The sequence below is a fragment of the Erithacus rubecula genome (assembly GCF_903797595.1).
Source record: "Erithacus rubecula genome assembly, contig: SUPER_Z_unloc_6, whole genome shotgun sequence".
NCBI lineage: Eukaryota > Metazoa > Chordata > Aves > Passeriformes > Muscicapidae > Erithacus > Erithacus rubecula.
This window is the reverse complement of record NW_027635650.1, coordinates 650,268-903,039: the sequence shown is the minus strand read 5'-3', so window position 1 is coordinate 903,039 and position 252,772 is coordinate 650,268. Positions and strand designations below refer to the sequence as shown.

Below are 252,772 nucleotides of genomic sequence, written 5' to 3'. Positions count from 1 at the left end.
CCGGATACTGCCGGTGCTGCCGAGCATCTCTGAGGAGACGCTGCGGGAGCTCGACCTGTTAAGTCTGGAAAAGAGAAGACTGAGAGGAGACCTCATTAATGCATATAAATATACCAAAAGCTGGTGCCAAGCCCAAGGTGCCAGAGTCTTTTCGGCGAGGCCCAGCGACAGGACAGGGAACAGTGGCCATAAACTAAATCAGAAGTTCCACCGAGAAGTTCCTGTCGACGTGACACAGCATTTCTTTACACAGGTAGAGCACTGAAACAGGCTACGCAGGAGGGTCATGGAGTCTCCTTGTCCCTAGGCATTCTAAACCATTCTAAACCATTCCAAATCTGCACCTGTTACTGGTTCACCTGTTCCAGGTGACCCTGCTTTAGCAGGGGTGTTAAACGGGATGATCTCCAGAGCTGTCTTCCAACAGTAACTGCTCTGTGATTCTGAGATGTAGTACAAGGGGGGGTTTACGCAGGGCTGCATGGCCTTTGTTATTTTCTTTATTGCTCTTGAGTCCGAAGACTTTCTTGGCGATGCTGAATGCTGCAGCACGGGACTGCTATTTCCAGCATAGTTGTGCACCTGTGAGCTGCTGGAGGTGCTGAACTCTGTAGTCAGAGCAGCTGCACCAGGGACTGGGGCAATTCCAGCAGTCATACTGCCATCTGTGGAGCCCAAGTAGTGCTAAAGCAACCTGGTGGCTACCAGCCTTGGCTACGTTTTAGTTAGTGCCCAGTTAATGAAAGAGTTAGTTGCTCATTACTAATCCTCTGAGCCAGCTATTCTTGCCTTTATTTTATCACAGTGTTTATGACAACTCCTATTACTGTGATGTGGCTCCATTTTTAAGGAGGTTCATATGCAGAAACCTCCCAACATTTCTTGCTCTCTTTTACAGTTCAGCTTTTTTGATCTGGAGACAGAAATATCAATTTATCTTTTTTTTTTCCTTATTGTGTAATAGGCAAACATGCATTGCATTAACTGTTTTAAATTTAACTCCATTAATCTGGGCTATGCTGTGGGAGGATAAAACTACTTGACTGGCTGTGCCTGCGTACTGAGCTTGCCAGAATAAGCACAGCCTTACATAAGAGACTATGTTTACCTGTGCAAGAGAAAGTATACTTTTTTCAGGTGTCTTGACCAGTAACACAAGCTGAACATTGCACTGTATGCATGTTCTCTAATAGCTTTTTTCCTCCACAGCTCTCTGTTATCAATATAGGTAAAGGAGTGTTCATACATTCTGCTAAGAGCTCAGCTGAGGTTTTGAAAAGTGTTGTCGTCACCACAACAACTATAGAAAGAACTGGGTTTCAATTAAGCTCTAGCTGTATGTGAGAAGTTAGGATATAGCAATTTAAAGACAACTTACTGTCAGAAAAGACGAGATCTCACCTGGTAACGAATTAACCACATTAAAAGTACAATTTAAAACTAAAAGTGGAAAGCTACTAATAACTGGTAAGAACAGGTGAAGTATCAGTCCATTCTTGTGCGAACACTGCGTGTGTGGTCTGTTAGTTCCTGGTTAATGTTACTTTCCACATAAATAAATCATGGGGCCAGAAACATGCCTTTTTACTGGCTTCAGTGATTTTTTGTTATAACTTCCTTAAAAAATAACTTTTCAAGTAAAATAAATTACCTTGATTTTCAAATTCCCCTATTGTGTTTGCAAATCATTTGTAACTGAAAGTGGCAGGTTTTTTCTATTTTTTTCTACATTTAGAGTCTAATGATCACATTTATATTGATTTAAGATTGCCTCAATGAGCTTTATAGACATTTTTTGCCATTATTTGAATTGCCATGCTAAACATTGGCACAGTCACAAGTCTAGTTTAGTAAGAGAATTCAGAGCTGATATGTATGAATTGGTGGAATATAGCTCATATAACCCTTACCTGGTTGGCTTGCATCTCTTTTTGAAGGCAAAAACAGCCTATGCAAAAGAATATCATGTCTTAAAATATGATAGTACAGGGAAAGGAGGAAGACTGAGGATCTGTATCTCCAGTAATCATGAATCATGATGGTCAGGGGTGAAGGCATCTGCTTGAAGTACAAAAGGAAACAATAAATCTTTCTATATCTGTATCTCTGCATATTTCACAGAATCAGCTCTGGTGGAAAAGACCTTTGAGATCATTGAGTCCAACCTCTGACCTAACATGGCTCTGCCAACTAAAGCATGGCACTGAGTGCCAAGGACAGTGACTCCACAAGCTCCCTAGCCAGTCCCTTCCAATGCTCAGCCATTCTTTCTGTGAAGAACTTGTTCCTAATGTCCAGCCTAAATCTCCTCTGGCATAGCTGAAGGGAGGCACTCATTGTGTTGCTGAACATCCCCAGTCCCTCATGACTTGTGCCCCAGACTTTGTTTCCCTTCTAAAGATTATATATATTTAAAAAAAAAAAAACTAACATATACATACATATATGTATACACACATATGTATATACATACACACATATATATATATACATTTATGTATGTATATATAGGTATGAGTAATACAGGCTCAGAGTTGTTTGAGGTTTTTTTAAAGCTCTAAGTCCTCTCACTTTTGGGGCTAGCTTTGCTTCAAAAATAATCTCTCTGTTCTGGTGTTTTAAAAGTCATATCTCTAAGGAATATTAAACAAACAGGTTTCTTTTAAAAACAAAATCTGTTGCAGGTAATATTAGCAAAAAATCAGTACCATAAAGCTCCTTTATACCAATATAGCATTAAGAAGCAGGCATTCTTTATTACTGCACTGGATGCACACGGGATATCTCTACCAGTTGAGCTGAGTATAGAAAAGCTCTTGCTTCTATACTGAACTTTGCATAATATTAATTGCTATTCCTAGAATAAACATACATGTGATAATTACATCCCTGAAATGATTATTAGTAAATGTTCCCTCCCCTTTGCACAAGTGTTCTTATGTCCCAGGGCTTCCTCTGGTGGTCGTAAACCCCAAAGTTATAGCTGACTGCTGGATAAACTGGTGTTATTTCCCAACATGGAAGTAACTTCATTATTTTGCACCTCTTCTGGGTTAGCTTTTAACATGATCCTACAGAATAGGCATTGTGTGGTTCCATTGGCTACTGGTTTGGCAGCATAAGTATTGCATTTTCCCACCAGCTGAGCAAATAATTATTCATCTGATAACAGTATGTACATGGAATTTCACATGCTGAGCAGAATATATATTGAAATAAAATTGTTGTTTTTAACCGCAAATATGTTAGAGAAATCTTGACTAAAAGCATAGAGAGGGAAGAAGGTAATTTGCATTTACATTTTTGTCTGCTTTGGTAATGTTTTATATTGACATTTTTTATTAATAGTTTTGAGAATAAAGTTGGATTTTTTCACAAGTATCTAAAAATATACTTTTAGTTGTCCAATTGGATACACACTATGCATGGGCTTTTTGCTCTGACTATAATTTATTGTTTTATTAATGGAACTCAATTGGCCATTGACATATGGTTTCATAATTCTTCTATGAATATTTCACTTTTATAAAGATAAGGAAAAAATCAAGCAAAATTACAAGTTGATTAGAGAGCTACATATTTCATGATTTTCAGAAAAATAAGCCTTCATTCTGAGAGTTTCTGAGTTTTCATCAGTATAAACCTTTTTTGGACATTAAAACTGCTGAGTGCAAGTTAAAGGTATACTATTATTAGAAGCATATAATGGAGTTTCTTTTTCCACCTGCTAGAACACTAGGGTTCTTTACATCTCTCAACCCTTTTTGCTGCAAAAGTGTTGCATTCTTTTAACTTAAGCAAGGGTAGCCTAGAGCACATTCCCAAGTCTTAGTGGATGCAGTGAAGGGGAGGTTGTTTGGGGGCTTGGGAACCAAGTACATCAAGCGCTTGAATGAGGGAAAAGAATTTGGTCAGGGAGCAACAGAACAGAAATTGCAGTCAGAGAGCCCCCTTGGGGATCAAAAACATGAGTGTTTTTGTTAGCCATGAGTAAAAGCCAAAAAGGGTAAAATCCGAGGAACAGAATCTAACCACAGAAGTGAGCTAAAGAGTGATGTTTCATGACTGAAAGGGGCTAGATCTAAAGGTAATGTTTGTTGTTTCCAAGAAAAAGTATTTGATGCTCCAAGAATACATATAGACACAAATAATAAATGTAAATGGATCTATGGATACTGGCACTGAAATTAGTCCCTTAGAAACTCCAGGGCCCCAGCACTGGCCCCATGGTACAAAAATGGAGGCTAGGGTAGGAGGTGGTTCCTGAGCTCAGCCAAAGCAGATCCAGGAGCAGCTGGAAAGCTCACAGTCTTTCTTGCTACTACAGCCATGACTGCCTGGAAGCAAAACTGCCTTGGCCAGATAGGTGAGCAAAATTGTAAAGATGTTTTGGTCATCACTTATCAAAGCTTAGAGTGTGGAGGGAATAAGTGCTTCAGAAAGATATCTGTCTTAGAAATCAGGCTCAGCCCTGCCTTGAAGCTGAGTGCCCGGCAGTGTCTGAAGTCCATGTTAACACACTGACGACAAGATAACTCGTGATTGAAAATAGTCCAAGATAACTCACAGGGTTTCCTACTCATGTCTCAAGGGCTGGAATACAGCACACACCATTAGCTTCGTCAGAGGCATCCCTAAGGAATACCTCCTTCCTACAAAGATATGAGTTGTATTTGAATCTTTCCCAACCACTACAGAATTTTCAAGCATCCAGGAATCAGTCTGCGCTCCTTTATGGAGTGCTGGGATCTGCTTTCTGATACCTGTGAGTATTTGGATGCAGTTTCCCACAATATGAGTGGAGGTACAGACTGAAGGTGGACAGAACAGTTATATGCAAGTAGCCAGAAGGCACTGAGACTTTTGTTGTAGCCATATACTTGGTTCTCATCACAAAGAGTCACAGATTCATAGCACTGTTTGAAAGGGACATCTTGACTTGTTCAATTTCTGCCTGGGTGCTACTGAAAGAACTGGAGGACAGAGTAACCTAAAGACAAAAATACACAGCTAAAATTGTCAAGAGGAAAACTTGTCTGGCATTTTAAGAATACTATTTTTTAAAGCTATTTTAAAAGCTATTCCTGAAGTGGTTTAGAAACAGGTTTTTTTAAATAGTTCACACTATTTCAATCAGATATGAATGATTCCAGAGTTGCTCATTTAGCTGAGCAACTACATTGTTTAGCAGCAATTATGTTATTGCTGCTCCTCCATCTTACTACAATGCTTTCTGATATCTCAGTTCTTTTATTTTGTGAAACTAATCTCAATAATAGAGGTCAAAGGGACATGATAAGAACCACTGTGCAAATATATTTCACAACCACATCGAGCAAGTTGTCCCAACTCTTTTTTAGAAACATATCTTATTGATCACATCCAATACAGGTATAAAGCTGTACTTGCATTTCTTTCAAGGAGTTGCAAATAACAGGCCCCTGTACCTGAGAAGCTCTGCTGTTCCAAACTGTGTTGTGTGTTTATAGCATATAGCAACCTGCTATTTGGAACAGAGAAATTGGTTTTTTCCATAACAAAATGACAAAATGTTATATATTATTTTGCTCAGGAATTGCAATAGCAGAGCCATTTTCACAGCTGTGTGCTGAACTGGGCTGATAGATCACAACTTCAGTAGCTACTCCTGCATGTCTGGGAGGTTCACAGGGTGTGGTGAGCTGAGACTAGCTGAAACAGTGGGGTCTCTCATGCAGTTTGCAATTGGTGCCTCAGATGTTCCTCACCCAGCTCGCAGGGATCATCTATTCTGACCTATGCCCATTTTCCACAGCAGCTACCGGCTCTGGCTTTGCACAGGGACATGCATCCAGGTGGAAACAATCAGGTTGACCTGAGATGTCTGGTCTCCAAGCTTCCTGTGTTGTCACTCATTTGTATTTCTGCTGTGGTTATTTAATGACTACAGTGAAGCAGCTTTTAAGTGGCTCAGAAGACTAATACACATTGAGTCTACTCAGGCACAGTTTGAAACCTGAGTTTTCAGTTTCTCTCTAGTTAACCGATATAAATGATGCAATCTGAGTTTCTTTTTCTAAAAACATTCAGTATTTTCCATAGCATTTTCCTGTTCTTTCCAAAGAAAAGATCATCCTTAGTTTTGTTGTTACATTGTCCTTTACACGAGTAATTCCTTAAAAATGTGAGGAAAACTGCTGAGGAAAATGATCAAGTTTCAGATACTATTTAAGCCCTTTATAAAAGCACTACAGTTTAATGTTCTTCTAAATTTCTTTGCAAAGGAATATTCTTATAATCAGGTGCACAACAGGTGGGAGAGGAGGCTGAACTTCCATTTTTTACAATGGAGTCAGCTCTGAAAAATGAACTCCATTTCTCAAATAGTGAATTAAAAAATTCTATGTACATTTTCTGTTGTTATCAATACTAAGTTGTTAGGTATTGTGTGAACTGATTTCATGCTGGGGACTTCTAGGCAGTAAAAGAGATGGAGGTTACTAGATCTCTCAGCATCATGGTCTTCTCACATAGTGACTTCTGTTTTACTTAGGAGTTCTCTTCAGTTTGGTTTTCATGTTTACTCAGAGAGTGACTGTTATATAAAGATGTACAGGTAGGAATTAATGTCACCTGGTATGGATAAATGTTGGAATGCTCTCCAAAAGGATGCCCCTGAAATGGAATATTGACTCACCTACTTCTGGATTAAACTGGTCTTAGCAACCACAAGTGTCTATAGCCAGCTCTGCTTACATTTGTAAGAACAGAGTCTTGCCAGGAACAGAAGTACAAGCAGCTGGTTGTTGTTGTTGTGTTAAGGTTAATGATATCAATCTAGACATTGAGGATGAAACAGTGGGAACAACTGCAGGATGCATCAAAATTTCACCTTATTCAGGAGTGTAATCTGTTTCAGATACTGACAAAAGTGCACAAACTAATGATTGAGTAATTTGCCCCAATTTCACTTAAGTTTGAGACCTCAGCCTAGAGTGCAAAAGTGAAAGCCACAGAGTTTTTGATCTGTTGGTCTTCCTTGTGTGCAACCCTTCCACTTGTCTGTGCCAAAAATCCCTGTGGTACAAAAAAAACTGCTCTTGGATCAGTCTTAACTTGAATGCATTTGGAAGTGTCATTTCTGAAATCACTGGTACTGTGTCTGGCAGGCACAACTGCTGTGCCCTTTTGCCTAAGGACAAAAAGTTCAGTCCTTTGCTAGTGAGTCATAGCTGGGTGGAACATACAACTGTGTATTACATAGCTGTAATACAGGGGATGGGCTAATTCTGCATGCTCGTCATCATGAGCCATTGTTGCATTGCATCATGTATTCCAAACCCATGGTGTCAGTGTAAGTGTGACAGTTGATTTTGATAAGTAGGAAACAAGTCTACAAATTACCGCATCCTCCAAGGACTCCAAGGGACTATTACAAGATTATATATTTTTATCAATTTCTTAGTGTTTTGTTCTGTTTTTTATTACAGCTAAAGGTTCTTTTCGGGCATATAATTGTTGTAATTTTGCATGTGGAAAGGCTATATTCTGTTTCTGTGTATCACAACCATAAGGTCCTGGGCACTTTTGAAAAGCAGTAGGCATTTTGTATTCAGCTGACTTCATCACAGTTGAATCAGAAACATTTTATGCATCTCCTCCTAGTAACCTTTCTTTTGCCCTTTCCTTCTTTTTCCCTCTCAAGCAAATAGAAATACTACTCAGGTAGCAAATGTTTTGTGTGTGTGACAGAGTACAAACATTAGATATGGTTTAATGGGCAGTGTTTCACTGCAGTCTAAAGCCATTTCCTTGCTTGCGTGTATGTTTGTGTGCTCAATATGGCCTTACTTTGCTTTTAATTGTTCTGTTTCTCAATGCCATGAGAGAGCAGGCAGCTCACCTAAGAGGCTTGTATCACATGAACAGGTGTGGCTTTGAAAGAAACTCCAGATTATTTCCAGCAGGAACTTATTTACCACTGAGTCTTTTCACAGTTACCTACTTGTGAGAATGGGGCTAATAAACAAACTCTCATTTGGCAATACAGCCATGCTTGGCATGAAGTAATCAGCCTTTCCAAAGGCTAAAAGAAAAGCTCCTTTGGCTGATTCAGACATTTATGCAGCACATTACTCTTTGGTTAGAGGGCTGTGTGGCTAAAGAAATTGGGATGCATTGACCACAATGCTTCTCTCCATCCCTAGGGAATAAGGAGCAGGTGTTAGACCTTCCATGAGGTGCAGGCATATCACACAGGGTCCCAACCTCTTTGGGAATCTTTAGAGAAACTTAAGGAAGTGAGAGCACAGGCCAATGGAGTCCTACAGTCAGAGTTTGGCACAGTGGTACAAATCTACGTGTAGGTAGTTAAAGGTTGTAGCTGTGTTACCATTAAGGCTCTAGCAAAAGTATTCCCAAATATTCTTTTGTACCTTTGCCTGCACGTATTCTACCTGGTATGGAGAGAATTAAATATCAAGGAAATGTGAAAAACATGTGACAGACAATGCCAATTAGTTAAGGAATGTTAAATTATGATTGTGAATAAGCATTTTTCTTATTCTGGGAAATGCAAAATAAATCACTTTGCTATTTGTAAATATCCACTTATTTAAAGGAAGATATCAGCACTTTGGTTAAGCGGTGGATAGGATGGTAATACATGTTCATACGTGCTATTATACATTAAATATGTAGTCCATTACAAAGTATTGCTAAAGGAAAAGAATAAGCAAGTGTCAGCAACTGTCATAATTGGTGTCCCAAAGCTGACTCCATACTGATGCAATGTATTGACAGTTCCCACAATCACAGAATGTGTCATGTTGGAAGGATGGGTCATTTGTTCCAGGCTCCCTGCTCAAGCAGGGTCATATGAAGCACATGGCATAGGATTATGTCCAGATGGTTCTTGAATATGCCCAGTGGGAGAAACTCGACAATCTCTCTGGGCAATGTGTTGCAAGGCATGGTCACCCACTCTGTGTAAAGAAGCCTTTCTTCATATTCCTCATTTATTCCCACTGCCCCTTGTCCTATTGTTTGGCACCACATTCCTCATTTATTCCCACTGCCCCTTGTCCTATTGTTTGGCACCACCGAGAAGGACCTGGATCCAGCTTCTTGACACCCTCCCTTCAAATATTTGATGAGGTTCCCTTTCAATCATCTCTTCTTGAGGCTGAACACACCCAGCTCCCTCAGCCTTTCCCCATAAGAAAGATGCTCCACTCCCTTAATCCTCTTTGTTGCCCTCCACTGGACCTGCTCCAGAGCTCCATGTCTCTCTTGCACTGAGGAGCCCAGAACAGGACACAGCATTCCAGGTGATGCCTCACCAGGGCTGAGCAGAGGGGCAGGATCCCTTCCTTGACCTGCTGGCACTGCTCTTCCTAAGGTACTCCAGGATGCTTTTTTTCTTTTCCTAATATTTAGCCCTGATTGGAGTGGAACTATATTCACCTATACTAGCCTAAAACCTGTCCTAATGTTAAAAAGACCCACTTCCAGATATTAAAGTAAGTCCATGCTGCACATCCAAGAAATTACTGAAATTTTCATTATTTATCCTAGAAATGTTCTGAAGTTTTAAATAAACCTCAATGCACCTCCTTTTGCAAAAAACTGAAACAGAACAAAACCATTTTTTGCTCTCCTGAATCACACCATATCGGAAATATATGGTGTTTCACATGTGATTGTGCCAAATTAATTTATATTTATATTTTTCTACTTTTCCTATACTTATTAAATTGAATTTTTGATAACAGATTACATCCTTTGATACAGTGAACATTCTTATATATAGTGTTTTTAGTTTTTACCCACATTTCTGAGGGCTAAGAAAATCATTTCCTATGCTACAATTTCCAAATAATGCAATTTAAAAATACTTACTATGACAACATCGTATCTACTTACATGCAAAATCTTCTACATTTTTGCAATAATGTCATTTCACTTCTACTCTAAATATGTCGCGTATTCTGAGGTTCTACAAAGAGACCAGGCTGTTCCTTGAGCTGCTTCTTGTCAGACTTTAGCCATGATACTACAAAGGCAATTAACAAAAATGAGGCTATAAATAATTTAAGGTTACAGCTAAAATGTTTTAATACTGTGGACTACAGAGTTAATTTCATGTGCAGAAATCCAACTCATAGTCCTTGTAGAGGAATGTAACAAACATAAAATACTAGACAATAAAGCACATATTTAACCACAGTAGCTGAATCAATTGTGCTGTGATGATTTTGGCAAATTACAATGCAAGTAGTTGCCACATACCCAGAAATACAAATGATTGAAAAATTACAAAATTATTTTTCTATTTAAGGTACTAAGCCACTTTATAAGATTCCACTAAATTAGGGCTTAATTTTAAATCAAGCTCTCCTTAAGAAAGTAATCTCTGTGTCCCTTTTCATTTGGCACATTATTGAGTTCTTTTGTTTGTTACCAACTCAAAAGTAAAAGCAGTTTCAGAATATGCATTTGTAGAACAGTGAAATGATCCTCAGCAACTTTACAGAGCTTTGTAAACAGCAAAAAATGGCATCAGGACATGGGGAATATTAAATATTTGTTACAATAGTTCTTAAACTGCTTTCTGATTGTGAACATTACTGAAGTGTTTTGCGAAATGTTTTCATTGAAAGACAATCACTTTTTTATACTTTCTAAGACAGTAACAATAGAGTGGCTCCTATCTGCCTATCACTAACATGAAGAATAATTTTACTCTAATATATTGTTTCTTTGTTTAGAATCAAAATACTAGAATTATTTTCTGACAGTCATATCTCAAACATTTTCTCCCTTTAGTCCCAAAGCTTGCTTCACTTCTCTTATTTTTCTAATCTACCCATTTCTTTCTCAATGGGCATCTGTTTTAACAGTCAGTTTTCCCAGGAATGTAAAGTATCAGACCTGCCTATTGTACGGACATTCAGGGACAGCTTGTATCCTCTTTGGAACCACAAAGGAAACAGTATGTTAAAAACCCTTTCCACCCAAGAACTGGGCTCATATTCCATGGCAAAGGGCTCCGGAAGAACACCTCCAAAGAAGGGAGATAATATGAGAGGTAACATTGATATGGCAAATGCCACACATATTTTGTGGTGCCATATATAGATTACTGTCTATGGACTCAACTTTTGCTTTCAATATACTTAATATATGGATGTTCCCAAGCAAAATAAATGCTCCCTGAACACTTTCCTCATTTTTGTGTGCTATGCACGTCTAATTGAATCTCTGAATCTGTAATTCTCTTTTTTATGAACCTCATCCTTTCATATGTGGGTGTAGGAGGAGAGTGCCTATCTGCCTTCAAAGGGTTTTTCTTCACCCTACACCCTGGCTGTAGTGCCCCACATCTGTAGTGGACACTCTACTCTGAATTTGCCCCTCTTTCTCTTCCTGCAGATCACTCCCATTATACAGCTAAAGGAAATCTATCCTGAGAAATGGGCTGACATGAGCTTGAAGTAAGAGGGAAGGTGCTTACTTTAAAATGTGAGACTGAGTACTACAAAGTCTGTAAGAGACTTGGCATAATTTGTTTGCTGTTTGATGTAAATGCCTGAAACAGTGATATAGGAATGTGGAGCCAGGTGTTCAAAGAGCTGTCTTGGTCTTCAGAGGTTGGAGAACCTCAAGACCTACCTTTTCTTAGTGATCCTGCTGTCTGAGCACTTCCCTTGTTCCAATGCTCACTTTTAGAACCTTACAGACTCTTGTCCTCTCACCTCACTATAGCTTGATGGTAAGATTTTCAGAAGTCCAGTTGCTCTGTGCTGTCTATGTGTTCAATAGTCAGGAGCCTACACTGCCTAAACTTGTTTTATGGGTAATTTTTTATTTCTGTCCTACTTCATCTATCTTACTTCCTATTTGTGTTTCCTTTACAGGCCCTTGACCTCTAAAGACAGCTAATTAAGGCACTTCAGCCTTAGTGATACAAATGGCAGTAAAATTAAGTGCATGATAAGTCATGCTTAAAATACAGGTTTGAGATTGTCTACCATAGCTGTAGGCCAGGCAAAAAGAAGATCATGGTAGCCGTAAACTCTCCAGGTACTTAGTCCTGGAGGACTAGCTGAAGTCCAGAAAGCCTTCTGGCATGTTTCTACATGCTACAGGTCTGCCTAGACCCTTCTCAGCACATGTAGTTTGTTCCACCTTCTTCATCCTCCCAGCCGTAATCTCCTGCAAGGCAGGGTTTCTAAGGAGGTCTGTGGCTCCAAGATTTGTCTTCTGAAGTGCCTGCATGGAAAAAATTATCTCCTGGATAGATACAGCAGTTTTCCTTTCATTATCACTTTTCCTTTAAATCTGCTGTGACAGATTTCAAAAAAGAAAAGATCTCACATATCTGAGAAGAGGGACCCCACAACAAAAGAGAGGATGCAATTATATTGGTGGGAAAGCAAAACAAAAAGCTGAGGTTATTATTAAAAAACATCCAAACAAACAATTTTTTTTTTTTTTTAAGTTCAGCCTGGGTCAGCAACAGAAAAAGGGGACCAAGTCAGAGATGTGCAGGCCTTCATAAACCTTGACAATCATCAGAATATGTTCTAAAAGTGTAGCACATAGAAATAGGTAGTGAGAGTGTTTGGAAACATGCCTATGTCCTGTGTGGTTTTGTGGCATGCTGTCAAGCCCTTGTGTCTAGCTTGCAACAAGCACCGTTTGTGCAGCTTACTGAAGAGAGACACCTGACCATGTTTTTCGAGTCGGATTTTTAACTGAAATGAATCAGTGGCCAGCTGGCACTGCAATGTGCTGGAATGTTTGATCAACAGAATAATGTATTTCTGCTGATACGTAATGAAGAGCAACACTAAAAGTCATTACAAGCCAAGAATTTTACTGAGAGTATCTGCAGCAACACTTGTGTGTCTCTAATGGCTGTGATTACAATGCACACAGTGTTGACCATGCCACCAGCAATACACGGGGCAGAAAATAAACCTCTTCTTCATTTCCCAAGATTCAACATGTTTTTCTAACTTTTTCTTCCAACTTATGTCCACTTTTATGACTTTTTAGTTTTTTTATTCTGTATTTTTAGGTATATGAGATCTAGAAAAACCTTCTTTTTGCACAACAGACAGGACTAAAATGCTGTACTTATTTGCAGCAAGTTCATAGAGGAGTAGGGGTTTTGTTTCTATTCATGTTGCCAGGGCAGTGGTTTTCCATCACCAAGATCTCACTTGCTGTCACCACACAGAAGCTTTTCCCCGTTACAAGTAATAACCATGAGCCTTAGAATTATGTGGTGTCTGTGTTTTTAGAGTCATACCTCTAAAGATTTTAGAAACTTATCAAATTTTTGCCCCATCTCACTCTTCCACTGTGTGCTAAGCCCCTCCTAGCAGATGGTCAGTGATATTCGAGTGCTAACTGTCCATTGCCTCCCTGTTCTATATAAACAGCAGATTTCTGACAAAACTGCTTAAAATAAGACTATTGCATTTATGCAAATTATTTTGAAATCTTAAAAGCTATTTTGGATCACTCTCAGATCACATGAATTGAAACAGCAGGAAATCTGGTAGTGTTTAAACAAAACCTGACCACATTGATCTGAAGACCATGGATTTTGATTCCAATCTGATTAAATTCCCTGGATCTGAAACAGGGGAAAGGAAGCTAAGAAAATGCTATTTATAAGCAGTTTAAATCAGTGCTTGTCAAAAGGTAAATGGTATCTGTTTGCTGAGGGACATGAGCAAAACTTTGACACAAGATGCTATGACTAAGATTTGAATTTCTCTCAGTTATTTTACATTTATTTTGCTTTATTTGGTTTTGATTGTAGGCAGAGGCCCAGCATTTGTAGAACTCCTTAGTTTGACAGGCATTTTAGAAAATAAAAACCTTTCTGTATGGATGCAAAAAGCAGTCCTAACTTGAGAATAATGTTCATACCAAGAGTCAAGGATTTTCAGGGCCGTATTATTTACACAGCAGTACAGGTGGCAGAGAATTTTCCTGTAAGAAGGCAGTGCATTCTAACCTCTTTAATTTTGGGCAGTGCCTTCTGCTACTTTACTGTCTCCACGGCATTTTGAGGAACCCAAGTGCCAATAGGGTCTTTTTATCCAGTTGACGTTGTATAAGAGTGCATGAACATGCAGAGACTTGCTTCACTAATTGCACAGGTGAAGCAACCATGTCCTATTTCCTGTTACCAAGTGTATTGCTATCTATAGAGCTCAGCAGTTTATAAATATTGCTACGTCTTCTTATCAGAACTACATCAGCCACAGTATTTCATAACTGTTCCATATGAAAATGTTCAAAGGTACCAGGGTGTGTTTAAGAAGGCCTGGGAAGATACTGCCCGAGCCCATATTAAGCAACAGCAAACAAAGGAATAGCATTCTCTTCCTTCAGCTGTACATCAACCCTGCTCTTGTGTGCATTTTCCATATGATGAGAGATGATCCTGAAGACCCATGAGCAGGTATTGCTGCAGTACTGGCCTGCACTGCAAATCCTGCCAGAAGTGTCTCAGAATTGTTTCCATGCGCCGGCCTCTTCTGTTCTGAAGTGACTGGTCAGGAAACAGTAAAAAGAACACGTGGATTTTACCTGTGATGTTTTCATCCTTCTGCTCTTCTTTTTCTAAATGTGAACATTAACTGTTCCCTTTTTCATCCCTTTTCAGCCTGAAAGCTATTTAGGAACAAAAGTTTACTCTCACAACTGTTCAGGGAGACAGGTAAATACAGTTATCACATTTTGCTGAAAGTATAATTGAAATGCAAAGTTCAGTGGACTTCCTAAGGTGATACAATTAAGGTTTTATTTTTGTTTACAGGTTTTTTAACAATTCAAAGAAAGGAATCTCAAAAGCATTTATCTACTTCACCCAGGTGTAAATGAGATTCATTGAGTCCAGACTAAATTACTTTTCTTGATGTCAGCCAGGGAGATCAGCAGTTGGTTAAATTTCCCTTAACATTCCAGCTATCTCCCTCCAGAACCAGCACCATCATCCTTCTCTGTCACAGCTGCACTCAACAGCAGCATTCTGCACAAGCTTTATTGTAAATCACTTTGAAAGCAAGTTTGTAGTGTATGTGCAAAGTCTTCCATCAGTAATCATTAATGCAATATAAACCTGTCTTCTATGATTCCTTTTGCCCTGGTGATGGACTTCTAAAGCTACCTGGCACTGAGCAGCAGGAGTACTTGCACAGTGATTCAGCTTGGAGTTGAAGACAGTAATTTCACAATTCTCACAGATGTTTTACTCCCTTCTTAACAATACGACCCAGCCACCCATCATAGGAATAAATCCCCAAATCCCTGACCTTCTGCATTCCTATTTTTATCTTCCCATCTTATCAGCAATAGAGTAGAGTAGAACTGCAATGTCTTGCCTTAGTTTCATGGCAAAACAGTATGCCAAGCCATCATCAAAAACACCAGAATGCAAAAGTCATCATTCCATGTGCTAGCAAAAGTATCAAACTGCATATGCCAAATATATTCCTTTCTGAAGTTCACTGAAGTGCTGCTTTAAAAGAGACAGTGGATGGAATATTTTTTGATCTTGTCAAAGTTGAGAACTTCCATGAAGACAAAAATCAAATAATTCCCCAGAACTTAGCAACAAGTTTCTGCTCAAAAATCATCACAATTGTATTCAAAAATTAGCATGGTCTCCTTTAATCCTGTAGAATTAATGCAGGAATGTTACAAACAAATTCAGCATCCAGAACAGTGATTTCAAATTTTCATATCATAATTAATGATTCATAAATTCTAGGTTTCAACTGTATATTGTACAAATTAACAAATAAACTGTACAAATCTAATAAGTTGCTTTTGAGAAAATGTAAATTTCCGTTTTTTTAGTTTAATAGAAGGATTCAGGCCATGGCTCTTTTCTTTCACTTACATATGCATTTCTGTTAAGAAAGTACAATTAAAGTTACATTTGTCCTTGTTTATTGACAAGTTACAATATATTGGTTTTGGTACTTCAGAGGTAACATTCCCTTATTAGGTAAAAATTTTAGTAGGATTGAATGCCTTGCCAGCAAACAGAGCCTCAGGAAGCTTTGCCCCAGCCTTCATTTCTACTGGGCAAAATATACTCCTAGTGTGGCAATAAAGGAGCAGAAGTTAGTATGATGCACATAGGTGGCATCCCTGGCACTGAAGAGCCCAAGAAATACACTATATTATTGGAAGGGAAAGATTGGAGTGTGGCCAGGTCCAGTTTCTTCATATTCTGGCCAAAGTAAGGAAGCATTGCAGTTTCTTACTTTCACATGTGGTTTGTGTGTTGCTTGCAATTTATTCAGTCAAGTAAATTTTACCCTTAATATGGCAGTTTCAATAATGACTGGAGCTATTAAAAGTGTGCTGTGTACTTTCACCTGAATTTTGCTCTTTATGGACTGATGGAACCAATATGCTAAAAATATATAACTTGTTTCTTGAGGTATACAGATTTATTTTTAAGATACTACAGTTTCTTTCATCCTGTCTCCCACTAAAGATCCCTTTGTTCTGTCTCATCTAGGCCACATGAACAGCTTGCAGCCACTCTTTAAAACTGGCTTTGCTGAACTTACTGAATCTTTCCTTTTTCAATTACTAGCAGCAAAGTTTGAGTTTCCCATGGAAACAATAGGGTAAATAATGCAAAACTTATTGAAGAACCACCTGAGCCCAAGCTGTAGGTGGAGCTTTGCATTCCTGATGTTTCTTCAAGTGACCGTGTAAAGTGTTACAGAACAAGTAAATGAAAACAGACTGACTTTGGGGATAAGAATTATAAACAGGCCTACACATTTTTGTCTAGTGTCATGGAACCACTCAAGGAGAGTAGTTATAATGTGAGGTTTATTTGCAATTATCCTGTGTGTCATAGAATCAGAATAACTTGGATTGGAAGGGGCCCTAAAGTTCCTGTGACTCCATGCAATTCTAATAACAAGCATATTTTCATAATTTCCATAGCAACATCCTTTATGGATGGAGCTATTCAGCTCATTCATTATTGCAGTTGATTTTACACAAAAAGCTGCTTTTGAAAGTAACATTTAAGAAAAAATAGCCCATATTTCTCTGCTTGTCATGTGATAAATACTATTGTGACCTCCTCCTCCCAGCCATTACATTATTCTGTCAGAACATGAAAAAAAAAAAAAAAAGCAATTATGCTTTTCCCATGTAAATAATCTTAGTAATGGTATCTTCGTTTTTGGCTGCTACAAGGACTTATGCCACCTCTAAGTCCTAAGCTCACTGCCAGGTCTATGTCCCTGATTAAATTTAAGCTTTGGATCCTTCAATTCTTGCCACTTTCCTGAATAAATTTATGTCTTCCTGTTCTGCGCCAGCACTGGCTCACAGTTAAAGGGAGGCATTGGCTCAATGCTCTTGTCATTGTGAGTTCACAGATGCTGGGTTTCCACTCCACCTAACACACAAGCACACCTGGGACACAATGCCTCTGGCAGAGAGTACCTAAGGAATGCAGCTGCAGGATTGGAGTGTCTTTGTCACCCAAGGCTTACATCAGGTTTATGCCATGGACTGCTGCAGGGTTTGAGGGTCTTCACTGCCACAGTGGCATCAGCTGGCCATGCAGTGCATGGTGTCCTTAATCTTTACCCCAAGCTCTACAGTATTCACTTTTATCTACAGATCAACCAGGATAAGAATGGTTGCCATCATTCATAGCTGAAACTGAAAATATTTTTTCAAATGGTTAAAATTTTGATAATCATATGACTTGAGATTTATAAACTACTATTTAAAAAGGGAGGATTCCACAGTTCTTTATGAAGTACAGACATAAACACCTTTAAAATCTCAGCTGCTGGCACACAGGTGTCACTTTTCTTAGTTACTATTTACATTGTGAGTACTGTGTAGAAACTCCAGGCATGGATATGGATGACACAGTGATTGATGTCACACTGACAAAGAATGAAAAGGTAGCCATTGCTTTAAAAATCTGTAAATATTTATTATTCCATACAATACACAGGAATAAGTACCAAAGATAATAAACCCAACTTGGGATGCAGCTCCTTGCTGTCTGGACAGCTGGGCACTGGCAGTGTCAGATGTGTGTATCTGCTGCTGGGGCACCCAAAAATGTGCTCACCTCACATTTTTCTCTGTGTGGGCCCCACTGCAAAAGCAGGTATAAACATCTGTGCAGGCAACAAACTGGGGATGTAAATATTAAAGAAAGCAGATCTGAGATAAAAATATTTAATTTTCATTAAGTTCTTCTCTTTCCCAAGAAATATCCATCTTCACAGAAGCCTCTAAAGAATTCACTGTGTTAATCTATCCTGCCACTGTCCTAAAACCAGACTCCAGCAGCTGCAGACCAGAGGCGAGGTTGCTAGCTCATGGAACTCCAGTGGCTGTTCTGAAGGCAGATATGTTCTCTCAAAATGCCTTGTGTTTATGCCAGAGCACGTATGTGTCCTTTAAATGAACAACTTTTTGCATTGGTTTTTCCCCACAGCTAGTGGTGACTAAGGCCCTGCTGATCTCAGAGTTGATAGCAGACAGAGCAGGTAGATATTCTCCCTTCTCTGTGACATTCAAAATAGTAAGTACTTATGGAAAAGATCTGCAAACAGATTTTTTTTTCAAAAAACACATTCCAAAACAGGTTCCTACCTTGGATCTAAAGAGGTGTTGAAACCAACCTATTCTGTCAATATGAGGTGAAATCTTTATTAGAGCCAGGAGCCAGCTGAGAACTACAGTCTCTGTGGAGTACAACATTATTTCCAAAGCAAGGGATTAAATAAAATGGATAAAAGAGAAAGAGCTGATCTAAACTCTTTTTAATTTGAGTCTTTCTTACTGATTGTTTACTTTTTAGTCACCTTCACCAGCAAATAAACTCACTTCCGACTGAAGCAAAAGCTTAGATTATGCTGTAACCACCAGACCATGACTGCAAGGCAAATATCACCCATTAGAAGAGTCAGAGAAGGGGTTGCTAATACTTATTATCTTACAGTAGTGCTTTAGCTCCCCAGAAATTCTGTTTTGTGTGGTACTGTATGCACTTATTGAGGGACAATCCCATCTCCAAAGAGCTAAACACTTAGCTGTAGGAGACAATATTAAAAAATAAGAATAACTATGTTTTAAACATACGGATTTATAGATAATAAACTTAAAGTCTAAACTAGAACTTAAAGAATTCATGTTACCTATATATGAAGAAGGCACAAGCTAAACACCTAAGTGAGCCCATAGTTTTCTTCTGTAGTAAATGGAGAGAGGGCTATATCTGCAGAAGAGCATACGACTCAAATACATGTGAATAATCCCCTTTTTCAGGAATAATTTGCATAATTAGTTTTAATTAGGCATTACTGTAACAATAGCTGATTGAGATTAATCATTCTGTTTGACTTACCCTAGGACAGACCAGAAATTAATACTGGAGTATGACCTAGAGTCATCTGTCTTCTTGGATATCCTGGTTTTAACTTAATGTGCTGTTTTACTTCCCTTCTGATCCAGCAGAAAGTTCAAGTAGTTGATGTAACCTAGGAAGTAAATGGGAATTAACACAAAATGTTATTATTCTTGGGTCATTTCTATTTGTATCTGCTCTAGTTTAAGGTCTTTCTTTTCACAATAATACAACAATAATATTTCTGGAAAAATTCTATGGTCTTTCATTTTAATCTGAAGCACAGCAAGTTTATTAAAGCTCTATTTGCTATGAAATATAGCTTTAACATATATTGCTATTCAAGTAGGAGACCAAAGCTACACGTAAAAACAGGGTACAGCCTTTTTCAATTAGACATCAAGAGAAATTATCTTTTCTCTCTAGTGTTTTAATCACTATGTGCTTACAAAAATGCTCTATTATTTTTTGTGTGATCCTCCCATGTCCTCTGAGAGTAAGAGATCATCTGCAGTTGTTGGACACCAGGCAGGTCAGCACTGGGCTGGCATTTGGTTTAGGAGATAGCCAGCACTGTGTAATTCCCTTTCCATTCTGAGGAATGCAAATGTTTGGGTGCCAGGGGCTTGGGGACTGACATTCCTGCCATCCATGGTAACCTCTGGTAATGAACTGAAAACTCAAACAGAAAAGAAAAAGGCTTTTTGTTTACTCTCACAGGTGCTCTGACCCTGCATTACACAAAGATCGATAGTGAGGTGGTCCTACTGTGCTGACTGGTCCTCATATCATTTAGCTGTGGTCAACAGCAGCTCATCAAAAATTTGGGGTTTCTTGGAGCGGTAAACAGAGTAGTCCTCACATGGGACAAACTGGTTCAGATTGGTTTCTGGTTCAGATTGACATTTTACACATAAAAACTCTTAAAGCTGTTGGTCACAAATGTTCAAGTATCAATTCATCACTGGCTTTGCAAAAAAAGAGGTGTTAATGAAAACTACATTATACTGGTGTCTGCAAGAAGCGCTGAATCGTTTTCTAATACTGTGGATGCGTGTGTACTGGACAGAAGCCTGTAATTCTGCAGACACCAATACATAAAGCATCTCTGATTCTCACAGCAGACTGCCCAACTTGCTCAAGTTCCATGGATGATGACAGAGTTTCCTATGATATTTCTCATGTCAAGACGTGTTGCTATATATGCTTCATGGAGAGAAACTGTAGAGTAGTTGCATGGACAGTGACAACATTTCAAACTATTTTGTTACACAACTTCCCCACAGGAAAGAATATGAGAGAGATGGAGGAATTGTTTGCACCTGGTGAGTTAATACAATGATCATTTTGCAAAATCCTTAGCCTATGGAACCATACAATTAAAACTACAATAAACATTAACTAAGGAAAGAAATAAGAAACCACTTCATTGATCTAAGGATTTATGAGTTAATGAACTAGGCCAGTTATGCCAACTTTTCTTCTTATTTAGGATGTAGTCCAAAGTTCATGAGGAGGTCAAGTATAACTTCAGGATCACTAGACACCAGAGACCACTGGATGGTCAGCTGGGATGAGAGAATGCACGTGCCAATGGGAGGAAATATATGCTAATTGCATATATTATATATAACCACGGAAGTGGTTATCATGTATGTATATTTCTTATGACAAATCTATCTGTAGTATCTAAAATACAGTATATACACAGGAACATTTTCTGTACTCAAGATGCATGGTATTTCAGAGGAAATATCCCCTCATGTGTCTGGTGCCAAATAAAGAATGCCTATTTCTTAATGCTGCATTGGTGTTAATTTTTATTGTACTGATTTTTGGTGAAAGAGAAATGCCAACATGCTGCTCCACTGAAGCAGCTTTTTGCGCAGTGCAAAATTAGAAAAGGGTACCTTAACTAGAAAGAAATATTTTTAGCTGGGTGCCTCAGCAGAGGAGTCATTCACTATGCTGTTCTATATATCCTGGACAGATTCTCTGAGAATAGTCAACTGTGTCATCTTCATCTGTGGTCTTTCATACCTGGGAAACAGTGTGCTGTGATGAATCTTGCAGTACTATTCTGCAGGTAATAAAGAACATCTATGATCTTAGGCTGAGGAACTGTGACAACAAGCCTCAGTTTTTTTCTTCTTCTATGAATTACTACCCAGTTATTTTCTTCTTAGGTGTATGAAGGTTTTATGTCTTAAGTGCTTGGGCACTTTACAAAGACCATTCTTTGCAAATACCTTCATTGCTTTTTTTTTTACTTAAGTAAATATTTTTATTACAATGAATATTCCAAATTTACAATCACCTATTTACTTTTTTGGAGATTTTCCATCTTATAAAAGGCCTAAGAAATGCTGCAACTTTCTGCAGTTTGCTGTGATGTGCTGTGCACACCTGTGGAGGATCTATCATCTCTCTGTGCCTCACCTTCTGCACTTACAACACTCCCATAATTATGGCTTAAAGAGAGAATACATACAGCTTATTCAAATCTTTGCCCTGTTGTTCCTTTGGGTGTTGCTAATTTCTGACTAACCTTTCCTGAATAAAACTGTTTCCAAAAGGAGCTCTCCAGATACACATCTATGTTGGCAAATTAACCAGATATAAACCATCAGCAGAAGCCACACAACAGAGTCTGGATAAAAAAATAGTAAAAAAGGCTCAGTTTGACAAATAATAGTAATAACTGACATATCAATAGTCTGGACATTTCAAGTTCCTCACTTGTCTTCGGAATTACGTTGAATGAAACCAAACAGTTTGAGAAGATCTATCTGTTTTTAGATCTCAGCTAACTTTATGATTAGGGGAGCTGTGCTGCTACAAAAATCACAAATGTGTGTATAGATGAGCCATCACAAAACTCAGAATGCAGAAAACCTATAACTGGGACAATTTCCAAGCTGCAATTTTCCCAAATACACCACACTGCAAATTATCTATCTTTTGGGCTTTAAAGATGAAGGCATGTGGTTAAATATATCTATATATATTGCCCCATTTTACCATTGAAGTCATGAGTCACAACACTAAAATGATGGTTTGGTTTAAAAATGACGAAGTCTGCATTTTTGGTGTAGTAAAACAACTGTGTATCTAGCTGCATTCAGAGATTTCATCTCCTTAAACTGAAGTTTTGACCATATATCAATGTAGCTTCTCTTTGTTTTGTAATAGATTAGTGGAAAATATCTCACAAAAAAGCACCATGTTAAGAGGAAGAATGCAGAGAAGCAGTGCAAAATGTGGGAAGAAATCACATACTAAGAGGAAGACTATTGCATAAAAGTGTTGCACAATGGGGAAGAAATCAACTCACTCCAGTCATTGATGATTATTATTCTTTGCAATGTGTTTGCTACACCAAATGTGCCTAACGATCTTCTAGTTAGGATACAGTTTTATCCTCTGTATCATTTGCATGAAAATACTACAAGCCATTTGCGCCAGAAAGTACTTTTGCTGATGAAATCTGAATGTACAGGCTTCAGTTTAAAGAAGGCCTTTAGTGCAAAGTCCTGCAGCCAACAGTGAAACTGCCATTATGCTCAGAGCTACTTATATATTTTAATGAAGACAATGCTTTTCTTGTTCTTTCCTTTTCCATCAAAAAAAAAAAAAAATAGTCAATTTGAGTAAAAGACAAGTGTACAAAACTGCCTTATTCCCATTATTGTACTTATTTACGACACATCATTTCTATCACTGTGTGCAAAATAAAGGACCAAAGGATTTCAGCTAAGATATGCAGCAAAGATTGACAGGCAAATCTTGGTAGCCTTAAAGCAGGATTTCCTAAAATATCTCAGTAGAAGAAATAACTATCTTACAATGAAATCAGGGAAGGTTTGATAATCGTGCATGGGAGTACGTTTGCATCTTATTATTATGCAAATGCATTTAGAAATCCAAACTGCACATAAGCTTAGCTGCTTCTTGTTCTTCTATGAAATGTTAGTTGGTACAGTGTTAATTTAAAATTTACAGGCAATTACAAAACTGAGATACAAAGTAACAGAAAGCCTCTTTGAGTTGTAAGAGCAAATCCAGAGCTTGAAAGAGCAGAAATTTTCTTCTCTAAGGTTCTATAAATTGTACAGTCTGAGTGGAAGGAATTGTGCCTTCTGTTTCTCACATGGGATGGAGGGAAGGGCATCAACAAAGAAACAGTGGTAGCACGGTATTTGAGATTAACCATCTGTTAACAAGAACAACAACCAAAAAAAAAGCCATTTCATTCTGTGCATCTCTGTTAAGTGTTGGTGCCATTTGATACTAGCTGGGAATTCTCTTCAGCATGCTCTTTTAAGTGAAGAGTTAGCTCATTGAGTTAGCCTGTGCTTGGAACAATGACATGTGAATCTGAAGTATCATCTAGCCCATGATAAGTAGTCTTATACTCAGTGCAATCTAGATTCTGAAGTGGTGAGGCAAAGCTGGTTCAAGGGGGGTCAACAAGGTGAAGCACCCTTGGGTCACAGCCTCATGAGTGCTGCAGCTGGGGCACAGTGGATGGAAAGTTGCCTGTCAGGAAAGGACCTGGCTGTGCTGGTCAACTAAGCATGAGCCACATCTGCTTGAATTTGTTCAGTTATATATATATACCCTGGGAATATTAACACTACCTAACTGTGAGGATTTGTGAATGTAATATTGTTAATTTTCTAAAAACCTGGGGAGTAAAAATGTTACAAAAACAGAAAATAAATAAATGTAATTAGTGGGGCATGGTGCTTTCAAACCATCTTGTTGAGAAGGCTAAAGTGGAACATGTATGAGTTTGAGGGAAGGCATTAATGGGGCTTTGACTCTCAGTTTGTTTTAACCTAGTTGGTTTGTGCCTTCAGAGTGCAGCATTTGGAAAAATAAATAAAATGGATGTCTAATGGGTTGTAGTATCAGCAAAAGTGATGCCTATATTGAGAGCAATGGAGCCCATCTGAGCATGTCCCTAGAGCATTTTACAGCCAACTATCTATCTATCCCAAAAATGCTCTTCTTTCAGTAAGACATTATTTTTTTCAGTGTTAATACAGCACTCCATTCAGAATTTTAAAGATTATTGAAGAACATAAGTTCAGGGGGAAAAAAATTCATTTCATGCTAGTTTAAATGATATGCCATTATCCTTCACTATGTGCTTATATTTAGGATCTAATTTCTAGCATAACCTTTCAGGTGCTCTTTAATGCAAAGCATAGGAAAAAATATATGATTGCAATTGATTTAGGCTAAGAGAGAAACTTCCATGCTGGCTGAAATTATTTGACATCCACTCAGGCAATCTATACCTGCTGTCATAGAGAACAATGACACACTACCTGAAAACACAAGAATACAAAAGAAAAAAAAATCAAATAGGGAAATCACAGATAGGAACTTACCATTTTTTCTCCATTCATCTATGGTGAAAGGTCTTTATGGATGTATTATTGCCTTCCTGATTTACCTGGTAGTTGCATCTATGTGTTAGAGATTGAAACTTTCATGATTTGAGGACAATTATTTTTAAAAAATAAAGTTGTTTGTCTGCTAGAGATCAAATACAAACTATGGACATTATTGATGTTGGGGCAGCTTTTAATATGCAATTGCAAAGTTGCTCTCTCTCTGTAAGCCACCTTACCACTCATGTATGGTCTTCAGTTCAGGTCAGAAATCAGGTCACAGAATAATTCAAATGTGAAAACACTCTTTGTATTTGTAAGCCTGTACTCTGGCTTTTGGTTCAACCCTTTCTCAAAACACAAGAAACTAGAGTAAGTTACTTGGGATCTTACTGAGTTTCCTAAAATGAAGAACCGAACGGCCTGTCCCAGTGATGCTTTTACTTCAGTGAAGTTTGCCTGAGCAGCTCTTGCCTCCATACTTTTCCTGGCCTGCTGCTTGTCACTTTCGGGCCCTCCCACATTCCTACTCATTGTCATGCAGCTGTCTGGGGGCTTAAGAAACCATTTTTTCCCCTGAGACCCAGATAATTCCAGAAGCAAATCTATTCTCCCTGTGTTTACACCTCATCCCATCATTGTAGTGTCTGAATACCATATGATTTGACAAGACTTACATATGTTCCATCATGTCAGAATTAAGAGATGGAACTCACCAGCCATTATATCTATCATAAGGAAATCAAATATGGGGGCAGGGGATAATTCCCAATTAATGGATAGTCACGCAAGATAGTCCATGAGGCACAAATACAATGCAAACAATAAATACAAACAAAAATAACACCACCTCTTACTCATTTTTCCCACAAGAAAAGAGGAAGTGGGTTCAAGTGGTTACCATGTCTGCTTAAAAAAAGCAGCTCTCAGAGTTAACATAGAGTAAACATGAACTATAATTTTAGCTACTGCTGAAGACAGTAAATTATGAAGCTGCCCTACTTCTCTCTACACTATTCTGTGCTTACTGCTCCTCTTTCAGCATTATTGATGCTTGTTTGATCAGAGTTAAACTGACATAAAACCAGTCCTAACAAATAAGTGACTGGCTTTATCTTTGTTTGGCTTCTTAAACTGACTCATCTCACTACTTCACTCCCGCAGTATTTTCCAGTTTTTGTGCACTTTTTACCCCTCCAAACATAACAGTAGAACCCTATCTCAGATATCAGAAACCATCAGCATTAGTCAGAATGTGTGTGAATCAGGAGCATTGGTTTAATTTGTTTGAGTTTGCTAGTATTTGATTGGAGGGTAATAACTTTAAGGGCAGCTATATGATACTGAGGAAGTGTTTGTTTAATGACTTGGCACAGAGCTTCTGAGGACAGACAGGACAGAAACTGAATTCCTGTAAGTTCAGAGAAACATCCTCAGCAATTTCTGCATCAAGTCTGTACCTCCTGCTTGAACATTTTTGCACTGCTTTTCAACAAACCTCCAATACTGGAGATGAAGAACCTCTGAACAAGTGTGATTTTCAGTTATTAACTGCTTTATTGTTAAAAAGTCATGCCTTTCTCCAAGCCTGAATTGAACTAGTTTTGACTTCCAGCTAGCGGTTCTTCTTGAACTGTCGGTCCCTTGACACTATTCTGTACAACTATGGAAACAGCATAAGAAAAAGCACTTTTATAAACTGTTATCAGTCTTAAATATTGCTGAGAAGATGTACATCCCTATAAATATTCATAATGTCTTATTCACCTCTTCCTAAAGTCTCTAGAGAGAGCTGCCATGGAAGACACCTTAGCTGTACCCACAAAATTTGTTGCTTTGCAAAGTTCATGCAGTCACGCCCCCTCAAAACCTAGACTTATTTTTTTCTGGAAACAACACACTAGCTTCATATCTATAATGCAGGGGTGGGAGGAAGGCTGTGGGATGGGGTTTGGCCCTTATCTGAAGTGCTAGACAACGGCCACAGCTAGATAAAGAACATCAGGTGGTTGTGACCACAGGGTAGGAGTGATACCAAGATGCCTGTGCCTGGATGCTCAAATGATCCATCACCCTCATCAGCAGATTTATAATCTGGGATGTTTTTTCTAAGGTTTGACTGGAATGACCAGCTGGTTTTATACATTTTTTTTACAGATGGAAGGTAATATTCTGTTGGATCATATGTCATCAAAGCAATTTACTTACAAGGTCAGGGTGGCTTCACTGCATGTTGAGAACACAGGAAAAATGGAGTCCGTGTTTGCACTGGCACCCATGTAAGCCACCCTGATTGTGGTAAAGGCTACTTCATTACAATCTCATGTACTGTGAAGGCAAAAGGGCATACTTATGGATGCCTCTGAGCCTATGAGAGGAACTTTTATCTCATAGCATTAAACTTCCAGGCACAAAGCCTACCTTTCCAGAATTGCAGAAGGCATTTGTGGCTTCAATGAGAGAGCCCCACATGAAAACCAGAAAGAAATCCTGTCAAGTACATTTGTTATAGGTTTAGGTGTCACCAAAACTTCACTAATTATTTTTCCGTTAGTGTAAGATATATTAAGCAGACACTGACTTGGCTCAGTGGGACCATACTATCCCAAAACCTCAGGACCCTCATACATAGGACAAGACTATACAGGACAGCATCATTACCCTTTACCAGCTCTGAAGCTGCATAGTGTATGTGCTGCAACTCTTTGCAAATGTATGTTAACTAATATAATATCTAATAAAATTTAATTAAATATAATCATAAAGGAATAATAAATGTCCCCAAAATCTCCTAGGAAAAAAATCCTGGAATACCTTTCCTGTCTTTCATGTTAGATATGAACTAGTGTTGAAGTAACCTTTGCCATCTTTAAATAAATCTGTGTGCTACTAGGCTTAGTAAGTTTCTAAGATATTCCCACAATTTAGTCACATGAAAAAAACAGCTGCCTCACACAGATGCATGCACGTGTGTTCTCACAGCCAGCCATGCTGAGCCTCCTTTTGTGTTTTGATCACTGGAAGCAACAGCTGGGATGACAATCCTTGCAAGTATTAAGACAGTGAGCAAATTTCATGCTCTGAATTTTCCAATCCATTAACCTCCAGCTGTCTGGGCTCAGTGGGACATTTCGCTAACCAAAAACCTTATCACACTCACCAATGGAAAAAGCCTTACTAATAGCTGACCAGCAGCATTGTCCCTAAAGAGGTCTGAGGCTGTAAAATGATATGCTGTCACAAGACAAATGCCCTGCACAGACTTAGCAGAGAAACTGAGTCCTCCCTCTTCTCTTCCAACTTTGCACTTTTACAACAGGGAAGGAAATTATTCAGTGAAGAAGGGGCTAAGCCCAAATCCAGTTACCTGTTTCCCACGGTGACTTCTGCAATCCTTCATCTTTATAGGTACTCTTTATAGTCCTTTAGAGAATAGGGACTGGGTAAGCACTCTACAATCTGCTCTACAGGCTTTGTATAAATGTACAGTCCATGACAAAAATTTACTGACTACTTCAGGCATGCTAGCAGCACACACGGACTGCACAACTGTGAAACACACCGTGCCAACACTCTGTGAACTGCTCTTTGGTCTGGTCTTATACATTGTACTGGAAAGTCTTGCTGTCAACATGCAGCAAACCCTCTGTGAGTAGAAGTCAAATAATGACATTTCTGCATGAAAGAGACCTGGCACAAAGTAAGTTTTATCATACTGCTACATTCAAAAGCTGTTCAACTGAGGATTATTAGATGCTACAGGTTTAATTCCACTACAGTGTCAGAAAAAGCCCTTGCAGCCTAGAGTCCCTTATACTGATTCCTGTGATATACTCTGCAGAATTCTGATTTTGTGGACATTTCTTTTTGTTAACAGGTGTTTCAAACATGTATCACAGGTGTTTTAATATCATAGATGGAGATTTCATAGATGGGGATTTCAGATTTACTGATCACTCTGTTTCATCTGACATATTTTCTCAAATTTTCTTCTTTTCCTGATTTTGACAATGTCTTCACAAAATCAAAACATCTTGTTGCTGGGTACATTTCCAAGATTAGCCAGTCCTAACTCCTGAGCAGTTTCCTGTTGAACTGCCCATGGGTTGCAACACCATTCAGAATGAATTTGTGAGACACAACGCGCATCTACAAAAAGTGTTCTATTGATATCAATGAGCTTAATATATGCAAACTAGTCAGCAAAATGCCTATTACCTTTCACTAATAATCATTCCTCCCATTTCCATTTTTTTGTTATCTTTTTGATCATATGGAACCTAAACTGCAGTCCCTTTGGGATGGATTCTTTCATTTATCTGTTCACTTAAGTGACAATAAAAGAATTATGCAGAACTAGTCACAAAATCAGAGGTGGAGCTTCTTATCACCAAGTTTCACATAGCTAAATGCTGAGCAGGAGGGAGTGGATTTTGGCAGACCAAGGCAAAAAACAAATGGGCTTATCTTTGTCCTGCATTGTGATAAATCTTTCAGCCAAAGTGTCATCTTTCAGTAAAAAAGTGTCAATCTTTCAGTAAAAGTGTCATCTCAAGACCCAGAACCTCAGGATGTGAAAACTAAGTGAAATGTGAGTGTAGAATATGAATCACTGGGAGCTGAGTCACCAACACAAAGAGTTTTGTAATATTAAAAATGTTTTTCTCTTCCAAAAAGATCCTACTGAGTAAATACTTCAGTATATAATAGTGACCCTGACTAAATCGAAACCTAATTTGCTTATAAGACCAAAGCTCCCTCACTCAGTGCAGCATAATAGTGCCCTGGTTTATGTTCATATCTTCCAAATACCTGAACAAGTATCAGTCACAGAAAGGATGCTCATCTTAGAAAAAAAAAAAAAACAACAAGGAAATTGCTTTACCAATGTAAGAACGCATAAAGCACAAGGACAGATGACATGAAGATAAGGGAATAGAGTAGCTGACTTATTTTTAAGGGTGAAATTTATCTTTGCTTTCTTATATTTTAGTGTCTCCAACATCAATTGCAGGCATGGACATAGCTACCCTCAGAAAATGACCTTCAAAACTGAATAGAGTCTTTCCTGGTGTAATTTTTTTTCCCAGCAGAAACAAAGACTGTGCTCCTCCTGTGTTCCTGTGTAATCTGTGAGCTATGAATTGCATCTTTGCCTATGGATGCCTGCCAACAGAAATTATAAATGGGATTACTCTGCTGCTCAATCTTGCTCTTGTAGCTTTTAGTAAAGTGTTGAAGGTCCCAAAATACATTTTACATAGGGTGTAAACAATCCACCCCCCAAAAAAGCCATAAGGAATCTTTTGGCTCACTCCACTACATGCCGTCTTACAGGGCAGCTTTAAGAATAATCAAGAAGTCAAGAAGTTTTCCTTCAAGTAAAAGTCAGATAAGTGATTATTATAGTGCAAATGAAGTTCAAATGAAAAACAAACAAACTAAAATCAACAACAACAAAAAAACCAAACAAAGCTGTTTGAAATGTGGTTTGCCCATTAATTTCAGTTCATGGCACATACTAACAAGGAAATTTCCTTGGCTGAGTCTAGTGTTAATGAACAATCAAGGCATGCATCTTAACTTTTAGAGCTGAGAGTCTCATTCCTGAAAAGAACACCATCGTTTCAGAATACTACAATACAAAACAGGACACGGGCATGGGATGCAGCTTATTAAACATGCATGAAGTTTTTATATTTTTTCTGTCATTTGAAGTACCAAAGACCTATCTTTTTTTATGTACTTCATGTTAGATAAACTCATAAGGACAATAAACACACCAGAAATGTTTCTATATGTTCTTTTACCTTGCTTCCCTCTGTTTAATTTGTGAAAATACAAATTAAGCACTGTTAAGTTTGCATCTCTGTACAGAAATTTTAGTTATACTTCTGCTTTTCAAGAGTTCTCTCTCTGCTCTTGCTCTTTTCACACTGCTCAAGTAGAGAGAGCTGGCTGAACTGAAACTTCAGCTGGACTTCCTCTTAGGCCACACAACACACATTATGAAAACCTTCCCTAATTTTCCAGTGTCATGCAAAAGCTATAACCAATGACATGTTAGTTACATGGAAATTCTGACAGTCTTGAAACTTCTGACAGTGAGTGAGGCACCAAAAGCATGACATGACATATCAACATTGCAAAAGACAATATATCAGAGTCTTGTAACTATGTTCCTGTCCTCCCTGCAGTACTGACAGAATGTGCAATTAGGCTCTGGAAGTGTGACATCATCTGTGTTATGCAAAACACTTCTTACATGACTGTATTCTTACACCTGTACCATTACTAATCATGCACTGCAAGAAACTTTCTCATTCAAATAACTTACTAATTTTAGAATTTAACATTGTTGTGTGGCATTGCAAGGAAACTACACATAATGAATGAAATGGATGGACATCAGGAAGTGGATGTCAGTATGGGATAATTTGACATACTGTGAGGGTCCAAGCCTTGGGGCTTTTCTGATCCCAAGTTTAAGGAAAAGATGTTTGATTTTTAAGTGCCTTCCTTTATGAATTTGGATGTTTAGACCTTCCTGAGCAAAAAAAAATGCACAATAGTATGAGTTACAACAGACCAAGGCCCAGGACAGGAGTTAGGACTATTAGCAGGAATTAGAGATAAAGCCTACTAACTAAAGTTGCTCTCTTCTGCTGACTTTATATCAACACAAAAATTACCCTACTACTCAAATAACAGGTGTCTCCAGGTGAGTAGAAGAAAAGGAATTAGATACTGCTACTGACACAGAACTGAAGGAGGTTAAATAAGAGGATACATGAAGGCACTTAAAAAATATGTGTCCAAATGCATCTCGGACTGAGAGCACTCCCAGTTCAAAAGCTCAGATGACATTCATAGCAGTGGTTGAATACTCTTGTGAAGCAGAAGCAAATGCTGCTTGTCACTGTAAGCAGAGTCCAGTGGTTTTAGGGACACATGACAAACTCTCAGACAGGTATTGCTACATGTGAACTTTTTGCTACTGCTACAGCTTCCAAAGCTGTGTTTCTTCCACCTTTTCCCTAAGAACAGAGTAATTATGGCCTATTGGGACAGTTTATGCACATAAGCTGCTCCAACTACATTGATAATCCAAAGAATTTGCACCAACTACATTTTCCTCTTTTCCATGACTCTAGCTGTTAACATTAAATGTAATGGTTCAGCAGGAAACCAGACAACACCACTTTAATTAATTTCAGTGGTTTAAAAAATCTGACCGTAGGTACTGCAGCCAAGATAAGAAGGCACTCCAGTACAGAACATTAATTACCCTTGGAAGGTCTCACTACACCAAATCATTTGCTCAAATACACTCACAAGCTGAAACCTGACTTCAAAACATTTTGCAATAATTATGACACTTTGATCCATGATCCTGAAAGTATTTAATGTTGTCATACATTACTCAAAGTCAGGCTTGGATAAGAATAAGAACTGGCATCAGAAGTGAGAAGACGGCACTTAACAGATAAAGTAAAATACACTGCATGCTCTTAGTTTTATCTCTGTTTCTTGGGTAACTAACATCCTCAAAATTGCCAGTCCCCAGAGTATATCAGACACTATGTGTTGATAAAAGCTTGTGGCTACCATCAGTAACATACATTTTAGAAGAACTGGACCTTTTCTTTAAAATAATCTGTTCCTACTACTACCTGGAGAATCTATTTTCTCTGTGATAATTTCTTCCTTTTTGTTATAAATGGATATTGGATATGTTTGATTTGTCCAATTAATTGAAACAACAAGGTTAAATTTAGCAGCAATTTATTAATAACAGCAATTGTATATAAATGAATACAATCAAAATATATTAGGTAATAGATTTAAATAAATACAAAATTTAGCAGTGAATAATTTAGTCTAATTGAGGCTTGGTTCAAATAAAGCATAAGCAAAACTGACCAGGGGATACACTGACTGGGGGTACACGTAGGGCCATTCCTCTCACACCATACCAAATCAGTCAAGCTAAAGATCTTACTTCTATGCTGTTTACTAATATATATTAATACAGAAGCTCCTAGAAAACTCCTCCTCATTTCTACTTCCTAAAATCTACGTCACTCTCTTGTGTTGCACATGCTTTACCAGTGGTCGGTGTCTCTCCTTTCAGGAGTCTTATTTCCATGAAGGCTCTGGGTCTTCCTCAGTGTTCGCTGTTTGACCTTGCAGGCAGTGCAGGCTCAATAAGCTTAAAGTTATACGAATAAATATATGTTCCCACAACAGGCCTCATTCCAGTGTCTAGTGACTGGAATGGTCCCAATTGGCCCAATTCAAGGTCGGAAGTTTTATTTCTAGATGCTGTTCTTAGACCTATACCCTTACTATCCTCACTTCCACCAAACATCTGGATGATTCCATCTGTTTTGTTTAACCTTTTTTGCTTTGTAACAATTAAGTACAATTTTTCTATTGATTATAAAGCAACAATTTTGTTAATATAGTTACAATTTAATTAGCATGAGTCACATATATAACACTTTTTCCACTCAAAAAGAAAAACAACTAACCCAAAACCAAAAACAAATAAACACCGAAAACAAAAACAAAAACCCCTTGTAATTAAATTTTACACATCATCATAAAGAGAATGCACTGGTACTTACAAATGCATACTAAATACAGTTTGGAAAATATTTTACTCAACAATGCTTACAAGTCAGCAATACAACACTTCAGTAAACAGTGGACAACAGTTTTTCAGCAGTTAATCTTTTATGGAAGTTTAATGCCGGTTCAAAACAAGCCTCCCTCTATGGTCCATCAGGTGTGGAAGATGAAATCAAACAGATGATAAAAGTATGGAGAAACCAAGTAAAAATGCCCAGTGACTCACTGATGTTTTGAAATGTTAAATGTAGCTTCCTACAATAAACCCCTTTACATCCAGCCTAGTTCCATGTCTCCAACAACAACTACCAAAATTCATTGCTTCTGCTGAGGGAGTAAATAGATAATAGCTGTTGGTGTGGCAACACCTAATGAATGGCAAAAGCTGAAGGGGAAAGAAGTAAGTCTGTCATTATTGGTCCATGTAGGCTTTCTGACCATAATGCTGCCTTTCACCACCACAAGCTGTTTGAGGGATAGTTAAAAAATTGCAGCAGGAATAGTATCAGCATAGTCCTAAGGCAGACATCTTGATATCTCCTAAACTCAAATAAATTCTGACCTTAACCATTATGTCAAAGATTCTGTCTAGTTAGAAAAAGTGAGCTCTCCTTGGAGCTACCACTGCTGCTGCAAAAATACTTAATTTCAGAGCTGTAGTCATTCTAGATCTTAAAAAACATATATTTTAGAGCCTATCAGAGGCCCTTCCCTACATCAGACATCACAATTCCCCTACGTGTGGGCCAAATACGTTTCAGTGTGTTATGTATTATGTCACAGCCTTGCAAAAAACCTGCATTTGTTTTGGATTATAATGCCCAAGAAGCTGTCAACATCTTAATATTCTGGAAGAGTTCATTGAAGAGTTAAGCTTATAAAAAAAGAATTCAAAACCAGCTGTTAGTCCTCATGAGATCATGTCAGTCCATGCTCACTGTCCACTGTAGTACAGACTGGGACACGTACCTTATATACAAAGAATCTTTCATTGCAGATTCTCACTTCTTTAGACTCTCCAGCTAGAGTATACATTCAAGGCCCTCCATTCTAACAATCACAGGAGGCCATTGATTCCTTTGTCAGAGGGAAAGACCAATTTAATTTTGTTCTTTTATTCTCATTATTGTCTGAAGTGCTTGAAAGAGCAGGCCATCCTTCCAGAAGCAGAGATGGAATTAGTAAATGCTCAGACTTGTTCCCCTGCTCTCCCATTTGTAAGTCCCATTTGTAAGCACAATAGAAACTCCTGAGATGGTATCTAAATTACATTCTTGTCATTAATCTGGGACATTCAAGAGCTGTTCAATTGAGGATTATCAGCTGGCTGTCAGAGCTGGCAGATACTATTACTTGTCAAACTTAGCATGCAGAATGTCAACAACTTGTCTTCATTTCAGCTCAGACCAGAAGTTGTTGAGTCTGGCTGTGATAAGAAAGTATCCAGAGGAATTGTCAAAAATCTCCAAAATCCCCATTTATCCAGGAAAACTGCTCCATCATAGTTACAATAGCCAAAAGTTCAGACAGTTTCTAGGTACACCTGTGCTTCTTTTCACTCTAACACCAGAAATACCTTCCTGTAATTCCTGCATGAAATAAATTGTTCTTTTCTCTATGATTCAGTTCTTATCAATGCCATTCAAACAATTGTCAACAAGCTACAAAAATGTATTCTCCCTGTTCAGAAGACTTAGAAAAACTCATGGGGTACAACACTTCCTAACACTGTCAGTATCTCTTTGTTTCTGTTACAGTTACACATTCTGATTAATGTAGTTTGCCAGGTATAACTGAAGTGCTCTTATAAAAAATTGCTGAACCTTAGCCTACGTCAAGACATTTGGAGACACAAATCATAGTACTTTTTATTTACTGCTGTTATTCTTAATTTTATGTGCAAAACTGCTCAGTATAAAAGATTTCATTGCGAAATCCACACAAAAGCCTCACAAGTAAAAAAGCATGCCCCTCAAGCTAACAGGTTTTTACTAAATTTTTACATTAGAATGCAACACTTGATAAGCCAAGCCTCACAGATTTGCTTTAGCATTCTATTGGCTACTCAGTCTATAAACACATCACAAATTATTTCACTTAACAAATTACTATAAAATTTATAATTTCAACTGTATTATTCAAAATTTGTTAATCTGCCAAACATTAAAAAAACCCAGCCACATCAGCAATAACTACTGTTACCAGTGCTGAAGCGTTTACCTTCTCCATGCCCAAATAACAAGACACTTTGATCAAGATGACAGCCCAACATGTTACAACAGTTTTGTTCAGTCGCAGGTCTATCCTGGAGAGAAATATTCAAGCTATTTACAAGTACTTTCTGAAGTCAAGAGCATAAAAAACTGCAGCTAATCAGAACCCCATGTCAGTACTATGAATAGAATGACTATTGTCTTTTTCATGAAAAAAATCATTAATACCTAAATGTTCACAGTTCTGGATACATAGAAGAAAAACAAATGTAAAAATAGAATGAGCTGACAGAAAACAACAAACACTACAAATACTTAGCAAGCACAGAAAATATGCATGAAACAGTGTCTGACAGGCTTAGTTGGTGCAATAACCACACAGAGACTTGGAAAACTGTCTGCAATAAAGAGGACACAGATTGTACTACCACCCAATAACACATGCATATTTTGTGCTCATCTTTGTTCCTTCTGCAGTTTTCTGTTTGGTTTCCTCTACCTATACCAATAGTTTCAGACAATTCCTGTTGGATTTGGTATCACTAAGGACATTGCCTGAGTTTGGACCTCTGTATTTCACAGCACTGTAATCTTACTATAATTCACAAATGTAAAAACCTCAAAATACAGTCCCTGCTTTCCTCCTGTTGCCCTGGCTGTATGCTGTAGTGAGGCCTTCCTAGAATACACAGTAGTGGGGAAGTCCTTTCTCCTTCCAACCATTCACCTTTTCTCTACTAGCAGCTTGGGTGAAAGACAAGCTGTTTTTTGGAAGGTGTGGATGTCCAATCCCCAGAAATGTTAAAGGCCAGGCTGGATAGGGCTTTGAGCAACCTAGTGGAAGACAAATATGCCTATGGCAGGGGAGTTGGACTAGAGGACCTTTAAAAGTCTCTTCCAACCCAAACTATTCTGTGACACTATAGTGCAGGTATCACAAAGTCCTGCAACATGAATCCTCCACCCACATATCACAGTGGAGCAAGCTACTATTGACCTTGTAGAGTAAATGTTAAACATGTAGGGTTTCTCAGCAACAATCCAGATGAAGTAAAGGTTTGTGTTATTAAGCATTGATTGCAGGTAGTCTACTGATCAGGACTGAGAGCTGCCACATTTAATGGAGGACAGCATTTCAGATTTGTGTCTCTATGGGAGGTGTTGCCCTTAAGCACTATATATTTCCATTAGGTGGTATATATTTTGCCATAATGTGGCAAAAGTTGCAGAAGCTGCTTTGAAGAGAGCATACACAGCAATGGCAGCATCACAACAGCAATCCAACACAGTAGGAAGACACGGATGTTGAGCTCTTTTTAATGGCAGATGCTCACTGCAGAGTGGTGTTTCTAGGCTAGAAATGCAACTCCCAAAATTGCTGGGAGTAATCCCTCCAACTTGGCACTTTGCATATATCTGAATTCAGAAACAGGCTTGGTGGCTAAGGGGAAGACTAATACACCTCCTCAGCCTGAGCAATGAAATACACAGCACTCCTCCAGGTACTGAGATACAGAGCACATACACAGACTGTGCAGGGAGCCTGCCACTAAACCTCCTTGAATTAAACAATGTATTTGCCTCTCTGGTGATTAAAAACACACCTTACACTGAAAGGTCCACAATTTTATAGGCTTCCTACCTGTGCAGAACAGAAAGGACTTGCTATTGCTGCTCAGATTTAGACTCAAGTCAACATAACTAACTGTCCCAGGAATTTTTTGATTCATCAAATAGTGCTGTAGTTACCTTAAGATAGAAAAGTGACTTCATTGAGAAACACTGAAACAAATATAGCTATATTGCCTTGTACTTTTCAGTGAAACAATGCTCTAATGCAAAGTCTCAGCCAAAACCAGATATTCTTTGAGGCAGTGCTTCATGCTTTCACCACATTTCTACAGCTAGCATACCTGTGGTAAAGTATTATACTACACTATCCCACCACAGGATGTCTTAGACCAACTTATAAAATGAATAATAACAAAGCTCTAATCTTAGAGGTATCACATAATAAAAACATCTCGCTCATGTTGTTTAAGTTTTTATGTGTCTCCAGGGAGGTCTATAGCTAGCACATCTTCATAAGGTGAGTTTTAAATCGGTTTCCTCCATCAGACAAATGGCCCAGGACTAGAACCACCTTTTAGTGTCATTCACTCTGATATCTACTCTAGTTAGTATAAGATAAGGTTTGCAAATGTGTTTCAAAAAGCATTCTTAATATTACAACAATTTTACTCATTTACTTGAACTTCTTTCAGGGCTTAGTGAGATATATTACCTGATATTTCCTCTTCAACAAATAGGATTTCCAAAAATAATTGACAAATCTTTAGTGTTATATGCCACATACCATACATAAATGTTTTTCTAGGAATATGGCATGATAATTTGCAGTATTTAGAAACTGTTAAACAAAAATAAGTTCACAACATTTCTATATCAGCATAATCATTTAGCTGTCATATACTTTTTCTTTTCTCTCAAAAGCAAGCAAATAAAACAGCAAAGAAAATACATAAAAATTCCATGAAAGCATTGTACTTGTATTTCAGGAACTATCACTAGCACTAATTTCCCTTATGAGATTTTACCCTTATCACAGACTTTGGGCTAATTCAGAAACCCCTTGAAAGGGGATACTTGGAGATCTGAAACTCTTCTCTTTTGGTTTCTGTGGGATTTTTCTGCCTACTCTTTGCTCTTTCAAGAGAAAACTCTTCACCTAGATGTGTGACAATGACAGCCTCTAATGAAGCTCAATTATGTCCACAGTAGCTTTTCACAAAACCTCTTCCACAACCACTGCTGGATTTGCTATATGTGGATGTGCACTTTTCTACAAATGATAAATGAAATCAGCCACGTTTCTTCATTTTTTATGTACTCTAGCTAGAAATTAGCTATGTGCTGTGTTTTATCAAGTTTTTTTTACCATTTCTAGACTTACCAATTATATTTCCCATTTACTTTCTTTTCTGAAATGAAAGTCAGTATAAGGTTTTATTGCTTTTATAATTATGCTAATTCACAGGTTAAAAAAAAAAATTCATTTGTTCTTTGCTTTCAGTTGAAGCGCCATTAGCATTACTTACTGGCAAATGTTTACTCAGATGCTCTGAGACGGTTTCCAGCTAACTGAAGAGGAATTACAGCCTTTGACAGCAGGTGCAGCTCTTGCCTGGTCTTGGAAGCTTCCATTTCTCATCCAGCTGAGTCTCCATGCCTTGCTTTGGTGGTAGGACACACACTGTCTCTCAGACACGCATGGTGTCCTTGAGCCTGTCCCTCAAGAATAGAGCTCAGCAAGCTTGTGTCTGCGGTAGGAGCTTCTCCTAGGGAAAAGGACCCCAGCCAGAGGTGGAGTCAGGCAGGTAGAGGAGGGGCTGTGGATGGATTGCTCACACAAGGTCAGGAGGAGGTGGTCTCTCCAGTGCTTCACCTCCTTGAGAGCATCCCTGTATCCATACAGGCTGACACATGTGAAGCACATCTCCAGGCTGCAGCAGGCTTTTGGGCAGGGCTGTTCCATATCCAGGCTCATGTAGCACAGCTGAGGGCCAGGTGAGCCCCATCACCTGTTGAGTGGAGCATCACAGGTGAACCAGGGGGAGGAAAAGGAGTCATGTCTGTTTTAAATTGCACCAGAGTAACAGGGCAGATAGGAGAAATGCTACTGTTCAGAGATGTGTACAGGCTTCTGCTGCTGTGGGAGTTCTGATGCTGGAGCAGAACAAAGATCTTTTGGGGGATAGGCAAGTCCAGACAGTGGAGCTGGAGTGGACACAGGCAAAGGCAGTTTCTGGAGCTTCTCCAGCAGTGATACTAGGAGGACCTGTATCTTCTCATGCACACCCACAGGTAGCATGCTTTGGCCTGTGTTCCCTTCCTCTGTAAGGTTCTCATGTACACTTCTGTTTATTTTCCCTGGGGTGGGAGTGCTTCTCCAGTCTATCCTTCGGGAAGGTAGATACAGAGCCACAACACAGTGTTGTCCTGATGGGGCAAAGAACAGCCCCACAGGTATGCCAGGGTCCAACTCTCACCAGCACTGTGTCATAGAGAAGGAAGAGAGGCCACTTCCAGAACATCCCTGGAGTGCTGGGTATGGCAATGAAAGTAATACTTTTCCCTGCTATAACCTCTTGGATAGGAGCCAGATGAAAATGGTGGAGGGCTCTGACAGGCAGCTGTGGAGGGAGAAGGAGCAGCTTGACAGCTTAGCTCCTGTTGCAGAGCCAACACAGATGCATCCCACATCCCAGGAGCAGGATGCCTTGCTGTTTAAAGGTACATTTCATCAAAGTGGGATTCATTCCTATGGTAGCTACAGGTATTAGCTCTGAGACATTAAGCAAGCACAATCATAGTGTAGACTCAGCTCTGTCAATGAGTTCATTGGAAAAGGTCAGTCCAGCTGAGGCTGGCAAAGCCGTCTCCCCTTGACAAGTGTCTTGGGAATGAGCAGAGGGTGATGATCACAAACACGTGCAGTTTTCCATGCATGTGGTTTGGCTAAAGATGGGGTTATCCCACCATCTTGCTATTGCCTATTCCAAGAGCAGAGGGACATGGAGGAGGAATGGAGCTGATTCCAGAAGCTGATTGCAAAACTGATGATGAGCAAGCAGACACAGTAGCTGCTGTAGTAAGTGACCCCATGCTCTCCTGTGTGGGTATGTGGCATGTGTCTCACCCACTGGAGGTCCCTGGCCTGGAGCTTGTGAATGGCATCTGTCACTCTTCTGTGTCCAAACCCAGAGGCACTGAAGGGCAATAGTGAAGCAAGTCAAAGTAGAATCAGAGCAGCACTCAATGGAGGAGCAACAACCATTTGCGACATGGCAGCTTTCCATGAAAGTGAGAAGAGCTGGAGAGGGCAAAGGGGAGGTGGGGCAGACATGTTTTTCCTATGTGCTGCGAGTCTGAGCAGTGGTGGGTAGTGCAGGAAAGAGCTGAGTGTTGGGCTGCAGTCTCCTTCATCTGCCTCCTTCATCCCATCGCTTTGTGCGTGGAATTGCAATCCAACAGATCATCTGGCACACAAATGACAGACAAAGACTGCTGTGTACGTGCATATGTGTGCTGCTTCTCAAGCACACAGCTCTCCACATGGGGTGCCAATCAGGCACCACAGGCTGGAACCAGCCTCTTGATGTTGCATGGGGTTTAGTGACAATAATGGGTTAAAAATGAAAAAGTCTACAGCAGAGGGGATTTAGGGCATCATCTCTGCTTCCCTTGCAATGCTCTCCAGAGTGGTTTGCTGGAAGAGGTCGATGGTGCAGAAGCGAGGGAAGATGGTGGCCACACGGGCTGAACTTCACACCCAAGAGTGGCTACTGAAGGAGTGGCTGTGGCATGACATGGAACAATCTCAGCAGATGAGCTCCAACACGATGAGACTCCACTGCAGCAGGGCCCTTTTCTATGGCCTCCAGCGCAACCTGACAGGCTCAGGGATAGATTCCTGCACACGGGAGACTTTCAGCAGTTCCTTTAGGTATTTTAAGACAGAAGCACCACTTGAGACAGTAAGAACCAGGCTATTCCAGGCACAGCATCCATCAACCTGTCTTAAATGTCACCTGTCTCTCTCCTGTGCCTGTGAAGAGTTTGGGCAGCAGAGCAAGCAAAGAGGTTCTGTTGTAACTCTAGTGAGGGAAGTCACCAAAGTGTGCTAAACAAAACCCTCCTCCCACCCCGGTGCCTTGGAAATGTGTCATGAGTCAGGTCTCCTCCTGTCTGGGATTGCCCAGAGAGGATATGTGGCAGAGATATTGCAGCAGAACTGCCTTTTTAAGAGCTACCAGGGTGGAAAATAGTCATCCAGTCTGAGTTTTTCCACTGCTGACAAACTGTCATTCCTTGAGCTCATTTTAGGGTGTGCAACATCGCGAGGAGTTCTGTCCTTTCTGTGAAGGAGTCTGTGTGTGTCTGTTCAATTGTAGCTCTGCTAGCCCTGGCCACCCATCCAAAGATGGCTGTATGAGGGCACTGCTCAAGTACCTGGTGGCATTGCTCTGCTCCAAACTGATCCACATGAGAAGTTCTGGAGGAGCAAATCTCCTTCATGACTTGGGAAGACATAAGAGAAACAGTCTCCAGGACAGGGCAGGTAATGCATTGGTTTTCCTCTTGCCCATCCTAGGAGCAGGCAGAGTTGAAGTTGTGGGACTGTGAGCTGAGAGCCAAGGAGGAGTAGCTGGATGAGTCCTGGCATTAGCTGATGCAGTAGAAAGGAGGTGAACAAGGCAAGGCATCCAGCAGTGGGGGGAGAATATTCAGAGCATGACTGAGGCCAGCAGAGCATCTGCTCTGCAATTCAAACCTGTACAAAGGCCATGAGCATAGCTGGGGCTTCACACCCTTCCTGGAGTCATGAATACTAATCCTGACCCTGAAGGGAAACAAGGGGATGAACCACAGGGCAGCAAATATCCCTGTCTCCTGCCTCACCAGCCACCTCCTTGCAGTGGTTATCCAAGGAAGGGGAGCAAGCACTGCAGGAAGCATGCAGCATGGAGTCTGAACACCAGGAAGGCTGCAGGCTATGCAGTGGCACTGTAGCAGCTGAGGCAGAAAAAGGTAAATACCCTCTCACTTTTCCTCTTCAGCCTGGGGCCTCTGTACCAGGGGCTTTAACTTTTACCATCAGCTTCTCTTTCTCCTGGAGATGGAGTAGGATTGTCTAAGCATGGGTAAAATATGCATTTCTCTATATTGCAACTGGAGAGGATCACTTCTGAAGTATTTTAATTAGAAGTTAGTGGGTTTTGTACTGTACCTACTTGGCCTAACAATTTGTCTCCTAATTCTTAAAGAACAGAAATAGAAATATATTTTATAAATATATAAATACCATGAAAATTACCATTTATTGATATTTGCATTTTTCATAGGAATAACTGTTTATGAAAACTGACAATATGCCTGTGACTGAGTTAAACCCATCCTCAGAGTTAAAAAAAAATAAAATTAAAAACCCAATTACTTCATAGTAGTAAAGAAAGCATCTGTCATATGCTTTCTATTTAACTCTTTCACTCATTCCTGGAACCACAGTAAAAGTGTAAAGTTTGTTTTCCACAGAGAAACCAGCTCTCATTTGGAACTCAACTTGCAGTGAGTTCTTGGAGGAAAACTCCATTTTTCCAGACTCCCCAAACTGTTGCAGCAGCTGTCTACATGCACCTGCTGCAGCATTGCCAAGGGTTTTTGTACTTCTGGTGTGTTCTCTGTGGGTATCCACATCTAATGTAAAGGAGGAGAAGTCATGGACAATGAAATGGCTTTGTCGTGCCAACAAGAGTAAGGTGTCATTTTAGATTTCAGCAAGCAAACAGAACTATTACGGGGTAGGATGTGTGTAGGATCGGATGGTGTGAGGTAGAGGAGGAGAGATGGGATGCTCACAAAACTACTCCTGGAATTTTTGTCATTCCAGGGATTAGTCAGAGTCTGTGCACTGCAGAAATCTGACAATAAACTGCCTTCTGAGAAACACCACGATTTGTTTAACAGGCAGCAGCTTGAGGGTAACGAGAGCAATTTAGGCAGCCATTGAAAGCAGTAAATTTTAAAGAAAAATAAATAATAAAAAAGGCCCTTTCTCCCCCACCAAGCTGACTGCTTCTTGCAGTCACTGACACTTCACAGGTTTTCCGAACATAGAAGAATGAGTATTTCTGGGTATTAAGTTGTGGCCTCATTCTATTTCTCCTCTCCAGATAACTGGCAGCAGATCAGCCGTTTCAGATACTATCCCTTTAAAAACTAATCCGGTCCCGTCCTTATAACTTCTTCTCGCATGCAAGCTGCTACAGGGCGAACAGAAGAAGTTACTTAAATGCCTTTACTTATGCATTTATTGCTTTAAAAATATTTTCAGCTTTGAAAGTCATGTAGGCCTTCCTATGCGTTAACTGCCGAGGATTGCCTTTGTCCAGGGAGCGATGACAGACACTCCGCTTCTGAGGGAAGGGCGGGCGGTGGGAGCAACGACAGCCAGTCAGAGGGATTAGCTCAGCGAAACAGCCAATCAGAAGTGAACTCTCTGGGAGATAGCTAATCAGAGGTGAACGCTCTGGGAGACAGCCAATCAGAAAGGCGAGTTCGCCGCCTCGAGTGGACGGGGCGAAGGCGCCGCGGGCTGGGGGAAGGGCGGTCGTGGCGCCATGAGGGGCTGAGGTGGGTGTCAGTGGTTGGTTTGTGTTCCTGGCACTGTAGATTTAAAAACATGTAATGCTGGCGGAAGTACCTAATCCTCCATATTTCGTTTACTGAAAGTCGTGTTCTCTTTAGTCATTGGAGAATGAAACAGGGTCATATCCTGTTACAGTCTCGTCGTTTTTCTTTGAAAAACTCTGAAGACTTCCTTGTAGCCTCACAGACTAGTATTTCTAGGTCCCACCTTTTCAGTTTTGAATTGGAAAGTTGGAACGTGCCCGGATGCAATGGTTTTGTTGTTTATTGATTGACACACCCTCAAGTAACTAGTGGTAGCTGGAGTGACTATGAGCACTTCACTACTTGTAGGTGTATTAATTCAAATACTATCACTTGGAGGAGTACTTGCAATTCTATAGCTAATACTTTAATTAACGCATGGTTATATTGCTGTAGAGAAGTTTTAGTCAGTGGTACACATCAATTCTGCTAAGGTGCAGTTCTGTCTGCTGCCCTCTGGCACTTAAGGTGCAGACCCATTCCTCCTTACAAACCCATCCCTGCTTTCTCCACTCTCCCACACTAAATCTGTTGGATGTAGATCTGGTGGAGGACCCAGCAGGCTGTCCAAAGGGATTTCCCTAGCATCTTGTGATTTTGGTCCACTGTTTCAGACTATCGACACTCATTCCGTCAGAAGGTTCCCCTCTACTTTGTTCTCTACATGATTTTGTAAACCTTATTCCCTGTTTTGTTTCTTTGTCTGAACCTAACCTTTTACCTCACCTGGACTTCTTTTCTCTGTGCAGACTCCTTTCAAGTTACGCAACTACCCAGTTACTTTTTCCTCCACTAGTTCCAATTCTATTACATCCATACCTGAAACTGGTATTTCCAGATTTGTTAGGTAGGCAGTTTTAGCCTCGTATCAAGATATTTAACTGGTACATATGTGAAGATTGCCTTCTGTCACAGGTTTCCTTTATGGCCCTACAATTAATTTTAATTGAAATTCAAATACATCATACACTTTTTGATAGAATTATCTTACTTTTATCTTTGACCTGTTTTTAGTTAAGAAAAGTACTGTCTTACCTTGTGCAGATCCCAGCTACAATAATTATATCCTGTTTAGCATCCATACCATGTCTCTGGCCTTTGCCTCTCTCCTAGTTCCCCTCAGAAGCATCAGCTAACTTAGAGACCTGCTGTTCCATCAGGGTCTTGTGCTATCCTATACAATATCTCCTTTTCTCTTGTGAATTTGAAAGTGGGGGGAAAGTCCCCTCAAAAATACATGAGGCAGTGAAAAGTTAATAGTCTAGTTAATAGTTAAATTAGTGCCTTTAAAAACTAATTTATAATCCATAAAAAATCGTTGAATTGGTTAATTTAAGAGTTATTGCCTAAGAGAGGTAATTTTTATTGCTGATATTCACTTAATGGTTCTGAAGGTTTTCTGAGAAATGAACACCAAGACGCATAGCTAAAAAAAAAAAAAAAATTAAGAAAGCCCAGTTCTTTCAGATAAAAATCAAATATTCGTGGTCTGTAGTCGATGTGTTACATCCTTCCAGAGGAAGAATACTGGATGCTTTGTGTAGCCTTCTGCTACAGCAAATTCAGTCAATGGTGCTAGAAATTACAAAGCTATTCATGCTGAACCTGATATTCAGCCTTCTCTTTCAATATTTTGAGGTGATAAAAGAGTTTTAAACTGATCCGTATGCCCTGTGTCTTCCAGACAATTGAAATGTTGAAAATGTCACAAAACAAGATATTTACAGCATTGAAGTATCACTCAACAGACTATTTATACGAGGTATGGTTTTGTTGTTTCTCTTAATAGTCTGAACAAAATCTAGCAATTACTAGCAAAAATAGTGAGTACGCATTTAAAAAGAGAACAAGAACTGGATTCTTTAGAATTTTTTTTCGTAGTGAGGTGATTACAGGTTTTTTTTATTAAAAAAAATAAGTACAATTTTGCACAGACTGAAAAGCATCAGTTATTTTTAGTGTCTGTTACATTGCTTATCATGCGCATACAAGTTTCCTGCTTTGAGCTTTCTTTGAAGAATACCCTGCGCCTTTTAATGCATTAATTTCAGGACAACGAATCCAACTTTGTAGCTACTTTGGCATGTATTAGAGTAGGGATACACAATGCTGAATTCCTTAATGTTGTAGAGAAGTTTTTGCAGTGTCTTAGATGAAATTCATAGAAATGAGATTTTATTTTTTTCTGCACCAACAACAAATAATTTGGCTTTACAGATTTTGATCATGCAAGATCTAGAAGCCTTGTGAAGTCTTGTTTTTGTTCCTGTCTCTCTCTCTGATGTTTCCTACTTCTTATCCTTGAAGCACCTTGTCATAATTGGGTTTTTTCTTACTTAAATTTTTCAAAGAAAAGCCACAGACCAGTAGACTTCTTTTGTAGAAAAGTAGAGTCATTCTTTGCCAGAAGGGGGCATTTGTAGTGTGTAACCAGAATAGTGTAGCAAGACATGATGCCTTCGGGAGTTCAGGGAGAGTGCAAGGACTAGCAGAAGTGCTCCTAGCTCATGACTGGAGAATTGCAGCCTGGGAAGTGGTCCAGCAATAGTACGTGCAGTTTAACTCCAATCTGTGTTATGAAACATTGCCCACATCCCTTTCCTTAGAGTACAGCAGCTGTTCCATGTAGTGCTGATGTATGTACCTAGTGTTTTCTTGTAGCAACCAGAACTTCTTCTGTTGTAATTCCAACAGTGTGCAGTCTGTCATGCAGTGTTTGGGTGGAAATCTTCTCAATGTAGTTCCATTCAGCTTGATCACCAGTTGTTTCCATATTATCCACAAATGAAAAAGAGGTGTGTTAACAAAACATGTTGTGGGCTATACACAAAAGAGAAGAAATGTGTGGCTTTTCTTGCATGAGTTTTGAGGAGGATGGTGCTGACATCAGGACAATTGAAAACCTTCAGAAGAGAAATGCTGAGCGACCTGCTGAATGGCTGCTCTGGAACAGTGTAAATATTGCTCTGTAGTGCTTCCAGAAGGGGTTAATGGATGTGGTCACACAGATCTAACTGTGCAAGGGAGATGCTGTGCTCAAATTGCAACTTTTGATTCCACTCTTGGTCTAGTTGCTACCCTCTAGACAAAGTTATGTTGATTTTTTATGTCTGAAGTGCACTTGACTAAAGCTTCCAGCTTTTAGAACATGCTGGAATTCGATGGCCTTATATCAAACTGCTTCCTGCACATACCTGACTCAACTAGGTGCAGAATCCTGCTCCTAATTTACTTGTTATGCATTTATATCAATTCCAGATATAGTTTTTACACCTTCCCTTAATAACCATCTTTGAAGAAAGGAGCCTTTTCAGTCATGCTAGATGCAAGAGGATGCATACTTCATGCTGCTAAGCGTCATGTGATTGCAAAGTCATCATGGTAGTGCAAGGTTTTCTAGTATTATAAACTGACAATGCATGCAAACTGAATGGAACTGGGAAAATGTGCATAGTATCTTTCAATTAGAATAGAAATGTGCAGAGACATTTATATTTTCTTGATGAGCGGGGGTAAACATGCACTGATTGAATGCTGCAGCCATTAATAATGGCCTTGAGAAACACTCTTATATGCTTGAGAATGGCAAGAAAGGTTTTGTCTTATCAGACTTTATAAAGTGAACTAATTCAGCTTAAACTTCACACTTAGAACTATTTAATTTGAAGTATTTTGTGAAATGCACAATTGTCCTCTAAGGATATTACCTATGATGACAGCTCTAGGTTGTATTTCTTCCACTTCACAAATATTATTGACAGAATACAATTTTAGCTGCTAAGCTAAAGTTAGCCTCAGTAAAGCTGCATAGTAACGTTTCAAATTTCTTTCTGATCTCTGTTTAATTATTTAATGTACTTACTTGTTCAGTGGGTTCTACTTCTTCAGTAGCAATAGTATTCTTCTTTAAACTGAGAGTCCTTTGACAACTTTTATGTGTCTATTCTGACAGCTTATTTTGATGAAGACAAGGGTTATCCTTAGCATTTTCTCTTCCTGTTATCTCTATTAGGAAATTCACTAGCTTCCTTTTGTTTTATGATAAATGCAGCTGCTTCAGCAGTAACTTTAATACAGATTACCTAAAGTGATACATGGTCAGTAACTTGTAAAAGACATAGGTCCAGCTGCCTGTAGTTGTCTGATTTTGTCTTCTTTATTCAGAATTTGTGAAAGAGATCACTGAGGAAACACCATGTCTTAGCAAGAGGGACTGCATTGGATCCGATCTCTTTATTCACAAGAGTCTTTTAATGAAAAGATGCTACAATGGCAGAAGTTTTTGCTTTTTAAATTAAGATTAAGTAGTATTTACAGGATTGTAACTATCCCACAAAGGATTCAACTGAAATAGAAAAGAAATATTTATATTGATGAAGTGACAGTGTTTGTTTTCATTGCTTCCTATGTGTTTGTTTGTTTCTTTGGGGTTTTTTCTCTCTCTCTCTTTTCCCTGTCTGCTAAATTTCCTATTTTCTTAGGCAGGAAGGTTTGAAAAGTACACCAATAGCATGGCTATTCTGGTAGCAGTGCAAGTCAGTGAAATATTTCAAATATTTCTAGTTGGTCACCTGAGATGTCTAAGAGTCAAGCTATATTTGGCTTGACAGCATATGTTGGAATGAGTGGGAATTCTGGGACCTGAAGCAATGTTGCTGAAGTGAGGCAGTGGTTTTACAACTGCAGAAAAGTTTCTGGTCCCATTATTTCTGATCTTTGGCATGACTATATGTAGTTCACTTTTCCAATATACCTTTTACTCCACAGACTTTTAAAGGACAACTTCTTTCTTCTTCTTTCTATAAACTTGTTGAACACAAATGTGTCAGTACAATTTTTCTTTGCTTCCCGAACTCACTAATTATTCTGTGGTTCTGTACTCTTTCTACAATACTGGGCATGGGCTTCTGTGACAAAAGAACTGCAAGACAGTTTATTGAACTTGGTATTCAATGAAAAGTTACTAAACTTGCCACACAGACTATTTAATTTCAGAATTCAATTGATTACTACCTCTGGTTTTAGTGAAAATGGAAGGCTTTAAAAGGACGTTCATTAGATCGTAAGGGCACATGAAAGACAAGAGGCCTTAGAATATTAAAAGCACTGAAACAGCAGTAGAAGGAGGATACTAAATTGTTTCTGGTAGGCTTATCCATGTGTCTGTTCAGGAGACCATTCCAAGTGTTAGATAAACACTTGTAATTGCGCATTCAAAGCTTGGTTGAAGTATAGCTAAGTGTACATGCAATTCTTCATGCTTGAAGATGCAGATTAAAAGTTAAATAGCAAGTTAGATGAATGTTAGTATCTTAGTTTGGACTGTGTTAACATTAGAAAAATAAGGTTTAATTCTAAAATATTGTGTTCTAGTAGAAAACCCTTGAAAGCAGTGGGAATGTTTGAAGAGGCAGTGCATAGAAATAATGGAACTGTCTCTCTCATGATTTTATCACATGCCTTTTTTTTATTCAGAGCATGGCAAGGCAGAAGTTTTCCATCTGGAAATTATCACTTTGCTTTCCTCCCTGTTTACATCAAGATGAAAAGTATCATCTCAATGGACTCTTTGCTGATGATAAGTATAAGAAGCCATGGACTAGAAGTATGTTATATAATCCTAAAGTTTAGTTTAGATTTACTATAGATTAAAGGAAAATCTTGTATTTATCCATAATGTGATTAATATGGTAAAAAAAAAATATTTCCAGGCATAGCACTATGACAGTTCTTATTGCACTTGAAGGTAGAACATCTTCATTGCCCAAATTGAAACAAATGGATAATGGATATTTATTTGAGTGGCACCATAAATGAGATGATATTTGATCAGTTTTTGGAGGTCTCTGGACAGATTTCTTTCCGGAGAAGTGTTTATGGAAGAAGAGCAATGATCAGAGATAACTTAACACCAAATCTGATTAGTTGTGAGAGGTTTGGAAGATGATGCTGAGGTTATGAGATAACAGGGAAAATGAAGTTTCCAAATGACAAAGGCAAATATATGTATGAAAGTGTTTGCGTCTTTCTTGTCCTTTTATATTACCTTTTGGTAATAGAAAATGAAAGGTTGTTTCTTCTATATGTCATGTGTAGAGTCTGATTAACCTCTGCATTAATTTAATCAATATATAAAAATTCATTTTAGTATTTTCTGTATGACTTTTTTTTCCTCTCCTTTTTGTCTTAGTTGGTTCAACCCAGAACATGATTGCTATTTCAGTATTGGATCAATGGAAGAAAAGTTTACCTGTGGAGGATTTCCTGGAAAAGTCAGTAACTTTAAGTTAGAAACATTTATGATTTCTTTGATATCATCCAGGTACTTTGTGAATTACAATGTAATGTTGAAAACAGAATATGAAGATGTTTCCTGACAGCAGCATGTGGGCTGGAGCTGTGCAGTCTATCAGATACTTAGTGATGTTTTTTTCACTGAAAGTAATATTGTGTTTTTATGGAGCTCACTGGTTCTTTATATAATTTTTAATGGTCGTGTAATCTTTTTATGACATTGGAGAAAGTCTCTGAAAACTGCATGAACATGAAAATAAGCTTTTCCCCCCTTCCTTTCTAAGACAATTATCTCATGTAACTGTAAAAGCAGAGCTATATGACTGGAATATATTTTTCCATACTTAGAATAGCCTGCATTAAAATATCCGCCATTTTCCAGAGAAGCCTTACTAGGGCTTTGACTTTGGAAGAGGTGGCCTGTATAGTCTCAAAATAAGCTACTCAGTTAGGTTTGTTTTATCTCTTAACACTGTAGTGAAACCCAGTGATTTCAATGAAGTTGTAACTTAGGCAGTGTTTTAAGGTTCATGGATTTTCAAAGGCTTATGCCATGTAAAACTTTGGATATTAGTTATTATCAGTACCACGTGGTTGTTACTTGTGAACTATACTTCTTGTAGCTTCAAGATTGACTTCTGAACTATAATCAAAATGTTGTAAAATAGTTGATTTTTAAAAGATATGTAGCAGAGATTCCCTTCTATTGATGTTTACACGTGAACTCCTGTACTGAACTTCAGAGGTGCATTTGTACACTGATTGCTTTTATAAGAATTATCTTTAGATGACTAGCAAATAGCAAGATGGTATAATGCTAAGTAATATTAAAAATATGAATAAATCAATAGGATGCAAAATTGAGAAATAAGTTGGCTGAAATGAGAATATTAAGTACAATGACTGTAGATGAGCTGATTTGGGTGCTTCAGAAATGTTAACACTCATCAGAGTTACTATGTTGTTGCAGTCAGTTCATATGGGTAGCACAGCATTAGCACATATTTTAATCAACAATTATAACTGTTTTGTCCAGATACATGCTTAGCTTGGGAAAATGATGGCTTTGTTTTTTCCCTTTCTGTAGTCAAATGATTTTCCTCCTTACATGGGAGACAGTAGGGAGATTTTCTTAATAAATAATAGTAGTACTGAGGTTAGTATGAATAGTTATAGGAAATTGAATGGAAAAGGAAAGTGAAATTGAAATTGTTTCTTCATTTACACTGTCTTTTTCCTGTTGCTGTTATTTGTAATTTCTTCATGATTTTTGAAACAGAAGTGTACTTTTTAGCCAGCAGCAAATTTTTGTCACAAGCATTATGCCATCAATAGGTTTGATGTTTTTTTTCTTTTTATTCAATTTGATATTGAGTGAAACTTAAAGGGCTCTTTCTTGGGGAAGAATTTAATTGTAGTTTGACCATGACTCCAGTGAATAGAGAGAACTCTAATTTCCAGTCTTCTTTGGTGAATACAGTGATTGTCAGTCATTAGAGCACCTAAGTGCTGTTGATTCACCGAGGAGTCAGGGAAGTTACAACATTGATTTTGCCATAGCTTAAGTATCAGATATTTTTTTCTGTTTTTCAGGAAACCTATTTCCTCTGTACAGTTTCATACTAGTAATAATTTATTAGAAGTTGTTCCAAGTTCAAATCCTTACTCTCAGACTGACACAGAAGAACCATTTTTACTTATGAAGAATGATTTTAAGGAAGACTGCGCCCAAGACAAATATCTGAAGATTTACTATGCCACTGAATTTAAGGAACCGGGGCAAGGTAAAATGTTCATTGTTTTCTGAATTTTGGTAGAGTAATCTTGTTAACTTCCATAATTTTTTTGTGCATGTTCCAGAGACATCAATGAAATCATTTGGGTGATCAAAAACTTAGTAGTTGCATGAGGTACAGCTGTTAAAGACAGATTTATTCCCTGGAGAAGCAGGGACTGTGTTAATAGTTCAAGAGAGATGCAGGCCAAAAGAAGTTTAAGATAGATTTATTTTTTTTTAATGGAGATCTGTTTGAGTTAGCATCAGAAAACAGTTTGGTGGGAACATAATCAATATCCATCATTTCCAGGCACTGTGAGAGAACAGAGAATTATTACAGATAGGTAGTCACCCAAGGAGTGCAAGAGGAACGTGGGAATAAAGAGAACTTCCATATTGGTTAAAAATAAGAAAGAACAACAAAAAACTCCCTTTGCTCTTCTATATATAGTATATATGTAAAATGTGTGTGTAGATACGTATCTATTTTATATTGCAAATATAACGGAATGTGTCAAATGTGGTTACTGCATCACTTCTGTCTCAGGAGAGCAGTAGTTTAAATTCAAAAGAAATAGAGTAATTTGATGGCTTGGGTTAGAAAGGACCTTCTATGGGAGTCCAGCTCCCTTTCAGTCAGCTCTGGTTGGTCAGATCCTCATCCAATCTCACGGTGAACGCCTCAGCTTGGAGATGGGGCATCAACCTCCTCACTTGTTGTAAGAAACTGCTTCCTTATATCTAATTTAAATTGTCTGTCTTTAAGTTTAAAACCTAAGACCTAAAAGGGGTCTATCCCCACCTTTCTCATAGGCCTCTTTTAAGTACTGAGAAGCCACAATAAGGTTTTCATGAAGCCATCTCTTCTTCAAGCTGAACAATTCTCTCAAGCCTTTTCTCACAGGAAGGGTGTTCATTTCCTCTGTTTTGTGATCTCTCCACTGGACCTACTCCAAGAAGTCCATGTCTTTTTTATACTGAGGACCCCAGAGCTGAATGCAGGGTTCCGGGTGGCGTCTCACCAGATCAGAGCAGAGGAGCAGAATTCCCTCCCTCCCCTGCTGCCCACGCTGCTTTGGATGCAGCCCAGGACACGTTTGGTTTTCTGGGCTGAGAGCACTCACAGCTGGGTCATGTCCAGCCTTTCATCCACCAGCACCCCCCAGTCCTGCTAAGAGAGATGCTCTTGATTTGTTCATTCCCCAGCCTGTGTTGTTACAGTAATTTCATCTTTCTTGAAACCACAGTAATTTGCAACCTGTTTTTGTAATTTCTTTTTTCTTCAAAGTTAGGGAGTCTGCATTTAGATTTAGACATATATGGAGAAAGTGGTTCATTTCTACATTTGAAATGGTACTGAGCTAAGTTTCTTGGCCAGAACCCACCTCAGAAGTTCTTTTATCATACTTCGAAGTGCAAACAAGGAAGCAAAAAGAAAATACATTTTAACAGGTATTATATAAGACAAAAGAAGAAGTTAAAGAAAACTAGAAGTTTTCATGTGAACTACAGAAGTCTAGACTTCTTTGTACTTTAAATTTTTTAGGACTTTTTAAGTAAAAAGCAGTTATTGTTTTGCTGACTTTTAGTACACCAACAGTTGCTGAACAATTCTCTTTATTATGATAATTCTTAGTATTTTTATCTTGTTTTATAATGTGCTTTTTCTTCTATTTTGTCAGATTTATGTTTGGAAGAGGAGTTTGCTTTTATTGATAATCTTGAAAATTTTCGTAAAAGACTGCCAACTTTATCTACACTTCTGAGCAGACTACAGTATTTTTTAGTGAAAGATCCCCTTTTAGATTCTGAAGGACAGATTTTAACAGCAGAGAATATTTTCAGGTACCTACAAATTGCTGTATAATATTAAAATAGTCTGTGCCATTAATATTTTAACATTTGTTGTATTTTACCTTTGTAACTACTTTATATTTGCAACAGGTAAAGATTTCAGCTTTTCATCTTTGGGAAAAATGAGGAGGGTGAAATTTATATGCACTAAAAAAGACTGGATTAATTGTATGTCATTTTTACATATAGGTGTGTAATGCAATCTATAGGTGCGAAATGCAATCAGGATGTTAGTTTTGGAATACTGAAAAAATGTACATCTTTAAAGCACCTTCTCCTCCCTCAAACTGGCTGATTTTCTATCTTGAAAGTATCACTAAATTTAGTAGGGCTAGGATTTTACACATGCTTCCATGTTTTCTCACCTCTCAGATGTTATGCCAGTAAATGCATGCTCTTACCCTGTTGAATTGTGTTTCTTCAAGTTTAAATATTAATTATTCTTATGGTTTTGCTCAGTTTTGTATTGCTAGATTGATGGAATTTAATTGAATTATATATGTGTCATGACTTTGAACAAACCAGTACATTTAAACAGCTATGTTGTATCAAAAATGGGTCTAGTATTTTGTTAATGTACTTATTGTGTACATACAAGCTTTAAGTTTGGCTAAATCTTGTGCTGATTTACTTCATGTCTGGACTACTTGTATTGCTTCCTTTTCACTTAGAAGAGTTGCATCACTGACAAGCAAGGTAAAGCAGATTTTAAGTGAACCAACTGCACCCATACTAGAGCAAGGTGAAATGGGGTTGTTTGCCTGTTTTTTCAAACATGACCCCCAGTCTCACAGTGACTCTTGCATGTAACACTGCCTAAATACTATAAATACTCAGTGAAGATATCAAGTGATCCAAATTCTATAATGACTTTCAGTAATGGGAGAAAAAAATGCTCGAGTGAAGCTTTACAGAAATAGCTCTGACCTGATCTAGCAAAACCGTGGGCTGTCCAAGGTGGGAGTCCAGATCTCATAGTGCAGCACACAGGGAGATGCATTTAGAGAAAGGGACTCAATTAGGCAGACTTCAGTTAAAATTCATGAGCATCCCAAGGCTGGACATGGAACAGTTTGTACTTTGCGGTCTAAAATATTCCTCCAGAAAAAAGTGGTGTCAGGGACTGATGAGCAAAGTTACTCCTCTGAAAAGATTTAGTGCCTGTAATTGGTACAAAGCACAAGTCTGATGAAGCATTTACATAGACAAATCTTCATCCCTGTGCTGCTTATGTCCTTGCTTTATAATGAAAGTAGTAGCTTCATTCCAGAGTTTTACTTCTGAGAGTTTTTAAGTTTTTCAGCTAAACCAGGAATATACTTTTCGTTTTCACTTTAACTAGAAATAAGCACACTCTGCCTTCTTTCATGCTGAATCTTTTCTGAAAATAGGAATGAAATATGGCAAAAGAGAAACAAGGCAAATATATTACAGAGATTTTCTGTCTAGTGAAAAAATTTGATGTTGGAAGAAACTATATCTACAGCTTTTGCAGAAGGCACTTTTGCATGAGGGGATTTACATGCTGGAAGGTTGAAGAATTATAACATGAAGGTTTTTTTCTGTGACTCTTTAAGTCAGGTTCCAATATTAAGAGGTTCTACTCTGCATATAATGTATTACTACTTGAATTTTTTTTTGGTAATTACGCAGATCAGTACAGCATCACTTGGAATTGCCTTCTTAGAAAAGGCATGGATTTAGAAAAGCTTTTGCCCTGTATATGGCAAAAGGCTGTCAAAACTGTTGCTAAGAGTTTCAGCCTTAGACATTAAGTCATAGAAAGAAGTCACTTACTTTCTTTTATTATCTTTTAAAGAGAATGTTTGACTTTCCAAAATGGAATGAAGATGGAAGAGAGTCAAAATAAATTACAGGGAATTAAGGAGAATTTCTGTACTGTATCTATAAAAGATGAAGAGGTATCATCCTGTTGTTTCATACTGTATATTATACAAGTAGTTATTCTACGTTATGTGTGGTTTTATTCACCTGCAAGTTATCTTACTGAGTTCTTTTCATATTTGCCAAATATTTTGAATTTTTATGTTTCCAATATTAGAATGTATTTGTATTATTTGTGGGGTGGATGCTATTTTTAGGAATCTCCAGTCTGACCAGCTGTTTCTCCTGGTACCTGATGTGTTTGCATTTTTGTAGATACTTGTTACACTAGGAATAAAAATTAATCAGAACAGGAAGCCATGTTACTAGCATGGGAAAGGGAAAGCTACAAACGTGTTCTGGGATTTGGGGGACCAGCTTGGCTTTTTTATAAAGAAGTCAAATCTACTTTTTCCTCCATTTTTCAAAATTTTGAAAAACAAACTTTCAGTAAAATAAATTAGGATTGTACTTGGTTGGGAATTGTAAGTTAAGACACACTGTACATTCCACTGACTCAGTCGGAAGTTGTGTAACACTGTATTTTACCCTGTATTGAGCAAAGCTTTGTGTGTGCAGTGTTAATGTCAAGTGATTTCTTTCCTAAGAGCTCCTATGTTGGTTTAGAATTAAGTTATTTCAAGATTTTGAAGAAGCTTTGAATGTACAGTAATGTTAAAATAAATTTACTAACCATTCTGTTGTGATAAATATTGTTTCAGTACTTCCTGTTGCCTGTTGAGTTAGAATTTAGCAAGCCCAACAATGGCAGATCTGATTGTGTTAAGATTCCGTCATGCTTACAACTAAAGGAGGTATTAAATTTAACTCCAGTCACTATAGATGATGAAGACCTTTGCAAACAGGTGATCAGAGAAGGTGAGGGTTGGTTTTAAGTGCTTGACCTGATTTTCCTTTCATTTGAACACATTTAACACAATGAAGCTCTTCTATATTAAGTTCACTTAAAAATTCACAGATTATCAGATGAGAATTTCAGTGGATGAACTAGGAACTATGTTACACCCAAATTTCTGGTATTAGAAATATCTTCTTAAGGAGTAGTAAACTACTTACCACTTAATTTAGTCGAGGATTGTGTTGTAATCTTGAACACAAATGTAATATAAACTGTGGTTTGTGATATATAATCAACATAGCTATAGTCATTTGCTCTTGTGTTCTGTGACATGTTTTTAAGTTTACTTTCAGATTAAATCCCTAAGAGGATTATATGCAGAACAATTATACTATAAAAAAATGCTTTTGTTGCATTGTAATTGCGAATACAAAAGCACATTTCTGAATGAAAAATGGTTAAATATTTCAATGGATAATAGGTTTACTCTTAATGACAGTAACAGTTTCTTTAAAGGAATTTTAGAAAAATTGCTAAATGCTTTTAGGCTTCTGATAAATACAACTTCAATGACAGTTATTGGTTAATAGATTCATTTGTATGACAGTATTTTGTTTAGTTAAAAGAGAAAGGCATTGCCTGAGGGTTAGTTTTTTTGGGGGGGGTTTTAAGTCAAAATAAATAATTTTCTACTTTTTTGGTGGACAGGAAACAGCCCAAATAAGGGAAACTTAATGCTTCTGAACATGGAGGATGTGTGCTGAATTCTCTGTCTGATAGGGCAGTTTGAAGTAATCCAGTCTCTTACTGAAGATAGAAACAAAACTTTTAAGAGTGGATATTTGACTACAACAGTTTTGTGTGCATTCCCCTGATATATTTAGTATGTCCCATGTTTCAAGCTGAGATTGCAGACATTTGAGGATTCTGTACATAAATCTGAACCTATTGGAGGTCTTTTTGTTCTGTTTTAGTCCTTTTTTAGTAGCAAAATAATCTACATACACATACTCCTAGCTAACTATATTTAGGCTACTTAATTGCTCTGAGAATCATTGTAGTCATAAGAGCTTGGAATAGTTCAGATACTGACTGTAGTATCGTGGGGGGGCATTTTTTGTCACTTAAGAGACAAGACTGAGCACTGAGCTCTAATCAGCTAAAGCATCTGGAGTTACTAAGCATGACTAATTTTTCATAGCAATGTATCATGCATGGAGGTTCAATAAAAAGACTGAAAGCTCTGACAGGAAAAATTAATCAATGGTTAATTTATGCCACCTTTTTAACATCTGTTTTCAGATCTCAAAGCAGAAATTACATACAAAATAGAAATTTCCAAATACTGTGCCATTCCACAAGATGTTTGCTCCAGTATTAGCACAAGTATGTTGGAATTCTGTAAGTCAGGTAGGAAGATTTTAAATCAAGGGGTAATATTTGAAATAAATTCTTCAAGTAGTTTTTCAAATATTCTGTTTGTGGGAAAACATGTACCACATAGGTAAGATTCACTATTACTTTGTACTCGTACCATAAGGAGGTAGAAGTGCCATACTCCTTTCTAGAGCATTATAATCTAAACACAAGCAACTTTACAATTCGTTCATGTTGCTTTTGGCTGTAAGTGATGTCTATAACTTTTGCATTTTATTAGATTTTTAGGTCTTCTTTAATCTAGCAAGTCATCTACCAAGAGAGGGCAGATGAAAGTTAAGACAGATTGATTAAAATTGTGGAGTCAAAGAGCACGGTTTAACATTTGTTAAAGTCTGATATAAATACTTTCAAAAGAGGGTGGTGAAAAATGATTAATGTAGAAGTGCTGTGTTTGTAAGTTCTGGAGATTTGAAGTTCCTGTGCAGATACTCTATTTTGAAAATGGTTCATTAATTACGTGTGATTGAGAAATTAGGCCAGAGCTGTTTTCTACAGAAATAAAATATTGAGTATCTGCTAATGTGCATTGAATCCTTGCTTCTTCTTCACCGGGATCAGCAATGCTCTGTGTGTCCATCTTTAATAGCTTGAAAACCCAAGTCATGGTGTTTATACCACGGACCAATGCTGAGCAGCTTTGCTGTCTCACTGCTCAACCTAGTCATCCAACCTTTGTTAGAGTTTCTTCTGGTTCTGGATGTAGCCTTTCAAGATAATGTACAGTCTTTGTGAGCCCTGGTATATTCACAGCTAAATTCTGTGAATTAAATTCTGTGCAAATTCTGTGGCAGAAAAATGGCTGTGCTGGTGACATTTTTCACCTTTAATTTAATGCAGGAGGGCCTGGACAAAGTGTAACATTGAAGTGATCTGAGTAGTGTGTAAATACATGATTATGCACTTACATCACATCCTAATGTATATACTATCTATGAAAAATCTATGCATTGTTACATTGGACAGTAGCAGTCTTATCCGTCAGTGCTTGTTCATTTGATGTTTTCCATCTAGAAGTTACTAAAATACTCGAGATATGTTGAGTTTTCTCCAGACCAAGACCCTTCTTATTGTCTTAGTTTCAACAAGTTTGAAGTGAACTGATAACTATCACTTGCATGCTAATAGTACTAATAGTATCATGCTTCAGGTACTATATTGTAGTGTAATTTTGGTTGGAACAATCACATAGTTTCAAAGTGTCTGATATAAAAGCTCAGTGGGAACACACTAAATTCCATCCAGATAAAGTTAAACTTATTTTACAGAGATTATTGTCTATCAAGGTAAACTGTAATCTGTGTTTAGTCAGCTCTATGACTGCTCTTCTAAAGCTTACAGGCAGGAAGGACTTAAATGCAGTAGATCCAACTCTTCCCCTCTATATAATAATAATAATAAATTGACTGTGATGTCTAGGATATTGTCCATTCTTCTACAGTAGATGAGCAGTCAAGCCATCTTGAATTGTCTTTCAGTGAAAGTGGGTATGTTGATCTTTATTACCCATTGCTCTCTTAGCTCTGCTGTTGAATCAGGTAGAATTATATTGCTGGGGCACAATCAGCTTCCATCTCTCTCTTTCTTTTTTTGCTTTGTTTTATTTTCCAGGATAGATTCACATCTGTAGGATAGAGACCTCCGAATGTGTGCAGGCACTGCAAGAATACTGTTTGATAGCTGAAGTTTCTGTATTGGGTGTCAGGTTTCAGCTGAGATACCTGATGACCTTCTCCTTCTAATTAATTTTGCTCTTTGTGAGTTACCAGAAGTGAAATATGTTTGCTTGAATTCAGAGAAGAAGCAGTGATAAGGCTAAGCAGTCTTTGAGTTTGTTTAAAAAAGGCATTAAGAGACAAGATAGTTCTGTGAGTCAGCAATGTTCTGAGAAGGGGAACGTTACTCTGAGTGTAGGCAGAGTTTAACTAATGTAGTTGATAAAAAAAATTCCAGTCTCAAAGGCAGAAATAACTAGACAAGAACAAATATTCATAATATTGCTCAAAGAGAAGGTAAAGTTCTTTCTAGATATGGTAAGTATTTTTGCTGTCCTAAGATCAGCTTTTGCCCTGTTCAAAGTAAAGTCCTAAAATTGCTGTTCCTCACAAAAATTGGTTTGCGAGCTGAAGTTCACAGCGTAAGTTCATTGAACCTTTTTTGTTGTAAGTAAGTGGGAAAGAAGTTATACTGACTGAAGTATGTTGCCTTCTTTTGTACCCACTATTATTTCTTACCTTTTTTTCACTGCTTTTCTAATATGGTTGTGTCCTCTGGCTATCAGTGTTCCTTATCCTTCCTGCCTAACAATCGCCTTGTTGGTCCTTCAAGGAGAAGCTGTGAGCAGCTGGCAGGTGATTTGTAGCCTGCTTTGTGCCAGTTGGCCAGGCAATGTGGGTATGGTGATGGCATCTGCTTACTGCCTGATGGAATGAATAGGGAATTCATTATAAATGTTTTTCCTTGTGGAGTCACTGACTTATTCATGATTTTTCTGCCTTAGTTTTCACAGAACATTGAACAATGTGTTTTTTGTGATTTCTGCTTTCTGGTTAATGGAATGCCAGAGAGATTGATACCAGGGTAATCATATGAACTACCAAAATCAATGAAGTCACAAATTTGTAATGAGACTTCAATAAAACCCAATAATCATTAATATGTCCATATTTAATGTGGTTGGGAGGGGAAAAAAAGAGAATGTTTAAAATGACTTGTAGAGGACTTTTAATGTGCCAGGTTTGTTTGTATACTGCTTTTAAAAAACAAACCTGCTGTTATAATTAATTTCAGTGATCATCCCTTGAAATTTCAATGAGTACTAATTCTGCTTGAAGGAGTAATTTTTTCATTAAAATCCTGTTTTTGAAGTTCCTGAGGGTGTTCTTACAGCCATCACAGTATTGCCTTTAGTCTCTCTCCCATTTAATTAATTTCATTTATGGAGGATTATCTAAGAAGGCCAACAGGCATGAATATCAAAATCTCAACCGTGATACCTGATGACTTAATTATAAAAATAATCTTATATATGAAGCCTATGTACCCATAACTACATCAAGGGAATGTGATCTACGATTGTTTCCCCAAACTGTCAGCAATTAGCTGTGAAGTATTTGGGGTACATAGTTTTTGAATTGTCCTATGAAAACAATTTCTGTTTTAATACAGAACTTCACTAGTATAAGATTCATAAGCATGTGTATTTCATTCTCAAGTAGCTTTGTGATTTTGATTTTTATTTTTGTTTTGGCTGGGGCTTTATGCAATTTCCAGCTGAATATATTCCATATTTGAAAGATGAAATGGAAGTGCCTTTAACTCCTCCATGCAGACAAGAAAGGTCATGGGTTAATTTTCTGTGCAGAGGACTTCAAGAAGAACCTATTTCTCTCTCTGGTAAAAGGTAATGAAACCTTGGAAGTGACAAATTCCATCATAAATCCTCAAAATTATTGAAAAAACAACTTCAGTGTATTTATGAATTGGTACATACATTCTTTGAGCTGCATATATTGTGTTTTGTGTGCAAGAGTGGCGGAATGTGTAGTCCATATGTGTGGTTTTCTAGAGGAGCCTGGAAAAGGGAAGGAAGTTGCTTCCCTAGACCTCTTTCTCTGGGAGGATGTAATAGCCTGAAAATCCAGTCTTCTTTTTGCAGTAGACAACAATAAAAATTTAAAGTATTTAGCAAGTATGTGTATGGGCACATCCATGTATTTATACCTGTGGCAAGCACATATGCTGCACAAGGGTCATGTGCAAAATGAAGAGATACAGTAAGAGAGTATTGTCTATTTTGGAGGTATCCTCCAATAACAGATTTCAGGCCTTTTCTTGCCAATTTAGGATTAGGATTGCTCCATCTTTTCATTCTCATCTTTTTTGAGACTAGAATTTCTTGCCTTACTGTCTTTCTAACGTGTGCGGGAAGAATTTCAATATTCCTTTGGGGCAGGAGCCATGGTCTAGACAGAATTCTCATTCAATGCTGCTTTACTTCAAGACTCAGCCTTAATGGCTCCTCCTCTCATTCTTTCCTATTGTCCTCTGTACTGATAGGAAAAGAAATTTAATGACCGAGTGAATGGATGAATGAAGTGAAGATTTAAATACAAAGTATATCTTTAAAAGATTGTTTTATAGAAATCAAAATTCAACAGATAATTCTGCTAAACTTCATACCAGCAAATTTTTTTATGTTCTTCATAGTATTTTAATTGCAGAGCCTTCTAGGGAATTCTTAGAATCTTTGGTATGGCAATCAGAGAAGTATCGGGATAATATGAGCTCTCTTTTGCTTGTCGGTAAGGATTTCTAATTGATGATCAATTTCTAACTGATGTTTACAAGTTCCATGTACATGGAGAAATAAAGCATAAAAGACAATGTTATATTACAGAGCGCTTATTTTGAGTCATTGAAGTTTATCCAATTACTGTAACCCTGTGAAGTTTGGATAATGTGATTATTTTAGTACATATGAAAAGTTGCAGTATGGCAACATATAAGTTCATATGCCATGTATCCTTTTATGGAGGTAATTTGAATTAAGTAAGAGTTTTACTTTTTTTATGACTGTGTTCACTTTTATTATATACAATAACTAATAGCTGAAATCTGGTAATCTGTTGAACTCTTTCCTGTATTTGATTTTCTGTTAAATAATGTTTCAAAATACATAGCAATCAATACAATAGTGCCTCAATGGAAAATAATATTGTAACTTCACAAGAGTAGCAGAGAAGCAAAATAAATAAAACCAAAATAAGCTGCAGGCTATTCATGAAAGAATATGTGTTCCCACTATTCTTTCATTTCACTTTGTCTTCCTTTTACAAGTCTCAGGATTAAGTTATGTATATTGACTTGTTTTGTTGCCCAATTCATTTGTACATTGATTTATAGTTGAAAATAATGTATTAAATGCTCATTACTATTTCAGTTAATTGTTTTCAGGTAAGGATTATGATAAGGCTTTGTAACCATGACAACAACCCAGATGATTAACAACATAATTTGTGACTTTGTAATGCAGCTATCAGGTCTGAAAAAAAATTGACCCCCCCACCACTCATACTCACAGAGCTCGGAAAAACACACTTGCTCTGATAATTTTGACTGTGTTGCTGTTAAATCTATTGATGGACACAGAGTTACAAATGGGAGTATGAATGATAGATATATGTAATATATATATACTTAGGAGCTTTCATTTCCAAAAGGACATTCTGTTTTCATCTTTCTGGGTTACTGATATTATATGTTAATTTTTGGTTCTTTTGTAGAGCATCCAGCTGTTAGCCTCGCGCATCAGCATCGTTCACTGACAGAACTGCAGAAAGAGCTGCCAGTTGAGGTCGAAGCACCAATCCTTGGCTCACTAGAGGAGGTCTGGTGGCTTCATAGGGGTTTAAATCCAGCAGCTCTAGAAATTTTGGAACAATTTAATATGGATGGAAGTGATCCAAACAGTCTGCTTCCTACAGAAGTAGAAACATTCACACAATTTACATCATATCAAATAGAAAGTAAGTATCTTTTTTTTAAAAGTGATAAAAAGTAAAGCTAGGTACTTTAACAGAGAATCACCCAGGAAATTACCTATCTCCAAGAATAAGGGAAATTTTTTATATCGTATTCTTAAGAAAAATAATTTTACATTGAAATGAAGGAGGGACACTACTGTAGTTGAGGTGTACTTTCACTAACTGAGAACAATTTGTAGGAACGAAAGTGCTGAACTACACAAACTCATCTTTTTTATTACTGAGCAGATGAAGAATAGCCTTCACCAGTAATTTTTAAATAAAATAGTTTCATACAGAAGAATTTCTTAAGAAATGGTAGTTTTGCTTTGGAATATTTTAATACAGCAGGTATTCACATAGTCCTACCTGCACAAGGTCAGTAGGGGGAGTATGTTACAGTGAAAATTCCTTATTTTGTGATGCTGTAGAGGGGTTTTTTATGCAGAATATTAAAATTTGAGCAACTCATCACTTCAGAATTTCTCATGGACATTTTTGCATACTTATAATCAAAATTCAACACAAAATACGAAAAGTTACTCAGATTTTGTTGTATAAATAGGGCCAGACTGCAAGGCACCAGTTGTGGTTGTAGAACTCCCCAGATTGACAATAACATGATATATTGTGAAGCACATAAACACTACTCATGCCAGAACATTCCCAATTAACTGCTTTTTACATTTCTTTAATTTCTTAGCTGCTGTGTTTCAGATGGATGTGCTGCCATAGTGCAAAAAGCCTGTAATTCAAGTGAAGCGTATCTTCAGAGGGAACTGTTTGAATTCTTAATTTTTCCCTCTAAAAAACAAAAAAGTCAGTTTTCTTCCTAATGAAATGTGTTGCATCCTACTTCATAGAAATCTAACAGCAATAAATCCTATGTAGATGGTGAAAACTTCAAGCAATAGAATGGCCTTTTGTGTCTTAATATTGTACATTTTTACTTAGGACTAGTCAGTGCAAGTTTTCTGAGAAGGGATCCTTAGTGATCTGAGAAGGCAGAAAGAGGTTTTTAAAAATGCCTTCTCTACAAACCATCCAAAGTCCTTAACTTGGAGAGGAGAGAGAAAAGACAAAAATGTATGTCACAGCAAAGAAATTGAATTGTGTTTTTTCAGGATGGCTTGAAGAGAAGAATTCTGTGACAAACCAACAGCTGCTTTCTGCTGAAAGACATCAGTCAGAAAAAGTAGTTAATCCTAACCTGTCACTGCAGATTCAAAGGCAGTACTTTGACATGAGTGCTGCGTCATCTGCCAAAATTCACAGTACAAATACATCTGTGGAAGAGCCTACTGGAGGAAGCACAAGAAAGATTAAGACAGAAGAGGCAATTCATTTCTTAAACCAAGAAAAGGAAACCCCCAAACTATCTGTATCAGACAGCTGTAAAGGTGTGTCATTTAAGCTAGACAACTCATCCTGTAGTGGAAAGCCTGCATCACTTGCTTCTAAGTGGGCCAACGATGATTCTGACCTCAACAACTTTATTATGATGAGATCTAGACATACCAGAGTCACCCAAAGAGAGGAAAAATGTTATGTCGATAGACCTGAGAAAGGTATGGAAACCAGTTTATTCTGCCATTTTTCCAGATTTAATTCTTCTCTATTTCACCAGTTGTAGTACATGCTGGTTTGTCCTACTCAATGATTTGAAATAAATTGGCAGCATTTTTATGATCTTAAATGTGGCTGAATTTTTAGCTGAGTGTTTTATCTTTTGTTGTTTTCCTTGAGATATATTAGAGGATTTTGGTTGGTTGGTTTATTGGGGGCGGGGGCGGTGTGCTTTTTTTTTTGGGACAGAATTTTTTGTGGGGGAGTATGAAGTGGTATTTCATAGAATAAGTATTTGAGTTTATTCCTATTCTGGCGAAGTAATTCTAAATGATACTTACTTCAGGAGATCTCTTCCATCCATATGTTCTGAATTGGATCCCCTGGCCACTTTGGAGAAGTAGTAATCCTTAAATTCATTGTTTTTATCAAATAGTAAATCAGTGCTCTCACTTAGCTCTCATTGTACTCTCGCTGTACTTGCTCTCACTGTAGCTTAGAAAATGAGCAGGAGTTGTTCATTTGAGCCAGTTACCTTGATGCAAACCCCATCAAACCATCAAATCACAAAAAATACAGCATTAGGGAAACATGCAGTTGTTAGGGAAAATGGAAAATTGTTGGTAGGCTTGTTCTTGTTGATGGCAGTACTTGTGAAAGAGCATCAGGCTATATGTTCAACACAGAAGATTTCCAAAATAGCAAAGAGGAAAAAAAAAGTAAATAATTTTCTTTTTTTTTTTTCTTTTTTTTTTCTTTTTTTTTTGATAAGTATATGTGACATAAAATAGCAAGTGACAGTGGCATACCTGCAAATTCACTTTTCAGGATAGAATTATATGAGGAAAAAAATTGAAAAATTTTTTGGAGTTGTATAGCAGAATTTTGACAGTAACTTCTATCTGTGTTTTAGTTAAAAAAAAAAACAAACCAACTTGTTGCATAAAAGCCTCAGTAATAATTCATTTAGAGTTGGGGTATTTCTTTAATTGTGAGCTTATGTAATCTTGTGGAAGTAATAATTTCTCGGTAAAATTCATGCGTTTCTGACACCGTCGGAGGTGTATACAATTTTTCATGGCGTCAGAAAACAATAATCCGAATTTTAGGAGACCGAGGTACCTGAAGTTTTTTGCTGCCATCTAGTGAACCCTGGCCAGAACTGCATGGCCTTGCACAAGGAGTCCGAATGTATTGAAAGACAAGCTGTCGCATTCACGAATAGGGTTGGGAAGGGTTAAGAAGATTCTATGAAGATTAGGATCTGTGTACCCCAGTGTTGCAGATCAGTTACACGTGATATATAGAGAACCCATTAAAATACGGGGATCTGTGATAAACTGCATCAATGTAGAAATGATGCAAATCACTACATCCTTTCTCAATGAAGAAAAGTTTTTATCAAGGGTCATTCTAACTCTATCTGAAAATGAGAAAGGCTAGCAGTGCTTGTAGGCCTCTGCATTGTTTGATTTATTTTTTTAAAGATATCATATGTAACGTTTAGAAAATATACAAAAGAGAAGTAGTAGAAACAATTCAGTGATCCAATTTTGAACCCCAGATATCTTTTCAAAATAAGTGAAGTTATCTAAGTTAAGTTTAATAAAAATTCAGTTTTTCTTTTCCTTCTGTCTCTATATTGTTACTTTGTTTTCTGAGGAAAGTGGCATTCTTAAGTAGAAAAATCAATAATATTTAGAAGAATATTTTTATTAATTAAGAAAACCTCTCACAGAAAAATGGTCAGAAATAAATATATAAAAGAAACTCTGTGGCCAGAAGTTGCAGCTCATGCATCATTAGGTATCAGGAAGAAGGGAATGCCACTTAGAAATATTAACAACTAGAAGATAGGAGAAAAACGATTTTCAATATGCAATTTTTTTTTTCCCTATTTGTAACTTCTGTGTTCTTTCTTCATGGCTAACCTTTTCTACTTACACTTACTGATGTATTTTTTATAGTTTGAGCTCCTCATGGTCAGCACCAGCTTTTCTATTGTGTATGTTTTTTCTCCATATAAAGGCATATTAAGTTTCCTATGGATCTGTATTATAGAGCAATAGAACCAGCTCCTTAATTTTCCCAGCTCTGTATTTCTGCCCTTTGGAAGAGCAATCTGGTGGTGCCTGACTTCCTGGGCTGTGTAGGCAGGCAGGGCCTAATCTGTTTTTGTGTCTTGTGGATTTTTGTACTGTGTAAGTATAATATGAAAACAATAAAGAATTAATTATGAGAAAATGTATGTGTCACAGAAGCAACTTAATTTGAAAGTATTTTTGCACATAGAATTATTTATATAACAGTTTTCTTATTGAGCTGCTTTTGTGATATTTATAGCTAAATATTCACTTGTTGTTTCATTATTTAGTGGTACAGCATGAAGAACAGCTTACGCATTTTCACAAAGAGGATGATTCTTTTTGTGAGACTGTAATAACAGAGAAAAAAACCCAAGAGAATAAAGACATTATCACTGTCAATATTCAACCATCAGGTATACACTGGTTTTGGAACTGCTTTACCTTTTCCCAGCTAACAAGTGACAGGACCAGAGGAAAAGGCATCAAGCTGCACCAGATGAGGTTTAGATTGGATATTAGGAAAAACTTTGTCATTGGAGGAGTAGTCAGGCATTGGTCAGCAGTGGCTTCCCAAGGTAGTGGTGGACTTACCATCCCTGGAAGTGTTAAAAAATCTGACCATTTGGTAGCTGGGGACATGGTTTAGTGGTGAACATGTTGGTACTGGGTTAACAATTGAACTCAATGATCTTAGTTATTGAATTATTCTATATCGTTTTGCAACACAATTTTATACTAAATGGTATTGCTCAGACAAACAGAAATTATTAGACTTAGTCTCTTTGTTGCTGAAAGTATTGCAAGTAGAGGGATCTTTATTTTGGCACAGAGGTGAGAACAGGCTATGGAGCTTCATCTTAAGACTAGAGCCAACTGCATGCAAGGTAAAAAGAGTAACTCAGACTTTGAGTTCAAAATTAGCAGGCATGGACTCTCTCGATGCCAGTCCTTCCATTTATTATTCTGCACATTTTTGTCTGAGTAAATGAGAAATGGATGGAAGAAATCAGTAGTCATTTTGGTAGAAAAGGTCTTTAACACAGTAGAAATCAACTGTGGATTTAGCTCATACATGACTGGGCCTTACCCCTTGAACTCAGCCTGTTGTATGAGGCATTGTATCAAAGAACATAACTGACAACACTTTCCTCATGCAGTAGAAATGTTAGAGGAGAACCTAGAACATATTTATCCAAGCTATTATACAGCCTGAAATTAAAAATACCCAGCCCTAGGAAGTCATAGGCGCAGCACAGATTAGTTTGGTTTTCTGTGGAAGTGCATTCATTCCAGCTGTGTTCTTAATAGGATTTTCTGTCACAGAACCCATGAAAGAGTGGAGCAGTCTTTTTGTCTGTTCTCACCTGAGATGGGAATCATATCTTTAAGCTTATTTTTTATATTTTTTTTCCCTAAAACATTTTGGAGCAAAATTCCTTTAATGCAACTTAGGAGAAAAACTAAAGCATTTCTGCAGTCAAAAAAAAAAATTAGCATTTTGAAAATTACTATGATGTAGAAGCAGGCTGCTGTAGATCAGTTGAATAGTAGAACAATCAATGTGAGTCACAGGAGTAGAAATACTAACTTCTTCTCAGGGGATTTGATCATATTATGAAATGCATGGAACAGTGTGGTTACCTGCTGTGAGGATCAGGTGATTGCTATCCTTCAGGAGGCTCTGTGGCAAGTAACTTTTTCCCAGTAATGTTGTAGCTTTCTTGAACAAGATAAAGTTGTTTTGCTAGGTCTTTTGAATATTTGTGTCCAGTAGTGCTATGTGAAACCAAACTTCATTATTATGTTTTGTTCATTGTCTTATCCAGAAAGCCAGTGCCAGGCATACTGCCTCTTGGAAGAAGTAGCCATTCCTGTACTAAAAGATTTGATACATCTGGGTGTACTTGCTTCTGTTACTTGGAGCTTTGACAGTATTAAATTTGATCACACAAGATTTTTTTTAAAACAGCAAGAGAAAGTGGTATGTGATAATTTTAAACAAGGTAAGTCTTTTAAAAAACTTATTTTCTTCTTTGAAACTAATACTGATTTAATTGGTGACACAAAATTCAAACTGTTTTATTAACTAATGCTAAATCTTTTAACAGTTTATTTTATAGAGTTACAACAGGTGATTTCCTCTTTTATTTTGAAAATGTCTCCTCATTGTTCAACATTACATTGATTTAACCTCAATATTGCAATACAAAATTATTTTAATTGGATTTAAATTTAAAAGATTTTATGTATGCTTCAGAAATGTTTCTATAGCAAACAATGTTTAATATTTTTTCATGCTGGATTGAAAGGAGTTTGCATGGTTTTGTTGATTCTTTTCTTTCACTAGCTGTATTTTATCATACCTGCGTGATGCCAAATACTGTGTCCATATTAGAAATGAGGACGAAAAAATACATAATAATTTGGTTTCTTTCTGACTTCATTTTTCTCCTGTGTGGTATATGAAAGCCCTATAAAACCAGAAAAATTTCAAGAAAAGTCATCGAAGTTAGTGACCCCTTACAAAGACTTTTTGAGTGTAGAGAGAGTCAGGAAAACTTCATAACAAAATAGAGGCTGGTTTGAGGAACATTTAGAAAGTTACTTTGTATTTTGTATTATTCTTTGTGTTGTACAGCCCATAGTTACTTGCAGGGGTAACCTAGTAGGCTGTCTGCTACCTGCCAAGTTTCTATATTATGTCACAAATTATGCTATAAACTCTTGCTATCTCATTCTTTAACTTCATTACTTTCTGTGCCAATTGTAGTTTTTCTCAAAGAAAACACTAGTGACCATGAGACCACAAATGAGAGAGAAGGCAAACAAAAAACTGTAGTTGACCTTGCAGAATGAAAGCCTGTGATCTATAGAATTACCACATTAAAATTGTCAGCAGCGGCGTTCTCTTAAAGTGAAGGAGGTTACAAAAAAGCAAGCACCATCTTCACAAACATAAGGGACAAACATGATATCTATATCTATATCAGTGAATCACAGAAGGGAAAACTTCAGTGAGAAAAGTATACAGGGAATCACTACTGCTTCTCTGAAGCTAGGAAAAAAATATATGAGTCTGCATTTCAATTAAAGATTGATTTGAGGAAACTTACATCTTCTGAGATGCAGTTAACAAGCTATAGAAATTGCATTTCTCCCCAGCTAAAGCAACAGAAGGAAGTAAAAACTTTCTTGCTAGAAGTTCCACGGAAACAAGACAGAAAATATCCAGTTCATTCTTAATGAATATTTCTCTGTCTCTATTGGAGATACAAAAATCTCCCAGGCAACATACTTCTTTTATTCCCTTCCTGGTTTTAAATAGTTTTACAATATCTAATCTTATTCCACTTTACTTCAGAGTATTCTGATGTATTTGCTCCTTAATCCCTGAGTGAACACAGCAAACAATCACTTACTGTGATGGTAGAGATCTGCTAGAGGATTACTGTTCCTATGCTGGTCTTTTGTGCATCAAATATTGCCAAGTGCTCCAGTCTTTCATCCTATAATGATTTCTTACTGTTACTTTGTTTCTGAATTACCTATATCCCTCACTGAGTTTTTATGGTGATTGATGTAAAGAGCTGGATATGGTCCTTTATTAACAGAGCTGAACATTAACTTTCTATCTTTTGGTGGTGAATAGTTGCAAGATCTTTGTCTTTCATGCTGTTCCAGCTAAATCCTTCTGTATTCTGTGTCCTTAAGTTGGTTTTTCCTTCCCAAGTCCCTTGCTTGCTGTTTTGAATTACAGTTATTTTAATCCCATTACATGGAACTAGCTACTGTTTTCCTCCTAGAATGCACCTTCAGCTGTAGTAATTTATTCTTTAATATCTTCCTCAGCCTTTTTTAGCATCCTAAAGTATGTCTTTAATTATTAAATACACTTATTCTCTAGTTGAGTTTTCAAAAATTTCTGGTTTGTGATAATTACCTGTGTGCAATTCCCAAAAATGCCTCCTGTCTTCAGACTAGAAATTCCTTCCTGTTAAATCAAGTCCTATAATATATGTTCAAAATGGATACACAGTACAGAATAGAAAGTCCATAGATTTGTTTAGTGTATGTGGGGGCTAAGAAGAAGCAAATGTCATTCAAATTTACCTTCTTGAAGGTAAAGATTCTCATAATGAGATGTTAATTAGGTGCAGAAAATTGCCACACTAAAATCAGTAAGCAATGTGATTTTAATGATGTGCCCAGGGGACCTGTTACTTCCTTCTCCAGCAAGCACCATCTATCTGTACAAACCTTTAAAAAACAATGGCTTTTATGCCACTTGCTCTGGGTCAGATGACCTGAGAAATGTTATGCTATATCATAAACTATTTGGCCAGACCACCAGATCACAAGGTTAACCTTTGAAGGTTATCATGTTTAAGTGTGTTTAATGAAAAAAGGATCTTTTAGACTGACTACATATATATATACACACACACACATATATGCATGCATTTATATAAATATATATATGCACACACATATATATGTAATGTGAGTTGTGAAGTTTTATGTAGACCACACCTCTGTCTTCTATTTGCAAAGGTAAAATAGATGAGAAGGAGATCATGCTGTTCAGACACGCTGCTCTGGTACACCTGCTGGTGACAGTTCGAGATCTGCTACTAACGTGTGGCTTGGATACAGCTCTAGGTTTGTTTACAGTACTGAATAATGATACCCAGAAACTCAAAGCTTTGTGTTGTTCTGTAGACCATCCCTCATATTTGTAGCTGTGACTCTTTGCCATCAGGGTATATGCTTAATTCATGACTAATAAACTACTGTTTGTGTTAGATCATGGATTTGTTAAGAACTTCCACATATATTATATGTCTTAGTCAAATTTGGAATGTGACAATTTGTTAACCCAGTTTAATGCCTGAAATGGTAATGCTGAACCTGTCAAGTTGTTGTGCATTTTGAATTTCCAGATACCTATATCAGAATAGATCTACAAGAAGTTGAAGTCAGTGTTTATGAATGCCTTAGGGAAGTCAGACTCCCTCTGTCTTTATAGGAGATAAAGTTGCTTCAGAGCATCTACCTTCAGTCTGAACTATTCCTTAATGGATGGTGTTTCCTTAAAATTGATGTAAAATGTAAGACAACTGCCATAAACTGAACTGTAGGGAATTTTTTTTTTGTATTTCCTTAAATACTTTTAACAATAAAAGAGTAGGAAGAAGAATGCAGAATGAATACATAAGTAGAATCCTAAGTAGGATTCTTTTTATCATTACTATAAAAAATGAAGAAGGATGGGAAGAAGAAAAATGAGCAGTTCTTCCTCCTCTCTTTATTATAGCAGAAGCACTCACACTCCTAGATGATATTTCAGAATTACAAAAGCACCTGTGTTTCCAAACCTCAGCAGCAACTCACACAGGAAACTGTGCAAGTAAAAAGGATCTGAAAAAAAATTTAGAAAATTGAGTGAGATACTGAGTAGGCCTTGTAGTCTGCACGGTTGTGTTGTTGTGCTGTGTGATTCATCCTGCAGTTATACTGGATGTATTTTTTCTTTATGCATTTTCAAATAACCCCAGCTTTGTTCACCATTTATACATAGAAGGCATCATTCAGAGTTCAAGAATAGTTGTGATAATATGGCGAGTGGTAAACACACAAGACAAGCTTTAGACAACGGTGATAGTTGTTACTTTTGTGTAAACAATACAGATTAGTTAAATATGACTGTTGCTGCTAGTATCTGCAGCTTTAGGATTCCATTTATATGATTCTATGTGGAGATTTGTAGCAGATATTGCATAAAGTACAGCAGTTTTGTAAATACCATTTTTGTGCCCAATTAGTGGTCACATACTCTTTCCATATTGGAGAGCCATTAAAATTTCATCTGTTTTTGTGCAAGATACCTTCATGTAGATTTTAAATTGATATGCAGATTGAACACAATGCTTGACAATTACCTTTTGTCACTTCATTTACTTTTTTGTTGTTTTATTAACAGGTTATTTGTCCAAGGCAAAGGATATCTATAAAAACATTTTAGAATCCTGTTTGAACAATATCTGGAGGCAGTTGAAGATTGTACAGTACAGCAGCCAGAAAAAGCATGAAACACATCCCAAAATAACAGCACTTCAGTGTGAAATGTTAAATTGGATGAAAAGTTATGGAGAGAAACACAACATTAAGGTTAACAAACAATGTAAACAATTCATCTTAAAAAACAAATTTTTTCCAAATTACATGAATAATTGCAAAGCTATGTTTTAATAAGAGTTTGTTTATGAAAAAAAGTTTAATATCTGCCTCATGGCATCTATTAAATAAGGCTAATGTAAATTCTAAGAACTCTGTCACAGCAGTACATGGTTTTGTTTGATCAAATCTTCCCTAGTTGCATGCGTGAAAAAAACATGCAGAAGAGTTTTAGCATTACCAGGGATTTATCTTGCTGCAGGTGGTTTTGTTTTCCCAGTAAATATATTGTAGCACATCAATTACTGAAAATTGTAACACAAACTTTTATTTGAAAGCCTCACTCATCTGACACAGGGACAATCACAGAGCAAATCGTGACTGTGTACCTATATGGAATAACTTGGAGCACACATATGCCAAGGATCATGTGGATGGTATTATCCACAGATAACCTCTGCTGTAGCCAGTGTATCTGGCCAACTGCCTGGTATTTGATTGATATAAGAAGCAAATATATGTGAGTGATAGCTTTGGCATGGAAGAGAGAGTTTTGGAGGAAGTTCACATTATCCAAAGATTCTCTTTTCTGGATGTGTGAATATTTTGGGTGATACAACACAATGCAAATGACCACTTTCCTTTGCAGAATATTTATTATTTCTTTACAGAATACTGATCACATTAGGAAACAGAATGAAATGCATAGTGTTTAAAGTGTTCCAACTGTTTGGAATAGAATTTATGATCCTAAACACAGCCAAAAAAAGATCTTTAAGGTTATTTTAGCTTCTTTCCATTCTTCAGTTCCTATGGATTTAATGTTCTTGTATTTAAGAGTTGCACTGGAAGCTCTGAATATATTTGGTTAAATTCTGCTGAGAATAACAATATAAGAACTTAATATACACCCTTTTAGAATTTAACATTAAAATGAAGCAACAAAATTAAAATAGCACTGATTATCTTGTTGTCTGTCACAGACACACTAAGATGATTTTGCATTCTTTTTGTCTTTTTAAAAGCAACACGCTTTGTGATACTAGGATTATGTTGTAATAGGAGGCATATGAGAACTTGATGTCATATTGATGTCAGCTCGGTAATAATTTCTGAACTCTGCTAGCTGTAATTTCAAAAAAATTTAGCTATAGCTAAAAATTTTTAGTTTTGACTTGCTTGCTTGACTTAGTCATGCAGAGATATGCATGCAATATAATGCTATATCTGATTTTATTCACAATTACTTATTGTTTATTGTTTTCTGACCTTCAGAGACAGGTTTTACTGAGTCAGACTTGGTAGAAGTATTCCAGTTTAATGAAAAGTACAAGTTCAATAAACTGTTTACTGTTCTATCATATCATATCAATATCAGTTAACATGATGTGAAATATGATAGTCTCATAATCTTTTTATTGGTCGTTATTGATGCAGAATTGTAATGGAACATTTCATCTGTAAGGAAGAAGTTACCGCTAATTTAGAAAAAAAAAATTTGCTCTTTGTTTCCTTATCTTTTGTCCTCATGATTAGATAGATAGCAAATAACTAAAAATTTGATCTAGCTCACGTGAACGTGTAATAAGTCTGCTGCTGAACTGTGTGTGGAAAAGCAGGCCTACATTTTTAAATCCATTGTCCAAAACTGTTTATAAAGATGCCAGTGGATTTTTGAGTGCTCTTCTGTGCACCTACTTAAGGAAATAGAAATCTGCCTTATGATTGTCTATCTGACCAAAAGTTTATTTCTGACAAGATTTAATAGGCTTTTAATATTTATACATACAAATATCTTATGTCTGTAGGTCTTAAGAATCAGACAATGCTACATGACTTCTTAAAAATCTTGTCTTCTGTACACCATAAGAAGAGTCTATACAATGGCATAAAAGTTCAGAAAGTATCCTGTCAGAAAATATGGTGTATGTGTATAGGTCCATATTCTTCTTCATTTATTTGGTGTAGCGTGTGCTTAGTTTGTATCAGTTTAAATGATAGACATGGTAAATGTCTTCGCTGGTGGGGATTCTTGTTAATACTGTGTCTGTTCGGTAGATTCTAATCCTTTTCAACATTTTTGTCTTAAGCAATATTTAAAAAGTCTCAGATCTCTGGCAGAAACACTTTTGTGGCTTCATCTACAGATCAGAAAATCTTTCTAAATAGTTCAGCATTACATCCAGTACCTCCCTCTGATACAGAAGTACTTTGCAGGCTGAATTCTAGATATCTTCAGCTTCCGTTTTGTCTCCATAAGGATAATGTTTCTAATGTGACAAATCTGTCTAGTCTACTACACTATTACAACAGTAATAATGTGGTACAATCTCTTTAGATAGCATTATTTTTGCGTAAAGGAGCAGACAGTTCTAAGCAAGTTAAAAGCCAAGCAAGCAAGGCAGAAGCCTGGCATGCCTGAGCAGGGATTTTCTAGAATCTAGGTGGAAATGGAGTGTATATGGACTTTGAAAGTCACTTGTGAACAGTGACATGAAGGGTCTTTAGAGAGGCTGTTCACTCCTGTAGTGAGAAAATTTATGTGGCCAAAGCTCAATTGAAGTTCAAGCTGGCCAATACTGTGGAGGATGACAAAAAAGGCCTTTTAAAGTAAGTCAAGAGCAGTATAGGAATCAGAGACAACATTGATCTGCTGCTCAACAGGGTTAGTCACCTCACAAATAGGCAGACAAAGCAGAGACAGACATCCAGTGCCTTCTTTTGCCTCTGTCTTCAATCCCTGGAGCCCAGTGTTAGATGACTGTGACTCTAGGATAATGTTAAACTCCCAGCCAATTCTGAACTTGTTTGGGACTTGCTGCTCCATCTGGATGTGCAAAGACATGTGAAGCCCGGTGCAGTTCATCCCAGGATACCGAAGGAGCTCAAAAATGTCATTGTGAGAACTCTTTCCATTATTTTTCAATGGTCTTGAGAGTCTGGAGAGATCCAAGCTGATTGGAAGATGTTAAATGTTTCTGTTTTCAAGGGAGGAAAGCCTCTGGTATTTGCACACTTGTCTATCCTACTTCAGTGCCTGTTAAAATTATAGAAAAGTTTATACTGGGAGTTACTGAAAAGTGCTTGAGAGACAATGCAGTCATTGGCCATGACACAGGTTCACAAGAGAAAAGTTCTACTTAACCAGCTTAATTTCCTTCTATTTCCCACTTATGACAAAATGACCCATCTAGTTGTCCAAGGGAAGCCAGTGAGTGGATTTTTTAATTTTATCAAAGCTCTTAATACTGTCTCTCACAGAGGGATGAACTATCCTATATGAGCTGCTCATCACAGAGCAAGACAAGTTGAGAACAGTGGGTTCGGTAATCAGCTGATTGTTGAATGGAGCTCAAAGAATTAGAGTGAATGGAATTACATCAGACTGGTGGCCAGTGACCAGTGGTGTTCCCCAGAGCTCAGTTTTAGGGACAGTCCTCTTAAATGTTTTTATAAGTTGTCTGGACACAGGAATCAAAAATACATTAGGTGATTTTACTGATGATACTAGGAGAAGCAGTGGTCTCTCCTGAGGGTAGAAAGACCTTACAAATTAGAGAGCTGAGCACTCACCAACTTTTTGAAATATACTGAGACCAAATTCTCCATCTGGGATGGGGACATCATGGTTATACATACAAATTGGGAAAGAAGAGACTGGACCCCTGTGGAAAGAGACTAGAAGTTTGGGTCATTGGCAAGTTGAGTTAGCAGTGCCCTTGCAGCCAGCAGAGCCAAGAGTGTCCTGGGAAGCATCAGGCACAACATCACAGCCGGGCAAGGGAGCGGTTTGTCCTGCTCTGCTCTGAGCTGGGGCAGCCTCACCTCCAGTGCTGGGGGCAGCTCTGGGTGACACAATATAAGGAGGATGTCAAACTTGGCTGTTTTGTCCAGAGGATGAGGGACCAAGATAGTAGAAGGCCTCAAGGGTAAGAGGAGGGGCAGCTGAGGTCACTTTTGTTGTTCCTTGTGGGTAAGGCTGAGGGATGACCCAATCACAGCCTACACCTTCCTCAAGCCAAAGAGCAGAGGGGAAGATGCAGATCTCCTCTCTTTGATGACTAGTAATAGGATACAAGCAACTGGAATGAATCGGTGTCAGAGGAAGTTCAGGGCATATTAGGCAAAAAATTCTTCACTTAGAGGGTGGTCTTCCCTGGAACAGACTCCTGCATAAGTGATTAAAGCTCCAAGCCTGTCCAAATTCAAGAAGTTCTTGGACATAGTCATATGGTTTAGTTTTTGGTAGTCCTGTGAGAAGCAAGGAGTTGGACTCTATCCATATGGGTCCCATCCAACTTGAGATATTCTATGACTGTCATCATGGAAAACTCCAAAGTTTCTGGTTTGGCCATCTATTTATTCAGTCTTGCGTTTTCTATGCAGAGAAGAAAGAAAGATGTATGTGGGCTGAAAGAAAAAGTTTTAACATTACTAGAGTTTCTTTTACTTGTCTTCATACAGATACTGATCATTACAAGGATGGACTCTGAAAGAGAAAAAGCTGCCTTCATTCACTCAGTGTCTAGGATAGAAGGTATATAATTATTTTATGTGTATTTTTGAAGTAAAAAGTGGCTGTTATTCTGTAGATTGCTACATTCCTATTTGAATGCTTTGTGCAGGTGCTTCTCCCTTCTTATCAGGAGCATTTCTAGATACTTTTCTCGCTTTTTAATATTTCATAACTCTTCCATCAGCCTTTTCATCTTTTAATTTTATTTTCTCCCGTTTTAGAGTTCTGGTTTAATGTTTTCTTTTGCAAGAAATCTGTTGAATCAAAGATTTTTTTAACAGAACATGAAGGAGGCTGTGGACAGCCCATTGCCTAATTATATTGGTGTCTGTTATCTTGATCTGATTGTCTTATTATTTTTAGCTGATCATTGGTCACAAGCTTTCTTCCTTGCAGGCGTATTCAGAGCAGTTAGGTTTTGAAAGTCTTGACTAAACTCCCCAGCATAAAGCCTTGAATGAATAGTCAGGTACAGATCATATTTTCCTTTAGCTCTGTGTTGCTGATCTTGTTTGCTAATTTGTTAAATATGTCAGCATAAGATGTATCAATCTGTAAAACTCAAGGCAAAAATATACTATGTCCAATATCCCACTTCTAACTGATACAAACAGCACTTTCATCACTTTGACATTTTACCTGTGAGTAATTTCACAAGTACAAGTTTGTTCAACACTGCAAATTCAGCTGGTAAAATAAACATGTTTCAGGAAAATTATAATTTGAGCCTATAGTTATGTTTAGAACAAGTCACTGATTTGTTTTATGTTTTTTAAATCCATTTTCATAAATCCTACTTGCTTGAACCTTATCACATGTCATATATTGTACTGTTCTTTTGCCTTTAAAAATAAAGCTAGATTTCCTGTGCTCTTAAAAGCGGTAACCTTGTCTTTTAGAATGTTTTGAAAAGGAGGAGGCATGTTCACAGTGCTTTTACTAATAATAATATTTAATGAAATGAATTTTATTTGTTTTAAGATCTCAAGACTTGGACGCAAACACAGGTCAATCTAATTACACTTTTGAAAAGAGGCACTTGTTTAGTATCAATATTCCTTCTTAGATATGTCTTCCAGTTAAAATTTTAAATGTGTAAAACTTAAAGAAATTTAACTTTTGAAGGGGCAAATGTGCTCCCTTTTCTATTACCCTTTAATTTTTCATTTTAAGGTAAAAGTGTTGTGAATTTGTGAGACATTAAACTTATTTATATTACTTTTTCCTTGGGCTCTGAGAAGGAAGTTTCTAAATCATACATCCAACAGTATAATACAAACAGAAATTGTATAGAATTTCAGCCAGACAGAATATGTAATACTTAAAATTTTAATAACCTGTGTTGTTCCACATTTGCTACTTACTGTTATGCATTGATTCATAATCATGGAGGCTCATTTATTTAATCAACTGTTTAATTTTTTTAAGCAGGTTTGAAAGCTGTGGATTTGAATTCTGAGAAAAAAGGAAGCCCTTTAAATTGTAAAGAGATCATAAGCAAGTAAGTTTAATTTGTGATTCTTGAGAACAAATTCTTTCATCAGGACTAAGACTTAAGATCAATGAAGCTTTAACTTGTTTCTGTGGGGCTTTCCAGTCTGGAGTAAAGTTTTCTGATATGAACTTACAGCTTCATTTTTAGAGTTGAGAATTTTGTCCACTCTAGAAAAATGTTTAGTAAGGCTTAGAGGAACTTTAGGGCACAAACAATTGCACATTCTTTATGTTGTTTTCTCTGTTTAGAAAAACGTTTTTAGAGAAATATGTAGAAAAATATGATTTTTGCATGCTTTAGAAAATGGTGGGAAAAGAGCATAGGAGAAGAAATTACAAATTATGACATTTCTGGAAAATATGATATTTCAGGTAGATAATTGTATGAGGAAGAGTACAGGTTTTGATTTTTATATTAATTTTTGAAGGAGTTGGAACTTTAGTCAGCAAAGATAAATACATTTTTGTAAACAGACTTTAAGCAGTTAGAATTTGTCAAAGTAAAACAGATATTATTTTGTTCTGAGAGTAATTCTACCTGCACTTACTTTTTTTTTTTTTTTTTTTTTTTAAGTCTTAATAAATATTCCTGCATTGTTGTACACAATCAGCAAATTGGAGCTGACTTCCCTTGGACACACTTCTCATTAGTAGTGGAATATGATTATTCTGAAAATTCTGGCTGGAAAAATCTGTGCAAAAATCTGAATGTTACTTACATGACTTTTAAAACCAACCTCCCTGAAACAATGCAAATGGGTAAGTGCTCTCCAGAATTGTGATAAACAGTTAGACTGACATGAAAAGAAAATATTTCCGGTTCCATAAAATCTACATTCATATGCCTGTGGAAGAGAAATGAGTAATATATTATGAGGGCTAAAGCTCAACAAACAGAGCTGGGTTATCTATGCAGAAAGAAGGTGTTTTTATTTGAGTGTAAGCTTTGTTTTGACCAGGATGTAGTAGTACATCTGGGTTTATGAAAGTCTTGTGCCAAGTTCATAAGTTGTTTACAGCTTCTGCAAGCTGTATCCACCCTTCCTCATCCTAAGGGAATGTTTTAGATCTAAAAAAATCAGAATTAAAGCATCATTTCAAAGGAATTCATAAGAGTTTCATTTTGGGGAAAAAGGTATTATTGGATTTTAATAAAAGCTGCATTTTGAATATCCATTTGATGATTCCTAGTTTTTTTGCTTATTAAGCTGTTATCTTACATGTACAAAATATTTCAGGGAATCATGGTGGTTCCTTTCTTCTGGAAGTACAGATTCCTTATGTATTTCTGGCAACTGAAGGTCTTCTTAATATACCAGATGTTCTTCAGCTTTTTGAATCCAAGTGAGTGAAAATAACCTATTTAATCATGTGGACTATCTATTTTCAGATTCTCAGGACATGTATGTTGTTCTACTCTACCATTTATTAGCCATCTGCATGGCTGTGAGGTACATTTCTGCAATTACACTGTTAGTGTCTTAAGAGACAAGAATATTTTTTTTTCTGTTGAAGTTGATAAATTAGTACTAAAGATTCATGAACATGCCAACCACAATGAAAGTGGCCAATTTTTTTAATTGTAGCTGGTATCTTTTAGTCAGAACAATTTTTAATTGTCTACTTTTCTTGAAAATTGTAATGTTAACAGATTTTTCTTTTCTTTAGTGCTTTTTGATCCTTGGACAACTTTGTATTTAATTCTTCATAAAAATATCTTTGAGATTTTTTAGTTGTTTTTTTATCTACTGAAGCTATGCTAAATACTTAAACTGGACAATAGTAAAACATTTTATTTTCTGATGCATCACAGTGTTTAGGAAAGACTAAGTTTAAAACAAAGGCTAATTTATTCATTAAATTCAGCTCCACTATTCACTTAATTTTTGATACTATATAACCTGTATGAAAACTGCTAGGGCTGTAAATCATTGTGCTTCTTTATTATTACTTTGACGTAGTTTTTTTGAATTTTGCTTTCACAGTAATAAATACTTGGCAAAGCAGCCTTTTATATCATGAGGGGAAAGTAAAAAAAAAAAAAGGAAGAAACAAAAAAATAGGGACCAGAGCAGCAATATCTCTCAGTGACAGAAATACAGACACCATGTTGCAGGACAGACATGCCAGTTTTAATCCTGGCTATATCCTTGATCCTCCAGCTGTGGAGCCATTTTTGGTCTGTGTCTAATTACAGTTCAGTAGGGGAAAAAATAGATGTCTTTGACTTTTAAAATTTGAACATATAATCTGACATGCTTTTAAACTCTGACTTGTTCGAGTCCTTTGTTAAGCCTGGGCATAAGCCAAATAGCTGGGGACAATGTTTTGTTGCTTTTTCACTAGCTCCTTTTAGCACTGATGAAGGAGTTAAATAGGTGAGCAAAGAGCTATACAATTTCAGAAAAGGTAAGAGTTTACTTGCAAAAAAAATGTTTGAATACACTCTCTATACAAGTTTCTAGAGTACAGTGCTAGCAGATTCAGGTTTAGGTCTCTTGTGTTCCCAGGTAAAACACAAGCCTGTGCTGCTAGCAGTTCTGATCACTCGAAAATTTTAGGATCATATCAATGGCAGTCAGGGAGTTTACTTTTCCCTGTGCTGCATGATCATGAAAGGTGAAAAAGAAATGCAATATGTTTAGTCAGAAAAGTTTCTAAGTATCTATCTTAGTTTCTATATTACCTCTTTTTTTTTTTTTTTTTTTTTTTTTTTTTTTTTTTTTTTTTTTTGTAAACTCAAGGTCTGGTTGCCAAGATCCTACTTAATGCAGTTAGCAATATAATTTAATTTCACCAAATCACTGCTACATTGATATGTATTGTTCAAGTGTGTCTTAAAGTGAACTGAGCATTTGAGAAAGATCAAGACTGTTTTAAGTCAAAAAACTTTATTAAGGGATGTATGTTATCAATTTCCTTTAAGAATATAGTATTATTTTACGTCTGAATTTTAATGAAATAATTTTACTTCTTCAGGTACAGCATTGCCTTTGTTGAAAGAAGCAGTAGTTACTCCTTAAGGCTTTTTGGAAGTACAGATCGATATGTTGTGTTGACAATAGATGAATGTACTGCTATCTTTTTGCAGGTATAAAATGAAATGACTATGTCCAAGTTCTGTTATGTGTCTGGTCACTTCTGAGCCACATCTTCACACTTCTGACATACCTTTTCTTCCCCATAATCATATTTAATTCATTCATTGTTTTACATCACAAATCATTTACCCTACAATTCTGTCTGTGCCAGTTTGACTGCTTTAAAATTTTCTTAGTCTCTTAGCTGAAATAACATTTGACCTGTGATTTGATTATATGGAATGTAGTTAAAGGATGAATACTTGAAAATAGGGTTTTATATAGAAATGCTGTAACAACCAATTAAATGTATTTGTGGCTCTGTTCTCTTACCACTGTGCATATTAATTCCTCCAATTTCAAATGGTTGTCTGAATTAGTCTATAGAAGAATTTGTCCTGCTTTTAATAAAAAATAATAGTTTAAGCAGTAGCTTTACTACTTAAATTCTGGTATACAGCAAGACAGATTACAGGCAGAGGAACTGCTTCTGAAAGATAGATATATAATAAAATAATCAGTTAATATTAGGAGTACAACATAGACATTCCTACAAGCTACTGCAATTAGTGGTTTGTACTTTATATAGTTAGTGTAGGTATGGTATGATTTGTATAGGCCAAGTAAGTACTTCAGAAGTTTATAGCAATATTTTGCATTAATAAAGTTCATGAAAAATTTTTAGGACAGTGTAAAAAGATAGTGACAGTGTTTCTTTTTAGGGGAAGGAAGAAGAGGCATAAAGCTGTGAATCAGCCTTTTGAAGTTCAGAGAAAATAAAGAGTTGGGAATACAAGCTACTTCCCCCAAGTCCCATATGTGCCCTTAATCTTACATTATTTAGCTGTATTTATGTTTGATCTAGTTTCTGCATATTATATTGATACTCATTATAAGCTTGGGACAGTCATAGTAATGTATTTATTTAGTTTCTACTCTTTATTAAAATTCCATTGTAGAGTATGGAAGAACTAAATTGTGAGGACTCCTGTGACACTGTAATATCGAGACTGATGGCATTATCACTCCAATATGTGTGCTGTTGGATTATTTTCTATTCCAGAGAAAGACTGAGTTTAGAGTAAGTTATTAAATTATTTTTGTTATCCTGGTATTTTTTATCACTAAAGAAAGTGCTTATTAAAACAAGTTGATACTTGTTTATCTTTGAACTTCTCTGTAGGAATACATTTCTCTAAGAACAATACAAATATTGTAAGCTCATATTTCTAGTGTGCTTTGAGTTTTTCAATAAGTTACAGTGTTGTCATGCTCCTACTGAAAAACTCTGTGAAATTGTAGCCAAAATATTAGAAAAGTTGTTTTTTTTATTTGTGAGGCTATTTTTAGTTGTACATAAATGATAAAGAAATGGTTATTATAAAATGACAGTGAAGGCAATACTAACATGTATTTCGAATCAACAGCTCTGGAAATTTCACAACTCTAAGGATATGAAATAACGGAACTATTCTTATATTTGTTTGAAGTAAAATAACTCCTAGAAATGCATGGTTATGAATTACTGTGTAAATACCACTGTATATAATTTGCAACAGGGTAACATTCTTCAAGTGTTGTTCCAATGCATCAGCAGTTCTCCTTTTGCTATGGAAGCACACCTATTGTTGACATAGTGCATAAACATTACTTTATTACCTCTTTTGATTTTTTTTTTCCAAAAGAGAGTGCTAATTTCCTCTCTGTTTTTTTTTCTCCAGTGTCTCCAGTGACTGACCTTTTTCCACACCTTTTGCTTCGGACCAGACTTGCTTTTCTGTAAACTGACTGCTTTCTTTCCTTAACAGTTCATCCTCCAGTAGCCTGTCCTTTAATGTATTCTAGTTCTCTTCCCACAGATATTAATGCTCAAACTGTACCAGCATTCTGAATTCCAGGAAATGAAACAGATATTTATTAAGAGATGTAACAAATTGTTTGAGATTATTACATGTGCATATTAAATAGTAATGATTCAGTGAAACTGTTTTACAGGTACAGTCTTAAGGGAAATACTCTGCTTAACCTTGTCTTAATTTATGCCACTCTAATTGAACTTACACAGAAGTCAGAAGACTTTGAAGTGAAGGTAATTTTTTTTCTGTATTAATCTTTATGATAGGATATTTCTAAAAAGCTCAAGTATGCCTTCTACATCAAAAATATAAAATAGCTTAAAATTACTGAAATAAGAGAGGATCTTAATTCAGTGCTGCTAGTCAGTGAAAAGACTGGCTTGACTGCAATACAAGCTGAATCAGATTCAAATAGTAGTTGAAATCTTTATGACTAAGAGTCAAGATGAGATTAAATTATTAGAATATACATTAATCTTGCTTATGTCTTAATTTGAAGTTTAAGATCAATAGTACGTAGCTGATGTGGCAGAAGAAAAAAAGAAATAATTTGCTGTCAGCTAGTTTTCTTTTTTTAATGTAACAAGATAAATTACCTTCTTCCTTTAAAAATCAGGAAATCTAGAATCTAGAAAATCTGTTTTAGTATCTATAATAATTAGCATTTAAAAATGGGGCAGAAGTTTAATTCAACTTACCAAATTGTTGGTAATTTACATTTTTGAATGGAGTGATATCGTTTCAGGCACTTCTTTTCACTTACTTGCTGCCAGTGTTGAGTGCAGATCTTTATGAAACTCATTATTATCTGCATATTAAAATTTGTATAAAATTTACCTGATCAAATGAAAGTTACGAGGACAAAGAGAAGACTAAGCTTTTTTAATTTCATGTACTCAGCAGTGTAATTTGTTTAGAAATTATAGCTTCAAAGTTTTCCATATCTTCTTAAATTATAATGGGCATTTCACAATTACCTGTTTTATTAAGAACTCATGTTATACACAGAAACTTAATCACATATAAAAGACCTATAGGATAAATGAATTAATTTCACCTACATAGGATTTGCTTAAATAAGAAGTGCAATGTGCAGACAGGCTAGTGGTCAAAGGTTGGAGGTTTTCTGTATTATAAACGTGGGTTAGGTTTAATTATTCAGCAGTTATTCAGTTATTTAGTTTATTTGTTCAGGGTGATCTTTAGTTTTCACCTCAACTTCTGTAGCAAATTGAGACACTCCTTAGAGTAAGTTTTAACCAAGAATATTATATATCACTTTTAGGTAGTTCTTACTCCAGGGATTGAAGAGACAGCACTGATAATTCGTCAGATTGCTGACAACATTTTGATAGCATCTAATATCAGTCCTGATGAGTGGCTGGACAAATCCTGGCTTTCTGTCTTGCCATCTGAGGTTTGGTTCTCTTCCCATGAAATTACAGTTTTCTTCCAGTTTCTAAAATTCTTAAAGTTTTAGGCTTTTTTCTTGTATTTCTCTTAAAATATATTATTAAAATAAGCATTATTATGTATATGTATATATATATGCAGATATATGTGCAAACATATTTCTAGTATGTATGCACAGATATATATGTATAATATATATCTTTTTTTTTTCTATTATTCTTTTCAGCAGCTTTTAGAGGCAACTTGGACTTTACCTGTGCTTTCACAACGTGTAGGGAAGTTTATCCACTACATCTACCTGCCAGTTTGTTCAATTCTACAGTTCTAGGCTCTAGGTTTAAAAAATTACCAAATCATGAAAGATAAACATACACAAATTCAGCAGTGTTGATCCATTGCTGAAGTCAATGGCACTGCTTGCCAACTTGCTTTAGAAAGAGATGGTAAAAACTTTTTTAACTCATGTGGTTATTTGTTTAATTCATTCCAGTAAATACTGGAACTGACCCATAAATCACCATCAAATATATTATATCCTTTAACTTGTATAGTAAGGTAAATGTAAACTTGTATTGTAATAAAAGGTATGGATTTGTTTATTTTATGTGACAGGTTTGGGCTCTTGTAAAGCTGAGATTGTTTTTGGCTTTTGAGAATTCAGAAGCAGTATAAAGCAGGTATTGGCCTGGCCTTTCACAAAGGGCATATTGGATTATAGGTTTTCCAATTTAGAGGTTAAGGATACTGGTAAAAAATGGCAATAGGTCAGAGTTTTATGAAAGTCAGGAACAGGAAGCTGACACTGATAACAAGCTACTCTCAACTTGCTGCCCTGTTTGTGACATTAATCCTTCCCTTGGCAACTCCTGCTTTTATCACTTGTTTCATTGCCTTTAACAAGTACAGCTTTTGTAAAACAGAACCAGTTTTGTCAGTTGATATTGATCTAGATAATACACTTTAAAATGGAGAAATAATAGTAAATCTGGTCAGGCATTTTAAAATCAAGTTATTCACTGCTTTTAACCTTTAGAAAATAAACATCTTTAGACTTGATTTCTGTCAAATGATTGTACAGAACTTACTCTTTTTCAGAAATGATACTATATTGCATCTGTATTTAAAAAAGTTTTTTGTTGGACTATAAAGTGCACTGTTTGAAATCTTTCTGATATATTCTATAACTTATTCAGTAAGAGATTTTGTAGTAACAAAGTAAAAAAAAAAGGATAAAAGTTTGTCAAATCTCAATCTAACAAAATAATTTCCATTTCCAGACAGAGAAATGCCTGCTTACTTTTCCATGTGTCAATCCTTTGGTTGCTCAGTTTATGTTAAAGAAGGGATCTTCACTGAACAAGTTATTTCTTGCAAGCTTTGATCAACTTCAGGAACTTTTGCCAGAGGTTCCAAAAAAAGTGTTAAAGGTTGGCCCAAATTACTTTATGTATTAGATAATTTTTTTGCTCTGTTTTAATATGTGGTTGTTCCGCTGTGGTTTTTTTTTTTTTTTTTTAATTTCATGCTACATGTGCATTTGCTGGTGTAATTTAATAACTAATTACAGGTTTTAGCATATCATTCATACCCAACATGTTGGGTCTACTGATTTTCAGCAGATTTTATTGTCACCATTTTGTTTGTGGGAAGATACTGAGAGCATTCCTTACCTGGAAAAATACTCAACTTCCTCCTCAAGCTTCACAATATTGAGTATTGTATCAGTGTGCAAGCTTTTGTGTATTTCTAATGTAAAATGTGTTTTCCAATCAAGTATTTCCAGGACTTCCTTCCCTCCTTCCTTCCTGCTGGCCTGCCTGCCTCCCTCCCTTTCGTTAGTAAACCCACCACTTACCATTCATAGTACTAAGTGTTTGACAGAGCCCTAGAGATGAAGAATTATGTGTTCCTACTGTTCCAGTTGGGTCAAGTCAGGGAAAATTATAGACTGAATATAGTCATCCAATTCAATAAAAAATACACATTTTTTATGATTCAAGAAAATGGTTGAGGATACCATTCATTTAAGGTGAAGCATTCTGTAAAAGTGAAGGAGCAAGTGAACAGGTATTTGGGCACTGAGTGTGAAATTGTGCAAACTGTTGCTTTAACTGTATGTGTGTAAAGCCATCTTTATTGACAGAAGAAGCTCAGGTAAATTCCTCTATGATGCCATGATAGGTGCTAATCCATTACAGACACTGCATCCTACATCTTGAAGTAATGAAAGAAAACAAACTGCATTAAGATATTGCTCTTCCTATGTTTCAAGACAGAGACTATTACTTAATCTGTTTATAGATTTAAGACAGATGGTTCCATGTGTACTGTATATGTCTCTCCTCCTTTTTTAAGTCTTTTTTTTTTGTTCCAGTAAACAAAAATTTATACATCTTAGAATCTTAGCAACTGATTTAACTTTTTGTAGTTGGCAGTATAGACACGTACCATAAACTTTCCTGACAAATACCTTCTTTATTGATTCAGCATTTCAGTGATGTGGTATCTTCATACAACCTAAATACTGCTGCTCCTCTAGAAAAAACAGTGAAAGGTGCATCACACCCAGAAAACCAGAATAACTTCAACACATTGCATTTTGATGATAAACAAAATTTTCAGATTTTAGAGCTGCTTGATAAGGCACAAACCAGCACAGGTAATACTTTGAATTAATAGGAAAATGTGTCTCCTTTGAAATCAAGTGAAAAATCTGAATGTATTGCAATCTTTATCTTCTAATCATGGTAAAGTCACTTATTCTGATGAGACAGACTGCAATCACAATGCTCAATGACATTTTGGTTTTCTGTAAAATGTAAAAAATAAGCTCACCTTTCATTCTCCAAACAAAATGGTTCAAATTTTTCTCTGCCAGGAAAATGTCTTAGGAATTCCGAAGCCCTGATTCCTCCACTGAATCGCTATAAGGGTTTTGTTAAGTCTGATCTTCCAAGTTGTATGCAAAAGAAAGCATGCTCATCGGATGTAGTTACAAGGAAGAAGCCAGAATTCTTTGCTGTATCAAAGGACTCTGAAGATTTTTCTCATCTAGAAGTTAAAAATTCTCTCCCTATTCAAAGACAGCCTTTTAGGATGCTTGATAGCTCTGATCACACTTCCAAAGACTATGAAAAAGAGGATTTCTTTTCAACTTTGAGTGACTCTGCACCTCAGGAGAGCTCTAAAAGCTTTCTAGAAGAATTGAGAGACACAACATTTAAAAGCCCAGAAATTCAGAATCACCAGCCCCTGTGGAATGATTCTTCATCCCCAGGCCCATGTAATGCATTTGCTCATGATGGTTTTCTCTCTGATTTCTTTAATGATACGGATGAGCTTCAAAATCTGAATTCTAACCAAATAGGTGGAGCATCTAAAGGAAAGAGAAAACAAAGGCATCCATTTTTATGGACAAAAGAAAAAATCAAAACAGGTAAGTCCAAAGTAAGCAGATTTTGCTGAAATTCTTTTTGTTACTCAGCTGCAAAGTTCTATAAGTCTTTATTTTATCTTTTATTTCAATAGTTGTTAAATCAAATTCAGCCCAACAATTGCATGCTCCTTTAGCTAAAACTTTCATGCATATGTATTTCTTCTGTGATAAAAGGTTCCTTACAGTTTTTGTTTTGAGCCCCAAGATGTCTTGGGGTATTTAAAAAAAAAGCCAAACCAAATGAATTAGTATTGTGTTAATGCCATTATTTTTCCCTGGTAAGTACTGAAAATCAGTTCTTCAATACTGTAAGATTAAGCTTCTTTTCTCTTTAATAGTGCCTAAAACATAGATAATGAACATGCCAGAATTAATTTAAAAGTTACTAAATTTGGGGAAGATTGTTTTATAAACACACATTTGGACAAGGGTGAAAAAAAGACTGTCTTCTCTATAGGAAAAAAAGGAGATTCAGTAAATCCTAAGAGTGAAATTCAGATTCTACTTATAGCTGTATTTTTATTTTGGCACTAACGGAGTAAGAACAACACTGAAAATTTTCAAAGTTTGTTCCATATAATTCCTTATTCTTGGAGTAGTTTTTTAGCTAGTATCTCCAGGGGTAAACTCTCCACTTGAAATCTTTGCGAAGTTTATATTTTCAAAAAGATGATATGATGTGTACTTCAGAATTTTGTTTACCCTGAAAGTGTGAATAGTCCTTATGCAAAATATTATGCTTCTCTTTTTTTGTAGTTTTCTTATCCCTGGTTTATACCATCAAATAGGTTTGAAACCTTTTTTAATAAGCCATAATATGACAATATGTATCCATGGAGTCTTGCAACTAGGAAAGTCCCTGTCAGGCTATATATTGCTATATATCATTTATTGTAGTATTTTTAAAAATTCTTCTGTTTCCCTGTAGGTGAGATGAGACTTTTTTTTTAAATGCAACTTTAAATCTGTTTTTAAAAGTGCCTAATACATAGTACAGATGACTTAATTTATGATTTGTCTGTTGCTGGCTGTCATTAAATCTCTTGGTGGTACAAGATCAGCACAGCATTAAAATGCTTTCACTATCAGATCATACTCATTCATGAAAGCCTAAGTAACTAATTTAAATCACTCTTTCATTGACTGCTTAGTGTAATTATGGAGGTAAAGAGAGAAAAAGTTGATTAGGTATGGTTAATTTCTTTTAATTTTCAGCCTATGTAAATGTAAATGTTCATACAGAAACTGAACAGACATTTTGCTTCTTTGGAATTAAAATTGAAACCTGCAGTATTACTGACTAGGTAACAAATGTTCCAGTAATCTGTAGCTGGCAGTGATAGTATAAAATTCTGTATATGGTGTATTTCAGTAGAGATCATGGCAGATTCTCCTGGTACCACATTTTACAGTATTCAGAAAACACTGTTATCTCCAATTGATAAACTTTCTGTATTACTCTTGCCCAATAGGACAAAAGTATATTTGAATGTGAATCAAATCAAAACAAGGAAAAGTGATTTTTGGTTTAGATTTTGGAAGAACAGACTTATTCTACTTTATGATACACTTACCAGGGGAAAACCAAGTATACTAAATAGTTTTGCATGCTAATACAACCCTGCCCCAAAAAAATTTAAAAACCAAACTAACACACAAAAAAACCCCAACCAGCCAACCTAACTTCACCTTAACGCAGTAAAAGCCTCTGAGAGCAAAAATTTAAGAAATATGTAGAGAGTCAATTTAAAAAGACACACTGGGAACAAATCCCAAGGATTTCTTCAGGTGTTGGCTCAAGGTCTCATTAAATCACGGATAATTCATGACATCATGCCAAGCCGGTATTTCCACTGGAACAGATCAGATCCTTAGATCAGTTTTAGCATTTTCTGACAATACTTTTTATAAAGACTAAATATAATTTCCTCATAGTAACTTTTTTTTGAATAAGCAACTTCTCAAATATGTTATTGTAAAAGCACTTGAATCTTAGGGATGTAAGTAGCTTTTTAAAACAACTTAGAAACATGACTATGTCCCGTTATAAAGAACTGAATTTCAACAATTATAGAATAGTTCTAAGTGTAGTATTAATGAAGTAGAAATAAACATTAAATATTTTCTGAAGTATTGCAATTAAGTTGATTTATTTATTTTTGTATAAGGTCCCATATACTTATTACAGGACAATAAGCATAAAACAGGTCAGTAGCAGTAAGAAGCAGCAAATATTAATCTGTACACATTTTATTTTATGACAGTTGATACTTTTCTTACCAGTTAAAGCCAAAATCTGTCACTGCTTCTGAGAAACACACACAGTTTGTCTTAAGTCTGCATACATGTTGTATTTGGTATCACAGTTTTTCTTTTTCCCACTTATTTTTTCAGATTCAGGATTTCCAGAAGTACAGAAGTTCAAAAAAAGGAGATTGACATATGAAAGAGTCCCTGGAAGAAGAGATGGACAAACACGTCTTAAATTCTTTTGAACAGAATGGGGTTTTGTGTATTACATACTTTTTTTGGTTTTCATTCTTGAACCCTTTAAAGGGAAATAAATAAATTATTGTTGTTAGTTTTTAGAAGTAAATAAGGATTTGGAAATTCTTCCTAGCTCAGGATTCCTTTGTGTGTGTTTAAAAAGTTGATAAACAAACTAGTTTCTTGAAGCTGGATAATTACTGCTTCTCTGTTGTCGTGGGTGATATAGAGGTACTTTATCACTCTTTATATAAAAGAATATATATTAATGTAAAGAAACAGATGTCGAGGCTCACTCTGAGTTTTCAGGACACCTGTTTTTGCTCCCTGAGCCTGCTGCTTTTCAAATGTAAATATGGGCTAGATCTGCCAGAATCTCAAAGTATTAGAGATTTCTTGCAGTTAGAGCTGTGACTTTTTGTAGCTGTCCCCTGGGCTTCGTTCTACTTCTCTTCTTCACAGCTCCTTCAGGAACAATGTGATAAGTTCCTGAGTTCCTTTTAATCATAATCAGTCTAGGAAAAAGCTCTTTGTTTCATGAATAACGTGTGAAGACTGCATTGAAATTTAGCATTCTCATCGATTTTATTCAGGGAACTAAGTGGTAAGCCTCATTCTGCATAACCTGCTGGAGGCTGTTTGTTGGCATCCACATTTCTCAGCCTTCTGCAGTGTATTGGCAGATATTACAGGTTACAACTAGAAGAGGTAAAAGATTCAATTAAAAAAAAAAATCTATCTCAGTCATAATATAAAGAACAGGATAGAAAAGTACCCAAACCCTCACTTTCCATCAAAAGATTTGGCAAAAAAACTGGAAATATGTGTGAGAGCAATGGCAGACAGTAACTCCGTTCTGCTCCAGGAATGCATCAACGGTTTGCATAGGCATGCCAGCCAGCTCCAGAATGTCTCTCTGTTCAGTGGCCTTCAGCTGTGATGATTCAGGTTTTAAACTCACTAATCTTTTTATGTTTGATGCAGTAACAGAAAGGTGGGGTGAAGCAGGGAAGTAGTAATTAAAAGCCACCAAGTTTAAGGTTTATGCTTCCACTTAAATACTTATTTGACATTAAACCTTCATTAAACACATATTTGCTATTTGAGTAAATGAAACCAGCACCTAGGGAAGAAAGATTTGGCCTCTCAGAAAAAACAAACTGTTGGTTTTTGCCTGAATTCTTAAAAGCTATGACAGCACTGACTGTAATTTTAGTTCACAGTAATATCCCTGAAATATTTGTACACTGACTGTTTGCAAGATTTGAGAAAATGTCTTTCACAAGTGGTAACATAAGAAGATTTCTAGTAAAATTGCGAACAAGTCACTCTTTCCTAGAATAAGAGAAAGACTGAAATATAAGTTGCAATTTTCTTACTACCCATGGCCCATTTTTATGGTCACCTGGACCTAACCATTCTACTTCTTTTGCATCTTGGGTTACATTGTTCAGAACTACCTCCCAAATTTCCAGAACCAGGAATCTGCTTTTTTTAAAGTACAGCTCTACAAAGTCTCAGTCACAGATGACCACAGTCTGAGAAAATTACAGCTGCCAGTGCCAAGCTATGTATTTATGTTCTCTTCAACAGGCAAAGGCTGACACCAGAATTTCCACATGAACAGTTGTGAAAATGTATAGGTAATGTGTAGATAACTTTGAAAACAAAGGCATATTGTTGACATTAAATAAATAAATCCAAATGCTGTCTATGCTAAGTTTGTGCTAGGTAGAAAAAATGTCAGTGTACAGTAAAATTACTGGTAATATGGTGGAAAATAAGGGAAAAGGCTTGCAATAACGAAATGTTTGTTACTGTATTTGTTGATGACAAATCTCAATCTCACAGATACAGAAACACTGACAATTTTTTAAAACATTACATTCTTCCCCTTCTTTTGTCTGTTTAATACTACTGCTGAACTACAGTCATGCTCATCCCCACTCCCCCCTCCCCCCACCCTACCAAATTACCTATTACTATAAATTAGGAAGCAACTAATTCTTAGACAAAAAGGCAAAGTACAAAATCTAATCTCCAGTGTTACATCAGCAAGTAGGGATACTCCATTCCTGGAACCAGTTTATAAACATTTTAGTGACCAGGCAGGAGGCAGTTAGAGAAGAGCCTTGCTAATCAGCTGGGAGAGATGACAGTGAGAAAAGGGGGCTTGTGGCTCATGTGAGGCACTGAGCATATAAATGTGTGCACTTAATCTTCTTTACTGTGGCTATCCTGTATGCCCTGCTGCTATCAGATAGCATTGAAGGCTTCTGTCCTTTGACAGCCTTTTTGGATGGTTTTTGATAAGGGAAGCTGAAATGCTGCCCATAGCTGTCCACCTCACTGTACATCATACATTGAAGCAGAAGTGGCAAAATGTGATGCTTGTTCTGACACTCAGTTTGTCTCACAGAACATGCCCTGGGAGGGCAGAGGTAGCATTGCTGTCACTCCTCCCTTCTTCTACCCTCAGATACACATTGCCCTGTGACCAAAGGGGTGCAGCAACCACACTCTTCTGAAGAGGCTGGAATCCATGCCTGAGGAATAAACACCATCCTCAGAGGGATATTGGAGAGTTCCCAATCCATCTCACAACTGCTGCACAGATCCTTCTAGTCCTTGCTGGTACAAGACACTGATGCAACCAGGTCCTGCAGTATGCTCACAGTGCTACTCCAGCTGTGTTGACCTGGTGCTCCAGCTGCAAGAGAGCAGATAGAGTTGGGCAGGGCAGCCAAGAGACAGCAGTGGTTGACTGGCTGTCTAGCAGTGGTGGCTCTCTGCTGCCCACTGTGGTTTGGCCACTCCTGATGCCAACTCAGCAGCCACTTCAAAACCCAAGCTCCAGCTGACACTGCTGAGCCTGAAAGTGTATGCAACAGGGAGAGAAACAGCTGTGGGGATGAGGAGAGGTTGTATTGCAAGAGGTACAAGAAATATGAAGGGCATCCCTGTGAGGAAGTAGGTAGCAGCCATATGCTGTCTGTCCAAAGGCCTTTGATGTATACACTCATCAGTATGTTTGACATTTTGGCCTCTGTACAAGAGTAGGTTGGTTTTCTCTAAATTTCCATACCCGTGCCCAGTACTAACAGATAAACTGCCATACTTCAATAGCCTACAGTGAAAGGAAGTCAGAGTGAAGAGAAGCTCGGAACGAAGGATGTTCTCTCTGTTCTTCTTCTATTCTTTCTTCTTTCTTCTCTTCTATTTAAAGGTGCAATACATACTGACAGTATCACAGTTCTCATGTTGGTGTCTTCTGCAGGACAGCAGCATGAAAATATTTGACAAAGACTGAACTGCCTGGAAGACATTGTTGCCCTATTTCAGTTAACATTCATGAACATTAAGTACTCAAACAGCAGAACGCTTCCTTACAGATTCAAAATGTGTAAAGTGAGCCTTGTAACATTGTTAATATTTACCACTATGGTCAATGGATATAAATAGGATTTTTCTACTAATAAGATACAGTTTCTAAAAATCTAACACCAACCTTCTCTTCTGTCCCCCAGCAAAAGAGCTTCCCAAAGCAAAGAGCTTGAGTCCTTCCCTCCCACAGCAAAATTCAAATATCCTCTTCCTGACAGTAGCTGCAATTTTGTTACAATTACACAATGAGTTCAAAGCCAAGAGGGATAGGAATTTTATTTCCAAACTTCAAAGAGATTAATACAAACAATAGAAAGTAGACAAAATTAAAAAGCTATTAAAAAAAAGTTGTTCTTGTAAAAGTGCTCTATCAAAAAATTGAAGACAAATGACCAAACACATTTTAGTAAATTCCGTGTATTGCAAACTGTGGCAACAACGCATGCAATTATCTTTGGGTGTTCACAGATTCTTAGTGTCTGTGTGGTAACATTTTAAATATGTGAAGAAAGTTTCACCACAGCAGTACTGTTACAAATACAAAGCAGAAGGCATTTACTGACTAGAAGTGTTGCAAAAAACATGCTTTGGGAATCAAGCCTCTGCTACATATTGTGTTCAGCAGTTACTAAAATGTGTCATTTATGCACTGAGATGCCCTTGAAAAAAAATTAACGTTGGTTCCAGGTCTTGCTAATGGAATCAAATTGTCATCTAACAACATTACTTCAGCACTAGCAGCATCTAGCTTTATACTTTAATTATTCATTTTTGGGTTGCTTAATTTTGGAAAAAAATCCCCGTGAATAGTTTTTGCTATTATTCTGGTGTTACGGTTTATCAAGATATGGTTAAAAATTCACAAGTTTTTCATTTCTAAAATGTAAACTTCTCAAGTAATATTTGTATAGTTAGCATAGTGTAGTAAAAAAGGTGATGATTATGAAAAGAGTAAGAGTTACATTAAAAAAACTTCAAGAACATTAAGAAAATATAGTGGAATAGGGATTCACAACAGCACACAGATATCTAGGATGCTGTATTAGCCACATAAAAGACAGAGACTTTTCTTGTGAAGGAAAGGCAGTTGTTATTCATGTCATGCTTGAAGGCAATTCTCCAATGACCTTCCCTAAAAGAAGAAAAAAAAAATACTTATTAAATGCCGTCTTCTTAAGCTGATAGATGTAATTACTCTTACAAATTATAACAGAAAAGTGCAACTCCTTTGCACTGAGAAAAACCTAACAATGACTTTTCTTTGCTGGAAGTTGGTATCCTCACAGTATCATTAAATTTTTAACTGGCTTTTTTGCTTTGCTCTGAATTTCTTATGATCCTAAAGTAACACAAGAATAATAAACTAAATATTTGATCTATCAGGAAAAAAAATTACAACCTGGGCTGAGCTATGCATTTTTTAAAGTATTCTGAATTAATCATCAAGTTCTTCTGAGAAAATACTTTGTAATATATATATAATATATCTGTATGATGTGATCACCTCAGAATGTATAGACACACACACATACACACACAGAGACCTCAAAAAAACCCAGAAAGTAGAAAGGCTGCTTAAACAACAGAAGAATATATGCAATGGCCCTTAAAAATTGTATCTTATTTGCATGAAGAATTACAGGTAGCACCCAAGTTAAGAAAATCTGCCTTTGCTTCACCATCTTCAGAATTTTCCAGGAAAGCGTCTCATGCTCAGCTGTTACCTCTCTCTAGGTTCAATCCTGTTTTGTTAAACCTATGTAGCAACAATTGAAGTCATGTTATTAATGAGGCAAAAGCTGAAGTGCAAGCTCAGGAGCAGTTGGCAGGAGCAAGGGAAAGATTTTACAAATACTTTGGGTTCAAACTTAGATTCTGCCCTTAGAGAAAACATTCATTTTTTCTTTAATAGCACTCTCATCAAAAGAACAGACTTCAGTGTTTCTTCCTCTCTCTGTAGATTTTTCAGCTCTTTAGCAGGAGCTATTTTAATTTTTTCTTGTAAGGAGGAGTAACTCCTCTGGAATATCCTTCTTACACATTCCTGTGTCAAGCAAAAGAAGTCGGTTTTCCAAGTTATGGTGTGGTTCTGCCCAAGAGTACTATCATGTATGGCCTTTTTTTCTCCTATTGCAATCACTGATAGCCCTTGTGCAAATGGGAGAGGCCAGACTGGGAATCGTGGAACTGGACTCCAAAGATTTGCAAATGTTGGTCAGCCACCCACCCACCTACTCTGCAGGTGTTACAGGGGTATAGGCAAGGCAGAGCACTAAGGCAGAGTTCAGGGAGTAGCTCATCTTTTAGATCTGTGCTGAAAAAGGTTACAAAGGATGTGATTACAGTTTGCCTCAGCTCCTCTCTGCTTCCACTGTTTTTGGTGCTGTACCAGCAGTAAGAACTGGAAGAGCCTAAGGACAGACACAGCAAAATGATCTGCAATATGACATTAAAAGCCTAAATGTATTCTAATGTGATTCTTTCTTAAGCTGTGGGCTAGTCATTAGAATATTAAAAATTGCCACAGTTTTGTCTTACTTCTCCAAGCTGGGTGTGTGACTGTCTAGTGTTGGCTATGTCAAACACAGCTGTGTGTCTTAGACAATTTTAATTAGTTTGGATGCTGCTAATTACCTTAATGCTGCACAAACACAAAGACACAACTATCCCAACAAAAAACAACTCATGCAGAAAACACCTCTACAAAGAGGTGTAGAAAAGAGACATGTGTCAACTGCTACACCTAAAAAACCCAGAAAACCATTTACAGAGCTAGCAGAGAAACGATGAACACTCAAGCAAGAACTCAACACCTAAACAATTATCACTGTGTGTTTTTGTTCCTCCAAGGGCTTGAGTTTCAAATTAGAGTGGTTGTCATGGCATCTCTGACTTTATTACCTGATTTCAGAGCAGAGCACAGGATCGGGGTTCTCGGAAGGGATTGCTCCCTGCAGGAACCCCAACAAGCAAGGCATCTTTGCAGGCATTTTGCATACAGTACTGCTGGAGTTCTGCAGCTGCCTGAGAGACCTGAAAAGGAAAAAAAAAAAAAATTCCAGAGAGGAAACTAATTCATTCACAAGCATCTATTAAGCATTTCCTCTTCAAATGCTATTATCAAAGGGAGCTGGAGTGCAGCCAAATCACCTCTTAGATTCTATTCTAGAACACCAAGTAAACCAGCACAGAAGCACAATTTACAAAGCTCTGATGAAGCACACGTGAAATACTATGCTAGTGATATGCCAGAAGAGTGTTGAGGACTGAGGTGCTAGTGTGGTGCAATTTCTTCTCATTAAAATGCTAAGACCCATGACCATTTTGCAATCTACTGTGGTGTTTGGAAGTTTATAATTGAACACGTATATCCTCTAATAATTTATTAAAAGGATTTTCATTCCAAACTTTTAAACAACACAGAGTGTAACAAGGAGTTAAAGCAAAAAGATGAGGATGAAAAGCTTTTGAAGTCCAAATTGCCATCTTTGAGCAGTGAAGTGAGAACTTCAAATCCACACTCTGGCCCCCTAAAAGAAGAGCCCAGAGATGCAGAATAAGCCCAGGATCCCAAAGGCAAAAAGCCTTCAGCACTGAACTCCCCTGCTCTCCTTGTGGATGGCAAGTAAGTTGTGCCTACATTTTTAAAGAAAAATGTAGAGGAATTTCCAGTTTCCCAGACATGCGTTAGGAACAGCTGCAGGAAACTGTCAAAACCCATGCTGTCTGATACATATTTTATAAAAGGAAATACTAAATATATTGATGGAACTACAAGTTCACCTCTGACCTCAACTCAGCATTTGTTGTAGGATTCTTGAAATACTGACTTCTCTTCTCACACAGCTCTGTGGTGTTGCCAAAGCAATAACCACGATGACCACCCACACTTCCTAGCCTCCTGTATAAAGGAACCACCCCAAACACCCAGTGGAATTTTGTTTCTGGGCTATCCAATCTAACAGCATCTGGATACACATGGGAAATCTGGCCTAGCACATGCTTTCGTTTGCTATTTTGCTGCTCTTCTGCTCACTGTCTTCCAACTCTTCTCCAGGTAACTCATCCCAGTAACTGCCTGAATTTACCCAGTGACTGTTGGCACTTCAGGGACCTGTTATGAGCAGCTTTTTTCCCTCAGCCTCCCAGGTTCTCTTGAGCAGAGTACAGGGAGAAGCATCTGCAGCAAGGATTCCTGCTAAGTCAGCAGGCTTTGTCATGCTGTCCTTTCCTGAGGAGAAGCCCTTTCTGGAGGCAATAGAGTCTCCTGCCTTGCCCAGTTCCTCAGATCCCCTGCAGCATGAGCACCTGCTCCTGGTGGTGCCTGTGCACCACGTGGCTATCAGGCAGAGATGCCACTAGCCAACACTGGTCAGGCCAAGGCCATGTGGGGCTTTCTCCTTTTGAGAGTTAGCAGTGCCCACAGCACTTCCTTGTACTTTGTCGCCAAACCCTCCAACACATACTGAACTATGTATATCCTGGTACATCCCCAAAAATTACAAACCAGAATTGGCTACTCTTAGTCCTAGCTATGCCACGTAACACTCTTCTTTTCTCCTGTTCACACAGAAAGTTTCTGCAGTATTTCACCACATGATAAACATACTCACTTCAGCAACCTCCTGCATGCAAGATGTGTATGGGCACTTCTTTCCTACTCAGTTTCCTCTTTCTGAAAATATTGTTCCTGTCTGCTTCTTTAGCCAGCAGGGTAAACAAAATCACCATTGAAACTTGGCAGTATAGAATGGACTTTTAAAAATCCTTTCATAACCAGCTTCCGTCTGGAAATGCATTGTCTATTCAAGGTAGCTGAAACAATGTTTTCTCCCATTTCAGTGTCTGCTAAAACAGAACCAAGTGGTTCTTCATCAGTTGCATATATTTAATGTTATTTTTATACTCTATATGTAGAAACCCAGATGACACAATTTATACACACAATTAATGACACACTTTTAATCGTGTGTCATTTCAAAGCCATGAACAGGCTCCTAGAACAGCAGACCTGGAAAGAGACTGCTTGTGAACAGGGATACGAGAAACATGAGTCTGAGGTCCATTAGGGACAAGCCTCCTGGATTACGAAAGAAACCTGAAAAAAAAACCCCATGTAGCATTGAGAAGTCCAGCTCCAGAATATGTTTCTGCCACAAAGTAACACCTCTGAACTACAAACTATGTATTTTGAAGCCACTCCCCACCCACAAAAAAATAGTGAGGAGGAGAGTATTTTGAGTTTACGACTCAAAATGAGCAGGATCAGAGATCCAGGCACCAACAGTAACTGGTTCGGGGTTTGACAACTCTTCTTGCCTCAAGAGCCTACGTTTTTACTCTGAAACATGCTGTTTTTCGCATACTCCCACACCTTATTCCGGGGATAAACACAGTCACTTTTAGTGAAACAAGCATCTGCTGATTCTGTTTTGCTAATAAAATGTAGTAACATGAACAAATTGATTAGGATTATACCCAAAAGCCAGGGTGATTTCACCTTGCAACGAACCCTCCAAATTTTCACCAGCTCAGGATAGCAGTAGTGGGAACAAGTATTTTGAATTATTTTAGAATCAATTAGCTAAGTTCCTGCAGCTAAATGTGTTGGCACTGTCGTCAGACTGAGGAAGCTGGCCAGAGAAAAATGGCGAATGCAAGGAGAGAGACGAGGAAAGTGCAGGATATGAATTAATTTCACCTCCATCCCTTCACAGACTATTCTGGATTTTGTGCGTGGTGATGAACCCCCCCCCTCCCCCCCCCCACACCTGCCGGAGATGAGAGCGGTCTCGGTCAGGTCACCAAACCTGAGGAGCTGGCAGACGACAGAACTGCCTCATCGCGCTGCCTTTGTCTGGAAATGTGCAAGCAGCAGAAGATTCATGCATGCGTAGCAAATCGTCTGCCGTCCCCAAGCGCGCCAGCGGGTACCACCCCGCACCGCCTCCCCCCGCAGATCCTGCCAGCGCTCCCAAGAGGGGGGCGTCGGACTGGCTCCGCTGCGAGGAACTACTCCCGATTATCCGCTTGCTGGAGCGGAACTAACGAGGAGCTGCTGTATAATTTATCACGGCTCCTTCCCCCAGCGGACGGCACTCCCTCCCATCGCGCCCGTGCGGCCGGGGCTCGAAGCCCGCCGGGCACACGCTCCCTCGTCCCCTTCCTTCCCAGGGCGGAGGGAAAGGCAGGAGCGGCTCCTCTCTCCCGCGGCACCCTGCACCTCCCCCGGTCCGGGGGTCCCGCACCCCGCTCCCCTGCTCACCTTGATCCTCTCCACGGCCGCCTCCAGCTTCAGCTGCTCCACCAGCCGCTGCATGGTGCTCAGGCTGCCGCCCGACGACATAGCGAAGCGGCGGGGAGGACGGAGGGGATGGAGTGGACAGGCAGCTCGGTACCGGCGGGCTAGGCTAGGCTGGGCTGGGCTGGGCTGGGCTGGGCTGGGCTGGGTTTTCTCCGCCCTGGGGAGGGCCGGAGCCGGGGCCGCTCCGCCCCAGCCCCCCGGCACCGCCCCGGCTCTCGCCGGACCCGCCGCCTGCAGCGCCTTGCAGCGGCTCCGCCGGCCGGAAACCTGCTGGTCACAGCGCGGCCTGGAAAAATAACGGGGGAAAAAGGAAGCGAAAAATTTAATGGGAAAGGGGTGGGTGGGGGGAAGAGGGGGAAATGGGGGGGAAAAAAGGAAAGAAGAAAAAAATAGAAAAAGAAAAGACGAAAAAGCGGAGAACTGGAGAGAAAAAGGTAAAAGAGGGGGAAAGGGAGAAAGGAAGTCGGGGAAAAAAGGGGGAGAAGAAGAGGGGAAAGGGAATTCACAGAGTCACAGAATAGTTTAGATCGTAAAGGACTTAAAATACGGCCTAGTTCTAGCCCTACCGCTATGGGCAAGGATGCCACCAATACATCAGGTTGCTCAGAGCCCTGTCTAACTTGGTCTTGAACACTGACAAAGATGGAGTTCTAAACATGTCTTCTGCCCACAGGCAGCTGTTAGGTTCCAGCTGGCAACTGCTGTCAGTGTTGGTGCATCTCCTCTCTCCCCACCCAGCGCTGTTCACCAGCATTTCAGGAGAGACCATAAATAAGTTCCCTCTTTTTGGCAGGGATTTGCCAGGTGTAAGTTTGCTGACTTGTTTAAAAGTTGTTGGGATGAAGCTTATATCCTAAAATGGTTGGTCAGAACATAAGACTGAATAACCAGGAGTTCGCTCCCAGCCAGAATGGGTTTGTGGAAGGCAGGTCCTGCCTGACCAACCAAATGCCTTTCTATAGCAAGGTGACACAACTAGAGAACGACAGAAGGCTGTGGATATTGTCTACCCAGACTTCAGCAAATTCTTTGACATCATCTCCCGCAGCATTCTCCTGGAGAAAATGCCAGCTCATGGTGTTTAGGAGTGAACTCTGCTGGGTAAGGAACTGACTGGATGGCTGGGGCCAAAAAATTGTGGTGAATGAAGTTGAATTCAGCTGGTGGTGTTCGCCAGGAGTCAGTATTTGGGCCAGACCTGTTTAATGTCTTCATCAACTACTGGGATGAGAGGATAAAGTCCACAATCAGCAAGTTCACAGATGACACCAAGTTGAATGTGAGTTGATTTGCAGGGCAGGAAGGCTCTGCAGAGGGATCAGGACAGCCAGGATCAATGCACTGAAGCCAACTGTGTGAGGTTCCACATGACCAAGTGCTGAGTGCTGCCTTTGGGACACAACACCCCAGACAGTGCTATAGGCTAGAACACAGTGGCTGGAAAGCTGCTTGGCAGAAAAGGACCTGGGGGTGTTGGTCAACAACATCTGAACATGGCCCAGCATGAGCCCTGGTAGCCAAGAAGGGCAATGGCATCCTGATCTATATTGGTAATAGTGTGGCAGCAGGACTAGGAAAGTGATTGTCCCTCTGTATCTGTCAATGGTGAGGCCTCACCACATGTCATGTGCCCAGTTCTGGGCCCCTCACTACAAGGAAACTACACTACAAGAAAATTGGGGTGCTGGTATTGCCAGATTTTTGGAACTCAGACATTTTAAGAACACAGACAAACATTTAAGTTTAGAAAGGAGATATTGCTTATTATACAGAAGGTACAAGGTGGAAGTTTTCCTACAAATCAAGCACACCAAGGAGTGAAAACCGAGAGAATTTATACTCAAAACTTTACATAAACACACCTATCTAGTACCTAGTTACCACTGCCTCATGCATAATCATTTAGTTTGTGCAGCCTTATTACAGGTCACTGTGCCTGCATGGGCCTCTTTGGGGGACTCCAGTGGTCACTCTTGGTCATTTGGGGAGGTGTTCCCAACAGAGGCTTGAGCAAAGTTAGGTCCAACAGAAAAATGGTTTTAATGGTCTTTTCCAACTTTAATGATTCTATTATTCTGTAGGGACAACCAGGCATACTCAGACCCTCAGCACGGTCATGAAAAAGATACACTGAATCTTCTCCAAGATCCTAATACCTCACAACCCTTCTCCCCATAATGATCTCACCACTACCCAGTACCAACAATAATTGCTCATGTAGACATTTCTCTCTCAAGTAAATTCAACCTACACTGACTATACTAGACTTACTATTGTAACTCTCAGCAGTCTCTGAAAATTTATGCCCAGAAGACAGACATAATGTAGAACTACCATGATAGTCTAGAAATGTCTAGTAGTCCCTGATAATGAGATGTCACTGCAATGCTGACAGCTTTCTAAAGACACTTGAGTTTTTTCTATCCTTTGTCACAGGAATGTGACTGCAATGTTTCTGCCCAGCAAACTTTTGCTGCGTTCTATGAACTTATGTCTGCATCTGATTATTTTCAAAGGGGTAGCTTGTACAGAGAAGAGAAAACTCCAAAATGAGCCAAAATAGCTCATTTCCAACAGGTTGTATATGTTTGACTTCTACATCCACTTGGTATCAAACCAGAAGGGTTACGGAGATAGAACACCATTACCACTGAAAGATACAGCTCTGTCCTCTGCCAGGACTGCACCTCCATTGCATTGATTTTCACTGTACTATCAGGTCATGAAATTAGTCTTGATTATAAGGAAGGTAGACAACAAGGGAAAACATAAACGTGTTCCAGTTTCATATTTGCATAACCCAAATATTTGTCTTGGAAAAGGACAGAGCAAAAGGAGGCAGAAGGACAAGAGCAGTTGAGCTATTAGCCTGTGAAATGCATACACAGGTTTAGATCCACTGTATTCGTGCTTACCTTCATTCACTGTTTCTACCACTTATTCTTCACTCTTCCACCCTTGCAGGAGACTGACTGTTATTTTGGGGGATGAAGCAGCAACACACCAAAGCTGTGATCTCTCACTTCATAAGCACCTTTGCAGTGTTCCTAAGATTACTTCAGGAAAGCAAGCACAGCTTTTTCTGTACACCTTCTTTAACAATTTTTAGATTTTAATTGATAATTAGATTCAAAATTAATTAAGTTCATTGCTGCTTTATATCCAACAGAGATGAAGGAACAATCTATCAGATCCTCTTCAATTTTACTACTGTGTACAGAGAGCATAATATTTCTATCATGCTCTTCTGGTTTCAGCTGGAATATAGTTAATTTCTTCTCAGTAGCTGCTACTGTGTTGTGCCTTGGATGGGAAGGGTGTAGATAACATACTGATGTTTTGGTAAGTCTTGTTTATCTGAAGTCTAGGCCTTTTTGTTCTCTCATTTTCTCATGCTTTCCCAAACTTGGAGGGAGCATAGGAGAGACAGGTGACTGCAATTGATCAAAGGGGTATTCCATATCACAGAATGTCGTGCCCAGTACCTAAACTGGGGAAGCCACAAATCTGTATTTGAAAAGGGGAGTCTGGCATCAGTCAGAGTTACATGAGCAATTGTACTATGCATCACTTGCTTTTTTTTCCTTTTTGTTATCGTTACATTTTTTTACTTTCTTTTCAATTATCAAATTGTTTTTTTCTCAACCTATACATTTTAATTCAATTCTCCTTCTCACTACTCCAAACTGTCCAGCTTTCAGGCAAATATCTGGATAATGCTCTCAGTTATTTACCTAACCTTAAAGAAGACTTGAACCATTTGCAACAACATGCTGGCTCCTAGTAAAAAGACCAGTTGGGTTTCAAATGTCGTCAAAGATCTTAAAAATTCTTGACTACCGTAATCAGCCTGGAGGGCAAGGAAGGATAAAAGGAGAAGGAGAAAAAAAAAAGGATGTGTCACCCCCATAGGTTGTTTCTCTGAGGAGAAAAATACAAAGATTATTAATCATTCACAGTAAAGAACTCCCAAAGTACCAAGGTGCCTGCAATGCTGAATACATACACGGGATTAGCACCATGCCCACCAACACTGTCCATCATAGTCCCATCTGTTGGAGGTTGAGTGTTTTTCTATTACAGTGTCAATTTTTCCCATTATCATACCAATGGAGCTGGCTGGGTTACACCCAGGATCTCTGATGACTCCAGACAAAAGGGGTTGGTGGCAGCAGCTCCCAAACGGGCCTCTCGGGCTTCCAGAGGGGACTTGTGTTTCCAGCGAACTTGGAGCAGGACGCCCCATCTGCAGCCCCACGCAGTGGAACACAGGAGAGCCAGACCCTCTGTGATCACCTGCCCTGCATCTGCCCCGTTCCAGCCTCCTGCCTCTGTGGACACAGCTGATCACCCGGACACACACGGTGAGCGAGGAGCCGCCGCTCCAGCCCTTTCCCACCCAAGATCGGCGTGGCTGCTGCCTCCCCCCTCCCGCCTGTGCTCCCGTCTGCCCTTGGCAGCTCCGGGCTGGGACTAAGCACAGAAATAGCATGCTTGCATCTAAAGGGACTGACACCGAGTTATCTATTCTGTTCTGTTAGCAATTTTAACAACTGCTGTTGTTTCTGCTTGTACAGTTAGATATATTAGTAAAAGAGCTGTTATTCCCACCCCCTTATCTCTGCCTCAGAGTCCTTGATTCAAACAATTATAATACTTGGGGAGAGTGGAATTGAAGTCTCTATTTCAAAGGGAAATTTCTGCCCTTACTGGCAGACACCTGTCCTTTCAAACCAGGACAGATTTTGGTGATCCAGACGTGGGACAGAGGGCACTGAGTTGAGAGTTAATACAGGAATAACAGCTCTCTTAAGTGGCAACATGTTGTCTGGTTCAATCTGGTTTGGGCTCCATGTGGTCACAGATATCTCATTCCCATTTGCAAGCCCTTATTTGAATATGGGCCCCCTCACCAAAGTTACTGTAGCTATTATCTGATTCATTTGGTGGATTGATTATATCAGGAATTCATGGGTTTTTAATTTTTTCTGGGAAGTGGTTGCATGGATCTGGAGCTATCGTACTCTAACTGCGTGTTTCTGGGGTTATTTCAGTAATGGTACTTACTGTGAGGTAACGAGTGCAAGGGAAATTTTCTCCCAACCCATCACCCAGTTTTTTGAGGCTACCCCACCGGTTCTCAAGGATTTCAGATCTGCTTTAATTGCTAGTGCTATTATACAGTGTCTGGCATTGCTGATAGGCCTGTTCTACTTAGCATTCAGAAACAAGTGAATATTGGTTCGGACAACAACTCTGATACCTACCCCAAGAAATAGAGATGCTGCCCCAGAACGTGCCTCTGCCCCACGGACTAGGCATGTTGCCCCAGAGCCTAACCCTGCCCCACAGCCCACCGCAGAAATGAGCCACAAAGAGTGGGTAGGGGCTCTAGTGAAGGATATAGGCCAAAGGTTAAAGGAGCATAGCCAGATTTTTAAGAAACACAGCCAGATGATGAAGGAGCACTTTTCTCCAACTGGTGAGAAACCCTCTCCCTGCCCTTAAGAGGGAGAGTCAGATGGTGCTGCAGTGGAACCCATAGATGTTGCATCTGTCCAGGTTCTAGCTGGATCACAGAAGCAGCCACAGCCAGCAGCAGTTGCTCCTGTGGAAACTAGAAAATCTAAGATTAAAATGAGGCACCTAGATAATGGGGATCAGCAAGGAGGGTCCTCACAACCAGCGAGGGAGCCAGAGGTTGAGATTGTCACCAAGTCCCTCTCATACGATAGTCTCCGTAATTGCACGGCGGGGCCGTGAGCCCTTTACAACTTGGTTACTCTGGGTCTGGGACCTTACAGGAACAGGTGTACAATTGGATAGAACTGAGGCCAGGAATTTGGGATCCTTGGCCCAGGATTCAGGTGTGGACCAGATATTCGTAAGGGAGCAAGGCCTCCTTTCCCTCTGGGACCGGCTTTTAATGAGTGTGAGAGAGAAGTTTGTACACAGAGAGAGAATGCAGGAGCACCACCGTAGAATGCGCTGGAAGACCCTTGAGGAAGGGATCCAGCAGCTGAGAGAAACAGCAGTATTAGAGGTACTCTTTGGGAGGGATGGACTGCATGAAAATGACCCTGAGAAGGTCAAGTGCACAGGGCAGATGCTGTGGAATTTGGCAGCCTTGGGGCCATCTCAACATACCACCTACATAGAAATGATTAATGCTGATAACCACCCAGAGACAGTGTGTTCTGTTGCCAACAAACTCAGAAATTTCGAGAGCATGATGAATGGCCCAATGCAGGCCAATGTCTCTGCCGTGGCCAGGGACCTCCAATAGGTCCAAGATAGGATGAGGTATATGAGGGAGGAGAGGAGGGAGGAGATGAGGGAGATGAGGAAGATCAGCGTAGCACCAGTACGAGTCGCAGACCCCCAAATCAGAGCTTCATGCCCCCCAGCTAGGGAGAGAGGGTACACCTCACAAGCTGACCTGTGGTTCTTCCTGCAAGACCATGGGGAAGACATGGGAAAATGGGATGGGAAACCCACTTCTGTCCTGGCAGCATGGGTGTGTCAGCTCAGGGAGGGAAATGTTAACCGAGGGAACCGCACTAAAATGAAGGTAGCCTCAACCTCCCACAAGCAAGGTGCAGGGTATTACAGCAAAGAGGATGATCTGTCAGATCCCCTGGAAGGAACCTCCACTATCTATGCCCAGGAAAGAAATAATAACCAGGGCTAGAGGAGCCCTGCCTCTAGCCAGGGAGAGGCATGGGATGACAGGCTCTATTGGATAGTGTGGATGCAATGGCCTGGCACATCAAAGCCACAGAAACATAAAGTGCTAGTTGATACTGGTTCACAATGCATCCTCATACCATCGGAACATGTGGGGAAGGTACCTGTTTCCATTGTTGAGGTGATGGGGGGATCACAGGAATTCACTTTGCTGGAAGCTGAGATTAGCCTGACAGGGAAGGGGTGGCAGAAACATCCAATTGTAACTGGCCCAGGGGCACCGCGCATTCTAGGCATAGACTTCCTCAGGAACGGCTACTACAAAGATCCAAACGGGTTCAGGTGGGCTTTTGGAATAGCTGCTGTAGCGACAGAGAGCATTAAGCAGTTGAACACCTTGCCTGGACTGTCAGAAAACCCCTCTGCAGTAGGACTCCTGAAAGTGACAGAGCAACAGGTGCCAATTGCCACCATGACAGTACACCACCAGCAGTACCAGATAAATCGAGATGCTGTGATCCCCATCCACAAGATGACCGGTGAGCTGGAGAGCCAAGGGGTGGTCAGCAAGAGCCACTCACTCTTCAACAGTCCTATTTGACCTGTGCAGAAATCTGATGGAGAATGGAGACTGACTGTGGACTATCGGGCATTGAATGAAATGACTCCACCGCTGAGTGCTGCCATGCCAGACATGCTGGAGCTCCAGTATGAGCTGGAGTCCAAGGCAGCAAGGTGGTATGCCACCACTGACATTGCAAATGCATTCTTCTCCATTCCTTTGGCAGCAGAGTGCAGGCCTCAGTTTGATTTCACCTGGAGGGGCGTGCAGTACACCTGGAACCGACTGCCCCAGGGGTGGAAACACAGCCCCACCATCTGCCACAGACTGATCCAGGCTGCACTGGAGAAGGGTGAGGCTCCAGAACATTTGCAGTACATTGATGATATCATTATGTGGGGGAATACAGCAGTGGAGGTGTTTGAGAAAAGAGAGATCATCCAGATTTTGCTGGGAGCCGGTTTTGCCATTGAAAACAGCAAAGTCAAAGGACCCGCCCGAGAGATCCAGTTCCTGGGAGTGAAGTGGCAGGATGGATGGTGCCAGGTCCCCACTGAGGTCATCAATAAGATCACTGCAATATCTCCACCAACAAGCAAGAAGGAAACACAAGCTTTCCTAGGTGCTATAGGTTTTTGGAGAATGCATATCCCTGAGTACAGACAGATTGTGAGCCCTCTCTACCTGGTCACTTGCAAGAAGAGCGATTTCCACTGGGGCCCCGAATAACAGCAAGCCTTTGCCCAGATCAAACAGGAGATCGCTCTTGTGGTGGCCCTTGGCCCAGTCAGGACAGGACCAGAGGTAAAGAATGTGCTCTACTCTGAAGCTGGGAACCATGGTCTGTCCTGGAGCCTTTGGCAGAAGGTGCCTGGCGAGACCCGAGGCCGACCCCTGGGATTCTGGAGCAGAAGTTCAAAAGGGTCTGAAGCCAATTGCACTTCCACAGAGAAGGAAATCTTGGCTGCCTATGAAGGAGTTCAATCTGCCTCAGAGGTGATTGGCACAGAAGCACAGCTTCTCCTGGCACCCTGACTGCCAGTGCTGGGGTGGATGTTCAAAGGAAAGGTTCCCTCTACTCACCACGCCACCGACGCCACATGGAGCAAGTGGATTGCCCTCATCACGCAGCGCGCCCATATTGGCAACCCGAATCGCCCTGGGATTTTGGAGATAATTACAAACTGGCCAGAAGGTGAAGATTTTGGTCTCGCTTATGAAGAGGAGTAGAAGCAAGTGACCTGGGCTGAAGAAGCTCCACCGTACAACCAGCTGCCAGAAGATGAAGCACACTACGCCCTTTTCACCGACGGTTCCTGCCGCATTGTGGGGATGAACCGGAAGTGGAAAGCTGCCGTATGGAGCCCCACATGACAGGTTGCACAAGCTACCGAAGTAGAAGGTGGATCGAGTCAACTTGCTGAACTCAAAGCTGTTCAGCTGGCCTTGGACATTGCTGAGAGAGAGAAATGGCCAAAGCTCTACCTTTACACAGATTTGTGGATGGTAGCCAATGCTCTGTGGGGTTGGCTGGAAAGGTGGAAAAATGCTGGCTGGCAACGTAGAGGAAATCTAATCTGGGCTGCTGATGAGTGGAAAGACATTGCCACTTGGGTAGAGAAGCTACCCGTGAAAGTCCGTCATGTGGACGCCCATGTTCCCAAGAGTCGGGCTAATGAAGAACACAGGCACAACGAGCAGGTAGATCAGGCTGCACAGATAGAGGTCTCAAAGATAGACTTAGATTGGGAACACAAGGGAGAAGTGTTCCTGGCTCGATGGGTCCACGATGCCTCAGGCCATCAGGGCAGAGACGCCACCGATAAGTGGGCACGAGACCAAGGGGTGGATCTAACCATGGACAGCATCTCTCAGGTTATTCATGACTGTAACACGTGCGCTGCCATCAAACAGGCCAAGCGGGTGAAGCCCCTCTGGTATGGGGGGCCATGGTCCAAATATAAGTATGGAGAGGCCTGGCAGATTGACTATATCACACTGCCTCAGACCCGCCAAGGCAAGCGCTACGTGCTGACCATGGTGGAAGCCACCACTGGATGGTTGGAGACCTACGCTGTGCCCCACGCCACTGCTCGGAACACCATCCTGGGCCTGGAAAAGCAAGTCCTCTGGAGGCATGGCACCCCTGAGAGAATTGAGTCAGACAACAGGACTCATTTTAAAAATAGCCTTATAAACACCTGGGCTAAAGAACATGGCGTCGAGTGGGTGTACCATATTCCCTACCATGCACCAGCAGCTGGGAAAGTTGAACGGTGCAATGGTCTGCTTAAAACCACCTTAAAGGCACTTGGTGGGGGAAATTTCAAGAACTGGGAGATCAATCTACCCAAAGCCACATGGTTAGTGAATACCTGAGATTCCACTAACCAAGCAGGCCCTGCCCAGTCAGAGCCCTTGGGAACACCAGATGGAGATAAGATTCCAGTGGTACACCTGAGAGGCATGTGAGGGAAAACTGTCTGGGTGAACTCTGCCTCCAGCAAAGACAATCCTGTTTGTGGGGTGGTTTTCGCTCAAGGACCAGGTTGCACTTGGTGGGTGATGCAAAAGGATGGAGAGACCCAATGCATACCCCAAGGGGACCTTGTTCTAGGGTGAACTATCTATGATACTGTGCCTGTAACTACATGTATGTATATAATTTAAAGGTTTTAATACGATGTAGCATGTTGGCTACATGGAAAAAATGTGGGGTGGATAATGTTGGGGGTTGAGTGTTTTTCTATTACAGTGTCAATTTAAAGAATTTTTCCCATTGTCATGCCAATGGAGCTGGCTGGGTTACACCCAGGATCTCTGATGACAAAAGGGGTTGGTGGCAGCAGCTCCCAAACGGGCCTCTCGGGCTTCCAGAGGCGACTCGTGTTTCCAGCGAGCTTGGAGCAGGACGCCCCGTCTGCAGCCCCACGCAATGGAACACAGGAGAGCCAGACCCTCTGTGATCACCTGCCCTGCATCTGCCCCGTTCCAGCCTCCTGCCTCTGTGGACACAGCTGATCACCAGGACACAAATGGTGAGTGAGGAGCCGCCCCCTCCAGCCCGTTCCCACCTGAGACTGGCGTGGCTGCTGCCGTCCCCCTCCCACCTGTGCTCCCGTCTGCCCTCGGCAGCTCCGGGCTGGGACTAAGCACCAAGACAGCGTGCTTGCATCTAAAGGGACTGGCACCGAGTTATCTATTCTGTTCTGTTAGCAATTTTAACAACTGCTGTTGTTTCTGCTTGTACAGTTAGATATATTAGTAAAAGAGCTGTTATTCCCACCCCCTTATCTCTGCCTCAGAGTCCTTGATTCAAACAATTATAATACTTGGGGAGAGTGGAATTGAAGTCTCTATTTCAAAGGGAAATTTCTGCCCTTACTGGCAGACACCTGTCCTTTCAAACCAGGACACCATCCTACAAAATGCACCACAGAAATAAAGCACAGCAAGTAAAGTATCACTGGTACAATATTGACAAAATGTGACAAATATGAGAGCAAATAAATCCACATTGTTACCAGCAATTGTTAAACTACTACAATGAATGACTATAACTATTTTCTTTAAACACGTTTTGCTCAGACCTGTCCTTATATCAACCTTTTGGGTCCATGCTCAGGTGCCAAAAGGACTGTTGTGGTTTTAGGCTATGGAATTTGGTGCGGGGCTCTTTCCTGCTCTGAGTTGTTAGGTTCCTACTTGTTGGGCAATCTTCTAAATAATCAAAGCAGCTAATAGTTAAAAAGGTTATTTATTACAAAGCATATCAGTCTCAACAGGCAATAGCAAAAGGCAATAGCAAAAGCAATGGCAAAAGCAGCAGCAATAAGCAAATGGCTAGAAGCAAGTGGCTAAAAGCCACAATGGCTAAAAGCAACAACTCTCTGAATACATACGGTTATATAGGATTTCTCCAACAAGCTAAGATGCAAGCTCAGACCACCATTCTTGAACCTATTAGAATTCTAGTTTCTTAGTCCACATATAGGTTACACATATGACACTACACATACACTCTATCATGTTCTTTCTAAGAAATATAAGCAATATTCTTGCTGTAACTCTATTATGTCTAAGTCCTGTCTACAGCTGTGGACTTGGAGCCTCTACTGATAATATCAGTATTTTTGCAAGCTTCACTAGAACACTGTCTGCTACCATCGTATCTGAGGCCTTTTACTCACTAAAAACATCAGAATTCACTTTAAGACTTATTCAATCCCTGCACTCTGATTTCTATCTGAAGAATTCAGAGAGACCTCTGACTCACTGACTCCAACATTAGGCCAAATGGAAATTAAACACAATGCAACCACTTGCTCAATTCCACCCTCTTTTCTCCACTTTCAACCCAGTGCAATGCAGAGAACATTAACTAAAATTCATATGTTGAGATAAGAACAGTTTAATAATTGAAAATAAAGTGAAATACAATAAAAATGGGAAATAATAATGATAATTAAAATAAAACAAACAGGTGATCTATAGTACAATTATTCACCACCTGCTGACTGATGCCAGATTCCTCCTTCCAGTACCCAGAGTGGTTGCTCTTCCAGATAACTTTCACTTTATATACAAGGCATGATGTTCTCTTGAATGGAATATCCCTTTGCCCAGTTCAGGTCACTTGTCCCAGCTATGCTCCTTCCCAGTTTGGTTTTTTTTGTGTATCTTCTCACTGGCAGAGCATGAGACAAGAAGGGAAAAAAGTCCTTGATTTTGGATAAGCACAATTTAGCAAGAACCAAAACATCAGTGTGTTATCAACACCATTTTCATTCTAAATCCAAAACATAGCACTGTAACAGTTACTGAGAAGAAATTAACTCTGCCCTAGCTGTTGCCAGAACAGCTGAATAGTTAGGAGTGCCAGGGTGTGTGGGATTTTATGAGGAAGTACATAGGGCAGTGGACACCTTCAAGATGTTTGCACCTTACCCCTGAGCAAGGGGTAAGAAGACTAGTTAACTATTTTTTTAAAGTGTGTTGTCACCCTGGAAGCCCAGAGCGGACTCGAATCACTGCAACATATTGTGGCCTGGCCCAGGCTTATTGAGCCATGGTCAACACTGCTCACTAGTCTCAGGGGGGAAGGAAGACCTCTGAATCTGATAATGAGATGAAAACAAGCCATGCAGCTGCTCCAGCCACTGTGAAACACTGCAGCTGCTCCAACCCCAGTGACAGGAACTGACACTGAATCCACTGAAACAGAATCCATAGGTGCCAATGTCAGTTAGCCCTGGACAGAAGCAAAAGAAACATACATTGAAGCCACCCTTTAAAAACCCTTTAGCAAAAGCAGTCAAGGAGAACAGGAAGAATGAAGAGGACAGAGGACAAAGAAGCAGCAGCATAACAAGGGTGAATTACAGAGACATCATCAAGGCCATCACAGGAACTGAAAGAGAAGACAGAAGAGACAACCACAACTTGATCCTTTCCCTGAGTGAGCTGCAGGAGATACAAGAAGATTTCAGTCATTGTCCAGGTGACTGTATAATCACCTGGCTGCTCTGGTGCTGGGATAAGAGAGCACTGTGGCATGAGGAGAGTAAAGAAGGCAGGGAGCAGGGATCACTTGCTGAGAAACCAGCATTGACTAAGCAATGGGAAAAAAGACACAAGTCCTTTGTCTGTAGAGGTGACTTGTATCAAGTGTGAGGGCAAGGCATCCCTATAAAGAAGATATTCCATGTAACTTAAGCAAATGAGTTGCAATAGAGAAGGCTATTAAATAGCTGAGGGAATTAGCCATATGAGAAATGACCTGGACAATGTGCAGCTCCACCCAGGTCCAGATGATGTCTTATGTCATTGATTCATGGTGGAAATTTGTACAGAGTGCACCAACAGGCATGCCAAGCCCTTGTCAACCATAGTTTGGAAAGATGGTGCTCAACCCACAGTGGGTGGTTTTCCACACCCAGGAATACAAAGACAGTGTTCCTTCCCCCACCACTGAAGCTGTGGAAAAGCTGTCAAATAAACTGGTAGATAAACTAAGGGGCTTCGAGGTAAACTCAGGGTTTTCAGCATTTCAGAGGGAATATGTCCTACACCTCTCCTGTAGGAGTCCCTATTTTTACAATTACAGCAGATGTGCTCTTGCTTGAGAAAGGATATAGAAGGTACTCACCACAGGGTACCTTATGGTTTTACCAGCAGGACCACTGAGAGGATATGAGAGAATGGGATGAACAATCCACCTTGATCCTGGATGCACAGGTGCAGGAAGTGCAGGGGAAAACAACCACAGTGCAATTTTTTCCAAGGGAGGTTGCTGGTTCAGTCTCCAGCAGACAGTTTTCCAGGCAGAATGGAAGGTCTTGGCATACCACTGACCCTAAAGAGAAGTTCTAGCCCATTTCTACAAGATGTTACTGGGGAACCTTGAGATCAGTATGAGAGGAGCCCTGCCTCTAGCCAGGTGGACTGTGTGGATTCAATGGCCTGGCACATCAGCCCCACAGGATTATAAGGCTTTGGTAGACACTGGTGCACGGTGTACCCTAATGCCATCAAGCTATATAGGGACAGAATCCATTTGTAGTTCTGGAGTGACGGCACAGTCCAAACAGCTAACTCTGTTGGAGGCTAAGATTAGTCCAACTGGGAATTAGAGGCAAAAGCATCCTAGTGCCTGGATCAGAGGTTCCATACATCCTTGGCATAGACTGTGCCAGGAGATGATATTTCAGAGATCCAAGAGGGTATTGGTGGGCTTTTGGTATAACTTCCCTGGAGACAAAGGAAATTAAACAGTGACCTTGCCTGGTCTCTCAGAGGACTCTTCTGCTGTGGGGCTGCTGAAGGCTGAAGAGCAGCAGGTGCCAGTCACTGCCACCATGGTGCATGGGAGGTGATAAAGCTCCAACCAAGACTCTAACTCTGCCCATAGAGGGGTTTGCTGACTGGAAAGGGGTGATCAGCAGGACCTGCTTAACCCTTAACAGACCCCTATGGCAAGTGGGAAAGTCTCATGGAGATGGAGATGAAGAGTAGATTGTCATGTCCTGAATGAATTCCACCTCTGAGCACTGCCACACCCGTCGCTCTGGAGCATCAACATAAACACAAGTCAAAGGCAGCGAAGTGGTGCATCCACTGACGTTGCTGATGGGTTTTTCTCAGTCCCTCTGGGAAACTTTGTTTTCACTTGGAGGGATGTCCAGTAGAGCTGGAACCAGCTGTAATGGCATAGAAAAGCAGCCCCACTATCTGCCACAGAGTGATTCAGCTGCACTGGAGCAGGGTGAAGCTCCAGAACACCTGGGATATATTGATGATATCTTTCTTTGGGGAAAGAAATACTGCAAGAGAAGTTTTTGAGAAAAGAAAGGAAATAACCTGAATGCTTCTAAACTTCATTTTTTTCTATCAAACAGGGTAAGGTAAAGGGACCTGCATAGGACATGCAAATTTTAGGAATAAAACAGCAAGATGGACATCAACAGATCCCAATGGACATTAGTAATAAGATGACAGTGATGTGCCCACCTGCTAACTAGAAATAAACACCAGCTTTTTTAGGTGATGTGGGATTTTGGAGAACGAACATTTTAGATTAGTCTGATTGTAAGCTCCCTCTAGCAAGTGACACAGAAGAAGAATGATTTTGAATGGGACCCTTAGCAGCAACAAGTCTTTGAATAAAACAAACACGAGATAGCTCATGGTGTATTGCTTGGGCCAGTCTGAATAGGGAAAGACTTAAAAAATGTGCCTCATACTGCAGCTGAAGAGAATGGTTCTTCATGGAGCCTCTGACAGAAAGCATCAGGTGAGGCTAGAGGTTGATTCCGAGGTTTTTTTAATTGGGCATACAGAGGAGCTGAGACCTATTGTACTCCAAATAAAAAGGAGATGCAAGGCACCTTATGGTGCCCAAGCCATTTTGGAGGTGATTGGTACTGAAGCACAGCTCCTCCTGGTACGTTGGTTGTCCATGATGGGCTGGATGTTCAAAGGGATGATCTCTATACATCATGCAACAGTGCTACATGGAGTAAGTGAGCTGCACTGGATGCACAACAAGCTTGGATAGGAAACCTCATAATGCAGGAATCTTAGGGATGATCATAGACTGACCAGAAGGCAAAGATTTTGAAATGTCACCAGGAGAGGTAATATGTGCTCGAGAGGCCCTACAATGTAATAAATTACCAGAAAGGAAGGAGCAATATGCCTTTTTTATTTGGGCCCTTGCTGTCTTGTGGGAAAGCACCAGAGATGGAAAGCAACTTGAGTCCACCACAACAAGTCACAGAAACTGCTGAAGGAGAACGTGAATTGAGTCAGTTTGCAGAGTTGAAAGCCATCCAGTTGGCCTTAGACATTGCTGAATGAGAGAAATGGCCAATGCCTTTTACTAATTCACAGCTGGTGGCGAACACACTGTGGGGGTGGTTGCAGAAATGGAAGGAGAACAATCGGCAGTGTAGGGATAAACCCACCTAGGCTGCTGCCTTGTGGCAAGATATTGCTGCCTGGATGGAGAGCCTGGTTGTGAAGATATGTCATGTACCCATGTGTTGGGCCACTGAGGAACATTGGAACATTGGTGGATCAGGCTTCCAGGGCTCAGGAGCTTCTGGTGGACCTGGACTGGCAACTCAAGGGTAAATTAATTCTAGCTTGGTGGGCCCATGACACCTTGGATGCCAAGGAGGAGGTGAAACATAGAGATGAGCTTGGGATTGAGAGGTGGACTTAACTAAGAACACTGTGTCTCAGGTTATCCACAAATATGAAACATGAGCCGCCATAAAGCAGGCCAAGAGGGCAAAGCCTCTTTGGCATGACGGATGGTGGCTGAAATATAAATATAGGGAAGGCTTGGCAGATTGATCGTATCACATCTCCCCAATTTGATATCACATATCAAATCTGTCATGGCAAGTGCCATGTCTTACAGTGGTTGGAAGAGCTGTTGCACAGCTGGGTTGCAACACCACTGCCTGGAACACCATACTGGGCCTGGAAAAGCGAGTCCCATGGCAAGTCCTGTGGCACCCCAGAAAGATCTGAATCAGACAGTGGAACTCCCTTCCTAAACATCCTCATAGCCATTTGGGCCAAAGAATCAGGCACTGAGTGGGTGCATCATTCCCTGCAACGCACCAGCCTCTGGAAAGAATTAATTACAATGGATTGTTAAAGACTACACCGAGACCGATGGGTTGTGGGACATTAGAATATTGGGATACATATTTAGCAAAGTCACCTGGTTAGACACCAGAGGATCTGCCAACCAGGCTGACTCTGCCCAAAGTTTTTATATAGGGTAGAATGGGATACATTTCCTGTAGTGCATACTAAAAACATGCTGGGGAAAAGAGGCTGGGCTATGCCTGCCCCAGGCAAAGCCAAACACATCTGTGGGAATGCTCTTGCTCAAGGACCCAAGTGCACTTGATGGGTCATGCTGGAGGATGGAGAAGTCCTGTGTGTGTCTCAAGGCAATTTGATTTTAGGTGAAAATAGCCAATGAATTAACATGTATGATGTTTGTCACTATGCAACACCCTATTACCACTTCTATAGATAGAAGTGGCAATAATAGCTGTGTGTGTATCACCTCACAGCACTGATCTGAACCACAACTGTTCTCGGGACCTGAGCCTGACTTCCCTCTGATCATTGCATTCATGAAGAATGAACTTTAATAAAATCAAACAAGTGTAGCAGTACTGGGATCAGAACCAGTCAAATGTACAGCATACAACAATCCAATACCTTGTACCATCTTTTCTGCTTGAAAGATTCTTAACAAGGATGAAGGCCAAGGTAATGGACTAATGGACTAAATGAATTCAACAAACTTTTTTTTTATTGTGTGTGTATTCTATGAACACTTAATGGAATGTTCCATTGACTAAGAGAATGATGTGTGTCTATCTATCAAAACAGATAAACAGGGAAGGTGATGGTATATTGGGGAGTGTGCAACTTGGCATGACACAGATGGTATGCAATAAGTGGTGGGTATTGTCCTGGTTACAGTTAGGGTCATTTCTTCTCAGTAGCTGTTACAGCAGCTGTGTTTTGGATTCAGAATGAGAATGGTGTTGATAACACACTGATGTTTTGGTTTTTGCTAAATTGTGCTTATCCAAAGTCAAGGATACTTCTTCCCCTCCTTGTCTCATACTCTGAGGATACATAAAAAAACCCAAACTGGGAAGGAGCATAGCTGGGACAAGTGGTTGAACTTTGGCTGAACTGGTCAAAGGGATACTCCACACCAGAGAACATCATGCCTGGTATATAAACTGGGAGGTAACCCAGAAGGATCTGGGTACAGGAAGGGGAGTCTGGCATCAGTCAGTGGCTGGTGAGCAATTGCATCATACATTACTTGTTTGTTTTTTCTTATTATTTCCCATTATCATATTTTACTTTATTTTCAATTATTAAACTGTTCTTATCTCAACATAGAACTTAAACTGTCATCCCCATTTTACCAGGGTGGGAGGAAAAGAGAGAAGAGTTTAACAAGCAGCTAGAAGGTGTTTCATGTCCAGCTGAGCATAAAACTACAACATGTGTTTTCGAATATGTTATTTTAAACAGAAAACTGAAACATATAAAAAATGTGCAAAAGGTCAGGAGGAGCAAGTTCAAAACCACTCCCAGAATCAACCTCCACAGAAGGCAACTAACAAGGCACTGTTTTCAGCAGTTTTCTTCCAAGGAACTCACTTTTACAGGTGTGATGATAGGAGAAAGACTATGCTTCCATCTTTTCTCCTCCAGTAAAATTACTGAAGAGGAATAAGGTAGCAGAATCCCTGTTACAGCAAATCACAGAAACTCTCTGACCTGGGATGTTACAGAGCAAACCACAGACTGCTGTTACGCATTATTTATTCTAAGTCCTCAGAGGTCTGATCAGAAAAGATAAATGTAATGAATAGTTAAGATTTAAAATTTAAGACTAATTAAGTCTGCATATATAAACTTTTATTTACATAAGGCATCAAAGTTGCCCTTTTTAACAAAAGGGTCATTTCTCCTTTAACCAATGCTTTGGTGAAAGAAATCTCACTTTTGATAGACTAATATTCACTGGTATACTTTTTCTGAACAAGCAGGTATAATCTAATGTACAAGATGAAAAACCACAAAATATCCAGGCATACCGTTTCATGAATTATTCCGTAAAACAAAGAATTAAGGCTTGTTTGCATCACAATGATGATCAATCATGCATCATTTATTCCCACAAAGAATAAAATCAGTTTCCAAGTGAAGCAGGAATAGCAGTAGTCTTGTATAATCCCCATATTGTTTACATGAAAAAAAATCCTATTTGGCATCTTAGATTGAAAAGTAGGGGGAAAGAGAAGAAAACAGAAAATGGTTCTTGCTTCAGAATCTTTTATAAGCATTTTCAGTTTCCATTTTTAGGAACCCTTCAGTTTAAAGAAGAAAACTGGGACTTGCCAAGGTTTGAACTAAAAACATTCTCAGAAAGCCCGGAGTTATGGTTTCACTGATGATGAATATGAAGTATCTAGCAAAAAATATATTGTCTGGAATAATGAATTCCACACTGATATCCCCAAATAAATGGCATATATACATTAGGCTGAGCCTGTTTAATAGGTCAGATTTATAAAAATGGTAAACCTGTATTATGCTTCGGCCTGATGTAATAGTTCCTGAGTTTTAGATCACTGCTAAGTCACAGCAGACAAAACTCTGAATGATGTAATGAAAAGTTTTGCAAAACACTTTCAGCAACAGCACACATTTTGTTCTGCAACTTTCAATCATCAATAAAGGTCAGTCTTCCAGGTCCTTCGTTTTTCATCCACCGCCGGTATCTCTTCCATCTGGGATCCATGGCCATCTTCTTCTTTAACTCCTCCTCTTGTTCTCGTTTATACACCTGGTAAAACAGACAGAAGTTTTTAATAAGAATGAAGAAACAGCTTATCTGAGCCTCAAGTGAGGTGTAAGTGTTCATACTTCAATCATTTGCCAGCTTATTGCTCTTAGAGAAGACTGGATTGCAGTGCAGAAGCAGACCCACCAACAGAAAGCGTCACAGCACTTCAGCCCAAGACTCTACTGCTGCCCGAGATACTTTGTACTTTTGCTGACAGCAGAACTACCTTTCTGTAAGCTCCAAAACATTTTTTTTGCTAGAGAAGTAGATGCTTAATAAATTTAACAAAAGACAATGCATACGATGCAACGGCTAATGTTTGAAAAAGTTAGCCTTGTGCGTTCCTTTCAGCGCACATACTGTTCAATGCAGCTGCTCAGCTCCTCCCTTTAGCTGCTTACCCTTTTCAAAGTCATCAGCTAATGGAAACTACTATGGAATTTTTGCTCCTAAGTCAGAATCTCAACAAAGTTGATAGTATCACAAATATCTCTGCATCCAGTATTTACAGTACTAAAAGATAAGTAATTCTATTCTGGCAAGAAATGGTGTCACTGCAATGGAATCTACATTCATCACCAAAGTCAATTATCTTTATAAAAAGAAGGTCAAAAAAAATCACAACATCATCTGCATTTTTATTCTGGAAGGCAGTTTATGTAGATGCAGTCAGCATAAATCTCTATACCATCAATGATTTTATCATCTCAGTGTCTTAGTCTGACTCAAATGCCAATTAAGAGTTCTGCTATGCATGAATGAGATTTTAAAAATATTGTATTATAGGTGGCTACAACAATACACAAACTCAATGCTCAGTGATCATAAAGGTTTTAAGAACCATTAAGAAACAGTAAAAATATTGTGGAGCTCTGTGATGCACCTGTGTATTGAATTCCTGTTTTTCCCATCCTAAAACAACACTGGAAAACTGAACAATATATAGATAGACACCTCCAGTGCTGAAGGAACAGACAAGCTTTTGGGGAGAAACACTACAGCATTATTTTCCAAACTAGAAATATATGACTGCATTTCAAGTAAGGATTTAGCAGTGACACACAAAAGCACAGCTAGCACAAGAACAGAATAAAGCATGACTATTCTCCATTTTCAGTAATACTGGAATGAGCAGGAGTCCAGTTGGCTTCAAGAAAATCCTTTTCTACCACCTTCTACAAGTATTGATGAACTCATGACCAGATGACAAAGCAGACACTGAAAATGTTAATGCATTGAAGTGACTAGATAAAAACTCATAAAAGCTATTACTAAAAAACACCATTTACTTTTCAGAAAGTCACAAAGCTGCAAAACATGTTGGATAAATATTACTATTCAGGTGCAGCTGTCACATAATCTGACAGGGAAAATGAACTCCTGGCCACTATACGAAACAAGTGTGAGCTAAAAAGTCTCCACTTGTGCAAATACAGCTCTTTCACATTTAGGGACCAAAACATCCGTTAAAAACTGCATGGGTGAAAAACCAGGGCATTTTTTTATCTACTAGAGGATACCCATCCAGTCTTTTTCCACATTAATAGCTGCTTTAACTAGCAGCATTACTCAGTCTTTGGACCTCCAGATTATTTTCTAGTAAGCCCATCCTAACTGAACATGTACACATACCTGACAGTTAATCCTTTCCTTACATTAACACCTATTTTTCTATTTTCCTCTTCAAGTTTGTAAAGCAATCCACCCATCTGCTTTTGCAGAAACATTCTCTTTTATCATATCTCTTTTGCCCAGCATATGTAGAACAGCAGCACCACCTCCTTTTCCCCTTAAGCAGGCTAAATTCACATTCTCATGTTTTTCTTTAGAAACCTCACATTCAAATGACCCACGTGGAACACCAGAAGGGCTTTGTCAACCTGCCATGCCCCAGCACCCCAAATAATTATGGACTGCAATTCCATGCTGTGGCTAATGTTCTTTCTCTGCTCTCACTGAATTCTTAAAAATTATATAGTGACAGTATAGTATTGACTATTGATTTATAGACTATCCATGGCAAGAGCAAAAGTTGTACCCGATGGTGGTTTTTATGCAATCCTACTTGAATAGGTATACAACACTGCAAGAACAGTCCATTACTCACCACAGACCAAAGAACTATCAAAGGTCAGTTGGGAAAACCAAAACAAAACGATAACAAACAATCAAAAGCCCCTAAACCAGGAATTAACAGCTTAGAAGACTGGTGGAATGGGAGTTTCAGACAATCTGGGAATTCCTATTACAAATTATTACTGTTTGGAGAGCAGAAAATAGTCTTCAACTACTATTGCTCTGGGAGTGCTGGATAACTAACATTAGTTTTTTCACTAGGACGAAGAGAAGAGAAGAGAAGAGGAGAAGAGAAGAGAAGAGAAGAGAAGAGAAGAGAAGAGAAGAGAAGAGAAGAGAAGAGAAGAGAAGAGAAGAGAAGAGAAGAGAAGAGAAGAGAAGAGAAGAGAAGAGAAGAGAAGAGAAGAGAAGAGATAGAAGAGAAGAGAAGAGAAGAGAAGAGAAGAGAAGAGAAGAGAAGAGAAGAGAAGAGAAGAGAAGAGAAGAGAAGAGGAGAGAAGAGAATTTTCTGTTTCCCTGAAGCTGTTGGATAGACCTTAAAGACTACTCATCAAAAAAAAAAGTAAAGTGTATGTAAAAGTAGCTGGAACCAGTGGGTGAACAAATTAAAAGGAATACAGTGGTGGTTATGGCATGCAACAAGAAGCTATAGCACAGGCCTGAAGAAGTTGTTCAAGGAAAGGTCACCAGTAATATTGAAGCACTCAGTCAATACAACCACCATAGACTCCTAGAGACAACCCTCTAGAACCATAAGAGGAAGAGCAGGCCAGCAGGAGTTGGATGCATGCAAATTAGCTCTAGGAAAAGTGATATTTATGTATTTGCTAGAAAGTATATTTAAGGAATATGATCATGATAGAATAAATATCCCACCATAAAGTTCACAACACATATTTGATTAGAGGATATATGCTTCAGGTGTGTCCAGTGCTGTAATAAAGAATGCCTGTTTTCTAATTCTTCAAATTGTGATATAAAGTTTACTTCCTGGCTGATTTCAGTACACTACCCACCTCATAGTTTTCTCGTATCCACAGTTGCCGTTCAAGAAACGTCTCTTTTTGATGATCTTCCAGGCTGTCAAACTGAGACTGAGACATTTTCATGTACCTTCTTATGATATACAACTTCTCTTCCACACCATACTCTTGCCCTTTAATAGTGAAACAATAAATCCACCAACAGTACCAAACTATGTATTTGCACCAGTAAAAAGGAGCAAGAAGGATCTGAAATAGAAGGATATCATATATTTTGGGCTTCTGATAACCACCCTTTATGTCTATTTTATTTTTAATAATGTCTTTGATAATTTCTTCCTCCTCTTCACGAATTTCTTCTTTAGACCGCCTGTTCTTGCCTTTTTCTTTAGTCTTGTTGAGTAAACCTTGTTGCCTGGCAATCTCAGTAGCTTGTATACGGTATTTTGGCACAGATGCTAAGTAGTTGATAGCTTCATTGTAACTACTCCACCAGCTGAAGAACTGTAATTTAAGAACAGTAAAAGTAAAACCCATGTTTTAATACAGACACATTCCTATTTGGGGGTTTGCCAGGATAAGAAAACAGTAATGCCATCACACACTTTTAAACACAGTTGTATTATAGAAAGGGCAAAAAGTAAAGCTAACTACTTCTGTGGTATCACAGAAGCTGTGATCATCCCTCCAGACTCAGTGAAGCACCTGGAAAACAGACATATAGAAGTGTTATCTCACAGCAATTTATGATGACAAGGAAGGCCAAGCAGACATTGCTCTGAAAAGTTTTGCTCCTGAGTAGATGGCAATCTCCTGCAACTTAACACCAGGCTGTGTCAGCCATTCTCAGAAGCCCCACTTCTTATATTTATAAATATAGGAGCTAGCATACAAACATTTAAGTATAAAATTATTACCCTTTAAAAATAGTTCACTGAGCATAAACTAAATACGTGACAATCTCAATAGTCAGGCAGTGTCCACTTTACAAGACTCAACATACCTCTCTGGTCTCCAGCTGCACTCTGGGTTTCAAGGGAGTGAAGGGAAAAAAATCCCAAACAACAAACCAGAAATGTACTGCCTGGGTGAACACAGAATCATTGAACACCCTGAACTGCAAGAGACCCACAAGGATCACCAGTCCAACTCCTAGCCATGTACAGCACAACCCTGAAAATGTTTCCTTCTGAAGACAGAAGCAGCACAAGGACTAGCTGAGAGGTGATGCTGTTCTCATCTAGTGTCCTGTAAATGACCTGAGATGAAGCATGGAAAATATGGAAGAAACTAGACAGGCATAAGAGAGAAAAAGTTAGCAACTCGCTTTGATTCTTGGGACATCCAAGCATGTCTCAGTGACACAACTTTTTAAAGAATCTTACACCATTTACCAAGACAAAGCTCAGACATAAAACCACTACACAACCTTAGCAAAGGCCAAGAAGCAGAAACAACAGAAAGCAAGATGGGCAAATCAGTTTACACAGTTGCTTACACTGAATTTAGAACCATTGGCAGTTGGACTCCAGGTCTTATTACATAAGAAATAAGGTGTGAAATGAAACTTTGCAATTGGAACTAAACCTGAAGAGAAATTAAGTATTTGGCTTTTCGAATTCTGATCAACATATTTTTTATTCTAACTTCCAATATCCCAGTAAACATTGAGCTACCTGCACCACAGCATAAGCTATATCTTCATCTCTTAAACTTCTTGGGTATTTTTAACAATGTTTTGAAGCAGTGATTTAAAAGATCCTAGAGACAAGTTATGCATTTTTGTCCTCTTGTCAGCAACAGCACAAGCTTTTTCATCTAAAACACAGGGGGTTTTCTGGGCCTTGAAGCTACCAACTTTAGAGTAAACTCTGCTGAACTGAATTTCCTTCTCTCCTGACTAAATCAGTGTGGTGTTTAAAATACACTGCAATGCAATATTCACACATCAGTAAATATTCAGTCCTACCATCTGAAATAAGTCTTGAATTCAGTTTGCTACTAGTCTGTATTTTAAAAAAATTTACTTACGCATCTTGACAAACTGACACGTTATTTGGGGCACTAGTCATGCCTGAGCTACTCTGAGCATGCCAGGAAGAACCAAATAAATTCTTCAGAAAAGATGTACCCTGTCTCAACAAAATTAGAAGAAACTAATCTCTACTTTTGTTCAAGGTACGAAGAGCAGACAAAAATCTGCTAAGTACCTCCTGACTTCAGGATTTTTATGGACACCACACAGAACTGGACCACAACATACAAGAACAGTGCTCCTGAAGCTTTATATTAAATGGCACATTATGAGAGTGGCCATTACTTCCCTTCTTGTTCAGAAACTCACAGAGCAGTACAATGTAAACGTGAAATTTTACCTGAAACACAGAGATGGCACACACCATAACTAGGATCACTATTGTGACATCTACTTTAGGTGCCAGTCTCCTGCTGTAGTAGTGGTAATAATGCCTGTAATACTCTTCAGGATGATCCAGCATGTAGTCATAATCTTTACGTGTTTCTTCATCCTGCAGGATGAGATGAAATACTCATTCAGGTTTAAATTCCTGCTTTCACTCACTCTATTATACCTCTGTTTTACATCTTATTAAGGACCATGCTTTTGTAAAACCGCTGACAGCCCAAGTGAGTATGAAACATAGAGGAAATTTGTCCTCACTTATTTGTCCATGCACATATGACATGTTTAGTCTTAAAATGAATAAGGAGGCACTATGTAAAGGCATTTAAAACTAGAAAACAGACAAGCAACTAAAATCCAGAGAGAAAGTGTTTAACTTCAGAATGGGAAGCCCAGATGGACTGGAGTTAATAAGTACTGCTAAGGAAAAGATTTTCAGATGAAGAACCTATTAGAAGATTGTTTTACAAAACTTAAAGGAATTAATTTACAGGGCTACAGAATCTGTCCAATGGAAAGCCAATTCAAAACCTCATTGTTCTCATGTTCTCTGAGTTTTTCATCATTTTCCTCCATATAATTGTGAGGTGAGAAATTTAATTTTGCCAGGCTCAACTGCATTCCTTTCAAACTCCAACCACCCTTCCCCAGAAAAAAAAAAGTAAAAAAAAAAAAGTTCCCTTTTCTAATCCCCTGTAACCTTAAAACACTTACAGGTCTCCTTCTTCCATTCCTGGGTTCCATCTTTGCCAAGTCACACATGCTTTTCCCTGAGAAGCCTTCCCTTACAGATCCCATATGCTACTCGAGTCACTGCTACTTTTAAAGGTATACATCTCCAAGATAAAGCCCAGTCGGTTCGTTATAAATAAATAAATAAAACAAATTATTTTTAAAATAACGCACTCTCGACACGGGAGGATTTTCAAGAGCACTCCATCCTCCTTTCCGCACTCTCGGGCAGGCTACGGAAGGAGGATTTTTCGGAGTGTTTCTCCTGCCCTCGCTGACTGCTTACCGGAGCGGCTCCGGCCGCGGCGGCGGTCCCGCTCTCTCACCTTGAGGGTCTCGTAGGCGGCGGCGATGAGCAGGAACTTCTCGTGCGCCGCCTGCGCCCCGCTCTCCTCGCCGCCCGCGGGCTCCCCGCGGTAGCGGTCGGGGTGGTACTGCCGGGCCAGCTGCCGGTAGGCGCGGGCGATCTCCGCCTTGCTGGCCTGCCGGCTGACGCCCAGCACCTCGTAGCAGACTCGGCGGCCGCAGTAGAGGCGGTCGGTGAGGCCCCGCGCCGGCCGCGGCAGCAGCGCCGCGCACAGGCACAGGCACAGCGCCCACCGCCCTCCCGGGCACCGCGCCGCCGCCGCCATTTCCCCCGCCGCCGCCGGGGCCGGGCCGCGCTCGCACCGTGCGCGCGGGCGGCGGGGCCGGCGCGGGAGGGCGGGGGCGCGACAGGGGGCGGGTCGCGACAGAGCCCGCGCGCGGGCGGCGGGGCAGGGACGGAGCGCGGCCTGCTCGGCGCGCCCGGCACCGGCGGCCCTTTGTCCCCGGCTCCCCGCAGGCTGCTGCCGCCCCGTTCTGCCAGCCGCCGTGTGCCCTTGCACCCGCGCCAGCGGAATCCTGGGATGCATTCGGAAGAGCGGTGCCGGCAGGTCGATGAGGTGATCCTGGCCCTGCACTCTGCTCTAGTGAGGCCTATGTGAGCTGCCGTGTTCAACTCTGAGCTCCGCAGCTCGAGAAAAACACGGAGGTACTGAAAGGGATCCAGAGGAGGCCACAAAGGTGATTTGGGGCCTGGAGCATCTCTCTCATGAGGAGAGACTGCAGGAACTGAGCTCAGTCTGCAGAAGAGACCACTGAGAGGGGATCTCATTAATGCATAAGTGTCTCAAACGTGGCCACCAAGAGGGTGGTGCAGGACTTTTCAGTGGTGCCCAGCGACAGGATGAGGAGCAAAGGCCATAAACACAAGAAGTTTCATCTCAACATGAGGAAGAACTTCTTAACACTGAGAGTGGCAGAGACTGGAACAGGCTGCTCAGGGAAGTCAGGCTGTTTTCAAAACCTGTCTGGATGCGTTTCTGTATCACCTGCTTTAGGTGACCCTGCTGGCAGGATGGTTGGAGCAGATGATTTTTAGAGGTCCCTTCCAACCTCAATGATTCTGTGATTCTTCCAGGGAAGAAACCTTTGAAATTCTTCCTGAGCCTGTACCTGGTTTAGGCTTGCTTCTGATAGAGCTCAAGAGTCTGACTGAAGCGCGGAAAATAAACTTCACAACCTGTAAAGTTGTGGAGTAGGTACGTATTTTATTCAGCGCTGGACGCAGGGGGAGAGCATCCTCCCAAATCCTGCGTACCGTACATGCTTCTAACCTTCTATTTATCTAGGAAGTCCATGCATATTCTAAATCGCCTATACATATTGATTATCTGCCCCGCCTGTTTCCCGCTTCATATGGAGATTAGTTGCATATTCATTGCGGCTGCGTAGTTAATTGACTCGGTGGTCTTCAAATGAGTCTGTGGGCGGAAAATGATGAAGTAACAGTCTTCCTCACTAGTTGAACTTTTCACCTTGTCTTTCCACGCATGCGCTTTTAGCCTCTTGGTCGTGATATTTTGCAGACTTTGCACTTTTACAAAGAGGGGCCCCTTTCCTTATACATCAGGGGTCTTCTTATCGTGCATTCCTTTTCCTTATAAGCACACAGTAACTGATACCTATACATCAGGGGTCTCTTGTTGTACATTCTTTTCCTTATAAGCACACAGTAACTGAAAACATATGTTCTACTCCTCATTCTATTTAACCCTTAAATCCCCTGTTTCATGACCACCTGCCATGTGGAATCCAATGCAATTTAACTGGCAGTCTCCCACACCTGAGAGATTCAATAGCTCCTGAATGTAATCCTGTACAATGTCCTCTAGGGTGACCCTACTTGAGCAGGGAAATTGGACCTGATATCCTTCCAGCCTGACCCATTCTGTGATTCTGAGTTATTCTTTATGCACAGCTCCCTGAAATGGTGGCTTTGACAGCAAGTCTGCCACCTGTGATGTTCTGTACCCAAAGACTTCTCCTGGAAAGGACGATTGCGTCTCTGCTCTGGTGTAACTACCAGGAACATCACCTCAGTGTTTGACCTTTCCTAGAAAAGGAGAGATGGGTTTGATGCTGTAAATATTCAGCACAAAAATGCTCAGCTCATCAGAGAACATGTTCTGTAATTAAAGCTAGAAATCAGTGTACCTCCCATGTGGCTGGTCACCTCTGCCTGTCTCTTTTCTGCATTAATAAATGCTTATAATTTCCATCAGTTGTGAATTGGTCCCAAATCTGCTTCCTAAATAAAAAAAAAAAGGCTACCTCCTTCCATCTGATTAGAGCCCTGCCTCTCAGCATTGGAGGCTGGGAGTCAACTCCTCAGACTTTGATCTTAAAAAATTGTGGTGGGTTGAGCTGGACTGGGTGACTGGTGTCCACCAAGCTGTTCTATCACTTCCTCTTCTCAGCTGGATGGGAGAGAGAATAAGATGGAAAATTACTTGATTGATCAGGCAAAAGTAGAAATTTATGCACACACAAGCAAAGAGGAAGAAAATTTTATTCTTTACTTTCCATCTGCTAAGCCATATCTGGCCATTTCCTGGGGAGAGGGACTTCAGGATGCATAGAAGTTGCTCTGAAATGCAAACACTGTAAAAAATGAATGCCCCCTGTTCCTCCTTCCCTCAGCTTTTGTGTCTGAGCTGAGATCATATGCCATGGAATACTGCTTTGGCAAGTTTGGCTCAGCAGGCCAGGATGCTGCCCACCCCCAGCCCCTTGGTGGAGGGAGGAATATTGGAGAGACAGTGCTGGTGCTGTGCCAGTGCTGCTCAGCAGCAGCTGAAACACTGGTGTGTTATCAGCACCTTTCCAACTACCTGAGCAAAGTGCAGCAGCACTTACGGGAAAACGAGCTCCTGCTCAGCCTACATTGCACAAATATAGCAAAAATGGTGCACAGAAGCTTTTGTCACCTTTTTTTCCGTGACTCGAGAAACAAGCTAATCCTCTTGACAGCTGTCACTTGAGCTCACATCTGCTTTGGGACGGTTCCTGTAGCTCTCGGGAGATGTGCCGGCTGTCCCCGCGCCACCTGCAGGAAGCAGTAAGGGAGCTGGGGACCGGGCGCCACGCTGTCTGCTTCCAGAGGCGCCCCAGCGACGTGTCTGCGGGAGCACCTTGACAAGATGCTCCTTACAGAGATCACGTATGGCATCGCAGAGTCTGGGAAAAAGACGCAGTGTGGTGGTCCCTCTGAGCAGGCGAGAACGGCAGGCGAGGAGGTCTATGGAGCACTTTTACGCCCTTTGGGAAATGGTTTTGGAGCGGACGCTCGGCAGCGCCGGCGATGGGGGGCGTGGCCGCGCCTGGCTGTGGGCGGGACTCTCTGCCCTCCCACTGCTAGCGCACCCAGGGCCGCGCGGGGGCGCCCCACACCGTTCCCGTCCCGTCCCGTCCCGTCCCTGCGCCGCCTTGCCGATCGCGGAGCCGGCGCGGCCGCCATGGAGGTCAGCGCGGACTCCGGTCAGTGCTGCCCCCGCAAACCTCCTCCTCGGGACCCGCCGGGCGGGGCGGCGGCGGCGGCGGCGGCGGGGCTGGGCCGGGCCGGGCCGGGCCGGGCCGTGAATGCGACGGGGGCGGGCGGCGGGGACGGCGGCTCTCTCTAAATATAAACCGGCTGTGATAGAAGAGCGGGCGCTGCCGCTGTCGAGGGGGTCCGCAGGGAGCAGGAGGAGGAGAAGGAGGGGGTGGAAGAGGTGGAGAGGGAGGTGGAGAGAGGCGGCCGCCGGCCCGGTGCCGGTGCCGGAGAGGGGTGGGAGGCGCGGAGCGTCTCTCGCCGCCTCCCTTCCCTCCCCAGCCGGCAACATGGCCGCGGCCGCTCAGGACGAGCTCAGTAAGTGCTCGCGGCGGAGGGACTCGCAGCGGGGGCTGGCGGGCAGGCGAGTGGGCGGGCGGCCCGGGGTTTCCCCGCAGAGGGTCTTCTCTGCGGTGGGGGCCCGGCCCCCGGCCCGGCCGGGAGGTGACGGCAGCAGGGCAGGACCGGCCCTGGGAAGCCATCTCGGGAAGCGGAAAGCGGGAGCAGCGGCGCCTCCCGCATCCCTGGTCCCGCCGCGGACTCGACGGCTGCGTGACCTTGCGGGGCGGCGGCGGCAGCTCCTGGCCTGGACGGAGCCTGGGGTCGCCGAGATTCCCGGCGCAGGCAGAGCGGCCACCGCCTACCGCTCCTGAACGGGCACGGGCGGCAGCGCCTCTGCTCGTCGGTGCTGTCGCCCAGCGTTGTGCCAGTGCCGTGTTCGAGCCGCAGCAGCGGTGTGCCACAAGGCGGGCTGGCACGTCCAGGGACGGGTTCCCGCAGCCCCTGAGGTGCCGTGCCGGCCGGTGGGTACGGGAGCGCAGCGCGGCCGCCCCTGCGGCGCTCGGCAGATGACCGGAGGTGCCGCTGCCGCCGAGCATTCAAGACGGCGGAGCTCGGCCCTGCCTTCTTGTCACCTCCAAAACCTTTCTCAGAGGCTCTGGGAAAGCATGCGATTAGCTGCTCTTTGGAGAAGATTATGGAACTTTAAAGAAAGCGGTTTTTCTTCCCATGCTTTTCGTGGCCTGCCGTAAAGCTGGTTCTTATCTGGGAAGAGTTAATAACAAAATAGCATATGACTCAACCAAATGAGAGGGCCTTTGGTTGCCCTGAAATAGTACTTGGCTGTCGTCAGAGACGAAGGGCGGAAGAAATGCTTTGAGCATATTTGAGCACTATTGGCTTTCAGTTACTAAAGAATTTCTGTGCTATGCTGTTTCTTAGGTTGTTTTAATTGTGAGCTTCTGCATAGACAGCATCCTAATTCTGCTTTGTTAGATGTTACTGAAACTAGGCTGAATGATATGAAAATGGTGGGGATGTCACTTATGTAGCCAAGGTCCCCTGGTGGAGTAGAGAAGAATCTTGATCCTGTACTCTTCCTAGAATTGGAGGACCCAAATGCCAAGCTATTTTTTCCATTGGCAGCTGGGATAAGTGATATAGGGACAGTGAAAGCTCTCACTGCTGCTATCATGCAAGAGATTCTGTTAGTTTTACAATGCTAATGTGACTCCACTTGGTGAAACCAGTCAATGTGAGACCTCTTCCTTGTAACTCCTTGGCTTTTCTCTGTGTGTAGTCTAGCTTTCAAAGCTCCAAATCTGCTTTTGCAAAAAATTAGTCCTCAGCCATGTGCCTGTTGCTACACAGCCCTTTCTCTTAAGCTGGGTCGAAAAGACAAATGTCCCTGGACTGAGATTCACATTAATAAATACATTATGCCATTCATGTGTTTGACCGCTACATCCTTTAAAAATGAGGTAGTTTTATTGCTTTGCTTAGAAATCCTTTTTTTTCTGTGAGTGGGGAGAGGAATGTCTCTTTGGATTTTTTTTTTGTTTAGTATGGTTTTCTTTTGTGGTACCTCCCTGTCACTGAATAGAAAGTAATGTAATCTTAAATAATAAAAAAAAAAAAATAAAGCTAATGGAAAAAAGAGTAACTTCATGTAGAGAAGGAGAGAAACTAAGCCTCCATATGGGCTTGCTGTCTTTTGATACATTCAGATAGTTTAATTTCAGCATATTTGGAAAGAATTTTTTTTAATAGGATGATGACTAGTCCTGAAATAACGAGAATAATTACTATTAGTTTTAGGTTGAAAAATCAGGTTTCCTTGCTTTATATTCACATGGCTGTAGGAAGCTTTCATCTATAGCCCCAGTCAAACACGGAAATTCTGTGTAAATGCTATGTAAGGGATGCCTCTCATTTTAGAGGACAGATTGTTTGAAGGCAGCATAAGATATGGCAATTTGGAAATTAATTCAAAATCAGTAAGTTGACCCTACAGCCATAAGAGTTCAAATGCAAGAGACACAAGTCATTTAAATGGAGAACCTGTGCCTGGCATATTGCAAATTATTTAGGTTCTGGTGTACTATTCAAGCTTTTATGTAAGCTTTTCTATAAAATGAAATAATAGGATGGAAAAAACCCCATAATATATCCCCCCTCCAATAAGCCTTCCTAGCCTTTTTCAGTGAAATCTTGTGAAACAACCTGCTAACTGGCCTGTTTGTACAAGTGCTCCCTAAAGTGTTTTGGTCGTAGGCACATAGTGGGTTACTGGTGGAGACAGGAATAGCACCAGCAAATCCTGGCTCACTGTTTGCTGCTATAATCATACTAGATATATTTTCTCCCAGAGTCTAATAGCATTTGGACAAGAATTTGACTCCTATTTTAGTAGTTGCACAGCAGATGAGAAATTAATTGTTTCTTCTGCATGTGAAACAATGCAGAAGTAGTTGCTTAGTTCTAGAGAGACAGAAGGTTGTATTAGAGCTTTTGCTTTAATAGGAACCTGCCCCTAAAACTACCTCTGCCATGTAGGAGGTGAAGTTGAAATGGTTTTGTGCCCAGGACTCTTTATTTGGCCCTTTGGAGAAAATGTGGGGGAATGCTTGTGCATGTAGTGGTTCTGCAGAGTTTAGGTAGAGGAGAGTTTCAAGGGTTTTTGTCTGATCTACTGAAACTGTTATAAATTATTTATTTAGCAGTTTCACCAATCTGTCTAACTGATAGTTCTCAGGAAAGTAAAGATGAATTCTGACTTCATGCAGAGGTCTCCTCTGTTCTGCAGAGGACTCAGACACTCTTTTTAATTCCTCAGATATTTTGTGGTTAACAATCAAACTATGAAGTACAGCTAGTTTGACATGTGCTAGCCCCAGCAGTTTCTTGTGTCAGTTTTCATAAAAGCAAGGGTGTGTGTTTTACTCGATACTCTGCTACACAAATGTGCATTGCTGAGGGGTCTATGTGGAATAACTGGTGTGCTGTACGTAATATCTATAAATACCAGAGGGAGCTGATTTGAAATGGAACTGTGCTTGACTGAACTGAGAGATTTCTGTGATAAAAATGCAGATAAACAGTGGCATAGCTGTGTCAGTAAAGTCAGGCTTGTTTTTTTTTTTTTTTTTTTTTTTTTTAATTTTTAAATTTTATTTTATAATTAAAATAGGGAGGGTAAACTCTTTGAATTCTTGACTGTATTGAGGTAGCTATTTCACCGTTTGTCCGTATTTTTATACTTTTTGTGTCTTTCTCTCAGTTCTCTTTGACAGGCTCTCTGTCAGTATTTACCAAATGAGAGGAAAGGGCATGTTTTTTTCTGTGAGCAGGCTGTGGGGTTTTACTGTTACCTTGGGTGACCAAAAGGTCAGTTCTGAGGTAGCAAAATTACTCTGACCTTTTTATGGGATGTATTGCAGGATTTGGTAATTAGTGTGTCATTGTCAATGTAGCTTTTTTGTAGAATTTGTATCCTTTATCTGTGTTGTGAAAGTGATTCCTTTCTTTTCTCAAAAGGTTGTTAAGTGCTGAAACCTGTATTCCTCCTTGTAGTCTTAAATTGAGGATGGAAAGAACCAGAAGTGAAACGCATTTTCTCACAGATAGGTAGCAGCATTGCCATGGTAACTTGGGAATTGCAGATTTCAAATACACCATGCCAGTTTACACAAATTGGACACTGGTGTTGGAAATACGGATACAAAGATGCATCTTGGTTTTCTGCCTCTTTGTTTCTTTTACATACAATGAAAGGAAATGTTTTCTTTGTATGCAATGCTTTTTGTTTGGTTCTCCATATTTATCTCTGTCTTCTTGCAAACACCTTTTTTTCCTCAAGAAAGTGCCACAAAATTGGCATTTTAAATGGAAGTACCACACAGCAGCATAAAAAGAAGTGATTGTGACAAAATACATGAATAACTGTTTCAAATTCTGCACGGACTTAGTTGTACATTTTTTAAAAGTAGAACTACTTACTGATTCTTTTAACTCATTGAACTTATTCTTTGTTGTGTTGTGGTTTTTAATCCATAGTAAAGTACTAACTGTCATAGCCATGGCACACATATGATATTTCTAAAATTGGTTTCTGGTTGCCAAGCCTTTTTCAAACAGTTTTTGTCCTTTCCACCCCACTCCCACCCTCCTTGCTATGTGGTAAAGCAAGTTAGACATTTTTCTTTATTTATTTCTACTATCAGATAAGTTCCTAAAATTGCAATTGTGCAGTTTTTTTGGTTTGCAATAGGAGCTGTAAAATCAGATGGGAAGATTTTAGCTTTGTACTTAAAATCTTGGGAAATGCACAACGTATGGAATTGAGACCAGTTGCGAGCTAACTGTCCTGTTTGTTATTTGGTGCATAGTGGTCTGACTGTTGGCTGAGGCTGAGTGGAGGCTGTGAAGAGACATGAAGGAGGGAAAGACACTTTCCTCATGCCAGCCAGGAGGTCTGCAGCATACATAAAGACAGGACACAGCATCTGAAGACCCAGATACTTCATCTACAGTTACTTTTCTGGACTATTATGTGTCATGCTTTAAATCTCCAGTGTTTACGCTTTCCTGTAATGAATGCTGTCAGCTTGAGAAATGGTCTTAATTGTTAGTAGAACAAAAACCGTGGAGGAAATATTTGGTGTAGAATACTTGGGAGGTTATATGGCTCTTTGTTTTCCTGTCCCACTGCTATGGATACAGATTGCCTCAGAAGCAAGGGAGAGTGCTCTGACAAACTCCTGACTGGTTTCTTAACTACATCCAGGTGACCAGTATCCTTAAATTTGTTGAAGAGTCTTGTAATGATTATGATTAAGGGCAGAATATCTGATGACTTGAAGTGTTAGGGTTTAAATGGCTTTGCAGCAGAGGCATGAGAAAAATAATAAACTTGTCTCACAGGCAGTGTAAAGAAGGGGGTAGCTTTTTGTCCTGCTGATCTCTGTTATTATTGTTGTTGGTATTATTTCCACCATTATGGTTGCTGCTTGAAAGAAGAGAATAATGGAGGAAGCTGGAAATGGGGCAGATGATTGCAATTCAGTGCATTGCTATATTTCCTGAGTACACATGCAAAGTGGTTTCTCCACCTTTCAGAACTTGAGTGTAGTCCAGTGACTAGCAACAAATGGCTTTGGAACTTCAGTTGTGTTTCCTTACCTTGTTTTTGATATGTTGCTATGTGAAAGAACATGTTGAGAAAGTTCCTCAGTTGACTTGCTTGAGGATGATGGATCTGCAGTGTTCTCCTGGCATTCTAGGTCCAAGGGGAAGTATTTGATAGTTTTTCTTAATTGTTTGAGTAATTTCAGATGCTTGATGTGACTTCAGTAGCCCCTTATTGCCTTTGGGGTTGTGAGACACCAAGGAGATCCTTGAATGGGGTCTCATTGGGATGGGAGGAGTGGAGGAAGTATGACACAAAAAGGAAAGTGAAAAGAAATCAAATGTCATGATTTTTTTTTAAATTGAAACATGATATAAGTGTTGTAAAGCCATTGACTAGCTGACAACCTGAATGTGAAATCTGAAACGAGATTGACTCTTACCTTCAGTTTACACTATAGATGCTGCAGAGTTTTGGCTTGTAATTTCCTTGATAGTAAAATTTCATCATTCTCTGTCTGTTCAGCTGCCTGTCATATTCGCTCAGCAGAAAATGAAATCTTGGAAGGGATATGTTGTTTAATGTGCATCTGGCAGAGGAGGAATGGTGATATGAATGCAGGGATAGCACAGGTTTTAAAAATAGAACAGTGAAGGTTTCTGAAGCTAAATCATCATAAGTTTGCTAGCTAGAACTGTATTCGCGTTTTAACATCCCTTTTGTTCGCCTTGGTTCTAACCATATCCATATTCGCCTCAGTCATTATTGCTGCTCTGTACCAGGGCTTTTTTTCTTTTTTTTCCCCACACTGTAGTCCTTTACAGTCAACTTGGTGCTCCTTCTCTGCACTCCTAGGTCTCCCTCTAGTCTCAGCTTACAGTAGGTCACTGTACTTTAGTCTTCAGAGAAATTATTTCCTCCTTGTAGGATGTCTTAAGACATTTAGCCCTTCAAAAGTATTGCATCTCCTTGCTACCTGTGGGTCTGGGCTTCATTACTGCAGGATGAAAAACAGAAACTTCTGGTCCTGTGCACAAGGACTGTTCTCTGTCCAGGTGTTGGAATGCTGATGTTGCAGGGAGGCTGTGTTTTGCTTCTGGTGTAGCTGTTGGGGCAGCTGCATGCTGCCACTTAAAATGAGGACTTTTAACCTTGTTTTTATGAAAACAAACAGTCCTTATCCTTTGTGCATCAGCTATTGACAGAAGATTTTGGTGTCATCTGTTTTTGTGAAATGATTTATTGTTTGTTCCTTTCTGGGTTTGAGGTGTAGAGCAGCTGGCCAGAGGAAGATGAATTAAAACACACCAGCCACTTTGTAGAGTGGTAATAGGATCACAACAACCTGTCCTACATTTCACACTTGTGCTCTTATTCTTATTGATGATAGTGCTGTCTTTTTGAAAACAGATCAGCTACTTATAACAAACAAGTAACTGATTCAGGCAACATTTGTTCAGATTTTCTGGGAGACTCAAGTGCCTCAGTGCACAGATGCTGGACACGTCAGCCTGTGTCAAGATACCATATGAATAGTCCGGTAACCCTAACCTGTGAGTATCAAGTTTATCCTGGAGCAGTTGTCTCAAGCTTCAAAAAATGTGATTTTTCACTGTAGCTTGTTTCTTGTGCATTCAGGTGTGTGGACTGTACATGCAAAGGCAGCATTAATTGCTTTTGTCTTTGCTAGGAGAGGTCTCCATGTACTTGTGAAGGCTAGTACTGGACCTAAGGCTGGTTTCTACCATCAATAGTTTTCTCAGTGTTAAAAATCTGTGCTGAGTATTGTTGATATATAAGTACTCTAATGACTGCAGCATTTCTTGTAAGTCCATTAGAGGATGTTCAGAAAAAGTTTTCTTGCTACAGGAATTTTAAGTTTCAACCAGTTTCTATTTTTTTTTCTTTAATTAATTGCAGATCAGCTGGAGCGCGTATTCTTGCGTCTTGGCCATGCAGAAACAGATGAGCAGTTGCAGAACATTATTTCCAAATTCCTACCGCCTGTTCTGCTCAAGCTGTCCAGCACACAGGAAGGTGTTCGCAAAAAGGTAAGAGTTCAATTTACTGTAAAGATGTGCTGTTCTGATCAGGGAGAAGGAAATGTCCATGTGTATCATGACTTGCTATGCTTGGATTTCTCTGTTGAGAAAATTACTCTTTGAGGAGAAATTATTACTGTAATAGAGAGTTGGATTGTTACACCTCTTAGAGCTTAAACAAAACAGTCAGTCAGTGCCTGTGTCAGCATGGGCTTTGCAGATGTGTGGAGCTGTATTTGTTTCCATTTGAGGCCAGCTGGCTCTGAGTTAGCCTGGGACTGAGGCTTGCTGCCATAGAGACAGTTGTCTTGTCTTCCAGGGCTGTTGTGCTTCCACCTGACTTAGGGCACATATGAAGCAAGCTTGCTTCTGTGCACAAATGCCATGAAGCCATACTCATTGATGTCATTCACTTGGCTGATAACTGGAATAAGAGCAAGAACCAAGTAATTTTGAAGGTGTCTGTGATACCTGAAAAAATTCATTTCCCTGACACAGAAGGCAGCTTTTGTTCAGGTACCTTAATATATACCTGAATGACCAAAATTGTTTGGTTTTTGCCTGTAACCAGACATAAGCAAGGACCAAGCAGTCTTAGAGGTGGAATTTAATATGTAACTGGGGAATTCAGTTTCCTGCATCAGATTTTAGGTCTGGTAGTAGGAATGGACTGGAACATTTTGGAGCAGAGTGCAGATGAAGTGTTGGGGGTTACTGGTGGAAAAGAAGCTTTTCATGAGTCTCTCTGTCCTGTAGAAATAGGGAAATGGTAATTCAATGCAGTGTCATTGCATTTACAAGTAGATTTCAGAACTGGCAAGTAACTGTAGCATAGATTTTTCTCAAAGTTTTGCACAAAACATGGCCCTGAGAGTGATTACATGAAAGTAGATCTATGGATGTCACGCCATTGCACTGTGCTGAAGGACAGATAGCTCAGATGCATTGTTCTTCTGAATACGTGATAACCATGTGTGCTTGAGGCTGTGAAGAAAGGCATTTAACCAGCTGATGAAATTTCTTAGGGTATTTTTGTATGATTTTTTTTTTCTCTAAGGTGGAATGTGTTGTCAGTTATTTTGGAGTATTGGAAGATTCAGGAAAGGGGGAGGACTAGTCTTTTGAAAATTAAGTTTTAAGAGACCTCTTGAAATCACACAACCTACTTAAGGTGTATTGTAGTAGTAGTTAATAGTTTTTGTGTTAGAGTGAATAATGAAATAAAATGCATTTCTTCTTCCTTTTAGATGTTTAAACTATTGATTTTCATTCACACCAGATAATAATAGAATAGCAATTGTAAAACTTCTGTGTACTTCTTGATATTTATCAAATTCATTGCAGCCATGTAGATTACCCTGAATTCTGCCCTTGCTATCTCAGTGAAGGGCATTTGACTTTTTCCACATTTTGTTTTCATGTTAAATTTGCAATGTAGCAAGGAGGCTCTGTATGGGTGGAATTTTTTCCATTTGACACTTTTTACATAGCAAAATAAATTATCAGTGAGATAGAGGTGAGGGGAAGGCCAGTATTTCATTCTAATTGATATCAGTGAATATTTACTATGTAGTGTATAATCTGGAAGTAAATTTCTTCCATGTGCACATTCCCCCTTTACATTGCTTGCATTGAAACTCAGTTTGTCAATCTTCTTGCTCTTATATGTTGTTTAATGTAGTGGGAAAACATGCCAAGAATTCTGCTATGAATTGCCTTTTCAAATACCTAGCTTTCCATTGCTAATTTTACCTGTTGGATAACTAGGCAAAATTAGCAATGTCTGGTGCTTATAGTTCAACAGCAGCTTAAATTGTGTTCAGCAGTGTAAGCAAAAGGAAAGCATGTATTTTTTGACATGCGCTCTCAGGTGATTGGAAAGCTGATCTATAAAGCTAATAAATGAAATAGAATGGAAAGAGAATGGCAAACTCTCTATTAACCCAGTGACTCCTATTACCAGTGGCAAAACTGACGCCTCATATCATGTCTCTCTCCCATGGGGATTGTTGTAGTTAAAAACCCATAAACCCACCACCAACAGCAATAAAAATGTGTGCCAATAGAGTTAACCATGATTTAAAAACTTACATAATTTTAATTGAATTGGCAGCGTGGCTTTTGATCATAGAGATATGAGAAATAAGAACATTTGTGTGTTGTGAGTATACTAACTGTAGAGCATTATAGTTGTTCAATGACTTCTTTCACCCAAGTTTAGAGGCATGGTTTAGTTCACAAGTGCACCAGAAGGGATGAAAGTATTCCAATCTTACTTTGATTACCCAGACTGACTTTGTCCTCAAGCTTGTACTGCTGGACTAAAAAGGGGAAATTAAATTCTGTTTTCCTTCCTGTTGCCTTAATGTATTCCTTTGTTGATTTTATTGCAGCCCTTAATTTTATGGCTATTAGGTCACTACTGCAATGAATAATTTGAACTCATTGCCCTCATACATTTTCAGATCTAGGAGGTAGTCTAACTGCAGGGATAAGCTTGTAATGCCTATACCTTCTTAATCCATTTAGGCTGAGGAAATAATCCCTTTTTAGACCATGGTTGGACAAATGAGTTAAAATTTTACTCTAGAATGTCTTCTACAAAATCAGTTATCCTAGTGGTGTCACACAATTAACTAATCGAGGGTAAATTCACTCTACCTCTTCAAATAAGCTCCATTAAGTGATTTTGCACTGGCAGCATTTGTGCTATACTGGATACCATTGTCACTTTAAATGTATCCCATGTGAGGCCAGAAAAAAACAAAAGAAGTCAAAAGTTACAGATGTTTTCTTGAATCAGGTCTGAAGAGTCCTACTGATGAGATTCTTAGCTCTTATTTGACATTGATGATTAGAGAAACAGGACAAGCTAAACCCTCAACATAATGCCAAGTCCAGCCACATCTTTTTTTACCAGCCACCACTGGTAATTTGAATATGTTTCTTGAGTTACATTTTAGTATCTCTCACCATTTCTCAGAGAGATCTGTGCAGACAGGTTTTTTGCTCTCTAAAATATTATGAATTTGTAAGGGTTGCAATAAATTTGCAGCAGCAAAACTATGGACTATCGGGCATTGAATGAAGTGACTCCACTGCTGAGCGCTGCCGTGCCAGACATGCTGGAACTCCAGTATGAGCTGGAGTCAAAGGCAGCAAGGTGGTGGCACCATTGACATTGCAAATGCATTCTTCTCCATTCCTTTGGCAGCAGAGTGCAGGCCTCAGTTTGCTTTTACCTGGAGGGGTGTGCAGTACACCTGGAACTGACTGCCCCAGGGGTGGAAACACAGCCCCACCATCTGCCACGGACTGATCCAGCTGCACTGGAGAAGGGTGAGGCTCCAGAACATTTGCAGTACATTGATGACATCACTATGTGGGGGAACACAGCAATGGAGGTATTTGAGAAAGGAGAGAAGATCATCCAGATTTTGCTGGGAGCCGGTTTTGCCATTAAAAAGAGCAAAGTGAAAGGATCTGCCTGAGAGATCCAGTTCCTGGGAGTGAAGTGGCAGGATGGATGGTGCCAGGTCCCCACTGAGGTCATCAATAAGATCACTGCAATGTCTCCACCAACAAGCAAGAAGGAAACACAAGCTTTCCTAGGTGCCATAGACTTTTGGAGAATGCATAGCCCCGAATACAGTCAGATTGTGAGCCCTCTCTACCTGGTCACTTGTAAGAAGAGTGATTTCCACTGGGGCCCCGAACAACAGCAAGCCTTTGCCCAGATCAAACAGGAGATCGCTCTTGTGGTGGCCCTTGGCCCAGTCAGGACAGGACCAGAGGTACAGAATGTGCTCTACTCTGCAGCTGGGAACCATGGTCTGTCCTGGAGCCTTTGGCAGAAGGTGCCTGGCGAGACCCGAGGCCGACCCCTGGGATTCTGGAGCAGAAGTTCCAAAGGGTCTGAAGCCAATTACACTCCCACAGAGAAGGAAATCCTGGCTGCCTATGAAGGAGTTCAATCTGCCTCAGAGGTGATTGGCACAGAAGCACAGCTTCTCCTGGCACCCTGACTGCCAGTGCTGGGGTGGATGTTCAAAGGAAAGGTTCCCTCTACTCACCGACGCCACCGACGCCACATGGAGCAAGTGGATTGCCCTCATCACGCAGCGTGCCCATATTGGCAACCCGAATCGCCCTGGGATTTTGGAGATAATTACAAACTGGCTAGAAGGTGAAGTTTTGGTCTCAAAGAAGTTTGGTCCAACAAAGAGGAACAAGTGACCCAGGCCAAAGAAGCCCCATCATACAAATTTGGTAGCTATCAGTGTTAATTAGTTTGTTAGTTTATCTCTGGTTTTGATCACCAAAGATGGTGTCTAAGAGGCTGCTCTTAGACATGTGTACGTCTGAGAGCATACATCTCATGTACGCCGCTCAGCATACATATGGTTCTGCAGTTTCCATTATGGGCTTAAGTGACAGCAATTTAGCTGCTTTTTCAGCATGCTGTGATCAAGGCAATGATCCCTTGAAAACACAGGATGCCCTGGTTGCTTTTGCTTGAATCACTTGAAGTCAAGATGAATCTAGGACTGACTCTGAGTGGTTTTGCTGGAACTGAAGTGATTTCATGTAACATCACTTCCATTTTTTTGTGCCACCTTTTTTGAGAATCTGATAAAGTTTGCAAGCAAGATGCATTAGCGTGATTTCTCAGAATGGATAATTGTTCCAGAGTAGAAACTGTAGTTTCTCAATTTCTTTCATTCAGTCGTGATACCTCCTTCAGAAGATTTAAAAATGGCACTTTGACGATGCTAAGAAACTACCTAATGAGATTGTAGAATCATGGCATAATTCAGCTTGGTGGGGACCTTAGGAGGTCCCCAGACCAATCTCCTATATAAAACAGCTCATTACAAGTTCAGTTCAGGATGAAGGTGGAGGTTTAATTGAGATGAGTCTTGGAAAACTTCTGAGAATAAAGACTGTACAAACCCTCTGGGCACCATCTTCATTGATTGATGGTCTTTATTGTGCACCTCTTTTATTTCAGCACAGTCTAGCCCCAGTTTTGTTTGCTGTCTGTCAGAGCCTGGGATCATTCCCCTTGAGCTACCGCTTGTGTCTGTTGGCATTGCTGCTGGCACTCTGCCTGCCAGTCACAGCACTCCTGTTGGCTTCTCCTCTTGCTTGAAGGATTTCAGTTCTGCTATGTTCCACTCCAAACAGTTTTCATACACTTATTTGGTAACTTTATTATGAATGGTGTGTTGGGTTGCAATACAGGATGTGGCCAGAAATATGTATTCTATCACTGTCTGTTGAAGCCAGGTGGGGCAGTGATTCCTTTTCTCTGTTAATGGGCCATCTTTAAGACTAGGTGGGGCAATCATCTTTCTTTTCCACAACCCATCCTCCCTCCAGGAGGATATCATATGCTGCTGGCCCATTGAGTCCAACTATATGACTGATAAAATTACATCATCCCACTGGGAGATGTTCCAGCCAGGGAGAAGAGCCAAGCCTTTTCTACCTAAATAAAACCTGAGATTTTGGACAACAAGATACCTTCTTTCCACTGGATTCCAGAGGAAAAGCTGGACCTTGCCACATCACCCCTGGACCTTCAGAGGAAAACTGCACCCTTCTACAGGAGCACTGCTCCAGCTGAACACACCTGCCACTGCAGGAGGACTGCAGCCACCATTGAATGGGACTGCTACCAACACCCTGACTGACAGTGCCAGGTTGTATTCTGACTCTGTCAGTGTTTTGGGATTGTTCTTTGTAATACTGTACTTTTAATATTCTAGTAAAGAACTGTTATTCCTAATTCCCATATCTTTGCCCTTAATTTCAAAATTATAATAATTTGGAGGGAGGGGGTTCACATTCTCCATTTCAAAGAGAAGCTTCTGCTTTTATTGACAGACACCTGTCCTTCAAACCAGGACAAATGGGGATATATATTTCTTTTTCGTCTGTTTTGTGAATTGGAGTTATTCTTCACATTTCTAAGCCAGCGCCAGTTTTGACAGATAGTAACCAAATTGTGGAGATGACTTGTCATCTTCAGGAATCCTTTCTTTCCTATCTTTCTGTTGATGGATGTTATTGATTGTGGCATGGTTTGGGACTTCGGTGTTTGTCTTAACAGTGATGTGGTTTCAAGATAATACTATAAATGGCTGCTGTCTTCTTACAGATTAAATAATCAGATCAGGCCTGATTTGCCTATATTGAGCTGGCCTAATGGACTGAACTTGGTGATTGGATCCCGAAGTAGCAACATTAATGGTGGTTGTTTCAAGTTTTTTTGGTTTTTTTCCTTCTTGTTAGGTCATGGAGTTGCTGGTTCATCTGAATAAGCGCATCAAGAGCCGACCAAAAATTCAGCTTCCAGTAGAGACATTGCTAGTTCAATATCAAGATCCTTCTGCAGTGTCATTTGTCACTGTAAGTGTCTGTTTTCTAAGAGGGGTTGCTGCTCTACTTTAGCAAGCAGAATATTCTTTAAACCTCCTCTATTTAGCTCGGTTGGTTTTCTTACAAGTGTGTAATTGTTATGAGGTTGATGTTTTAATAGCTTTTTTTATACTCAAATTTATAGTCTTGTGTGGGTGAAACTTAGTTTCATAAAGCATATTGCTGTTCAAATTACGTACAGTTACTTGTGATATTTCATGATTGCATGAATTGTGATTGCTTGTATTTTAAAGGGTCTGTTAATTGGTAGAAGCTTCATTTTGCAGGCAGCTACCAATCCTTATCCTGAAGGATCAGAATTTTGCTTAAAACACTTTTATCTCTTGAGGACCTGTATTTTTATGTGGTTTTAGGGTCAGGACCTTAGCTGAACAAGATCAAGAAAATGTTAGATGGTGAAACTTTCATAGATTATTTTGTTTAATCTAATTGAAGAGTGAAAATAATTTTTAAATGTTTTCTTGAAACTATGAAACATTTCTTGAAACTATTTCAGTCTTGATACTCTGTTGCAAATCATCATGGAGAAACAAACATGATTAAACCGTAGGGAAACTTTTTACTTTTTGTTTTACTGTTCAGTCCTGTATTCAGTGTGTGTAGCATAAATTATAACATCTTAGAAATGTATGGAGAAATATTTAGACTTTAAACAGCACTGTTATACATAAAAGTAATCTTAGGTTGTCTTAAAAAAGTGGCATTATCTGGAATTCTTTTATCTGTAAGTTTTTTAGAAGTGACCAAGACTTCTGGAGTGCCTATGTTTTGTAGAGCAAAATGAACCATCTCTGTTTAAAGACATACTTGACAAACTCTGCATTTGGACTTGTCCAGAACATCTTTTCATTAATGTATCTCAGCAATGCATGTTGCTTTTCATCACAAGGCCTCATAGATTTTTAACTCAAGTGTCATCTACAAAGTAGTGTAGTGCACTACAGCACTCCTCTTTGCCACTTCTTTCAGCCAGGTCATGCAACATATCTCTTACCTCTGCAGTTCTTGGCTGCATTTAGATGAGCAGCATAACAGTTAGATTGTCCTGTATTCAGTATTGGTATTGGTCTGCTATGCTGTCATGTCACTGGACTCTTAACTGAGTTTGCAGCTTTGAAATAAGGTGATTTAGAAGCGTTTTCAAGAGAGATTTTGTCTATGCTACAGACTTCGTATTTATTCAATATTGTTTTCTATTTTATTTCAGAAATAGGTAAGAGAGAACATTACATTTGTCTTCTTTTAAGCTGTTCCTTAGTTGCAATTGTTTTTGGTGAAATTGGCAGTGAAAAAAACAAACCAGAGAGAGTTTTGGGGTTTTTTTCCACCTTTTTAAGCAGAGGCCCAGCAAGACCTGCTCTGAGTAGTCCTTGCTGAGTCTCCACTTCAATGTTTGTCAGTCTGGTAAGACTTAGACTTAAGAAATTGGTCTTACAAAACATGTTGTTTCCAATACCCAATTATGTAACAGAACATACAAGAAGAGGTTAAGCAACACATAGTTCTTTTCCATTGCTGCAATACTGTGTGCTTTTTCTACCCCTTTAGAATTTTACCATAATTTATGTTAAGATGGGATACCCCCGTCTGCCTGTGGAAAAACAATGTGAATTGGCTCCAACCCTCCTCACTGCAATGGAAGGGAAACCTCAACCGCAACAAGACAGGTATAGCTACTTACTTTTGCAGCAAATTTTGTTGGTGGTGTTTTAGTAAAATAATTTGTATCAGTTTGTAAAAGATTTCTTTTCCTTAGTGTTGTCTTCATTACCTAGGATGTTCTTGGCATGTACAATTTGGATCAGTGATTCAGTCATTTGGGTGGTACAAAAAATTATAGCCTAATGCTGTAATAATATACAGAATCTGCAGCAGCAATCTCCCTGTATGATAAGAGGTCTGTGTTATGATGGAAGTGAAATGCCTGTCCATATCCCCCGTGCATCTTCATAGAGTTCTGGTTTCCAGCTTAAGGCCAGACCGTCAGTAAATACCCTCTGCCCAGCTACAAGAGCAGTGCTAGATGTCTCAGAGTGCCACTCTAAATTGAGAAATAGTGTTTCAAGTTACTAGGAATTTTATCTAAGCTGTAATATGTGAAAAAAGGACTATTGGGAACTGCTGTATACTAAGAATCTCTAGAAAACTGTGACTAATGGACCTGGTTCCTACCTACTCTGAGATGAGTTTCCACTGTGCTGGCATTGGAAAATGTCATTAAAATCGTGTGTTTGTTTATTCTACATATTATGATGGTGTAAAAATATTTTTAAAACTACATTACTTAAGAGTCTTGCAGTAAAATCTTGCTTCCATTGATAAGTGTGAAAATACCTTGGAGCATGGTTTTTCTCTGTTGGAAAGGCAAGTACATGAGTGAAGACAGTGAAGATTTGATGAAGTTTTGCACTGGTATACAACCAGTGTATTTGCCAGTGTTTCTTAAGGATGAGACAGACCTTGACAGTATTTTGCAGCATAATTATGAAACTGTCAGATATCTGGACAAAGACAGTGACTTTATCTCTCCAAATGTCTGCATGCATGCAGTCATATGTGTTTCATGTTAAGGACAAATCCTAATTTATCTTTCCATTTTTAAGTATATCAGGTGACAAATAGAGGCCACTGGATTTTGAATGTGTTTTTACTTTTGTCAAGATTTTCTTTTTTTGCTCTTAAGAACCAAGTTTGTTGTAAAAGGTTTCCTCTTGTATGTTTTAAAAAAACTGGTGTGTGTTTTTTTTAAATGGTTGCAGTAAATGTAATTGTTTTTCAGCCTAATGCATCTTCTAATACCAACCCTTTTTCACATGAAATACCCTGCTGAACCACTGAGAGCAGCAGCTTCTCCATTTAATCTTGCTGAAAAACCAAAGACTGTACAGCTGCTTTTGGACTTTATGTTGGATGTTCTTCTTATGCCTTATGGGTGAGTCGATACCAGTATTCTCTAACATTGGTATGTGAAACAGTATAAGCTACCCCCTTGAAAACTCTTTTAAAGTACACTATTACTTACTGGCTTGAATGACACCAAGGGAAAGATACAAAAGAAGTTGATAATTTTAAGAACTGGATCATCATCTTCCTTATTTTACAAAACTTATTTTTTCAACTTAATTAGGTGTTACACAATTCTCTCCTTTCCTCTTTTGAGATCAAAGTGAAACTGTGAGACATGTGAGCTGTCTGTTAAATAGCAAACCCTTTCAAATAGAAGCCTGACAAAAATGTCTGCTCATCTTTCTGCAGTTGAGTTTCAAGGCTTATTCCTCTGAGGTCATAAGCAAGAATAATCTCTAAAAACTTGTGCTTTCCAGAGTTGAACCTTTGAACAAGATTTGTCTTTTATCTCTCTTCTGATGAAAAATGTTCAAACTGCAGTGGTGTTGTCTTAGTGTGAACGCTGTTTTTAAAAGCAAGAATGTACAGACCAACTTGAGTTTACTGATCACTGCTTGTTAGGAACCTTCTAGTGTGTAAAATCAGTACTTCCTCAAAATATTTTTTCCACTGACTGTTTTTTTTTTTGTTTTTGTTTTTTTTTGGTTTTTTTTGTTTTTTTTGTTGTTTTGTTGTTGTTTTTTTAATGTCTTTGTATTGCTAGGGGAAGTTTTGCTTTGAAAGAAAACAGAAATAATTTTGATGGCAGACCAAATTTCTATTTTTTCTGGAAATAAGTCTCATAGGATTGGTGCCGGTATAATTTTTTTTTTTTTTGAGCTCATAACTCTTGCTTCCCTGAATGGATGAACCTAAAGGAATGCAGTTAAAATAATGAGCACATGGTTTTTCTACATGTAGATTTGTTGGAGGCCATGCTCCCCACTTAGGGGACCACTTCCCTTTTGTTTGAATGTACAGAATCCTGCAGCTTATAGTTTCAAATACCTGTCCTTCTGTTCATGATTCACACTCTTCAGTTGGTCCAGGCTGATTGCTCTTTGCTTCATCCATGGCCGTAGCTTCAACAGAGGAAGTCCTTGAGCTTTCCATTGAGACTTCATTCCCTTCCATGCTTTAATATTCGGGCCAAGCATGAGTTGTTAAATCACAGAATCATTTTGTTTGGAAGAGACCTGAGAAAACATTCACACTGAGAGTCTCAAACTGAGGGACAATGAAAGTAGGAGGTGAAGGTTTTAATTTTCGTTCCAGAATGTGTAGAGAGTGTTTGGAGCTAGCTTGTGGCTCTGGATGTCTCTTAAAAGTCTTGCTCCCTGTGGTGAGTCTGCTTACAGTGGTTTATAGCTAATTTATGCTTGTTAGAACTTTGTCATTGCCCAGTTATGAATTAGTCTTACCAGTATGCTGCAGTAAAGCAACCATAAAGCTTAACTATAGGGTTTAAAGCTCATAATGAAGTATTTAAAGTTTTAACTAATGAGACTTGGAATGAGTCCTTATTGTTGAGATTTGTTTAATTTTTTTTGTTGTCTGTGTGCTGAATGCAAAATGGGAGACTGGCTGGGGCAAAATAATTGTTGTTGGTCTTTGTACTGCAATTTTGAGGCCATTTAGCAAGCTTCTAAGGGTACATGTAGAGGTGAGGTAGCTTTTATGAAAGCATGGAAGTGAGCACAGGGCAGCTAGACTAGCTGGTCTTGCAAAAGAGCAGTCTCTGCAAACTTACTTTTATTTTTGCTTTCCTTCCCTGCCTGGTACTAAAACTGCAATTTTCCAACTGCCATTTCTCATTTATTTAATTATTTATATTAGGATTTGTTTCCTTCCACTTATGTTGCATATGCTTCATTGTTTCTCTTGTTAAGTTTATGTTTTTTATAGAAATCATACAAATGTTATTGGAGCTTTTAGCATTGGAGTTTCTTGAATGTAGCACTGCATGAGTATTTACTTCTAATACAAAAGAGATAATTTTTTCTTATCTATAGACTAAGAACTCTTTCTCAAAATGCCAGTGGACCCTTCCCTTTTCCAACTGAAGTTTGTTTCCATTTACAATGGCATTGTTATGACTCTTGCAGAGTATGTTGGGATAATTGGTAGCAGAGCTTCAAATTCTGTCTTATGTTAGAGCCATGGGATTAATTAAAGAAAAATAACCAAGGTAGAGAAGTTATGTGTCTTCCTCAATTTCAGAATCTAATTCAGCTGGTGTTGTGGGTTGAAAAGGCTCTAATAAGTCTTTCCCTGCCTGCTTAGGTTTGTATTGAATGAATCTCAAAGTCGACAAAATGTGCCCTCGGCCCAGGGGTCTTCATCAAGTACTGTGGGAGGTCCTGGAATGCCTCAACCACCTCCAGGGATGAGCTTTTATGCAGCCAAGAGGGTAATTGGAGATAGTCCATGGACACCAGAGCTGCTGGAACAGGTATTTAGGGGCTGGTCCTTGTGGAACTGTGGATGGTAGTGGTGATGGTTGTGGACAGAGGAATGGAAAGCTGGAGGGAAAATATGTAACTAATTCTGGCCAGGTCTTTAGTTGCCCTGAGGGAATTTATTGAGGGATTTTGCATGATGTTTTAAGGAATTTTGCAGTGGTGGGGTGGGGAGGAAGGTGATTTGGAAGCAGCCATGTCTGCAACCTAGTCTTGTGTTTTACTCCCAAGGGTTGCAACAGTGTCTTCTGTTTCTGAAGCATCCTTTTATAGCAGTGGTGTTGCAGAATGTCCCATAATGGTAATGCTGGTACTTTGCTGCAGATGACTTTAGCCACCAGAGACGGAGAGCATGTGAACTTCTCAGTAAGCCATGATTCCAGGCAGCTGAGCTCCTACACTTTCTGTAACATCTACTTTCTTGTCAATAAAAGTCTTTCTACTTTTTTCAACAGTGTAAGCTGGGGATAGTGAAGTTCATTGAAGCTGAGCAAGTGCCCGAACTTGAGGCTGTTATACACCTGGTTGTAGCCTCTAGTGATACAAGACACAGTGTTGCCACTGCAGCAGACCTTGAACTAAAAAGCAAGCAAAGGTAAGATCTGGATGGTTGCAAAAGATGGTGTTAGTATTCCTGCAACAGCTGGCTGCAATGAATGTAGTGCTCCAAGAGAGGTTGTGCTCGAGGGAAGAGGGTTGAAGTTCCCTGTGTATCTGAAGCTGCCATGTATTCCCACTGGGCTTGGAATAGTGTGGTTTGCAGTCTTGCAGCTGAAAATGTCACTTAGCTCCAGAGACAGCAGTTTTAGCAGTGTGGATTTGATCAGTTTTTGGTATTGCTTTTGAACAATTTTTACCAAATCGTAAAGAATAATGGTGGTTTCCACATTGCCTTCTGTGGATTATTAATTGTGAATAAGGCTTTATTAAATGATTCCCAGAAAAGTATACTTTCATTTAATTTATAAGGAGAGTAAAGAGACTAATTGTGAAATGGACCATAGTGTAGAAAGCACACACTGCTGTCATTATCGAAACTTTTGCTCACCTGCAGCTCACTCTTCATCATCTAAAGACAATGCTTCTGTCTTTAACTCATCAAGAGGCCACAGTAATGGCGGTTGTTACTGTTTGCTGAGACATTGACAGTGGGAGTTTTGCTAGCTGATGTAAGAGGTTGGAGCAAGACAAGCCATCTTTGAAATGTGTAGGTGGCTTCTGGAGGACTGTTTAACATGCTGTCAAATTTGTAATGTGAAACCTTCTGCAACTGAGCTACCTTCTGTTCATGTACCTCAGTCATGACAGGGGAGATGATTCTATTAAATGATGGAGCCTGAAGCCGGGCTCTCCTTTGCTGTTTGTCACATCTTTCCTTTTGAGGTGGTGTCCTTTGCTAGGAGAGAAAAATAACTGTGTGGACGATATGTAATGCTGAATGTCTTTTATGGGAAATATATGCTAGTTCACAAATTACCATTTGATATTCAATTGATAAATTAATATGGTCTGTATGTCTTTTCAGTGGGAGAGAAGAGAGCATGTAGGTTTCTAATAAATTACTTGATAGCACATTATGAGAAATCATTAAAGTGTAATTAGTTCACATTCTTTATGGTTATATATGATGTGGATGTGGGACAAGTGGTTGAAAGTCAAACTGAGGAGTCCTGTGTAAATTTTGGGAATATTATGAATATGATGCAAAATACTGTATTTTAAGAAGTAGTCAAAGGTCAGTGTCATAACGTGCTGGTGTTCAATGTGTTTTTTTTCCTTCAGTTTAATTGACTGGAACAATCCTGCTATCATCAACAAAATGTATAAAGTGTATCTTGGGGATATACCGCTGAAAACCAAGGAGGTAACATTTGCCTTTAGAATTGTCTATCTTCTTGGTTGCTGAAGAAGTAATTATTTTATTTTCAAAAAATACACATGTGTTTCTTAAATCTATCACTTCCTTTGATATCTGCTTTCATGGAATATTTATGCTATTTGAATATTTTTTTTCTCTGTGCCAGTATGTTCTGATTTGCAGAAAGTAATTTACTGGTGTCCAAAAATGTACTGTTTAATTTCTGTTTCTGACAGGGATCTGTTCTGAAACCAGAAATGAAACGAGAGTCAGTCAGCACCCGTGTTAAATTAAAGATTGTTCCTCATCTTCTACGATCCCGGCAAGCTGCAGAAACCTTCCCAGCTAACATTCAGGTGATGTTTATTTTCCAAAGCTATGCTTGTCTTCCAAAGCTACACTTCCTAAACAGTTTGATGATACAGTTCCTCCAGTTCTTAGAGGTAGGAAGCATTGTTACTGATGACAGTGTTCAAAGAAGAAGGCAAATTGAAATCTTTGAAAGTTACGGCAGACACTCTCTAATCTCCTCCTTCCTTTTGGTCAGGTGGTATATGATGGACTCTTCGGTGCAAATACAAATGCAAAACTGAGAAGTCTGTCTTTGCAGTTTGTGCATCATATTTGTATCATGTAAGTAGTTCAGAGAGCTCAATGCTCTCAATAGTTTTTTAACTATTTGCCTGAAAGCCACTCTGTTTAATAAAGATTAAATTGAACTAATGAGTTTTAAAACTCAGGGAAAGTATGATTTTGTTTTTTACTTAATCCCTAAAGCTCAGTGTGTCTGTGCTTACACACAATTAAGTTGTAATTTTTCATCTTAACGGTCAAGAAAAGTGATACTAGAGAAGATCCTTCTCAGGGATCCAGAAGATAATATTTTTTTGATTTCTCTAATTGCAGTTGTCCAGAGAGTAAAATAAAGCCCTTAGGTCCAATGCTTTTAAATGGACTTACAAAGCTGATCAATGAATACAAAGAGGTAAGATGAAAAATTCTTTACTATAGTTCTTCCTGTGAATGAAAGCAAAGTATAAATAAATTTATGATCGAAACTGGTGCATCTTTTTATTTTGTGTTTACTGGTAAGAATTGTTTTTGAAGATAAGAAAGTATTTTAAAATGGAAAAGAGGAAAACTCTTCTATTTATTTAACACCTATAGATATATGCTTGGACACCAATTGCAACATCTCAGGAAACAATAGTGCTAGTAATATAAAGAGAGAAGTCAAAGTAGTGTCTAGCTACTCTTATGTTGGAGTACACAAGGACCTCAACTCTGGATTGTTTATCCCATAGTATTAAGCATCTGTATAGGCCTGCTTGTTATACATTCCATCCTACCTATCCAGGTATGGTATTACTATGGGACGGGTGTCACCAAAGAGAATTGCAAATGCCAGTCTGGCCTAACGAGGTGTTTCCAGTGCCATTTCAGAATCAAAATCCCATAATATTCCTATGTGTACCTTAGAAAGGGCAGATGTTGCAGATCACCTCTTCTGCAGCTTTGAACTTTTTGCTGCTTCATTTGAACTTTGAATGTGACCTTCTGACCTGAGTTGGCACTTGAATGCATGGCACACCCTGCCCTTGGGAAGGGAATGAAAAAGGATGAAGTAAGCCCCTTTTATAAATGTGCTGTATTGGTCATCCACAGGATGCATTGCACACACAGTTTCCTTTGGTTACAGGTGCTGTTCAGAACTAGTGGAAGATGTCTGCCCCCTGCTACTGTTTCTATACACTCACTGAATCTCTTTATTTGTTTCTTTTGAACTAAAATGTGGGTAGCTGAGACCAGAAGAGAGATTTACATCTTGCCACAATTTGCAATTTCTCTGTTTCTTAGACAAAAGTATGCTCCCTCTATTTCTATATAATGTTTTTATTCTTTGCTAGAAATATTTTATATTTTAGAATTCTTTTTCCATTAAAGTCTGCTTGAACAATTTGAAGACAGGATTTAAAGTAAATGTTTATTTATAAAATATATACTTGTATGTATTTTCAGTTTTGCTAAATTCTGTTTATTGTTTTGTTATTCAAGGATTCAAAACTGCTCTCAATGGCATATTCAGCGGTTGGAAAGCTCTCTAGGTAACTTAAGCATCATTTAAGCAATGGGAAATTGAATAACTTTTCCACAGTAATCAGTTAATTTATCAGCAGTAAGCTTTATGCCACCTGCCAGATTTGCAGTTTAGCGCATGGTGCAGAGAAAAGCGTTCTTCTTGTGACAACTCCAGAGATAGAAAAAGAAATGTGCTTTTAAATAATAGCTTCTTTAGCAATGATTAATGGCTGTTCATGAATTATCATAGAATTTAAGAAATGGTTTTGCATTCTGGATTACCAGAAATACAAATTTAAGGAATGTTTAGCAAAGACCCCAGAGTGCATAAAGCCAGGCAAGTGGAATGTTTAGTCATGCTAGTGATCTAAGTGGTTGTCCATAAAATGTTTCACTTTCCAAACTGTGTTAAGAGAGGGAGAATGTGCTGCTTTATGGTGGATATGGCTAAGATAGAGCAAACTTTCTGTACTGGCTCTAATTGTTTGACACTTAAAATTTGGAATGAGGAGAAGACCAATGAAATGTGAAGCATTTCAATTAAAACAACTCAAAAGCTTCATGGGTTAAAATATCTTGTTTCAGCCGAATGCCTCAGCTCTTTACCAAGGATATAGCACTGGTACAGCAGTTTTTTGAAGCCCTATGCAAGGTAGGTGCTGATGGGGCTTTGGGAAATCATTATTGTTTTCTTCTGATTCTCCTTAGTTCTTGACCCTACACACGGTAAAGTGAAAACCCTTGTTTTTTTACTGCAGGAAGATGCTGATACTAGGCTTGCCATTCAAGAGGCATTATCTATGATGGTTGGAGCATATAGTAACTTGGAAGGAGCCCAGCGTACCCTCATGGAAGCTCTTGTAGCTTCTTATTTAATAAAGGTATTTTCAGTGAAGTCAAAATCACATATCTTAAGAAAAGAGCAATTAATTGTCTTCCTTTTTCCTGACACTTTCTGTTGGATACTTCTGGAGCATATCTTCCTTTTCTTACTGAATGTATTGGCCTGTCTGTGAGAAGGCAGGGTGTGTATGCTCTGATAAAATATTTTTAACATGGCTTGGTGACACGGAAGGTAACACTGCAGTTCTCTATTTGTGTTCTGTTTAGCAAAAAAACTGAATCTGTTGCTATTGCATTGTATGTTTCTCATAGTCTTCTCTTTAGAAAACTTTGAGAAATAAATGCTTCAAGGACAGTCTTCTGAAATGCTTAGGGAAATGGAGTGTTTGGTAGAAACAATCGTTTACTTCTAAATGGGGTTTCAGCAGGCTGTGTGATAGCTGACATAAGGCACCTGTGAACCTCTCTGGGAGCTCAGCCTTGAGACACTAGTCTAGACTAAACCAGACTTGACTTACTCATACTTTGAATACCTTGTTTGTGTTCAGAATACACCAGAAGTCTGGCTTTTTAGAAGGAATGATTGTTGTGTACTTGGTGTTTGCATGGATACTCAGGCTGACTGTGAAGGTGTACACATTTCTAGTGTAAGAGAATTTTCGTGCTGATAACTCCTTTGCTTAAGGGATGTAAGTCTCCAGGCATTACCTTTTTGATACTATCTGTACTTTACAGACAGAATGACCACCCTAAGCTGATGTTTCTTTCTCACCTCTGGCTATGCTGCTCCTAAGCATTTCTCTGTTTTTGTTGGAGAGATGATATATGTCAGTTTCATTTAATTTCAAAAGATGGAGCAGTTAAGTTTTTCAAGAATTAGTATGATTCCCCAGAGTGTGTATGTGTTTAATTAAACATTTAATTATGTTTAATTTAATTCCCCCACTTGTGTACATATGAGAATTGCTTTTTCTTTGCCCTGTCTACTGCCATATGAAGTATAAGCACAAGTAATGTCTCAAAATGTCTAAAACTTTTTGGATCATGTTGGTACCAGAAGTAAAACAAATGACTGATAATATACAAGTGGTGAAAGTCATTACTGCTGTCATTTAAAACTCAATCATGTTTGTGTCTTTTTCCTTCAAGCCTGAAGTTCAAGTACGTCAAGTGGCTGTAAAATTTGCTAGCACAGTGTTCCCTCCAGATCATATCCCTTCCAGATACTTACTCCTGTTAGCTGCAGGAGACCCGTAAGTTGTTTTCCTTTATAAAGTATTTTCTCATAAATAGGTGTGTATATTTGTGTATATATATATATATATGTGTGTGTGTGTGTATGCATATGCACACACACGTATATGCATTTTATATATTTGGATTAAATATTAATACATTTATCTGTGTGTGTGTAAGTTCGTACATAAAGAACTCAAAGGAGATTAAATATGGTAATTTGGAAATCAAACTTCACATTCTTGATGTTCCTGAGGAGAACTGTTACTGTACTCAGTGACAGTCTTTAGATTGTTGTTCTTGTTTCAGATGAACTGCAGTCACTAAAGCATTTCATATTAATGATCAATTGTGGTTGGAAAATTAAAAATGCATTAACTGAAGACCTTTTACAGTGTCTAGTAATATTTTTTTCCTGGCAAATTCGAGCACTTTATTTTTATTGTGTGTTTGAAAAGAATTGAGCATGCAGTTTTGAGAGTTGCCACTCTCTGCTGAGGAATAGGTGACTTGTTAAATTACAATAATAATTTCATTTGCAATTTTCTGTTACTGCAGTGTAAGTGGTGGGAGTTTTTTTCCAGCTTACTTTAATTACTTAATTTTTGATAAGAGTAGCTGTTGTATAACCAAGGAAAGTTAAACAGATCAGTTGCAGCAACCAACTCTGTCATTGTAGTGTCTGCACTGTTTTATGAGTAGTTATCTACTGTTGAGTAAATAATGATAAACCTGGTAGGTGGCAGCTGAATCTTGACTGTAGAAGGGATAGGGAGAAGTAAGAGACAGGAAAACAAGGATGTGGGAACCAGGAACTGACAGTGAACACTAGAAGGATATTAAAAGTTGTAGCGGAAGATTTTTTTTTCCTCTCTTTCTTTCAACACCCCCCTGCCCCACATCTCATTTAAAAACTGTTCTGTCTTGCCCATCTTCACAACATACCTTATTACTCATTAAAGACTGCTTGTTTTGTGAAAATAATGCTTGTTTCTCTTCTTTTCTTCTGAAAGGCGGGAGGAGGTACATGGAGAAGCCCAGCGGGTATTGAGAACATTTTCTGAAAAAAATGAAAAGGAGAGTTCTGGGAGGCAATTGCCTTCCTTCCCTGAAATGGTCCATTACATTCAAGACAAGGTACAGTGCTTCTGTCACAGTAAATGACAAATAGATACATGATGCTTAGACATGGGATAAGTATGGTCTTGTCTTCCCTTTGTCTGTTTCCTAGAGCTGCCCCAAGGAATAAAGTTAGTGAAAATCAAAATAAAGACCACACATAGTATTTCATTGCCAAGATTATCTGCTGGCAGCAATTGCCAGAGATCCAAGTGTTAAGTAGTGAGGCAGGTCTTTTTAAAAAATGAATAAAAGATTAATCTTTTAAAAAGGGTATGTTTTGCATTCTTGAAATTTATGTTGATGATATGTAGAATGAGGAATCCTGTTTTCAAGCCTAATAATCTGGTGTATTTCACAAACACAGTTCCTGAAGGTGCAAAAAGACTACTGTTTATTTGGCCCAGCGAAAAGTAATGTACATAAATGAAAAAAAAATCCTAGGAAAGGAGATACTAGAACAAGTGAAGAAGCCTGATGTATTTAAAGGCTTAATTTTTAATCTTCATTGCAATTTGTAGAATAATGGCCACGTAAATGGCCTTTATGCATTGAGTGGAATGATGCACCGAAAATTCTGCCACTCAGTTTACTCACAACTGTTTGCACTGAGAGGTCATCTGGAGAAGTGCTAAAATATTGTTTGTGTTACATACTTCTGTGTATAGTAGCTGTTCTAGGTTTACAAACAGTGAAGGACATGTGGAGGGTCACTGACAATATTTTTTCCTGTCATAGGCTACTTTTAAAAGAAATGTCAGAAGTATGTAATGTTGAAGTACATGTGATTTTGCAGAAGATCTGTGATAGCAGAACTCTTATACCTGAGAGATTTCTTCTGAAATGTGTTTTCTGATGTTGTTATACTCTACTAATACTCTGAAGTATTTGAAGCTCTGTGAGAGAACTTACTTTTTGGCCAGAATGCTGTCTGTTTAAGTAGATTTTTAAAAATTAAGAAACCAAGATTGAGTTTTACATAGCTCTTAAATTTTGTCTCCCTGAAGTTAGTTTTAATTTTATGTTTTTTAACATTTGTAGTGTCACTAAATAATTATGGATCAGTGCAGCTTAATCACTACTGACAAAAGCAAGAGGTCCTCAATCACAGGGGAGTTAAATTTTTTTTTAGCACTTTTCCAATCTTTATGTGTCCAAAAAGTGTATTTAAAAATCCTAGAGGTGTAATTATTTGTTTTGTTATCTCAAAGTGTGATTTTTTCACGTACTATCAATAATATGTGACTTTTGGAGATTGCTTGAGAAATCTGTATGCATTGCTTGGCACAGTTGGCTGAGATGAAAAAGGACTGCATGATTTAGCATGATCCTTTTCTCCTTCTGTAAGAAAAATACGTGTGAAAGAGTAGGACTCAATCTGCTGGGTATGTGTGGGAAACCATTCCTCAGGGGAGTCACTATCTGTTCACTAGATCAGGTTTTCTTTACTAAATCTCTGTCATTGAAATTAGCATTGCAAAAGATCACGGTGTGCTAAGGAGAGTGCGGATCTGTTGTCTTCTGCAATTGCCTTGTGTGTTTACTCAAGTACAAGGTTGCTTGACTGAATCAAGCCCTACCGCTGATGTACATGTTGTGTGTTTAATATATGCATATTACTTTTCTGCAACATTTGCATTGGGTGTCACTTAAAACCTCCTGTTTGGATGTTTTTTGGCTGGCATATTCCTGCTTATCAAAGCTAACATTTACATGGAAAGAAGTTGCTCACTTGCTGCTGCAGCCTTCCACATAGCAGGTAGAGAGGTTCCCCTGGAGTCTCTCTGTCTGAGAGGCTCCCTGAATTTGGTTGGCACAGCACAGGCACCCACCTCCCAGTACTGGGGAAGCCTGGCTGCTTTGCAGCCTCTCCAGGCAGAGCTGCCATTTAAAAGCTTTCTGGCTGCCTGTCAGGGAGGAGGTTCAGACTTTGGAAGTTTGAGGTACTTTACTTTTAAATTCTAAAGTGCTTCTAAAGTGTTTCTTCCTTTCCTGAAAGGAAAAAAGAGTGTTGTACTCCTTCAACCTCCCCTGCTATTCCCTCTCATGCATTCAGAGATTCCTCTTTCTGAATTTATATAAAGTAGATCAACCTGACTATCACCAAGTGCACTGTGCCCTTTTTATTGCAGAACTGTTGTACATTTTTGGTTGCTAAGTGAAGGATTAACAGAGTCAATCAGCAAAATTTTACTGAGTTTCCAACATTTCTGCTATTATGGGTCTGAATGTTCTACTCGTAATATATTCTGTTGTTTAGGCCACTCACCGAATGAAAACACCAGCTAAATATATGACTGGAACTGCAGCATTGCCCTTTAATCCTGCCACATTTGGAGAGGTAATTGTCCGATTTTACTTTCTCAGATACGTGTACCACTATTTATCTAGAGGACAGCATCAAAAATTAACAGGTACTATGAGTCACCCTATATTCAAAAATGCTTTGGAACAGATGTTTGGATTAACTCTCCATCCTTTGTCCTTAAACAGCAGACTGATCAAGATTTTCCTGGGGAGTTTGGAAGGAATGTTCACGAGAGGATTGCTGCACTGCTTTTCTGCAGCATCACTAGTGGAGTAGCATTAGATATCAGACAGGCAGTCCTGTGCAGAGATGCCATTATGCTCCTTGAGGCTCTTTTTCTAACAGAATTCCAGGCTTTGTGTCTGTAGACACAAACTGAGATGGGAAGTGACATGTGTACTAGCAATGCATTAGGTTGCATTTGTACATGTGCCAAATCATTATAGGCTGCAGGCTGAACTCTCTGCAAGAAGTTGCATCAGCTGATGATAAACCAAAAGCCTACATATGATTTAATCTCCTAGAGAGTGATGTGGGGCTGTCAGGTCTATTGCAGAAAGAGGTCCAAAGGTTTGTTACACTTTGTTTCTTCTTGTTACTATACTAACTCTTCTGTCTCTATTTGATAAAAGAAAAAGTTATTCCATTTTGGTTACATTGAACCAGCATATTCTCTACTCTTTTGTCTCCTGCATCGTTTTTCAAGTGCATATGCATTCAGGATCCTGTGTTTTTATCTTCTCTACTTAGATAGTTCTCTATCTGCGGATGTGTCTTGCTCACAGCGCTGGTGTGGTGCCAACCTCACAGAGCTTGGCAGAAATGCAAGATCATGCACCAGCCATTGGACGTTACATAAGAAACCTCATGTCTGGCAACCACATATCTTTCTCTTCTTCCTCCTCCTCCTCTTCAAAAAGTGCAGAAACGAACCCTGTACATATATATATCAGCCTTCTTCAGCAGCTCTTAGCTGGTGTTGGAGGTAAGAAGCTGTGTGCAGCAGTATCCTGAAGAAACCAATATCTTCTCTTACTAGAAATGAATTGTCTTGTGTTTTGAACTTGGCTTCAGCAATCAGAATTGAAACACAGACTACGTACTATTTAGTTTAAACTTGTTTTCTTCTGTGTTATTTTGTAGGTGGGAGAAAGCATGGCTGTAGAATTGCAGCATCAGTTGACATAATAGTGAAGCCATTGTATATAACAGCGTCCTCACCAGTGAATTCTGTGTCTTCCTGATCTGATAGCCTATCTGCCACAAGTGTAGTCCAAAACATTTGAATGCATTTTGAATTAATTACTACTAGAGTGTTTACCTTTATTAGTTTCCCTAATATGTCTGAGAAATATTATACCTTATTATTCTGTATTGTTTGTTATTCCTAGTGAATTAATTAATAAATAAATGCCTGAATTGCCTGATAGTTCTTTACCTGTTTTTAGCAGTGAATGTTACATTGTTGTAAATACTGGAGTTGTTTAATAGCCTATTTTTTTAATTATTGTTTAGGTTTGCCAGTCATGTATTGTCTTCTAGAGGTTGTTTCAGTGTATCCAGAAAAACTAGCTACCAGATTTGTAGACAAAATGGATTGGATTAAGGTATTGTGAAAACCCCCTTTTTTGGGTGTTTTTCTGGGGGGTGGATGGAATTTGACATTAGCATGACCCTGAAAGATTATTTCTTGTTGTTTGCGTGGCTCATTTTGGTTTCTTTGTGGTGGCCCAAGGCACTCAAAGATTTGAGGATGAATTTTTCACAGAATGCATTGCATTATACATCAAATTGCTGGTAGAGGTAAGATTATGTCATAACAAATTACCTGAAGCTTCCAAAATTCAGATTTTGATAATTTAATCAAACAATACAAGATCTCAGGTACAAATTGGGTAATTTTGCTTTGAGAACTGTGGTTTACTGGACACTTTTTTTGTCGTGGTTGGATTTGAATGGTTAACTGTCTTGAGGGGTTTTTTTCCCTTTGATTAATAAGAAGGGTATGGAAGCCTCCAGCCACTCAGGAAAAGTAGTGGTTTTTCTAAGCTCAGTATGAATGTGAAACCTGGAAGCTGTTAGCTGAAGACAAAATTCAGCCAAGAATTTGATCTGCGTGTTTTGACACAGAACTGTTGGTTGGCCCTCTTGTGGCTAGTGGTCTTCTTTCTCAAGTGTGTAATGAATTTTCAGCTTTGTTGAATTGAGGGCTTTGTTTCTTATTAAGTGACAGTGTTACTGGTTTAAAGAGTGCTTTCTGAACTGATAACTGTTTTGTATCTCCATGACAATTGTCTTTGTATATTGAACCTCTTTATGACCAGACTGGGTAAGAAGCTGCTTCCCTATTTCATGGTTTGTGTTGTTTTTTATAACTTCCACAGAACCTGATGAACACTAACAAAGAGGAAATGCGTGAGCTTGCAGCCCTGTTTTACTCTGTAGTGCTGTCTACCATGTCTGGCGATGAGCTTAGGGCGTCCTTGGAGCAGCTGATCAAGATGACAAAAGACAGCCATGTAATTACCTTCTTTTGTCTGCTTCTTGTTTTTTCTCATGTCGTATTACTGATAGGATACTTGAATCTCACTGTGTCCAGGATGTATTAACCTTAATCTGGGTGTAAAATTAACTAATTGACTTCCAGTTGGATTGTGAGAAGGGATTTTTGTTGTAGGTGAATGCTAGGTGATTTTTAAATAAATTAATCCCTGAAGCTGTTAAGGTCAGTAGGAGGATTTCATGAGGGGACATCCCAAGCAAAGCACTGTCAGGTATTTAACCACTTTTAGCCAGCTAAATAGTCATATCCTATTGCATGTTAGTGGATTGCACTACCTACCTCAAACTGTTTACCAGTTCCTTATTCCTGAGCACCCACAGAATCAAGAAAATTTGTAGCTTGTTAAATTGTTTACCTCGTTCCCTTCTGAGCCACGGTTGCCTCCTGGGTCCTCACTGCTTCAGGATCTTGTGCTGTGTTAGGGCTGTGCCTTTTTTTTCTAGCCCCACATAGATGCTCAGCAGCCCTCCACGGCTGTGCCTTTACGTGGCATGTTTGCCTGCCTTCCCTTCTTCAGCAGCTCCTTTTGCCTCCCCTTGCCCTTATTTCTCCATTTTGCTACTGCAAGCATGGAAAAGGAGTCCCGAAAACAAATCGGTCTGATTTATGTGCTGGTGTGTCCTGAATCCTGTGTGGGAGGGGAAGGTGTAGGTAGCATTTCTAGGTTCTGTATTCCCAAAATGGTTTTCTTTCAGTCTCTTTAAAGGACTTAAAAGGCCACCATTTTACATTGCAGGTAGCAGGCTGACAAGAAGTGCTGATTGCTTTATATTGTAATTAACAAACATAATTTATTTTGAATCTGTGAAAGCTTTGTCTGTGAGCCAAAGCCATGTCATTGCTCAGTTTTGTGTGGGGCACAGCTCTTGCAGTCATGAAGCCAGTATATATGGGTCCCAGTCCCCCACTGCTGCTTTCAGCCCCACTCACACTGGTGAAAAGAAAAAAAAGTAGGGTGCTCCCATGCCTTTGTGAGTCTGAGTCAGATGGAGTTCTGACTTGCTGCTGCTGTACAAAACCACTTGAATTTGTACAGCTAGGGGTGTTGGTGATCCTACTGTCTCAGTACAGACTGCAGTGTGAATGGATAACTAAAGTGGAGATGGGGGAAGGGTTCATCTTCTGCTGTCTTTGCTGCAGTAAGACCACATCAAGGAACAGTTTCTGGTGGCTAGGCTAGGTTGAGGATCCCATTCTGGCAGCACAATTGCACCGGTGCAATGTATATAGTGTTAAAAAACAAGAGGTATGAGCTAATCTAAGTTTAAACCCTTGCACCCTTCACTTGTTGGTTTGTTTAGTTTTTTTTCCAATTAGGTGGCATTTGAGTCTTACAGCCTTTTTTCTCCACAAAATCCTTTTGCTAGAATTCACTTGTAGGAATAAACATGGTCATTAAATAGTTCCAGCACCAAATCAGCATTGGAGAAATTAGTGGAAATTTCTTAGAAATTTCTTGGCATTTAATTGTATTAATTAGGTTTCACAATTTGTGGCCTGCCTAGCTGTAGAGGCATTGCCTTCAGCATAGGTCAGGTGTGTTCTCATTTTTAGCCATAGAAATGTAGAGCAATTATGCTCTACTGCTTTTTATCAAAGAGTGCATTTTGTCCCTTTAGTCTGAGTATGTCTGGTTTTTAAGTAGAGACAACATAGTATTGGGGGGGGAGGGTTAAGTGTAGCTTTAGGAATGTGAGTCCTGGTGATAAATTCTTAATCTATCCTCCTACATCTTTTTTAATTTTTGTTCATTAATCTTAGAGAAGTCCATTCATTATAGTGCTCAGAGAGCACTAACAATATCAAACTCTGTTGTTTTACAACTCTCCGTTGTTTTATATGTTAGAGCTCTGCATTCTTCAAGGTGCCTTCTGATCTGGCTTTTTCACTGTGTTTTTAAATCAGTGCTTTGTGCAAAGTCTTATGCAGTTTGAAAATGAGATTTTTTTGCACTGTTGGTGTTGTCTTTAGAGCCCGGAGGTCCAACATGGATCCTTGTTGGCTTTGGGATTTACAGTAGGAAGATACTTGGCCAAAGGGAAAATCAGAACAATGGAGCTACATGACAGAGAACAACCGAACGCTTCAGTCATGCCGGAGCAAGACCAACTTATAAAGTTGACAACAGAGACAATAGGTAACTTCCTGCCTAAGACTTTGTATAATGTAGCAGTTGTTTTTTTTATCCAGCCCAGGCTGAGGATTTTTCTGAGATGCTCAGCCTATATATAGTGTTATCTTGAGTTAAATTTTTGTGACAGAATTACAGCCTGTAAGCTTGTAATTTGGTTAGATGTATGGACATTTCAACAAAACCTAGCTGGGCTTGCAGACCAACACAGCACAATCAGGAATGGTGTCATTGCCTAGACTCCTCCCAATGTCTTCTTTCACTTCCATTTTTTTCTAACATAATGCTTCCTACTAGCTGTAGAGGAGATTAATGCTTTACTTCTTCTATATGGATAAAATGGAAGTGCCTGCCCTCTGCTAAATAACAATAATACAAACCACAAAATCAGAATGGTTTTGGTTTCCTTTTCCCTGCAGGATCTTTTCTGGACAGTACCTCTCCCTTTCTTGTTGTGGGGGCTTGTATGGCTCTTGGGGAGATTGGCAGGAATGGCCCCTTGCCAATCCCCAACGAAGGAACGGGATTTACAAAGCTGAAACTTGTTGAAAATTTACTGGCCCGAATCCCTTCCAGCAAAGAAACAAATAAGGCAAGACTTCTGTAATGTTCTTATGATTTCTGTTCATTTCTTGAATGCTCACTAGGTATATGTATTACCTGCCAAACTCAGCCTTGTTTTTTAAAGAAATTGGGCTTTTTGTTGGCTTTAGTGAGTTTGGTAGGGTCAGGGTCTTTCTAATATTGTCTAGCACTGATTGCATGTGCATTCTATAGTTGTAACTACGGGCTTAAGAGATGAAAATATGAATGGTCTTAATTTTAATTCAAGAAATATGGTAGTATTTTCTTATACCTGCAAATAATCCTCTAAGGTAACAGGACATTTGTTCTGATCTGGTTTGGAAAAGAGGTGCATTGATTGATTTAATAAGCAGCTTGCATGTACGTCTGATACCTTGAGTGGAACTTCAGCAAGGATGAGAAATAGTGGGTTTAAAGTGCATCTTCTGGAATTACAGGAAGGTTATATGATGGTGTTATTTTTTTGTTTATATTTAAGATGAAGGAACGAGCAATACAGACATTAGGCTACTTCCCAGTGGGAGATGAAGATTTTCCCCACCAGAAGCTATTGCTGCAGGGTTTAATGGATTCTGTGGAGGTAAGACACTATCAATGTATTATCCTTTATACTACAATGAGTATTTCTCTTTGGATGCTTTTTATGTAGTCTGGAGTCAGATTTACAAAGGGAGTTGACTTTTTGTAACGCTGCCTCTAGGTTTTTTAAAACTGCCTTGAAAAAGAGAGCAGAGGTAGACTTGGATTTTATGCCACAGTTTAAAAACTTGCTAGTCCAGGTCTCCGCCTAAGTCTGAGACATTCCCCTTCGAGTGGCTTATGAATTTTTTTTTAATTTTTTTTGTACACTGTATGTGAAAAATCTTTAGATAATTAAGCATTAGACCTTCAAAAGTACCCTGAAAGTAGGTAATAGAAATACCTCTGAATTACCTCAGCTAATACAACTCACTTGAATTAGAAGTTTATAGGGATATATGTATCTCTTGTTCATCTAAATGTATCTTTGAAGTCCACTGCATTCTTTCACAGTACTTCAGACCTTCTATACGGATTGCAATATGCTAGATAACAAAACTAAATAAAGGAGCTTTTTTTAGTGTCCTTCATTTACCTTTCCAGTTTGTTTTACCTTTCTTCCTTGCTGATACTGACATAGGATTCTGCATTGTAGAAGTGGCTTTTGAGTATCAGGCATACTTTGGTGAGTTCTGATGTGATCAAACTAGCAAGAACCATAGAATTATGGGATGATTTGAGTTGGAAGGGACCTTAAAGGTGACCCCTCTGCTGTGGGCAGGGACACTTCACACTAGACCAAGTTGCTCAAAGCCAAATCTAACCCGACCTTGAACACTGGGGTTGGGGCATCTGTGAATGAACTCTTCCAGTGTTTCACCACTGATTGAAATGATTTCTTTCTAGTAAATGGTTTCTTTCTAGTAGTTCATCTAAGCCTGCTCTCAGTTTGAAGCCATTAATCACTTGTCCTATCGCTGTACTTAGAATATTGAAAATACTAAGAATACTGTGTACCCAAATATTAAAAGATGTTTCTGAGTGCTGTGGTTTTCTCCTATAACTGCATGGGGATGCTACAACTTTCTTTATAAAAGCTGCACTTGGAAAAAAAAACCTATTTATCTTAGATTGCAGGAAGCTAAGAGCTTAATTCTCTGAGAGCCTGAGCATTTTGTGTTTCTAGAGCATAAGGAAAGCTATGTAGAAGGTACTCAGTGGTTGGTTATGGAAACAGTTCTTACAGCATAAGATTCATCATAAGTACTGAGAAGAAAATGGCATATCCTTTCTGAAGGCTCAGAGAATAGTGTAAGGAGGACAGTGAAGCAAAACAAGTACCACCTGAATTATTTTAATGTGAAAAAGAGGTTTCTGCATCTTTTAAGAGATCAGCTTCTGGATGGAATTATAGGAGACTCTTTCAATACTCTCTGTTATAGTAAAGCCGTAATAATTTTCACTAATCACTATCAGCATAATTTTAACTTTGTTTTATTTTCATTCTATTGAATTCTTTCTTTTCACCAAGGTGAGCTTCTGCAGAGATTAGTAAATACTTGGTCAAAGGTATGCTTTAAAAAAATATGAAAATTTTAGCTTTTATTATCCAACTCAGACAGTTTGGTGTTGCCTCATTTTCCATCAACTTCAGTGGGTCTGAGGTGCCATGTAGTCTCAGAAGCTCACCAGAAGAATGATCTTACTGTAAATTGGTACTAAACATTGGGAATGGGGAAGAGACTAGTTTTGTGGATTAAATGCTGGAAGTTTTGGTGTATGCTTAGTCAGTACTGACAGTGATGCTCTGTGTTTTCCAGGCCAAACAGATAGAGCTGCAGTTCACTGTTGGCGAAGCTATTACCAGTGCTGCTGTTGGAACCAGCTCAGTGGCTGCACGAGATGCATGGACAGTCACAGAGGAGGAATATATCCCTCCTTCAAGTAGGCCTTCCCAGTATAGGGGCTGGGTTGGGAAATGTCTGTACTAAGACTTGGTTCCAGGCTTCATTTCTGTAGTGTTTGGTTCATAACAGAACATGCAAAAGAGGTTTTGTGTTTGTGGTTATATACAGGTTGTTTTACCTCTTCATGTCCATCTGCTCAGACGACTGAAGACTTTATTAATGGGCTGTTTAAATATGATTCATTGGCACTTGGGTCTGTATTTGTTTGGGTGTTGGTTTTGTTTTTTTTTTATTTGCCATGTTGAGTTAGTTTTGGGGTTTTAATATACAAATCTTAAATATAATTTTGAAGCCTGAACAGGAAAATAGGGTTATAAAATCAAATTGCAAGTGTTTTCCAATAACTTCAAGTGATACAATTAATTGAAATTTATGTGCAATAAATGCGGAAATTCTATTTCAGGACAAAGATTTTATACCCCTTGAAGTACAAGTGTGACAAAAGGTTAGCTTCAAATCAGGCAGCCATAAATATCAGTTTCAGACGTGCAAACACGTGTTTTAATTTTGTGACGGTGGTCTTAGATGTGTAGTGTACACAAAGATAGGCACGTACTAGAAATTAAACATTCTTATGGCTCCAGAGACTGTGAGTCCTAACAAAAAGAAAACTAAAAAACTTTTGCCCTGAGTCTTAGGCAATGTGAATGGTACATCTTCTTTGCCACAGGCTCTGAAGCATATTCATGAAGGGTTAGGAGGGTTCTGTATTTCTACTATTTATTCTACTGTTATTACTTTCCCAATAACTCTGCTGACTTCTTAAATTAGTAGAGATTAAGGTGCTGATACTCTTGAGTTCATTAAGTTTTTAATTATTTTCATTAAAATGGGTATAGACAGTTATCGAAGTTCCTCCCCTCCACCTTTGTTTTTACCTATAGATTTGAAAGTGAATGATGTGGTGCCCTGGGTCCTAGACCTTATTTTGAACAAGCACATCATCAGTCCCAACCCACATGTTAGGCAGGCAGCTTGCATCTGGCTTCTGTCGTTGGTGAAGAAGCTGAGCACCCACAAAGCAATTAAGGTAAGAAATAATGCCTTTTCTAGCACTGGCTCCTTGTCCTTATTTTTGCTTCCTACCTTGTTTCTGTCTCTTCCTTCCCTTTCACTTTTATTGCCTCTTTTCTCCCCATACTGGTACAGTCCTTACTGAGGTCTTTTTGAGACATGGCCCATCTTTTGTTTCTAGAGGAACAGACTATCTGGCAATTAAACAAGGGTGTTTTTCACCTTTGTAAACATCTGACTTGCATCCAAGTCAGAGTAAGCTCCATGTAAATAGCTGTTGTAAGATGAAGAGGCACTACATCTTACCTTGGAAGAAGAGTTTGGTATCTGTATAGTGTTTAGGTCTTATACTGGAAAAAATTTTTAAGAGAGGTCTAGGAGGGGAAGAAGGAGTACAGAACTTTTGTTTCACAATGTTTATCTTTGGTCCCTAGGAGCAGTTACAATGGCTTCCTGTGCAATGTATTTTTGGTACGCTTTACGGACCTTGTATTTAAAGTGCTTGTCTGTAATGAGAGAATGTGAAAAGTCCTATATAAGGACTAAATATAACTTTCCCAATCAAAATGTCCTCTGTCTGCATAGAAATACTATGGACTGTGATGGGACCAAGAGTACAGCTATTTTGTACTCTCCAGGTATTGATAAAGAACTTTGGGACAAGCTGCTTTGCAAATGTAAGCTTTTATATATAAAATATTGCCACAAATTGCAGTAATCTAAATAGTGCACTGTGTGGAGAGGTGGCAAAACTCACCAGTTTGGGGATGAAGAAAACCCATCTAGTTGCAAGCCAGATTTATAATGCATTGCTGCCTTGTATTAAACAGGGAAAATAAAATGTGTGGTTTACTAATGACATGATATATATACATGGTGGGCTGGACAATTAACTGTTACCTTCTGTAAATGCCAGTCAGGCTGCTACTTAGGTGTCTGGAAAGAAGAGCAGCTCTTGTCATAAGTGTAGCTCAAATGGACATGTCCATTAGTAGAGTGACCTCTCTTTATCTGTTAGAAACTTGCCTGGAGACCAAACAAAGGATCCAAAATAATGTCTTTTTTTTCTTATCATACAGTCTCATCTCAAGGATATTCAAAGTGCATTTGTTTCAATTCTGTCAGATAGTGATGGTAAGTACTGTTGCGTCATAAAAAGTTGTGTCTTTTTGTGGGCATTCAGGAGAAAGTCAACTACACTCTGTCAGTCATCATTAAAAGATGACTGTAGAAACTTCCTATTCTTTATGTTACTAGGACTTATGTCTTTTCTAGGCATTGTGCAGAGATAAAAAGCACAGCTTTTTGTGCATTTGGCTAAAAATCATACTGCATTTACCCCTTCAGACTGTAGTACCAGAAGTGGTGTTACTTCTCCTCTGTTTTTTATATATCACAGAGTTGTTTTCTGCATGGACAGAAACTTTAAAACCTCTTCAACCTAGCACATTTTGGCTTATAGTTCTATCCATGCCATCTAGTAGGAAGAGTGGCATCCAGCATCCTATACAAAGTAACTGAAGCTGAAGAGTCTATTACCACTAATGATTTCAGGAGCCACTAACATGTCAGAATACCTGTGGCTCTTGGAACTCTTTCTGCTGTTTCAAAATAGTAACAATAACAGTAACAATTGCAGTAACAATACTTATGTGAAGATATCACCTAATTTGAAGGGGTTTATGCCTTCAGAACAAATTGCAGCTTCAGAATTCAAAGTTTGTGTCATGACAAACTAGATCTCTTAAACGGAGAGCTGTGAAGTGCAGCACACAGCTGTGTTTATTACATCCTGATTTTGGTTGAACTTTACCTTTGAAATTTGTGTACTGCTTAGTTACATGCTTATTTTGAATTTTGCTTGGTAAAATCTCTTGCAGAGCTTAGTCAAGATGTTGCTTCAAAAGGTCTTGGACTGATATATGAACTAGGAAGTGAACAGGATCAGCAAGAGCTAGTCACTACACTCGTTGATACCCTTATGACTGGGAAAAGGTACAGTGAATTCAGAACACAGTGAGAGAATACTGAGTTATGTATCTGGTGGGAATAAAAATGTGCCTCTTTTTGGTGTGGAAAGATGTTTTGGGGCCAAGGGCTAGCCAATATCCACAGAGTCAAACTGAGAAATTTCTTAAATCAGGTAAGAGTGTTTTGTGACTGAGGTTGTTCTGCTTTTGTTCCATTCAACAAAGCTTCAAATGTCATTTCTGATTCAAGTGGTCCAGATGAGTTGGGATTTGATTAGATTTGCTATTTGCTTCATTATGTAGTTGCAGAGAACAATGACCACTTGCAGCAATTCAGCACATTGTAAATGTTGCAGAAGTGGTGACTTGGTTGTGCTGGAAAGCTAAGGAGGTGTTGTTAATGGTGGCTTGTCAGCTTTAGTATGAAAAATGCTGGTCTTACAAGACTCATGGCTAGAGATCATGTTGGTCAGTGTTGGAAATGCTTTTTAATAGACTTCTCTTGTCTAACCTGGTGTAGGTTTGGCCAGTTCATGATAAAGACCTAAAGAGGCTTTGCATGTAGGGATTCAGTGGTGGTAAGCAGGAAGAAATAAGATGAATGAAAATGTTATTTTTTCATTTTGAAATAGAAATTTGCTGTCCATTACATTGGCTCACATCTGAACAGAGCTAAGAAGTCGTCATTCAATATTTTGACTTTTTACGTTTGCAGCGAGAGTTTTGCTGTGCAATGTCTCCTTGTGTGATACACAGATTAATGACATTCCTTGCAGTGTGTGTGGCTTTGCCCACTTATATGTTTTCTGTGGGATTGCAGCTGAGAAAAATGCAAAGTTCTTGAGTTAATAAAGCAAAATTAACTGTTGTGTAGTGTGCAGTGTATTCAGCTGTAGAGTTTGGTAACACTAATACTGGACTTCTTTTCTACCAGAGCCAAACATGAGATGACTGGAGAAACTGTGGTGTTTCAGGGAGGTCTGAGTAAAACCCCAGATGGGTAAGTATACTTCTGGTCTTTGACAGAGACACAGTTAGTGTGAAACAAAATTTTGTAAAAAATCTGCTTCCTGACCTTTTGTTCCTTCTTGTTCTCTAAGTTACTCTAACTATTTCTGTGTAATACAGATGTGCCACTCATCTTTCTCTGCCTGCTTTAGGATGTGAATTGAAAATAGCTTTAGATGTTGTAGCATTTGTCTACCCAAAAATAGTAACACTGATTTCTCTTCTGCTTTTCAAAGTCAAGGTCTTTCTACCTACAAGGAGCTTTGTTCACTGGCTAGTGACCTCAATCAGCCTGACCTGGTGTACAAATTCATGAATCTGGCCAACCATCATGCCATGTGGAATTCTCGGAAGGTAATGCTCTACTTCCATACAACTTTCATTCCCACTGTGAACTCAGGAAACAAAAATCCATTTCTCTATTCCTGGCTATGTGTTTTATGAATAACTGCATGTAGAGGGTGTTGATGCTTTGGTATCAGTCAAAGACAAATTTTGCAGGCTGAGAAAAAAAGTGTAGGATTACTTGAAATTCTTACAACAAAAGTTTGGTATCAGAGTGTTTGTATAATATAATCCTACATGGCCTTCTCAATCAACTGACATCCTTTTATCTTTTTGGTGTGCTCAGAAAGACAATCCTTAATGTGTTCAAACAGTGATAGTGTTTTGAAAACTGAATGAATTTTTGAATTCTAAGGAAGGTGATCTTTGTTATCTAAGGAGACAGAGCAAAAAGTAATCAGCAAGTTGCTAAAAAGCACTGTTGTCAAAAGTGTCCCTTTTGTTTTGGTCTAAATCTAAGCCATGTCAACTCTGCCCCTGACTGGTATGCCCATGAGAAATAACCGAGGGAGTGAACAATGCTTCAACAAACACTATTTTGTTGTCATTTCAGGGAGCGGCATTTGGTTTCAATGTGATAGCTGCCAAGGCTGGAGAGCAGCTGGCTCCATTTTTGCCCCAGCTTCTTCCCCGGCTCTACCGTTACCAGTTTGACCCCAACCTGGGCATTCGACAGGCAATGACCAGCATTTGGAATGCGTTGGTCACTGACAAGTCGATGGTGAGTGACCAGCAAAGTGCAGCAAGGGACTTTGCTGACAGCCAGCAGCGTATTGGAGATCCTCATGGGACAGATGAATTTTGTGAAAGGTGGGGCACTGCAGAAAGGGGTGAGGTTCTGCACTGGAAAGGAGGTGTTTGAGCCCATGGAGGAGCTTGGAGCTTGTGCAGAGGTTTTGCACTGTCTCTCATATGTGAGAGGATATTGCAGACCTAGTTTGTACAGTCAGCATTAAAATTTATAATTTACTTAAAATAGGGTCTTTCCACTTTGATATTGCTTTGATACTGCTTATGAGAAGCTTTTCAGGAATCCTTATGGCCTAAGATGCCTTCCTGAAGGAAGAACATCTAAATATAGTTCCTCAGTGTTAGGAATGTGTTAGGAAGCCCATGGTTGGAGGCTATTCCATCAGTCTGAGGAGAATTCCTCCCAGGTGCATTTCAGGAATAATTGGTTTTCATAAGATGTCCTTGCTCTGGTTCTGCAAGACTTGGAATTGGGTTTGCATTTTTTTCTTCCAGAAAGGCTGATCTTAATGTGAAATCATTCCCTCTGATCCCCATCAAAGCACAACTGCTTCTTGAATAAATACATGTTTGGTGTTGCATTTTAAGAGTTCACCTGATAAAGGCCTTAGGGACTTTCCTTGTTGCATCTTTCACAATGTTAAGCACTTGAGCAGTGCTGAGAAGGGTGTGTCTAAAGCACAGAGAAAGTTTGCACAATACTGGCAGGCATTAATTCATCTGATGTGGCTGAAAGAAAGTTCTGTTGTCCAAAAGGTCTCTTTTTTTTATAGAGTACTGAATGAGAATGCATAGCTGTGCTTCTTTTATGACTTTTTTCCTTTTTTAAATTATAGGTTGATAAGTACATGAAAGAAATTCTTGAAGATTTGATCAGTAACCTAACGAGCAGTCTTTGGAGAATCAGAGAATCCAGGTATTGCTAGAAAAATTATTAGTTTTATCTTTGAACTTCGTTCTTTTCTCTTCTTCACTTGCTAAGCTGAAGAAGATGAGGGGCAAAAGAGGACATATCCTTTTATCAGGATAGAGCCCAGCCTTGAAGCCTGCCCTTGGAAGTATGATACAATTTTGAAGCCACTTGTCTGACATTTTTTATTGCATGTAGCCTTACACTAAACATTTTGTGAAGAATTGAGTTTTCTGGTTTCTAGTTCTTGCCTATCCTTGAATCTGAAATAATGCTTCCTCTTAAAAAACTTTGTCAATCCGACAATTATGTACTTGTACTTATTTTTAATAAACTAGTTTTTGCTTTTAATGGTTTGTAGACATGCTGTATTGAAAACCTCCATTTTAATTTCAGTTCCATACTTCATACTATTTTGGTTTCTTATCATATGCCTAAAGAAAAGAAGACTAAAACAGTTTTGTCACTAGAATGTTTGCAGTAGCAGTTTTCACCACAGCAACCTTTTTCACCTCCTGTCACTTGTTTAAGATTGTACCTGTATAACTGAGCAATTTTTTCTCTGCTAAAGGAGACATTCCTGTGGCAGAATAGATTTAGAATTTGGGGGAAGTAAGGAGGGTGAAACCATTCCGATTTTTCTAAACTCTTTATTTATATTTATAAACATATCTGTATATATACACCTGTATTAAGTAAGAACACTGTGTGAAAGAAATAAAATTCCCTGTTTACAGCTGTCTGGCACTAAATGACTTACTAAGAGGAAGACCTTTGGATGACATCATAGACAAGCTTCCAGAGATCTGGGAAGTCCTGTTCAGAGTGCAAGATGACATTAAGGTAATGGAACTTTGAACTGAATAGGAATGTTCAACAAAACGCTCAACAATAGTGATTAAGCTCTGAGGTGTTTAAAGAGAGATTCTCTGACAAGTCAGCTTGAAGCCAATGAGAGTTTTGAGTATTAAACTGCTGTGCTTATTCTAGATGATTTGAGATTTTTTCCTTGATATAAAAGATTCCTGAGTAGTTGCTTAACATTGGAATATAGAAACATTTATTTTGGTTGCTAGGTGCTGAATTGATATATTGTGGTATATGGTGTGCTGAACTTGGATATATGAAGTAAGAATCCTTGGGTCCTTCCAGGTTTCATCTCTGTCAATGTATTGATTATACCAGAAACTCAGATGGACCAAAGCCAGAATTTCTTTTAATGATGTTCAAATATTTTCTTCTAAAGATGCTACTTTATATTAAGTCATAGCTATGAAGACAGACTTGTCTGTTCTAGTGTAATTACTTCTCGATTAATATTAATTATTCTAGAAGAATAAAAATAACAGAAATAATTTTTGACTTTTTTTTTAGGAGACTGTGCGAAAGGCAGCAGAGCTAGCCCTAAAAACTTTAAGCAAGGTAAAACTACAATTTTGTCTTATGCACGTGTAGACAAAACATGTATGGCTTTGATGTCAGGAGTGACTATATTGGACTATATTTTCTTTAGACTGTTGTCTTCAGAGAATCTCACGTGTAAGATCCAGTTGTGAAAGACTGAACAACTCCCTAGAAAGCAATCATAATAAGCATAACCACATACTCCCCTGTACTTTATTCTAGTGAAGTCCTGCTGCTTGAGGGTAATGTGATGTTAAGGTCTATACAAGCAAAGGAAGGATGTGATAAACTGTAGCTTTTTTCCTCCAGTGTTGGGGGTGGAATTTAAATAAATTTACTGTAACTTGAACAGTTTACCAAGATTGATCTAGTTGACCAAGCCTGGTGGTACATTGCTGGCATGAAACAGAGTAATTGTGTATGGACTTCTCTGTGATGCTGTTATTGACAAGGTTTTTTAGGTGTAATGCACGTCTGTGACTTGATATTTTGTTTGGTAATCCTCTAAAATAGTCACACTGGTGGCAGTGGATTTAAAGTGCTGTGTTTGAAATCAGTCTTCATAGTCCATGACACTTTAATGCTGCAAGTGAGGATCTGGTCCCAAAATGTTGTGAAATGTTGCAGTTGCAGAATGTGTTCTCCTCTGGGACTTGCTGCTCTACTGTGTGGAATGATTGAGTCCCTGTGGCTGAGATAGGCTGTCCTTCAGTTGAGAGGCCATTTGGTTCATCTGTTTATCCAGGTTCAGGTCAAGGCCTGTTAGGCTCTGAATATGCCTTTTCTGGAAGTAGATTATAGTTGAAACCCCTTTTAGGGATGACTCTTATGGCTTAATGATCTTGTTAAGGTAGAGATGAAGGGGTAACAGAGCCTGGGCTTGGCTATAAGCAGTTTGTCTAGTTGCTGTTGGCTTCTTCTGTCTAAAGAAGTTGCTTTAATCTGTGGGGGAAGTTTGTACATGTTTGCAGCACTGATTCTCGCCTGTCCCCAGGTCTGTGTGAAAATGTGTGACCCCTCTAAAGGAGCAGCAGGTCAGAAGACGATAGCTGTGTTGCTGCCTTGCCTCCTAGACAAAGGAATAGTAAGCACAGTTGCTGAAGTCCGATCTCTCAGGTTAGTTTTGCACCGTGTAAGTTCCCTGGGGGTTGGGTCGTGACTTGTCCCCAAGACACCCAGTTTATTCACCTGAGTTGCAGAATGTTCTTTGTGTTTGAAGTGGCCCCCCAAAAGCGCTTTCCTGCTGAGTTCTTTTCTCATGGGGTTTAAATAGCAGCCCTGAGAACCCTGCCTGCCTTTTGGGAGTACATGGCCTCTCTGGAAATGTCCAGATTCCGTTTCCAATAGGAAGTTCTTTTCTCCTTGTACAAATGGTAGGCAGATCCAGAAGGAGTGTGCCATGCTAAGGATGTCCTTTGTACTGGCAGATCTGTTCTGCTTAAAAAAAAAAAGTCCTATGGTTCTTCAAACAGCTGTATCTGATTTCAGAAGTGCATGTGAATATTGACAGTTCACATCCCAGTTGTGACTGCATTTGGTCACGCTGTTCAAGTACATTTTATTTCTTGTAACAGTTCAATGTCCCTTGATGTGTAGGGACTTTATATCCTTGTGAGTTTATAATCGTGTTTATTCTTTCCTTTGACTGAGGTACAAAAAACCCTCAAAATTCAGAGGGAGATCTGGTCTTCACAAAAATAGTTATTAGGAAGGCTAGGAGAGTTCTAACAAAAGAATATTTCCTGAACATTTTTCGTTCCTTTTGAAGATATGCAAACCCCTTCTCAAAATGCAACATGACACATGTGATCAGTCTGAAACTCACTAGTAGGTTTGAGTAGATTATTGTAACTTGTCTTTTCTTGGTCAGAGACAATGGATGTCTCAGGATGACTTTGCCCAGTACTTGTTTAAAACATGGGGGTGTGTTACTTCTTCCCACATCTGCCTGCAGTACTCCCTCTTTGCCCATTCCCTTTTTGATTCCAGGGCCAAAATAAACAATCTCAAGGCAAAATATCCCTTGGAAGCTCAGGACTAGGGAATAATTTTGTTTAAGCAAAAGTTGCACGTGGTTTTGTTTGAAGGAATATTTATATTGATATATCTGGATTACAGTAGATCGCTTTTCAGTCTATGTGTATATCTGTTGACCTTTGCTTTTATCGTTTTCCAGCATTAACACTCTTGTGAAGATCAGTAAAAGTGCTGGGTCTATGCTGAAACCTCATGCACCAAAACTTATCCCAGCCCTGTTGGAATCCTTGAGTGTGCTGGAGCCTCAAGTCCTCAATTATTTGAGTCTTTCTGCAACAGATCAAGAGAAAGTAAGTGCAGCCATAAGGGGGAAGTATCCACAGAGCAGAGATACCACAGATTTAATCTTCATTCAGTGATCAGAAAAATAGCAGGTTTGGTGGAGAGGTATTCTAAAAGCAAAGAGAAATAGCTAATAAATTACTAAAAAGCTTGGTCGCAGAATATGGCTGGACAAATGTGGGAGTTTTTTTGAAGGATTCGGATCATTTTTGTTCCCTAGACCATTGTATTTTTCCAAAAGTGAAGATCAGTTTTCTTAATCTGTTCTTAAATGTCACTGCCATTTTTCCCAAGGGATTAACTTCAAGAGATCATTAACTTAAATTGTAAGGTGTACCATAGCACTGTGTGCTGGAGGTGAATGTTGTAAGCACCGTGTCCTTTAATTGTTCTCAAAGAACCATATTAATCAATCACAGTCTTCTTGGGAAAGTGATTGAAACCCATTGATTAGAAACAAATTTAGCTGATTTCATTGTGGGAGGGAAGAGGGTCGATTAGATTAGTCTTTTGCAAATTAAAAGAAGGTGACCAATTTGAACACTTCAGTGAGAGATCTTATTTCTTTGTTTTCCCTTCCTCTTTCCCTCCCTCTAGAACATCCATCTGCCTCTGAAAGGGAAACATTCATCATCTGTAGGCATACATGTTTCTCCATGTATCTGAAATAGATTTTAGTCTAAGGTTGTGAGTTACAGCTGATGTTGTTCCCCTTTCTATTGTTTTCATATTGTGTTTACACTTAGGGGTTTGGTGGGTTTTCCTGTTTTGTTTTTTTTTTGGTTTTTTGTAGACTGCAATGGATAGTGCCAGACTTAATGCTGTCAAATCATCTCCGATGATGGAAACCATTAACATGGTAAGTATTGATTTCAGAAGTGTTTCAGTGTAAAGTATGTTGTAGAGCAATAGGAATTAAAATGTAAGCTTACAGAATCTCTGTTCAGGTTTCATTTTCTTATCACATCTCCATGTGGCTGTCTGTCCACTTCCTTTTTCATGTACAGACTTCTCATCATGCCACCAATGCTTGCCCCTCAGATCAATTGTGAATAAGTTTGGCTCCATTTGAAATCAGATGGATTGCTTCTTCATCTGAAGACATGCTTGCTTTCATGAAGAGGGCATCCTTCAAGTGCTTTTCTTTGGATAGGGGCTCGGCCTGGGTTAGCTAGCATTTCTCTTATTATCTGGCCCTCATCTCCAAAACTAACTTCGCCTGGGCCTTCACTTGATGATAGTCATTGCTGGTAAGGCACAGTGTTTGGCCCCAGAGTTTCCTGCTGCTGGAGGAAGAGCTGCTGATGCACAGATGCTGTGCTATAGGATATCCTGGCAGAACTCCCTGTCCTCTGTAGGAGCCTGTCCCTTCCCAGGAAAAGGCCTCTCTTTTCCACTCAGCCAGGGGCATGTGGACAGGTGGAGAATGTGAGGGTTGGGCAAGTTTTAGAGGAGTTGTAGCCACCAGAGTAATTTATTTTTTTCTCAACTAATGGAGAAACAGCACCAGCAGCCTTTCTGTACATGACAGCATGTGCAGTTGAGTTTTGGTGTCAGGTGAAGTGGTCTCTATAAATAGAGTGCAAAGCAGTTTGGAATTAAAGGCTTCATGTAAAAGTGCACTTGCTGCAACTCTGCAGGCTACAGCAGCTGCTGCTGTCCCTCTTCCAGGCCATGCCCTACCTTGCCAGCCCTGAGGGAACAACTGTGGTGCCCTGGTCATTGATTGGCATTTTGTAGGGTGGGGGAGAGATAGTAATGGCTTCCCTGGGGTTTTGTGAAGTTGTCCTGGCTTATGAGCAACCTCCTCTATATTCTGGGGCTGACTGGGAGATTATATGGATAATTTCCTTCACCAAAGCAGTGATGGAGGAGGAAGGAATAGTTGATCTGATTTCGAAAGCTCAATTACCTTCATTTACTATATGATCCTTGAATTTGCTAGAGAATGGATGTCCCCTCTGCAGACAGTGTATTACACAGAATGCTGGTAACATGAGGCTTTCTGTTTTGCCCTGTGGTATTTTAGGCATAGCAGAATAAAAATTATACTAATCACATCCATTTTGTACCTTTGTGTCATTTAAGCAACTCTTTTGTCTTGACTTGTTTAAAAACTGTCTTGACTGGTTTCGTGTCATTGACTGCTTTGGATATGTTATTGCTTCCTGAGAGAGTTGGGGAGATGTTGGGTTTCGTTAAGATACAGATGCCTTTGCATCTCATTCTTGCTAGTGTGTTAGTTTCAGTTCCTGAAGAGTTGGAACACATCAGTTCCGGCAAGTGATAGTTTTAGCAAAATCAGCTCAGCAGAGAAGAATCTGTATGTGGTGTATTCTACTTCATGTTAGTTTTTTCTCATCATACAGCAAACTCTTGTGATTCAGCTGAGGACCAGCCAACAGAGCTGAGGCACCCTCCACTAGAAATACACCCACCTAAGTCTGCCATTACCTTTCTCTTTTTTTTGTTCCTTTTTTCTCTCTCTCCGTCTCTTGCCTTTCTCTAGAGCTTGCAGTATTTGGATGTATCTGTCCTCGGTGAGTTAGTCCCTCGGCTGTGTGAACTGATCAAAAGTGGAGTTGGCATTGGCACAAAGGTATGTATGTAGTTTTAATAGCTGTTTTGGAAATGAAGAAGTGAATATAGAGCAGTGTCAATGTAAATGTGGTTCCACTGAATTATGTCTTTTAAAGCAACAGCTTGGGTTCATACATACTGAAGTGATTTGCCATCCGAGTCCCAACCCACTACTTACATCTTCTGAATGCACACTGCCCTAACCTCCTCTAGGCTACATGGCTGCTGTGCTCTGTGACATAAGTGCAGAAGGTTGTCCTTGATTGCTGCAAATCTTCTAGGATCATCTATGCTGAGTGTGGGTCCTTTTTTACTTCCTGTTTCTATTCTTGTCATTCATGTTTTGCAAACTTTTACTGCTTCTACTTTTACTGCTCTTGGACTATGGGAATAGAAGTGAGTAGGTGTAGATCATGTCTTACAACTGCAGGCAGCACCCAATCAAGTATTGACAATAATAACCAGTGGCAAATCTTATTGTTTTATTTTATCTTTATCCATTGCAATCTTCCAGGGGGGCTGTGCCAGTGTAATTGTGTCATTAACCACACAGTGCCCTCAAGACTTAACACCTTATTCAGGTAAGGTTTGTCTCTTAGTGTCAGGTTTTAAAGGTACTTTTGGTTGCTGTGGTGTTTCTTCCCTTGAGTTTAGCACAAGAATGATCTTTACATGTGTATTTTTATCAGACAGCTGTTTGAAGTTACCTTTTTTGTTGGAGATTGGCATGCTTGGGGATAGGTTCAGTATCCTCACCAAATTAGAAGAGATAGAGGAAGGAGTTCACTAGCACTAAGCAGGAATAGGAAAAATATTTGTTCCCTTGCTTGGAGCAGTGTAACAATGCCTGTGTTAGTGCAGCACTGTCAATGTGCACTTTTTCTTTCAACTTGAGCTATAGGTGGACCATGAACAGCAACTTTGCTTCATTGGGTGTCTTTGGATAGTAGAAAGAACATCACCTTTCTTTTGCAAAATAGAAATGAAAGCATGATCAACTGGAGTGCTTGCATATAGGAATGTTATCAGTCAAGGTGTGCAAAACACTAGTACTAGTTTAAACATAAGGACTTACAGACTTATAATCCCACATGCATGCAGTGAGGAAAAGTGCATAAATTCAGGCAGTCTGATGAAATGCAGGCTATTGTAATTCTTGCCATAGCAATAAAACATGATGCTTTGGGTAAAATAAAATCTCTTCTGACAGGCAAACTTATGAGCGCTTTACTTAGTGGCCTGACTGATCGCAACAGTGTGGTACAGAAGTCTTTTGCCTTTGCTATGGGTCATCTAGTCAGGGTGAGTTGTACCTTAAGCTTTATTTTTATCTTTATTGGTGGTCTTCTTTGAAGTGTTTGAATAATTTGAGTCTCTTCCTTGTTACAGACTTCCCGGGACAGTAGCACTGAGAAGCTGCTGCACAAACTCAGCAGCTGGTACATGGAGAAGGAAGGTATGTTGCTTTTGGGGTACTCACTTACAGAATACAGTGCAGAAAAAGTTCCTGGTGATAGCAAAAGCTAGTAAAGAACATTTCTATATTGTGATGCTTGGTTTCACTGGCTGAATAATTCCTATACAGTGTTACACAATACTGTGCATTAGTCTGTTTTCCTAGAGGCAAACCAAGAAGTTAAAAGGATAATCCTGCTTCCCAGTCATAATCTGCTTGTTTTGCTTTTTCAGAGCCAGTTTACAGAGTAGGCTGTGCTTTAACTGTGCATGCTATGGGACGCTACAGCCCAGATGTACTGAAGAACCATGCCAAGCAGGTGCTGCCATTGGCTTTTCTTGGAATGCATGAAGTTTCTGAAGAAGAGAAAGGAGAGAAAGAAAATTCTACTCTGTGGACTGAAGTTTGGCAGGAAAATGTACCTGGTAAGTTGTGTTAAGAGTAGTAAAGCTTTCTGGGAAGCATGGGACAAGAATTAGCATGCTTTATGGAATTCATTAAGAAAATACAGAGTTTTCATGGTAAGAGATTTGGGAAGCTTGTTTTCATTTTCTTCTTTGCTCTAGATTTCTTGTATTCTTGTAACCTTCATACAGTTACCTTCTCTGGTTATTTAAAATAATTACAGGGACATCGATCACAAGGATAGACTGGCACAGTAGAAGTATTTTAAAATTGTGGTGTACCAAATGCCACTATAATATGGCCCTGATGGTACGGATAAATAGACATCTCTGGAAATGTTGATGCCAGCCTTTAGGGGCTGCTGCACACTTCAGAGTTAAGGGGCTTTGGCCTTTGTCTCTTATTGGAGAGCTCTCTGGTAATACTTGTGGTTTTAGCTTCAATGAGCAAATCCGCTATAAAAGTGCAACTCTTTCTGTAGAGGAAGATCTGGATGCATTATAGTATTGTTTTGCTGACACTTTTAGATTTCAGATCTGATTCCTCAGTCATTAGATGATTTTTCTGGAGTATGATAAAGGAACTGAAAAAGATTTTCTAGTAATCTGTTCTTGGAAGAAAAAAAATAAATACATTATATTCCTTAGGAACAGGCTAACACAAGGTCTAGTGTCTGCTATATGGACAGACTGAAATGAGCTCTGTGTCTAAATACACAACAAAGGCTTAATGTGAAACCCCTAGAAAAGAACTAGTCTTCAGTCAGTCTGGGAAGAATTCTTTATGTTTTTGCCTGAAGAAGACCTTTCTGATGTGTCTCTTAGCCAAAAACCCCAAGAGATCTGTAACTGGTTGTTTTTTGGGTTTTGGGGGGTTTTTTTCAGTGTAGGGTTAGCTTGTTTTCTTGCAGTGTTTTTTGTTGTGTTGTTATGGGGTTCTTTTAGTAAGATCAAAGGCTTGTTTGTTTTGTAGCAAAATTAGTTTTCTTCCATTTGACATGCAGGTACTCAGGGTGGCATCAGACTGTATTTGCAGGAGTTGATATTCATCACGCAGAAGGCTCTGCAGTCCCAGTCCTGGAAGATGAAAGCTCAGGGAGCAGCTGCCATGGCATCAATTGCCAAACAGACAGGCTCCCTTGTGCCACCACATCTGGGAATGGTGCTCTCTGCACTGCTGCAAGGCCTGCCAGGGAGAACCTGGACTGGGAAGGTAAAGTGGGAATTGTCACCTCATGGTTTGCTGTGAGCCCAGTAGTGTTTAGCCCTTGAGCCAGGAAATGCTGTGTTCTGTGCTGCAGAGCAGCACAATAAGAATGCTGATGCAATGAGTCTGCCTTTTGTCCTGCATTTAGCAGATACAGATATGACTGGGAAGACAGGCAGGTGAAATTCAGACTGCTTTAGGAGTTGGGCTCCCGTTTAGACTAATTCCACTGCACCATTTCTAGCCTGGGGGGATAATGGCATGTGCTCAGAGGTGCTGCAAGGCCCCTTTCTGCTGCCTGTTCTGTGCAGATTGAAAGCTAGATCCTGTTCAGCAGGAGTGGCAGGGGATATACAGACATTGCTTCTTCAAACTGGTGTGACAGGCATATTTCCCAACTGTTCCTTGCATAAGAAAACAAAGATCCCTGTGCAGCAGGACTGTGTGTTTTTGCTGTGTGGCACTTATCAGTGATGTCTCTTTTATCATTGCAGGAGGAGCTGTTAAAGGCTGTTGCCAGTGTTGTTTCTGCATGCAGGTAAGTGTCTTGAATGAGGTGGTACCCTGGGGATCTGACATCTCAAAAGGAAGGCTGCTATACAGTGTTATTGCATATAGGGTACTAAGGAGATTCTAGAAAGTTTGTCACACTATCCTGGTCTATCAGCATGTGAGGAGCAAGTGATGCTCCTCACAAGAGAGACCTGTAGAAGTAAATGGTTGATTTAAAGAGGAAGGGGAGGATATTGAGAGGCCACAATTGCTAAGAGGAAAGCAGAGACTAAGGGGGAAGATGGAGACCTTAAATGGAAAAGGGGGAAGAGGCAAAAGAGTAGTGAGGGAACAAGTGCCTTGGAAGCATATGAGAAAAAAGAAAATAAAACAGAAAATAGAACAGACAAAGAGAAAGAGCACTCCAGTGTAATTTCTGTTATAATTACTGGTAGGTAACTTGGTGCCTGGACACGGGAGTTTGTTCCTGTCTGGGAACAGTGGATTTTGGGAAGAGATTAACATGATAGTGTCTGTGTGCCTTTCATTTCAGTGCAGAGCTGCAGAAGTCAGTGCCTGGTCAGCCCACCATCAGAGATGTTGTCCAGGCTCTCCTGAAAGAATGTCGTAAAGAAAACCTGAAGTATAAGATGGTGGCACTGCGCTGTGCAGCTGACGTGCTGCAGGTAACAAAGGAAGACCGGTTCCAGGAACTTGCTGATATCATCTTTCCCATGATAAAGAAGGTATCAGTTCAACTTATCGAGTTTTCCCTCTTTCAGAGCAGAACACCCAAATGGTGACAGTCCCAGTGATGTTGGTTGCATGGCAGGCTTCTGCCCAGAGGGCTGGTGATATGAAGGACTCCCCACACTCAGACAGATTTTTGGTGGGGCTAAATACCAGTCAGTTGGTGAGCCCTACAATGGTTCTGTCTGTGCTCCCCAAATTCTGAATTAGCTCAACTGTTCTCTAGACAGATTCCTGCATGTGATGTCTACTGCTGCCCCATTACATCCTGAAAAGTTAATTCTTGGATGCTCTACAGGCAGCAAAAGACTCCTGGGAAGCTGTATAGGGTGCTTGTGTTTAGTGTCAGTAGAATCTTGCAGCTCTGGGAGTAGCACAGGCATGTGTTTGGGTCCAGACCACAGAGCCTGCTGTGCCCTTTGCAGGCTGGCAGCAGCACCAGAGCTGGGCACGAGGGCTGGTGTGTGCAGACTGCAGGGGAAGATTGAGCTGCACTGCAGTGTGTGCCTAGCCTGCCCTCATCCTTCTGTCAGTCACACCTTTCCTGTGGCCTCTGCAGAACTCTCTGGAGAGCATGGGAGCAGCTTTTCTAAAGCATGATGAAGAGGATGAGGACATGAGGGAGGAGGTTCAGATGGAGTCCCTGATCTGTGCCTTTGAGACCCTGGGCAAGGCCTGGCCGAGGAGCCCAGAGACACAGCGTAAGTCACTGATGAAATGTGAGCAAACTATTTTCTCTTAAAATGAAAAGTGGAAGAAGGGAAGGATGTGGAGATTGCATGCACAGTGAGAAGAGTGCAGAATATGCAGGATCTCATTGCAGGCAGCTTGTAAGGGTATTCAGTGAGAAAGCTGCCCCAACAGCTTTACTGCAGAATAACTCATCCTTGGGAAAAGTCTTTACTATTGTTTTAAATTCACTTCACAAAAATGTTCTGAGTTTATAGATATGTGGGATAAGTAAGATTGCTTGCCTAATGAAAAGAGGCCTAACTGTGCTGCTCATGTTTGTTTGCATCAAAGCTGGTATGAGGTGGAAGAACTGGGAATACCTGGAGAAGGATTGGAAAAGGCTGCTTTTATTAGCATGCCAGAGTGTGTAATGCAGCTGTTTCATCTGCCAGCATTTGTAATGAGTGATTTGATGTGGTGAAGATTTTCAGGGTCACTCATTACAGGATGTTGACTTAGTCATATTGAGTGATTGGCTTGATGCCACTTGTTGAGGAATGCTTTGGACCAGTAAATGTTTCCTTCTGCCTTTTCCTGTGGTAACATGGTGATGTCCTTTTTTTGCCTGTAGGTTGCTATCGTCAAGAATTTTGCAAGTTAATGTGTGATCGCCTGAAACTCAGCACATGGAAAGTACACCTTGGAGTGCTACAAGCCATGAATGCCTACTTTCAAGGGTAATTCTTTCTGCAGTCCACTTCAGTGATTTGTCTTCTCTTTCTTGCTTGAAACTGTTTAAGGAACCTCTAAGAAAACTTGGAGAAGTTGAGCAGGCTTCTGTCCCAGTGATGCATAGTGCCTGACTGTTTTTGCATTTGACAGGCTAATGCTGTTTGATGAAGAGCACTCTGACCCTGTGGCTTTGACAGAAATACTGTTGGAAACCTGTTCCTCTATGACCCATTCTTTAGGTAAATGGGCTTCTCCTGGTTTGTGATGGATGAGGAGTTGCTTGTTAATCCCGTTGTCCTCTGGGGGTTTGTGAGGTAAAGGAGATGCAGGATAAACAGTTGTCAGAGGTAACATTTAGCTGTTCCTTGCACTGCAGTGTGATTATTGTGAAGCTGCAGTGTTCACGACAGTACTATGCAGGGTACAGTTCACAGAGAAGTGCATTCCTCTTGTGCAAGAGAGCTCTGCAAGGAGAGGGAGAGGCAGACAGCAGACCATGCAACCTCTCAGAATACATGCTATTCCTGATTTAATGAAACACAAGCTTTTCTCCTCCACCATTCAAATTTCTTAGGTACATATGCGTTATGTATCCAAGATTATAGTATCCAAAAGATAATTCAAATTTTCTCAGATAGCCAGTGTGTGAAGCTCCAAGGCTTATGGAGGTAGTTTGTGCTCTAGTGGAGCAGGGCACCCATATATAAGTGCTGTTTGTGTCATGTTGAAGGTCATGGGCCTCTTTATTACTTTGGTGGTGTTCCCACTTGTCCTGTGACGGTAACAGTGCCCCATATATCATACCTGCATGTGGTCTTGTTTCTGATGGATGTGCTTAAAGACAGCACCTACTTCGCTGCTTGCTGCCATTTCAGAGACCCCTTTGGAGAAAGTTTGTTTTATGTATCAGTCCTCCGGGAATGAGGACTAGGGTCCTCACCTTAGTAAGATTTTTGCTCATAGACCAAGTAACTTTGTGACAAGGTTGTGTTTGCTGACTGGCATGGGGTTTATGTACCCTCACTTAATGTTACTTGTTAACAGTTGTATGGCCTCCAGCCCATACAAATCACTAGAACATTGTTATGAACAGAAGTTGTCTGCCATCACCTTGCAGCTATGGCAGCATTTTGTTCCCTGTTGGAATATGTAAGCATAGTAGCTGTGTGATAGTGGCAGAGGCAATGCACAAGGTTTAGTTGACTTGTCAACCTCTACTTGTTGACTTTCTGCCATTCAAATGTGCCTAGTGTTCAGGTGCACTGCAGACTGACAGCACAAACAAGAGCTCAGTGAACTGTGTTAACAAAAGTGGTCTGGAGGACACAGAGCTGACTGCTTATTGTAAGGTTAGTGCATTTGGTCTCAACTTAGTTCTGAGTTTTCTTGTCTGTTTTCTTTAAATCCCTTAGAAAACAAAAGCTACACATCCATACGAACAGAAGCTTTGTCTGTGATACAACTGCTGCTCACCAAACTACAAGGTGAGAACTTTTTACTTGCCACCTGGAAGAGCCACTGCTCGGTGAAGATGGCACCTGGCTGTGTAGCCTGGGACTCTGGAGAAATGGTCTTACCTTCAGCTTGCAGCACTGGGCAATTTTGGGGAAGCTGGGACTTGGAAGTAGGAGAGGCCTTGAAGTAACCAAGGCTAATACCAAGTTCTAAAGTACTGTTGGATATTTCTTTGGTGAGGAGAACATGCAGCAAGGAGGGTCCCACATGGAGCTCACAGAACTGTGTTGTCAGATCTGTCTGTGTTACCTTCAAGCTCTATAGAGGAGAGAGCTCCTCTTAGTACAGAAGAGTGATTTTAGCTTTTCAGAGTCAAGTTTGGTTTCTCATTATTATTTAGTATTCAAGCTTTGCAGAATTAACTTCATAGGGTAAGGTCCTCTTAGGGCCCAAGTTTCATATGTGTCTGCAGTTGTTATGTAGCAAATTTTTACTTTGAATTTCTGGTATGCATATCATGTTTCCTTTATTCTGGCAAAAATCCTACATGCTTCTTTCATGAGCCAGTTACAACATAGGAAACATGGTTCTTCAGGCCCTTGCGTTCACACGCTGTGGGCTTAGACAAAGACACGTGGTCTAGAGAGGTGCAACTCCCTGGCAGTAGGCAGCACATACACGTGCTGAGTGAATTTGAGTTCTCCTGGAAGCACAGTATGAACTGTGACTGAAAGGTTGAAGCAGTCACTCTTTTAGCCTGTCTGGGGAAAACAATGTCCTTTTAGAAATTTTGTCTTTGGATTTTTTTTTTTTTTGTTTTCTGGTGTTCATGTCCAATGTCTGTTTTTATCCACACAGAAGCTCAACAGTGGGAGAGCCTGACACGAGAAAACAGAGAGCTCCTCATTCGTTCATTGTCTACAATGGCATCAGATAGCAGACCTGAGCTACAAGAGAAGGCGTTGGTGTTGAAGAAAACACTTGAAAATCTTGACTAAGTTGTAAAACATAAATTTCAAAGTGCCATGTAAAACAAAAACAAAAAAGTGTAGTGGTCTGAAAACCAAGTGGGGAAATGAAGATTATTCTGTAGGATGCATCATTCCTGGCCAAAATATAAAATGCCTTAAATTCTTTTCCCCATTAGTATTATTTTCACTCTTAAGCTGATTGTTAGTTTTATCAGCAAATACCTCTATCTGCCCTAGAATGTTTGTAAGTGTGCAACATAAAAAATGCAAGGGCAAGATGCTTTTTTTTTTTTTAATCGGCTGAAGAATGTTGCTCAGATCCCCATGTCCTTCAAAAAAACTGTTTAAAATCCACCAGCACAGGAAGTAAAAGCATATTTAGTTTTCTTACATTTTTTGTATGTAGAGATTGGTTAACTGGTGTCTACTCCAGTAGTGCTGGTGCTTGTTACCTGTAGAGAACAAAATGCTTCCCTAGATGAGGCCTGTGTTCAACTCCTGTGGCTTCCAGGGGCAGGGTTTCATCTGACATCCACCTCTGCTTCTGCTTGCTCCTCCCTTGCAGCCTGTTTTCTGTGCATTATGAAAGGCAGAGTACTGTTAACTTTGTTCCTTCCTCCTTCTCTGACCTTAGCATGGATTGACTGAGACTATGCCTTCCCCAGCTGGCAACCTCGGCCTCCCAAACTTTAAATGAGAACTTTTCCCCCCAAAAGATGCACAAGAGAGCCCTTTACTGAGCTGTGTGGGACAAAGTTGAGCCTAGTTGGTACCCAGGTAGAACACTGCTCTTCTCAAAATTGTTTTACATGGACACTACTTAGCTCCAGGAAATTAAAAAAAAAAAAAAGGAAAACAATCTTTTTTAGATATGTTTTTGAAGAGTGTTTGAAGTTTGAAATGACACATTTTTTTAATAGTGGTAATGTTTTATTCCCTTCCTGTTGGTAAACCTATTATTGCTTTGGAAACCTGTAACAATTTAGACTTGTCAATATTTGTAAGTAACTGAATAATCTGTCATTTATCAGAGCCCAAGTCATTTCTAGCAATTAGCACTTAAAAGGATTATATCTGCATTAACATGGGAGTAAAATTGCTGTATGGTAATGTGGCCCTGCTGCCTGTCTCCTTTTTTTCCCCTCCTCTGACAAAAGACAAATCTGACCACTATAGCAGCAAACTTTAATAGTGTGAAGATAGTGCTGCTCCATAATCTGACCAGTGTGTGTACAACTTTTTGGGGATAAATGCTTTGCTGACGGTGAAATAAAATCATTACTGTGGGCAATATCATGTTCATGGCTTTCAGCACCAGAAGGCTTGTTTCTTTTCTTGAAGTCTCCAGCTCCTTTCAGATCTGCTCTGTTAAGGACAGGATTGCTCAGATGACATCATGTTCCCTCCATGCCCATTTATTCAGGTTCAGGTATGCAGTACCTATTTTCCCCTCAGGTGCCATTCCCCAGTCAGTGTTTCCTGGTACTGTAACAATCTTGTTGTCTGACTTGCTCTCCATAGGGAAGAATGTAATTTGTGCACACCTGGTAAGAGAATGTCAGGAAAAAATGGGCAGAGCTGTCCCACTGTGGCTCTTGTGTAGCAGAAACCTCAGCGAGCACTATTGCATTGTACATTAGAACTGGTCAGTGGGCAACTCCTTGGTGCTGGGAGCTGGTGCTACTGTTTTGATTTACACCTTGTTGCAGGGAGCTGCTCTTTGTTTACATGTAGTTTGAACTACTGAGCACAGTGTACATTTTAAAATTTTACTGGGCAAATAATTTTGCAGTATCTTGAAAAACTTGCTTACCGTGACATGTAGTGTCATGAGTGCTCCTTTTTTTTTTTTTCCCCCCCCCCCCTTTTTTTGTTGTTGTTGTTGTTTGTATTAGGTGAATATTACCGCTGATGCTTTGCTATAGCAGTTCATTGTCTGACTTGGGTTTTTTCATATTGGTGAGTGACAGTAACAGAAAAGCAAGAGCCTCCATGTCTCTGGTAATTTGAGCTTTCACTGTGGACTGGAGTATTCAGAGGCAATGCCTAGCATGGTCAAATGACTGTACGTAGAATAACTGTAATCATTGTCAATAGCAACCTGAATTTCTCTATTGGGGATTTACACTAGAGGGAAGAGCATAATCTAGGAACTCTATAAAACAGCTGGATTAACAACTCTGGCCAAGAGTGTTAGGAAGGTTAGAGATGGTATGACACTTTCTGAATCACAAAGCAATATGTCTTTGTTGTGATTACAGAGCAGATTCAGAGCTCCTCTCTAAAGCATGTGCCTATACACAAAACCTACCTGTACAAAAGTTAAGTCAGAGGTTTGATTTCTATCCCCCTCGCATTTGTAAACTTGATAGGATTAAAAAAAAAAAAATAGATGTGGCCTTCCTAGAGTTTCTCCTCTAAAAGTGATTGCACTATGTAAAACACACTGTACTTTGCCCAGCACGGGCATCTCTTGTGCTGCTGCAATGCTTTGTATACCTGGAGTGCAGTGCGCAGACTCGACTCTAGCACTTTCGCTCTGACTTACAAGCTGTTGCTTAAATGGATGTATATTGAGAAAAGTTTTCTAATGTTGCAAGATCTCCATCAAATTTACTGCAATCTGTACTGTCCAAATATGTGAATGGTCTGACTGAAAGAACACCCTCCTGCTTACCAAAAAGGTAAAAACTAAATAAAAGCTGCATGACCTGTTCCTCAGAGTAATTTGTAATGTTTTTTTCTCCTGTGCTGGGTATTTTTTAGTGTTCCTGTGCTCCAGATTCAGTGTGTGCTGCTGTTGTGCTCCATGCTGGCCCGCTGCCCTTGCCTCATGCTGACACACAGTGGCTCTGCAGCCCTGGAAGGAGTTGTGTGTTTTTGAACCCATAGCTTGGTCTCCTGCAACCAGGCAGGTTAGGACATGTGTCTGTATTACAGACACATCATTTGCATTTATTAGATATACAGTCTTGTATATATTAGTTATTCAACATGGTAGATGAGGCCATGAGATGGAAAGCTTACTAAAATAATATTCAAGAACCTCAGTATTTCCAAATTAATCCAGACATGCACACATTCCCCCCCCCCCCCAGTGCAACTTTGATTATAGGTACTTTTCTAAACAATATTCAGACAGGAAGAAAAAAGAGTAAGGGACACAAATGAGGCAAGCAGAGGACAGCACACAAACACAAACCTCAGTGATGCTGGCCACTAAGTGGCTGAAGCATCATCTGTCAAGGGAATTGCTGTCAGACCATACACCCATCATACACAGATCATGCATGGGTCTTGTGCTGTGGTGAGCAGAGACCTGGTCTGCAGCGCTGTGATAAAGCTGGTTTGGGTTTGAGCCCCACAGCCACATCATTGAAAGCAGCAGGAGACATTCAGGTAAGTTAAAAACTGAGGAAGGGTTCAATTCTGAGAAGGCATTGTTCGGTGAAAAAACTTTGAGGAAGGAAGGCACACACACAACTAGGCTGTATAATAACATTTATTGAAAAGTTAAAAATTGTAAATTACATTTACTAACAAGTTAAAAATTGCAAAAATAGCTTGGGAGTTAGTTGTTGATGATTGCTCATTAACAAAAAATTACATACCAACAAAAATTGGTATGACACTTTTCTTTGGAACTTGACAAGAGGCAATGAAGACTGTTACTACCCTTTGCAACAGGTCTTCTGAAGGCTATAGAACACTGGTAATTGAATCAGCTTTTCCTCCTCTAAAGGCTTTAAGTTTATAGCGCTGCTGCTTATATACGTTTGTGTAATGTTACAGAGGAACAACAGGAATTGCTGCATAGCATAAGGATTAAAGTTGTCCAGTTTAATATTTCAAACTATGAATTTCAGTTCTAATAAGATGCATTTAATAAAAAACATTTTAAAAACAAAAACATTTTAAGGCATTAAAAAGAATTTTTAATGAATTGAAGAATTTTTAAAACATGGAACACGTTTTAAAACATGGAATGCAGGACTGCATTTCAGCTCTACAGGTCCTATTACTTCAGTGTTCTATGTATTTTCTCAGATTTACTGCAAGCAGACTTTCTTCTGTTTTGATTTTGACTGTATCTTCCAATAGTGGATACACCATCCACAAACCTGGTCTTGTAGAGGACATTTGCATTGTTGAACATTCCATCCTTCAAGGATACCACAATAAACTAAAACAAACCAGAAACACTTAAAATAAAGGTTGCTATCCAAACAGCACTAGAAAAAGCTTCCAAAGAGAGACCTCCTTTTCCTTCATTTGGCTAATACCTCTGTAATAATCTTTAAAAAATATTCTAGAACTAACCAAGCCTCAACAGAATGTGCTACACATGTCAATGTACACCCACTTTTTCTGCAGCTAATGCCACTTCTGTCCATATCCCAGCACCTGACCTGGGATACACTCCACAATACAGGATGCCTATTCATGGTGGAAGAAAACACGGAAAAAACTGTGCCACTAGTCAGGAAAGAATGTAGGATCTTACCTAATCAAAAGATACTACTCAAATTATTTTGCAATACTTTTTGTAAATGTTCCCCTCCTCACTCTCATAATATGGAATGGTCAAGTCCTTACATCAAACAGACAGGGTACTGCCTGTTTTCATATACAGGTCACAATGATACAGAGATCCTTTCCAGTAGTGTCTTAATTTCAATAGGGTCAACATGAATTATCTTTAACTTCAAGTTAAAGATCTCTAGGAAAAAAGAATTCAGGATGTTGCCATGCCTGAAATTGAGCATATCACACATGATCCTCCCTACCCTACTGCTCCGTTTTAACCACTGCAGCAACATTCAGGTTTCACCATTGCCATGTCAGTCTAGCCTTCAGCTGAAACAACTCAGAACAAACATCCCTAGAATAAACAGCTCAGAGTCCTCAGTGCCAGACTGCCTCTGGAAGTAATGGATGGAACTCTGAGCAATGGTGGAAGGTATCCCTGCCCGTGGCAGGGGATTGACCTAGATGATCTTTAAGGCCCCTTCCAACCCAAAACTATTCTATTACCACAAGGATTTCAAGATCATACCTGAGAGTGTCTGAAATGAGTTTGAAGCATCTGCCCAATATTCTGGGTATGAGAGAGATCAAGGGCTGCATCCACTTCATCCAAGATGTAAACTGGGGCAGGCCGGAAGAGGAGCATAGCTAATATCAAGGATAAGGCCACCAATGATCTAGCATGGAGACAAGAAAATTATGTTTAACTCTCATCTGAAAGACTTTTGGCTTTATAAAACTATTGAAAGGGAATGAAGGTGGTAAAGGGTCTGTATTGCAAGTCTGATGAGGAGCAGGTACTGGTATTGTTCAGCCTGGGGAGAAGGGGGCACAGGAGGGACCTTATTGCTCTCTGCAGCTGCCAGAAAGGGGAGTGTAGTCAGGTAGGGGGTTGTCCTCTTCTCCCAAGTAACAAGAGACAGGGCAAGAGGAAATAGTCTCAAGTTACACAATGGCAGGTTTAGATTGGATATTAGGAAAAATTTCTTCACTGAAATGATTATCAAGCATTGGAATGGGCTGCCCACAGAATTGGTTGAGCCAGCATTCCTGGAGAGATTTAGAAGGCGTGTAGATGTGGGGCTTAGAGACAAGGTTTAATGGTGGACCTGGCAGTTAAGCTAATGGTTGGACCTGATGGTCTTAAGAGAGTTCTTCCAGCCTAAATGATTCTATGATTCTAAAATGCTCTCTCAAAAGCATATTACTGCTATGATTCTGAAGAGATGGAATGATAGCTTCCCCATTTCAAAATGTGAAGTCTTCTGTCAGAAACAGCAAATATTCTTCTTATTGAAAGATCACATTAGTTGGGTGATGATAGTTAAAATTCTGCTGTTGTATGTTCTATTTCTGAGTTTTACAAGTAAGTTTTCCCATGTCTGGTTCTTCAAGTATTCTGTCCTTAGAACATTCTGTATCTCTGTCTCACCTCTCCCCAAATTCTGTTTCTGCTTTTAAATGTGTTAAGATATCTTTTCCTGAGAAGTTGCAAAGAAGCATATACCCTACATAGCAGCCATAGACCCCAGAGAAGAAAACTGCTGCCATGATACTGCTTTTACACCAGGGTAACATGTACCTATATAGATTTTTGTGGTTATAATTAAAGGAGAGGAGCATGTAATTCAATGTTAAGTCAGTACTACCTAGAGTTTAATGTGGGGATTTTTTTTGCCACGCTCATGTGACAGGAGTAAAATCTTGTTTGCTACCTTATGCTAAGTCAGAGTGTATTCATAATGCTTCCAATATTGAATCCATTTGGAAGGAGGCAGAGTCCCTGACTTGACAATGAAAGGATGATTTTTTTTGCTTCTCGGAACTTTAATTAGTTAGACATATCAATTACATACACAATAACAATGGGAAACAAATGAATTCACCAACCTTTGTCCTCCACTAAGTTCTGTTAAGTTTTCCTTCCAGGTTTTTCCTAAGGCAACTTTGAACTCCATACCAACAAAGACATTGTGACTTTTAGTGGCTGCTAGCATAGCTCTGGCTCCAGGTAGGAGTGTTGAGAAAATGGAACCAAAGTCTTCATTCACCTAGAAGTCAGACCACAGAAGATGTATGAATGTGCTTTTGACCAAGAGCACATAAGAGTGAAAAACTTAGTGGTGAGCAGCACGACACTTGAGACATGTTTCCTAGTTCATCATGGTGACTTCCAGTGTCACATACACAACAGTGAGAAAATACTAGCTTTTATTTTTTCTGTACTGGAGAAGCAACACCAAAGGGTATATGACACTTCATACTAAGCATTTTAGAAGGATCCAGTGAAAGATGTATTGGAAGGCTTCTTCATGCTATCAGCTAGGGAAAGTTACACCCTAACTCAGATTTGTTAACTGGTAAATTGCAATTTCTTCCAGTTGATGGACTACTAAAAGTACAAGCATCATGTAAGAGATGCATGCTGGCATCTTCCCCACTCTTTTTCTTCTGAGGTTTACTTAAGCAGTGTCCAGGTATGGGATGGGATTCAACTTTGAAAATGCAGACTAAAACCTCCTAGGTTTAGGAATTTATCTGAAAATAGACTTATTCCACCATGTGATACTTTTGCATTACAGTTCACTAATTTCTGCCAAACATGATTTTTACAATGAGAAGGTACCATTTTCTCAGTGATATCCCAAGTACAGGCAGATAATTAATACTTAAACAGACACTTCATCTATATGCAATTTAATCTTGGTTAAAATAAATTTTCTCAAAGGTCAAAAAGCACAAGTTTTGCTGGTATAGCAGAAAAGAAAGTGATAAAGGGATAGAAAGGGATAATTTTATACTTTTGCTATACTTCATTATATGAGAGACCTGGTAAAAAAAGTAGCATGCCTAAGGAACCAAAACATAAATCAGGCATTGCTCTACCCCCATAATATGTATCCTGACAGCTGCAGGAGCAGTACCCCAGCTCCACAGCCTGCATTGTAGAGCACAGCATAAACCAGAAAACTTTAACTCTGGTAAAATACTGGTTTAAGGAAAGGAAAAAAAAACCCCAAAATAAAATCCAATTGTATTTTAGTATGCCCTAACCTTAATGAAAATTTTGTGAGCACTAAAAGGGAATGAGAAGATAGTTTTGCAGGTTTAACTGGACCTTTACAATTCTCAGAGAATTCATGTCTTATTCTCAAAACTAGGAATAAACAGGAAAAAATAAGGTGGTTGTTTCTAAATATAGGTATAGGGATATTAGTTCTAAAAACAGACTTCTTCCCAATGAAATATGTAATCTAAGATAAATCTGATCTCCTACAAAGACATGAAGATAAATTCCAAGTGTCATACCTTTTTCCAAGCAATTTCTAGAGTTTGTTTTTTCTTTCGGTCAAGCTCTTCAATAACTGCAAGAATTTTTATCTTGTCATTCTCTACAATTCTTTTTTTCTTCATTAAATCATTGTACTGGTGCAACGAGAAGAAAAGACTGATTTCAATGAACTTTGTGCTCAAATGCATTTTGTGCTAATCTTACAGCTCCACTGTATCATTGTGTAGCTATAAAACAGTCATTAACCACAAGATTAAATCCAGTCCATTCATTTAGCTGCATGTGGGGTGTAAATTTTGGGATTATTTGCAAATTAAAGCATCAGAATTTTCAACAATCAGTAAAGGGGAAAGACAACATTGCTCTGAAAGTTACACTTCTGAGTTAATCATGTTTCATTTGTTTTTGCATAGAACAAAGGATGTTTCTGGAGGCTGATAGGAGGAAAGAGTACTAGAAAAGTTGAAGGATAAAATCAGTGGACAGTTTTCAGACAAACCTGGAACAGTATGAAGATACAGATTAATTCAAGACAACCTTGCTACATGATCAAGTTTATCATGCTTGAAGTTGAATATTGTTTTGATCTGCAACTTTTAATACAGAATATAGTTCTCAGATACTCTAATGGATGCCAGAAAACTTGCTAATGCTTCAACTTAGGATGAACGGGGCTAGGAAGAAATAAAATAGTATTTTTTTACCATCCAAAGTCAATGAATAACCTAAAATCTGGTGTGCCAGTGAACAGTCCAAAGATGTAAATTAGTATGAAAGAACCAGCAAAAGCTTTCCTGCTATCTCCTGAAAGTTTAGTTTTAATTTTGGTGTATGGATGAATAGAGCACATGAAAACATAAAGCTACATTACATATATCTATATATATTGTATATATGCCATATGACCAGCCTGCTCAATCTTTATAGCACAGAAGGTTTACCCTTTCCTCTACATCAGAAAGCATGTTCATAGCTCTTGTGTTCACATTCCTTTCCAACTCCTCTTTATGCTCCTGCAATTTCTGTAGCTTCTGCATTGCTTCTTTAGGGTTGCTATTTTTGAAATCATAGACTGTGTTTGGCTGGCCAAAGAGTGGCTTGTCTGAAGCTATCCACTTGTATTCTTTCAGCATTTTGACCACCTGTAAAGAAAAAGATTTGATGAGGTTTCTTTCTCACCCTTCTCAAATGTGAACTAAAAATTAAAACAAACAAACAAAAAACATAAAAAAACCCCATCTAAATTCTGAAATTACTCTACCACATTAGCTCTTCTACCCCAATGCAGCACAGGTACATATCTTACAATACTTTGTGTGATCTCCTTCACTGTGGACAAACCAAGAATTTAAGGTAGCTTTTATGTATATCTTACTTACTTGAAGCACTTCTTTTCTATGTCTGAACTATACCAATGTCACTACACCATGGAATTACCTTCTTTAATTAGTAATCTAATTTTTCCACACATTCAAAATGTTCTTACTGATCACTTTCTCACTGTGATCTATCCCCTGATACTCTGTACAGATAAGCTCTTTTATAATGTACAATTTCTACTCCCTCTTTCTCAGATAAAACTTTTCACATTGAGAGCTGCAAATATGACAGTACTTAAAGAAAAAAGACCATTTCCTTTGCATAGGGCAAAGAAAAGAACCATTCTTGGTCACAGGATCTTAAGAAAAGCACAATTTTTAAATACCTTGGCAGCAGCATCAGCAGCATCTTGTTGACATTTGGTGATGCTGTGTTCTAATTCTTTAACCTTAAGCTGTAATTCATTATTTTGTTCTCTGTATTTCACCATCTCTGCAGATTTTTCTTTAATTGCATTATTATGTAAGGCGATTACTTCCTTTTGCTTGGCAAGCTCCTTCTGTGCTCTCTCTACAGATTCCTGAAAAATCAAATCAGCAGACATTTATTGGCCTCTCTAAAAGGTGGCATTAAACCCTTATCAGAACTTACACAGCAGAGAAAAAATTCCTATGTGAAAGTGAAGCAGAAAAATAACTACCCAGGCTGATTGAGTGTGGCAAGAAGCTCTGCAGAAAAAAAATACACATTATAATGTGAGGTTCAGAGGATCACACAGAGTAACATCAAAATGGACAACTAAATACAGTATTTATTCACTTTTACCTGTGTCTTAGCTACTTCAGCCATCATAGCATCTATTTGATCCTGGTAGGATTTGATTGCTTCCTCTGCAGCTGTTATCTGTTGCTTATAGGAGGCCTGCTCTTGTTTCAGCTCTTCAAGTTCCAGAACTAAAGCTTTGACTTCCTAGAGAGATGTTTTCCAATTTATTAGTTACACTCAAATGGAAAGAACTAAGGTTCAGTTTGATGAAAGGAATTAACATTCAGTTTGATGCAGGAAATGCTGCAGAAGATTAACAGCACTCGTTCTTGAGCAGGGGTGCAATCTCACAAAAGCAAAGAAAAAGACCAAAAACATCAGTCTGTGATTATGTAAATGACTACACAGTAATATATTAAGTCTCAAAACTGACAGCACTAAAACCTCAGGAGAATCAAACTTCCTGGTTTCACAGTCACTTTTAACATTGAGAGAACTACCAACAGAAATGAAGCTTTACCTGCTGCATGTCTTTTATTTTTTTGCTTGAAGAGTCTGCCTTTTTCTTGGCATTGTCTAGGTTCTGCTCTGCATTTTTTCGTTCTTTTAGAGACTCTGCTTCAGCATTTTTAATTTTATTCTCTAATTCCTTGTACTTTTTTTCTGCTTTCTTTTTACACTCTTCGGTATTGCTTAATGTCTCTTCACAATCCGCTGAATCAAGAAGTAGAGCACTGAGATTGAGCACTGTTCTCAACATTAAATTTACATCCTAAACACCATCTGAAAAAAATCTTTGCCTCCGACAGAAAAGAAGTGGTTGAACACTCACTAGTTGCTGAAGTCAATGATTACTCAATGATTACATAGTCAATGATTACTAAGACGTGTTGCTGCTACCAGTTACTGGGGACCAAACAGCCATTATAAGAAGATTACCTTTTTTTGACAGAGGGATGAGTATGTCAAGTATCAGAATCAATAATTATTCAATCAGATGGCTACCTAACAAGATATCACCTCATTCCTAGAATACTATATCTCGATATGTATAATTTCTGTCCAATTTTTAGACATTTTACTTGTTGCTGCATTTTGTGCATTTTTGTCTTTTCTTAGCTGTATGAAACAATGTATTTCTTTCCAATGCTTTCTTGTGAAGCAAACTATATTACTAACCTTAAGTATCTATGGAAACAGATGGCTTGAAAAAAGCAAAGATTACTCAAATATGGGATTAAATTTTTAAACTTCCCTGCAAGAAGTATTTTCCTTTTTTACAATGTATATTAAACACATTCAATATGAGTACAACCTTTATTGTAAGAGAATGACCACCTTTAAGTGAATCACCTCCATGAAAGTACATTGTGACTCTGTGTTTGCTACATGTTCCAAAATATAAAGCTAGTATTTTTAGAGTGAAAAGTACTTCTTTCTTAAATGAAGATTATTTTACTAAAACAGCCTGATATCCCATCTCATTCTCAGTAATTAGTTTTCAGAAAAAGAGTAACAAGACATTTGTCACCAATGGTTTTCCTCAGGGCAAGCAGCTCTTCCTCTTGTTTGTGGTAAGCACTTTGCTGAAGCTTCTTTTGCAACAGCTCTGCTTCCTCAGACTTCATCTCCCACTGCTGCTTCAGTTGCTGGTACCTTTGGAGACAGTAGTGACACACACTGCTATATGGAAGGGTACCCAGCATCTCACTTTCAAAGCTGAAGTAAGTAGATGAATACCAATATTCATTTCTCATGTGAGATACAGTGATGACAGTAGGGCAAATAAGCTTAAATTAATGAAAATCCGATATAATTGCTTTAATAATAATTGTGAGGTATGTTTGGTAAATATAGCTCCTGCTATTTAGCCTTGATCTGACATACTAAAAGAAATGCAACTCATGGAATCTGGCAACAATGCAGACACCACTTTTTTGCCAACTGGCAGCATAACAGATGTTAGACTAAAGAATTAAAGAAAAGGTATCTAAAAGCAAAAGTTCTTTCTTCCTCTTAGATATATTTCTGGAAGTCTACTGCAGCTCAAAACAATTTGAAAAAATAAATCCAGCTGGTCGATAGTATGTTATGCAACACCACCTCCTTACAGCAGTTTTGCATAACTGACTAAATATATTTTTCTATTCCATCTTTCAATATGGTATTCAGTAACTGAGTAGATGAAAATCAAATATATTTAAAATTATTTAATTTAAATGCTTACAGCAGTAACACTCAGATAGTCCTTTATAACATCTTGTTGTTTTCTTGCAAGAAAAACAAAACTGATCACAAATTAGAATTCTGTACAGATATTAAAAATATGTCTGTACCAGATCCATTCTTCAGTGGACTTCCTGAAAATTCAACCACTTTCAATCAGACATCAAACGTGCACTCTGGTTTTTCTCCTGTATTTTCTAAAACAAAGGGCTTTTTGCATATGTTATTTAAAAACTGAATTTGCTTTTTAATGGCTGAAGTTACTAATTATATTGGAAGGAGAGGAAGGGAAATATTTTCTGCCTATCACATTCTCAAAAGGCCTATGGCCTCCCAGAATAACTCACTATATTAAATTTACTCAGTCACATTAAGAGAAATTACACACATTGTATAGTGCAAACCTTACTTCCCAGCAACTATCTTCAAGCTTGCCAACTCATCCTCTACAGCTGCAAGTTCAGATTCCTTTTTCTTGAGTTCTATTTCAACAGCTTTCACTTCGTGAAGCTTAGACAATATTGGTACAGCCTGGGAGAATGCACCTGTTCAATGAAAAAATTCAAAAACCAGGCTGATTGGAATTGGACCAGTGGATTCACTAGTGGTAATTGCAAATTCTAAACATTAATAATGAGGCAGGTTGATGGTTTAATTTAGTTGAGAAAAGGATAAGGCAGCTTAGGCTAAAGTTAAAGTTCTCAGAAGAGAAAGACTACCTCCTCTGTTACAGGCCAGTTTTTCAGGCTATTTGCTGAATACTACACATGCATATCTTATGCAAACAGTTAACTTTCCATAATTTATGAAATTATCTCAAACCAATGATTAATTACTTCAAAAAGTACTTAAACTCCAAGTACTTTTTCTTCCAAGAGGATTATACTGTCTAATAAGATTTAAGTATTTAAATCTAAATTTCTTTATGTGAAGTTTGTCATTTTTTTAAAAACTTATTAATATTATTTCAGTTCAAGACAACTTTAGCTCAAATAGATCATTCCCAGTATGAATGTGTCTAAATAAAAAGGTTACTGTTAATATGCAAGAGCTGTAAACATATCAACAGACACACAATATTATTCATATTATATAAATAGAACCAGCAATTGCCTCCATGCAGAGTTCCTTGGGGATCAAACACATCTCCATCAAGAGTAACACTTCTTGTCATTATCCTTCTGTCGAAAGTCACTTTCTTAGCATTATCCATGTTATTACAGACCAGTGTTGTCCCAAAGACATATTCCATTGCTCTCTGCAGTTCAGGCTCATATACAATTAGAAAAAGGGCTAAATGCGAGTTACCACGGCCAGCCTAGAAATCAAATGAAACACAATTAGTATGTGTTAAGTTATAAGAAGTTTCAAATTTTATTTGTCTTTTATTGATAATGATTCCTCCAAAAGTATCATTACATTTTAAAATTATTTAAGTTACAAGTGGAATAATTAACACCCATTTAAACATCACAAAATTGAAAGATTACAAAGGAAAACAAAATCAATATATCCTCAAACCCAGCAGAAATTTTGTTACAATAACCATCAAGAATCCCAAGTTTTTAGTACAGAAATAAAATGAAAATGGGAAGCAATATAGTGTAAAGATTGTATTTATTTACATACCAAGCTTTGGGCCAAGTTGACTGTGTCTTCTTGAATACACCTGGCTGAAATTTTGCTTAATGGAATGATGGTGTATCGATGCTTTAGTTCACCCTTTTCTAAGAGCTTTTTGCCAGTAACCTCAAATGAAAAATAGATCACATAAGAGATTTTGTAAAGTAAGACAAAAGGGCATTGAAGAACACATTGTTGCCACTAACTGTGTAGACTTATTTGACCCAATTAAAACAGGTACATGGGTTCAAACCCCTCTCAAGCATTCAGTAAGGAGTCATGTGCTTGCCAATCCTGAATCATATGACCACATCTCAAAATTCAGAGTTCTAAACCAATGCAATAAACTTACTTCAGTGTCCACAATAATGTTATAGAGTTTCCCTCCAGCCACTGCTTCCAGGGCTTTGGCATTGCATAGATCTTTCACAATAAAAAGAGACACAACAGGGCCTTTCACGTGGTTTCCATTCCAATTTTTTTCTGGATGTCTTAAAATAAATATAAATTAGAAGCATGAATCATGTTTGTTTTTCTCTCACACATCTTTAAAATATTTATATTTAAAAACCATGATGCGTATTGTTCTCTATTTTCTAAATTCTATCAGAAAAAGAACCTCAACCAAAAAATAAATACTTCAAAGGAAGAGATTTGACAATAAAGAGACAATGATACAGTCATTAAAAGAATGCAATTCCTGATTTATTTAGACATTCTTTCAATTGATTTTTCCTATGGGTCCTGTTATTACCGCAGCTATAGGAGTATGTTCAGCCTATTACACAAAAAATTTAACCTGGGGACTGGAGCTGACCTCCAAAGAGCAAATCTACTTGTATCTACAGGCAGGAAACAATGATTGCATTTTCCCAGTTTACACCTTTGGAATCTATGGTTTTAACTACAGAAGTTAGGACTTGAAAATGCCATCAGACCAAATTTTTAAATTCTAGTGACTTGGATAAGATTATAACATTTCCTGACTTTCCCCCTCACCTTCCCCTTCACTTTGCAGCACGGGTAGACCGTCATTATTCACTGGCACTGAGAGGAAAACAAGAGCTAAGACATTGGTAGAATTATCTGGTATAAAAAGCCTTTTCAAGTGTCTTTCAGGATCACACTGAGATCTTACTTGTATGTAAACTGTAGATGAGGAAATTTTGCCATTAAATTTTCACTCAGTTCTCTAAGCCGGCTGATATCAGAAACTAATGCCTTCTTTTTTGCTAGGAGAGCTTCTCCTTTCTCTTCTTCAGAGTTGAACAGAAGCAGTAGACATATAACCAGAACAGAGAAATCTATTAGCTTCAAAATTGGTATCCTACACTGTTTATCCACATGTATGCAGAGAAGACTTCCTAAAATTCTTTGTAAATTTTTAGACTAAAAAACTTAATATCATCCTGACACTAAACATACAAAGAAAAAGTGTGATGTTCTTCTCTAAAAGTTAATCTGGAATATCAACTAACAGCTTTGAGTAGTGTCTGAAACAAATGCTACCTGGCATAAGAAACAAACTCTAAGAAGTATTTTACATACAGAAAACCAGAAAACACTAGTGGTGTTCATCCCTTTTCCATCTAAATTTTAACTGGAACTTAATTGTACCATCAAACTTTAAAATGTTCAGCTTGAAGTTGATAAAATAAATTTATTTTAAGCTGCTTTATGTGGAAACTTAAGAGTTTGCAGAACTTAGATCAGAGAAATTTCTTTATGCATTGATTTTTCATTTCCCTCCTGCATTGGGGCTGAGTGAGATGGAGTTAACACTCCCCACAGCAGCCCTCATAGTGCTGCTTTTTCAGTTTCTACTAGAAAGGCATAGATAACACTGTTTTGTTTAACATTAACATTTAACAAAAACAGTTTTGGCTACTGCTAAGCACAGGGGCACATCACCAAGGCTCTCCCAGCAGTCCCTCTTCCAAAAGTAGGCTGAGGGTGGGCAACAGGTTGGGAAGGGAAATAGACAGGATATGGGGTCCAAGGGATGTTCCATACTATTATGAAGTAGTGCATATCAGTAAAAGCTAAGAAGAAAAAGGACGAAGGAAGGGAGCATTCATTATTAAGCCCTTTGTCTTCCAAAACAGCATATTGAGGGTCCTACTTCACAGGAAGTGGCTGAACATTGCTGCCTAATTCCTGATGGGAAGCAGAGCGTAAATTCTTTTGTGTTCCATTGTTTCTGCATCCTCCAGCTGGCTCCAAAACAGAGACACCACTGGACAAGGCCATCACTGATGGTGGTGAAGCCTCTGGAATAACATATTATGGAAGGGGGAAAAAAGGCCAAACCTATCTGCAGTGGCTGGCAAGAGGAGCGACAATTATGTGAGAGGAACAGCCCTGTAGACACTGAGGCCACCAAAGGACAGGGAGGAGGTGCTCCAAGCACAGGAACTGAGATTCTCCTGCAGCCTGTGGTACAAACCTCACTGAGGTAGCTGTGCTCTGCATCATGGACTATGGAGGACCCCAGTGTAGCACATATCCACCTACAGCCTGTGGAAACCAGCACTGGAACAGGGTCCTGTCAGGACTTGCAGACCCATGGACAGATGAGCAAGAGCAGGTTTACTGGCAGGATATGTGACCCCCAGGACCCACACTGGAGTAGCCTTTTCCTGAGGGACTTGGACCCCATTGAGAGGGACCTATGATTGAGCAATTTGTGAAGAACTGCAGACCATAAGAAGGATTCACACTGGAGAAGTTCAGGGAGGACTGCCACCCTTGGGAAGAACCACATGGTGGAGCAGGGCAACAGTGTGAGTCCTGCTCCTGAGGAAGGAGTGGCAGAGACAACGTGTGAGGAACTGACTGCAGCCCCTATTCCCTAATCCCCTGAACCACTCATGAAGGAGGTACAGAAAATCAGAAACTAAATAAAGCCTGGGAAATCAAGGTAAATTGATTTTCCCAAGTCAAATCTATCTTGTCCATGACAGCAATTGCCAAGTGATCTCTCCCTGTTCTTATCTCAACCCATGAACTTTTGTGGTGTATCTCTGCCTAGTTGAAAAGGAGTGTGATAGAACAGTTTAGTGAGCACCTGGCATCGAGTGAGGATCATCAACTCACGAGACTTCAATACTCCTTTGCAGATTGCCCCAAAATCATGCATCAGAAGTCTGTACAGACCTGAATAGTTCAGCTCCTTTATTTGCTTCTCTAGGGTTGTTTTCATTTGTTCAACAGCTTCAAATGCTTTTCGGTCTTTCTTGTAGCCTTCATCCATTTTTTTAACTTCAGCTTCTTTTGCCTTTAATTCTTTTTGTGCATAATTCAATTTCATTTGAGCCTATAAGGAGTAAGCAAATATTGAAATGGATCTTCAAAGACAATCTTGTAGGTGCAAATTTAGAACACTTCACCACTTAGCACTATTCAAGCTGTTCATGTAATTTATAACATTTTCCACTGGTTGCAGATATGACAAAAAACAGCCTTAGCTTTTGAAAATAACGGCACAAGTTATTTGGAAACAAAAACATAGATCTTGTATTTAACTGCAGTAATATATTTGAACATGGACACAGTCAGAGAAGAAACAAAGTAAAATAAGGTGGGATGCAGCTGTCCTTGTTACTCTACCAGGAAGAATTTCTCCTTAAGTGAGACAAGGGAAGTGAACTTTGGAAATTTAAACTGCACTACCATCATTAACCCAGCAGAGGTTTTCCATCTTAAGATAAAACAAGCATTGTCTCTTCAGTGGTGTGATGAGCATACAGCTTAATTAAGGAGAAAATAGTTTCTTCTAAATTCTCCATTTCACAATCACAGGCATTTGAATTTTGATTCCATTAAAAATTGTAGAAATCTCTTTGACTGTATATCATGGTCAACAGCCCTAATTTTTTCCTATTCAATACTTGCCATCATTTGAGTACAGTGAATCCTACTTTACATCCCAAATGTCAGTTTTCAATACTTCCTTGCACAATGCTACCACATTTCTCTGTGCAAGAATATTTTGTTTATATTTTATCAAAGTTAGTTTAATGCATATTGCAAAATGTAAAATAACTTGCAAAGATATTCTGCATCTCTTTTAATTGATCTTTCAATAATGTGTCCATTGGTTTACAGACAATTTTCAAAAGCATGAAGGCAGATCTGAGACAGAGAGAGGTTTTTTTTTTTACCTGTTTAGCCTCTGTTACTGCTTTGCCAATTTCATTTTTGCAGATCATCATCTGTCCTGAAAGAGTAGCTTCTTCACCATCCTTACTGCTGGACAGGCCAGCAGACACAGCATTAAAATGCTGTTGTGCTGCAGCTAAAGCATGTGCATCTTTTTCACTTTCTTCCAGTAAAACACTTAGTTCTTTCTCTAGATTCTTTACTTCTTTCTCCTTTGACACTAATGCTTTTGAATCCTTCAGCAAAACAAAAAAACAAAAATTTTAAAAAAACTAAGGGAGAACCTGAGTCTATTACCTTGAAATTCATGTTGTTTAGGTGTGGAACAACAAGTAGTTTCATCAACTACAAAGGGTCACTTCTACGACCCTTTGTCAGATTCTGTGATCTTGCAATGTGTCTTTGCATATTTTCAAATGTGTTACTTGCTCCATGAGTGTACTGAATATCTACAGAGAGATGAAGTGGCAACAACTGCTCAAGAACTAGGAAAATTATCTAACTCTTATCAATATCTAAAAAATTATCCTCCTGCATAAAACCCATTGATGGTCAAAAATATGCAAGACAGAGATTTCTCATTTAATTTTAAGAGGAACATATGTCCAGAGAGCAAAATTGTTTGAAGCTACAGGGACCTCTGCTGAGCTTAAGATAAATTTGAAACCATAAGGAGTTGCACTTTATTTGTATTCGCATCATGTCTTTTTCTAACACGAACCTACTACTATGCTGTACAAATTAAGAATGTCCTTAACATTTGTCTTCGCTTTCTTGCTGTAATTCTTGCCAAGCACAGGATTCTTCATACCATAAAATGAAAGAAAAACCAGCTGTTCTCAGAAACTGAATTAATTTACTATGTAAAGAAAATTATATACAAATATCTTACCTTTTGCATACGTGTTACCAATTCATTGTACTTAGCCTCTTCAGATTTTAAGTTTTGCTTCTTAAGATCAAGAGCACTTAGTGCTTTTGTATTAACTCTTTGATTTTCTGAAAGAGCAGCTTCCAGTGCACGGAGTGTACCACCAACTTCCTACAATCAGTAATAAAGGAAATTTAATTCAGTCTCTGAAACTAATGTAAGTATTTGTAATATTTTGTCTCTGTTCAGAGCTTTATGCAGAAGCAAATCTGACCATGCAGGGAGCAGTCTCCAATACTAACAGGTCAGACCATCTCTTATCTCTGAAATCCAACCTAACTTGAAGGTACTATTGAAGAACCACATCACTCCATAAGATGGGAGGGACACTGTCCCTGTACAGAAGGTGGATTTAGACATAAAATGGGCTATCCTGCATCTCATCAAATTTACTCCCCCCAAAATTGAAGCCAATACTCATTACTGTCAAACGAAACCTTGCCTACTTTTCTTTTGACACATCAACAAAAAAGGAGAAAAAAGTCTCTAGCGAAACTCACCTTGCCGCAGAGTGGAAATACGAGGACAAACAGCTTTTATGCTTCAGTTATTTTTCATATGCATTTCAAACAAAAAAAAAAACCCTCTTTAAAAAGCCTCTCTTTTTTTTCTGGACAAAACCAACAATGAAATGACAATGAACAACGCATAATCCAAGCAACACACAGGAAGATAAAAATTCAAGGATATATTATCTATAAAAATAGTTCCAGTGTCTTAAAATTCTTTGTATTCAGGTATTCAGATGAGCACAACTCTGGTTTCATTTACCTTATCCTTTTCCTTTTCCATCTCCGCAATGTCTTCACTAAGTTGTTTTACCTTCTGTTGAATTTCAGCCCTTGATTCCTGAAACTTCTCTACATTAGACTGCATTTCCTTTAACATATCAGTGGAGGACACCTTTGTTTCTTCAGCCAGAACAAACTGATAAGCTATACAAAAGCGGGTCAAGTGTTCTATCTCGCGCACTAGTTTTTGGTATTCTAGATAGGATGCTCGATCCTAAACAGATAAAAAAAAAAAAAAAAAAAAAAAAAAAAGATTTTATAGAAAAACAAAAAAACCAATGTTACATAATACTATAAGACTATTATAGAAATCTTTGAAGCACTCTAAACATTAGTATTTTTAAGAGGAAGGATTCTTCATGTTATTCTCAGCTAAAACAATATTCATATAATTGATTGCACACCAGAAATATTGCTTGACTTAGTTTTTCAAGAACTAAGGCATTTTAAATCTATTTTTATCTAGCTCTTTTGTTTTCTTCCCTCTCCTTACATCTCTCTCTAGGATTTTCTGTAAGTCCAAAATGTCATATTTTCTGTATTTGGGAATATGACAAAATTCTCTCTCTTACAAGACTCCACTGAGCTTGAAAGCATGGAATTGTTTTAGCCAAAACATACTGGTTCAGGGTAGTTCAAAGTATTTTTTCAGTACTTGAAGGACCTGCCTTACCAGCCTTCTAATTTCTCCATACCTGTCTCAGTTTCTCTAAAGTTGGACTGATCTCCTCATTTAAGACCTGAAACACATAACAGAAGATTTATATTCTGATTTTACTGAACACTGAACTGTAAACATTGAACATTAAGCATGAATATCTATTCCCAGGTGCAGAAATTAACTATTCTACAAGCCAAAGTCAACACTAAACTGGTTGTTCAGTTATCTTTAACAAACATGAACGAAAGTATACTTTACAACACGTAGTACCATTTGAATGCTTTTCAGTTTGGATTCCTTCTTTTCTATGGTTTTCTGGACAGTTATTTTCTTGCACTCATACATCCTAGTACCAGCTGCTTCTTCAATCATGGCTAAAATCTAAAATAAAACAATGCAAAAAACTTTCATGCTTCTTCTACATCAGACTGGTTCAATTAAGCTGAACACCTCACCTCCCCCTCCAGCCTTTTTGTTGCTCCCCTCTCCCAACATATATATTCTTATCATTCAAATCAGTTCAGACAAAAAAACTCTTTCAACTTTCCTACCTCTGGTGGCTTCATATTTAGAACTTTGGTAATTTGTCCCTGGTGACAGAAAGATAAAACAAGAACAGTGGTTGTGTACCACACAGTACCAAAAAGAAAAACAAAAGCCAAAATTCCAAACCCCCACTCAATTTTATACATTATAAGTTCAAACACTTTTAAAAAAATTTTTGCTACAACAATGATCTAGTTTACTCAATTGTTTTGCTCTTCAAAGTTCAAATAAGTCTCAGGTAATATACTTGAAATAGCCCTTACATCACATCTCAGGCTCATCCTCCACAGTCCTGACTACATCTTAAAGGATTAAGGCAAGTATTTTTCCTAGAGTCTTACTATTGCTAATGTTGAATAAACTCCTAATCATAAATCAGCTTTTTTTGGTGACACAGCTCATATATAAGAGAGAAAGAAAGTATGTAGAAAACTGTCCTCAACCTTGCTATCCACTTGGGAAAGTTACATTTGAAACAATAAATCCTGCTCCGTTTTATTATTCCTTGCAAATATTTCAGGAATTTCCTAGTCCCTTACAATCTTATTAATTTCTCAGCTTTATTTGAATAATTGTAACTTAAGAAGCTATATATCTCGACTTCATTCAAGACACTGTCCAACACAGAGCACAAATAATAGAAAAAAAAAAATCTGCCACATTAGAATATTTATAAAAGCAATATCTATATGTTAAAGAGGAAAAAAAGTAGAAAATAAAATGGGAACATCAGAAGTTTTCTAACATGAGGGCCACGTGAGGTCTTGCGCTATAAGGTGTGTTTGTGTTTTAGCAAACTATGCTGTAGTGGACAACTTAACTACTTAACAGACTTCATTTTTACCTTATAAGATGTCATTCTAATTAGGAACTTTAGTGTTTTCCCACTATCTTCCCTCTCTTTAACTTAGTGAAAGTCTTATTCTTTCTGGATTTTATAAAGATGCATGCAATACCTGCATAATGAGGAAGTGAGGGTTATTGACATTGAGTCCAACAGAACAGAAGAGATCCTGCACACGGCTGTTGGAAGCATTCACACCATTGATAAGATACTTACTCCTACCTCCAACAATAACCTGGAGAACAAAGACAAAAAAACTGCTTGGTGTTGTGAGAATATGAACTGTAATAAATAAAAAATCTGAGTGGATCACATTATATCTTTGCGTACACAAGTACATGCATACTGTACAGAACATCAAACCAGAACTTTTAAAATATTTAACTAATATAAGAAAGATTAGATACTGAGGACAATACTGTCAAAAAACTTTCCAAAACCTCTACATTAAAAACCTAAACGATCAAAAAATAATCAAAAACCAAAACCCCAACATCTTCATCAGAAAGGTTGCTTTGTTCTTGGAAAGCAAATTTAACACACAGTTCAGATATTAAGAGGAAAGATATGAAAACAAAAAAAGCTGCAAGATAGAAAATTTTAATTTGCTTTATGAACATTTCTAGCCAGTACACTGGATCTGCTCCTGCAGTTTATGTAACTAACTACACTGGAGAGGCAACATAGAAGCCTTGCCTCTACTGCAGAAACATGGTAAAAATATATATAGGTTATGAAAAATTACAGATATTAAAGACTCACCTGCCTAGTCACAGTAATCTCATCATTAGCTTCAAATCCCAGTGGACTTCGATTCTTGTCTAAATTATCAAAGATAATAGACACAGTTGCCTTTGTAATTCCAGCTTGCCCACTCTTATAAACTAGATCTTGCAAGTTGGAAGCTCGCACCTAAGTCCAGGGAACAGACAAATACTTTTTTTAAAGTAATTAACTTCACATTTGCATTTTACTACTGTAGATTTTGGAGAATGAAAAAAACTTAAGATCTAGCCACATATTTATGAGTTCATGTCAACCTGACACATGGGAGCTGTAAGGTGTTGTCATCATAAAACCACAATCAGTGTGTGCCAGTCTAGTTTTACTTATCCAGCTAAATTTCTGCATGAGGACCCTGACAAACACTGAATACATCTTCAAAAAAGCCAGTTGACAGGAAATTTATTTAACAAGCATTTATTTTTCACAATGCAGTTCACAGTGAAATGATTCAGAAAGTGTTGCTTGGAGGTCTACAGGCTTTGTCTAAAACAGGGGGAAGGAAGGGACGGGAAAGAACAGAAATTTAAAAATCACCTTCAGACAGATTAAAACTGATGTAAGAGCACACAGTTTTTTATGATAATAAAGCAGATATATTATCTCTTAAACAGCAGGCATTGCATGAAAACCACTTATAAATTTTTTTCTTATGAACCAGGTAGCCAGATTTTAAGACCCAATCCAGAACCGAAAACATTTCTTATAAGTAAGTAAATTAGCACCTTTAGATGCAAAAGACCTTTGGTTTGAAGTTGTTAGCTTTAAAATGGTTATTTTTAGTCTATGGTCTTAAGCCACATACTTTGTGTAAGTGTTGTATGTGGATGAAGTTGTAACTCAACCTTAATGTAAAACTGAACAACAATAACAGAGACCCAGATTTATGTAATGAAAAAGCCAAATAATGAAACTATTTATTTCAAAGAAGCACCACTTCAGGTCTTCCATGGGAGGTTACTCACTGGAGTAACATGAAAAGTTGCTGACAGAAAAAAGACCTTTCTTCATTGTCTCGTCTCTTTACCTGTGAGAGATTGCTGATTCCCAGCACGAAACAGATGGAGTCCAAGACATTGGATTTGCCGCTACCATTCAGGCCAGTAATGGCATTGAATAATGGGTCAAAGTCATTAATTTCCGTCCTCTGAGCATAGGATTTGAAACCCTCAAGAACAATTGACTTAATGTACATCTTCTCAATATTCCTATGGATCAGTTAAATTATTCCTCTGAGAAGCTGTAAGAAAGGTATCTGGATTATAATCCTATACATTTCAGAATACAGAAAAAAGAACAACCAAATGAATCATACCGCCAAACAACTAGACCTGCGAGAAAATGGAAAGAACGCGTGCCTCTTACAAAAATGTCAGGCGCTTATAAACGAAAAAAGCCAAGCAGACCACAGATCCAGGCAGTATCCCAACAATAACCGGTGCTTCAGCATTTCTAAGCGACTTGCTTAGAAACACAAAGTTTATCGCGACGCTTGGGTTTAGACTCGCCGCAAAACTACAGTTTGCCGCAAAGCTGGCCCGCCAGCGAAGGGGAGGGAAAAGCCCGGGCATTTCAGAACACGGCAGATCAACCCTTTTGTGCTTGCAGAATTGCTGTACTTGCTCAGCCACACCGCCCGCGAGGGGTAAATCCCAAGGAAGCGGCAGCCTCGGCTCTGAGGCGCCGCGAACAAGGAGACATCAGAGTCCCATCACCGGCCCTGCCGCCTTCATCTCGCTGCCCCCGCGGCCCCGCCAGTGACCCCGCTCCAGCGAGCCCTCCCTGCCGGTTCTGATGGCAAATCGGCCGCGGGCAGCCCCGCTTCCCTCCCCGGTCCCGCTGCCCCGCTCGCTCACCCCTGTCCGGAGCCGCTCCTCGGTCCCACTCGCTCACCCCTATCCAGAGCCGCTCCTCGGTCCCACTCGCTCACCCCTATCCAGAGCCGCTCCCGACCCCGCTGCCCCGCTCCTCACGCCCGTCCAGAGCCGCCGAGCCCCGCCACGATCAAATTTTGGCGCCGAGCGTCGCAGCCGTTAGGGGAGGCGCCTGATGGCGGCTGCCCCCGCCCATCACCCGGCCCGCCCTCCCTGACCGAGCCCGCCGCGCCTGGCTCCTCCCGCGAGCGGATTGTGGTCGGAAGGAGCGGTGCGCAGCCCAGGGCGGGAAGGCACGGCGGGTAGGGCGGGGGAAGGGTTGCTGCTGCTGTGACGAGTCGGGAGCAGGCAGGAAATGGCGGGTGCCGGCCCCGTGAGGAAATGGGGGTGGGCGGGAAGGAGCATGGGCGCTAACTCCAGGCTGCGCGGGAAGTGTCCTTGTACCTCCCTGGAATTATGTTAAAATGAAGGAAATGCTGTTCTATACTTTCTACAAGCATTCCTACTATGCCACCCCCATCCCACTTTACCCCCTCCAAAAAAAAAAAAAAAAAAAAAAAGCGCCATTTATGCCTGTTCAAATCTTTTGCTGTAATTTATATAGTCATTCTTCAATTCAAACAGTTAGAACTTGCTCAGAGTGTGTATGTGCGTGTTACTGGAAGAACAGTAGCTGTGTATTTATTGCTGCATTGCACTGGTCGAAGCAGGAAGGCGAAGTTGGCCGGATGCATTTGTTCATTCCTGAGCCTGCTTTTGTGTTTTTGTGCCGTGTAAATACACCAGGAGTTGGGGACAGTGTTACTGCTGAGGTCTGCTGTAGAACTTGGTGTCCTGGACTACTGCGTTTGATGTTATTTCAGTAGTTTGAACTAATCTAGACTGCAGGTCTTGCTTCAGGAATTACATTGAATACAGCTGTTTAAGCCATTAGTGTGACAGCATTGTTGCTGGAAGCACTGCAACCAAAAGTAGTGATGGTCCTTATCTGCTGTTAATTTGCTTACATCTGGAAACTAAACAGGGAAAAATTATTTTGCAGTATGGACAAGAATCAGATTGATATTGTATAACTATACAAGCCTGCTCTCTGTGGCAAACTGATAATGTTCTCAAATTATTTTTGAATCTGCCTTCTGTGGCAAACATGCTAGAGTGTCTCTTCTGCAGGTTCCTGGTTTGTTCCTGTTAGAGGTGGCTGCTTGAACTACATTGAAGGTGGTACCTGTCTGTTCTTTCAAATGGCCAAAGTAATTCTCAATGTATGGTTGGTGGAGCTGGTGGCTGAGGATCTAGTGCAGTACCAGCTCCAGCTGTTGCTTTTCTATCCAGACTAACCACAGCCTGAAATAAGGAAATGGAAATAAAGCAGAACCAATCCTGATGGGAGGCTTTGTCCTGTAAAAATAGCCTGGTTTGTTCCCTATTTACGTATAACATGGGAAAGAAAAATAATTAGCAAGTATTAATAAATAAGTTCTTAAGTAGATCTGTAATAGCCTTGACATCGTAAAGCTTAAATTTGAGTGCTTCATTTTAAGAAATAAAAAATCCAGTTGTAGGTACTTAACACACAGCACAGTTAGAAGAAATACAACACATGGTTTGAGGAAGGAAAATATATTTTTAGCAGCTCGCTATTTAGGAGTGATTTTGTTATTGTTACAACAACTTTATGATGAACTTCAAGGAAGCAAACTTCCAGCTGTTCAAGGAGCTAGTCAGTAGAACCCTCTGGAAAACTGCCCTTTTGGACAAAGGCTGGAACAGAGCTGACATTTTTAAGGACACTTTCCACAGAGCACAAGAGCTAGTGATCCCCAGTCACAAGAAATTGAGATAGGAAGGCAAGAAATCAGCAGGAGTGAGTAGGTCAAACTAAAAGGCAAAATGGAAATGGAGAGGCAGTGGAAGCAGGGACAGGTATCTGGGATGAGTATAGGGAGTCTGACTGTGTAGGGATGGGCTGAGGAAGACCAGGGGGCATCTGGAGCTGAACTTGACTAAGAGTCCAAAGAATAACAAGAAGGATTTGTACAGGTATGTTGCTCAGACAGAAGAGGTCAAGGAAAGTGTACACACACACTGTAGGAAATGCAAGCATAGCAAACAGGTAGCAATGTACCAGAAGGCTGAGGTACTGAACAACTTTTCTGCCTCAGTCTTCAGTGGCAAAACACTTCTCTTTCCGTATCCTTCAAGTGGGTGGACAGCAGAGTGGGGACTGGAGTAGCAAAGTGTTTCCACTATAAGTGAAGGTCTAGTGGCAGGGCTGCATCAGTGAAAAATGCCATCCTTGGGGACCCAGTGTTATGACAAAGAAGCTATCCTGCAGTGACATATGGCACCTGACAGATTTGCCTGTTGCCGCTGATCAGCGCTGGTCATCGGTGTGAGCTCTGACTGAGGTATTTCCTATGGTCTGTAAATGTGAGCATTCATCTAGCCCTACCTCAGAGCCAAATTGGTGAGTTAGAATTGTCCCTAAATTGGAGGATTGTCCACCACAGGACAAAGTCCAGGTGGCAGCCCATTACTAGGTATAATTTTTATATCTTTATGAAGGACCTAGACAGTTATGACCTGGAAGGGCAGAATCTTTCCACACTACCCTGAACTTGGATCCAGCCACATCCAGAGTTCTCAGTTCTCCAAGAAAGTCACTGATACGCATGAACAAATTCAGTGTAGGGCCACCAAGATGATGATGGAAAACCAAGAGAGAAATGGCTTTGTTCAGTATCCAGAAATAAAAGTTATTTTTTCTGCTGCCTTCTTTAGCTGCATAGCAAGACAGTATTAAGAGAATGGAACCCAGCTCATCTGAGGGGAATGCACAATAAGAGATGACAAATGTTGCTAAACAATGTATTCCAATAGCATGTGGAGAGTCCTGAGATTTCTTCTGCCAAATCATGTCAAAGTTAGATACTAGAACAGGTTGCCTGAAGAGGTTGTGAAATCTTTATAGTTTAAAAATAATACAACTTCACATGTCTGTGTGCAATCTAATCGATGATTCCACTCTTAAAGTTTGTTTCCTTGGACTTTTGTTGACATCCCTCTTCTTTTTTTCTTCATGTCCCTTTTATTTTGCATTTATCTATCTCCTTAATCTTACAAGATAGCAGGTAACAGATCAGAGGTGTGTATATGCCAAGTGAGCTGGAGCAGCAGTTTCCATCTTGAGAGAGAAGTTGGTTGTGCATGTTACAAGCAGGAAATTGTTCAACAATTAAAATACTGTTATTATACTACAGAAATCCAGGAGGGGACTTCAGAGAGTTCACTAGTGCTTGAAACATCAGCTTGAAGTTTGTCACTTACCTTATGAGATGTGTACACTGTGAGGGGATGTATAACCTTTGTGGAAATTTGTGCTTTTAAAAACTTGAAGTTTTATTTGGCAGCTGTAAAATCAAGAAGATTAAACATTTCTCTTTGTGGGGCAGTAACAGGCCTGCTGCTGCAAGTGTAAGAAGTGAAACTGGGCTAAAGGAATGTCTTTACAGCTTTGGTGAAATTTTGCATTTACTGATTTTACAACATGTGTTTGTCCTGTATCAGCATTTAAATAAGGCAGAAGTAAAAAAAGTGCCTGAAAGAAGTGCTGTGCAGTGAATGGGAAAGCCCAGCTGGCCCTTTAAGAACCTTCAGCTTTTTTTGTCAACTGCCATGAACCGTGCCACGTAGAACTGCTGAAAGTGGAAAAAGATCTTTAAAATCAGCAAGTCCAACCTAGCACCACCATGTTCACGAGTAAATGAGTTTGTCCATATAGATGTGTCCTTAGATATACCATACCCATATGTTTTTTGAACACTTCAGGTATGGTGATTCCATCAGTTCCCGATGTTCTGATTCCAATGCTTTACAGCCCTTTCTGTGGAGAATATTTTCATAGCACCTATACTAAATCTCCCTTGACTCAGCTTAAGCTCATTTCCTCTCATCCTGTTACTTGGAGACTTGCCCCCACCTGGGTACAGCCTCCTTTCAGATAGCTGTAGAGAGTGATAAGGTCTTTGTGTGCAGTTTCTGAGAGCTGAATGCAGCTGACCTATTTCTGTGCTGAAAAAGCCATTTACTTCCCTTTTCACTTCCTCCTTTGAGCTTGCTCCTTTGAACTTCTATTGGAATTTCAACCTTGTAAGTGCAGGGTCACACAGTCATTTAGCAGAGTGATACTAGCCACCTCCAATCTTTGACCTTCTTCCAAGATTTGATAGTATTACAAAAGTAAGTGTAGTTACACCTTTATTGTTTCATAATGCAGTGTCATGCTTTCATGGATATTTGCAGTATGGTCTCTGCCAAAATTAACATGGGAGTGGTTTGCCTTTACTTTGTTTTTACCACAGGAAAAAAGAAAGATTTGAAAAAGCATTGTAAGAACTAAGTCAGGAGGGACAAGCAGGTAATTCTTGCTAAAACTTGTAGGAACATAGGATTTGAGGCCATATTCACTCCCAAGTAATTGATAATCTTTGTATATGTATGGGAAGTTCTGAGGTAGCCTCAGGATTATTATTCCTGTGGCAGTATCTACTGCCAAAAAGTCTTTTTATGTTGGTTTTTTTTTCCTTTTTTTTTTTTTTTAGGTATTTGTCCCTTATGCTAGTTCATGGCATGTTGCTTTGAAGTGCTGCAAAAGGCTAAAAATCAGCTCTAGGGGAAGAAAGTAGCTATGATGACAATTACCAGAGAAACTTTGCTGCTGTGGTGACTTTCTCCTCAGAACCAATCTACAAATGAATTATGTCTGAGATACACTTTATTCAGCTTTTAATCATACCCTTTTCTTCCAGTGTGGATGTGAGCATAGGTGTAACTACTTGAGAGTGGAGATAAAAGGAAAAGTACCACAATCCTATCTGCAAATTGTGACTGTTAGGACAATGAACTGTTAAACTAATCCAGAATTTCAATTTAACTCATGTAATTGACAGGTTTCTAGGAGGATTTTGTCCTCAAGATTAGATTTGGCCAAGTCAAGGCCAGGAAACCATACCACACCAGTCAGGAATAACACCAGAGGCTACTTGATAAGGATAAACTTTTCTGATGTGACTCGTGCTCTCTTGTAAGCATTACTACTTTTCTACTTTAATATGACAATTTCTAGATTTCAGGTATCAATCACCATTTGCTCTTCAGCCTTCAATCAAACTATTTCAATTTTCTCAGACTTGTCTGTCTCTTTTATTCCTGACCTTCTTTTTTAGTCGCTAGTATTTTTTATGGTATTCCAGTTTCACCTCTTCCTTCTTCTCTTCTGTTTTCCCCTGAACTGTGAACCTCTTTATCCATGCTGATTTTGGGAGCTGAGCTATAATTACCTGTGTGAAGGTGCTTTGCTTTCAGCTTGGCTCCAGTTTGCAGCAGCTACAGTGTCTGAACACAGATAGGATCTTTGCTTTGTTACATATATTATTAGTGCAAACAAGCCAAGACTTCCCATCTTTCCTTGATATTCTTTATTATTTGATAACTTGACAGGCTAGACCACAGGGCAAGGAGGGTTTGAAGGTCATCAAAATAAATGCTGTCTTGGACTTCTATTTCAGCAAAGGTTTTGATGGTTCTTTTGTAATAAAATAAAGCAGAAACTCACTGTCAAAAGAACTATATTATTCAAACCTACTGACATTGAAAACAAAGTAGTATTACAGTTTACAAGAGGGGTTACTGCTCTTGGAACTGAGACTGTGGCTATGACACACTTAATCCAGTAAGCTTTAACTGGAGCCCACAGATGTAGCACTGCTATTTGTCCTTTGGAGTTATTTAATATGCTTTAGCAATATAGTCCTTAGCAATTCCCAAACATACAAAATAATCTTGGTTTGTTAACCTGGAAATTAGTTTGTGGGTCCATTAATCAATATGTCTGTGTTGTTTTCTGTTTGGTTTGGGGCTTTTTGTTTTATGACCTACAGGGAAGTCTCCTAGTCTTGAAGTGGCTATAATGATGCAATTTCAGTAGAAAAAGAGAAATAGCAATTAGAAAATTTGTCCTGTTTGCAAAATCAGACCTAAATATAATAAAAAAGGGCTTAGTGAAATAAGTCTTTCAATATTGTTCCTGGAATCATTGCTCTGCTGCAAAAACCTGTGTATTCCAAAACGTAGAGACCTTTGATAGGGAGGTGAGGATTCCTGTGAAGGGGAGATCTGAGAGTGGAAGCACCTGAAAAAGCAACAGAAGGGAGACAGAAATGGCCAGTACTGATGGCACGTAGATTTGCAGATCGTCATGATTACAGCACGTTTGGAAGATCCTGGTAGGGAAAACAAAGGACAGTCTGAAGCAGGTAACAAGTTCCTGTACTCAGCTGTGAAGACTCAAGCTATTAAGATGGGATAGTGGGAAAGTAAAGAACAGGGCTGGTGCCTTGGAGGCAGACAGACAAAAGAGACAATAAGGCAGGGATGATTCACTAACGTGTGACAGCATGGAAAACAAAGAATCACTGCTGGCTCCCCGGGGGTACAAATGGCTCATCAGTGAACTGCTGCCAGCTTAGCCAGCATCCCTCTGTCCTTGGTCATTCTTGGTTGTAGCACTTGTGTGGACACTGCTGAAGGCCTAGGCACATTTTAGCTGGGCCTTTTTCTCAAGTTCTAAGTATTTTTCTCAGGCCATAAAACTTTCTTAGCCTCAGCTAGGATTTTTCCCAAGCTAGAAACTCCTTTACTATAAAGATAAGGAACCATAAGAGATAAATACTTGCAAGGTCCCTGAGAAAGCAAAAAAAAAAAAAAAAAAGGTGTCTTCTTCTCTAACCAATAATTTGTCTGTATTTTGTTTTGCACGAACTGTCTTATTTAAGGCAATAGCTTCTTTCAATTAATTGCTCTTTTCTGCACCAAACAAAAAAGTGTCGTGTTGCTGTTTTTTCTCTGCTCCATAATCTTTTGCACAGCAACACACTTGGGTACCTATCTGAACATAGGTCACACGGGTGGGATTTGTAAGGGAAATTAACCCACAAACACCAGAGGTTTATGTCCAAAAAGGAGACAGAGGAGTCCTTTTTGCTTTATTCGAATAAAGGGAGAGGCCATGGGGCATTCCCCTGGGATCTCTCGAATTTTTGGAGGACGCAGCCTCCCTTTTTATCCTATTTTCCCGGCCGCTTTTCCCTCTCTCTTTCCCCATTGGCTGAGGTACTCGAGAGGCACAGACTTCCCGGAACGCCTGACACCTGACATTCCCCTCTAATGTATAATCCTCCCTTTTAATTTTTAATTCTTGTAGAATTCAGTTTTCCCCCTCCCCGTTGCTTCTTTCATCTTCTGTTACCCAATTTTATTTACCAGCAAACCTACAGTTTGTTTGTAAAGGCAAATCTCTTTTTCCATTCATCAATCAGTGTAATCCCTCCCATTGTTTCTTTTATCTATAGGTGCTAACTTTACCTACCAACAGATCTACAGTTTGTTTGTAAAGACAAATGTAACATTCCTCTCAGATTAATCCCTCTCAATGCCTGTGAGAGTAAGGTAGTGAGTAGGATCAGTTTTGCTCCTGTAAATATGTTTTCTGGCTTTGCTTTGTTGTTGCATGCAGTGTCAGTTTTGTTACAGCCAAACACTGTAACACACAAAACAAATACATAAAGCAGCAGACACAAATACTGGCTTTGGCTGCCTGTTTATCTACTGTGGGATGCTTTGACATTGATTTTGATGGTACTTTCTTCATTTAGTGAAAGGTGATTTCCCCAGAAAACACTTCTGGTGCAGGAAACCTTGACTGGTGTTGTGTTCCTTTGTTGAGAAACACAGAATATCTCTGTTTCATCACAGAAAGTTGTTGAGTGCTGATTAGTTTCTGGAATTGGTGACTTACTCTTTTATCTAAAGTAGTGGAGAGCTTGCCCTGTTCTCGGTGATACTTGCATGTGCATCTTTAAACACATTTTGCTTTTTTTTTTTCCTCAGGCACTTGTTACTAATTAGCACTTCTGTCTTCGTGGGTTCTGTAGTTGAACCGTCGCTATATAGTGGTTTCTTTACACTTTTCACAAAAAGAAAGCTGAAGACAGTTTTCTCCCTTGCTAAATGCCTCATTGCAACATTGGGGCAAAATGCCAGAGTTTGATATTGTTTCTTAAGGTGGGTCGTAGATATCGGCTAAGCCACGCAAGCTCTCCTTGTACTAGGAGCAGCGAGCATGTCAGGGCACACACAGTGGCGAATGTATTAGCTGTGTTAAAACACGAATTGGGTGATGAAATGGACATTAATTTTTAATTAGATGTTTTTGCACAGAGGTAGAACTCTTAAGAGTTTCAGGGCTGGATGGGTAAAATGTAATGTGAAGAAACTAGTATAGTGTTAGGTAGTCTTGGTCTCCCGACTGCAGCATTCTGTGGGTTCTAGATCCACGGGTTTTGTGCAACTGGCTGGGCGCTGAGCAGCGGGGTTGAGGGTTGATCTAAAATCTTGGTGGGAAGAAGCTGAATCACAATGGGTGTGTCTTATGCGGTGTTTACTGAAGGTTTACTCCTAGGGAAATCTACTGAGGGCGGTACTTGCTGACAGCAGATGTTTTCACCCTTTTTAAGTGAGTGTGATCGAAGGAGTCCAGCCACCGGCTGAGCAGACACGGAAGGTTTTCGCCTTGTCAACAGAAGACCCAGTTTTCACCTACCTGGTCAAAGTATAAGCTACTCTTTCTTTATTCTTACTGATGCACTTGGGTGGTAAAAGGGAAAAGGACCTGTGAGGATAGAATTAAAGCAAGTGATTTGTTTGTTTCTGTCTTGTATGGAACTTATCGGTAGCAATGTGTTCCCATTTCCAGGCTCTGAGCTTCACAACTGAACAAGCGTTTTCTTTCAATAGGAATGTCACAGAAAGGGGTCTTGCTTACTTCTATTTTTCTCACTTGCACTTTAATTCAAGCTTGTAAAAGTTTAGATTAGTAGACACCTCAGGTAATGGGGGCAATAGACTTAAGTTTTAATTTTCTTTTCTAAAGGAATTTTTTTTCCTTCTAAAATAGCAGATTTTCCTTCTTTAGTATCTTTAGAGTTGTACATTTTGCTGGGATGACTTCCTACATGAGGACTTGCTGTCAGCAGGCAGGGAGGTCTGACAGGTCACAGGAAGATCTGGGTTGCTAAAGCAATGAGGGGATTTTTCTGACATTTTCTTAAGCTGGGGATGTTACCACAGAAGCAAGCAGAGTGATGGCACATTGTCGAGATAGATGTTTTGCCTGATGAAATCTAAACCAGCCCGGTGAGCAGCCCAGCACTGTTGGGCATCACTTTGACAGGTGTTCTTTGTGTTTATTGCACAGGATGGTGATTGCCAAGGTATGGGTTCTAAAGAAGCATTTTGATGGTCTTCCCAAAACCAGTGACTTTGACCTGAAGACGATAGAGCTACCAAATCTAAAGGATGGAGGTGAGTAGAGTGCTACTTGTTACTACTAATTTTTTTGGAGGTTATATGACTTCTGATGTCTGTGGCTGTGGATCTGTAGAACTGTATATTTCTCTTTGGAATTTCAAAAATTGCTGGTGTGTCACAAGCCATGCACTTTAAGGGAGAAGGACAATAGCTGAAAAAGTGTACTGATGGGGTTGGTGAGAGCATTTGGGGCATACCTTTCAGAGTTTCATGCTGCCTAATCACACTTGTTGCCTGATGACAAAGGCATTCGAATGTGTTTGCAAATGGAGAAAATTACCGAAGGGATATGGTCTCAAAACTGACAACTACAAGGAAAACAGAATTTGTTTAATGCAGAAAGAGAGAAGTGGACTGTGACACAGAACCGTATTAAGACCCTAACACGTTTTATTAGTAAAATGTATGATCTACTTTCATTTGCAAAATGCTTTGGAAAAAGGTGGAGAACATGATGCCCTATAGGCGTAGGCTTTCAGTGGAGTTTTCCATGCTGACAGGGAAAATATTGAGGATAGTAGTGGGGGAGAGCAGAGTGACTGCTTTGGGAATGAATCTGCAACTGAAAGACCTCGGAGCTGGAGTCAATGGGGGTTGGTCTTTTATTTCAAGAAGTAAGATGGCAAGATTTCTGCCCACATTCAAAATCTGCTTTTTTTTTTTTTTTTTTTTTTTGCCAGACCTTGTCTTATTTGATCTGTTGCAACAAGAAGAGAGGTGGAATATAAATAGAAAAAAACAGGACCATTTTTATTCCTGAGTTTCTCTGTTTTGAGAAGAGTAGGAATATGTAACTTATTAACATATCAACAGCAAGAGCTGTTGATAAAAGAATGAACTTTGATTTTTGGTTTCACATGGACATTTGCACTGCATTTTCTGCAGCCTCATCCCACCCCTTGCCATTTACAAAATTTGCCACACTTTAAAAGGTGTGCAGAAGGATATTAAAGTACCAATTATTTTTGCAAGTTAAATATTTGAAAACTCATTTCTCCTTACATATATGGATGCACTTAAAAATTTCATGCCTATGGGTATTTAAAGACATCGAGTATTTTTCTACTTCCTATTTTAATCTTTAAGGCAAAAAGAGGCATAAGTTCACTCTACAATGACATTTTTAAAGGCAATGGCCTGGCTTTCCTGCTCACTCTCAAGTAATGGAAGATATTTACATCTGAGTACATTTCTAGCTTCTACTACCTAGACCACTGCAGCCAGGCAATAATAAATATTAGTAGGTGGAGATGAACGGCTAAAAGTGCTGTGTAAATGGGAAGTTTAAAACATGTTTAACAATGTCTTTCCCAAGAAGTAGTGTTAATAGAGACTGTAAAGTGGATTAAGCTACTTAGAAAAGATAAACTAATGCCTCCTGTTTAAGGCAGCCAAGTAGTTTGTATTTGATCTGTGCCATCCTCTTCTGGCTGAGTTATGGGATGACATTTTAAATATATGAAAATTAAACGAGAGTTTTTAAAAATTCTGGCTGCTTGAGCCCTCTGTTGAGAGAGCAGACACATGCAAAATTGCAGGATTGAAAGTAAGATAGTTTCCTTAGGCTACACTGGGACAAGTTTATTTTTCAGCAGTATGCCAATACCCCCAAACTGATGAATGTAGTAGTTGTTTCTGGTAGGTTTTCCCTAAACAAAGATGGGATATGGGAGTTTCGAGCTGTCAGGAGTTCATATCAATTTAGCTGAAACACTGACTTGTGAAAACTATGCTCTACTGTGCTGTTAATATCCAGGAATCTGCTTTGTCTTTTGTTGCAGAGTTGCTGCTTGAATCAGTGTTTCTCAGTGTTGATCCTTACATGAGGTATACCTTTTTGTCCTGTCTGAATTTCTGGCTAAAGCACCTAATTTCTAATTTGATTTGCCACTTAAACCTCAAAACAACAGTGGGCAGCATGCACTGTTGCCAGAGTCCCAATGCCTTTGTCTGCTTTTTAAAAGATGTATGTTAATTACAAGACTCAAAATATGGAGCTGTGCCAGATTTAGCTAGACATTGAGGGTAACATTTCTTCTGCCATAGACTTTTCTTGGAATCAGCTGTTGTTCCTTGTCATGTCTTCAATTGGAATGCAATGTACTCAGATGAGGCTGAAGCCTCGTAGCAATTCCTGCTTAATTTAACTTGGAAACTTGTGCTTAAAGACACATATTCAAAGTTGGGCATTGCTGGTACACCCAATAGGCAGTACTAGAAGCACAGGGAGACTGGGTAGTTTGAAGAGGCATTGTGGACACTAAATTCAGAGATAGATCTCTGAGTCTTAGGCTTCTTGTAGTGGTGGACCATGCTGGGAAGATTTACGCTATCATCCCTCCAACACTCCTGCCCAGGATGCCCAAATAGCTGGCACTGGAAAACATCCCATTATGCTGTTACAATGACAAGCTATTTGTGATCTGTTCAACAACACTGCTGACACTCTTTTTCTGGGTCAAACAGTTGCTACTACTTTGTTGTGTGTCTGGGACATTATTAAAGTTGCATACAGTAAGCTGTGCTTGCCTGTGTTGCAGACCTTACAGTCAACGGGACATGAAGGAAGGTGACATAATGATAGGCACCCAGGTTGCCAAGTAAGATCTTCAGTTCCTGGTATCAATGTGCAGATCTCATCAGGAATGTGCTGATCTCATCAGGAATGTGCTGACACTCAAGACACCTGCAGCCTGTGTTAGCCATGCTTGACTTGTGTCTACATACTTCTACTAATGACATTCTTACTGGTTGGAATGTTTTTTTCCTCTAAGAACCTCTTTTGCCTTTCTGGAGAGCATTTGGATATACATCTGTATGTTGTTTCTTGTAATAATGTCTTCAAAGGCAGTTTTTACAAGTATAAAGGACCAACAGTTGTACTTGCCACGAATTTTGTACTTCACATTTTAAAATCTGATGTGCTAGTAGCTGCATGTCTGCAACTATGCATGCTATCTATTCCAACTGAAAATACCTCCACATCACCAAGGACACAGCTCTAGCCAAAGGGTTATATAACCTTAAAATCCATCCTTTTCCCATTGTGGTAATGTAGCTACACAGATGTTTTCCTTTGTTGACTTGTTCCTGCTGTGCTGCCTGTACATTGCTGCCTAGGAACATCTGTGGCCTTTGTCTTCTGAGTTTCTCTGCAAAAACATTGGGATAAATTAACAACCAAGTCTGATGAACAGAAGGTCAACTGTTTTTAATAATTCTAAGATGCTTATCTACCCCATTCCAGCACAGTTTTCTTGTTTAGCTAAGAAAGTGGAACTTTCATTTGCTGATATGGATATCTCCCTAATTTTAGAGATTGATTTTTATCTAGTTTCATTATCCCAAGAGAATCCATCTTCAGGATCTTCAACTTTTAAATGTTGTCTGTTGTCTGAGAACAGACAGCCTATCAGCAACTCCTTGCTGTTCCATGCTTTAATCCCAGCGTCCTCTTTCCTGTGTTCTAATTCACAGAAGCCTGGTCTGGTCTCATACCAAACTGGTGCTAGTTAAAGAAACAGTTGGCACTTGTGTGGGAAAATTTGGTTTGTCATGGGCTGGGCTGAATCTAAAATCATCTTGCCACTATGATGCCACTTATCATCCCTCATGATAAGAGGTTGTGGACATATCAGGAAAGACACTTGACACCTACAGCAGACATGGGATAAAAATCATGACATGAAATATTTCTTTTCTGAACCACACAAAGAATGGAAGAGCCAGTATTGATTTGTTTCTAACAGGATGTGGTTTTGTTTTTGTTGTTATCGTTGTGTTTGTTGTTTTTTTTTTTTTTTTGGTCTTTTTTACTTTTTAAACAGGATTGTAGAAAGCAAAAATCCTGCTTTCACAGTGGGGGCCTTTGTCGTGGGTAGCAAGGGCTGGAGAACACATTTTATCTCTGATGGGAAAGACGTACAACTCCTTCCTTCCAATTGGCCGGAATCACTCCCCAAATCTCTAGCTCTTGGAACAGTTGGCATGCCAGGGTAAGTTTTGAGATAAAAAGGCAACTGTCTCCTGGATTTTGGTGTGTAGGAAGTTTCTGGCTGGCTGTTTTGACCTTTGTCTTGTTTCTTCACACTGGCAAAACAGGTGTGCTTCTGGATGCCCTTGCCCTGCATAGGGCATGAAGTTTGGCCCATCCTCTACATCGGAGGATATTTGCCTTGGAGATTATTGTGCCTCTCCTTGAGGAGCTGTAATAAGTTAGAAAGAGGATGCAGGAAGAGATGGAAATTGTCTCGTCTCTGAGGGTCTCTTCAGGTGTGAGACCTCCCCAGAGAGGGCATGAAGGTGGTAAAAAGTCTGGTTCTCTCAGAGGCACCGGCAAGAAAGCAGCTGGAGATGACCTTGTGTTGTTTCAGGGCTGTTTATTTATCTTAAAAATGTTTCTGCCAGCCTGACACAGGTCCGCTCTGCAGGTCGACCATTGCAGAAGGTCTCCTAGGAGGGCTTTGCCAAGGCCTTTATACTGTAAACTACGTATACAATATTTACAAATTTTCCCCAATGCCATGCAACCTCTTTACAATGTCCAGTTCTTTCCCCATCCAATCTGTGGTTCCCAGGGTGCAACTTCAGCATGGATGACATGAAGAAGAAGGAGGAAGAAGCCCACCACACCCAGGATCCTCCATCTTGGCCACATGGCCCTTAATATAAACAATCTAAAAACCTACATATACTACATTCTAATATTCGAATTTACACTCTACTCATCATTATTTTCTGTGTCTCTTCTCTCAACGTGGGCAGATTCTCCCAAGGAGCCAAATCCAGCCCCTGCAGCTCCTGGGCAGCACTCGGGGGTCTCTGAGGGGTCTGCCAGGGGGGTTTTTGCATCCCCAGAGGAGCCAGGGAAAAACCCTGGACTCCCACAGGAAATAATCTAGTTCAGTCTGTGTTAACCTCAGTGGAAAGTCTCAAACTTAACTGGCACCTGGACTAGTCTGCTTTTGCTAATTGGGCTCTGTTGCCATCCCTAAATTTCCAGAATCAACCCCAAAATGCAAAAGAGAGATGCTTTATTATGCAGCAATATAGATGTCCTTTAAATTGCACTGCAGCAGACAGAGCTGCTGTGCTTTGGAAACCATATTTACTATTGTGATCTTTCAGTCATCTGCTTGCGTTTCTTACCTCATTCTCTGTAGTTTATATGGGAAATCAGAATTTAGTCCTAATGATCTGGAAGGGTTTCTAAATGATTGTAAAATTGTGTGTAGTGGTGAACTTCGCAGATTTCATTTTAACATCAGTCAACATGCATGTTTTTTCTGGGTGTCTTGTAGGAGGATCCAGTTAGCTCTTTCAGTTGAGAACATGTGAGAAGCTCTAAGCTTGATATTAAAAATTAGAAGAAAAGTTTTGTTGGATTCTTGGCCGATCAATGAGCTACTTTAGAGGTTCCTACAGATTACTAGTGCACTGGTGAGACCAAAGTACAGTTTCCAGTTTTGAGCCCCTCACTAAAAGAAGGACTTCGAGGTGCTGGGGCATATCCAGAGAAGGGCAACAGGGCTGATGAAAGACCTGGAGTACAAGTCTGATGAGAAGCAGCTGACAGAGCTGGACTGGTTTAGCAGGGATAAAAGTAGGTTCAAGGAGATCTTATTCTTCTCTACAGCTACCTGAAGGAGGTTGTAGCCAAATGGAGGTCATGTTACAAGTGACAGGACAACAGAAAATGGCCTCAAGCTTCATTAGGGGATGTTCAGGTTGGACATCAGGAAGAATTTTTTCACAGAAAGAGTTTGTCAAGCATTGGAACAAACTGTCCAGGGAAGTGGTGGATTCACTGTCCCTGAAAGTGCTCAAGAAACCACTGGATGAGGCACTTAGCACTAGGGTTTAGTTGACAAGGTGGTAGTTGGTCAGAGTTACTCTGGTCTTGGAGATCTTTTCCAACCTTAACAATTCTGTGTTTCACCCAGTAGCCATATGAGTTAGCAGTGAGCCCATCAGTGCAGCAAGTTTTTTTCACCTTTTTTATCTTTTTCTGCCAGCTTTGATTTGTGATAACAAATTTAATCTAGTAGATACCAACTGGCAACTGACCTTTATCTACCTTGGATTTATTATCTCTTCCAGTATGTAACTGAGTTGTCACAGAGTTGTCTGTGTTTCTCTTTTTGACTAATGAGCACAATGAAAGCTGTTTTTACCTTAGGGAGATTTCTGGCTCAACATTCTCTTTCCCAGCAGTGTAGCTGTGTTTTTTTTCTGGGATGGCTGTGAAAAAGCCAATTTAAGAAGGCTGGATTAAGTTTTGTATTTCACAATATAGGAAAACTTAATCTTGTTTTGGTAGTGTCAATATTTGGTTCAGTGTGGTCATGTCTCTTTGTCTGTCATCTTTTATTCCTCACTGAACATTCTTTCCTTTTCTTTGCAGTCTTACTGCCTATTTTGGTCTGCTGGAGGTCTGCAAGATGAAGCCAGGAGAGACAGTGCTGGTTAATGCTGCAGCTGGTGCTGTGGGCTCTGTGGTGGGGCAGCTTGCAAAAATTGGGGTGAGTGGCTTGAACTGCTCATACTTGCTGGGAAGACAGCAATGAAACAGGGCAACAGTGCCACGAATGATCACTAGGACAAGCATCCCTGAAGGCATGCCTGCCCTAGGGTCATGAGATAGAAAAGCTCCTGAAGATATAACAAATGTAGTTGGATGTTTTAGGAGTTCATATGCTGACAACAACCTTATTTTAAGGGTTAGCCCTTCACCCAGCACACTCTGAGTGTCAGCCTGTGTTGTCAGGGGATGTTTATAAATGTTTTTCTCCTTTCCTTGCAGGGTTGCAAAGTGGTTGGCTGTGCTGGCTCAGATGACAAGGTTGCTTATCTGAAAAAAATAGGCTTTGATGAAGCCTTTAATTACAAGACTGTTAAATCTCTGGAAGAAGCACTGCGTAAAGCCTCTCCTGATGGCTACGACTGTTTCTTTGACAATGTAAGTTCAGAGAGAAGGCCTTGCCTTGAGCAGCTGTCGTTTTCTTTAAACTGTATCAGGAACTCAATATTGTAATCATCTAATTAAAGTCTACATCAAGATTTCAATATGGAGATCCATTTAATCAAGCAGTGGTCTCTGTAGGAGCTTGCTGCTTTTCTGTTCGATTCCCACACATATTTCTGCAGCTGACTTTAGCAGTAACAGAAAAAGCAAAACCGAAAAGGCAAAACTGGGTTATTGGCAGTGTTTCTGAATGGAGAGAGAGAAGTTTTGCTTCACTCTCTGAAAAGCATGGCACACTTTGGGGAGGTGGCAGTCACAATAACATGAAACTGATCTAGTCCATTCCTGGCGCCACCTTCAACCTCAGACAGTTCTCTGCTATTGCTGAGAAGGGAGGTCATGGAGGCTGCATTGATACCTGTAAACAAAACAGTAGCAAGGCCCACTTGCAAAACTACTGGAGCAGCCCTCAGAATGTTTCTGGTGTCTCCCAAATACAGCTGAAATTATTGAATGTCAGTTCACTTTCAAGATAAAGAACTAGCCTTGTCTCTTGATTTCCTACTACAGCTAACATATGCTTTATACCTGATAATATAATACCCATCCACAGGGGTATTAGCTGACATAACAGCCTTAAACTCCCTGGCTAGGTACCCGGTTTAAAAGAAGCCATAATCATCTCTTTAGCATGTCTTTCCTTCAGCAGTGCTTCTGCCAATCCAGGGGTGAAGGCTGGGGTATTTTGCCTTTCTCTGGAAGTTGAAAGGAATACTTGGTGTCATGGTAAAGTGCTTGTCTCTGTGGCAGTAGCTCCTGCCACTTTGTGTTAGCCTTTCAAATTTCATGTCCCATGCTGGTAAGGTCTTAAGTAGGTTTTATGATCATGTCCATTCCCTTCATTCCCACTACCAGCATTTGTGCAGAGCTCCCCACAGCAGTATATTTTCTCACAGCTTTTCACTATTAAAAGCTTCTTTTCACAGCACATCCCTATTTTGGAGATGAGAACCATAAAGTAAAAAGTTTGCATCACCACGATGTAAAGATGTAAAGTTACAGACTGGCATGTGAGGAGAGCAGAGCTGGTGCTTCTTAGCACTCTTAGGAAGAGGGATCTACATGCTAGTCCTGCCTGATGCTTCCAAACCAAGCTTCACTAAGCAGATTTGGAATTAAAACTGATTCTCTACATTCATAACTAATTTTTAGAAGAATGAGATTGAGTTCTCATAGGACTGTGTAAATGCAAGGGTTTGCATTTACAGCCACCAAGTCTTTGGGACAGTAGATGTTGCTTCCCTGATAACCTGTTGGTGCAACAATCCAGTGTTGGCAGATTTTGGCAGTCATTGCTAAGCAATGAATTGTCTCTAATGCTGCACATGCTCTGGTTCTTGCAGGTGGGTGGAGAATTTGCCAGTATTGCTATTAACCAGATGAAGAAATATGGAAGGATTGCAGTCTGTGGTGCCATCTCTCAATACAATGACTCTGTACCTCAGAAAGGTGAGAGCCTTTACTGTATCTAAATTTGTTTTCTCTTTGGTGATGGCAAAAAGACATAATGAAAGTCTACTGTTTACTTCCCTGTGCCATGTAAGTGTATATATGTGTATACATTTTGGTAGCTAACTGCTGCTGTGGGACACTGGGACCATGCTCTTTGTTGTACATGCACTCATCCTCCTTTGAGTACACTATCTGGTGAACATCAGCTGGTTAGCTGGCTAGAATACGTAAAGCAGGGCTCCACATGGCCCTATGCAGGTATAGATCAGCAGAAGGCAGGTGTGGTATCATGGTGCCATTTATACAGTAGTATACAGATGAGATAATGATTTTCCATCAGGATTTTAGATGATGCAACTTAAGGTTTTGGGTTTTTTTTTTTTCACAGAAGATTTTATCTACTAATAAAACTGCTGAGAAATGTGTGTGAATGAATATTCATTTTTAATATAATTAAATTTTCCAGATTTGCCTTCTGAAAGAAATAGGAGAGCTGTATTCCCTTTGGTAGCTGACCAGCTTTGGCCTCTCAGATCACTTTAAAAAAATGTAACAGGATTTTGGTGATGAGGAAACTATCACACATTTTTATGATAGCGGAAACTGTTTTTCCAGAGTTTATAACTTATATTTTGAGAGTTAAAAAGTACATGACTGCCTGTCAGGCTATCAAACAGGGACTTAAGCTGAATCTCAAAAACACTGTTTTAAGTCCCTCAGGTGAAGCTGAGGCTGCTTTATTTTTGAATGAAACTGCTTTCAGAATTGTTTTGCTCCATTGCTTTATGGATCAGGCCTTTGTCTTCATAGGTGACTCTTCATCCCTGAATCTTCAGTGTTTTGTGCTGGAAGTTCTTTTTGGAAGAAATATCTGTTGCTTCTGGCTGAAACAAAGTGATTCAGTGGTCTTTACTGGCTAAAAGCCTCACTGTGTTCATTTGGTCTTATTCTGGATGAGACTGATGTTGCAGGTGGCTTGTTGGTTCTTTTCTCTTGCAGGGCCTTATGTGCAGTTTCCCATGATTTTCAAAGAGCTTCGGATGGAAGGGTTTATTGTGAGCCGGTGGAGCGACCGGCGGAAGGAAGGGCTGCAGGCCCTCTTAAAGTGGGTCGTGGAGGTAAGGAAGGAAGGAGCAGTTGTTTCTAAGGTGTACTCACACTGCAGATTCCACCTTTGCAAGAGGTCTCTTTCATAGCTGTTTAGGTGAGATCCAGCATGACATTTTCCTTCTCCCTGACTTGATCCTTGAGACTCTTTGGGATACTTAGACCATAGTAAATATACCTGATCCCTTCTGTTTTCTTGAGACCTCTGATATCAGCTTTTGGACTCCAATATAATCCAGAACACATGGAGGCTTTGAAGAAGCATGCTTCCAGATTAATTCAAAACACTTATTTGGTAATGAAGATTTTCATTTATAGAGGAATTCCCATATTTCTCATTAAGTCATCTGTAGTATGGGCCAGGATTTCCATTGCAGTATTGTGCTGAAATTACTGGAAAGAATTAATGTTTTTGTAGTAAAGGGACTTACTAGGGGATTTCTTACATTTCATTTTTCTAGGTGATGACTGAGTTAGTAACCAAGTTGGTTCATGGTTGTGAGAATTTTGTGAGTGTGAACACTAAAGATTAAAAGGCTCTACAAACATGAGAATTTGGGATAGGTCAGGTTTTGGTCATTCAATTTACAATTGCATGCTTCTGTATGAGTAGAGACAGGCCTGGCTTTGAGTAAATGATCGCCTACCTGTCAACTGTTTGAGGATCAAGTAGCAATAAATCTATCCTGATATGTTTTTACAGCAGTGATTTTTGCTTCCTGTGATGACTCCAAGTAGAAGGTTTTACAGCAAAAGCAGATGCTTACAAAAGCCCACCTGGTTTTGCAGTTGTCCTGGTCCATGCCAGCTTGCATTTTTCAAATGAAATACGTATGCTGGAGAAAATTTTACTGTAATTTATTCAGTTTTGGTGGGTGAAAATTCAGCAATTTCCTTTCTTTCTTTTGACAGGGAAAGGTGAAATATCATGAACATGTCACTGAAGGATTTGAGAACATGCCAATGGCTTTTATAGGAATGTTGAAGGGAGAAAATCTTGGAAAAGCTATTGTAAAGTTGTGAAGATTAGCTTTTCCTGGGAGACTCGTGCAGGGGATGTGATTCTGTTAAATGGTTTTAATTCACTCATCAAATCATATGACCAGTATGTTTCAAGAATTTTGCTGGATGTTTGGTGATCATAACTTCTGTTAACAATTTGGCTAATAAATCTCAGTACATTCCAATTGCTTTGCTCTTGAAGAAATTGAGAATTGCTTCCCAGAGCTACACTAAACAAATTGCTTTAAAATTGCTGAAAATCAGAATTGTAACCGATCTAATAATTAATTGAACCTTTCTATGAGCAGGCTTGTAGAAAGGAAAATCAGTTAGAAAAGCTTTGTTAACTGATGGTACATTTAATTTTTACCCATTGATTTGGCCCAGAACTTTACAAGGGGGATTTTTTAAACTCATATCAAGGAGCAGAGAGCAAGCTAAGCTAACAACACTTGGGGATTCTAGCCTCCTCACTAGCTGGCTTTTTATTTTTATTTTATGAAACAGTATAGATATCTCAGTTATTCTGAGAATATGGAAAGGGAAAATAAATCTCTTAAGGTATACTTTGCTTGTGTTATAGTTCTATTTGTGAAAACTCTCACTTCCTTGTGGTTAACACAGAGGAGCTAAAATATTACAAGGGCTTGTTTATCCCCGCATATCAGTACAGGTGATATGGATAGATTACCAATTTCCTTGAGAAACTTGTCATTGGTGTCCTAGCGTGGAGCTGGCCTTGCCATAGTGTTCACCCTAGTTCTCCTGGAAGGTGAGATGAATGTGATGGCCCCACTGTGTTAAACTGGTGTCCAGCACACACTGTGTGGTGCCAAGCAAAGGAGACACACAGGTTAGCAACACTAAATATCTTAGATATAGATAGTTCTGAAAAAGAATAAGGACCTCTGGGATACAGAGGGGCATTGAAGGTGATAGTAATACATTTTCAGCCACTGTAGAAGACTTCTTGGTTAGTTTTAAGGTTTCATTACTGATCCTTGAAGAGAGATCCTAAGCAGCCTTAATATCTTTGCAGTGCCAGGATTAGATGTTCTGTATGTCAACAAAAAGTGATCACTTATTTAAGATGTACATTGACAATACTTGCTGAGTGGACTTAAAACACACTCTGAAACGGAGGTCAACTGGCCACTGGGAAAATAATGAATCTTGGCAAGTAGGCAAGAGTTCTGGCAACCTTATAGTGTTTTCTGAGGAGAACTAATTGACAATTTGAGTTAGCTCCAGAGGTGTGGTTTTACATTGGCCACTGAGAAAGATCTATGGACTAATACCACTGCATATCATGTAAAGTAGTAAACCAAAAAAGGGAAGCTGTTGCCAGTAGGCTTCAGATGCACTGAGTAGAGGTGTGCTTTTGTGAAGTGGCTTTTTGTTGAGGAATTTTCAGAGGGCATGCAAGTCCTAAAATACTGAACCAGCGAGTTAATGATCTCTTGTTTCAACTAGAGTGATGACTGGGAAATGAATTAAGAATAGCCACATGGAGTTCCTGTCCCTTGGTCAGGACTGCAGAAAGATTTATCAGTTAGAATAATCCTGGCTCAGCTGTCTCCTCCTAAAATACTGATCTGTACATTCCCCTTGCTGTGTGTAGATTTTATGTTTCATAAATAGCAATGGCTGTTTAACCACAAAAATAAAATTTTTCTGTATAAAACAAACACCACACACCTTGAACTTCTCTGGGGAATACAGCTATATCCTCCTGAAAATGCAAGTTTTCTATTATGTCAGGAACACTTCTGCCACATGAGTAATGACAATTAGATCCCTCATTGTCTGGCACTGACTGGAGGTCTTGCAGTAGTTTTTTACTGTGACCTTTGTTGTCCTCAGAATTCTAAGTTTGTGGATCAATAACTGGATTTTCCCACACACTGAAAATAAAAAGGAAATATTAAAAATTTAGTGGGTTCTTTTTTCTTATGACAATGTCACAAGGCAGAATGAAGGTCTCTGTTTCTCCCTGCTAGTGAAACAAGCTAATCCTATGAGTACAGCCAGGGTAATGAAAGTTAAGGTGACAACGCCCAGCCTAGAGCAAAGCTGCAGCCATGTGTTGCTGGCATTGACCTTTCTGCTAGTACATGGCTCAGTGTCTTTTTAGGGGCAGAGCATGGGGTAGTACCATGCACGCAGTCCAGCCTGTCCTCTGACTATTGCACAGGGCCTGTGAGCAGCGAACACTGCCAGGTATCCCTCCTCTAACATTGTCATTGTGCAGCTGAGCTTAAAGGCTTACTGGGAAAGGGTGAGCTTAGTGGTCCCACAGGCTGTCAGAAGGTGTTGCAAGGGCTTGCCTCAGGCTAGGTCAGTTCAGCAGGTCTGCATTGCATGTGTTTGCAAAGGTAGAAAGGGTGCCAGCTCTGCTCAGAGTGCACTGGACATTCTTCAATCATCTTGCAGCTGTGGCTATCTGACACCATCTCTGGTCTTTTTCTGCTGCATTTCTCCAGACCACAAGGCCACTGCATAAGTTGCACTTTACAAGTAGGGTGGCAGTGGGATTCTCGGGACTTTATTATCCCAATTAATTGAAGATGTAATATATGAGAGCAAGAGGGAGAGTTTATTTAATCTTAAATGTAAACAGCTGCAGGCTTCATAATTTATTGGCTAAATAGTTCTTTATTTATACATCTTATTATTTCTAGAATAGTGGTTTAACTGCTTAACACCTTATGCTTACCTGTGCAAAATGAAGCAGTCTCTAGAATTGTTCCAGGCTAATAAATATCTGACTTTTGTGTTTGTTCCTAAGCAATGTCAGGCTGGGGCTGGTAGCAATAACTTGTCTGAGTTCAGGACATAGTGGATGCCCTCCTTGACCTGCTACACCAAAGGAGGCCTCAGGAAGCACTGGAAATTGTTCCAAAGGGCTGTGGATTGTTGAAATCAGGGAGCTATTCCTGGAATGCATTGCTGCCTGATGAGCTCCTTTCGTGGTTCCCCCCAGCATCAGTGCCCACAGGGGAGGGGTCATGAGACACCTGGCCCAGCCACAGCATCCATTCCTATGTGAGGTGAGATCTATTCCCCAGCTGGATCAAATCCAACCTTAAACCACCACCTCTGCCTGTGGGAGTGGAAAGCAAGCAAGTGTACCTCGAATCCTTTGCTTTTATCTTGCTCCCATGACCCCTTACTTTATTTGTTCCTCTCATGTCATGGAGTCCAGACAGGTTAACTTGCTGCTGGCCCTTACCTACAGTGTAGGGGGGTGCCTCCTGTCCCTATCCTCAGCCCATCATCACAAGCTCAGTGTGGGCTCAGCATCGAGAAAGCTGAAAGACTTTGGAGCAATCCTGCTAAGTGATGCTAAAACTGCCCATTTTTCCCTTATCAGCAGGCTTCACAGAGTACTGTTCTTGCTCCTCCAAGTTCCCCTCTCAGAGGAGTTAGAAACAAAGAAAGTTGAAATACATTGTCTCCTTGAGCAAATGTTATGGACTTACGCAAGTAGAAGGGAGATGGCCCAAGCGTGGCCTAAGGATCTTCCTCCTTCCATGCCTTTGGACTTCACCAGCCCTTGGAATCTGTTGATTCATCTATCACATGCATGACAAACGCTCCAATTTCTGCAAGCCAGGCAGATGGTGCCACCAGTGTAGTAGAAGCCCACCTTCCCCCATGCATTCCCCTCCAGCCCCTGAGGTTGTACCTCAAGGTATAACCATCCCCCCCAGCACTGTCAGAAAGATACAAGCACAAGGCATTCCCAGAGCCTGCCTGTGTATACACATGTGTATAAAACCCACAGACTGCCGTGGCCACCCTGTGGCGATTGCATGTCACAAGCTTGCATTTGTCAGCTGCAGGTAGCAATGGAACTTCATGCGGCTCCCATGCCTCCCTCACCTTGTCTGTCTACCAGCCTGGACCATAGGAGGAAAAACTGCATTTCAGGTGGATGTCCCTCTCCACCATCTCCTCAGGTTTTTTTTCAAATTTCTCAAACTTATCAAGGTTTTGTTACTGGAGAGGCTGCAGGACTGCTGCCAACTACATCAGATAGAACCACTGAGAGCCAGATCCAAAAGGGACTTAACCAATGGCCAAAGTCAGGACCCTCTGTGATACCTGATTTTAAATGAAAGCTCTAAACTATAAAGGCAGGGAGAAAGGAATAAGAGCGCATGAGAAAAAGCATATTGTAAGACACATTTACCAGGTCAGACTCTCCCACCCTTCACCAAGGGCCAGGGATCAGCACAACAGAGTTAATCCAGCAAGTATTTCAACAGTATGCTCCTCAAGCCAATTCCTTTGGTGGCTGAAAGCTGCATGTCAACAGAGTACAACACAAAACTGCAATGCCAGTTTGTTGGCTTTGGTGAAAAAATAGAAGTAATTTTTTAGCTTGGTAGATCCATCTCGTTTTGATGTATGAACAGTTAAGAAATTAAACATTAAAATATTACCAATACTCCTACTGGAATCATTCCAGAGGGAATTGAAGTCTACCTCCATTCAGGTCAAAGAAAGAATGGAAAGCAGATGGCTAGCTGGAGTTGAAGTTGATGCTGAAAGAGTCCAAAGAGACATGTGGGTAGTTAAGCATCTCACATGCATGGCATAGGCTTCCCCAAGTGCACAACAACCCTTTCAGAACCCCTGGATGGAGGTAAGGAGTGTCACTATTCCACTGCAATTTGATGACTGCACAGTTCACTTGTCCACTCACTGTGACCCCTTGGCCCTTCCTTTCATGTTAGTTAGTCCTCTCTCATAAAGCCTAATTATTCCAGCTATGTGTTTTAATTGCTGTACTCAAGGAAGTACTTCTCTTCCTGTTGGTCAGCCCATTATAAGCAAGCTATGTAACAGGCCTGCAGACAAAAACTTCTTGTTTTTCTTGTTTGACAGCAAGGCAGAGATCCCAGCTATTTCATAGCCAAATGACACAGACTACAGTCATTGCCTGAGGGGAGAACTTCTCCCTGAAATCCTTATCCCCAGAAGAAACTTCTATGTTGTTTTTTCTCTGCCATGTACATCAAGTCTACCAAACATTCAAGTCAGCTAGCCATCTACCCACTTCCCTCTTAGAGGCATCTTTGCAGATCATTGGATCAAAGCAGCTAATTCTGTTCATGCCAGCAGCAGACCACAGAGTTTAATGAAAGAGTGGATACTGTGCTACTGCCTGGCACAGTAGCCTCACACCTTTACACAAAAAACAAGCAAAAAAATGCACCCACTGAGCTCTGTATGAAGTATCATTACTTAATACTCACATGGGAGGGCATATGGCCCTACGCTTTAACAAGGATACTAATACCCATTGCATTTAGAACAAAATGTTTATTTGCTATACCTAGTCTTGCTAAAGACTAAAACATCCTGTCCATGCCTGTTGATTCAAGCCAGTTCCCATCCAGAACTAGGGTTCTCTCCTCCCAGTAGGGGCACTTTTGCTCTAGGAACTGAGGCTCCTTACATAAAACCAGAACGAAGCATAGGCTTTGCTTTCCATCACCTGTAATGACAAGGACCAACTACAGTCAAAGTCTGGTATAATTCTGCATTTGAGGATTATGTATTGTTGCCTTTAAAGGGAAAATTTACCTAACATGAAGATCTTCATTGCATATTCCTCAAAGAGCCAAGCCTTAAAGAACATCCTTCAAATTAGGGTATGCAAGTTATTTTCATCACAGTATGCCCACATAGCAGTTCTTGGGAGGGGAAGATGTTGCAGCACAGGAAGCTGAACTCACTGCCCTTTTAAGAACTGCTTTGCACCCCTTGCTTCAGCACAAGAGGTATTCCAGCTATTCTGGTCTTCCCAATCATTACTTGAATTTCCAGTCACTGTCACACTGTCCAAGGCTACTGCAGAGTAGCATCTTATTAAAAAAAGCAAATGAAGTGTAAAGTTAAACCCAGCACAGCAGCAATGCACCACTGACTGCACCTTTCCCGTGCAACAACCTGATCCAGTCTTGTCTCAGCAGAAATAAGGCATGTTGCAGCACACTCCAGTATAATTTCTTGAGGATGAAGTGGGATGCTGGGGCCTTTTACTTCATCTGGAACTTTCAGCAGGAATTTTTAAACCTTTCTTGCTCACAGTTCCTGCCCAAAGGTAATAAATAGGCCATGCAGAAACTGTTTTCAGAAGGAATGCTTGTTTGCAGATAGTGTGGTGTTCATAGTGCATTTTTGCTACAGCTTCATTTTATTCCATCCTTATGAGTCTGTCCATGGTGCACCACTTGGGGTAGTGGTTTCCCATTTACCTTTGAAGAGTTCAAACACACAGCTGCACTTCTTAGTCAAATAGCCAGAGCTACATGGAAAATATTCCCCATGTTCTTCTAATTGTATAATCACAACTCAGAACTTATATCCAAGAAAAGCCTTGATGGCTCATCCTCAAGTAAAGGGTGTGGCCACTTCTTGGACTAGAAAAATCTTGTTTCAAATTGGGAACATACATTAAACTGTTCAAGGCCCCCAGTCCTCCAGAGCCATCAAGAAATTAACGCATGCTTGCAAAGTGAGTGTAAGGCTGAGTCATCGGTGAGTGCCCTCCCACAATGAGTCTCACTCATTCCAGGAAGTCCAGCAGCACAGCTCACTAAGCTGTACCCACTGCTAGCTACAGCCCTGCTCCCTTCTTTACTGAGTTCATATACAGGATCACATCCAAACCAGCAGGGAAGCTATTTTGATACAGTGAAAAAAAAAAAAAATCACTGTTCCTCTTGGTTACAGTGTCAAGAGTAGGTGAATAGCAGGAAACAAAAGGCTGGCAGGTTAGCATTCATCTAGACAGCCTGATTTGGGATTGGAGGACCACAGAGTCCAGTTTACTGTCCAACTCAGTGTCAAATGCATTCTAAGAGCACAAGGGTGCAGTCAAATGAAAATTAGAAGAGTATATATATCTAAAATTCTCTTGACCTTAAGAAATCACATATTTTACTTCTTCAGTCATTTGTTCCACATTATTGCCTAGGAACAAAGCAGCCCAACTCAGACTAAACACAATTTTTTACTAATAGAACCAGAAAGTACACATATTAATGGCAAAGCAAATCGAAAAGGCAAAAAGACAGCAAGTCCAAGTCCTATCCTGCACTTGTATGGTAGGATTGATACCATGCTCTGGAAGGACAAGTTTTAGTTTTGAGTCCAAAATGCAGCTTGAAACATTTTAAGAGTCTTTTAGCTACACAGATGTAACAAAAGAAAGAACTATCCCATCCATGACTAACCTGTTTTCTCCAGCTCTTCATTCTGTATTTGTAAACCAGATTATAGCCTGGTGACTACCATCTGAGTAGGGTGGCAGCAGACTCCTCCTAAAGCAACTGTCATGGATCCCAAGCCAATAGTAGATGAGGTTGCCTTTGACAAGTCTTTGTATCTAGACAGTACTCCTTTAACACAGCAAAACCTGACACTCCTGACATTAACAAAAAGATTAAAAATTTCATAAACACACAGCAATATGCAAAAGTGAAGAGTTTATACTTTATTGTTGAAGCCTGTAATTTAATACCAAAGCACTCATGTTGCAATGTCTTCATGGCTGCAGATTAGACTAGACTTTTAATGGTCTCTTCCAGCTTCTCTTTATTGGCCCCAGAGAACTCCTGCACCTGTAAAGTGAGATTGGTTTTTAGAACTCTTGCATTCAGTGCTTCTTAACATTAGTTGCATAGAATCCAGTCACATACACACCTATTCAACTCCGCTAAAAACTGAAACTTTTCCCACCCTCCAAACAGTATTTTCCACTTGTTTATGTATTTATTCCCCACTAAATTTATGCAAAAGTTAAGACAAAAGACTATCAAAATTTACTTCCAGACTACCATTGATCCTGAATCAGTATTGTGTAAGACTCAAAAAGATGCTTGAAGACACTCTGAAGGTCCCCACATATCACAGGCAGCTCAAAGTCATCTTGAGTTGGTTGGTCAGGACCCTACCAATCAAGTTCTGGAAGAACTATTCAAACAAACCTACCCCGTGCTTGTCTTCTCCTGTGAGAACTGTTCTTGTAACTTACAAGGCAGAAAGGTAGAGACAGCATTCATCTGCTGTCTCAAGAACAACAGCTCTGTCTTCCTATATCTACAGGGGTGCAAGATACAGAGAAGACTACACTACAGGCCATGAAACTGGTTGCTTGATACAAAAAGCCACACACTGACTGTAATCACAATTCTTCCAATAACAGCATGAAGTTGCAGAAATTCACCCTGACAGAGCTGTCAAACGTTTATATTGACCCCATACTGAACTGAAAGTCACCCTACATGTGACACTCTACTAACACCAAGGTGCAATTCTATCCCCTTCAGCCCTGAAGCTTACACCCAAGCATTGCCTTCCTTTAGAAAAGCCTACATTCAGCTTTCTTAGCAAACTAAAAGCCTAAGACAACACATTCAGCTCAGCAAGTTCAGGCAGAGAGCTACTCAAACTCCCCTGCACAGGTAGCCCACTGTGCCATCAGAGCACGATCTGCATGCCACCTCATCCATCTCTTGGAAGAGCAGACACAAGAGGTCTGTTCAGTCCTCTAACAGGGACAGGACCATCACTTCAAAGGTTATACAGCCTCTGTGTGAAATAAACTAAATAGCTGTTTGTTGTATATAACTTCAACCAAGTTAGAGGCTTCTGTTTAGGTGCCTATGGAATCCCATCTATAGTCATGTATTTACCTGAACACAAACTGCATCCAGATAACAAACAGTGTCCAAGTAAAAAGCAGGGTGCCAGGAAGATAGACCAGCAGTCTTAACACAGACATCTCATCCCACTATCTCCCATGAAACCATCTGTAAGACTGACCTGTAACTCAGTTCACTACCTGTGAACAACACAGTTTGCACCACCAGTTAACTGCTGGTTACATTTGCTGCAGTAATAAGATGAACTTGTTTGCTCTCAGGAGTGTCATAATGCTAATGGTACCATAGAGACATGATCAAGAGAAAGCAGACTAAGTAGTTCAACACTCTCAATCTTCTTTCAGGTGTTTAGCTTGCTTGCTCCAGTTCCAAAAAGTCAGAGCCTACCTTCTTTCCATTCTTGTAGAACTGGAATGTTGGCATGCACTTCACATCACAGTGTGAAGCAACATCCTGGAAGAGACAAAAAACCATCTTCAATTTTTAAAGATGTAAAATTAGAACCACTTTAGCTGAGTTCTGTTTAGGTGACAAGATAAAGCCATTACTACTCAACATAAAACAAAAGCACTTCTGCTAGTCCATCTATAGCAAAACTAGTGCAGTGTTAACATTTCCCTGAAGTAAGCCTTAAAGATCCCTTATTCAGCATTTAATTAATGCAATAGCAAAAACCTTAACCTATACTCTGTTTGGAAAAAAAACAATAGACCTCATCAAAACAGATGCCTGCTTGTAAGACTCAAGAGCCCTATGGCAACTCTAGGGCTTCCATGGGATATTTTTCAAGTACCAATTTGGACAACACTGAAACTGCAATACAGCACACATTTTATTGCACTTAATTCAAGACCTATTTCATTTTTAATGAAAGAGGAAACAGTGCCAAAGGCAGTGGAGGGACCAGACAGATCAGTAGGTTGTGAACCATTAGGTTTAAGGAAGACTGCATCAAAGCAGCTTCAGACCTTAGACTAATGCTCCCTCCCAAAGTAAAGGGTCAGTGCTTCCAAGTTATCTGATTATAGCATGCCATAGGACTTCAAGTGTGCTGATAACCAAGGCAGTTTGTTCCATTCAGGTGTTCCCTGAAAAAAATAAAAATCGTTCTTTCCAGCTTTGCATTTCAATTTTAAGTTGAAGTAAACTCTTGTTTCAGTATATGTGAAGACATTTTGAATTCTTGTCTGTCACTTATGTGGAAGTCCTTAGCTGTCCTCCCTCAGTACCACCCCAGACTTACCTGGGCATCATCCACATCGATTTCTATGAACACCACATCCCCATACTTCTCACACAAACTCTAGAAAGAAGCAAAAGGAACTATGCAGTTACAGTGTTCCAGGAAAGCTTCCTGAAAACATGCATTCCTATAAATTGAAAGACTGGTGCTGCTTAAATTGCTAGTGAAGCATGCTTTGTTATCTTGAAGCAGCTATTTTACTACCAGAGCAAAAATATTCTGTTCTGCTGCCAACTGTTTCTGGAGGTGTCTGTGGGAATGTGTTCTCTCCAGAAAAACGCAAACATCCCAACGCATGGGTGGAAGGCCTTCTCTTGCAGGCTTCAGCTGATCACCAAAAGGTGCTACAGCTTCTCATAGCTTGTCAGGAGATAACACAGCCACCTAAACATAGCTGGAGGAGTTACATTAACCGTGTACCAAAGGATAAGCAATTGTTTTCTCTGTGTCCCTCCACTTGACAGAAAGCAACTGAAATTCATGTAACAGGTCAATGACAGCGCAAAAGCTAAACTTCATATTAGTTCCCAGCTATATCAATGGTCAGTCTATTTCACTTGGTAGTCTTAAAAATAGATACTTTGGCAACTTCTCACTCTTCCAGAAAATGGCAGCAATCATATAAGGCCAAAGGAATTTTCCTCCATGTAACTGAAGCAACACAAACATTCATATACAATTGAATGCAGAAATAAAACCAGAAAAACTACTTACATGGAAAAAGGGCTTGATCATTTTGCATGGTCCACACCATGTGGCAGAGAAATCAACTACTATAAGCTTCTCACCAGCAGATTTCAGTTCTGCCTCAAATTCAACCTACAAAAAAAAAAAAAAAAAAAAACCAAGATTTTCCTCCTCTTTTTCTAAATTAAATAAGACTAATCACAATGCTGGTTTGTTCTCAGACTTAACACACTAATCATTATGGCAAGTCAAACACTTAACTGGGTAATTTGTACCATCATGTAAGTGCTTCAGTATGAATTGTTTTCATTGGTGCTAGCAGCAGTCAGTGTCTTATGACTCATCAATTAGAAAACGGCCACAATGCTCAAACTCCCCAAATTGTGGAAACAAACTAGAAATTCTCTAGTTGTTATGCTCAACTCTGACAGCTGTGTTATCCCCAAAAGATGATCCTTAGTTTTTTATAATCCATGTTCTCATTTCTGTCTAATTTTCTTTTGGGATGGACTTTCCTCTGCAGAATTTGAAAAGGACAGATACAAACCTTTGTATAGGTTTCCACTCTGGTGACTTTCCCAATCAATGGCTAACATTAAAATGATAGTGTGTTTTACTCTAAAGCATGTTTCTGAAGGCAACCTCATAGGATAGTTATTTTGCCAAAAGAACCCACATTTGACAGCATTAGTCAAAGCAATGCTACACATACAGACCACACAAGTAAACACCCAATACTTATTCAGAGTCTTCAAGTCCGTGTGTTGCGCTTAGTCAGACAAATCCCTGGACAATATTTTTTGGAACTAAACATCCTTACATACCATTACTCTTTTGTTTGTCAGAAAGTGGATGCTTTAGTAGAACTGAAAAACATTAAAAGCAAAAAATACTTGCATGCTAGCAAAAGGCAAGCAAATATCTCAGTCAGATGCAGAAAGTGCTGATAACCTACTTCCTGACACTGTCGTTGTCAACAAAACTACAAGCCACTTCAATAATTTTCAATTTTGTTATCTTGGTAATCAAGCTTCAGGAGAGCTGTTAGCATAAACTTCAAAAGATAGCTGCTTTAGTCCCAACCAGCTTAATGGAGTAAAGCACTGGAGTCCTGTCAGCAACAGCTGACTGAAAGCAGTATGGTTACTGCCAAATGTACACAGGGGTTGGTTTTGCAGTGCAGGACTTAACTAATTCATACCTGCTTCTGCAGTCAGCCACAATAAATTGCAACTCATCTCTAATAAGCTAAAGAAAGTCATGCAGGTGGGGACCCAAAAGTCAAACTGGCCACGAATATATTTAACAAACAAGCAGAGATCCCACATGAGCATACTTATGTACGTGTAATCCTACATGAAACTCTTCACAGCTTCCTGTAACTTCAAATACACTCAGGATTACATCTCCCTGTTAACAGGGATTTTCCCTTCCCACATAGCTCTCTTCACAGACACAGCATCCATGCTGGTTTTTCCATCCTTGTGTCTTGGACAGTCATAGTCTACTCTACTACAATATTAGTAGCAACACTCCACACCACCTACTCTCATTTTGAACGAGATAGGAATAGTTAAGTTTTCCCATCTCCCTACATTCCCTTACTCCTGTACTAATGTAGTATGCATTCCTGCACCCATTCCCACCAACAATGTTTAATGTCCCCGTACAAAACAATCCATGTTTGCTGCTCCATCCCATCAGTTCCTCAGTTAAGCCTCACTCTTTTTGGCCTTGAAATCCTACTGCTGATTTTCGGTACAGCTTCTCACACCTCTACCCTGTACCATCACCACTCTATTGATTCCACTTCCCACAGCTGCCAGTTAGACCATCCTCATTTAACCCCTAAGTCTCCTTTCCAGCTACATAATTACTGTATTCTGCAAAAGGAAGCACAGCCCTGGAATGCATTCATCATATGGCCACACGCCTCAGGGTTGCTATTGCACAGAACAAAGGGAAAGTGGGACAGCAATAATTACAGCTAGTCACATATACCATTCACCACTGGTGACCTGGTTCTGGCTTTAAGTCAAGTGCTACCCTGCAAATCATCTCTACTATCAGTCAAAATTGCTGCAGTGTAAAGAGATAATGGGTCCCACAAGTTAAAAAAATATATCAAACTAGTGAGAAGTTCTAAAAGTTTTCTTATTGAGCCTAATTTCCCTGGAGGAAGGAAGACAGTAGCAGGAGCAAAACAAAAAACAAGCTGCTTGACCTGTCTGACTAACTTCACTAGTTGTCTTTCATGTTAACTGTAAAGTGACAAGCTTTTTTATAAAAAACTAAAAAAATCTCTATTACCAGAAGAGGAACCTCCCATCACAGGAATATTTTGTCATGCTTTGAGAGGATCTTACAGCCTGGTTAAACAGCATTTTCTCCAGGTAGCATCTCACTGGGGAAACCTCAGCTAGCATGCTGGTCAATATTGGTTTGTTCTTTGCGGTGCTGTGTTTTTTGTTGTTACAGTTTTCTTAAATATTTAACTACAACCTTCCTGAGCACAAGACCTCATTTTACTTGTATTTCTGTCCAGCAGAAAAGGGCATGCTACCTTCAACAAACATATTGGTAGCAGGCATCTGTTCCCAAGGGCCAATTAAGAAGCTCAAATAATGAAAGCCTCTAGTGCCTCAGAGGTTCCCAGTACCAGGCAGTGCTTCAAAACAGAAGCTGCTGGCCACAAATGGTGCTGAAAGGAGTCTGCTGCTCTCAGCAATAGATAATATAGGTCCATACTATCTGGCAGATTTGATTAAAGCTTGGTTGTAAACATTATTTTCAACACATATCAACTCACCCTTGAACTTGCCCAGTCATGCAACTTTGTGGGGATTTTTAAATACAGAAGCTAGCATAAACAGACCAAAGGTTCAACTGCCTAAACTCCCTAGGACACACAACTTCTAAAATTATCTCTTACAGCAAAAGCTGTAATTTTTCAGCATTTTCTTTAAATCAAATAACAAGAGAGGCAGTTAGAATGAAGAAGAAAGCTTTGGCAGCACCAGCTTTTTAGGTTTATAAGCCCCACTAGCTTTGGCTATAAAAGGCAGCATGTCCCATAATCATGCCTTCTTACAAGTTACACTAGTTACTCCTCTCAAAACGACCACTACTAAACGACCAAAATACTGCTCCTTCTGTGCTATAGCAGGTACTACAGAGGGATCAGTCAAGCACCCTGAAAGGAGCCATTCTTCAGAAGCTAGTCTGTTTCTGAAGAGGTATGTAGGGTGAAGGGCCACACCTAGCCAGCTCTCACTCATAGAAGCTCTTGCAGACAGTGCAAGAATGGGTTTTCCCCTTTGCATCCGAGAAGAATACAAACCTGCTTTACTGAAAACCGGAGTTAATCCAGAAATCCCAGCTGCACTGTGCTTGAATACTCTGGATGTCACTGACGTTAAAATGCTGTTGTCAGCATGACTGTTGAGTCCACACTCTCCGTGAATGAGTAACAAAAGTTTGCTTTAACTAGAATTTAACTACAGTAGACTATTAATCAATGCTCATAGCTATGAGGATAGTGGAAGTGTAGCTGGAATAGGCTCTTCCTCCACAGCCAGGTTTGACTTGCCATGTTTAATCAGTTCCTGTGTGTAACAAAAACCTCGAATCTTACACCAAAGTTTGCCCCTTCTGTACCATCATAAACATAGATGGAAGAAGAGGTGCAAAGCAGAACAACAATTCCAAGTTGCATTCACACACCATTCTCTCTCCAGATCCTGAATGGAAAGAAATTTCGTTCATCTTAAGGAGCTTCCTGCATTCACCGGTTTTTGAGCTATGGTCACAAATGGTAGTTTGTATATTTATGTATCCGATGTCAACACTTTATGGTCTAGTGGGAGATGTCTGACGTACCTTTCATTTATGAAGTGAACTGATTGTAAAAGAGCACAGGTTAGAAAAACAAACTTGGATGTGTGAGAGGCTGGAAAGACTGAGGTCCCAAAACATTCTGGGGTGTAACAAGTGGGGGAAGAGGCAGGTCGGGCCCTGCTGTGGTGGTGCAGTGCACACCCCCCATCCCTAGAGCTTGTATCCTAGACACAGCGTCTGCCAATCACGGGCACCCTGGAGGCAAGGAGTATTTAAGGCCAAACATGCTGCTAGCATGTGTCTTGACCCTACCTCCTCTTGGAATTTCTATCAGTGAACACTGCTGGGACCCAGCAGTTAGTAGCTACTATGTGCCCCTTTTTATGTCTTCTCCGTCTGTTCTTGGAATTCTTCTAACTCCCTCTTCTCAAAATTTTGGAGTAACTTGAAATCAACAAGCTTAGAGTTTGCTAAGCTGAACGGGCTTAGTTAATGCTTTGAGACACTTTCTATGTTGACTGAATGTTGCACTAAACCTTTTGCCAAAGTCCTCTGATTTTCTAAAATTGCCAGTGAAATATTTTTTGTTATTTTGACCTCGAGTATATCTTGTTGGTACTTCTCCCCTATGTCTAACTCAGAGTAGAAGAACAATTGTAAACCCTGTTAGAGACCTTGCTGAGTGACTTTTTTCAGACTTACAGGACGCCCACACGGCCTTACTTGCAGATGCCCAGAACAAGATCAAACTGACATTTGCACCAAATTTCAAGTTCAAAAGGTGAGACTAGTTTAACAGGATTTTTCCTGAAATGAAGAGCTTGCTAAGTTTGCATGAAGAATATTTTTTGACACTTGGGTTCCCAATGTACAGCTAACAAATACTCTGTTGTTATCTATCAACCACATCAGCTGCTGTGCACAAGACCACATGCTATTTCATCACCAGCAGGATATTTCCATGTGTTGGTCTAGGCTTTACTACTACTCTGTATCTCAGAGCCACAGACGTGTCTGTATTCACAGAATCATCCAAACAGTAATGTGCTGCATTAGGGTTGTGAATATGCCAGACAGCACCATAACAAGGAAAATACTTCTTATGCCAGCAACTCTTGCTGGTTAAGTATGGGGAATGGGCTCTAACAGTTCAAGTCAAGAATGGCTGAACTTTTCCATGATGTCCTGCCCAGAAATGCTACAGAACTTAGGCCAAACTCTAAGAAAACCACCCGGTACCCTACACACTAGAAGTACATAAAGCAAATCAGGACTGCTAAATTAGGGTACTGTATCACAAAATCAGTTAGGTTGGAAAACACCTTCGGGATCATCGAGTCTAATCTGTGACCCAACACCACACTGTCAACCACACCATGGCACTCAGTGCCACGTCCAATTCCTCTTAAACCATCTGCAGGGACGGTGACTCAACCATCTCCCTGAGAAGCCCAACGCCTAGTCACCCCGTCTTTTAAGACATTCCTGCTGATGTCCAACCTAAATCTCCCCTGACGAAGCTTAAGACAGTCCTCTCCTCCTGTCTCTGTAGTCCCTGCTCTCCGCCTGAGAAACGACACTTTTTCCTTAAGACTTCAAAGTGCGATGACCAACAACGTGCCATAACGCGAAATTGCATCACCTCCCTGCCCGTTGAGAGTCCCCGCGCCCCTGGTCAAGCAGCAATTTGTCCCCTTCCTGTGCCATGACCGAGCCTCCCGCGCGGCTTCCCCGCTCCCGCCGCATGGCTGAAGCAGGCTCCGCCTGCCCGGGCGGCACACGGGCTCTCACCCGCCATCTGCAGCGGGCAGGGCCTTTCGGGAGCCCCGGGCAGCTCGAGCAGGCTCCCCCCGCTACCAAGCTGCCCTCGGCAGCGCTCCCTCCCCGTTCGCCCGCCCGCCGGGGAGTGATGCTCGTCCCGCCGCCCGCCCCTCTCACGGCGAAAGACATGGCCGCCTCGCCCGTCGAACTCACCAGGCTGCCCACGATCTTCACCATGGCGGCGGCGGCTGGGAAAGGAAGGTCGGTGATGTAAATACAAGAAACCAAAGTATTCGTGCCCGCGCTCGGCTCGTCCCCTCCCTCGCCTCCCGCCGCTCCAGCGCTTCTCTTGCGCTTCCCCGGCCGCCTTTTTATCCCCAGCGCCGCGCCCCGCCGCGCATGCGCAACCCCGCCCCCTGCCCCCCGCGCCCCCGCCCAGGGCGCCGCCGGGCCCGGGGTCGCCGGGGGCCCAGCTGAAGGGGGGGCAGCGGGGGGCGCGCCGAGCAGCGCAGCCGCGGCCGGGAGCGGGGGGTGGGTCCGTGCCGCCTGTCGGGGGAGCCGGGAGCCGCAGCGGAGGAAAGGAAAGCCCAGGAAGGCTGGAAAAGTGCTGTGTAACGATGAGCAGGAAGTGCTCTGCCTCCCCCCCCCCGCGTGCCCCGCGGAGCGGCTCTGTCTGACGCGGCGCTCTGCACGCCTTACGAGAAAGAGTGCTAGTGCTGCCCGTAATGCGGGCAACGCAGGGCGGCTGCGATTCTGGAAGGCGGGAATATATCACGGGAATATTTTTCCCTTTCTTATTTTTTTTTTTATTTTTGCCTTGCTGTTTTCCTTCCCGTCACAAAAAGCACGGAGTGGCGCCGTTTCTCTGTGGGATGCGGGCCTTTCTTCAGCGCAGGAGGCTCAGCGGCGCTAGCGCTGCTTGCCGTGCTGTGCACTGGCCTAGCTCCCCTCATGGAGGGACTCAGCCAGGACCAGAAAGCCTCCTCACGGGAACAACTCAGCCTTCCCATCCCAGGGATGTAGTGTGGTGTGGTGTGGTAGGACCTTAAGTTCCCATCTACCTTGTTTATTTCTCTGTGTTTTGGAGACATCTTTGTTTCACCACATGCTGCCCCATTGCTCACCTCGCAGTGCAAAGCAAGTCTGCCACAGCCCTCCTCTCCTCTTGGGCTGGTAGGATTTAATGCTAGACTGCAGGTTGCTGACTGCAGCTCCTACTGCATGGAGCACAGAAAAGTTTAGGTTTTGGGATATTGGTGCCAGGCGTGTCATGAATAGGCTGTTCCTGCAGGTTTTAGCAGCTGGGTTACCAGCATGTGAAAGGTTTGCTCTGGGACACAGCTGAGCAGAAGATGGGAAGACTTGGTGCAGGTCCTGGATAAAAAATACACTTCTTCCTTGAAAAGGAAAACAAAAGACAGTTTGACTTTGATACAGGTACCAACCCATCCCAACAGGATGTGTCCTCATATGTTGCTTTGCTTGTGGTGAAAACTGAGTAAGCAACTTTTTATTTTGGAAGATTATTAAATGTGTGGCCTGCTACAGTGGCAGAACTACTAAGTTTCTTTTCTTGGCCCTGTGGTTGCATCCCCTTTGCTCAACTTCAGTTGCACCACAGCAGGCCACCTCCTGTCTAGCTCTTTCCAGACTTGATAGGTTTTGTTTGCCTGAAACACTTTGGATGCTGCTCTTCTTGCTTCTTCCCCTGCCTGTTAGATGCTATAAGTGTCCCCTTTTTTTCTTTGGTAGCATCACTAAAGGAGTCAGGATGCCTGTGGGTGACAAGCAGCACCATGAAGGCTTGGTGGTTTCTGTTGGCTTTCATATTTTCTTCCAGCTTCCTCCAGCTGGTCCCTGCTGCCTTTATGTCCATGTGCCCTGTGCCTGACAGACACAGTTGGTACATCTGCCCTGCGCTGCTTTAGGGAGTGCGGCTGCTGCCACTGGCTCAAAAGAAAGTGGAAGTTCCTCATCAGCCAAGGCATCTTGCTCTACCACCTGCTGCCTGGCAGGATAAAATAAGACTCCCAGACAACTTTAAAAGTCCAACTCCTGAATGACCCACCTCAGCCTAGCATCTTGTGGCTCTTGCAGAAGTCAGTGCAAGCAAAAACAGGAAACAGCCCACGCAGATAATAAATTCTCAGAAACCAACAGCTTCCTATAGGCAAGTGTGTGTGAGTCAAGCCTGGCTAAACTAGGAGAGAGGGAGAGTTGTGTCCCTCTTCAGGTGCCATGTGTGGTCACTTGCCTCCTGCTGTCAAGTCACTGCAATATAATTTATATGATCTGTGCTTGATTCTTAGACTGTAGTAATTACAATCATGACAGCACATAATAAAAGTGGTACAGAAGAATATGTGTCCTCTAAATGGTGAAGAAAATCTACACATCCAGAAAACATACCCTGGGGTTTTTTTTGGTGTTTTTTGGTTGGTTTTTTTTTTTTTTTTTTTTTTTAAACTGTGGAATGTCTTGTTGTTTAGCTCAACAAATCTGTGGCTGTCCCATGTACACAGTCACTCAGCCACAGAGGCCTCAGCTTCTCATGCACCCTCACTCCCACACACCTTCCTTACAACCACAAATGCAACATACTTTTCTCCCCCAGGCTGCCAGGGAGTGGATGTTAAAAATATGCAAGTCAGCTGTGGAGAAGTTGAAAATCACATGAATTTCATGCTACATCAGACTATATGGTGTGTCATACCCAGGTGCCACTGGATAGGATAGTGGACAATAAATGGCTCTTGGCAAATGTGGGGTGGCACAGTACCAAGGACCACCTAAAGACACTCAGGAAGATATGTTTGCTTGCTTCTGAAAGTCAGAAAATGTGGCCTGAGGAGGGACAGAATGGGAAGGGAATGCTTCAGGAATCAGTCCCTAGATACTTTCTTTTGCAAAAGTTCTGGAGACATAGACAAATGCTTGAGCCACTCATGCACTACAAGTAAGTATATATTTGCTACACTCCTTGGCTGTATAGAAAAAATGTGGGAGAGGAAGTCAGCAGGTCTAAATTTAAGTGCCCTCAAGAGAATTAATCACTACCACTTAGGTGTAGGCCAGCAAAAAGGACTGCATTTTTGGAGAGTTCTTTCTATGCCATAGTCCTCACAACCTTCCAGGTGGGAATTTAGTTTGCCTTGTTTTAGTCACCTTTAAAGCTCCTGCAATGGAAAGCATCCTTTTTACTTTCTGGACTTTGCTTGTGCTGATTTCTGTCACCTGTTAGGTGAGAGCAATGTGTGGCAGCAGTAGGGAAGAGCTTCACCCAGAACTGGAGGTGAACTCAGGATGTGCTCAGGTTCAGAGCTACAGTATGTTTGAGAGGCTGAGCAAAGTATAATTTCAATTCTTTCTGAGCTGCTGGGAGAAGTGGGAAGCAGGGTCGGAAAGGTGGGCAGCAGTAATCCTTGGCAGAATGACCAGTGAAGCAGGTCATGAACCAGAGCTGTGACACATGGTCCTGCTGTGATGCCCCCAAGCTCCACGTGGCTTTCTAGATCTGTTCCCCCATCTGTAGTTTAAAGGCTTTGGAGCTGTGAATCTGCTTTCCAGGGCTTGCTTTGTCTTTTCTTCTTTGTGTGCCAGTGCATGTTGGTGGATGGAAGAAATGGCATGGAGTGGCCCAGGGTAAGCTGGAGATTTGCAGCTGGACATCCTGAGTATGGTGTCACAAAGCATTAACAAAAAAAAAAAAAAAAAAGTGTTCTTGGCAGGCTTTGGACTCTGGCATGCCATGTTCCATTTCCTCACAAGCATTAAATGGAGAGTGGGAAAACATGAAAATAAGCAGGAAAAAGAAGAGGAAGAACAAAGGAAATGGATAAGGAAAAAAAGAGCAGGAAACCTGATCCAGCAGCTTGTGCTAACTTCTCACAAGTTAACCTTTCCAAGATCCCATGAGCATATCTAAGATAAAATTCTGTCTCCTAAAACCTCTGTTAAGTCTCCTGACCACTCAAATGTGTTATTCAGTAAAAGGCACAGGTACAAGGATAACATTACTACAGCCATGGCACAGATAGTCAGTTGTGTCCAATGTTAAGAAATGGTGCATCCAGTTGCAGGAATGAGGAAGCTGCTCAAAACGAAACTCCTGTCACAGCATCATCAGATTTTGCCATAGGAAAGCCAGGTTATTTGCCAGTATCTTACAATGGAAATTGAGAGTGTAACACCTGGACCTGATACTGCAACAGAGCAGCAATCTTTAATTGCACTTTCTCTTTCCTTCCATCCTACCCTTCTGGAAGATTTTGCTTTTGTATCTGACCTATTAAAGGTGCAATAAATGTTTAATAATTGGATAGGTGTGCTTGGTGTTGTGCCACCATAAGTCATAGAGAAAACATGCTTCTTTCTCTCTCCCAAGCTGACGTACTACAGATGTTATTGCCCAGTCTTTTGAATGCTTGGTATAGTGTGTCTGGTTAAAAATGAGAGGAGAAGTTGAGTAAAATATGAGGAAAAGAAAAAAAATGGAGTGGAGGGAATAAGATTTTGGCCATGGCTCATGTCCTCCCTCCATAAGGGGATGTTTATTAACAAAAAAATTTATTTCCTTCACACTAATTTTTGCTTCAGTAAGTTCTTTGGAGAAAAGAATTTCAAAACACTCCATAGCTGATGAAGCTGCTACTTTTGAGACTTGTATTAGAAGGAACCTGTTTTTCTTTTTTAAAGAAGGCTTCTGTGAACTCACCTGGGTTTATGACATGTTCCAGGTC

The 252,772-nt window shown here is 39.7% G+C and overlaps 7 protein-coding genes and 1 long non-coding RNA gene across 13 annotated transcripts; 3 read left to right on the top strand and 5 right to left on the bottom strand.

The window, feature by feature from the left end:
• Positions 1 to 43,782: 43,782 nt before the first annotated feature.
• Positions 43,783 to 91,740, top strand: SHOC1 (shortage in chiasmata 1). Its single transcript, XM_079331637.1, has 22 exons — positions 43,783 to 43,859; positions 45,583 to 45,660; positions 50,089 to 50,170; positions 51,786 to 51,976; positions 63,289 to 63,531; positions 64,653 to 65,096; positions 67,469 to 67,594; positions 69,008 to 69,184; positions 71,733 to 71,840; positions 73,162 to 73,349; positions 77,820 to 77,892; positions 79,303 to 79,372; positions 79,940 to 80,124; positions 80,604 to 80,709; positions 82,345 to 82,456; positions 83,405 to 83,526; positions 84,441 to 84,534; positions 85,587 to 85,718; positions 86,992 to 87,141; positions 88,202 to 88,373; positions 88,593 to 89,150; positions 91,545 to 91,740. The coding sequence occupies exons 3-22, from the start codon at positions 50,106 to 50,108 to the stop codon at positions 91,643 to 91,645; spliced, it is 3,417 nt and encodes a 1,138-aa protein (XP_079187763.1). The 5' UTR covers positions 43,783 to 43,859; positions 45,583 to 45,660; positions 50,089 to 50,105; the 3' UTR covers positions 91,646 to 91,740.
• A 3,531-nt stretch (positions 91,741 to 95,271) lies between these two features.
• LOC306815054 (guanine nucleotide-binding protein G(I)/G(S)/G(O) subunit gamma-10) lies at positions 95,272 to 101,456 on the bottom strand. Its single transcript, XM_079331658.1, has 3 exons — positions 101,287 to 101,456; positions 97,923 to 98,054; positions 95,272 to 96,153 (listed from the first exon to the last, which is right to left on the bottom strand). The coding sequence occupies exons 1-2, from the start codon at positions 101,365 to 101,367 to the stop codon at positions 97,929 to 97,931; spliced, it is 207 nt and encodes a 68-aa protein (XP_079187784.1). The 5' UTR covers positions 101,368 to 101,456; the 3' UTR covers positions 95,272 to 96,153; positions 97,923 to 97,928.
• Positions 101,457 to 119,780: 18,324 nt separating this feature from the next.
• Positions 119,781 to 127,607, bottom strand: DNAJC25 (DnaJ heat shock protein family (Hsp40) member C25). The gene is made up of 4 exons (XM_079331655.1): positions 127,019 to 127,607; positions 125,914 to 126,066; positions 123,572 to 124,042; positions 119,781 to 120,479 (listed from the first exon to the last, which is right to left on the bottom strand). Exons 1-4 carry the CDS (start codon positions 127,583 to 127,585, stop codon positions 120,357 to 120,359), a joined length of 1,314 nt encoding a protein of 437 aa, XP_079187781.1. The 5' UTR covers positions 127,586 to 127,607; the 3' UTR covers positions 119,781 to 120,356.
• Positions 127,608 to 130,383: 2,776 nt separating this feature from the next.
• On the top strand, positions 130,384 to 188,328 carry ECPAS (Ecm29 proteasome adaptor and scaffold). 3 transcript variants are annotated; one of them, XM_079331626.1, is made up of 49 exons: positions 130,384 to 130,532; positions 137,912 to 138,042; positions 144,331 to 144,447; positions 146,026 to 146,144; positions 147,257 to 147,409; positions 149,647 to 149,815; positions 150,278 to 150,417; positions 151,605 to 151,686; positions 151,917 to 152,036; positions 152,228 to 152,313; positions 152,587 to 152,665; positions 153,736 to 153,785; positions 154,345 to 154,411; positions 154,518 to 154,640; positions 155,752 to 155,855; positions 156,852 to 156,975; positions 159,218 to 159,298; positions 160,016 to 160,250; positions 160,781 to 160,872; positions 161,650 to 161,784; positions 163,800 to 163,965; positions 164,379 to 164,551; positions 165,023 to 165,124; positions 166,884 to 167,007; positions 167,915 to 168,060; positions 169,124 to 169,178; positions 169,925 to 170,039; positions 170,949 to 171,014; positions 171,259 to 171,376; positions 171,921 to 172,088; positions 172,954 to 173,033; positions 173,765 to 173,870; positions 174,402 to 174,449; positions 175,426 to 175,547; positions 176,608 to 176,758; positions 177,544 to 177,609; positions 179,260 to 179,349; positions 179,845 to 179,911; positions 180,541 to 180,632; positions 180,720 to 180,786; positions 181,020 to 181,211; positions 182,195 to 182,403; positions 182,892 to 182,935; positions 183,443 to 183,635; positions 184,199 to 184,340; positions 184,943 to 185,048; positions 185,194 to 185,282; positions 186,456 to 186,527; positions 187,357 to 188,328. In XM_079331626.1, the coding sequence occupies exons 1-49, from the start codon at positions 130,511 to 130,513 to the stop codon at positions 187,494 to 187,496; spliced, it is 5,538 nt and encodes a 1,845-aa protein (XP_079187752.1). In that variant the 5' UTR covers positions 130,384 to 130,510; the 3' UTR covers positions 187,497 to 188,328. The 3 variants fall into 3 exon arrangements, with proteins under 3 accessions (XP_079187752.1, XP_079187751.1, XP_079187753.1); XM_079331625.1 differs by lacking the exon at positions 130,384 to 130,532 and adding an exon at positions 130,674 to 130,902; XM_079331627.1 differs by lacking the exons at positions 130,384 to 130,532; positions 137,912 to 138,042 and having other exon boundaries at positions 144,329 to 144,447; positions 147,322 to 147,409.
• A 3,133-nt stretch (positions 188,329 to 191,461) lies between these two features.
• Positions 191,462 to 211,996, bottom strand: SMC2 (structural maintenance of chromosomes 2). Its single transcript, XM_079331636.1, has 25 exons — positions 211,870 to 211,996; positions 210,967 to 211,207; positions 209,919 to 210,068; positions 209,269 to 209,391; positions 208,318 to 208,356; positions 208,037 to 208,147; positions 207,801 to 207,845; positions 207,086 to 207,319; positions 206,276 to 206,425; positions 205,386 to 205,619; positions 204,379 to 204,538; positions 202,361 to 202,478; positions 201,575 to 201,713; positions 201,229 to 201,348; positions 200,713 to 200,917; positions 200,009 to 200,144; positions 198,905 to 199,029; positions 197,894 to 198,087; positions 197,434 to 197,577; positions 196,994 to 197,188; positions 196,230 to 196,430; positions 195,306 to 195,422; positions 193,887 to 194,047; positions 192,526 to 192,673; positions 191,462 to 191,652 (listed from the first exon to the last, which is right to left on the bottom strand). The coding sequence occupies exons 2-25, from the start codon at positions 211,132 to 211,134 to the stop codon at positions 191,488 to 191,490; spliced, it is 3,582 nt and encodes a 1,193-aa protein (XP_079187762.1). The 5' UTR covers positions 211,135 to 211,207; positions 211,870 to 211,996; the 3' UTR covers positions 191,462 to 191,487.
• A 7,975-nt stretch (positions 211,997 to 219,971) lies between these two features.
• Positions 219,972 to 232,390, top strand: PTGR1 (prostaglandin reductase 1). 3 transcript variants are annotated; one of them, XM_079331622.1, is made up of 10 exons: positions 219,972 to 220,009; positions 221,127 to 221,233; positions 223,021 to 223,066; positions 223,780 to 223,839; positions 225,067 to 225,234; positions 227,643 to 227,760; positions 228,042 to 228,197; positions 229,607 to 229,712; positions 230,715 to 230,833; positions 231,735 to 232,390. In XM_079331622.1, exons 1-10 carry the CDS (start codon positions 219,993 to 219,995, stop codon positions 231,843 to 231,845), a joined length of 1,008 nt encoding a protein of 335 aa, XP_079187748.1. In that variant the 5' UTR covers positions 219,972 to 219,992; the 3' UTR covers positions 231,846 to 232,390. The 3 variants fall into 3 exon arrangements, with proteins under 3 accessions (XP_079187748.1, XP_079187749.1, XP_079187750.1); XM_079331623.1 differs by lacking the exon at positions 219,972 to 220,009 and adding an exon at positions 220,293 to 220,481; XM_079331624.1 differs by lacking the exon at positions 219,972 to 220,009 and adding an exon at positions 220,510 to 220,560.
• On the bottom strand, positions 232,120 to 233,260 carry LOC306815043. The gene is made up of 2 exons (XR_013777307.1): positions 233,050 to 233,260; positions 232,120 to 232,619 (listed from the first exon to the last, which is right to left on the bottom strand). It is a non-coding gene; the product is annotated as an uncharacterized lncRNA (long non-coding RNA).
• Positions 233,261 to 238,832: 5,572 nt separating this feature from the next.
• Positions 238,833 to 248,420, bottom strand: LOC306815061 (thioredoxin). 2 transcript variants are annotated; one of them, XM_079331672.1, is made up of 5 exons: positions 248,247 to 248,420; positions 242,463 to 242,567; positions 241,749 to 241,808; positions 240,893 to 240,958; positions 238,833 to 239,461 (listed from the first exon to the last, which is right to left on the bottom strand). In XM_079331672.1, the coding sequence occupies exons 1-5, from the start codon at positions 248,268 to 248,270 to the stop codon at positions 239,399 to 239,401; spliced, it is 318 nt and encodes a 105-aa protein (XP_079187798.1). In that variant the 5' UTR covers positions 248,271 to 248,420; the 3' UTR covers positions 238,833 to 239,398. The 2 variants fall into 2 exon arrangements, with proteins under 2 accessions (XP_079187798.1, XP_079187799.1); XM_079331673.1 differs by lacking the exon at positions 241,749 to 241,808 and having other exon boundaries at positions 239,356 to 239,461.
• Between the last annotated feature and the right edge of the window lie 4,352 nt (positions 248,421 to 252,772).

Excerpts from the sequence above, each read along its gene's own strand:
- DNAJC25 (XM_079331655.1), bottom strand. The coding sequence starts at position 127,585 with ATGCATCCCAGGATTCCGCTGGCGCGGGTGCAAGGGCACACGGCGGCT. Across the intron at positions 126,067-127,018 it reads CCGCCTACGAGACCCTCAAG|GATGAAGAAACACGTAAAGA; the intron begins GTGAGAGAGCGG and ends CTCATCCTGCAG. Across the intron at positions 124,043-125,913 it reads GTGCCATCTCTGTGTTTCAG|TTCTTCAGCTGGTGGAGTAG; the intron begins GTAAAATTTCAC and ends CTTAAATTACAG.
- SMC2 (XM_079331636.1), bottom strand. The coding sequence starts at position 211,134 with ATGTACATTAAGTCAATTGTTCTTGAGGGTTTCAAATCCTATGCTCAG. Across the intron at positions 208,148-208,317 it reads TAAATATGAAGCCACCAGAG|ATTTTAGCCATGATTGAAGA; the intron begins GTAGGAAAGTTG and ends GTTTTATTTTAG. Across the intron at positions 207,846-208,036 it reads AACTGAAAAGCATTCAAATG|GTCTTAAATGAGGAGATCAG; the intron begins GTACTACGTGTT and ends TATGTGTTTCAG.
- ECPAS (XM_079331625.1), top strand. The coding sequence starts at position 130,875 with ATGGCCGCGGCCGCTCAGGACGAGCTCA. Across the intron at positions 171,015-171,258 it reads CTGAGTAAAACCCCAGATGG|TCAAGGTCTTTCTACCTACA; the intron begins GTAAGTATACTT and ends TGCTTTTCAAAG. Across the intron at positions 179,912-180,540 it reads AGACTTAACACCTTATTCAG|GCAAACTTATGAGCGCTTTA; the intron begins GTAAGGTTTGTC and ends CTCTTCTGACAG.
- PTGR1 (XM_079331622.1), top strand. Across the intron at positions 223,067-223,779 it reads AGTGTTGATCCTTACATGAG|ACCTTACAGTCAACGGGACA; the intron begins GTATACCTTTTT and ends CCTGTGTTGCAG. Across the intron at positions 227,761-228,041 it reads GGCAGCTTGCAAAAATTGGG|GGTTGCAAAGTGGTTGGCTG; the intron begins GTGAGTGGCTTG and ends CTTTCCTTGCAG.
- LOC306815054 (XM_079331658.1), bottom strand. The coding sequence starts at position 101,367 with ATGTCGTCGGGCGGCAGCCTGAGCACCATGCAGCGGCTGGTGGAGCAG. Across the intron at positions 98,055-101,286 it reads CGGCCGTGGAGAGGATCAAG|GTCTCTCAGGCAGCTGCAGA; the intron begins GTGAGCAGGGGA and ends TTTCCTTTTCAG.
- LOC306815061 (XM_079331672.1), bottom strand. The coding sequence starts at position 248,270 with ATGGTGAAGATCGTGGGCAGCCTG. Across the intron at positions 242,568-248,246 it reads TGAAGATCGTGGGCAGCCTG|GTTGAATTTGAGGCAGAACT; the intron begins GTGAGTTCGACG and ends TTTTTTTTGTAG. Across the intron at positions 241,809-242,462 it reads TGATCAAGCCCTTTTTCCAT|AGTTTGTGTGAGAAGTATGG; the intron begins GTAAGTAGTTTT and ends GCTTCTTTCTAG.
- SHOC1 (XM_079331637.1), top strand. The coding sequence starts at position 50,106 with ATGATTGCTATTTCAGTATTGGATCAATGGAAGAAAAGTTTACCTGTG. Across the intron at positions 80,710-82,344 it reads CTTCAGCTTTTTGAATCCAA|GTACAGCATTGCCTTTGTTG; the intron begins GTGAGTGAAAAT and ends TTACTTCTTCAG. Across the intron at positions 83,527-84,440 it reads AGAGAAAGACTGAGTTTAGA|GTACAGTCTTAAGGGAAATA; the intron begins GTAAGTTATTAA and ends ACTGTTTTACAG.